Source organism: Pezoporus flaviventris, unplaced genomic scaffold, assembly GCF_033815535.1.
Source record: "Pezoporus flaviventris isolate CSIRO_AGI_PZ_B2104156 unplaced genomic scaffold, CSIRO_AGI_Pfla_v1 ptg000043l, whole genome shotgun sequence".
Taxonomy (NCBI): domain Eukaryota; kingdom Metazoa; phylum Chordata; class Aves; order Psittaciformes; family Psittacidae; genus Pezoporus; species Pezoporus flaviventris.
This window is the reverse complement of record NW_026892591.1, coordinates 3,238,330-3,507,285: the sequence shown is the minus strand read 5'-3', so window position 1 is coordinate 3,507,285 and position 268,956 is coordinate 3,238,330. Positions and strand designations below refer to the sequence as shown.

At 57.1% G+C, this 268,956-nt stretch overlaps 21 protein-coding genes and 1 long non-coding RNA gene across 53 annotated transcripts; 8 read left to right on the top strand and 14 right to left on the bottom strand.

Annotated features, from left to right (window-relative positions):
* The first annotated feature begins 37,526 nt into the window (after positions 1-37,526).
* LOC133276116 (dehydrogenase/reductase SDR family member 4-like) lies at positions 37,527-40,435 on the top strand. Its single transcript, XM_061466639.1, has 8 exons — positions 37,527-37,573; positions 38,592-38,772; positions 38,876-38,977; positions 39,157-39,227; positions 39,315-39,366; positions 39,803-39,937; positions 40,177-40,232; positions 40,306-40,435. The coding sequence occupies exons 1-8, from the start codon at positions 37,527-37,529 to the stop codon at positions 40,418-40,420; spliced, it is 759 nt and encodes a 252-aa protein (XP_061322623.1). The 3' UTR covers positions 40,421-40,435.
* A 6,502-nt stretch (positions 40,436-46,937) lies between these two features.
* On the bottom strand, positions 46,938-80,627 carry UNC13A (unc-13 homolog A). 17 transcript variants are annotated; one of them, XM_061467024.1, is made up of 44 exons: positions 80,579-80,627; positions 77,307-77,336; positions 76,822-76,921; positions 76,556-76,673; positions 76,270-76,393; positions 76,063-76,136; positions 75,926-75,980; positions 75,258-75,293; positions 74,834-75,044; positions 74,208-74,333; positions 72,262-72,807; positions 70,613-70,706; positions 69,635-69,684; positions 68,096-68,189; positions 66,785-66,856; positions 66,305-66,524; positions 65,845-66,072; positions 65,467-65,608; positions 64,925-65,094; positions 64,386-64,501; positions 64,130-64,293; positions 63,746-63,908; positions 61,735-61,803; positions 61,556-61,645; positions 61,266-61,400; positions 60,804-60,937; positions 60,516-60,601; positions 60,115-60,241; positions 59,930-60,026; positions 59,646-59,789; positions 59,029-59,112; positions 58,669-58,746; positions 58,350-58,438; positions 58,043-58,195; positions 57,767-57,890; positions 54,545-54,583; positions 53,454-53,483; positions 52,233-52,289; positions 51,989-52,069; positions 51,727-51,874; positions 50,694-50,750; positions 49,205-49,297; positions 48,975-49,134; positions 46,938-48,730 (listed from the first exon to the last, which is right to left on the bottom strand). In XM_061467024.1, exons 1-44 carry the CDS (start codon positions 80,598-80,600, stop codon positions 48,442-48,444), a joined length of 5,319 nt encoding a protein of 1,772 aa, XP_061323008.1. In that variant the 5' UTR covers positions 80,601-80,627; the 3' UTR covers positions 46,938-48,441. The 17 variants fall into 17 exon arrangements, with proteins under 17 accessions (XP_061323008.1, XP_061323012.1, XP_061322998.1 ...); XM_061467028.1 differs by lacking the exon at positions 50,694-50,750; XM_061467014.1 differs by lacking the exon at positions 80,579-80,627 and having other exon boundaries at positions 77,307-77,946.
* A 13,944-nt stretch (positions 80,628-94,571) lies between these two features.
* LOC133276315 (uncharacterized) lies at positions 94,572-98,557 on the bottom strand. 2 transcript variants are annotated; one of them, XR_009745820.1, is made up of 2 exons: positions 98,218-98,557; positions 94,572-94,799 (listed from the first exon to the last, which is right to left on the bottom strand). It is a non-coding gene; the product is annotated as an uncharacterized LOC133276315 (long non-coding RNA). The 2 variants fall into 2 exon arrangements; XR_009745821.1 differs by lacking the exon at positions 94,572-94,799 and adding an exon at positions 97,249-97,415.
* Positions 98,558-98,632: 75 nt separating this feature from the next.
* Positions 98,633-130,831, top strand: NFIC (nuclear factor I C). Of its 3 annotated transcripts, XM_061467032.1 has the most exons (12): positions 98,633-98,996; positions 100,618-100,844; positions 114,259-114,790; positions 122,740-122,811; positions 122,963-123,037; positions 123,167-123,290; positions 123,480-123,604; positions 124,894-125,022; positions 125,142-125,326; positions 126,803-126,962; positions 128,381-128,466; positions 129,992-130,831. In XM_061467032.1, exons 2-12 carry the CDS (start codon positions 100,815-100,817, stop codon positions 130,007-130,009), a joined length of 1,536 nt encoding a protein of 511 aa, XP_061323016.1. In that variant the 5' UTR covers positions 98,633-98,996; positions 100,618-100,814; the 3' UTR covers positions 130,010-130,831. The 3 variants fall into 3 exon arrangements, with proteins under 3 accessions (XP_061323016.1, XP_061323017.1, XP_061323018.1); XM_061467033.1 differs by lacking the exon at positions 100,618-100,844; XM_061467034.1 differs by lacking the exons at positions 98,633-98,996; positions 126,803-126,962 and having other exon boundaries at positions 100,637-100,844.
* A 4,962-nt stretch (positions 130,832-135,793) lies between these two features.
* SMIM24 (small integral membrane protein 24) lies at positions 135,794-136,811 on the bottom strand. Its single transcript, XM_061466659.1, has 4 exons — positions 136,606-136,811; positions 136,201-136,318; positions 136,047-136,085; positions 135,794-135,904 (listed from the first exon to the last, which is right to left on the bottom strand). The coding sequence occupies exons 1-4, from the start codon at positions 136,676-136,678 to the stop codon at positions 135,811-135,813; spliced, it is 324 nt and encodes a 107-aa protein (XP_061322643.1). The 5' UTR covers positions 136,679-136,811; the 3' UTR covers positions 135,794-135,810.
* Positions 136,812-137,903: 1,092 nt separating this feature from the next.
* Positions 137,904-138,894, bottom strand: SMIM44 (small integral membrane protein 44). Its single transcript, XM_061466658.1, has 2 exons — positions 138,354-138,894; positions 137,904-138,246 (listed from the first exon to the last, which is right to left on the bottom strand). Exons 1-2 carry the CDS (start codon positions 138,709-138,711, stop codon positions 138,023-138,025), a joined length of 582 nt encoding a protein of 193 aa, XP_061322642.1. The 5' UTR covers positions 138,712-138,894; the 3' UTR covers positions 137,904-138,022.
* A 1,428-nt stretch (positions 138,895-140,322) lies between these two features.
* DOHH (deoxyhypusine hydroxylase) lies at positions 140,323-143,288 on the bottom strand. The gene is made up of 4 exons (XM_061466991.1): positions 142,975-143,288; positions 142,133-142,209; positions 141,637-141,874; positions 140,323-140,804 (listed from the first exon to the last, which is right to left on the bottom strand). The coding sequence occupies exons 1-4, from the start codon at positions 143,246-143,248 to the stop codon at positions 140,488-140,490; spliced, it is 906 nt and encodes a 301-aa protein (XP_061322975.1). The 5' UTR covers positions 143,249-143,288; the 3' UTR covers positions 140,323-140,487.
* A 1,123-nt stretch (positions 143,289-144,411) lies between these two features.
* LOC133276115 (uncharacterized) lies at positions 144,412-146,893 on the bottom strand. The gene is made up of 3 exons (XM_061466638.1): positions 146,720-146,893; positions 146,220-146,597; positions 144,412-145,795 (listed from the first exon to the last, which is right to left on the bottom strand). The coding sequence occupies exons 1-3, from the start codon at positions 146,891-146,893 to the stop codon at positions 144,662-144,664; spliced, it is 1,686 nt and encodes a 561-aa protein (XP_061322622.1). The 3' UTR covers positions 144,412-144,661.
* Positions 146,894-147,214: 321 nt separating this feature from the next.
* FZR1 (fizzy and cell division cycle 20 related 1) lies at positions 147,215-158,944 on the top strand. The gene is made up of 14 exons (XM_061466966.1): positions 147,215-147,375; positions 151,579-151,723; positions 152,429-152,554; positions 152,761-152,824; positions 153,233-153,360; positions 153,808-153,890; positions 154,293-154,476; positions 154,670-154,735; positions 155,207-155,309; positions 155,946-156,130; positions 157,096-157,329; positions 157,411-157,515; positions 158,305-158,397; positions 158,743-158,944. Exons 2-14 carry the CDS (start codon positions 151,655-151,657, stop codon positions 158,782-158,784), a joined length of 1,482 nt encoding a protein of 493 aa, XP_061322950.1. The 5' UTR covers positions 147,215-147,375; positions 151,579-151,654; the 3' UTR covers positions 158,785-158,944.
* A 3,745-nt stretch (positions 158,945-162,689) lies between these two features.
* On the bottom strand, positions 162,690-170,382 carry MFSD12 (major facilitator superfamily domain containing 12). 2 transcript variants are annotated; one of them, XM_061466963.1, is made up of 10 exons: positions 170,048-170,382; positions 166,873-167,083; positions 165,960-166,083; positions 165,539-165,733; positions 164,934-165,026; positions 164,738-164,830; positions 163,964-164,134; positions 163,711-163,805; positions 163,246-163,376; positions 162,690-162,811 (listed from the first exon to the last, which is right to left on the bottom strand). In XM_061466963.1, exons 1-10 carry the CDS (start codon positions 170,343-170,345, stop codon positions 162,717-162,719), a joined length of 1,506 nt encoding a protein of 501 aa, XP_061322947.1. In that variant the 5' UTR covers positions 170,346-170,382; the 3' UTR covers positions 162,690-162,716. The 2 variants fall into 2 exon arrangements, with proteins under 2 accessions (XP_061322947.1, XP_061322948.1); XM_061466964.1 differs by having other exon boundaries at positions 163,964-164,068.
* Positions 170,383-170,448: 66 nt separating this feature from the next.
* Positions 170,449-176,246, top strand: HMG20B (high mobility group 20B). The gene is made up of 10 exons (XM_061466987.1): positions 170,449-170,543; positions 171,511-171,565; positions 172,595-172,700; positions 172,937-173,140; positions 173,264-173,384; positions 173,501-173,553; positions 173,691-173,766; positions 174,402-174,617; positions 175,015-175,147; positions 175,306-176,246. Exons 2-10 carry the CDS (start codon positions 171,528-171,530, stop codon positions 175,316-175,318), a joined length of 960 nt encoding a protein of 319 aa, XP_061322971.1. The 5' UTR covers positions 170,449-170,543; positions 171,511-171,527; the 3' UTR covers positions 175,319-176,246.
* A 698-nt stretch (positions 176,247-176,944) lies between these two features.
* On the top strand, positions 176,945-179,359 carry GIPC3 (GIPC PDZ domain containing family member 3). Its single transcript, XM_061466986.1, has 6 exons — positions 176,945-177,442; positions 177,570-177,755; positions 177,965-178,145; positions 178,522-178,634; positions 178,818-178,899; positions 178,989-179,359. The coding sequence occupies exons 1-6, from the start codon at positions 177,185-177,187 to the stop codon at positions 179,138-179,140; spliced, it is 972 nt and encodes a 323-aa protein (XP_061322970.1). The 5' UTR covers positions 176,945-177,184; the 3' UTR covers positions 179,141-179,359.
* A 15-nt stretch (positions 179,360-179,374) lies between these two features.
* On the bottom strand, positions 179,375-184,686 carry TBXA2R (thromboxane A2 receptor). 2 transcript variants are annotated; one of them, XM_061466951.1, is made up of 3 exons: positions 184,196-184,686; positions 180,137-181,018; positions 179,375-179,767 (listed from the first exon to the last, which is right to left on the bottom strand). In XM_061466951.1, exons 1-3 carry the CDS (start codon positions 184,682-184,684, stop codon positions 179,498-179,500), a joined length of 1,641 nt encoding a protein of 546 aa, XP_061322935.1. In that variant the 5' UTR covers positions 184,685-184,686; the 3' UTR covers positions 179,375-179,497. The 2 variants fall into 2 exon arrangements, with proteins under 2 accessions (XP_061322935.1, XP_061322936.1); XM_061466952.1 differs by lacking the exon at positions 184,196-184,686 and adding an exon at positions 183,028-183,419.
* A 1,669-nt stretch (positions 184,687-186,355) lies between these two features.
* Positions 186,356-190,996, bottom strand: CACTIN (cactin, spliceosome C complex subunit). Of its 2 annotated transcripts, none has more exons than XM_061466935.1 (10): positions 190,833-190,996; positions 189,971-190,454; positions 189,367-189,462; positions 188,935-189,080; positions 188,695-188,857; positions 188,469-188,586; positions 188,137-188,329; positions 187,663-187,782; positions 187,251-187,525; positions 186,356-187,030 (listed from the first exon to the last, which is right to left on the bottom strand). In XM_061466935.1, exons 1-10 carry the CDS (start codon positions 190,955-190,957, stop codon positions 186,540-186,542), a joined length of 2,211 nt encoding a protein of 736 aa, XP_061322919.1. In that variant the 5' UTR covers positions 190,958-190,996; the 3' UTR covers positions 186,356-186,539. The 2 variants fall into 2 exon arrangements, with proteins under 2 accessions (XP_061322919.1, XP_061322920.1); XM_061466936.1 differs by having other exon boundaries at positions 187,251-187,501.
* Positions 190,997-191,142: 146 nt separating this feature from the next.
* On the bottom strand, positions 191,143-226,558 carry PIP5K1C (phosphatidylinositol-4-phosphate 5-kinase type 1 gamma). Of its 4 annotated transcripts, XM_061466950.1 has the most exons (18): positions 226,257-226,558; positions 212,004-212,035; positions 210,710-210,796; positions 210,270-210,400; positions 209,566-209,683; positions 207,547-207,699; positions 206,554-206,853; positions 205,862-206,067; positions 204,484-204,567; positions 203,958-204,006; positions 202,906-202,990; positions 201,846-202,007; positions 200,839-200,977; positions 200,511-200,543; positions 199,330-199,431; positions 199,021-199,174; positions 195,038-195,121; positions 191,143-194,664 (listed from the first exon to the last, which is right to left on the bottom strand). In XM_061466950.1, the coding sequence occupies exons 1-18, from the start codon at positions 226,351-226,353 to the stop codon at positions 194,662-194,664; spliced, it is 2,019 nt and encodes a 672-aa protein (XP_061322934.1). In that variant the 5' UTR covers positions 226,354-226,558; the 3' UTR covers positions 191,143-194,661. The 4 variants fall into 4 exon arrangements, 1 of the variants encoding a protein (XP_061322934.1); XR_009745809.1 differs by lacking the exon at positions 195,038-195,121 and having other exon boundaries at positions 199,021-199,431; positions 200,839-200,980; XR_009745811.1 differs by lacking the exon at positions 195,038-195,121 and having other exon boundaries at positions 199,021-199,431.
* Positions 226,559-226,888: 330 nt separating this feature from the next.
* Positions 226,889-237,511, top strand: TJP3 (tight junction protein 3). Of its 4 annotated transcripts, none has more exons than XM_061466914.1 (21): positions 226,891-227,294; positions 227,476-227,575; positions 229,899-230,051; positions 230,127-230,251; positions 230,342-230,444; positions 230,873-231,287; positions 231,580-231,683; positions 232,078-232,240; positions 232,330-232,420; positions 232,585-232,649; positions 232,791-232,869; positions 232,968-233,124; positions 233,807-233,915; positions 234,347-234,566; positions 234,819-235,015; positions 235,151-235,246; positions 235,901-235,971; positions 236,080-236,385; positions 236,652-236,879; positions 237,096-237,221; positions 237,288-237,511. In XM_061466914.1, the coding sequence occupies exons 1-21, from the start codon at positions 227,071-227,073 to the stop codon at positions 237,345-237,347; spliced, it is 3,192 nt and encodes a 1,063-aa protein (XP_061322898.1). In that variant the 5' UTR covers positions 226,891-227,070; the 3' UTR covers positions 237,348-237,511. The 4 variants fall into 4 exon arrangements, with proteins under 4 accessions (XP_061322901.1, XP_061322898.1, XP_061322900.1 ...); XM_061466916.1 differs by having other exon boundaries at positions 226,892-227,294; positions 237,105-237,139; XM_061466915.1 differs by having other exon boundaries at positions 226,892-227,294; positions 237,096-237,139.
* Positions 237,512-237,634: 123 nt separating this feature from the next.
* Positions 237,635-243,853, bottom strand: APBA3 (amyloid beta precursor protein binding family A member 3). Its single transcript, XM_061466637.1, has 10 exons — positions 242,852-243,853; positions 242,639-242,678; positions 242,130-242,275; positions 241,896-241,982; positions 241,525-241,683; positions 240,835-241,014; positions 240,498-240,710; positions 239,357-239,476; positions 238,552-238,692; positions 237,635-238,447 (listed from the first exon to the last, which is right to left on the bottom strand). Exons 1-10 carry the CDS (start codon positions 243,851-243,853, stop codon positions 238,376-238,378), a joined length of 2,160 nt encoding a protein of 719 aa, XP_061322621.1. The 3' UTR covers positions 237,635-238,375.
* Positions 243,854-243,921: 68 nt separating this feature from the next.
* On the top strand, positions 243,922-244,858 carry MRPL54 (mitochondrial ribosomal protein L54). Its single transcript, XM_061467005.1, has 3 exons — positions 243,922-244,006; positions 244,221-244,377; positions 244,642-244,858. The coding sequence occupies exons 1-3, from the start codon at positions 243,937-243,939 to the stop codon at positions 244,772-244,774; spliced, it is 360 nt and encodes a 119-aa protein (XP_061322989.1). The 5' UTR covers positions 243,922-243,936; the 3' UTR covers positions 244,775-244,858.
* An 800-nt stretch (positions 244,859-245,658) lies between these two features.
* On the top strand, positions 245,659-248,411 carry LOC133276293 (mucosa-associated lymphoid tissue lymphoma translocation protein 1-like). 2 transcript variants are annotated; one of them, XM_061466995.1, is made up of 5 exons: positions 245,659-245,888; positions 246,493-246,635; positions 246,772-246,938; positions 247,524-247,654; positions 247,728-248,411. In XM_061466995.1, the coding sequence occupies exons 2-5, from the start codon at positions 246,505-246,507 to the stop codon at positions 248,058-248,060; spliced, it is 762 nt and encodes a 253-aa protein (XP_061322979.1). In that variant the 5' UTR covers positions 245,659-245,888; positions 246,493-246,504; the 3' UTR covers positions 248,061-248,411. The 2 variants fall into 2 exon arrangements, with proteins under 2 accessions (XP_061322979.1, XP_061322978.1); XM_061466994.1 differs by having other exon boundaries at positions 245,666-245,888; positions 246,493-246,641.
* Positions 248,412-250,792: 2,381 nt separating this feature from the next.
* RAX2 (retina and anterior neural fold homeobox 2) lies at positions 250,793-252,304 on the bottom strand. The gene is made up of 2 exons (XM_061467001.1): positions 252,074-252,304; positions 250,793-251,236 (listed from the first exon to the last, which is right to left on the bottom strand). Exons 1-2 carry the CDS (start codon positions 252,299-252,301, stop codon positions 250,793-250,795), a joined length of 672 nt encoding a protein of 223 aa, XP_061322985.1. The 5' UTR covers positions 252,302-252,304.
* A 7,164-nt stretch (positions 252,305-259,468) lies between these two features.
* LOC133276300 (complexin-3-like) lies at positions 259,469-261,389 on the bottom strand. Its single transcript, XM_061467003.1, has 3 exons — positions 260,879-261,389; positions 260,153-260,240; positions 259,469-259,884 (listed from the first exon to the last, which is right to left on the bottom strand). The coding sequence occupies exons 1-3, from the start codon at positions 261,031-261,033 to the stop codon at positions 259,660-259,662; spliced, it is 468 nt and encodes a 155-aa protein (XP_061322987.1). The 5' UTR covers positions 261,034-261,389; the 3' UTR covers positions 259,469-259,659.
* Positions 261,390-261,536: 147 nt separating this feature from the next.
* On the bottom strand, positions 261,537-267,374 carry MATK (megakaryocyte-associated tyrosine kinase). 3 transcript variants are annotated; one of them, XM_061466968.1, is made up of 13 exons: positions 266,890-267,374; positions 265,399-265,455; positions 265,066-265,179; positions 264,849-264,964; positions 264,399-264,618; positions 263,628-263,721; positions 263,472-263,537; positions 263,214-263,313; positions 263,042-263,126; positions 262,802-262,875; positions 262,494-262,693; positions 262,092-262,213; positions 261,537-261,976 (listed from the first exon to the last, which is right to left on the bottom strand). In XM_061466968.1, exons 2-13 carry the CDS (start codon positions 265,405-265,407, stop codon positions 261,794-261,796), a joined length of 1,383 nt encoding a protein of 460 aa, XP_061322952.1. In that variant the 5' UTR covers positions 265,408-265,455; positions 266,890-267,374; the 3' UTR covers positions 261,537-261,793. The 3 variants fall into 3 exon arrangements, with proteins under 3 accessions (XP_061322952.1, XP_061322953.1, XP_061322954.1); XM_061466969.1 differs by having other exon boundaries at positions 262,092-262,178; positions 262,498-262,693; XM_061466970.1 differs by having other exon boundaries at positions 264,399-264,489.
* Between the last annotated feature and the right edge of the window lie 1,582 nt (positions 267,375-268,956).

Below are 268,956 nucleotides of genomic sequence, written 5' to 3'. Positions count from 1 at the left end.
TAGTTAGGAAATTGAGGAGCGACAGCAATGATGGTGACACCGTTGCAAAGCTGACTGTGCGCTGAAGATGCCCAGAACATGCTTTCCCTCCTGGCTCTTTGGCTCTGGGAGCAGAGGCCAGACGTTCGTGCACTAATCGCTCTGCCCCTGGGAAGCCGAGAACAAGCTTTGCAGAGGTTGCATTCAAATGGACTTTTAGATATGAAACCGAGGAGCGCCAGCAATGATGGTGACACCGTTGCAAAGCTGACTGTGTGCTGAAGATGACCAGCACATGCTTTCCCTCCTGCCTCTTCGGCTGTGAGAGCAGAGGCCAGACGTTCGTGCACTAATCGCTCTGCCCCTGGGCAGCCGAAAACAAGCTTTGCAGAGGTTGCATTCAAATGGACTTTTAGGAATGAAACCGAGGAGCGACAGCAATGATGGTGACACCGTTGCAAAGCTGACTGTGCGCTGAAGATGCCCAGAACATGCTTTCACTCCTGGCTCTTCGACTCGGGGAGCAGAGGCCAGATGATTGTGCACTAATTGCTCTGCCCCTGGGCAGCCGAGAACAAGCTTTGGAGAGGTTGCATTCAAATGGAATTTTAGGTATGAAACCGAGGAGCGACAGCAATGATGGTGACACCATTGCAAAGCTGAGTGTGTGCTGATTATTCTGAGCACCAGCTTTCCCTCCTGGCTCTTCGGCTCTGGGAGCACAGACCAAACGTTCGTGCCATGCGCACTGTGCTGCTGGGCAGCCAAGAGCAAGCTCTGGAGAGGGTGCATTCAAATGCACTTTTAGTTATTAAATGGAGGAGCGACAGCAATGATGGTGACACCGTTGCAAAGCTGACTGTGTGCTGAAGATGCCCAGAACATGCTTTCCCTCCTGGATCTTCGGCTCTGGGAGCAGAGGCCAGACGTTCGTGCACTAATCGCTCTGCCCCTGGGCAGCCGAGAACAGGCTTTGCAGAGGTTGCATTCAAAAGGACTTTTAGGAATGAAACCGAGGAGCGACAGCAATGATGGTGACACCGTTGCAAAGCTGACTGTGTGCTGAAGATGCCCAGCACATGCTTTCCCTCCTGGCTCTTTGGCTCTGGGAGCAGAGGCCAGACGTTCGTGCACTAATCGCTGTGCCCCTGGGCAGCCGAGAGAAAGCTTTGGAGAGGTTACATTCAAATGGAATTTTAGTTATGAAACCGAGGAGCGACAGCAATGATGGTGACACCGTTGCAAAGCTGACTGTGTGCTGATTATTCTGAGCATCAGCTTTCCCTCCTGGCTCTTCGGCTCTGGGAGCAGAGACCAAACGTTCGTGCCATGCTCACTGTGCTGCTGGGCAGCCGACAGCAAGCTCCGGAGAGGGTGCATTCAAATGCACTTTTAGTTATGAAATTGAGGAGCGACAGCAATGATGGTGACACCGTTGCAAAGCTGACTGTCCGCTGAATAGGCCAAGCACATGCTTTCCCTCCTACCTCTTCGGCTCTGGGAGCAGAGGAAGGAGGTTCGTGCACTAATCGCTGTGCCCCTGGGCAGCCAAGAGCAAGCTTTGGAGAGGTTGCATTCAAATGGACTTTTAGGTATGAAACCAAGGAGCGACAGCAATGATGGTGACACCGTTGCAAAGCTGACTGTGTGCTGAAGATGCCCAGCACATGCTTTCCCTCCTGCCTCTTCGACTCGGGGAGCAGAGTCCAGACGTTCGTGCACAAATCGCTCAGCCCCTGGTCAGCAGAGAACAAGCTTTGGAGAGGTTGCATTCAAATGGAATTTTAGTTATGAAACCAAGGAGCGACAGCAATGATGGTGACACCGTTGCAAAGCTGACTGTCAGCTGAAGATGCCCAGCACATGCTTTCCCTCCTGGCTCTTCGACTCTTGGAGCAGAGGACAGACGTTCGTGCACTAATCGCTGTGCCCCTGGACAGCCGAGAGCAAGCCTTGGAGAGGTTGCATTCAAGTGGAATTTTAGGTATGAAACCGAGGAGCGACAGCAATGATGGTGACACCGTTGCAAAGCTGACTGTGTGCTGAAGATGCCCAGCACATGCTTTCCCTCCTGTCTCTTCGACTCTGGGAGCAGAGGCCAGACGTTCGTGCACTAATCGCTGTGGCCCTGGGCAGCCGAGAACAAGCTTTGGAGATGTTGCATTCAAATGGACTTTTAGGTATGAAACCGAGGAGCGACAGCAATGATGGTGACGCTGTTGCAAAGCTGACAGTGTGCTGAATATTCTGAGCACCAGCTTTCCTTCCTGTCTCTTCGTCTCTTAGCAGAGACCAAACGTTCGTGCCATACTCACTGTGCTGCTGGGCACCCGAGAGCAAGCTCCGGAGAGGGTGCAATCAAATGGACTTTTAGGAATGAAACCGAGGAGCGACAGCAATGATGGTGACACCCTTGCAAAGCAGACTGTGTGCTGAAGATGCCCAGCACATGCTTTCACTCCTGGCTCTTCGGCTCTGGGAGCAGAGGCCAGACGTTCGTGCACTAATCTCTCTGCCCCTGGGCAGCCGAAAACAAGCTTTGGAGAGGTTGCATTCAAATGGACTTTTAGGTATGAAACCGAGGAGCGACAGCAATGATGGTGACACCGTTGCAAAGCTGACTGTGTGCTGAAGATGCCCAGCACATGCTTTCCCTCTTGGCTCTTCGCCTCTGGGAGCAGAGGACAGACGTTCGTGCACTAATCGCTGTGCCCCTGGGCAGCCGAGAGAAAGCTTTGGAGAGGTTGCATTCAAATGGAATTTTAGGTATGAAACCGAGGAGCAACAGCAAGGATGGTGACACCGTTGCAAAGCTGACTGTGTGCTGAAGATGCCCAGCACATGCTTTCCCTCCTGGCTCTTTGGCTCTGGGAGCAGAGGACAGACATTCGTGCACTAATCGATGTGCCCCTGGGCAGCCGAGAGGAATCTTTGGAGAGGTTACATTCAAATGGAATTTTAGGTATGAAACCGAGGAGCGACAGCAATGATGGTGACACCGTTAAAAAGCTGAGTGTGTGCTGAAGATGCCCAGCACATGCTTCCCCTCCTGGCTCTTCGGCTCTGGGAGCAGACGCCAGACGTTCCTGCTCTTCTCGCTATTCTCCTGGGCAGCCGAGAGCAAGCTCCAGAGAGGCTGCATTCAAATGGACTGTTAGGTATGAAACCCAGGAGCGACAGCAATGATGGTGACAACATTTCAAAGCTGACTGTGTGCTGAAGATGCCCAGCACATGCTTTCCCTCCTGCCTCTTCAGCTCTGGGAGCAGAGGACAGACGTTCGTGCACTAATCTCTGAGCCCCTGGGCAGCCAAGCACAAGCTTTGGAGAGGTTGCATTCAAATGGACTTTTAGGTATGAAACCGAGGAGCAACAGCAATGATGGAGACACCGTTGCAAAGCTGACTATGTGCAGAAGATTCTGAGCACCAGCTTTCCCTCCTGGCTCTTCGGCTCTGGGTGCAGAGGCCAAACGTTCATGCTCTACTCACTGTGCTGCTCGGCATCCGAGAGCAAGCTCCTGAGAGGGTGCATTCAAATGGACATTTAGGTATGAAACCGTTGAGCGACAGCAATGATGGTGACACCGTTGCAAAGCTGACTGTGTGCTGAAGATGCCCAGCAAATGCTTTCCCTCCTGGCTCTTAGGCTCTGGGAGCAGAGGACAGACGTTTGTGCTCTACTCACTGTGCTCCTGGGCAGCTGAGAGCAAGCTCCGGAGAGGGTGCATTCAAATACACTTTTAGGTATGAAACTGAGGAGCGACAGCAGTAATGGTGACACCGTTGCAAAGCTGACTGTGTGCTGAAGATGCCCAGCACATGCTTTCCCTCCTGGCTCTTCGGCTCTGGGAGCAGAGGCCAGACGTTCGTGCACTAATCGCTGTGCCCCTGGGCAGCTGAGAAGCAGCTTTGGAGAGGTTGCATTCAAATGTACTTTTAGGTATGAAACCGAGGAGTGACAGCATTAATGCTTACACCGTTGCAATCCTGACAGTGTGCTGAAGATGCCCAGCACATGCTTTCCCTCCTGGCTCTTCGACTGTGGGAGCAGACGGCAACCGTTCGTGCTCTACTCACTGTGCTGCTGGGCAGCCGAGAGCAAGCGCCGAAGAGGGTGCATTCAAATGGACCTTTAGGTATGAAAGCGAGGAGCGACAGCAATGATGGTGACACCGTTGCAAAGCTGACTGTGTGCTGAAGATGCCCAGCACATGCTTTCCCTCCTGGCTCTTCGGCTCTGGGAGCAGAGGCCAGACGTTCGTGCTCTAGTCGCTGTGCCCCGGGGCAGCTGAGAAGCAGATTTGGAGAGGTTGCATTCAAATGTACTTTTAGGTATGAAACCGAGGAGTGACAGCAATAATGGTGACACCGTTGCAATCCTGACTGTGTGCTGAAGATTCCCAGCACATGCTTTCCCTCCTGGCTCTTCGGCTCTGGGAGCAGAGGCCAGACGTTCGTGCTCTAGTCGCTGTGCCCCGGGGCAGCTGAGAAGCAGATTTGGAGAGGTTGCATTCAAATGTACTTTTAGGTATGAAACCGAGGAGTGACAGCAATAATGGTGACACCGTTGCAATCCTGACTGTGTGCTGAAGATTCCCAGCACATGCTTTCACTCCTGGCTCTTCGGCTCTGGGAGCAGAGGCCAGACGTTCGTGCACTAATCGCTGTGCCCCTGGGCAGCCGAGAAAAAGCTTTGGAGACGTTGCATTCAAATGGATTTTTAGGTAGGAAACCGAGGAGCGACAGCAATGATGGTGACATGGTTGCAAAGCTGACTGTGTGCTGAAGATGACAGGCACATGATTTCCCTCCTGGCTCTTCGGCTCTGGGAGCAGAGGCCAGACGTTCGTGCTCTACTGACTGTGCTGCTGGGCAGCCAAGAGCAAGCTCCAAAGAGGGTGCATTCAAATGGACCTTTAGGTATGAAAGCGAGGAGCGACAGCAATGATGGTGACACCGTTGCAAAGCTGACTGTGTGCTGAAGATGTCCAGCACATGCTTTCCCTCCTGGCTCTTCGGCTCTGGGAGCAGAGGTCAGACGTTCGTGCACTAATCGCTGTGCCCCTGGGCAGCTGAGAGGCAGATTTGGAGACGTTGCATTCAAATGTACCTTTAGGTATGAAACCGAGGAGTTACAGCATTAATGGTTACACCGTTGCAATCCTGACAGTGTGCTGAAGATGCCCAGCACATGCTTTCCCTCCTGCCTCTTCGACTGTGGGAGCAGACGGCAACCGTTCGTGCTCTACTCACTGTGCTGCTGGGCAGCCGAGACCAAGCGCCGAAGAGGGTGCATTCAAATGGACATTTAGGTATGAAAACGAGGAGCGACAGCAATGATGGTGACACCGTTGCAAAGCTGACTGTGTGCTGAAGATGCCCAGCACATGCTTTCCCTCCTGGCTCTTCGGCTCTGGGAGCAGAGGCCAGACGTTCGTGCACTAATCGCCCTGCCCCTGGGCAGCCGAGAACAAGCTTTGGAGAGGTTGCACTCAAATCGACTTTTAAGTATGAAACTGAGGAGCGACAGCAATGATGGTGACACCGTTGCAAAGCTGACTGTGTGCTGAAGATGCCCAGCACATGCTTTCCCTCCTGGCTCTTCGGCTCTGGGAGCAGAGGCCAGACGTTCGTGCTCTAATCGCTGTGCCCCTGGGCAGCTCAGAGCAAGCTCCGCAGAGGTTGCATTCAAATGGACTTTTAGGTATGAAACCGAAGAGCGACAGCAATGATGGTGACACCGTTGCAAAGCTGACTGTGTGCTGAAGATGCCCAGCACATGCTTTCCCTCCTGGCTCTTCGGCTCTGGGAGCAGAGGACAGACGTTCGTGCTCTAATCGCTGTGCCCCTGGGCAGCTCAGAGCAAGCTCCGGAGAGGTTGCATTCAAATGGACTTTTAGGTATGAAACCGAAGAGCGACAGCAATGATGGTGACACCGTTGCAAAGCTGACTGTGTGCTGAAGATGCCCAACACATGCTTTCCCTCCTGGCTCTTCGGCTCTGGGAGCAGAGGCCAGACGTTCGTGCTCTAGTCGCTGTGCCCCGGGGCAGCTGAGAAGCAGCTTTGGAGAGGTTGCATTCAAATGTACTTTTAGGTATGAAACCGAGGAGTGACAGCAATAATGGTGACACCGTTGCAATCCTGACTGTGTGCTGAAGATGCCCAGCACATGCTTTCACTCCTGGCTCTTCGGCTCTGGGAGCAGAGGCCAGACGTTCGTGCACTAATCGCTGTGCCCCTGGGCAGCCGAGAACAAGCTTTGGAGAGGTTGCACTCAAATGGACTTTTAAGTATGAAACCGAGGAGCGACAGCAATGATGGTGACACCGTTGCAAAGCTGACTGTGTTTTGAAGATGCCCAGCACATGCTTTCCCTCCTGGCTCTTCGGTTCTGGGAGCAGAGGCAAGACGTTCGTGCACTAATCCCTGTGCCCCTGGGCAGCCGAGAACAAGCTTTGGAGATGTTGCATTCAAATGGATTTTTAGGTATGAAACCGAGGAGCGACAGCAATGATGGTGACATGGTTGCAAACCTGACTGTGTGCTGAAGATGCCCAGCACATGATTTCCCTCCTGGCTCTTCGGCTCTGGGAGCAGAGGCCAGACGTTCGTACACTAATCTCTGTGCCCCTGGGCAGCCAAGAACCAGATTTGGACAGGTTGCATTGAAATGGATATTTAGGTATGAAACCGAGGAGAGACAGCAATGATGCAGGCACCGTTACAAAGCTGACTGTGTGCTGAAGATGCTCAGCACATGCTTTCCCTCCTGGCTCTTCGGCTGTGGGACCAGAGGCCAGACATTCATGCTCTACTTGCTGCGATACTTGGCAGCGGAGAGCAACCACCAGAGAATTCGGATTCAAATGGACTTCCACGTATGAAACCAAGGCACGACAGCACTGATGCAGGCACCGTTTCCAAGCTGACTACGTCCTGAAGATTTTGAGCAGCAGCTTTCCTTCCTGGCTCTTCGGTTGTGGGAGCAGAGACCAAACGTTCGTGCTCTAATCACTGTGCTGCTGGCCAGCCGAGAGCAAGCTCCGGAGAGGGTGCATTCAAATGCACTTTTAGATATGAAAACGAGGAGCGCCAGCAATGATGGTGACACCGTTGCAAAGCTGACTGTGTGCTGAAAATGCCCAGCACATGCTTTCACTCCTGGCTCCTCGGCTCTGGGAGCAGAGGCCAGACGTTCGTGCTCTAATCACTGTGCTCCTGCGCAGCCGAGAGCAAGCTCCGAAGAGGTTGCATTCAATTGGACTTTTATGTATGAAACCGAGGAGCGACAGCAATGATGGAGGCACCGCTGCAAAGCTGACGGTGTACTGAAGATGCACAGCACATGCTTTCCCTACTGCGTCTTTGGATCTGGGAGAAGAGGCCAGACGTTCGTGCTCTACTGACAGTGCTGCTGGGCAGCCAAGAGCAACCACCAGAGAAGTTGGATTCAAATGGATTTTTAGGTATGAAACCAAGGAGCGACAGCAATGATTGAGGCACTGTTGCAAACCTGATTGTGTGCTGAAGATTCTGAGCACCAGCTTTCCCTCCTGGCTCTTCGGCTCTGGGAGCAGAGGCCAGACTTTCGTGCTCTACTCGCTGTGCTGCTGGGCAGCCGAGAGCAAGCTCCGGATGGGTTGCATTCAAATGGACTTTTAGGTATGAAACCGAGGAGCGGCAGCAATGATGGTGACACAGTTGCAAAGCTGACTGTGTACTGAAGATGCACAGCACATGCTTTCCCTCCTGGCTCTTTGGCTCTGGGAGCAGAGGCCAGACGTTCATGCTCTACTCGCTGTGCTGCTGTGCTGCCAAGAGCAACCACCAGAGAAGTTGGATTCAAATGGACTTCTAGGATTGAAAGTGAGGACCAACAGCAGTGATGGAGGCACCGTTGCAAAACTGACTGTGTGCTGGAGATGCCCAGGACATGCTTTCCCTCCTGGGTCTTTAGCTTTGGGAAAAGAGGCCAAATGTTCGTGCTCTACTGACTGTGCTGCTGGGCAGCCGAGAGCAACCACCAGAGAAATTGGTTTCAAATGGACTTTTAGGTATGAAACCGAGGAGTGACAGCAGTGATGGAGGCACCTTTGCAAAGCTGACTGTATGCTGAAGATGCCCAGCACGTGCTTTCCTTCCAGGGTCTTTAGCTCTGGGAGCAGAGGCCAAACGTTCATGCTCTACTCACTGTGCTGCTGGGAAGTCGAGAGCAACCACCAGAGAAGTGGGATTCAAATGGAGGAGAGACAGGAATGGCATATATAATACACATATTTAAGACACTATTTACATATTCAGTACACTCCAGCTCAGTATAATTCAGACCAGTCCAGTTTTACCCAGTCCAGCTCAATATAATTCCAGTCCAATTCCGTTTAATTCAGTCCAGACCAGTTTAACCCAGTCCAGAACAGTTTAACTCATTCCAGCTCAGTTTAATCCAGTCTAGCTCAGTTTAACCCAGCCCAGCCCAGTTTAACCCAGCCCACCCCAGTTTAACCCAGTACTTCCCAGTTTGATCTAGCCTAGCCCAGTTTAACCCAGTCCACCTCAGTTAAATCCCACCAAGCCCTCTTTAACCCCGTCCAGCTCAGTTTAATCCAGTCCAGCTCAGTTTAACCCAGCCTAGCCCAGTTTAACCCAGCCCACCCCAGTTTAACTCAGTCCTTCCCATTTTGATCCAGCCTAGCCCAGTTGAACCCAGTCCAGCTCAGTTAAATCCCGCCCAGCCCTCTTTAACCCCGTCCAGCTCAGTTTCACCAAGTCCAGCCCGGTTTAACCCAGCCCTGACAAGTTTTACCCAGTCCTGCCCAGTTTAATCCAGTCAGGCGCAGTTTAACCCAAACCAGCCTCGTTTAATTTAGTCCAGCCCCGTTAAACCCAGTCCAGACCACTTTAATTCAGTCCAGCCCTGTTTAATCCAGTCCGACTCAGTTTAATCAAGTCCAGCTCAGTTTAACGCAGTCCAGCCATGTTTAATCAAGTCCAGCCCACTTTAATGCACCTCAGGTCAGTTTAATCCAGTCCAGCATCCATTTAATCCAGTCCAGACCAGTTCATACTACTCCAGCCCCGTTTAATCCAGTCCAGCTCAGTGTAACCCAGTCCAGACCAGTTTAATACACTCCAGCTCAGTTTAATCCAGTCCAGCCCAGTATATCCCAGTCCAGCCCAGTTTAATCCTGTCCAGCTCAGTTTAACCCACTCAAGCCCCGTTTAACCCAGTCCAGCTCAGTTTAACCCAGTCCAGCTCAGTTTAACCCAGTCCAGCACAGTATAACCCAGTCCAGCACAGTTTAACCGAGTCCAGCACAGTTTAATCCTGTCCAGCTCAGTTTAATCCACTCAAGCCCCGTTTAACCCAGTCCATCTCAGTTTAACCTAGTCCGGCTCAGTTTAACCCAGTCCAGCTCAGTTTAATCCAGTTCAGACCAGTTTAACCCCATCCAGAAGAGTTCAGCCCAGCCCAGTCCAGTTTAACCCAATCCAGACATATTTGATACAATCCAGCCGTGTTTAACCCAGTTCAACCCAGTTTAATCCAGTCCAGCTCAGTTTGATCCAAATCCCAGCCCAGTTTAGTTCACTCCAGACCAGTTTAACCCAGTCCACCCCACTCTAATCCAGTCCATCCCAATTTAAACTTGTCCACCCCCGTTTAATCCACTCCAGCTCAATATAATCCAGAACAGCCCAGTTTAATCCAGTCCAGCTCAGTTTGATCCAGCCCAGTCCAGTTTAACCCAGTCCAGCTCAGTTTAATCCAGTGCAGCTAAATTTAATCAAACCCATCCCAGTTTAACACAGTTCAGCCTAATTTTATCCTGTCCAGACCAGTTTAATCCAGTCCAGCTCAGTTTGATCCAGCCCAGCCCAGTTTAGTTCACTCCAGCCCAGTTTAACCCAGTCCAGCCCAGTTTAATCCAGTCCAGCTCAGTTCAATCCAGCCCGGCCCAGGTTAGTTCACTCCAGCACAGTTTAACCTAGCCCAGCCCAGTTTAACCCAGTCCAGCCCAGTTTAATCCAGTCCGGCTCAGTTTAACCCAGTCCAGCCCTGTTTAATCCAATCCAACCCAATTTAACCCGGTCTAGCCCATTTTAATCCAGTCCGGCTCAGTTTAACCCAGTCCAGCCCTGTTTAATCCAATCCAACCCAATTTAACCCGGTCTAGCCCATTTTAATCCAGTCCAGCCCAGTTTAATCAAGTCAAACTCAGTTTAACCCTGTCCAGCCCAGTTTAATACAGCATTAGGGTTAGGCCTAGTTTAGCCTAGCCTGCCTTAGATTACCCTAGCCTATCCTAGCTCTGCCTGGGTTAGATTAGATTAGGGGGCTAGGTTTTGGATTAGGTTTATGGTTAGGATTAGGGTAAGAGTTAGAGTAAGATTATTCTGGGCCAGATAAACCCTGGCCAGATTATCCCGGGTCAGATTATCCCGCGTCAGATTATCCCGGGTCAGATTATCCCGCGTCAGATTATCCCGGGTCAGATTATCCCGGGTCAGATTATCCCGGGTCAGATTAGATTAGCCTAGCCAAATTAGACTCCATTGAAATGCTAAATGGCTCTTCGGCTATGGGAGCAAAGGCCAAACGATCATGCTCTACTCCCTGTGCTGCTGGGCAGCCAAGAGCAAGCTCTGGAGAGGTTGCATTCAAATGCACTTTTAGGTATGAAACTGAGGAGCGACAGCAATGATGGAGGCACCATTGCAAAGCTGACTGTGTGCTGAAGATGCCCAGCAAATGCTTTCACTCCTGGCTCTTCGGCTCAGGGAGCAGAGTTCAGACGTTCGTGCTCTACTCACTGTGCTGCTGGGCAGCCAAGGGAAACCACCAGAGAAGTTGGATTCAAATGGACTTCTAGGTATGAAAGTGAGGAGCGACAGCAATGATGGAGGCACCGTTGCAAAGCTGACTGTGTGCTGAAGATTCCCAGCACATGCTTTCCCTCCTGGCTCTTCGCCTGTGGGAGCAGAGGCCAAACATTAGTGCTATACTCACTGTGCTGCTGGGCAGCCAAGAGCAAGCTCCGGAGAGGTTCCATTTAAATGCGCCTTTAAGTATGAAACCGAGCAGCGACAGAAATGATGGTGACACCGTTGCAAAGCTGACTGTGTGCTGAAGATGCCCAGCACATGCTTTCCCTCCTGGCTCTTCGGCTCTGGGAGCAGAGGCCAGACGTTCGTGCTCTACTCACTGTGCTGCCGGGAAGCTGAGAGCAACCACCACAGAAGTTGGATTCAAATGGACTTCTAGAGATGAAAGTGAGGAGTGACAGCAATGATGGAGGCACCGTTGCAAAGCTGACTGTGTGCTGAAGATGCCCAGCACATGCTTTTTCTCCTGGCTCTTCAGCTCTGGGAGCGGAGGCCAGACGTTCGTGCTCTAATCGCTGTGCTCCTGGGCAGCCGAGAGCAACCACCAGAGAAGTTGGATTCAAATGGCCCTCTAGGTCCGTAAGTGAGGAGCGACAGAAATGACGGAGGCACCATTGCAAAGCTGACTGTGTGCTGAAGATTACGATCATTAGCTTTATCTCCCGGCTCTTCGGCTGTGGGAGCAGAGGCCAAACATTCATGCTCTACCCACTGTGCTGCTCGGCAGCCAAGAGCAAGCTCCAGAGAGGTTCCATTCAAATGCACTTTTAGGTATGAAACCGAGGAGCGACAGCAATGATGGTGACACCGCTGCAAAGCTGATGGTGTGCTGAAGATGCCCAGCACATGCTTTCCCTCCTGGCTCTTCGGGTCTCGGAGCAGAGGACAGACGTTCATGCTCGACTCACTTTGCTGCTGGGCAGCCGAGAGCAAGCTCCGAAAAGGTTCCATTCAAATGCACTTTTAGGCATGAAACCAAGGAGCGACAGCAATGATGGTGACACCGTTGCAAAGCTGACTGTGTGCTGAAGATGCCCAGCACATGCTTTCCCTCCTGGCTCTTTGGCTCTGGGAGCAGAGTTCAGACGTTCGTGCTCTACACACTGTGCTGCTTGGCAGCCAACAGCAACCGCGAGAGGAGTTGGATTCAAATGGACTTCTAGGTATGAAAGGGAGGAGCGACAGCAACGATGGAGGCATCGTTGAAAAGCTGACTGTGTGCTGAAGATTCTGAGCACCAGCTTTCCCTCCTGGCTCTTCACCTGTGGGAGTAGAGGCCAGACGTTCGTGCTCTACTCACTGTGCTGCTTGGCAGCCAAGAGCAACCGCCAGAGGAGTTGGATTCAAATGTACTTCTAGGTATGAAAGCGAAGAGCGACAGCAATGATGGAGGAAGCGTTGCAAAGCTGACTGTGTGCTGAAGATTCTGAGCACCAGCTTTCCCTCCTGGCACTTCACCTGTGGGAGTAGAGGCCAGACGTTCGTGCTCTACTCACTGTGCTGCTTGGCAGCCAAGAGCAACGGCCAGAGGAGTTGGATTCAAATGGACTTCTAGGTATGAAAGTGAGGAGCAACAGCAATGATGGAGGCACTGTTGCAAAGCTGACTGTGTGCTGAAGATTCTGAGCACCAGCTTTCCCTCCTGGCTCTTCAGCTGTGGGAGCAGAGGCCAAACGTTCGTGCTCTACTCGCTGTGCTGCTGGGCAGCCGAGAGCAAGTTAGAGAGGTTCCACTCAAATGCCCTTTTAGGTATGAAACCGAGGAGCGACAGCAAGGATGGTGACACCGCTGCAAAACTGACGGTGTGCTGAACATGCCCAGCACATGCTTTCCCTCCTAGCTCTTCGGCTCTGGGAGCAGAGGCCAGGCGATCGTGCTCTACTCACTGTGCTGCTGGGCAGCCAAGAGCAAATACCAGAGAAGTTGGATTCAAACGGACTTCTAGGTATGAAAGTGAGGAGCGACAGCAATGATGGAGGCACCGTTGCAAAGCTGACTGAGTGGTCAAGATTCTGAGCGCCAGCCAAGAGCAACGGCCAGAGGAGCTGGATTCAAATGGACTTCTAGGTATGAAAGTGAGGAGCAACAGCAATGATGGAGGCACTGTTGCAAAGCTGACTGTGTGCTGAAGATTCTGAGCACCAGCTTTCCCTCCTGGCTCTTCGGCTGTGGGAGCAGAGGCCAAACGTTCGTGCTCTACTCGCTGTGCTGCTGGGCAGCCGAGAGCAAGCTCCAGAGAGGTTCAATTCAAATAGACTTCTAGGTATGAAACCGAGGAGCGACAGCAATGATGTGACAGCATTCCAAAGCTGACTCTGTGCTCTAGAAGCCCAGCACAAGCTTTCCCTCCTGGCTCTTCGGCTCTGGGAGAACAGGCCAAACGTTCGTGCTCTACTCACTGTGCTGCTGGGCAGCCAAGAGCAACCACCAGAGAAGTTGGATTCAAATGGATTTCTAAGTATGAAAGTGAGGAGCGGCAGCAATGACGGAGGCACCGTTGCAAAGCTGACTGTATGCTGAAGATGCCCAGCACATGCTTTCCCTCCTGGGTCTTTACCTCTGGGAGCAGAGGCCAGACGTTCGTGCACTACTCGCTGTGCTGCTGGGCAACCAAGAGCAACCACCAGAGAAGTTGGATTCAAATGGACTTCTAGGTATGAAAGTGAGGAGCAACAGCAATGATGGAGGCACCGTTACAAAGCTGACCGTGTGCTGTAGATGCCCAGCACATGCTTTCCCTCCTGGCTCTTCAGCTTTGGGAGCAGACGCCAGACATTTGTGCTCAATTCGCTGTGCTCCTGTGCAGCCAAGAGCAAGCACCAGAGAAGTGTGATTCAAATGGACTTCTAGGTATGAAAGTGAGGAGCGACGGCAATGATGGAGCACAGTTGCAAAGCTGACTGTGTGCTGAAGATGCCCAGCACATGCTTCCCCGCCTGGCTCTTCAGCTGCAGGAGCAGAGGCCAAACATTCGTGCTCTACTCGCTGTGCTAATGGGCACCCAAGAGGAACCACCAGAGAACTTGGATTGAAATGGACTTCCGGGTATGAAAGTGAGGAGTGACAGCAATGACGGAGGCACCGTTGTAAAGTTGACTGTGTGACGCAGATTCTGAGCACCAGCTTTCCCTACTGGCTCTTCGGCTGTGGAAACAGACGCTAAACGTTCATGCTCTACACACTGTGCTGCTGGCCAGCCGAGAGCAAGCTCTGGAGAGGTTGCATTCAGATGCACTTTAAGGTATGAAACCGAGGAGCGAAAGCAATGATGGTGCCACCGTTGCAAAGCTGACTGTGTGCAGAAGATGCCCAGCACATGCTTACCCTCCTGACTCTTCAGCTCTGGGAGCAGAGGCCAGACGTTCGGGCTCCACTCACAGTGCTGCTGGGCAGCTGAGCAACCACCAGAGAAGTTGGATTCTAATGGACTTCTAAGTCTGAAAGTGAGGAGCGACAGCAGTGATGGAAGCACTGTTGCAAAGCTGTCTGGGTGCAGAAGATGCCCAGCACATGCTTTCCCTCCTGGCTCTTCAGCTCTGGGAGCAGAGGCCAGACGTTCGTGCTCTACTCACTGTGCTGCTGGGCAGCCGAAAGCAAGATCCGGAGAGGTTCCATTCAAATGGACTTCTAGGTATGAAACCGAGGAGCAACAACAATGATGGTGACACCATTCCAAAGATGACTCTGTGCTCTAGATGCCCAGCACAAGCTTTCCCTCCTGGCTCTTCGGCTCTGGGAGAAGAGGCCAAACGTTCGTGCTCTACTCACTGTGCTGCTGGGCAGCCAAGACCGACCACCACAGAAGTTGGTTTCAAATGGACTTTTAGGTATGAAAGTGAGGAGTGACAGCAATGATGGAGGCGCCGTTCCAAAGCTGACTGTGTGCTGAGGATGCCCAGCACATGCTTTCCCTCCTGGCTCTTCGGCTCTGGGAGCAGAGGCCAAACGTTCGTGCTCTACTCTCTGTGCTGCTGGGAAGTCGAGAGCAACCACCAGAGAAGCGGGATTCAAATGGACTTCTAGCTATGAAACCGAGGAGCCACAGCAATGATGGAGGCACCGTTGCGAAGCTTACGGTGTGCTGCAGATGCCCAGCACATGCTTTCCCTCTTGGCTCTTCAGCTCTGGGAGAAGAGGCCAGACGTTTGTGCACTACTCGCTGTGCTGCTGGGACCCCAAGAGCAACCGCCAGAAGAGTTATATTCAAATGGACTTTTAGGTATGAAAGGGAGGAGCAACAGCAGTGATGGAGGCGCCGTTGCAAAGCTGACTGTGTGCTGAAGATTCTGAGCACCAGCTATCCCTGATGGCTCTTCGGCTGTGGGATCAGAGGCCAAAAGTTCGTGCTCTACTCGCTGGGCTGCTGGGCAGCCAAGAGCAACCACCAGAGAAGTTGGATTCAAATGGACTTCTAGGTATGAAAGTGAGGAGCAGCAGCAATGATGGTGGCATGGTTGCAAAGCTGACTGTGTGCTGAATATTCCCAGCACACCGTTGCAAAGCTGACTCAGTGCTCAAGATTCTGAGCACCAGCTTCCCGTGCAGGCTCTTCGGCTGTGGGCGCAGAGACCAAGCATTCGTGCTCTAGTCACTGTGCTGCTGGTCAGCCGAGAGCAAGCTCCTGAGAGGGTGCATTCAAATGCACTTTTAGGTATGAAAACGAGGAGCGACAGCAATGATGGTGACACGGTTGCAAAGCTGACTGTCTGCTGAAGATGCCCAGCACATGTTTTTGCACCTGGCTCTTCGGCTCTGGGAGCAGAGGCCAAACGTTCCTGCTCTAATCGCTGTGCTGCTGGGCAGCCAAGAGCAAGCACCAGAGAAGCTGGATTCAAAAGGACTTCTAGGTATGAAATTGAGGAGCGATAGCAATGATGGAGGCACCGTTGCAAAGCTGACTGTGCGCTGAAGATGCCCAGCACATGCTTTCCCTCCTGGCTCTTCAGCTGTGGGAGCAGAGGCCAAATGTTCGTGCTCAAATCACAGTGCTGCTGGGCAGCCGAGAGCAAGGTCCGCACAGCTTGCATTCAAATGGACTTTTAGGTATGAAACCGAGGAGCGACAGCAAAGATGGTGACACCGTTGCAAAGCTGACTGTGTGCTGAAGATTCTGAGCACCAGCTTTCCTTGCTGGCTCTTTGGCCCGGGGAGCAGAGCCCAGACGTTCGTGCTCTTAATCGCTGTGCTCCTGGGCAGCCGAGAGCAAGCTCGGTATAGGTTGCATTCAAATGGACTTTTAGGTATGAAACCGAGGAGCGACAGCAATGATGGTGGCATGGTTGCAAAGCTGACTGTGTGCTGAATATTCCCAGCACATGCGTTCCCTCCTGGCTCTTCAGCTGTGGGAGCAGAGGCCAAACGTTCGTGCTCAAATCACAGTGCTGCTGGGCAGCCGAGAGCAAGGTCCGCACAGGTTGCATTCAAATGGACTTTTAGGTATGAAACCGAGGAGCGACAGCAATGATGGTGACACCGTTACAAAGCTGACTGTGTGCTGAAGATGCCCAGCACATGCTTTCCCTCCTGGCTCTTCGGCTCTGGGAGCAGAGTCCAGACGTTCGTACTCTAATCGCTGCACTGCTGGGCAACCAAGAGCAAGCACCAGAGAAGCTGGATTCAAATGGACTTCTAGGTATGAAATTGAGGAGCGATAGCAATGATGGAGGCACCGTTGCAAAGCTGACAGTGCGCTGAAGATGCCCAGCACATGCTTTCCCTCCTGGCTCTTCAGCTGTGGGAGCAGAGGCCAAACGTTCGTGCTCAAATCACAGTGCTGCTGGGCAGCCGAGAGCAAGGTCCGCACAGGTTGCATTCAAATGGACTTTTAGGTATGAAACCGAGGAGCGACAGCAAAGACGGTGACACCGTTGCAAAGCTGACTGTGTGCTGAAGATTCTGAGCACCAGCTTTCCTTGCTGGCTCTTCGGCTCTGGGAGCAGACCCCAGACGTTCGTGCTCTTAATCGCTGTTCTCCTGGGCAGCCAAGAGCAAGCTCCGGATAGGTTGCATTCAAATGGACTTTTAGGTATGAAACCGAGGAGCGACAGCAATGATGGTGACACCGTTACAAAGCTCACTGTGTGCTGAAGATGCCCAGCACATGCTTTCCCTCCTGGCTCTTCGGCTCTGGGAGCAGAGACCAGACATTCGTACTCTAATCGCTGCACTGCTGGGCAACCAAGAGCAACCACCAGAGAAGTTGGATTCAAATAGGCTTCTAGTTATGAAAGTGAGGAGCGACAGCAGTGATGCGGGCACAGTTACAAAGCTGACTGTGCGCTGAAGATGGCCAGCACATGCTTTCCCTCCTGGCTCTTCAGCTGTGGGAGCAGAGGCCAAGCGTTCGTGCTCAAATCACAGTGCTGCTGGGCAGCCGAGAGCAAGGTCTGCACAGGTTGCATTCAAATGGACTTTTAGGTATGAAACCGAGGAGCGACAGCAAAGACGGTGACACCGTTGCAAAGATGACTGTGTGCTGAAGATTCTGAGCACCAGCTTTCCTTGCTGGCTCTTCGGCTCTGGGAGCAGAGCCCAGACGTTCGTGCTCTTAATCGCTGTGCTCCTGGGCAGCCGAGAGCAAGCTCCGGATAGGTTGCATTCAAATGGACTTTTAGGTATGAAACCGAGGAGCGACAGCAATGATGGTGGCATGGTTGCAAAGCTGACTGTGTGCTGAATATTCCCAGCACATGCTTTCCCTCCTGGCTCTTCGGCTGTGGGAGCAGAGGCCAGACGTTCGTGCTCTGCTCGCTGGGCTGCTGGGCAGCCAAGAGCAACCACCAGAGAAGTTGGATTCAAATAGGCTTCTAGTTATGAAAGTGAGGAGCGACTGGAATGATGCAGGCACTGTTACAAAGCTGACTGTGCACTGAAGATGCCCAGCACATGCTTTCCCTCCTGGCTCTTCAGCTGTGGGAGCAGAGGCCAAACTTTCGTGCTCAAATCACAGTGCTGCTGGGCAGCCGAGAGCAAGGTCTGCACAGGTTGCATTCAAATGGACTTTTAGGTATGAAACCGAGGAGCGACAGCAAAGACGGTGACACCGTTGCAAAGCTGACTGTGTGCTGAAGATTCTGAGCACCAGCTTTCCTTGCTGGCTCTTTGGCACTGGGAGCAGAGCCCAGACGTTCGTGCTCTAATCGCTGTGCTCCTGGGCAGCCGAGAGCAAGCTCTGGATAGGTTGCATTCAAATGGACTTTTAGGTATGAAACCAAGGAGCGACAGCAATGATGGTGGCATGGTTGCAAAGCTGACTGTGTGCTGAATATTCCCAGCACATGCTTTCCCTCCTGGCTATTCGACGCTGGGAGCAGAGGCCAGACGTTCATGCTCTACTCGCTGGGCTGCTGGGCAGCCAAGAGCAACCACCAGGGAAGTTGGATTCAAATGGACTTCTAGGTATGAAAGTGAGGAGCGGCAGCAATGATGGAGGCACCGTTGCAAAGCTTACTGAGTGCTGAAGAATCTGAGCACCAGCTTCCCGTGCTGGCTCTTCGGCTGTGGAAGCAGAGACCAAGCATTCGTGCTCTACTCACTGTGCTGCTGGGCAGCCGAGCGCAAGCGCCGCAGAGGGTGCATTCAAATGGACTTTTAGGTATGAAACCGAGGAGCGACAGCAAAGACGGTGACACCGTTGCAAAGCTGACTGTGTGCTGAAGATTCTGAGCACCAGCTTTCCTTGCTGGCTCTTCGGCTCTGGGAGCAGAGCGCAGACGTTCGTGCTCTTAAACGCTGTGCTCCTGGGCAGCCGAGAGCAAGCTCCGGATAGGTTGCATTCAAATGGACTTTTAGGTATGAAACCGAGGAGCGACAGCAATGATGGTGGCATGGTTGCAAAGCTGACTGTGTGCTGAATATTCCCAGCACATGTTTTCCCTCCTGGCTCTTCGGCTGTGGGAGCCGAGGCCAGACGTTCGTGCTCTACTCGCTGGGCTGCTGGGCAGCCATGAGCAAGCACCAGAGAAGTTGGATTCAAATAGGCTTCTAGTTATGAAAGTGAGGAGTGACAGCAATGATGCAGGCACTGTTACAAAGCTGACTGTGTGCTGAAGATGCCCAGCACATGCTTTCCCTCCTGGCTCTTCAGCTGTGGGAGCAGAGGCCAAACGTTCGTGCTCAAATCACAGTGCTGCTGGGCAGCCGAGAGAAAGGTCCGCACAGGTTGCACTCAAATGGACTTTTAGGTATGAAACCGAGGAGAGACAGCAAAGACGGTGACACCGTTGCAAAGCTGACTGCGTGCTGAAGATTCTGAGCACCAGCTTTCATTGCTGGCTCTTCGGCACTGGGAGCAGAGCCCAGACGTTCGCGCTTTTAATCGCTGTGCTCCTGGGCAGCCGAGAGCAAGCTCCGGATAGGTTGCATTCAAATGGACTTTTAGGTATGAAACCGAGGAGCGACGGCAATGATGGTGGCATGGTTGCAAAGCTGACTGTGTGCTGAATATTCCCAGCACATGTTTTCCCTCCTGGCTCTTCGGCTGTGGGAGCAGAGGCCAGACGTTCGTGCTCTGATCGCTGGGCTGCTGGGCAGCCAAGAGCAACCACCAGAGAAGTTGGATTCAAATAGGCTTTTAGTTATGAAAGTGAGGAGCGACCGCAATGATGCAGGCACTGTTACAAAGCTGACTGTGTGCTTAAGATGCCCAGCACATGATTTCCCTCCTGGCTCTTCAGCTGTGGGAGCAGTGGCCAAACGTTCACGCTCAAATCACAGTGCTGCTGGGCAGCCGAGAGCAAGGTCCGCACAGGTTGCATTCAAATGGACTTTTAGGTATGAAACCGAGGAGCGACAGCAAAGACGGTGACACTGTTGCAAAGCTGACTTTGTGCTGAAGATTCTGAGCATCAGCTTTCCTTGCTGGCTCTTCGGCACTGGGAGCAGAGCCCAGACGTTCGTGCTCTTAATCACTGTGCTCCTGGGCAGCCGAGAGCAAGCTCCGGATAGGTTGCATTCAAATGGACTTTTAGGTATGAAACCGAGGAGCGACAGCAATGATGGTGACACCGTTACAAAGCTGACTGTGTGCTGAAGATGCCCAGCACATGCTTTCGCTCCTGGCTCTTTGGCTCTGGGAGCAGAGGCCAGACGTTCGTGCTCTAATCGCTGCACTTCTGGGCAGCCAAGAGCAAGCACCAGAGAAGCTGGATTCAAATGGACTTCTAGGTATGAAATTGAGGAGCGATAGCAATGATGGAGGCACCGTTGCAAAGGTGACTGTGCGCTGAAGATGCCCAGCACATGCTTTCCCTCCTGGCTCTTCAGCTGTGGGAGCAGAGGCCAAACGTTCGTGCTCAAATCACAGTGCTGCTGGGCAGCCGAGAGCAAGGTCCGCACAGGTTGCATTCAAATGGACTTTTAGGTATGAAACCGAGGAGCGACAGCAAAGACGGAGACACCGTTGCAAAGCTGACTGTGTGCTGAAGATTCTGAGCACCAGCTTTCCTTGCTGGCTCTTCGGCTCTGGGAGCAGAGCCCACACGTTCGTGCTCTTAATCGCTTTGCTCCTGGGCAGCCGAGAGCAAGCTCTGGATAGGTTGCATTCAAATGGACTTTTAGGTATGAAACCGAGGAGCGACAGCAATGATGGTGGTGACACGATTGCAAAGCTGACTGTGTGCTGAATATTCCCAGCACATGCTTTCCCTCCTGGCTCTTCGGCTGTGGGAGCAGAGGCCAGAGGTTCGTGCTCTGCTCGCTGGGCTGCTGGGCAGCCAAGAGCAACCACCAGAGAAGTTGGATTCAAATAGGCTTCTAGTTATGAAAGTGAGGAGCGACAGCAATGATGCAGGCACTGTTACAAAGCTGACTGTGCACTGAAGATGCCCAGCACATGCTTTCCCTCCTGGCTCTTCAGCTGTGGGAGCAGAGGCCAAACGTTCGTGCTCAAATCACAGTGCTGCTGGGCAGCCGAGAGCAAGGTCTGCACAGGTTGCATTCAAATGGACTTTTAGGTATGAAACCGAGGAGCGACAGCAAAGACGGTGACACCGTTGCAAAGCTGACTGTGTGCTGAAGATTCTGAGCACCAGCTTTCCTTGCTGGCTCTTCGGCACTGGGAGCAGAGCCCAGACGTTCGTGCTCTAATCGCTGTGCTCCTGGGCAGCCGAGAGCAAGCTCCGGATAGGTTGCATTCAAATGGACTTTTAGGTATGAAACCAAGGAGCGACAGCAATGATGGTGGCATGGTTGCAAAGCTGACTGTGTGCTGAATATTCCCAGCACATGCTTTCCCTCCTGGCTATTCGACGCTGGGAGCAGAGGCCAGACGTTCATGCTCTACTCGCTGGGCTGCTGGGCAGCCAAGAGCAACCACCAGAGAAGTTGGATTCAAATGGACTTCTAGGTATGAAAGTGAGGAGCGGCAGCAATGATGGAGGCACCGTTGCAAAGCTGACTGAGTGCTGAAGATTCTGAGCACCAGCTTCCCGTGCTGGCTCTTCGGCTGTGGACGCAGAGACCAAGCATTCCTGCTCTACTCACTGTGCTGCTGGGCAGCCGAGAGCAAGCGCCGCAGAGGGTGCATTCAAATGGACTTTTAGGTATGAAACCGAGGAGCGACAGCAAAGACGGTGACACCGTTGCAAAGCTGACTGTGTGCTGAAGATTCTGAGCACCAGCTTTCCTTGCTGGCTCTTCGGCTCTGGGAGCAGAGCCCAGACGTTCGTGCTCTTAATCGCTGTGCTCCTCGGCAGCCGAGAGCAAGCTCCGGATAGGTTGCATTCAAATGGACTTTTAGGTATGAAACCGAGGAGCGACAGCAATGATGGTGGCATGGTTGCAAAGCTGACTGTGTGCTGAATATTCACAGCACATGTTTTCCCTCCTGGCTCTTCGGCTCTGGGAGCAGAGGCCAGACGTTCGTGCTCTGATCGCTGGGCTGCTGGGCAGCCAAGAGCAACCACCAGAGAAGTTGGATTCAAATAGGCTTCTAGTTATGAATGTGAGGAGCGACAGCAATGATGCAGGCACTGTTACAAAGCTGACTGTGCGCTGAAGATGCCCAGCACATGCGTTCCCTCCTGGCTCTTCAGCTGTGGGAGCAGAGGCCAAACGTTCATGCTCAAATCACAGTGCTGCTGGGCAGCCGAGAGCAAGGTCCGCACAGGTTGCATTCAAATGGACTTTTAGGTATGAAACCGAGGAGCGACAGCAAAGACTGTGACACTGTTGCAAAGCTGACTGTGTGCTGAAGATTCTGAGCACCAGCTTTCCTTGCTGGCTCTTCGGCTCTGGGAGCAGAGGCAAGACGTTCGTGCTCTTAATCGCTGTGCTCCTGGGCAGCCGAGTTGCAAGCTCCGGATAGGTTGCATTCAAATGGACTTTTAGGTATGAAACCGAGGAGCGACAGCAATGATGGTGGCATGGTTGCAAAGCTGACTGTGTGCTGAATATTCCCAGCATATGTTTTCCCTCCTGGCTCTTCGGCTGTGGGAGCAGAGGCCAGACGTTCGTGCTCTACTCGCTGGGCTGCTGGGCAGCCAAGAGCAAGCACCAGAGAAGTTGGATTCAAATGGACTTCTAGTTATGAATGTGAGGAGCGACAGCAATGATGCAGGCACTGTTACAAAGCTGACTGTGTGCTGAAGATGCCCAGCACATGCTTTCCCTCCTGGCTCTTCAGCTGTGGGAACAGAGGCCAAACGTTCGTGCTCAAATCACAGTGCTGCTGGGCAGCCGAGAGCAAGGTCCGCACAGGTTGCATTCAAATGGACTTTTAGGTATGAAACCGAGGAGCGACAGCAAAGACGGTGACACCGTTGCAAAGCTGACTGTGTGCTGAAGATTCTGAGGACCAGCTTTCCTTGCTGGCACTTCGGCTCTGGGAGCAGAGCCCAGACGTTCGTGCTCTTAATCGCTGTGCTCCTCGGCAGCCGAGACCAAGCTCCGGATAGGTTGCATTCAAATGGACTTTTAGGTATGAAACCGAGGAGCGACAGCAATGATGGTGGCATGGTTGCAAAGCTGACTGTGTGCTGAATATTCCCAGCACATGTTTTACCTCCTGGCTCTTCGGCTCTGGGAGCAGAGGCCAGACGTTCGTGCTCTGATCGCTGGGCTGCTGGGCAGCCAAGAGCAACCACCAGAGAAGTTGGATTCAAATAGGCTTCTAGTTATGAATGTGAGGAGCGACAGCAATGATGCAGGCACTGTTACAAAGCTGACTGTGCGCTGAAGATGCCCAGCACATGCTTTCCCTCCTGGCTCTTCAGCTGTGGGAGCAGAGGCCAGACGTTCATGCTCTGATCGCTGTGCCCCTGGGCAGCCAAGAACAAGCTTTGGAGATGTTTCATTCAAATGGACTTTTAGGTATGAAACAGAGGAGTGACAGCAATGATGGAGGCACCGTTGCAAAGCTGACTGTGTGCTGAAGATTCCCAGCACATGCTTTCCCTCCTGGCTCTTCAGCTGTGGGAGCAGAGGCCAAACGTTCGTGCTCTACACACTGTGCTCCTGGGCAGCAGAGAGCAAGCTCCGGAGAGGGTGCATTCAAATGCACTTTTAGGTATGAAAACGAGGAGCGACAGCAATGATGGTGACACCGTTGCAAAGCTGACTGTGTGCTGAATATTCCCAGCACATGCTTTCCCTCCTGGCTCTTCAGCTGTGGGAGCAGAGGCCAAACGTTCGTGCTCAAATCACAGTGCTGCTGGGCAGCCGAGAGCAAGGTCCGCACAGGTTGCATTCAAATGGACTTTTAGGTATGAAACCGAGGAGCGACAGCAAAGATGGTGACACTGTTGCAATGTTGCAGAGCTGACTGTGTGCTGAAGATTCTGAGCACCAGCTTTCCTTGCTGGCTCTTCGGCACTGGGAGCAGAGCCCAGACGTTCGTGCTCTTAATCGCTGTGCTCCTGGGCAGCCGAGAGCAAGCTCCGGATAGGTTGCATTCAAATGGACTTTTAGGTATGAAACCGAGGAGCGACAGCAATGATGGTGACACCGTTACAAAGCTGACTGTGTGCTGAAGATGCCCAGCACATGCTTTCCCTCCTGGCTCTTCAGCTGTGGGAGCAGAGGCCAGACGTTCATGCTCTGATCGCTGTGCCCCTGGGCAGCCAAGAACAAGCTTTGGAGATGTTTCATTCAAATGGACTTTTAGGTATGAAACAGAGGAGTGACAGCAATGATGGAGGCACCGTTGCAAAGCTGACTGTGTGCTGAAGATTCCCAGCACATGCTTTCCCTCCTGGCTCTTCAGCTGTGGGAGCAGAGGCCAAACGTTCGTGCTCTACACACTGTGCTCCTGGGCAGCCGAGAGCAAGCTCCGGAGAGGGTGCATTCAAATGCACTTTTAGGTATGAAAACGAGGAGCGACAGCAATGATGGTGACACCGTTGCAAAGCTGACTGTGTGCTGAATATTCCCAGCACATGCTTTCCCTCCTGGCTCTTCGCCTGTGGGTGCAGAGGCCAGACGTTCGTGCTCTACTTGCTGGGCTGCTGGGCAGCCAAGAGCAACCACCAGAGAAGTTGGATTCAAATAGGCTTTTAGTTATGAAAGTGAGGAGCGACCGCAATGATGCAGGCACTGTTACAAAGCTGACTGTGCGCTGAAGATGCCCAGCACATGCTTTCCCTCCTGGCTCTTCAGCTGTGGGAGCAGAGGCCAAACGTTCGTGCTCAAATCACAGTGCTGCTGGGCAGCCGAGAGCAAGGTCCGCACAGGTTGCATTCAAATGGACTTTTAGGTATGAAACCGAGGAGCGACAGCAAAGACGGTGACACTGTTGCAAAGCTGACTGTGTGCTGAAGATTCTGAGCACCAGCTTTCCTTGCTGGCTCTTCGGCACTGGGAGCAGAGCCCAGACGTTCGTGCTCTTAATCGCTGTGCTCCTGGGCAGCCGAGAGCAAGCTCCGGATAGGTTGCATTCAAATGGACTTTTAGGTATGAAACCGAGGAGCGACAGCAATGATGGTGACACCGTTACAAAGCTGACTGTGTGCTGAAGATGCCCAGCACATGCTTTCCCTCCTGGCTCTTCAGCTGTGGGAGCAGAGGCCAGACGTTCATGCTCTGATCGTTGTGCCCCTGGGCAGCCGAGAACAAGCTTTGGAGATCTTTCATTCAAATGCACTTTTAGGTATGAAACAGAGGAGCGACAGCAATGATAGAGGAAGCGTTGCAAAGCTGACTGTGTGCTGAAGTTGCCCAGCACCAGCTTTCCCTCCTGGCTCTTCGGCTCTAGGAGCAGAGGCCAAACGTGCGTGCTCTACTCACTGTGCTGCTGGGCAGCCGAGAGCAAGCTCTGGAGAGGTTGCATTCAAATGCACTTTTAGGTTTCAAACCGAGGAGCGACAGCAAAGACGGTGACACCGTTGGAAATCTGACTGTGTGCTTAAGATTCTGAGCACCAGCTTTCCTTGCTGGCTCTTCGGCACTGGGAGCAGAGCCCAGACGTTCGTGCTCTTAATCGCTGTGCTCCTGGGCAGCCAAGAGCAAACTCCGCATAGGTCGCATTCAAATGGACTTTTAGGTATGAAACCGAGGAGCGACAGCAATGATGGTGGCATGGTTGCAAAGCTGACTGTGTGCTGAATATTCCCAGCACATGCTTTCCCTCCTGGCTCTTCAGCTGTGGGAGCAGAGGCCAAACGTTCGTGCTCAAATCACAGTGCTGCTGGGCAGCCGAGAGCAAGGTCCGCACAGGTTGCATTCAAATGGACTTTTAGGTATGAAACCGAGGAGCGACAGCAAAGACGGTGACACCGTTGCAAAGCTGACTGTGTGCTGAAGATTCTGAGCACCAGCTTTCCTTGCTGGCTCTTCGGCTCTGGGAGCAGAGCCCAGACGTTCGTGCTCTTAATCGCTGTGCTCCTGGGCAGCCGAGAGCAAGCTCCGGATAGGTTGCATTCAAATGGACTTTTAGGTATGAAACCGAGGAGCGACAGCAATGATGGTGGCATGGTTGCAAAGCTGACTGTGTGCTGAATATTCCCAGCACATGTTTTCCCTCCTGGCTCTTCGGCTGTGGGAGCCGACGCCACACGTTCGTTCTCTACTCGCTGGGCTGCTGGGCAGCCATGAGCAAGCACCAGAGAAGTTGGATTCAAATAGGCTTCTAGTTATGAAAGTGAGGAGCGACAGCAATGATGCAGGCACTGTTACAAAGCTGACTGTGCGCTGAAGATGCCCAGCACATGCTTTCCCTCCTGGCTCTTCAGCTGTGGGAGCAGAGGCCAAACGTTCGTGCTCAAATCACAGTGCTGCTGGGCAGCCGAGAGCAAGGTCCGCACAGGTTGCATTCAAATGGACATTTAGGTATGAAACCGAGGAGCGACAGCAAAGACGGTGACACCGTTGCAAAGCTGACTGTGTGCTGAAGATTCTGAGCACCAGCTTTCCTTGCTGGCTCTTCGGCACTGGGAGCAGAGCCCAGACGTTCGTGCTCTTAATCGCTGTGCTCCTGGGCAGCCGAGAGCAAGGTCCGCACAGGTTGCATTCAAATGCACTTTTAGGTATGAAACCGAGGAGCGACAGCAATGATGGTGACACCGTTACAAAGCTGACTGTGTGCTGAATATTCCCAGCACATGCTTTCCCTCCTGGCTCTTCGGCTGTGGGAGCAGAGGCCAGACGTTCGTGCTCTACTCGCTGGGCTGCTGGGCAGCCAAGAGCAACCACCAGAGAAGTTGGATTCAAATAGACTTCTAGTTATGAAAGTGAGGAGCGACAGCAATGATGCAGGCACTGTTACAAAGCTGACTGTGTGCTGAAGATGCCCAGCACATGCTTTCCCTCCTGGCTCTTTGCCTCTGGGAGCAGAGCCCAGACGTTCGTGCTCTAATCGCTGTGCTCCTGGGCAGCAAAGAGCAGCCACCAGAGAAGTTGGATTCAAATGAACTTCTGGGTATGAAAGTGAGGAGTGGCCGCAATGATGGAGGCACCGTTGCAAAGCTGACTGTGTGCTGAAGATTCCCAGCACATGCTTTCCCTCCGGGCTCTTCGGCTGTGGGAGCAGAGACCAAACGTTCGTGCTCTACACACTGTGCTGCTGGGCAGCCGAGAGCAAGCGCCGCAGACGGTGCATTCAAATGCACTTTTAGGTATGAAACCGAGGAGCGATAGCAATGACGGTGACACCTTTGCAAAGCTGACTGTGTGCTGAAGATGCCCAGCACATGCTTTCCCTCCTGGCTCTTCAGCTGTGGGAGCAGAGGCCAGACGTTCATGCTCTGATCGCTGTGCCCCTGGGCAGCCGAGAACAAGCTTTGGAGATGTTTCATTCAAATGCACTTTTAGGTATGAAACAGAGCAGTGACAGCAATGATGGAGGAAGCGTTGCAAAGCTGACTGTGTGCTGAAGTTGCCCCGCACATGCTTTCCCTCCTGGCTCTTTGCCTCTGGGAGCAGAGGCCAGACGTTCGTGCTCTACTCGCTGTGCTGCCGGGCAGCAAAGAGCAGCCACCAGAGAAGTTGGATACAAATGAACTTCTAGGTATGAAAGTGAGGAGCGGCAGCAATGATGGAGGCACCGTTGCAAAGCTGACTGTGTGCTGAAGATGCCCAGCACATGCTTTCCCTCCTGGCTCTTCGGCTGTGGGAGCAGAGACCAAACGTTCGTGCTCTACTCACTGTGCTGCTGGTCATCCGAGAGAAAGCTCCGGAGAGGGTGCATTCAAATGCACTTTTAGGTATGAAAACGAGGAGCGACAGCAATGAGGGTGACACGGTTGCAAAGCTGACTGTCTGCTGAAGATGCTCAACACAAGCTTTCGCTCCTGGCTCTTTGGCTCAGGGAGCAGAGGCCAGACGTTCATGCTCTAATCGCTGTTCTGCTGGGCACCCGAGATCAAGCTCCGGAGAGATTGCATTCAAATGCACTTTTAGGTATGAAAACGAGGAGCGACAGCAATGATGGTGACACCATTGCAAACCTGACTGTGTGCTGAAGATGCCCAGCACATGCTTTCCCTCCTGGCTCATCGGCCGTGAGAGCAGAGGCCAAACGTTCGTGCTCAACTGACACTGCTGCTGGGCAGCCAAGAGCAAGGTCCGCACAGGTTGCATTCAAATGGAGTTTTAGGTATGAAACCGAGGAGCGACAGCAATGATGGAGGCACCGTTGCAATGCTGACTGTGTGCTGAAGATTCTGAGCACCAGCTTTCCCTCCTGGCTCTTCGGCTCTGAAAGTAGAGGCCTGATGTTCATGCTCTACTCACTGTGCTGCTGGGCAGCCAAGAGCAACCACCAGAGAAGTTGGATTCAAACGGACTTCTAGGTATGAAAGTGAGGAGCGACAGCAATGATGGAGGCACCGTTGCAAAGCTGGCTGTGTGCTGAAGATGCCCAGCACATGCTTTCCCTCCTAGCTCTTCGGCTGTGGGAGCAGATGCCAGACATTCCTGCTCTACTAACTGTGCTTCGCGGCAGCCAAGAGCAATCACCAGAGAAGTTGGATTCAAATGGTCTTCTAGGTATGAAAGTGAGGAGGGACAGCAATGATGGAGGCACCCTTGCAAAGCTGCCTGTATGCTGAATATGCCCGGCCCATGCTTTAGCTCCTGGCTCTTCGACTCTGGGGGCAGAGGCCAGACGTTTGTGCACTACTCGCTGTGCTACTGGGCAACCAAGAGCAACCGCCAGAGGAGTCGGATTCAAATGGACTTTTAGGTATGAATCCGAGGAGCGACAGCAATGACGGAGGCACCGTTTCAAAGCTGAGTGTGTGCTGAAGATTCTGAGCACCAGCTATCACTGATGGCTCTTCAGCTGTGAGAGCAGAGGCCAAACGTTCGTGCTATAATCTCTGTGCTCCTGGGCAGCCGAGAGCAAGCTCTGGAGAGGGTACATTCAAATGGACTTCTAGGTATGAAACCGAGGAGCGACAGCAAAGATGGAGACACCAATGCACAGTTGACTGTGTGCTGAAGATGCCCAGCACATGCTTTCCCTCCTGGCTCTTCAGCTCTGAAAGTAGATGCCAGACGTTCTTGCTCTACTCACTGTGCTGCTGGGCACCCAAGAGCAACCACCAAAGTTGGAATCAAACTGACTTCTAGGTATGAAAGTGAGTAGCGACAGCAATGATGGAGGCACCGTTGTAAAGCCGAGTGTGTGCTGAAGATGCCCAGCACATGCTTTCCCTCCTCACTCTTCGGCTGTGGGAGCAGAGGCCAGACATTCGTGCTCGACTCACTGTGCTTCGCGGCAGCCAAGAGCAGCCACCAGGGAAGTTGGATTCAAATGGACTTCTAGGTATGAAAGTGAGGAGCGACAGCAATAATGGAGGCACTGTTGCACAGCTGACTATGTGCTGAAGATTCTGAGAACCAGCTTTCCCTCCTGGCTCTTCGGCTGTGGGAGTATAGGCCAAACGTTCGTGCTCTACTCACTGTGCTGCTGAGCAGCCGAGAGCAAGCTCCGCAGGGGTTGCATTCAAATGGACTTTTAGGTATGAAACCGAGGAGCAAACGCAATGATGGTGACACCATTGCAAAGCTGACTGTCTGCTGAAGATGCCCAGAACAGGCTTTCCCTCCTGGCTTTTCGGCTCTGGGGCAGAGGCCAGATATTTGTGCTCTAATCGCTGTGCTCCTGAGCAGCCGAGGGCAAACTCGGTAGAGTTTGTACGCAAATGGCCTTTTAGGTATAAAAGGGAGGAGGTTCAGCAATGATGGAGGCACCGTTGCAAAGCTGACTGTGGGCTAAATATGCCCATCACATGCTTCCCCTCCTGGGTCTTCGGCTCTGAGTGCACAGGCCAGAAGTTCGTGCCCCACTCACTGTGCTCCTGGGCAGCCGAGAAAAAAGCTCCGGAGAGGTTCCATTCAAATGCCCTTTTAGGTATGAAACCGAGGAGCGACAGCAATGATGGTGACACCGTTGCAAAGCTGACTCTGTGCTGTAGATGCCCAGCACATGCTTTCCCTCCTGAGTCTTTACCTCTGGGAGCAGAGGCCAGACGTTCGTGCTCTACTCGCTGTGCTGCTGGGCAGCCGAGAGCAACCACCATAGGAGTTGGATTCAAATCGACTTCTAGGCTTGAAAGTGAGGAGCGACAGCAATGATGGAGGCACTGTTGCAAAGCTGACTGTGTGCTGAAAATTCTGAGCACCAGTTTTCCCTCCCAGCTCTTCGGCTGTGGGAGCAGAGGCCAAACGTTCGTGCTCTACCCACAGTGCTGCTGGGCAGCCGAAAGCAAGATTCGGAGAGGGTGCATTCAAATGCACTTTTAGGTATGAAACCGAGGAGCGACAGCAGTGATGGAGGCACCGTTGCAAAGCTGACTTTGTGCTGAAAATGCCCAGCACATGCTTTCCCTCCTGCCTCTTCGGCTCTGGGAGCAGAGGCCAGACGTTCGTGCAATACTCACTGTGCTGCTGGCAGCCGAGAGCAAGCCCCGGAGAGGCTGCTTTCAAATGGACTTTTAGGTATGAAACTGAGGAGAGACAGCAGTGATGGAGGCACCGGTGCAACGGTGACTGTATGCTGAAGATACCCAGCACATGCTTTCCCTCCTGGCTCTTCGGCTCTGGGAGCAGAGGCCAAACTTTCCTGATCTACACACTGTGCTGCTGGCCAGCCGAGAGCAAGCTCCTGAGAGGTTGCATCCAAATTGACTTTTAGGTATGAAACCAAGGAGCGACAGCAATGATCGAGGCACCGTTGCAAAGCTTACTGTGTGCCGAAGATGCCCAGCACATGCTTTCCCTCCTGGCTCTTCGGCTCTGGGAACAGCGACCAGACGTTCGTGCACTAAATGCTGTGCCTCTGTGCAACCACGAACAAGCTCCGGAGAGGTTCCATTCAAATGGACTTTTAGGTATGAAACCGAGGAGCGACAGCAATGATGGAGGAACCGTTCCAAAGCTGACTGTGTGCTGTAAATGCCCAGCACATGCTTTCCCTCCTGCCTCTTCGGCTGTGGCAGCAAAGGGCATGCTCTACTAGCTGTGCTGCTGGGCAGCCAAGGGCAACCATCAGAGTAGTTGGATTCAAATGGACTTCTAGGTATGAAAGTGAGGATTGGCAGCAATGATGGAGGCACCGTTGCAAAGCTGACTGTGTGCTAACCATTCTGAGCACCAGCTTTCCCTCCTGGCTCTTCGGCTGTGGGAGCAGAGACGAAACGTTCGTGCTCTACTCATTGTGCTGCTCGGCAGCCGAGAGCAAGCTCAGGAGAGTGTGCATTCAAATGGACTTTTAGGTATGAAACCGAGGAGCGAGAACAATGATGGTGACACCGTTGCAAAGCTGACTGTGTGCTGAAGCTGCCCAGCACAATCTTTCCCTCCTGGCTCTTCGGCTGTGGGAGCAGAGGCCAGATGTTCGTGCTGTAATCACTGTGCTCCTGGGCATTCGAGGGCAAGCTCCGGATAGGTTACATTCAAATGGACTTTTAGGTATGAAAACGAGGAGTGACAGCAATGATGGTGACACCGTTGCAAAGCTGAGTTTGTGCTGAAGATGCCCAACACATGCTTTCCCTCCTGGCTCTTCGGGTCTGGGAGCAGAGGCCAGACGTTCGTGCTCTACTGACTCTGCTGCTGGGCAGCCAAGAGCCACCAGCAGAGAAGTCTGATTCAAATGCACTTTTAGGTATGAAACTGAGGAGCGACAGCAAGGATGGAGGCACCGTTGCAAAGCTGACTGTGTGCTGAAGATGCCCAACACATGCTTCCCCTCCTGGCTCATCGGCTCTGGGAGCAGAGGCCAGACGTTCGTGCTCTACTCACAGTGCTGCTGGGCAGTGAACAGCAACCACCAGAGAAGTTGGATTCAAATGGACCTCTAGGTATGAAAGTTAGGAGCGACAGTAATGAGGGAGGCACCGTTGCAAAGCTGACTGTGTGCTGAAGATGCCCAGCACATGCTTTCCATCCTGGCTCTTCGGCTCTGGGAGCAGAGGCCAGACGTTCGTGCTCTGCTGCGGGGCAGCCAAGAGCACCCACCATTGAAGTTGGATTCAAATGGACTTCTATGTATGAAACCGAGGAGCGACAGCAATGATCGTGACACCGTTGCAAAGCTTACTGTGTGCTAAACATTCCCAGCACATGCTTTCCCTCCTGGCTCTTCGGCTCTGATAGCACAGGCCAGACGTTCATGCTCTAATCGCTGTGCTTCTGGGCAGCCAAGAGCAAGCTCCAGAGAGTTTATATGCAAATGGACTTTTAGGTATGAAAGTGAGGAGTGACAGCAATGACGATGACACCGTTGCAAAGCTGACTGTGTGCTGAAGATGTCCAGCACATGCTTTCCCTCCTGGCTCTTCGGCTCTGGGAGCAGAGGACAAACGTTCGTGCTCTACTCACTGTTCTTCTGGGCAGCCGAGAGCAACCACCAGAGAAGTTGGATTCAAATGGACTTCTAGGTATGAAAGTGAGGAGCGCCAGCAATGATGGAGGTGCCATTGCAAAGCTGACTGTGTGCTGAAGATGCCCAGCACATGCTACCTCCTGGCTCTTTGGCTCTGGGAGCAGAGGCCAGACGTTCATGCTCTAATCGCTGGGCTTCTGGCCAGCCAAGAGCAAGCTCTGGAGAGTTTGTACTCAAATGGACTTTTAGGTATTAAACCGAGGATTTACAGCAATGATGGAGGCACAGTTGTAAAGCTGACTGTATGCTGAAGATACCCAGCACATGCTTTCCCGCCCGGCTCTTCGGCTCTGGGAGCAGAGGCCAGACGTTCGTGCTCTACTCGCTGTGCTGCTGGGCAGCCAAGAGCAACCACAAGAGAAGTTGGATTCAAATGGACTTCTAGGTATTAAAGTTAGGAGCGACAGCAATGATGGAGGCACCGTTGCAAAGCTGACTCTGTGCTGAAGATGCCCAGCACATGCTTTCCCCCCTGGCTCTTCGGCTCTGGGAGCAGAGGCCAGACGTTCGTGCTCTACTAACTGTACTGCTGGTCAGCCAGGAGCAACCAACAGAGAAGTTGGATTCAAATGGACTTCTAGGTATGAAAATGAGGAGCAACAGCACTGATGGAGACACTGTTGCAAAGCTGACTGTGTGCTGAAGATTCTGAGCACCAGCTTTCCCTCCTGGCTCTTCGGCTCTGGGAGCAGAGGGCAAACGTTCGTGCTCTACCCACTGTGCTGCTGGGCACCCGAGATCAAGCTCCGCAGAGGTTGCATTCAAATGGACTTTTAGGTATGAAACCGAGGAGAGACAGCAATTATGGTGACACCGTTGCAAAGCTGACTGTGTGCTGAAGATGCCCAGCACCTGCTTTCCCTCCTGGCTCTTCGGGTCTAGGAGCAGAGGCCAAACGTTCATGCTCTACCCACTGTGCTGCTGAGCAGCCAAGAGCAAGCTCCGGAGAGGTTCCATTCAAATGCACTTTTAGGTATGAAACCGAGGAGAGACAGCAATGACAGTGGCACCGTTGCAAAACTGACTGTGTGCTGAAGATGCCCAGCACATGCTTTCCCTCCTGGCTCTTCGGCTCTGGGAGCAGAGGCCAGACGTTCGTGCTCTACTCACTGTGCTCCGGGGCATCCGAGAGCAACCAGCAGAGAAGTTGGATTCAAATGGACTTCTAGGTATGAAAGTGAGGAGCAACAGCAATGATGGAGGCACCGTTGCAAAGCAGACTGAGTGCTGAAGATTCTGAGCACCAGCTTTCCCTACTGGCTCTTCGGCGCTGAAGGTAGAGGCCAGACGTTCATGCTCTAGTCACTGTACTGCTGAGCAGCACAGAACAATCAGCACAGAAGTTGGATTCAAACAGACTTCTAGGTATGAAAATGACGAGCGACAGCAATGATGGAGGCACCGTTGCAAACCTGACTGTGTGCTGAAGATTCTGATCACCAGCTTTCCCTCCTGGCTCTTCGGCTCTGGGAGCAGAGGCCAAACGCTCGTGCTCTACTCACTGCGCTGCTCGGCAGCCAAGAGCAAGATCTGGAGAGGTTGCATTCAAATGGACTTTTAGGTATGAAACCGAGGAGCGACAGCAATGATGGTGACACAGTTGCAAAGCTGACTGTGTACTGAAGATGCCCAGCACATGCTTTCCCTCTTGGCTCTTCGGCTGTGGGAGCAGAGGCCAGACGTTCGTGCTCTACTCGCTGGGCTGCTGGGCTGCCAAGAGCAACCACCAGAGAAGTTGGATTCAAATGGACTTCTGGGTATGAAACCGAGGAGCGACAGCAAAGACTGTGACTTCGTTGCAAAGCTGACAGTGTGCTGAAGATTCTGAGCACCAGCTTCCCTTGATGGCTCTTCGGCCGTGGGAGCAGAGACCAAGCATTCGTGCTCTACTCACTGTGCTGCTGGGCAGCCGAGAGCAAGCGCCGCAGAGGGTGCATTCAAATGGATTTTTAGGTATGAAACCGAGGAGTGACAGCAATGATGGTGACACCGTTGGAAAGCTGACTGTGTGCTGAAGATGCCCAGCACATGCTTTCCCTCCTGGCTCTTCAGCTGTGGGAGCAGAGGCCAGACGTTCATGCTCTGATCGTTGTGCCCCTGGGCAGCCGAGAACAAGCTTTGGAGATCTTTCATTCAAATGCACTTTTAGGTATGAAACAGAGGAGCGACAGCAATGATAGAGGAAGCGTTGCAAAGCTGACTGTGTGCTGAAGTTGCCCAGCACCAGCTTTCCCTCCTGGCTCTTCGGCTCTAGGAGCAGAGGCCAAACGTGCGTGCTCTACTCACTGTGCTGCTGGGCAGCCCAGAACAATCAGCACAGAAGTTGGATTCAAACAGACTTCTAGGTATGAAAATGACGAGCGACAGCAATGATGGAGGCACCGTTGCAAACCTGACTGTGTGCTGAAGATTCTGAGCACCAGCTTTCCCTCCTGGCTCTTCGGCTCTGGGAGCAGAGGCCAAACGCTCGTGCTCTACTCACTGCGCTGCTCGGCAGCCAAGAGCAAGATCTGGAGAGGTTGCATTCAAATGGACTTTTAGGTATGAAACCGAGGAGCGACAGCAATGATGGTGACACAGTTGCAAAGCTGACTGTGTGCTGAAGATGCCCAGCACATGCTTTCCCTCTTCGCTCTTCAGCTCTGGGAGCAGAGGCCAGACGTTCATGCTCTACACACTGTGCTGCTGTGCAGCCAAGAGCAACCAACAGAGAAGTTGGATTCAAACAGACTTCTAGGGATGAAGGTGAGGAGCGACAGCAATGATGGAGGCACCATTGCAAACCTGACTGTGTGCTGAAGATTCTGAGCATCAGCTTTCCCTCCTGGCTCTTCAGCTCTGAAAGCAGAGGCCAAACGTTCGTGCTCTACACACTGTGTTGCTGGGCAGCCGAGAACAAGGTCCGCAGAAGTTGGATTCAAATGGACTTTTAGCTGTGAAACCAAAGGGCGACAGCAATGATGGTGACACCATTGGAAATATGACTGTGTGCTGAAGATGCCCAGCACATGCTTTCCCTCCTGGCTCTTTAGCTCTGGAAGCAGAGGCCAAACGTTCGTGCTCTACTCACTGTGCTGCTATGCAGCCAAGAGCAACCAACAGAGAAGTTGGATTCAAATGGACTTCTATGTATGAAACTGAGAAGCGACACCAATGATGGAGGCACCGTTGCAAAGCTGACTGTGTGCTGAAGATGCCCAGCACATGCTTTCCCTCCTGGCTCTTCGGCTGTGGGAGCAGAGTTCAGACGTTTGTGCTCTACTCACTGTGCTTCGCGGCAGCCAAGAGCAACCACCAGAGAAGTTAGATTCAAATGGACTTCTAGGTATGAAAGTGAGGTGCGACAGCAATGATGGAGGCACCATTGCAAAGCTGACTGTGTGCTGAAGATGCCCAGCACATGCTTTCCCTCCTGGATCTTCGGCTTTGGGAGCAGAGGCCAGACGTTCGTGCTCTGCTGCTGGGCAGCCAAGAGCAACCACCAGAGAAGTTGGATTCAAATGGACTTCTAGGTATGAAAGGGAGGAGCGACAGCAATGATATATTTAATACACATATTTAATACACTATTTACATATTCAATACACTCCAGCTCAGTATATTTCAGACCAGCCCAGTTTATCCCAGTCCAGCTCAAAATAATTCCAGTCCAGCTCAGTGTAACTCAGTCCAGACCAGTTTAACCCACTCCAGAACAGTTTAATCCAGTCCAGCTCAGTTTGATCCACCCCAGCCTAGTTTAACTCAGTCCAGTCCAGTTTGATCCAGCCCAGCTCAGTTCAATCCATCCCCGCCCAGGTTAGTTCACTCCAGCACAGTTTAACCCAGCCCAGCCCAGTTTAACCCAGCCCACCCCAGTTTATCCCAGTCCTTCCCCGTTTGATCCAGCCTAGCCCAGTTTAACCCAGTCCACCTCAGTTAAATCCCGCCCAGCCCTCTTTAACCCTGTCCAGCTCAGTTTAATGCAGTCCAGCCATGTTTAATCAAGTCCAGCCCACTTCAATGCACCTCAGGTCAGTTTAATCCAGTCCAGCACCGTTTAATCCAGTCCAGACCAGTTTAAACTAGTCCAGCCTCGTTTAATCCAGTCCAGCTCAGTGTAACCCAGTCCAGACCAGTTTAGTACACTCCGGCTCAGTTTAATTTAGTCCAGCCCTGTATAATCCAGTCCAGCACAGTTTAACCCAGTCCAGCCCAGTTTAATCCTGTCCAGCTCAGTTTAACCCACTCAAGTCCTGTTTAATACAGTGCAGCTCAGTTTAACCTAGTCCAGCTCAGTTTAACCCAGTCCAGGTCAGTTTAATCCAGTTCAGACCAGTTTAACCCAGTCCAGAAGAGTTCAGTCCAGCCCAGTCCAGTTTAACCCAATCCAGACATATTTGATACAGTCAAGCCGTGTTTAATCCAGTTCAACCCAGTTTAATCCTGTCCAGCTCAGTGTGATCCAGATCCCAGCCCAGTTTAGTTCACTCCAGCCCAGTTTAACCCAGTCCACCCCACTCTAATCCAGTCCATCTCAGTTTAAACTTGTCCACCCCCGTTTAATCCAGTCCAGCTCAGGTTACCCAGTCCAGACCAGTTTAACCCAGTCCAGAACCGTTCAATCCATCCCAGCCCAGTTTAACCCAGTACAGCCATATTTAATACACTCCAGCTCAATATAATCCAGAACAGCCCAGTTTAACCCAGTCCAGCCCAGTTTAATCCAGTCCAGCCCAGTTTAGTTCAGTCTAGCCCAGTTTAATCCAGTCCAGCCCAGTTTAGTTCAGTCTAGCCCAGTTTAATCCAGTCCAGCCCAGTTTAATCCAGTCCAGCCCAGTTTAGTCCAGTCCAGCCCAGCCCAGTTTAGCCCAACGGGATGGAATTCCCTTTTTTCCAGTACTTTCTAAGGCACAAGTGAGGGAACTCCAGCTTCTGCCCGAAGGGAGCCGAGAGGAGCCGATCGGAGCCGAAGCCTCCCGAAGGGGGCGGAGCCGAAGGGAGCCGAGCCGAGCCGAAGCCACCCGAAAGGGGCGGTGCCGAAGGGAGCCGAGCGCATCCGAAGCCACCCGAAGAGGTCGGAGCCGCCCGAAGGGACCCGAGAGGCTCCGAGGGGGTTCGAGAGGAGCCGATGCCTCCCTTTGACCTTCCATTAAGCCCCATTATAACCCCCGTTACTCCCCATTAACCCCCATTCCCCCCATTGACCTCCCATTGCCCCCATTACCCTCCCATTCCCCCCCATTAACTCCCTATTACTCCGCATTGCCCCCTCCGGTGTCCCCTAAGGCCCCCCCATTGCTCCGGTGCTCTCGCAGGGCAGAGGCCGCTGTGGGGCACCAGCTCCGAGCGCTCCCAATGGCGCTGGTGGGGAAAGTGGCGGCGGTGACAGCGGCCACCGATGGGTGAGTGCCCCATAGGGACCCATAGAGCCCCATAGGAACCCATAGACACCCGTAGGGACCCATAGAGCCCCATACGTACCCATAGGGACCCATAGGAACCCATAGAACCTCGTAGGGATCCATAAGATCCCATAGAGCCCAATAGGGACCCATAGAGACAGCATAGGTACCCATAGGGACCCATAGGAACCCATAGAGACCCATAGGGACCCATAAGGACCCATAGAGACCCCATAGGTACCCCTAGGGACGCATAGAGACCCGTAAGAACCCATAGAGTCCAGTAGATACCCATAAGGACCCATCGTGCCCCATAGAGCCCCATAGGAATCCATAGAGCCCCATAGTGCCCCATAAGGACCCACAGAGCCCCACAGGAACCCACAGAGACCCATAGTAACCCATAGGGACCCATAGCACCCCATAGAGACCCCACAGCGCCCCATAGAGACCCACAGAGACCCCGTAGAGCCCATAGAGACCCCACAGAGCCCCATAGCACCCCATAGAGACCCATAGAGTCCATAGAGACCCATAGACACCCACAGACACCCACAGAGCCTCAGAGACCCCATAGAGCCCAGAGACCCATAGAGCCCCATATCGACCCCACAGAGCCCCTAGAGACCCCACAGACCCCCATAGAGCCCCACAGATCCCCATAGAGACCCCATAGACCCCCATAGAGCTCATTTAGACCCATAGAGACACAGACCCCATAGAGACCCCATAGAGCCCCATAGCTCCCCATAGAGCCCCATAGCACCCCATAGAGACCCCATAGAACCCCTAGAGACCCACAGACCCCCATAGAGCCCCATAGATCCCCATAGAGACCCCACAGAGCCCATATAGACCCATAGACACAGAGCCCATAGAGACCCCATAGAGCCCCATAGCACCCCATAGAGCCCCATAGAGCCCATAGATACCCATAGAGCCCCGTAGCGCCCGTAGAGACCCATAGAGACTCATAGGACCCATAGAGCCCCATGGGTCCCCATTGCTCCCCTGGCAGCATCGGGCTAGCGGTGGCAGCGGCGCTAGGCGGGGCCGGCGCCCACGTGGTGCTGAGCTCGCGCCGGGCGGATCACGTGGAGGCAGCGCTGGCGCGTCTGCGGGCGCTGGGGCTGGAGCACGTGACCGGCTGTGTGTGTCACGTGGGGCGGCCCCAGGACCGGCAGGCGCTGGTGCAGAAGGTGAGCGCTGTCAATTGGGGCGGGGGGCACTTGTGGGTCCCAGCCCCACACTTATGGGTCCAGACCAACACACTCCTCCCCCCCCCCCCGCCCATCCCCACAGGCTCTGGACACTTATGGGGGCATCGACATCCTGGTGTCCAACGCGGCCACGAACCCCATCATGGGCAGCACCCTGGAGGCTGAGGAGGAGGCGTGGGATAAGGTGCGACCCAGAGATTCTGCCCCATAGATCTGCCCTATAGATCCTGCCCTATCGATCCTGCCCCTTATATATCTGCCCTATAGAACTTGCCCTGTTGATCCTGCCCCTTATATCTGCCCTATAGATCCTTCCCCATAGATCCTGCCCTTTAGATCTGACCCATAGATCTGGCCCCATAGATCTTCCAGGTGAACGTGACCGCAGCAGCCATGTTGATCCGCCTCGTGGTGCCCCACATGGAGAAAAGGGGGTGAGGGCGGTGGGGCTTGGGGAGGAGGGGTTGGGGTCAAGCCTTGGCCACGCCCACCCCACTGTGGCTCCTCCCTCATCCCCCCAGGGGAGGCTCCATTGTGGTGGTGTCCTCGCTGGCCGGGTACATGCCCTTCCCGGTGAGCTGTGGGGAGCTATGGGGCTGGCTATGGGGTGTCTATGGGGGGGGCTATGGGGTGGTGATGGAGCAGGCTATGGGGTGAGATCTATGGGGTTGGACCCATGACATGTGGCCTATCAGTGGGATCCATGGGGCAGGATTTATGGGGCTTGGGGGGGGGGCATGGGGTGTCTCTGGGGAGGGCTGTAGGGCGGTGATGGAGCAGGCTATGGGGTGTGTATGGGGTGAGATTTATGGGGTTGGACCCACAGCACAGTCCCCAATGAGTGGGATCCATGGGGCAGGATCTATGGGGCAGGACCTATGGGGCGGGCTCCATCCGTGCTGCACCCCATGGCTGCGCCATGGCTCAGCCATGCTGTCAGCCGATTGGCCGCAGCGCTGAGCAGCTGCCAGCTGATTGGCCGCAGCTCAGTGACGTCGCTGTGGGACAGGCGCTTGGGCCCTATAGCGTGAGCAAGGCGGCGCTGCTGGGGCTGGTGAAGGCGCTGGGCCCGGAGCTGCGGCCCCACGGCATCCGCATCAATGGGGTGGCCCCAGGGCTGATCCGCACCCGCTTCAGCAGGGCCGTGAGTGACCTGGGGGGCACTGTGGGTGTCTATGGGGGGATATGGGGTGTCTATGGGGTGTCTGTTGGTCTCGTTTCTATGGGGTCTCTATGGGTTTCTGTGGGTTTCTGTGTGTCTCTATGGGTCCCTATGGGGTCTGTATGGGTCTCTGTGGGTTTCTATGGCTCTCTGTGGGGTCCCTATGGGTCTCTATGGGGTCTCTATGGGTTCCTATGGATCTCTATGGGTCTCTATGGCAGCTCTGGGAGGACGAGTCCATGCAGAAGCGCGTGATGGAAGCCATGGGCATCGACAGGTGGGTGCCATCATGACCCTCTCCCCCCCATGACATGACACCCCCACCTCCCCTCATCACGTGACCCCCGCAGGCTGGGCTCCCCGGAGGACGTGGCCGGGATCGTGACCTTCCTGTGTTCTCCCGCCGCCGCTTACATCACCGGGGAGACCGTGGTGGTGGCGGGCGGCGCGGCCTCCCGCCTCTAAGGGGCGCTGCAGGGCTCTATGGCGCTCCGCGGAGCACCTATGGAGACCCGGCAGCTGGTGGGTCACATGGGGTCAACTTGGGGAGCAAGATGGCAGCCTCCACCGGGGGCGGCCATATTGGGGATGTGCGCATTGGGGGCTGGACTGGGTCAGCAACGTGGTGGCAGCCATCTTGGATGGGCCGCGCTCCCTTATAAGGGTTAATGATGGTTTTGAGTATGCAAATGAGATGCAGATGTGTTTTAATGTGGGGCTCAGCGCCGTCAATGGAAACCTATAGGGGAAACAAAGGGGGGTGTCAGTGACCCATAAGTGCTGCCTCTATGGGGCAGGCAGCCCCAGGGCATGTTGGGATGGGGTTAGGGTTAGGACTCACCCTTCCTTCTCCTCTTCCCATTGGCTGCCTTCTTCCTCTTCTTGGCGGGCAGCGCCTCCTGACTGGGTGGCTCCCAGAGGGTGGCTGAGGCCCCGAAGTGGGTGAAGGCGGCCAAGGCTCCACCCCCCAATGACGTCACGCACTGAAGGCGCTGCCGTGCAGCCTGGGCCTGGTGGCTCTCGCTCAGGCGCAGGAGCAGCGACTCCTCCAGGTGGGTCCTGACCCACACGGAGTCCCATAGGGACCCATGGAGACCCATAGAGACACATAAGAACTCAGACCCCATAGAGACCCCACAGAGACCCATAGGAACCCGTAGACACCCATAGGGACCAATAAAGACCCCATAGAGCCCCACAGAGACCCATAGAAACCAGAGACCCATAGAGACCCACAGGGACCCATAGAAACGTATACAGACCCAACAGAGAGCCATTAGGACCCCACAGAGACCCATAGGGATCCCATGGACACCCATAGAGCCCCATAACGACTCCATAGTCCGACTGAGCCCCCATAGAGCCCCATAGTGACCCCAGACAACCCCACAGCGACCCCATAGGGACAGAGACCACATCACACCCCCCCTAAGTGACTCCTAGAGACCCGTAAGTGGCCACCTCCTGCCCCACAAGTGCTCCCCCCCCACAGCCCCATAACTCCCCCCTCCAGCCCCATAGCGCCCCATAACCCCCCCCCAGCACCCACCTCTCCACATCGCCCCTGTGGGGCCGCTGGCCACCTGCCCTCTGGCTGCCCCACAGCTCCTGGGGGGCATCACCGAGCTCGTCCCGCAGCTCCCGCAGCACGGAGCTGCTGAGGGCCTGATGCTGCGCCACCTCCTGCGCCCGCTGCTCCTGCCCCACGGAATCTATGGGGCGCAGGCACCTGTCAGCACTTTCATTGAGCTCTGTGGGGGCCAGGAGGTGTGGGGCAGGCCCTGGACTCACCATACTGCATGGGGATGATGTGGGACGGGACATAGCAGAGCCCGCCCCTAAGCCAGGCGCCTTCAGTGGGGCTGCTTCAGGTTCCTATGGGGCAGAGGAGGCATGAGCTGCCCCATAGTGCACCCACAACCACCCATAGCAGCCTGTGCTGCCCCACAGCTCACCTCGTCCAGGTTGTAGGGCTCCGGATGGAAGGCCAAGGGGTGCTCAGCTCCTATGGGGCAGTCACGTGTTATCTATGGGGTGGCAGAACCCTGTAGGGAGCACTTATGGGGCAAGGCTCACTTGGGGCCCCCGTCATGGCCGCCCACAGCACCTTCCCCACTTGGTACTTGAGGCGGTGCTCGATGGGGCGCAGCTTCTCCAGGACCTGTGGGGCAGCCCCATAGAGCCCAGCCCCATAGCTCTGCCCCCCCACACCCCTTATACCAACCCCATAGAGCCCCCAGCCACACAGATAAGCCCCCAGCCCCATAGAACCCCCCCCCCCAGCCCCCATTGGAACTCCCCTGCGGCCGCTATGGGGCAGCCCCCCAAACGTGGGGCAGCCTGACCTCACTACACGGGTCTCCAGGAGGCGGGGCAGGGCCGGGAGCCCCCCCAGGGGCCCTCCCGGGCCTTGGCCACCAGCACCAGGCCCAGGTCCTGCAGGTACTGAACCAGCACCTGTGCCTGCAGCTCCAGCAATGACAGCTCTTGTGGGGAGTGAGGGAAACCCCATAGAGACCCCATAGGGACCCCATGGAGACTCCTAGAGAGCCCCACAGAGACCCCATAGAGCCCCATGGAGATCCATAGAGCTCCTTAGAGTCCCATAGAGACCCCATAGAGAGCTCACAGAGACCACATAGAAACCCCACAGAGAGACCCAGAGACCCCATAGACCTACACAGAGCCCCATAAACACCCATAGCACCTCATACACACCCCATCTGACCCACATAATCCCCTTTATCATCTTCCATGACCCACATATACCCCCATAGAACCCCTGTAAGGCCCCACCAGCCCCATATAACCCACCCCAGGCCCCCCATATCCCCCCATAGAACACCAACAACCCCCCATAAGCCCTCCTCAGCCCCACATAACCCCCCCACAGGACCCGTGTAGTGCCCATATCCCCCTCCTAAGGCCCATATATTCTCTTCTTAGACCCCTATAGACCCCCACAGCACCCCCTTAACCCCCCTCCCCGCACCCTCATTGCCCCACACAGTACCCCTTAAGACCCCCATATATCCCTATAGCCAACCCATATATCCCTAAAGCCAACCCATATCGCCCCATAGCACAACCATATCACCCCATAGGACCCCCATATTGCCCCATAGCACCCTGAGGAGGGCAAATGTGGGTCTAGGGGTGCAAATGGGGGTCTAACGGGGATAAAGGAGGGCCTAAGGTGGGGGTAAATGTGGGTCTAAGAGGGGAAAATGGGGGTCTAAGGGGGGGTAAATGTGGGTCTGAGGGGGGTAAATGTGGGTCTGAGGGGGGTAAATGTGGGTCTAAGGGGGTAAATGTGGGAGCAGAGCCTCCTCCACCACCACGCTCGCCAGCGCCATCTTGGAATGAAAAATGGCGGCGCCTCAGGTGCGGCCGTTACCACGGCAACGCGGGCGCAATGAGGGGTGAGGGCATGAGTCGGCAAGAGGGAGGGCCCGGGCTCAATACGGAGGAATGGCGGGTACACAATGGTGCCTCAACAATATGGCCGCCCCAGGTGCCGTACTTCAAGATGGCGCCTCACCAATATGGCCGCTGCCACGTGCCATACTCAAGATGGCACCTGTTCAGTGGCCCCCAGCGGCACCCCACCAATATGGCCGCCCCCGTCTCCCACTTTCAACATGGCAGAGCAGAGCCGCACTCCCGATGGCGCAGGCAATGAAGTACTCCCACCAAGATGCCTCCCACCGCCTCCCCTTATGTCTCCTTCTCCTGCACCTCCCTCTTCGTGTCCCCCACGGCCGCCCTAGGGCGGCGGGCGGTGCAAGGCTGGAAGCGCCAGACCTGCGGGGCCGGAGGGAGGGAGGAGGAGGAAGAGCCCAAGATGGCACCGCCCTCACACCCCCACCCCCCCTTTCCCACTGCTTTATGCCGTAAAAGTGATGCGCTTCCCTCTTTTCCATTGCTTTGTGAGGTAAATGTGTTGGAATTCCCTCTTTCCCAGTACTTTCTAAGGCAAAAGTGAGGGAATACCGGCTTTTGCCGGAAGGGAGCCGAGCGGAGCCGAAGCAGCCCAAAGCAAACAGAGCCGCCTGAAGGGAACCGAGGGGAGCTGCCCGAAAGGAACCAGGGCAGAGCCGAAGCTACCCGAAGGGGGCGGACCCGACTGAAGGGAGCCAAGTGAAGCCGAAGCCACCCGAATGGGGCGGAGCGGCTCTGAGGGACCCAAGGGGGTCCCTGAGGAGCCGACACTTCCCATTGCCCTCCTATTACCCTCCATTGCCTCCCATTATCCCCCATTACTGGGCAAAGCTTGACATGGCATGGAACGGCACGGCTCGGCACTGCTCCGCACGGGGGAGAGCTGAGGAACCGGGGCACCAAGGGGGTCTGGGGCAGTTCAGCAGGGAAAGGGGGGGAGTCGCGGCGGGGAGTTACTTGAAGTAGTTCTGCAAACCTAGTTTTAACAGTCCTTGCAAGGTCTGTATTTATCAGGAGGTGATGGAATACTTTTTTTTTTTTCTCACGCAGTGTGTAATATGCATGATTTTACTGAGCTACAACAAAGCTTTGAATTATTCTGATTTCACCATAAAAGAAGTTGTCCCATACATGCTGTCACAGTGATTTGTCAGGGATGAAGGTCTTGTATGCACATAAAATCTCTAACTATCAAAGCGATGACTGTTTGCTTAAGGAGTATGTGCAGCTACCCATGTGTTTGCGGTAGTGTGGCAAGTATCCTTTGGTACTTAAGTACTCCACAGCAGTAGAGCGGAGAGTCTCAAACCACTTCTTAAGGGTCCTGAGTTATGTAGAGCTCCTCAGTAATTCAGATAGGAAAAGAAGTCTGTCTTTCAAGGAACTGATTTTGGACTCAAATGTACTGTGTTATTTCTCCCATCTCTAAACCGCCTGCAGTTCAGCTATGTTAGTTGCGTTAAATTCCTACTCCTCTTTAAAAGGAAAGTAAGGGGGAGGCAAGGAATGATCGTCCAGTCATTACTGCCTTACTCCAGTGAGGTTCCACACACTTGGACTTTTAGGTGGGAAAGCAAAGAGTGAGAAGAGTGCCAGTGGCACTGCTACGGAGCTCACAATATGCAGAAGAGTCCCAGCAGCAGCTTTCTGTCCTGGCTCTTCAACTGTGGGAGCGGAGGTCGGATGTTCGTGCTGTGTGCACTGTGCTGCAGGATGGGCAGAAGCAGATGCTGGAGGGGTTGCACGTAGTTGGACTTTTCGGTGGGAAAGCGAGGAGCGACAGCAATGCTGGTGAGAGGCTGCAGGATATGTGCAATGGTGAGTAGGTGCAGCACTCTGCTGGCTGGGGATGGTAGGGCAGGGGACAGAACCTGCTCAGGGTGCTGCCATGCTTTGTCTTGCTCCAGGGAAATGCTTCAGGCTCAGTGGAAAATAGCAGAAGCATTTGGGGCATTCCTGAGCAGCAGATTCGCTGGTCCCAGCTGCTCCTCCTGGACAGGGAAAGAATCAGATGGGGCTGGCATGGGACAGCAGACACTGGTGCTTCACCACTGCTCTCCTTTCTGTAACAGCCATCCGTGACTTGTTGGACAATGCTGACAACTCAGTCTGTTCCCTGGCATTTCAGATGTTGTTGATCCTGGAAACTATACAGCAGCAGCCACCATCAGGATGATCCATCTGAACACTGTGCTGCTGGCTCTGTCATGGCAGGGAGAGAACAAGGTCTCCTGAGGATAACGGCTGCACGTGAACTAAGCTGGAACAACCAGCCCAGTCCCACGGCATCCTTTGCACCCAGAGAGTGATGAGCAGTCAGCATCATTCCTGGCTTCTACTGCTGCCTGCAGAACAGCTCATCCTTCAGCACACCCTGGCCCCAGTTCTGTTTTACAAGTTTACCCCTTCTTTGCTTTCCCTTCAAAAGGAGCCATGTTTGTTTAGCCCTTGTGCAAATTTTTCTTTTGGGAGGCAGAGGGCAAATGGGAAATGGCAGATACCATCAGCCAGGCACTGGGACCAGTGTGTACCAGGGTCCCCACACCCGTCTTCCCAAGGGCTGGGAGGAGGCAGGGCATCAAATGCCCAGCAGCAGAGCTCCTCACCAACACTGACCAGCAGCTCCCTGCCTCTGGGACCAATCCCAGACCGTCTCCCTGAGGAACCTCTGCTCTGCCAGCAAGCAGCTGCCACTTCAGCAGGGAGAGGAGGCAACAGGCTGAGTCCCAGGATGGCAGGGATGTGCTGGCACCCTGCTTGTTCCAGCAGCAGCAGCACCGATGAACCTGCCGGGTTCCAGTCCCTCCTGTCACCTACACAGAGATTGTTTTGAAGGACAGCAGCCTTTATTATTTTATTATTTTTAAGGACATCTTTAGCCTGACAGCTTTCTCTCCAGTGCCAGTGGAGTTTCTCTCAGGCACCCAGAGGCTGTCACAGCAGCAGGTTATTGCCTGGTCCAGACCTACCCTGTTAGCACAGAGGTAAGGCTTTGGCAAGAAACCAACAATGCTTTAATGTTCTCCTTGTCTTCCTGTAAAGCCCTGCTGCACTTTACAGAGGAGCTGATCCTGGGCAGAACTGTCTTTCACAGGCAATTCCTGCTTGCCATGAGCTCACTCCATCCCAGGAGCCCAGACCAGCTCAGTATAGGATCAGCCCAAGGTATCACTTTCTCTGCCCCTTCTGGGCTCCCTCAAGGTTTCTCAGGAGCTCACTAGATTAGTGAGGTATGGGTTTGTCTTTCGTGACTCCACACTGGCAGTCTCTAATCACTCCCATGCCTGGAAGTTTGCAGCACAGCAGTTGAGAATAGTGTCACTTCTCAGGACAGATCTGTCCCAGTTCCATTTAATCTCTGCCCTCATTTTCTTGGCTTTGCAGCACTGAAGCACAGCCCTCAGGGAGGCTGAGTGTGAACAGAGTTGCTTTAGCATTCCTGGGCTATTTATCTTTGGTGTGCTAACCTTAAAGGTGCATTGGAGTGGAAGTGGGGATAAAGACTCCCTGGGTGCCTGCCCTCTCATAGCCCCACAGTAGCTGCAGTGAAGGGTGTGCTTTTTAATGTCAGTTATAATAAAATATTTTTACAGAGCCCAAAAAATTCAAAATAGTGCAAAACATCTCACTGTCATGCATCCATGGTAGCCGCCGCCAGCAGTGCCGCACACAGTGGAACAGACACACAGGCATCAGTGACACATGTGCTTCAGGAGCAGAATTTGTTGGTTCAATCACATGCCAAACAGGACAGGTTGGGAAGGGAGCAAAGGGCCAGGGGCACCATGGTTGGGGGGGCACAGGGCTGAGCCCCAACCTCACTGTGTGGGAGTGGTGGTTAGAAAAGGGCTGTAAACACTGAAGAATAACGAGAGAGGAAAGCTAACCCTTTGGTCCCAGGCAAACCCTATAGAAAAAGGACCACAGGGGCCAGTCAGTGTACCCTGTTTTGGAATGGAGAGGGACTTGAGAGAGATATATTGACTTGTGGAGTCATCAGGCCTCTGTCTTTCCCAGTACTTAGAGCCAGCTGGGGTGGGCCATCCCCAACACTGCGCATCCCAACCTCCCAGGCACTTGCACAAGACACACACACACCCCCCACATATCACACAGAAATGGTGGTTAATGGTAAATTGAGAGGCAAGGGGTCCTCTGGGCTGGGGATGGGAAGGGTCTTTCTTGCGCCAAGGAGGTCTCATGAGCACTGCTGCACTGCACAGGCATGGCTGGCCCCCACTGGCCAGAGCAAAGGGAGATGGGTTCCTGTACTCCAGCACTTCCAGCCCTTGCCCCCAAGCCCTGGCACCCTGGGGGCGGCAGTGGGCAGCCCATGGTGGGGCAAGGCAGGGAAGACAGGATATGGGCTGGAGGCTAATCCCTGATGCTCTTGGCCCCAGTGGTGCCACTGCCACCCAGGAGGGGACCCTGTGCAGGGTATGTGGGGGCTGCACCCACCAACCCAACAGCCCCAATAGCCCTTCCAGGTACAGAACATGGCCAGCTGCCAGTGTATGTACAGCGATTTACATATGTACAGGGTGCTCAGTGGGTGGGAGCCTCCCTGTCCCCCAGGGTGCCTGAAGATGCTTGAGGGACTGGGACAAGGGGCCGTTGTGCTTTGCCAGCAACTCATCAATACCCCCACGGGTGGGATAAGACACCCCTCCCACCTTCACTTCCAGCTCTTTCCTTTCATTGCCTGATGAGGTCTGGGTAGGACAGGGTAGGGTCAGGGATGGGCCACTACGGTTTCTCCATTTCAGGCACCCAAGTCTGGATCCCACCTTTCCCTGCAGCCCCACCAGACCCAGCACCTTCCCACTGGGGTGGGGTGGTGGCATGGCCATGCTCTGCATCACTGCCACTCAGTCTGGCTGAGGGAAGGATGGCGTGGGTCTGTCACTGCAGCCACACCAGCCCCCCTCACCAACACAGGGAAGGAGACTCCTCTTGTGGCCACTCTTATGGCTTATACATGGCTGGAGGACGGTGTAGAGAAGGGGCCAGGAGTGGGGAGAGAGGGCTGGGGAAACGACAAGGGTTTAATTGCTGCCCTCCTCAGCTGAGCGTGTATCTGACTTGAGCTTGACAAACTCCTTGGCCACCTCATCATTGTTGCGCTGGGAGAGGATGCGGAGGACAGTGAGGCCAGTGTCATCCATGTGGATGCGGCGGCCCAGGGGCAGCCAGCAGGCGCAGCCAGGTCGCTGCAGGATATCGCGGAGCTGCAGGACAGCGATGCCCACCGTCCGGTCCTCACGGGCAAAGCAGTAATCTTTCACACACACCTGCAGTTCATAGCACTCGGGGCCAGTCTCCACACCCAGCGTGCTGCAGGAGGGCAAAGGACAAGCACTCATCACAGTGGGTCATACTCCAAGGTCCCCCGGTTCTGCCACAGGACACCTGGGTGCTACCTCCCCACTCTTTTTTTTTTTTTTCCCCTTTCCTCAATCCATGCTTTTACCAATGAGAAAACATCTAAAATATCCCAAACTCCCTGGCAAGACCCCACCATGGGGCAGATGCATCACCCAGCCCAGCCCCACATCCCAAGCTGTGCAGCATCACTCACAACTGGAAGCTCTCATTGTACTTGGGGGCCCAGCTGTTGTTCTTGGATTTGGTGGCAAATTTCCTCTTCTTGTCACTGAGGTGGGGCCCAATGATGTTGACCTCAATGAAGGGACGGAAGATGCCCGATGTCTGCCATTTGAGGTCATTCGCAGCCACCACTGCAAAGAGGGAGCATATGAGCCTCATAGAGCACTGCCAGATCCAAGCATCCCAGCTAGCAGAACCCACCTTTGACAGTGACTTTGTGTTCACCAGTGCCTGGGTGGGTGAAGAGCTCCACATGGATGGACACCTCCCCAACAGGGTCATCCACACCAGAGCCTGCATGGCAAAGGGAGGTGACATGAGTGCTCATTCCTGCTGTGTCCCTGATGTCCACCACCAACCCCACTGGAGGAGGCAGGTCACCCACCAAGGGCAGCAGCACTTGGCCGAATGTGGCTTCTGCTAAAGAGTTATGAGGAGAGCAGCATATGTGAAGCAACTGTCATGGATGGCTGGGGCTGGCACCAGGCAGGGCTGGGGGCATGGCAGGACATACCCAGTACCAGGCTGGCTCTCTGTCATGCCACCCCACATCAGCACGACCCAGTGAGCCCCCACTTGCCCAGGCAGGGGCTGAGGTGTCTGGGTGGGATGGGGCAGGGGACAGTAGCCCTGCTCCGCCTCCTATAAGCACAGGGCAGGGGGTGCTGTCAGTGGTCCATGCATGGATGTGAGTATGAGCCAGCACTGGGCAGAAGAGACCTGACCTGGCCACTGTGCCAGAAGGCAGCCATGGCCCTGCCAGGGTTCAAGGCTGACCTGCCCCCTCCTATATCCCCTCTATCCCTGGGGAATTCAGGTGACGTGTGATCAACAGCCCAGCACACTCCCTCCCCTCCAGGAGCCATGCATGCACTCATGGGTGAAGGAGGGGGTGCAAGACAGAGGGACAGGGTCTGTGTGTCAGATGGGACCAAGGAGATCAAACTGAGCCCAGCGGAAAGCTCCCAGGGTAGAAATAACAGTGGGAAAAAGGACGCATCCCCATGTGTCACCTCATGGCCCCCAGCACAACGATGCCAGGCCATGTGGGGTGGTGATGGCACGTTTTCCTCTCCATCCACCCTCATCAAAGCCTGGCACCCCATCCCTACAGGCAGTACCGCATGCTGAGCTGAGATGAAGCTGATGGCAGCTGAGGACGGGGTGTCTGGGTACAGGAGGCAAAGCATGGGGTGCAGTCCTGGCCCCTCTGGGTGCCACGGAGGCCAAGCAGGGCCCATGGAGCTGGGCTCATTCCTCACACCCTGGAGCAGGCGGGCAGAGCTCACCGGAGCAAGGCTAGTAATGGTCCTTCTGGCAGCAGCGTGGAGGGGATAGGGGACATGGGCATGGCTTCCCCTGGGGCCACATGTCCCAGCTTGCATGGAGGTCAGGACAGGTTCCCACCCCCAGGCAGCAGCACTGGGGACAATGCAAGGTGCCCAGACCTAACCTAGTATGGGGCAGGGTTTGTCAATATAGCTGAGCACAGCTCCTCCAAATTCATCTCGAAACAGCCATGGGAGTGGGAGTCTGTGGGGAGAGGGCTCCAGCTCTGGCCACAGGAAGGGCACCCAAGGCTGGCAATGCTGGGATGAGGCTCGCGGCCACCCCAGCCCACAGTGCTGGGACTATTACTAGCCCAGGCCGGTGGCAGGCGGGTGCAGGGGCGGGCAAGCAGCACACATACCCTTCTCAGGATAAATTTCTTCACTAAGGGTAAACCTAATACCTTTCCCACCATGGACTAGTGGGAAGGAGAGAGAATGAGACAGAGACACAGCACAGAGTAGATGAAGAGAGAAGGAAGGAGACAAGGGGGGGGGGGGATGGGATCAGTAAAAGAGAAGGGGAGAAAACAGAGAGAAAGAGATCAGATCTCACAGACAGATGAACAGCTGAGCATCTGGATCACACTGCAGCGACACAGAAGTACCGGGCACTACCCGGCTCTAAGCCCAGGGGGTCCTGGGGTCAGGCTGCAATTAGGCATGCTGGCACCAACCAAACCCAAGGCCACCCCACCAACACAGCTGGCACAGGAGGCACAGACAGGACAGTTGTCCTTTGCAAGGAAACGCACAGACAGCAAATGCATGTCCCGCTCCCCAAGGACACAGACAAGCCTGGCTGGGACACTATACAGCAGCCCATGACTGCAACAGAGTATATCTGTCCCCTCCTCAAGCAGCCAAGGGACAAAATAAAGAGCAGCATTTAGAGAGGAGGTCCTGCCCCAGAGGGTGCCCAGCACATGGCTGTGTGGCAGGGGCAGCGCCTGGCATCCTGGACAGATCCCAAATCATGGGGCATGTGAGGCACCCAGCATGCCCAGGACAGGCTCTGGCACAGCATCTGTTTGGCCAAGATGTCAGCTACAAGGCAGCACTGGACCAGAGGTGTCTGTACTGGGTGACAGGGACCAGAGGGTGATCTCCCCCACCCACAGGCCCCATTTCTGTGACAGCCTAGCCATGCCTTGGCCCTGGGGACGCACTGTTGTTGCTGGTGGGGAACTTGGAGGTACCAGGCTGCTTTTGAGCACCCATGGTCCCTCTTCACCTGCAAACCATGGGAGCAAGAAGCTCTTCCCTCCCTGTGTATCCCTCCCACCCCTCCATGAGACTAGCTGGGGCCCCCAACCCCACTGTGACATAGGGACAACCAACCACATGCACAGGGAGAGGGGGCCTGGGTCGGAGGGCCAGGGCAGTGCATCCTACCCTGCGAAGCCTGGGTCTGCACAAAGGTTTTGATGAGGAGGTCAGTAGCCTGTGTGTAGAGGGACAGGGCATAGCGCAGCGACTGCAAGTCGGGGCTCTTCTCCAGGAATGTCTTCTTCAGCCCCACACCACCGGCATGGAAGTATTGCTGGAGGAGGGAGAATGGCCTTGGGGCCCTCAGCAGCTCTGCTAGAGCTCTTCCAGTGCCCTTCTAGGGCTAAAGCCCTCAGGGACACTCCTATGTTCCCCAGAATACCCTTACCTTGATGGTGTCCAGTGCCAGCTCCACCACTGCACATTGTTTCGGGGTCAGACTCTTGGCTTCCTCCCGCACCATGTGGTCCTACAGTACATGAATCCTGCTTTCAGTATGGAACCAGGGCCCCATTCCCCTTGCCCCAAACATGCCAAAAAACGAGTACTGGTGGAGTCCTTGCAACACTGCCAGCCTTAGCACAGAGAGAAGAACAGGTTGCCTGCTCCCAGCCCACCCTCCCAGCCCTCACCTTCAGCTTGGAGAGCTGCCCCAGCTCCTTGGCTGCATTGAAAATCATCTGTGTGCCCTGCAGAGAACAGAGACAGGAACAGCCCCAGTAAGTGGCCAAGCTGGGGGTGCCATGGCCAGACTGGCACATGGCGCCAGGAGCTTGCCGCAGCTCTGGAGGCTCCCCCAGGCTCCAGGGGGATGGAGTAACGCTCCCCAGAGAACCCCAGGGGCTACTGGGCATGGTGATGTGAGTGTGCACCCCAGCCACTGAGTTCTCACTACATGTGGGTGGCTTGAGACCTGGGGACCCCAGGGCAGGACATCGTTGTGGCATCAGGGACCTCACACCCTGCTCAGCACAAGTAGCTTGGCCCAAGGGTCCCATCCTGCTCCTTGTGGTGCCCAAGCACCTACTTCTGCATCCAAAAAAGCCCAGCACGGCACATCACTGGCATCGCTTGGACAGTTGTACAACACTGGGGAGCGGAGAATGAATGCAGGGGGACAGTGGGCATGGGGAGGATGCGACATGATCCCCCTGTACCCCAGTGCTGGCAGCCAAGCCAAACACGCCCCTGCTACCCAGACCCCTGCCCAGTCCCAACCCCAGGGATGTTCCCCAGCCCCTGTTCACCCCAGACACATGGCAGATGAGAGCCCCTGGCTACCTTCATCTGCCCTGTGCCACGCCACCCCCATTCCATGGGGCCCACTGGCATAGCTCCTAGGGACGCAGCCCCATGGCACAGGCAGATCCTGCTCACTTCCCTGGTCTACTGCCTGCTCACTGGGCTGAGCACAAGTTCCCCTTCTCAAGCCCTCCAATGTGCAACATGCAACTGGATAAGCACAGGCCCTGTGGGGCAGAGCCAGTGATTCCCACCTCCTTCCCCCAGCACCTGTAGCTCCAGTCCTTCCCAACCCCCAGCATCTATCTCACTAGCCATTACCTTCTGCAGGGGTCTGGTTCCCCCCATGCTCTTACTCTGTACCCCCTCCCACTAACCCTTTGTGTCCTTCTCACTCCCGAGGTACTGTCCCATTCACTTGCTGCCCCCATCTCCCACAGTTGGTGAACAGGCTGGGAGCTGTGGACACTGGTGGCTCCCAGACAGAGCACAATGGAATACTGCACTGAGCTGGGACCCCCACACACCCCACAGCACATGGAACAAGGGACAGGGAGGAGGCAAGAGGAGGGACCAGAGCCAAGTGGGGAGCAGAAGAGCCATGTCCTTACTTCAGTGTGACTGGGCAGCTTCACCCTGCTCTGGAAGAGAACAGCAACGGACAGTTACTGGTGGCCCCAGCAGCAGCCAGCCACAGGTCCAGGCCCCCCACAGTCCCCAGCCCTGTGGGCTCTTGCCCAGAACAGCTCCTCTGGCTGTGCCCAGGTCTCCACTGCTTGCAGGTGTGAACTCGTTCAGCACCAGTTCACATCTGCAAAGGCTCAGCCCCACATACTTGCAGCTGAGCCTGTGATGAGCAAGCCATGATGGGTTCAGCAGGATTAAGGATACTTCCTGAGTGGGGCAGGCCTGTTCCCCACCTTGTTTGGGGCTGGGGAAATAGCTGGTGGAAGGAAGCAGCTTGCACAGCACTATCAACAAACTGGGGCAGGACCCAGTATCACCTATGAGAGGATGAGGCATTGCCCAGACAGATGCCAGCGTGGCTCTTCCTGAGGTGTGAGTTTTGGGAGCATGCAGCCCTCAGGGCTGTGCTGGGCCCCCAGCCCAGCAGTGGGGAGCACCCAGAGGGAGAGCCCATGTGGCTGGAGAAAGCCCTTTCAGCACGTTTTGGGGCTCAGTGAGCCTTCTTGAGCCCCCCCTAGCATCAGGAGGGAGCACGCTCAGAGGTCCAGGGGACCTCAGCAGCCCCATGGCCTCCAGTGTGCCCTGCACACGCCCAGCATTCCAGGGGTGACCTCTTCCTGTGCCTCCAGGGGTGGGACAGGTTTGTGGCTGGGATGCCCCATGCTTGGGTACTGTGTCCCCATGCTGTTCTAGACAGGCACTGGGAGGGGTGCTGAGCAATGTGGGGCTGCCTGGGGATGGGTAACACCCCACATACCCACCCACAGGGGCTCAACACAACACGACACCTGCTCCCTACCCCAGGCGACACAGAAACAGGTTACTGCGCCCATCCTGCACACAGGCAGCCTGTCCCAGGCAACACAGCACACCTCCACAGGCCACGCAGGCAATGGCACATCCAAACAGCACAACAGAGGAAGCACGGACAAGTCTGGGCCTCCACAACAGGTGGGTGTGGGGCCACGAGTGTGGCCACGGGGCAATGACACATATGGAGCCCACAGCTATTTACCTTCTCTGTCCCCTTGCCATGTTTTCTCAAGAGCGTGCCCTGTAGAAGCAGACATCAGAGGTTGAGTGGTGGGGTGGGGAGACAGAATGGGATGGGACACAGGGAGAGAAGGACAAGGCTGGGCATATGGGGTGACCACGAGCTGGTGGCAAAGACATCGGTGAGCTCCTCAAGGACAGTTAACAGCCAGTGGGGAAATGGTCCCTCTTGAGGGTGCTAAGCCCATGGTGGACTGGCCCCCACTGGGATACAAATTAGTGGAGGACTGATCTGCACTGGGATGCTGGGTCAGTGGGGCACGGGTGTCTCTTCTATGCTTGGGCAACTGGTTCTCACTGGAACACACAATGTCACACTGATGGGGAACCATTTCCCACATAGGGATGCTGGGCTTATGGTAGCTGGTTCCTGCTGAGATATAAGGGATGCTGAGCACACTGGGGACTGGTCCTTGGTGAGAAATAGGAGGCAGAAGCCAGGTGGCACTGTGTATGGGAAGCCCCTGGTGCCCCCACATTCCCCTACAACACTAGGGGGGAGACGGGGGGGGGCAGCTGTACTTGAGTTTCACACGTGGTGTTCTGGTCCGTGCAGTACTGGGCCCTACAACAACCCCACACTGACCCAGGCCAAGAGAAACTGTAAAATGGGGTAGCAGTGCCATGTGGAGGGTTCCTAATCAGCCTCTCAGGACCCTGTACCCTGAGTGAGCTGACACCATCCTAGTCCCCTGATAGTCTCAGCAAAGCTGAGCCCATGGGGTCCCTGCGGGGCCAAGGGGAGGCTCAGCCCAGACTGACCCAGGGTCTCTCCAAATGCTGCTTTTGGAAAGAAATGGTGTTGCGGGACGGAACAGTAATTTGTTCCCACAGGGATTGGCACCAGCACCCAACCACCAGAACCCACACTACTGCTCCTCACAAAGGTGCCCGTGGTCAAAGCAGGGGTGGGAGCAGGATTGGGGGTGGATGTGGCCCTTCCTTTGCCCCACAGGGCATAAGCCCTTGGCCACAGACTGAGCAGAAGAGGACAAAAGGAAACTTCTCAGTCAAAGCCATGCAGGGACTCAGCAGGAATGCCAAGAAGGGAACCCAGGAGTCCAGCCGCCCAGTGCTGTATCCTGGGCAAGGAAAAGGTCCCACAACTCATGCCAGAAACTTGGGCCACCACTGAACAACAGGACCAGGGACTGTTGTGTCCCAGGGAGGTGGTCCTCTCCATAGGCCACTGTCTTCAACCTTTACGATAGCCACCCCCCAGCCAGAGCCTCAAGTAGAAACTCAGGCAAGAGTAGAAGCTCAGGAAGAGCAACCCCGACTGCCAGGCACACACCACTCCCCCTGCTCATGTCTCCAGTGGCCTCAGCATGAAACAAGACAGGATCAGCCTGGATTTGACTGTCCCTGATTACATGGAACTGCCCCATCCCCATGCTCACCCACACCACCACTAACCCTTGCACTTTCTCTTGCACTTCCCCACATCCAGCTCCCTTGAATCTCTCCAGGACCTTTCTTTCCACCCCCCAACCCAGGCAAATGCCTGCCAGGAGCCAGTGCCAAGCAGGCAGCACAAGGATGGGGACCACAGAGGTGGGCCATGTTGGGAGCCAAAGGAGGGTGTGGACAGGGTGCGGGCAGCCACACGAGACAGGAACTGGCAGGGCCAGGACCGACACACAGCAGACAGACAGACAGACAGACAGAGAGCTGCCGTACTTACAATCATCTGCCATTGAGAGGCAAGCGGAGCAATTGGAGAGAACAACCACGGCATGAGTGTCGGTCCCTTCCTCCATCCTCCCCAGCCCTGGCTGCCCCCCGATCCCCACCACGCAAGAGGAACAGCAGAGCCAGGGGCGTACACCATCTGACATGCCACAGCACTCAGCATCCATGCCCTGCCACCAGCATCACTGGTCTCCACAGCCCCAAGGTGGCCCCATCCCAACCTGCCAACTCCATCCGTACTGTGTCAGGGGGACTGAGCTCCAGGGACCCGGTGAACCCCCCTCGACACTCAGCTCTGACACGTAGCCCCAAGTCACCAGCCATAGGGACCAGACCCTTCCAAGGACTGCCTCCCCACAGGAAAATACATGTCCATGCCACCTCCTCTGCCCTCAGCACAGGGCTCACTGCCTCCAGAAAATGTCATAGTCACACATGGCCATGAAGGGACAGGGACTGCGATGGCAACTGGAGTGGCACCAGTGTTCCTGGTAGATTTGGCCAGCTTTGGCCAAGGGGATGTCACTCTGGCCAGGAGTGATGCAGGGTTGACCTGAGCCAGGCTCTGGGCTGTGACAAGGTGCCAGTAAGGTGGTACCATTGAGGGCTGACATGTCACCAATGTGCTGTCCATTACCGACACAGTGTAAGGATTCTCACAGCCCCAGGAAAGTGACACAGCGGATGGTGGTTCCGGGGACTCTAAGTAAGAGCCTGAGCCCAACTTTGTGACAGTGACAGAAGCTGCTGTCAGTGACAAGGATGAATATATAGTTGGCTCAGAGCCCTCAGTGTTACCATTCCCTTCCTGACCCTAAGTGAAGAGCTTCCCCAGGAAGCTTCAGGGTACATGACTACATGCAAGGGAGGATACACACAGCAATGTGATACAGAGACCTGAAGCCTGCAGGCAACCTCCCTTTGAGGAGGGACCAGCAGGACTTTACTCAGGTTCCTAGAAACTGTTCAGCCTATGAGGAAGGAATAGTTCAGTCCTGCTGAAGGGACATGACCCCTCATCCCCACATTACCCCCATCCCTGTAGAGCCAATCCCTGCTCTGCAGGCAACTCCAGCCCCACCACAAAGATGTGGTGACTCCCCACACTCCGAGAGCCTCCTGATCCACCTCCTGGCACAGGGACCATGTTCACAGCCAGCACTGATGGGCACATCTTGGGATGTTGCCTAGCTCAGAGGGAAGAGTGGAAAGGAAAGGACCAGTGCCCTCTTGGTGCCATGATGGAGAAAGCAGGAAGGTCCTTTGGCAAAGGCAGCCAAGAGCATGCTGGGCTGCACTACAATGACCCTTCTCTCCTCCATTCCTTGCCTGGCCATGAGCTGGGAGTCAGTCTGAGGGGGCTGCCAAAGTCCCCAACCCCCCAGCAGCTAGTGAAGGCACCAGACCAGCAATGTCTCACTCTGGCCCCAATCAGCCATCTTTCTCAGCTCCAGGGTCCCCCGTCCCTGGTCCCCCTCCTTGTCTCACTCACCGTCTGATCAGTAAGTGGGGGCAGGACAATAGTCTTCTCCATTGTGTTCATAACCAGCTTCCAGAGCTCCTTTAGCACACGCTTCAGCACTGTCTTCTCACAGATCTTGGCAAAGAGCGTCAGGCTGCAGAGAGCGGACAGGGCTGAAAGTCCCAGAATGGCACCTCTGGTGTCACCCCCTTCCCGGTCATCCTGACCCTGCAGGTTCTCCAGACCTTGGGAGCAAGTCAGGAGCATCAGGAAGGGTGGGGGGTCCCTACTGGCCCCTACACTCACTTGCTGTCCAGGAGGTCCATGATGGGCTGCAGGACATTGTCAGCATCCTGTGCAACACTGCTGCAGGTGCTGGCAGGGACGTTGCCAGTGCCCTTCACCTGGCCCAGGATGTCGCCCATCTGCTTCACACACTCTTCAATGTGTGGCTGGAAACTGGGGACCGCAACACCCAGGCAGCTCAGCATCCCTACGGCCATGCCCAGGACCTGCTTGGCCAAGCAAAGTACCCAGCCTGGCCCCAGCCACAGCTCCTGGACCCCTAAACCTCTCCTTGACCCACTGCCCATACCCTCTCGCCTGGGGGTACCTGGTGGCAAAGATTCGGCTCAGCTCATCCAGGACATTGTTGAGTTTCACCTGCAGCTCCTTAAGGATATCACTGGCTTCTGTGTCCAGCTGAAAGAGGGACATGTTGAAGAAGCTATCAGAGCCCCTGACCCAGTCCACAGGGGGGTCTCTGCACCCTAAATGCACCTGTGGGCAGGGTGAAGCCCATCCATCATCTGACATGGTGGGATGCCGTGATCCCATACAGGAGTGAGGAGCCAGGAAAAGGTCTGCTTCTGGGGAGAGGGGACAGATCCAGCCTCACCATAGGGCTCCCTCCCAAAGACCCTGATACACACCTCCTTCCCACCCATGGCTTCAAACATCTTCTCGAGCTGGACACGGAGCTGCTGGATGTTGTTCATCAGGATGCAGGGCTGGAGGGGATACGTAGAGGGGAGTCAGCACCAACAGATGTGGCCGGAACAGCTGCTCACCATGCCAAGTCCCTCCCACCCTGTACTGGGGTACACAAGAGCAGTCATGGTATGAAGCTCTGCCTGCTAGCATTTCATGGACTGACATCATGCAGAGACCAAGGACAGGACCTCCTTCATGGGTACCAGCTTTGGAGCTGAGGTGGTGGTTGGGGTCACCATGCGTGGACAGTCCTGCCTGGTAGCACCAGGCAGGTAGCAAGCAGAAGGGAGATACATCACCACTTTCTCCTTCTCCTTGGAGCAGTATGAAGCAAAATCCTTGGAGATGATCTCAGCATACTGGAGTAGAACATTGCTGATGGTCTGCAGCCAATAAGGCAGGAACAAAGACACCCAGACATCAGGAACAAGGAGGAAGGATGGAGAAAGGGAGACCGTAAGTCCCACAGCAGTGAAACAATGCAATGCCTGGATACACCCTGCAACCCCTAGACCCTTTGGCCCCATAGATGCACCAGGAGCTGCATGAGCACAGCCCCTATAAAACAGATCCAGCACTTCTAGTGTCCATAGACAGCTCCATCATCCACACAGCTACGAAAGCACCAGCCATCAAGCCTACGTCCAACCCCACCCTACACTGCAGTGAGCCAGTGCATTTAATCTAAATTAATTAATCAATTAACTCATTAATTATCTTCTGTGCTAGCAAACATGGGAGGGCCACAGGGTCTGTTGATGGCATATTTGCTTGAGCATCACCATTAGAGGTGGCACAACCTGTGCTGTATGCTGCTGCCCACAGCAGGATGGGAGGTGGCAAAGAGAGCCCAGAAGCCCTGTGCCAGGGCTGGACTCGAGGTCCCAAGTGCGCCACTGGCCTGGCAGCTGCCCACCTTGGCAAACCGTCGCATGTAGTGCCCAACAATCTGGGGATCAGGGCACTCAAGTTTCTTGATGATCTCAAAGCTCTGGTTGAGCTGGGAGAAGACGTCCACCACGGAGCAAGAGAAGAGCGCGTGCTCTGATGTCTGCTGGAACTGGGGGAGCAAGAGGCTGTGTCAGCAGGAGGCGAGAAGGGAGACATTGGCCCTGGCTAGGTCACACTGGGTATTGAGGGACAAGCCCCTCATCCACCCCCAGCTGCAGTTCTTGTGCCCACTGACAGTCCTGTTCATACCCCATCCTTCTTGTCCCGCTCCAGTGCTCCGTGCAGGAAATCCCGCGACACCTCTTCATTCTCATCCAGCCACTGGATAACAAAGGGCTCAAACCAGCTGGAAGAGAGATCAGTAGAGGCTCAGTGAGACCAGTAGCCCCCAGGGCACAAGCACCCTTCCCCTGCCCCCCGAGGGCTACACTCACGCAGGGTACTCAGGCACACGGCTTTTGAAGGAGGGCAGCTCGGTGACATACTCATTGTAAAGCCACTTCACCTTGAAGTGCAGGTTCATGTAATCCGCGCTCTTGCACAGGCGGTGCTTGTCGTGCTCTGCACAGAGAAGGTGAGTGCCATGGGAAGGGGTTTTGCTTCAAGCCCCAAACCACGGCAAGGGAGGACACATTTGCCCCAGAAGCAGGGCTGGGTATGCCAGGGTGATGAGGTGAAGATGGAAGTGCTCCTTGGTGGGGTTTAAACTAGGCATTGTGTTGATGAGGGGGTGAAATGGGTTTGCCCAGGGAACAGGTGAGGTGGGAGCAGAGTGCAGCTCCTGCCTGGTTCCTGGCTCCGTACCCAGGTAAGAGTGAGATGTGGTAGGACTCACCCTCCATCGCATACTTCATATCCTGAGCGAAGAGGTTCCACATCACCTCAGCACTGATCTTCCCCACATTCAGTTCTTGGGGGAACCTGGGGCAAGGGGACAGTGTGGACACAGGGTGGACCAGTCCTTCGCTTTGAAGATACATCCCCACACACCTCCCACCTTCCTTGGTTTCCCAACTGTAGAACAGATGTTACAACCCATTTCAAAAGACTAAAGCCACCATTGCCACCATGTGGGCATCCCCCCAGGTGTAATGCAGGGTCCCCTTTCCTGGCACCTACTCACTGGTTCAGGCAGGGTGTGTAGGAATTCTTGTCTTCCTCGATAATGGAGACTATCAGGGTGATGAGCTTGGACCAGAAGTCTAAGTTTTTGATGCTGGGGCCCTGTTCCTCAGGGGGCACTTCGCCTTTCTTAGTCTGGAGTGATGGGGACACAGCAGAGGCTCTGGTCACCCCACCCATGGGGCTTGATTTTGTGGCAGGGCTAACAAGGAGGCAGGAGGGCTCCAGGAACATCCTGGAGGCCCTCATGTAGGCCACCCTTGTTTGCCTCCAGTCTCAGCCCCACAGCAGTGGGCCTCAAACCCAGCCCAAGGCCTGGGCCTCATTCTATATGGGACTGAGCACTCTGGAGAGGGAGCAGGAGCATCGCAAAGGAAAAGGACAGGGAATAGGGAGGTCAGTGGGGGAAATGAGGCTCCCCCGCCGCATTCCAGTGCATCCCAGCTCCCCCTGCCCCACACACCGGGTCCGTCTGGTACTCGCGGCTGTACAGCTCGTGGCAGTTGTTGAAGATGTACTCATAGGTGGAGTTGAGGCAGGCTTTCACGCAGTCCTTCACTACCTGGCTGGCTCGTGGTGGGCTCTGCAGCTCCTGGACCTAGGTGTAGGAGTGGGGAGCAGTGCTGGAGGCAGACTCACAGCCCCAGCCAGCCACCAAGGAGCTACCGCAGGACCCCAACCTTGCGAAGAACTGGGGCCAGTGGGGGTCAGTTCCCCCCTTAGGAGATGGGGGGAGTAGGGTCCCAGCAATACCTTCATCCGAAAGAAGGTGATGCTGGTCAGCAAATCTACCGTGGACTTGAGATCCTGCAGCCGTTCGGGGCTGCTGGCAGGGAAATTGTTCTGCCAAAGGGGAAGAAAAGACAAAACTCTCAACCGGGTGGGTAGAGGGGAAGAAAACAGCCAAAACTGAGGATTGGTTGGCACCTTACCCGGTACATGGACAGGTCAATCCGCAGCGAGTTGTGCAGCTGGTCAAGGAGTTTGACAAAACGCTCCTTCTGCAGACAAACACCCCAGAGACAGGTAAGAGGGGGAAAAGGTGGCAGGGACCGTACCCCCTCCCGGCTGCTCCTGGCTCCCTCTGATCCCCACCCACACCACCCCGGCTCATCCCTCTCCTTCCTGCTGTCCTTCCTTGCCTCCTTCCTTCATCAGAGCCCAGCAGGCGGGCATGGGATGCCCACAGAGAAGAGCACGTCCTTGCTGGTGGCCTGGGCTCACTGGCAGCTGTCGACAGCCCCTGGGGCAAATGTGGCCATGCCCGACACAGTACAGGATCAAGAGGTGACACTGCACATCCCCTTTGTTCTCACTGGCAGCTGGTGTCAGAGGTGGGAGACAGGCTATTTTATCTGCCCTGTCCACCTGAACACTTCCAAGCCTGGGGCAGGCACAGGGAGAGGGTGTGCAGGATGGTGGCCCTGGGCCACGTGGAAAGAGATCAAGCAAAAAGGGCAGGGAAAAAGCAGCTGGTCTCTTGCTGCAGTCACCCATCTTCTGGGCTGAGCTGGTATGACACAAGGCCAGGATGGCCCACAGGAGTTGGACACTTATGGGGGCTCCTTGCTCACCCAACCAGGCTGTATCAGGGACTGTGAGCAGGGAATTGTCCCAGGTAGATGATAGCCACTGGAGCTGAGTGGCTTTAATTCAACTCGGTCCAGGTCCCGTCCAGGGAGTGCTGGGCAGGAGGATGCAAACCCCATATTGGGATGCAGATCAGGCATCAGAGTTGAGGGCAAAGCAACCAGTCTACCCCAAAATGCTGATGGGAAGCATTTATTTCACTTTGCATCTCTCCTGGGGCAGGCATTGGACAACCCTGTGGGCTCCCATGAGAGCCCTGGGTCCCCCCTACAGCACTTGCTGTGCTGGGTCAGGCTGCCTCATAGGGCAGCTCCCCAAGTGCTGGGGGGGAGGACAAGAGAACGGGATGGGGCAGTGAGTCCCGCACCCGCGGCTCAGCCAAGCTCACAGCCTGCACTGGCAACCGCAAACCTTTGGCAGAGCCAGGCTCTGGGCCAAGACCGTGAGTCCCAACCACCGAACGGCTGCAGTGCTTTAAAACTGGACACGACGGGTGCTCGGGGTTAAAGCGACACGGCTGGGCACTTTAGGACCCAACCTTAGGCTCTCTAAAAAAAGAGAAAGAAACAAGTTTTTTAAACCCTCCATGTTAGAGAAAAGGTGCTTTTCCTTTTGAGTCTCGTATGGTTTCCTCCTCTTGCGTGACCTGGATGCACAGCTCACACGGCTCCAGCTCCCATGAACCAAAGCTGCTGCTCCCAGAGCTGTGCTCGACCCTGGCTGCATCCCTGGCTACCCAACTCTTTGCCTAACCCAGGGCTGGGCACTGATCCTGGCTCAACCCTTGTGCATCCAGAGCAAGTACCTGCAGCCTCTAGGATGACATGGGGGAGTCAGGGGGAGAGCTCAGCCCTTTCTCACCTGGGTTCACCTGGCCCCGGCACAAACTCGCCCTGCTCGCCATGAGGCTCCCATTGGTGTTGGCACAGCCAGGCAAGTTTGCAGCGGTTCCGGTACACCCAAATGCACAGGGTGGTGCAAAACACCCAGCGAGCTGCAGGGATGGCTTCCTGCCACCTGCTTGTGGTTTTGCCACCAAGGTTTCACCCTTTCACCACCCAGCATCCCACTGGAGTCCCACTAGAGACCCAGAAGTCCCACTTGGACTCCAGCCACTGTTTCACCATAACAACTGGCAGGGGAGCAAATTTAGACCTTCTCCCAGAAAGGTGGTGGCTCTTTTCCTTCCTGAATAATGGGAGTGGGATGAATTTCAGGACAAGCACAGGCTGACCCCCCACTGCGCCTGGCTGCCCTTTGGAGCGGGGTGTTTTGCACAGCCCTTTTTGCCCCCTTGAGCCCCCCACCCCCTCCCAAGAGAAGAGAGAGAAGAAGGAAGGAGTGTTTACGCACCATCGGACTTACCCCGAAATTGGAAGCAGCAAAGCGGTCGGAGGCTGAAACGTTGGTGGACGCTGTGGTGTGCGCGTAGTAGGCATTGATGTTAGCAAGCAGGGTGCTCATCACTGCTGGCACCCCGGGGCACATGTACTTGGAGGAAAGGCAGGCAAAATGCCTGCAGAGGGAGGGGGAAGGTGAGGGCCATGGAGGGGCTACCCCTAAGAAGAGATGCGGGGTTTGGGGTGCATGCAAGGGAAAGTATGGGGAAGGGGTGTGGGGTGAGCTAGGGCAGCATCTCTGTATCCATGGCAGGCTGCAAACAGGCTGCAGCAGGGTGATGCTGACAATGACCCCCACACATCCCAGACACAGCAGGATGGAGGGCAAGGAACTCACGTCATGGCCTGGTAGATGGACTCCACCCCATAGCGCATGGCAAACTCATCCACGATCTCCTGCGCTGTCTCATCAAAGTACACCTTCCAGGCATCATCCCCCTTGGCATCAGGGATCTTCACCACTCCGTTGTTTTGCAAATCCGTCACAAAGTGGAACAGGTTCTGGAGGTACAAATGAGTTCCACAAAGTCCCTAGGGCTGGTGGCATCACTGGGGTGGGGGCCACAGACCATGGGCTGGGGGGGGCTGCTCACCTCATGCAGGCACGTGTACTGTATGTGGTAGGGAGCCACCTTCTCCTCGCCTTTGATCTCCACACTGATGTGCAGCCGTATGGCTCCCGACACAGCCGACTTGTCTGTCCGCTTGTCTGCAGGGGTACAGGAAGGGGGATAAAGACATCAGGCTTCCCAGAGCAACTCTGCTCACTTCTGGCCCCAAAGAGGGACAGATGGCCCCAGCACAGAGAGGCTTTGGGGCCAGAGCCCAGGGACACCCAGCTCCAAGTACAGCCAGACCAGGGTACAACACAACCAAGACATTGCAGGGAGGGATCTGGCCGTATCTCCAGGCACTAGAGAGATGCGGTCTCTCTGTGTCTCAGTTTCCCTTCAGCAGAGGGCCAGAACACCTGAGCAAAGGGTTCCGAGAATGACCTTGGAAAAACACTTGATCCCAACAGCTTTCTATACTTCGTGTTTTTAAAAGCAGACCCTATGCTAACATGAGAAATAGCCTTCACACCAAGGCCAGCAGCATGTCCCCCCAAGACTGCAGGGCCCCAGCTAGTTACCGAGGTTGTACCAGACGTCCATCTCCCCACTCAGGGTCCGGACCTCAATGATCGTCTGGCCCAGGAAGTCATCAGACTCCCTCTTGAAGCGCTGCTTCACACGGGATTTGATGTCATCATCCTCATCCCAGACACGGACCTTTATGCGGTCAGAGGAGTTATGGCACTCACTGGAGAAGCAAGAAGGGGCAAACCCTAGAATAAGCAGGGAAACCTTTCCATCTTCTCCCCAGCCTCTGTTTTCCTAAACAAGAGGGACCATTCCAGCTCTGGGCAGGAACTGGGAGAGAAAGCAGATGTGGGGGCAGCAACCCTCCCACCAACACAGCCTGGATCAGCCCACATTGCCAGGAGCCAAACACTCCATGGCACGAAACCAGCACTCCCAGTGAGCCCAGCAGCCCCCCTCCACCCTCAACTGAAGCAGGATGAAGCCCCAGCTGACTCCCCATCATCCCGCAGGGATGTACCAACAGCCAGTGCAGCCCAACATGACTGTGAGTGGCCAGGAAGGGGGATGGAGGTGACAGGGGTGAACTTACAAATGGAAATTCTCCTCCCAGACTGGGTTGAGATTGCCGTAGATAGTTTTAGTCCTTTTTTTTGTCTTTCCAACCTGGACAGTGACATAGGGGTCACTGGAGCCTGTCTTATCCTTTGCTTGCAGGCCCTGGGCACAAACAACTGCAGCACAGCATGTATACCCATCCACACAAAGCACACACAGTGGAGACAGCAGACAGAGAGAGCAGTCAGTGCCACCGCCACACCGAGATCCCCACCACAGGCACAGCCTCAGGGGCTGAAGCTTCTTTGGAGAACAAGGGGCAGGAAGCAGTTGGACAATGCAGCATCCTTGTGCAAGGACACAGCCCCATGGTCCCCCACAGCACATGGTGCTTGGTGCCACTGGTGCCTACCTGTGATGCTGATCTTGGCTGACCATTTGGAGGTGCCATCCAGGACACTCTGCTTCACTGCCTTCATCTGCTGCGTGTGTGTGGTCTTGGTGACCCCAAACACTTCCTGGATCAGCTCAAATATCTCTGGTTTGTTGCGCTCCCGGATCTTCATGCGGTCCTTGAGCACCATGATGATGTTCTGGGTCCGGTCCTCTGCTCCATGCTTGGAGCTCTTCTCCGCCGCCCCTGGGAGTGGACAGCTATGGGTGAGACAGGGTAGACAGGCAGGCGGCAGCATCCAGGAGACAGCAGAGAGTTCCCCAAGCCCACCGTGCATGAATTAATTCAAACCTGGAAGGGTCTACCCCCTGCCCAGGACAGACCTGCCCTGCTCACCACTTCCACCATGCACAAGACAGGAGTCAGCTCTCCCTCTCTAAAGTGAGAAGGGACAAGGCTGCAGGCAGTGGGTCCTTACTCTGCAGGCAGTCAGCATTGAGCAGGTCCTGACACTTCTCATGGCACTTGACGCCGCACTCGGCACAGCGCATGCCCTGCCGGGCAATTCCCCACAGCAGCCCCTCGCACTCATAGCAGTAGGTAGGGGTGGTGGCCGTCCACACCTCAAAGTTGTGGGGTGTTGTGCAGGAGATGGGGTACACTAAGGCTTGCAGGGTCTTCTTGTAAACATGGTTTTTCTGTGTGAGGACAGAACAGAGAGGGGGAGAAAAGCCCAAGCCACTTATAGCAGCTGAGCCATGCACCAGAGTGAGGACACCCTGCACTGGGTGCACACAAGCAGGGCAGGGGACAATCACCACCATCCCCTGGTGCAGGCATGAGCATCCTAGCTGCTCTAGCATCACCAGAGGATGCTGGCATGGCACATAACGCCCTGGCCTGGGGCTCAGCCTTCCTGCCATGACCACCCTGCACACCAGCTAACCCCAGCACCTACCAGCTCCTCATTGTTCAAGGTGCTCGAGGCCAGCGCAGAGGTGATTCCTGCTTTCCTGGACTGGACCAGGGACTGTGGGAAAGAAACACAATTCCCAGATCTGACAGAGCATGGGATGTCCCTTTCACACTCCTTTGGGTTCCCAGTGGCCATAAACCATGTCAAATAGACCCGCACCCTAGATAGCAGTGGATGTTGGCAGTGGGGAGAACCCAGCTGTGCAGCAGGACTGGAACCAGTTCAGCAGCCCGTGGCATTCCCAGTTCAGGTCCAATCCCAGGTGATGGGCACTTACCATTGCCTGCAGGCAGCCAGGGCAAGCGAGGGAGGAATAAAAGGCTGTTAGTGCAAGCCACCTCACAGCAGAGCAAGTCCTGGCCCCTTCCCTGCTGGAACAAGTGGGAATCGGGGCAACACCAACCCCCCACCCAGTGCTGGACAAGTCCCTGGCGGTTTTCCCACCCCAAGCCACAGCACTGGCTGCAGCCTGCCAAATCCCTGCAGCAGGGAAAGGCAGTGGTCCTACCTGACCCCTACATTCTGTCCACCCCATCACCACCCACAACCCAACACCCCAAAACACCAACACCAACACGGCAAAGTGCAGAAGCATCAGCAGCTGCCTAAGCGGGCTGGGGGGCAGAGGGCACTGGGGCAAGGGGGAGCAAAAAGGGGCAGCGGGATGGGAGGGGGCAGGCAGGGTGAAGACAGAATGGAGGCACCCTGGGGATGTGTAAGGAAATGAGGAAGGAGGCAAAGAGCATCTAATTCTGGGTGCAAAGCATTTCTAAATTTGTTGTCTCTTGTCACCAAGGGGGTGACAGCAGAGTGACCCTGCGCATCACAGCCCAGGGGGTGGATGGGACCCCAGCATAGGGACTGGGCTGGAGCAACAGAACGTGACAACAGTGGGGACAGGAGCTTAGGGTCTGTGCAGCTCAGAAAAGCCAGTGCTACCCCTCCTCTTGTACATGGGTCTATCTGCCCAGTGCCAGCACACTCCAAATGGTGAGGAGCTGGTGTTAGAAGGCACAGGAAGGAACCAGGGAAACGAGATGGGGCCCAGGAAGCCTTGGCCTCCCATTGGGAAGTGTTGGAAGAGGGCCCTGGAGCTCCGTTAAAGAGAAGCATGCTCCAGTGAGGCAAGCTGAGCTGTGCCATCCTCACAGCTCCCCACTTCTAGGTCCAGGGCCAGGAGACCCCCAGAACAGCCTGGGACACCCCTGCCCTGTGGAGTTGGGGCTGGAGAAAGCTGGGCAGGGCTGGCCAGCAGCACCCAGAGGTGCTTTCTCTTTAACCCCTCAGGCCCACGCTCACCAGATCGCTGACTAGAGGGAGAGATTTGCGTCCAGGCTTAATGTCGGGCATGCTGTTAATGCAGCGCAGAAACCTTACTGCCGCCCCCCTGCCGCCAGGGATGGCCAAGCCAGGCCGGAGAAAAGAGAACAGAAAACACAAGCCATGTTAGAGGCAGCCGGGAGCAGGGCACACAGTCCAGCGGGGCACAGCAGGAGCAAAGCCGGTGGCTGTGTGCTGCGTTAGGAGGAACCTCACCAAATCGCTAACTAGGGGGATGGGTTTTCGCTTGCGTATGTCCGGCATGCTGTCTATAATGATCAGCCCGCCACCAGGCCTGCGAGAGAGAGAGGAGAGTCAGCGGAGAAGGGGAAACTGATGCAGGAAGGTTCCCCTCCCCCCCTGCTATTGCCCTATGTTTGCTTGGGACTGAAGAACGCATGTGTGGCCTGGAACCAACATGTGGGAACCCCAACCCCATCACTACCTTGCCTAGGGCAGGGATCACTGAGATAAAAGCTGGGGGGGGTGAAGGGGATTGAGGCAGAAAAGTGCAATTTTTCCTCATGTGAAGATGCTTGGCTTCAGTGGTGTGTCAGTGAAATTCAAGGGAAAAAAACAGTCCCGGAAGGCGACCTACAAGAAATCTGGAGAGGGGCCTGGTCAAGGGCCTGTAGGGACAGGTTAAGGGGAATGGCTTTAACCTGCCCCAGGGGAGACTGAGATGAGCTCTTAGGCAGAAGCTCTTCCCTGTGAGGGTGCTGAGGCGCTGGCACAGGGTGCCCAGAGAAGCTGTGGCTGCCCCATCCCTGGCAGTGTTCAAGGCCAGGTTGGACACAGGGGCCTGGAGCAACCTGCTCTAGTGGAAGGTGTCCCTGCCCATGGCAGGGAGTTGGAACTGGAGGAGCTTTAAGTCCTTTAAACCCAAACCATTCTACGGTTCTATGATTTGGCTCAGTTGGCTTTAGCTTGCAGCATGGAGTGAGAGAGCTGGGGTCTCCTTCTGGGACACCAAAGGTGAGCACCAAGCTGTTCTGCTATGAGAGGAACCAGGGTAGTGCAGCTCGGTCACAGCCTCCAGGCCTGTCCACAAGAAAACCCTGGTGTGATCTGGTGGGCTCTCAGGAAAACCTGCCAGGTTCTGCCCGAGTCAGTGGCAGGGCTGCCCACAACGGCAAGACAGGGCAAACCCACAGCCTGTCCAGGTGAGAGGTTCACAGCTCCCTATGGCACCACTCAAGGTGCAGATGGCAGGAGAGAAGTCTGAGCCACCACCCCAGCTCGGTCCCATCTCAACCCACTCACCTCCTCACTCTCCCCCTCAGCAGCAGCTCTTGGGGACACGGAGTGGCAGCATCTCTGCTGGCTCCTCCAAAAGCACTGAGCGACCAGCATTCAGCCCAAAACTCTGGCCCCTGGCATGCCCAGAGCTCAGCAACATTTCCTCATGCTAGCCCCATGACGAATGCATTAATCACATCCTAATGGGGAGAGGAACCCACGAGACCCAGGGCGGGGGGGGAGCACAAAGTACGAACTTTCCCACATACTCACCCGCCTTTGAACCACAGGGATTTAGCTTCTCCATTACCATCCCCACGAGCCTGCAAGATACAGAGCAGCCATCACGCTCACAGCACTGAGTCCCCAGTGCCCTCCCCAGGGCTCCCCTTGCATGGGAAGCATGTAAAAGGTTTACAGGGTGGGCAGAGGGAAGTGTGTTCCTAAACTGATGGGGCTCTTTCCAGCCAAGAGCTTGCACCAGGAATAAAATATCTCCCAGAGGGTGAGCTGGGCAGGCTTCAGCAGAGGAGTTCAGGTTGGCAAAGCAGTGGGGATGGCTGCACCATGCAAAATTTGGGCATTTGGGAGAGGGGAGCATTGGGAAGACTCAGCAGCTTCACAAAGACCTACAACCAGTTGGAGAGAAGTGCCAGGAAAAGCCAGAGCACACCAGGTATGAGATGTGTGCAGGGACCATCCCACAGTGCCAGCTCCCTTGCAAGGAGGGGATTATTTGCAGGGAGAAAGGAGGGAAAAGCCAATTTTACCTCCCTTGTGGGGCAATCCCTGGCACACACAAGCACACACACACATGGGGAAGGCTGGATCATTCGATTGGACATGCTTACCTGCAGGCAGGTTACACCCCTTCCCTGCAGGAAGGGGAGACGCAGGTGCAAGGGCCATGATGGTGGACAACTGAAAAGAGAAGCGGTGGGGAGGGGGAATCGAAGCCCCAGGGGGCAAATCCAGAGCCAAAATAAAAAAGAAAAGATGGAAGATGGGATGGAGTCTAAAAATAGAACAAAAAATTGTCAGCTCAGTACATGGGAGAGGGTGAGGGGCTCGCACCAGCACACCGCATGCAGCATACACCAGGGGAAGGTCCTCAGCACACCCTGCCCCTCGTGGGGCTCCCACAGGTCCACACTGACCTCAGGGTGTGGGGTGTCCAGGGGATTGGATATGTCTGGAAGACACCCAGCACACGGCTGGGACCCAGCAGTTGTCAGCCGCAGCATTGCTCACCTCCTGCAGCTGCATGCAGACCTTGTTGAAGGCTCTCAGCCAGTTGGCTTTGGCTCGTGCTTTGGGGTCCTGCACCTCCACCTCTGCTTGCTCCCTGCAAGCACACACACCTTGCTCACCCCCAAGCATGGCACTAGGGAGCAGGAAGTCAGCCCAGGCAGGACTGAGGATGCAATATGGGGATCCTAAGGGTCCTTGAGGCAGTGTGGCCATGGCAAAAAAAAAAAAAAAAACAAACACTTACTACCAGGAAGGGCTCTAAAAAGACAGCAAGTCCCTCTGCAAAGGGTAGCACCGTCAAGGCAGATGGGGAGAAGCCAGAAGTTCTCACTCCCCTGGGAGACTCTGGCCTGGACACCCAAGGGACACAGAGGGATCTCTCCAGATCAGAGTGACACCAGCACCTATACTAAACATCCTTCAGCTCTCATCTCCCCAGAAGGATGTCCTCTGGCCTCTTCCCACCACTCTGGAAACTCCTGGGCATAAGAGCTCCACTTCTGTGACTTTGAGCACAGGAGACCTGTCAGCCTGGACATGCTGGTTGTGGTGGGGTTAGGTTTTTATCTCCTCTCTTGCAAAATCAAGACATGGAGGAAAAGAAAACAAATCCTCCACATGTACCAGCCTCCTGGAGAGCCTGGTGTGACATGACACTGGACACATGTGCCCAGAACCAGGCTGGAATGAGGCCATGGAGAGCTAAGGAGGCAAACCTGCCAAATCCAGCCCTGTGCTAATGTGTCATCCCCAGCACTAATCTATGGTCCTCAGTGCTAATCTGGGGTCCTTGGCACTAATCTGTGGCCCACAGCACTAAGCAATGGTCACTAATGCCCACCATAGGACCCCCAGGTGCCCTGCCCAGAGAACAGGCACTGCAGGCAGACAAACCTTAGTTCACAGCCACCTTCACCAGGACTCTAGCCAGCCCTTGGCACTAAATATTGGGGGGGAGGGGGGGGGGGAGGGGGTTAAAGCTCATTACACATTCTTTTAAATTAGAGATTTCCCATTTCTGGTCTATAATTTAAAGTAAATAAAAGACTGAAACAGCCCATCACACTTCCCCTCTGTACAGAGCAGCGGCACTCACCAAACCATGGAATAATGGACATGTTCAATAATTAAAGGCAGAGACTGATTTGTGAATTATTCACATGTCATACCAGGGACCTGACCACCAAAAAATTCATCTGTACAGCACAGGAGGCCTTGGATGAGCTTTTACTAATGGCTTAGGGAGAGGATGGACTCCTGCTAAGGAAATTTCCTCCTGCTGAGCTCCAGGGTATTCCCTCCATCCAGGGAGCCAATAGCCTGAGACAAAGAAGAGGAATCACAGCCCCAAGCCCCCACTTCCCCTATCCCCAGGTTTTCCCCAGGATATAAACCTGTGCCCCCAGCAGCCCTGGCAAGGTCTCAAATGCCACAAGCTCTGCCCCTGCTTACCATGGGCCAGGGCATCATGCCCTAGGAGCTGCCCCTTGCCAGGGTGGTACAAGGTGGACTTCTCATTCACTGTGGGAAGTCCCTGGCACTGCCCTTTGGCACCCCAGCATGAGCCCCAGGCCACCTCCAGAGCATCCTCGGTGTTACCAGGCACGGTGCCATCGCAAGTACACTACAGGTCAAAGTCTCCCTCCTACCTCTCAGATGGTTTTGGGGGCTCGGGCTCAGGAGCTGCCTCTTGCAGGGGAGCTTCATCCACACTCCGCTGGGCCTGGAGGGCCTCTGGGATTTCTTCAGGGGCAGAGATGTCATTCTCCTTCCTCTCCTCCTTCCTCTCCTGCTGCTTCAGCTTCAGCTGGGGGACCAACTGGGGTTGCTGTGGTTGCTGCTGCTGCCCAGGGGGTTTCTGCAGTGGGGGGTAGGCATCGTGCTCAGGGGCTTCGTAGGTGCCCTGCTCCTGCAGGTCCTTCTCCTCCACCTCCTTGGGGCAGCCTTCCTCATTCTCACTGTAGTCCTCATTGAACTCTTCCTCCTCCTCCAGGTAGAGGTCATCATCCTCCTCCTCCTCCCAGCGGGGTGAGTCCTTGTGGTAGCTGACGGAGCTATGGCAGGAGTGGTAGGAGTCCCCATCCCGTTCATCCAGCTCCGAATCCCGCAGGCTCTCGTTCTCGAAGTCCTCACTCAGCTGGGAGCTGCCCTGGCTCAGCTCAGCAGATGAGGCATAATGGCTGCTCCCTGTGGGGCTGCAGGGCCGAGGGCAGAGAAGAACAGGGCTCCGTGGGGCTGTGCCACAGCTTTGCCTGCCCTGTGCTGCCCCACAGCCCCAGGGTCCCCACACCATGGGCTGGAGGGATGTGGGGTCCCCCTCAGGGCACAGCCCTTGGTGAGCACTGATCTCCTCATCCTTGGAGTCGAAGGCATGGACCCAGGAGATTCCATGAGCTGGGATTAGCCCCTCAGGGATCTTACCTTCCTGTACCTGGGTTGAGTGTAGGAACATGGGGGTCAGGGTCTGTCCCCTCAGCTCACTCCTGCCAGAGGAGGGGGCAGAGTACAGCCAGTCTGCATGCCCAGCCAGATCCTGCCTCCTGCTTCTGCCAGACAACCTGTCCTGCCCATAGTCCACACCCAGCCTCTACCCTGACACCCCAGCATTGCCTGTAAATCTCCCCAGCACTCCCTCTCCAAGGACACCCTCTCTCAACTCCATCAACTCCCCTTAACCACATCATCCCTACCACCAGTGTTTCTTCCAGGCCAGTCCCCTTTCCACCAATCCCATCAGTCCTACTGCAGCACAGAGGGGTTCCCTGCAGCACAGAAGGCTGCTGGGGACAAGGCGGCCACAGTGCTCCATGGAGACAGGCTCACATAAGCAAACATGCAGACAGGACAGGGACATGCCTAGGAAGAGGCCGACACCACGTCTCCAGCACTGGCAGCCAGGGCTTAGGGGTGGGCAAGCAGAAAGGGGACAAAGGGACAAAGAGATGGGCAGAGCCCTGGGCCCAGAGCAGCTGGGTTAGGCAGTGGGGAGCCAGGGGACATGGCAGGAAGGAGGGTGCTGGCAGATGCCCAGGCTGCTCCCAACAGAGATGGGTACTGGCATCATCCAGGTACCTTGGGAAGGGGGACTTGGGGCAAGGGGTGCAGGAGACATGGCTCATGCCTAGAAACCCCTCATCTCCTCAGCCAGATCCTGGCCAGATCTTGGCACACCAAAAGTGTCCCAAATTACTGTGCGAGGCTTTTGCCCAGCAAAGCGTTCCCTGGGAGGTACCAGTATCAGAGGGTGGCATTTGAGTCCCTGAGGCTCATTTGAGTCCCAGCTCCCATTCCTGCTGGCATGACAGGGAACAGGCAGCAGTGCTGCCACACAGCTGCTGTGCCAGTGAGTGGGACCAGGATGCTGGGGTATCAGCACCATGACCTGGGCCCCCAAGAGCAAGAAGGGCTACCACGGGGCTAAGAGACACCCTGGAGCATCCCAATGCTGCTCCTCTGCAAGGCAGCCCAGGGCAGGGAGACCCTGCAGTGACATGGGGTCGCCCTTGCCGGGACTGGTGTTGGCCTCACCACGGCTGCAAGGACCGACCACAGCACTCTGCGACGGTACACAGCACGCAACAAGGTAGTGACCCACCTATCAGATAGGTCTAGGGACCGCCTGCTCTCAAGGGAAGGCTGGCGGCTGGTCCGCCTGCTCGACTCAGAAGCGGACTCGGCGTCACTGCGCCTGTTTGCGGCAGAGTCAACGCTACCATAGCGTCTGCCAGGGAGGAGAGGAAGATGATCAGCAAGGTCCCGGGACACCGCACCACCACCACCCGCCGTGTCCCAGCATCCCCTGCTGCCGTGGGGACACCGGCAGGGAGGCTCTGTGGTGGTGGACAGCGCTGGCACCTTGGTCTGGGAACATGCTGGGACCACAGGGACAAAGCACTGGGCTGGTGACCCTGCCTACAGCCACATCTGCATCCCAAGGCAGGCCATAGCTCACAGCAAGGAGAGCTAGGACCTGAGGGTCCCAAAGCCCAGCAAGGACAGAGGACGGTGGTGACCCAAAAGAGCTTGAAAATTTCCAGATGAGAAGGAAAGGCTTAGGGCCAAGACACTCCCCTCTTCCTTGCCTCAGCATCCCTCCCTGTCACCCACCACCCTGAGAGCGTTGTCCTTGGCATCATCACCCCAGGGACCTGCTGGCCTCTCCTGCCTAGGGGGTGAGATTAAGAGAGCAGGTCCAGGGGGAGCTGGCTACACCAACACTACCTGATGGGATGCTGGTCTGAGTAGTCCATCTCGTAGCTCTGCATGGAGTCGGTGTAGGAGTCACGGGAGCTCTGCTGCTGGTGCCTCATGGGGTACTGGTGAACAGAGGCGTTGGGCTGGGAGGTGGTATAGTAAGGTGGTGGGATGCTGTTGCTGGTCTCACTGCGATAATCGCTGTCACGATCATCCACTGTGCTGTCAGGGTCATCGTCTGCAAGGGGCCACAGGGAGTGGGACAGGGGATGACCCCACAGCTCCTGTGGCCAGGGATGCCCCAAATCTGCCCCATGCCCTACACAGCCCAGCTACTGCCACCACCGTGTCCCTACGTCTTTGGAACCTTGATGCAGAGATGGGCCCAGTCAGATGTGAGGAGAGCTGGGGACTGCCAGGCTGGGAAAGGCGGAGGGGACAGGATACTTACTCTGCTGTTCTCCCCATCCAAAGTAATTCCAGCTGCCTACAAAGAAAAACAAAAAGGGGCAGAGACAACAAGGATGGAGTCAGTTCCAAGGCAGCAGCACAAGGTGGCTGGGGGAAACCAGCATCTCCCAGGCATGGTGTCACCAAGCTGGGCTGGGGACAGCACCCAGGATGGAGCACATCAGCAATGAGCTGGTCTGGGGGCAGGAACTGTGGGTGCACGATGCAGTACCGAGAGAGGATGGGGATGGGGTGTAGGGATGGGCATGGTGGCACTGAAGTGCACCCCAAATCCCCCAGATCTCTCTGCCAGTGCCCCCACTGAGCAGCCCCCTCCCCAGCCTCACCGCCCCTCACCCAGGTTTCCCAGGGTACCATCCTTATCAGCCTCACCGCCATGCCCTGTCACACCCTTCTCCCCGACAACTCAGCCCCACAGGGGGGCTCACACACTGTGGGCACAGAGAAAGCAAAGAAACACCAGTAGACACAGGAGGCTGGGAGCAGGGCTGGGAACAGGGTGTGGGGTGAGGCTGAGCCTCACTTGGGTTGGGGTCCAATGCCCCAAGCCAAGCACAGACACCACTCCTGCACTACTGCAGTGTGCGGACCTGAGGCATAGGGCAATGGGGGGGATCTGCAGTGGGGCAGGGACAGGGCAGCACTTACAGCACTGGGAGCTGTGAACGGGCAAAGGCTTTTCCTGCTCCTCCTGGAAGGCATACTGGGGAGAGACAGGCTGCTGAGGACTGCCCCTCTGCAGCACCACTGCCCCCTTACCCCAGCTTGACACTGCACCGACTTACATCATCCTGGTCCCGCATGGCATTGAGCTGCTCCAGCTTCTTGGCCCAGTACCTGGCCTCCTCCTCAGGGATGTCTGCAAGGGCAAAGACCCCAATTGGTGCAGAGATTCCCCAACGCTCCCCCCACCAAAACAGTCTTTCATTTTTAGGAGCTACAGGAGCAGATCCCCATCCTCAACCCTGAATGGGTCTGGGCATGGTACCCACCCAGAGGCAGCTCAAAGCGGGTGTCAAGGAGGATACGGTGGAAAGTGGGGTCCTTCGTGCCCGAAATCTCATTGTCGGTCATGATGACTTGGGAGTCGAGCGTGAGCCACTCCCCAGGGCCCTCCTGTGAGATAGAAATGTGGGTGAGGACACCAGGGACCCCACATTCCAAGTCCTCCCTCTCCTCTTCAAGCAGGGGTGGGAAAGGCTCTGCAAAGGACAACCAAGGGTGTGGCTACATGCCCTTTAGGTCTGATGAAAGGGGTGGCTATGCCTAAGCTTCTACCTCATTGGACTGCCGGATGGTACGGAGGGGGATCCACACCATCCCCACCATGGTGTCCCAGATGAGCCCCTTGTTCCACACCTCCACTGTCAGGCCCAGGTCAAGCCGGTTGATCTCACTGGGAAGGAGAGAAGTGTCAAGTAGCCCCCTCCACAGCAGCCCCCTGGGGCCACTCCAGTCTCTGCAGGACTCAGGTGAGCCCCCCAGGGCTGAGGTCATGGGGGAGCAGTGGGGTGGAGGCCCCAGAGTGGCCCCTATACACTCACAACATGAAGTCCTGCTCCCAGGAGGGCAGGTTGCCCCGCACTGCAATGGTTGTGCTCTTGACATTTTGTACCTTCAGTGTCACGTAGGTGTTAAACTTCTCTATGGGAGCAAGAAGAGGGTGAAGTGGACACCAGGGGACCCCCCGAGACACTCCCCAACTGCCACCCTCCCATGGGGTACCCATACACTGTCCTCAGCACCCCAGTCCCAGTCAGGATGGATCCCACCCCTGGCAACGGTGGCCTGGCTGCAAGCACTCTGTCCTGCCCATGGCATTCCCATCTTGCACAGGGCACTCCCACCTCTGTGTGTGTTCCCTCCCCTTGCCAAATGATGCCTCCAGATCAGAGGCTGAGCCTGGGATCCCCTTGCCATCCCCTGCCCTTCCTCTGATACACTGCCCCTTCCCTGACACACCCAACCACCCCAAGAGCCAAGCCCCTCACCCCAAACCCCCCCAGGCAGGCAGCCTGGGGATACTTACCTTGGGGCCCATCGAACTTTGCCTTTTTAACTGTGGGGACAGAGAGAGTGAAGAGATTCAGGCTGAGGATGCCCCCCCCTTCCCCCAAAACTGCCCTCCCAGGGGTACCGAGGAGCTCATTCCCACCCTGCCCACTGGGGACCCCTCCCCATAGGCCGACTGCATGCAGAGGTGGGGCTGTCTGCATCTGGGCCAGATCCTGCTAAGAAGCAAGGGAACAAACATCACTGATTCTGGATGATGCCCCAGCTTTACACAGGTGGGTACCTGGTTTTGCCTGCAGTGGGGAGGAGGCAGCAGCCAGGTACCAATGCTGCCAGCGCTGGGCGGTAAGGGGCAGCGAGGGAATGGGACCAGGCAGGGAGAGAATGACACAGCACTTGGTTAAATGCTGCGGTTGCCAGCAAGTGAGGATCAGTGTGACCAACAAGGGATGAAAATAGCCCTGGTGATATCCAAGGTAATTTGTTCAGAGACATGCTGCTCACAGATGGGATGTGAGGCCTGGGGGAAGCAACGGGGCACAAGCCTGACCCACAGTACCACTGATGGGGAGGGTTGTGGCTCAGCCTCAGCCTCCTGCTCAGTAAATAACAGGATCCTCTGGCTCAGTCATGTGCTGGGTGGCACTTTGCTCATGGCCAAATCCAGAATCTCAGGACTCCAAGAGCTGTGGCTACACTCAAGGATGGAGGTGTTTGGGGCGGGGGGGGTGGGGAAGGTTTGTTTGAGGTAAGGCAGGAGGCTCTGGGATCCCAAAGATCCCCTTTTGCCACTGGGCTGCAAGCCTGGGAGACTGTGTGGGAATATCTGGAAGCAGTGTGTGTTTTAATATTAAATATATTTTATATGTTGATTGTATTATATATAATGCATTTTATATATTATATATATTTTATGTTATGCATTATATATCATATATTCTTAAGTATTACATATATATATCATACATACCATATATATTATATATGATGTATTATATATTATTTATTGGATATTATATATGGGACATCATATTTAAATTTTAAATTTTTGTATATGTTATATATATTATGTTATACATTCTGTACTATAGATCATATATGGTATTATGTTTTTTATTATATTTTATATGTTATATGCTATACATTGGGATTAATATTATTTAATATTTAATGAATATTACTATTCATTATATTGTTAATATTAATATTTAATATTAATTAATAATCATTGTAATAGTACGAACAATAGGAATCATATGATGTTAGAATACAGTCTCTGGTACCAGGACCTGCCCATGACACATGCTGCTTGGAGCTGCACAGGGAACCCCATAGGTCGGAGCTCACCCCTGTCCCAGCCCCAGTGGGACCCACCAGCCCAAAGCTGTCTCCGAAATGAGACTGAGAGAAGCAGAGGAAGGAAAAGCTCTGATAATACCTGATCTGACAGGAACAACTACCCAGGGAACACATGGTTCTCCTGGCTGTTATCTACTGCCTGAGAGAAGTCCTGCTGCCACCATATGTGGCTGCTGGCCCCAAGAGGTTGTGCTGCCCTCCTAGCCACCAAGGGGCCCCCAAAACTGGCACACGAGTGGCAGGTCCCAGGGTGTCACCTTTGGGCTAAACTCAACCTGAGTACCCAGACAAGGAGCTGAGGACAGCAGAACCCTCATGGGAGCTGGGTGCCACCACAATAGGTTGGAACTCGAGGTGCTTCCCAGGTTGGGGTGATCATCCTTCTCAGGAGGAAGGAAGAGGGGGTCAATTGGGGAAACTGAGGCAGGTTCAGCTGGTGGGGTTCAGACTGACAATGGCATGAAAACCAGCTTGGGCTGTAGGCATCCTGCAACAGGCCCATCTGTCTGTCCAACCCTCTGTCCATTCATCTATTTGTCTGTGCATCCACCCATGTCTCTGTCCACCCCTCTCTCTGTCCATACGTTGACCATCCATCCATTCACTTGTCTCTCCAACCACCCCCTCCCTCCATGTCCATCCACCCACCCCCTCCCTCTCTCCATCCAGCCACCCACCCATACTCTCCCTCTGACCATCCACCCCTCTTTCCATCCATCCACCTACCCCTCTGTCTACCAGCTCACGTCTCCCCATCCCTCCATCCGTCTGTCCATCTATCTCCTCCATCTGTCTCTCTAGGCACCTGTCTACCCACCTGTCCATCTGCCCATCTACTTCCCAACCCCTTCAGACCCCGTTCTGGCCACACACCCCTGTCCCCATTCACCCCACACCTCCCAGGGCCACTTCAGTCCTTGCCTCCCCCCAGCACAAAGCCCTTGAGGGCTGTGTGTGGCCCTGGTGCCCCAGCAGGGACAAGGGAAGGCTGGGTGGGAGCTTTGGGGTGACACTCTGTGCCCCACCTTGTCCCTAGCTGCCATTCTGCCACCTCCAACCCCTCAACACCAGGACCCACACTGAGATGCTGCAAGGCCTTGGGGAGGTGGGAAAAGGACCACCCAGACTTATCTCCCTAGCCCAAACTGACCATGCAATCCAGAGCAGCCCTCAGTAAGGACAAGCCTGAGGCTGCCGGATCCATCTGCATGCTGAGCTGGGCAGGTCTCAGCATGCTGGGGAGTGGGGATGGGGATCCCCCCCAGTTCTTCTCAGTATGGCATGATCAGCCCACACAAACCAGACCCACACCAGCACCAGACTACCGTGCCCTTCATCTGCAACCCCCCAACTGCTCACAACCCCCCCAAAGCATCACCGAGGTGGGGCAACGCCTGCGGGGGGGTGTAATTTCGGGGGATATTTAGGGGTTTGGAGGAGGGGCCGTGGGAAGATTGGAGGTTTGGCGGTGCAGGGGGCTGGGGATGTGGAGATGCTCTGGGATAAATGATGCTTGGAGGAGTGGAGGGTGGGAATCGCGGGGGTTGGGGATGAGTGGGGGGATGTCTGAGGCCCCCTGTTTAGGGTAGGGGCTGTTTGGCCTGGGGGACTATTTGTGGAGAGATAAGTGAGAATGGCGGGGGGGGGGTGGGGAGCTGCAATTGTGAGGGGGTGGAAGGGATGCAGCAGGGGGAGGATGAAGCGGGATTGATGTAAGATGATGAAGGGGGAGGGATGCAGATCACCTTCCGTGCGTCCAACCCCCCCGCCCCCCCAGTCCCCGGATCCGGTGCCGCGCGCGCGCCCCCGCCAGTTCATTCATGAATCCACGCGCCGATTTCCTTGAATGGAGCTGTTCCCACAGACACCACCCCCACAGCCCCTGGCCCGCTCCATGCCCCCCGCGCCGGACCCCGCACCCGTCGGTACCTCGCACGCAGAGCAGCGACATGGCGCCGGGCAAGGGGCGCGGGGCTCTCGCAACCACTGCCGCCGCTCCGCACCCTTACCGGGCCGCCATCTTGCTTCACCAAGGACGACTCCTGACGTCAGCCCCACCGCCCCCGCCTTAAAGGGGACGCCGGGAGCCGCCCCCCGATAGCCCCTGCACGCCCCAACACCCCCCAAGCACACCCAACTCCCCCAACCCCCCCACAACACCCCAAAACCACACCAAACAGCCATAACATCCCCCCAAGCACACCCAACACCCCCAACCACACCCAACACCCACAACAACCCCCTAACACTCCCCCAACTACCCACAACACCCCCCAACCACTCACAGCACCCACAACACACCCACAGCACCCCCATAACACCCCCAACACCCCCACAACGCTCACAACACCCCACAACTCACCCCAACACTCCCCAATACCCTCCTAAAACCTCCCTAATACCCTCCTACATCCCCTGAACACAGCCCAAACACCCCCAACACTCCCCAACATCTCAAACACTCCCCCAGTACCCCTCCACCTCATTCAGAACCATGGAGAAATCGCGATCAGGGTGGCCCGGGGGGGCTGCCCGGGATGTATGGCCGGAGATCCTGCTGTATGGATATGGGGGGGTCTGCCTGAACGGGACACGGGGGGTTCCTGCCCGAATGGACCACGGTGGAGTCTGTATGTATGGAACCGGGGGGATCCTGCACATACGGATCCGGGTTTCTGCATGCTCTCATTGCCAGGGTAGGTGCTGTCCTACCAGCAGCCAGCCACATCATCACCACGTCCTGCAGGGACCAGCAGAGGGCTCACGCTCTGCGGCTGCAGCCCAGCACACAGGGATTCTGCCCATCTAGGCTGATGGTGACGTAGACAAGGTCCCCCAGCTGAGCTTGATGCTCTCAAGTTCATGTGTGTTGGGAGGACATGGGCCGGCAACAGTGGGAGGGGTGATGTGGAGCTCATCAGCCCCGCAGGGACATGTCTGTGTATGTCTGGTTTCGCGGGTCCCTGGCATGGGACTTGTGGGTTGGAGGTGATACCCACAGGAACCCCTTCCCAAGAAGACAAAGCCAAAGCGACCCCCACAGCCTCAGAATCCCTGCACATCCCTTTGCCTCCTCGCCCTTCGGGGTCCCATCGTTCCCCCAACGTGGGTGCTATCCCACAAGGGTGCCAAGCTGCCCTGGGTGCAGTGACGGTGATGGCAGACAGCAATGGTGAGGGTGACACCCACCAGCCCACACAAGAGAAGCCGACCCGCCTCCCCCAGGGCAGTTCGTAGACAGGGATTATTCCTCGCCTCTACCCAGCTGCTTTTCCACAAGTGCCCTCAGAGGTTTGGTGGTGTTTTTCTTGGAGAAAGGGTCTGTGATGGCACCAGGAGTGGGGCATTGTGCCCAGGACCTCCTGGAGTAACCAGGTGTGGATGGAGGTGCTGAGCACAGTGGAGGACTTGGTGAAGTGGCAGCTCTGCTACAACGTGAGGGCAAAGACGTGGTGGATGGTGAGTGACAGCAGCAGGGGTCGGGTCTGGGGTGCTTGGTTTTGGAGTGGGGGAGTCCAATGGTGGGGTAGAAGTGGGACTTTGGAGCAAGGGTGTGGGGGTTCTGCCCATGCTTGTTTGGTCCAGTGGTTTCCCTGTATCAGGGATTTGGTTTTCTATCCCTTCCTGCTGGTCCTGGCCAAGGTCCACACTGCGCTGTGCTCACCCCAGCTCAGTCCAAGTGCTTTGCTCCCGTGAATGTTTTTTGAAGAAAATCTTGCTGGGAACATCATCTCCCTACTTGGCTGTGAAGGTCTCTGCTGGTATGTGAGCTTCACCAGACCGCTGTCAGCCCCTGCCCTTACGACAGTGCTCATAGGAGGAACTGGGTGTCTGTATGCCCATCCCTCAACACCTGCCCTGGCTCAAGGCAGGGGCTGGAGATCACCTTAAGCCAGACTTAAGGTGGGTTTGGGCACAGCCCCCCAGAGTGGTTTTGGGAAGGAGAAGAATCTCTCCACAGGTTCCAGGGAAGAGTCTGTGAGCCAGGGCCTGTGGGTCCCCAAAGTTTCCACCAGGCATTTGTAACAGCTCCCAAGAGCCCTTCTCCCTTTGCAAGGGAGACTGCAGCTCCCTTAGGCTAGCAAGTGGGATTTCTGTGAAGCAGATGAGCTCACTGGATCCCTGCCAGCAAGCACCAGCCTGTGAGTGAAGCCCAAAAGCCCTGGCCAGGAGCAGCACAGGACACTCAGGCAGGACAAACCCTGGGGGTACACTCAGATGTCCCTGTACACACACAGGGATGGCACCCAGCATCGTCCCATGGCTCCAAGGCTGCAACAGAGCCAGAGGCCAGACCCTGCCTTGCAATACCCTGCTGTGGGCAGCTGATAGTCCTGGTATCAAAAGGCTGTAGGTGGAGGGCACTGGCTGTGCCTGGTGCCACAGCAGGAATGTGGTGCCCCTTGGCTCCGGAAAACCCACGCTGCCCTGGCCCTGCCTGACACCATGAACAGAGCTGGGGCTTCAGAGCCAGAACACTGGGCCTTTGAGGCGGTCCCTGCAGCCGGCAGTGTGGGGGAACAAGGTTGTGCCAGGACCTGGGGGTGGTTGATGACGCTCAGCAGATGGAAGAGGGGCTGGCAGGAGCCCAGGGACTCTGGGGGTGTCAGAGTGGCCCTGGCAATGCGTGTGCCCCATGTGCCAGCTCTCGCCCAGGCAGGAGGGGACACTTGCAACAGGGTTAGGAAGAGTTGTGGGCGCAAGGGGATGAGCAGACACAAATCGCAAATAAAGACTGGCCTCCCTTTTGGTATTTCCCACCAAGCACATCAGCCGATTGCTTTTAACCCGCACCACTGGGAGCTGGTGATAGCTCCTGGGACTGTCATAAAATCATAGAATCACAGAGTAGCTTGGGTTGGAAAGGACTTTAGGATTATCTTAAGGGATGATCCCCCGGACAGGGACACCTTCTGTTTGTAAGAAAACCCACTGTTTTGCTGAATCAGGGCTGAGTAGAGATGGTTTCACCAGGGATGAAAGGTGTGGGATGCTGCAGCCTCTCCCTGGCTCTCATTTGCACTACAAGTGGCTGTAGGGACAGGACAAGGGGGAATGGCTTTAACCTGCCAGAGGGGAGATTGAGATGAGCTCTTAGGCAGAAGTTCTTCCCTGTGAGGGTGGTGAAGCACCGACACATGGTGCCCAGAGAAGCTGTGACTGCCCCATCCCTGGCAGTGTTCAAGACCAGGTTGGACAGGGCTTGGAGCAACCTGCTCCAGTGAAAGGTGTCCCTGCCTGTGGAAGGTGTCCCTGCCTGTGGCAGGAGTTGGAACTGAATGAGCTTTAAGGTCCCTTCCAACCCAAACCATTCCATGTTTCAATGATTTGGGGATCTCTGGCTGGGAAAGTGCCCTGACAAAAGTTGCAGCTGAGCTGGGAGGTAGTCCGCAGTCGACACATGCTCCCAGCACCGATTCTGCCCCACTGCTGCACCCATCCTCTCTGGTTGGGTGTCACCAGACAGTTGTGACACACACACACACACACACACACACACACACACACATGAGACAGGTGGGCTATCTCATTTTGCAGTTTGCATCACCCCATATAAAACAGGAGCAAGGCTGGAGCTGATGTATCAGCCCCTCCCAGCGCACCACATCCATCCATCCATCAGACAGTGAAGGGCATGGGATGGATTGGCCAATGGGCATAAAAATTTATCAGGCTAAGGGTAGCTGTGAATTATGCAGCTAAAAATACCTCTGCAGCATCTCCTGCTGAGACGTCCCCCCAGCAGAGCCCTGAGGAGCTTGATTCCCTGCTGACATCCCATTGATCACCCTCCTCATTGCAGGGCTGGAGCAAGTATCTGCACATAGGTGTTTGATGGGCTTGGCTGACTGCAACACAACCACTTTACTGCCCATCAGTCAATGTGAGCATACAAATGCCTGAGTCAGCAGGTGTCGAGCACAGGGTGAGAACATCTGTTGGGAAAGTTCAGCTGCCTTGGAGAGAAGGGAGGAAACCTGCTGCCAGCATCTGCCTAACAAGGTGCCATTGGGAACTGCTGTGGCTGTGGATTACAGACTGGTCTTTCAACACTGCAGTGGTGTATAGATGCTTGGAACTGCCTGGGGCTGGTGCAACCACCCATGGCACCAGTGCCTGGTGGCACCAGCCCTCCCAGAGCACTGGGATGGTGCTAGTGGGTAAAACCAGGATCCTGCACCCCCAAACCCCAGCCTGGGCCAGGGAGATGGAGGCAGCAGGGAGGGAGAAGGTGAAGGGGGGCCTAGATGGCATCGCAGCACCCACAAAGGATCATAGAACCATAGAATCACAGAATCAACCAGGTTGGAAAAGATCCTCAAGATCTTCAAGTCCAACTGTTCTTTAGCACTGCCAAGGCCACCATTAAACTGTGTCACTGAGGGCCTCATCTACACGGTGTGTGAATATTTCCAGGGATGGTGACTCCAGCGCTGCCCCAGGCAGTCTGTTCCAATGCCTGATCACCCTCTGGTGAAGGAATTGCTCCTCATATCCAGCCTGATCACCTCCCCTGGTGTTGTCTGAGGTCGTTTCCTCTTGTCCTGTCCCTTGAACATACCATACACTCATCCTATCACACGACACCAAACCCTTCCCTGGCAGCACGGTCTCTAGGGTTTACACAAAAAAAGGCCTTTTTTACCCCCAGTTCTCAGTATGATGCTGTTATGGGTGTCTCCCCTGGAGCCCCAATACATACAGCAGCCTGCAGTCCAGAGCAAGAGGACCTAACCCGCCCCAAAGAGGGGAGGCGCTTTCCCGTGGCTGAGCACCAGATGGCAGCAGAGGAGCGGTCACGGCCCCCGCACCTGCGCCAGGCGGCAGCGGAGCTCCACTGACCGGTAGCACCATTGCTCCGCTTGCGGTGCTGTGCAGTGGCTGCTGGGGGTGCTGTGCTGGGGATGCTCTGCCGTGGGGTGCCGGGCAGTGGCTCCCCTGGGCCAGAGGGTAGGAGGTCCGGGGGGTTGTCAATGTTTTGAGGTAACCGTGAGCCTGAGGCAGGGTGCGGGGGCAATGGAGACGCCCGTGTGCTGCATCCATGTCCTAGGACACTGTCACCTCCCTCTTGAGTGCCATGGCACTGGAGGTGTCCTGCCTCCCCATGCACACATGCTTTTGCAGGGGCACACAAACACCACACACAGAGGCACATGTGTGTGCTGGCATGCTCCCACCCATGCAAACACATACATGCCCACCCACCAGGACATGCATGCAAGTATTGAGGTATGCACATACTTGCAAACATGCACACATGTATGAATGCATGAATGCAATGCACATATGGGCATGAACACACATGCAGGGGCACATGTGAATGTACACAGATGCACTCATAGTGCCATGCACACGTGAAGCAACATGCTTGGGCACAGCCAGGCCCCATCCATCTGCGTGCACAGGAGCAGGGAGGTGCTTGCACAAGTGTGTACACGCATGCACTGCTCTCCCCAAGGCTGCCTGTTAAAAAGTACCTGGGTGGGTAAATAGGGGGCAAGGCTGTGGCTGGGGGCCTCAGCCCAGCTGCAAATGACCCACGGCCAGTGCCAGCTCCTTAATCCATGCAGAGGTCCAGGACAAACTGTACCAGCACTTGTATAAACCAACTCGCCTCTATTTATTTAATTCCTTTCTATTTATTTAGGGCTCAGCCAATAGGAGGCAGGGGAGGGGTGCACACACACACACACACCCCTCAGCCCTCTCCCTGAACTGCACCAAGGGATCCATGTGTGTCACTGTCACGGGACTGTGTGTGTGGCCTGTGGTCTGTGCTGGGACACACACACACACACAGAGCAACATGCCTACCAACATGCGTGCCCGCACATGGACATGTGTGCACATGCCCACACGTGTTCTTGCATCCACATGTGTAAATGTGTCCATGCACAAGCATACCCATGTTTGCACACCAGCACCATGCTGGGGGGGTCGGTTCTACCAGCCCCAGTCCCCAGGGGACAGCAGGTGATGCAAGGACGCAAGGCCCATGTTCCCAAGGGGATGACAGCCCACAGGAGGGGCCAGGCTGGGAATGGCAGGGGGAGCGATCGCATGGGGAAGGCACAGGATGCACTTGGGGTCCCCTATGTCCCCATCACACTGCTCAGGGCTGATGCAGGGGGCTCAAGGAGCAGCTCAAGAGGCACAACATGGGGGATGCTGAGCTGTGCACCCCCACCCCGACAACACCCCCCTCCCCCCACCGTTACATAAAGGCATGATGACAGGAAATCAAGGGGCAAAATGTGTCACTCGAATTAATAACTTACTTCCTGCAGTTGCAGATTTACTTTCTGCTCTTGTTTATACCCCCCTCACCCTCCCTGTCCGTTTCGGTTAATGCTCCCCCATGCCGTTTGCCATTAACTGGCTCCAACAGCACAGGGAGGGTAAGACTGATGCCCACTTACCTCAGTATAGGCCGGGCAGTGACCAGGTGCCCTGTCCCCATCCATCTGGGTGCTGCTCAGGGGACCTGGCATCCCATTTGCTCTACCACCACCTGCCCAGCACTCTTGGCCATGGCACCCCAGCCAGCTCCTGTGCAGGGGACACGGAATGGCTCTGAGCTCAGAATGGTGGGGTATGGCCAAGGGTCCCTCCTACCCTCACACCAGGGACACAATCCCCACCTCCCTGCACACTACCCAAATGGAGACAATGATGTCCCATGGTCAGCACCACTGCACCCTGAGGACCCAGCAGCCTCCCAGTGCTCCCGTTTTGTAACTGGGAGCAGGGCCGGCTGGCTGGGAGCTGGGGCTGGGTGCCGGGAAGCTGAGGCCAAGCCATTGTGTTGTACCGACGCTGACTCTTGCAGGAGAGCTGTGGTGCTCCCGGATGAACCCGGCCGGCGCAGTTGGTTCCTGGTGCGTTCTTTCTATATTCCAAAAAGAAAAAAAAAAAAAAACAAACAAAATTCTTCCCAAACCAGTTCAGGTTGCTAAGAGACAACAATGTGCTTTACATGGTGCCTTATTGACAAAGCCCAGCTTTTAATAAGCTCAAGTAACGAGCGGCGAGTGGCTTGGAGAGCCCATGCTGAGAGCGTGGCAGCCTCCTTCCTCCACACAAAATACCCTTCGTCCTGCCCCTGGAAGCCCCAGCAAATGGCTTTTGTCCCCCAGAGCCAGGGCTATTACTCCAATATCCCCTCCCTCAGAAGCCATAGGCACCCGCAGGGTCCAGCCCTGCACCAGTGTTTTGGAGATGCTGCTTGGCACAGGCACACTGCTGAATGCCGTCTGCCAAACACCCACCGGCCCAGGCACAGCCCGAGACACTGCCGGCTTCCTTGGGAAGAGGAGTCGGTAGTGGTGCCGGTTGGCTTCGTGCTGCCTGTCCCTGGCACAGTGGGGTGTTGGGTGCTGTGAGCCCTGCTGTGGGCGATAAATCCATCATCAGCACAAGAGCAAAACCGCTTCCGTGCTGGGCCAGACTTGGTGTCTGCGCCACCGACGGCAAAGTTGCTGCAGGGAGAAGGGTCAGGCTGGGCTTCTTGGCACAGGGTGCAAGGCAGGTGCTGAGCACGCCGGGGCTTGGGTGAGGGCTCTGCCGGCAGCGTGTGCAGGCAGGAGCGGGCAGGGAGCTGGTGCCAGGCAGGGCTGGCAGCCAAGAAGCATGGCAGGGTGGCCACAGGGCTATGCAAGCAGCAGCCACCAACCTGCAGCCAGAAAAGGATGAGTGGGGACAGAATGAGGTTGTCCCTCTGCCACTCACCCCCTGTGCCTGATGTGCCAACTAGCAGCATGGCCATCGGGGGGATAGCATGGGAGACAGGGGGTGGCTGAAACTGGGGGACAAGGTATGGGTGAGAGGTCATGAAGGCAGTGCGGCTGGGATGCTGGTGAGGAGGAGTTGGTTGGGGGACACAGTGTGAAGTTGGGGTCACCCTGGGTTGAGGCCAGGCACTGTGCTCTCATTGCTGCAGTGTCTGGCTCTGCTGCAGCTCCCAGAGTTGCTCAGCACCCTAATTCCTCCCCCCACCAGTGATGTAGACGTTCCAGCCCTCGCAGTGGGGTGAACTGGGCCCCAGGCATCCTTATATACCCCAGGCTGTGTCTTGGTGCCTGAAATGGTGCCAAACCCAACCCTATCCCTGCTATGACTCCATCCATGGGGAAAGGGCATGCTGTGGGCTCCCAAAGCAGCCCAGAAGCACACACAGGAGGACGGGGGGAGTGGCACCCCACTTGCACAGGCCTCGGGGAACTGGGGTGCACGGAGCCTGGGAACCAGCAACGGCTGCGTTGACTTTGGCTGCGGTGCTGGTTCCTGCTCCCGCCTTGCCCAGTCGGCGGCGGCTGCTCCCAGCACCAGCCCTGCCAGGAGGGGGCCAGCACCCCACTGCCCCTCGGCACTGCTGCCTCTCAGCATCCCCAGGCACGGATCTGCACCAGCCTTGGCCACGTCCCCAGCTTTTCAGCTTAGTGCTCAAATCAGCTTGCGAGGTGCTGGCTGCTTAGTGCCCAAATCCCCAGCCCGGGCTAAAAATACTCCCCCCTCAGGCTCAGCGGGTGGCAGCTGGCACTGCCCAGCATCACCACAGAACTGCCTCAGAGGGACTATAGAGACACTACCGGTGGCAGGGCACGAGCTTAGCTGGGTGCCCTTGCCTGACCTAGGGTACCACGAGGGTCTGGTCCCCAGGGAGAAGGGAGTTGGTGGAGTTAGGGAGGGGGCCCAGCAGTGCCACCAGTTCCTCACACTGGTATGACTGCGAGTAGTGCCAGGGCGCAGTGAGCAGGACCAGGGATTTGCAGGATTACAGCGATTAAACCCAGGCGGATGTTTCAGAGGGAGGGTTTAATGTCCTCGTCCTCCCCCTGTAACACCAGCACTGCTCTCACACTGCCCTTGATCCCTGGGCAGAGTCCCAGTGTCCCCAAGGGCCACAGGCCCAGGCAGCTGCTCCTGCCTGTGATGAGTTTGTGTAGCCTCAGCCCTCAAGGGAGGTGTTTGGGGACCCCTGAGCCAGGGGGAGGAGCAGGAAGAGGGTCACCACCTGCCATGCTGGAGGTGGGAAGCTGAACGGAGGAAGCCTCATCCCATATCCCTGCAGTCACTGGGGCCACTGACGTGTGTTGTCACCTGTGGTCGTGATGGCAGCAGAGCAGTGGCCTCATGCCAGTGGGGACTGGGACGACGTGGCCCCCAGCCCTGCGCCAGTGCCTGGCAGCTCCCGGCCTCCAGCACACTCCCAGCATCGATGGAGCCGTCACCGGTTTATAAATAGCGTCTGGGCAGAGAGTGCAACCGCGTTCCCTAAAAGCCATGTGGTTCCAGTTAGAGGATTAATTGGAAACGCTTATTTTGATTTTGCAAAGTGATTGGATTTTTCCAGGGCATTTTGAGAGGAAAAAAGTCTGAATTTAATTATCACCAGTCAAAAAAAGCACCATGGGACTGAGGGTTTGAGGCCATCTTACGTTTGCTTCACACCCCACTCTGAAAGGCAGGCAGGCTACAGGGGGACATGGCAGGGATGAGGTGGGGACATGGGGATGCAGTGGGGATGGTCCCTGTGGAGACTGAGGGGACAATCACCACCAGTGCACTACAGCCAGGCTGTGACATGCGGCACCATCTGCCCTTGTATGGTTCAGGCAGGACAACGGCTCAGGAGGAACCATGTCAACACAGGCTGGGCTCAGGTTTGGAGGGCTTCCCTTCACCAAGTTGCTTTGATTTTACCAAAATGGATTTTCAACAGTAATTGCCTTTTCTTCTTCTTCTTCTTCTTCTTCTTCTTCTTCTTCTTCTTTTTCTTAAGGAAAACATCATTTTCAATGACATTTCTCCAGGTTTCCATTGAAAAATTAAAAGCAAATGCTCTTGCACGCTGGCAAAACGTGGAAAAATGTCTAGGAATATTTTTGTCCAAGTGAAAACAGTTTCAGTTCTTTTTCAAGATCTCTTTTTTTTTCCTGAAAAGAAACCACAGTTGCCTTCCTAGTTATTCTAGTCAGACTGGTTTCAAGACAGACTTCCCAGTTCAGGGCCTGGAGCTGAGTTGATGATGCTGTGAGGCAGACATGTGGGGCTTTCCAGCAGCCTCAAGCCAGCACTGTTGCCACACTTCACACTGCTCAGACTGTTGGGGTGCACCATGCTGGAGTCACTCTGCCCCATGGATGCTCCATGCTGGAGGCTGGAGCTGGCAGGATGTCAGCTGAACCCCACATTTATGGGCCGATCTGGGACCCAGGCATTGCACCCCAAAGCCCTCCTCAATCACCTTCACCTTGTGCCCAAAGGCCATGGGGTAGGGAATGGCCACCCCAGCCCCACTGTTTGCTCTGGTTTGATTTTCCCATGCATTTGTGCCCTTCACACAGGAATCAAGGTAACAGATGGATCCAGTGTATCCATCACGGATGAGCCCACACGGAGTGCTGGGATACAGGATGCAGCCTCACAGGGTGCCTGGCTGCAGCAAGGGTCTGCTCCCATACAGAGAATCCCTAAATTCCCAGGAAACCCAGAGTGCCTCCATCCCTCCAAAACACCTTTATTTGGAGGCCTTTTTCTGCTTTGGGACTGAGAGTTGCGTGGGGATAGAGGCATCATGGTGGATACAGAACAAGGAGGCTGCGGCTGTGGGAGCCACTGGCTCTGCACATGCCAAATTCCTGCCAGGCCGGAGGAAGTGGACTACAAAAAGCAACATTAAACATTATCGCTGGGCTGAGATTTGGCTTGGCTTCCCAACCTGTGACGCTGCCTTCCCACTCCTTCCCGCTTTGAGTGTACAACCAGGATGCCCAGGCAGGTGGGGAGCACCAGTGAGCGGCTGTGGGTCTCACCCTGGTTCCATGACAGTTTACCTGCCTGTACGCTGGGGCTGGAGCCTTCCCTGCTGCCTCAACCTCAGGGATACTCCTGTAACAGAGCCTGCCCATGCAGCACTCATAGAATCATGGAATCATGGAATGGTTTGGGTTGGAGAGGACCATAAGCTCATTCAGTTCCAACCCCCTGCCACAGGCAGGGACACCTTCCACTAGAGCAGGGTGCCTGCAAGCCCCATCCAACCTGGCCTTAAACACTGCCAGGGATGGGGCAGCCACAGCTTCAAGCCATGTCCCAGCCATGTAAGTGGATGCATGAACCTGAACCTCAGCACCTGGGCCTTACTCCAAAAGGCACAGAAACGTTACTTAAAAAAAAGATGCAGGATCTAGCAGGAAAATCCTCCCCCGCAGGCTTGATCTGCTCCAACTGCCACTGATGGCTGAACGCCAGCACGGAGCCATGCCTCAGTTTCCCCACCCAGGGGAAACTCAGCAGGGGGGTGGTAATTCTTCTGCAGCTCCATGGGAATGGGAGAGCAGGGACAGATCCTGCCTCCAGCCACAGCAGGTGAACACCGAGCCCCTTCTAGACCCCAAGACTGCTGGAGGTTTGGGCAGCAGCAGCCAGGGGAGGAAATGGCCCCAGCCCTGAGAGCCAGAGGGTGTTTGCTGGTGCTGTCACATGGCTCCTGCCACATATTTACACACCAGAGCAAGCCAGGCCTGGTCACAAACATGGTGCCACTTGGGTAAACACAGCCATCAAGGGAAGAGACCCAGGAAACAAATATAGGGGTAAAAAGAGGGGAGGGAAAAAAGAAAGAAAGAAAAAGGGAAACAGGGATAAGGGGGGGGAGGTGGGAGGAGAAGAGAAAAAAAAGAAGGGTAAATAAATGAAAAAGGAGAAAAAAGGGGGGAAAAGGAATATTGGGGGAAAAAGAAAAAAGGGGGAAAGGGGAAAAAGAAAAAAAGGAAAAACAAAAAGGGAAAATTAGGGAGAAAAGAAAACAGGAAAAAATGAGGGGAAAGAAAAAAGGGAAGTAAAGGAAAAAAGGGGGGAAAGGGGGAAAAAGAAAAACAAGGAAAAAAGGGAGGGAGGGGGAATAAAGGAAAAAGGGGGGAAAGGAAAAAAGGAGATGAGGGGCAAAGGAACAGAAAAAGATGGGAAAAACAGGGTGAAAAAAAGGGTGAAAAAGGGAAAAGGTTAAAAAGAAGCCAAGCAATTGCCTTAAAAAGTACTTTCCATTGCTTGCTGCAGAACAGCCAAGAGAAGTGCCGGGAGCCCCATGTTTTTCGTGTAAAACAATTGAATCAGCAGCGCAGCAGCCGCAGGCACGGACACAAAGTCCATTTGTCACCTTTCTAGCCCAGGTGCTGCTGTTGGGCTGGTTCTGGGCCAGGCAGAGCATGTGCCAGCCGCTGAGCGCTAGTGTTGGCTCTGCAGGGCCCGCTCTGATATCTCCGTAGGCAACACAGGGAGGGAACCACCTCCATCCCTGGCATGGTGTGCAGGGGGGAAACTGAGGCACGATGGCGAGGTGCTAAAGGGGATGGCTCATCCCTCCACCACCTGTGACCATGCCACTGCCAGCCCCTCCTTCCAGTAATTTGGGGTTTACAAGCAAAATCTAGACCAGGGCAGTGAAACATCCATCATGTGTGTGTTTGTGCGCATGCATGTACCTCCAGCACCCTCTTCCCAGGGCAGACCCCACGGAGGTGCCTAGTATCCAGCATCACTTAGCCCAGCATCACTCACCGCCACTGGGTTGCTGTTGACATTCAGCATGAGGATGCTTCCCCTGGGGTGACTTTTGTGGGGGCTGCCACAGCACCCATGTATCCCCTAGGTACTGTCACATTCCCTGGAGAGCTGGGCAGCACAGCACCCCTTCGTGCCTGCTCCATGGGATACTTGGCTCCAGGATGCCATGAGCCTACAGGCAGTGTGTCCCCCACTCACACAAGCGCCAGCACCACTAAAGCCAGTTTTTCAATCCCCTTGGCCAAGCTGCCCAGTCCCCCTAATAAAACCCCAAAAATAATAAGGACATGGAAAAATCTGTAATATCCCTTTCCAGCTTCTTGGATTTGGCTTTTGCTAATTCAAAGCAGACCCTGGAGGGGAGTGGGGGAAGTCAAATCAAATCAGAATCATGGCACAGAAAAGCCAGATTTCACAAAAAACACCCAACATTTGAATGCAGCAGGGAAGAGAAAAGGAAAAGAAGTTTAATGTGTGCTTAGAACCAAACGAGCAGTGGTATCATTTTTAATTAGGAGCCTGTTTTCAAGGCCCTTATTCCTTACAGCACGCTCAGCAGCCAAGTCCTTTCCCTCCCTTGTAAAATCGTGGCAGGGGAAGGGGAATGGAGCCCGTTGCATAGCTGCAGAATGCGCCGCAGCGGGTGTTTGCGCCTGTTTAAACTCAGCCCTCAGATTCGGTGCAGCCCCCAACTAGCAACTGTGTGTGAGAGTTCCTAAACCTTTCTTGGGAAAAGGACCCCTCACCCGACATTCCCTGTGCGTGCACCTCCGGTTTGCATTACTTTAGGATGCATCTCTGCGTGCCAGCACAACTGGAAGCTCCTTCTGGAAAACTAATAGAATTCTTTGCTGTTCCCTTCAAACTTTCTCCTTGACAAATTCCAGCTTGGTTTTCTTCTATGGCAAACAAAACCCTCAGAGAAACCATTTCCTACTGCAGCAAACGCCTGGTCCCAAGGCTGCTGAAGGGGCCGGGTTGGCATTGTGGGAGTGTCAGTGGGAGCAGGTTGCTCTTGCTCCTTCCCCGTCTTTCTCTTTGCTTTAGCCGCTAACTCAAATCCCCCCATGACTCCTCCCCATCCTGCTCTGATTCCTAAATGCTCCCTCTGGCCACCTGTGTTCTCCTGAGACCCCAACCCGAACCCACCTAGGACTGGGGGACCCGCACCCATCACTGTCTACTTACACTTCCTGCTCCCCAAAGCCGGTGTGAGGCTCCTCCACCCTCACCCCCAGCAAAGCCATGGTCAGGATAATTTTTGACCTTCCTCCCACCCTTGGGTGCTGCTCCTATTGGCACATGGGTATTTCGGGGACCCCCGGCATCAGAGTGCCACTGGGTGCAGTGCGTACCAGAGTTGAGCCAACGCTGCTGTGCTAAGGAAGCCATAGGGGTCATGGCACTGATCCCACTCCCAAAGCTAAGTTTTCCCCTCTTTGGGACCACGGGGTGTCCACACTGAGTAGCAAGACTCCATCTCAGTGCCTCCATCTCAGTACACCCATCCCAGAGCCTCCATCCTGCTCAGGGAGGGCAGTAGCACCACAGCTGGATTTGAAGCTATTTGGCAGCAGTGAGGCTGATGCACATGGAAAAAGGCAACAGTCCTCCTTTTTAATGTGAAGAAACCAGCTTCCAGCTCTGGGTCAGTTTGGGGTGATTGGTCAGGCATCCGTTGCAGAGGATGCAAGAGCCAGGGAAGAGCCACCAGCTCTGGCTCCTCAGGAGTTGGTTTCCAAAAAATCCAGGGGGGAAGAGGTGATGTTAGAGCTGATGGGAAAAACACAGATGGGGGGGGGGGGGGGGAGAGAGAAGGGAAATGGGGAATTGTAATTTTTTAAATATCTAACCTGCAGCTAAAAAAGAAACCCCAAAAAATTAAAAAGCCACAGCAAAAAATCCTAAAACCCCTTCAAGCAGGATAATTCACTGCAACCTGCTGGCATTTTTTAAACTGAATTTTCCTTGCCAGCAACAGCACACACACCAAAAAAAAGAGAAAAGTCCTTTTTCATTGCACGTTTTGGCTTTGAATTGAGCTGGGCCAGACCTCTGCCTGGATGGGACCCAGGCCAAGAGTCATATGCAGGAATAAAGTAAATAAATTCTGGTCAAAACCAGAATATTCTTCTTAAAAGTGACTTTAAAAGCAAAGAAAGACAGCAACAGAACTGTCCCGACACTGGTTATTTCCCTTTCTTTCTCTTGTGCTGATGGGGCTGCAGTCCTAAGCGCTGCATCCAGCAGAATAGGACCTTGGATAAAAACCCTGGAAAAAAAAAGGAGGCTAGAAATGAAGCAAAAAGGGATAATGAGGCTGGGGGATGTTTTCTATGGGGATGGGAGGGTTTCCCAACCCAAAGATCTGCATCCCCTTGGCTGAGCCCAGAAGCTGGCATCAAGGCATCTCAAAGCCCAAAGCAACCAGGAAACACCCTTTAGAAATAAAATGGAGCTTTGAGGAGGGGGCTTGGGCTCTGGCCGATGGACACCCACTGGGTTGGGAGCATGGGGTGGTGGGGAGCAGCCTGAGTCCCCACAATGTGGTCTCTCACCATCCTCTTGCAGCAGGCTTGCACAAACCCATGAGGAGAAACAGACCCAAACCTCAAATCCCCCCCTCTGTGTTTCTCTTTATTTGGGGTAGCAGAGATGACCTGCACGGAAAGATTAAATGGGGTTTGGATTCTCCCCTCCCCCAGTTCTGTTTACAGGCAGCCTTGAAACAACAACAAAAAAAGGATTATTGTATTTTTAGTGTTATTTTTAGTGTTTTTCTATCTGGGGTTTACACGAGGAACTGGGGGGGCTGCAGGGAACTGGGGCAAGAGGGGACAGAATGGCAGCAGGTGTGCAGCTCTATGGCTAGAACAGCCTGGCTGCAGCCCTTAACCTGCCTGCATCCCACAGCTTGCCTGTACCCCATAGCCTGCCTGCACCCCAAGGCTCCCTTTCGCTCCATGGTAACCGGGTGCAGGTGCCAACATTTCAATCCCTGGGTCACTGCAATTATGCTTCATGCAGGATCAGTCCCTGGGCCTCTCACTGAGACAGGAGAAATGGGATTCATCCAGTGGGACATGACACATGCCTGCAGGCTGCTGGAAACCCAACATTTCAGCCCTTAAACTCCAGCTGTGATTCACCCAGGAAACACTTTAACAGCACCACGAAAACACAGAGCTAAGGCAGAACTCCCCTTCCCGCATCCCAGGCCCTCAACAAGTGACAATAACCCCCCAGACCTGCTCTTCCTCCCTGCCATCACCCCACTCCTCCTCACCAGCCTGGGACCACCAACCAACCTCCCACTACACGGAAGCTGAATGTCCACGCCCCCCCCCCCAGATCAGAAGGAGCTGAGGAATGGCACTGGCTGGTGGCAGCTACAGGTCAGGCACCGCGGCCTTGGACACGTTAGAAACAGGAAAATTCTTCCCTGGGTTTATTTTTGCACTGTATCTCGCCCAGGCAGAGAATGAAAACTGCTTCTGTGAGCAAAGTTATGGCTGAGTTCCCATTGCTCCGGGCTCAGTTTGCTGGGATGAGGCGAGTGAATGGCTTATTTCAGCCAAGAGCCTTTTATTTCAGCTTTAAAACAGGGAAACGGCTGGGGGGGGGGGGGGGAGGAGGGAAGTAGATGGTGACTAAGATATAAAAAATTAAAAAAAAATTAAATCTAGAGCTTGCTAATATATAGATTTGGGGGTGGTGGGAACAAATTTAGACCTCATTTTCATAAGGCTGATGGTCACACACTGGTGCCTGACCAACATCTTGAACAGCATAAAACAGACCTGGGAACACTCAAACTGTGCCATGGAATGTCCAGTATCTTGGGATGCACACGGTGGGTGCAGCAGGCAAAGGGGCTATGGAGATGGATGAAATAAACCTCCAGCATAGCCCAAATCCCTGTTAAAATCAGGCTGATCTGTTGTCAAAATGCTCAGGGCTCACCTAGTCCTCCCAAATGAAAATAAAATAAAGGCAGAAAAGGATGAAATAAAAACTGTGGGAATACCAGGGCAGCAAGTTTTAATTTTATTGTAAATATATATAATAAATTATTTAGCAGATTATTTGTCATGCTGGAATCATTTAAGTGCGAGACAGGCTGAGATTATGGTCCTGTTCATTCAAGACTCTGGAGCGTGTCGGAAAAATACAGGCACAGATCATACGCTGCAACAATCTAGGAAAAAAATCCTTTTTTTTTTTTTTGTGTTGCCTTCCTATAGAAAAATATGGTTATTTGAAAGGATTAAAAGATTAAGGGATTACTCAGTAACAAGGGTTAAAAACACAGGGCCAGACACAAAGGGGGTCGATAAAAGCAATAGGAATGATATCCCCCCCCCCCATCCAGCCCTTCTCTCCCAGCCCAAACCCAGTTCCTGGGTCGCTGCCAACTTTCTAAGTGGGATCAGGAAACGGGGAGCAAAGCCTGGGCCCCCACCTAATGCAAAGCGGCCTGTAGCTTTAAGAGGCACGCGGGGGGGGGGGGGGGAGGGGGGTGCACAAAGTAGGGGAAAGGGGGATGCTGTGGAGGGGAACCCTGAGGGGGACAGAGAAAGTGGGGCGGAAGGGGAACGGGATGGAGAAGGGGGGGCGTGAACAGGGGACGCGACAAGGGGTGTCTATGAGGCACGGAGTGTGCGGGGGGGGGGGGGGGGGGGTGGAGATGCCCGAGGGCGTGATCGGGGTACCCAGGGGGAGAATGCTGGGAGGGTTGGGGTGCCACTTGGGGGATGCCGGGGTTGGGGGTGTCGGGGCTCCACACCGGCGCTCTCGGTGTGGGGTTTGGCAACCGTGCCCGGCTCTGCCCGCGGCTCCTCCCCGCGCTGCGGTAGCTCCGCACCGGGGCCGCGTCTCCCCCGCCTTCATCTCCCCCCTCCCCTCCATCCCCATCCTTATCCCTATACACATCGCATCCCCCGCCTCCCCCCGCGCCGGGCAGGGCCGGCCCCGCACCTCCCTCCGCAGCCCCCCCCTACCAGCACCGGTTGCGCTGCGGGCGAGCGGGGCCGGAGCCTTCCTCCTCCTCCCTCCCCACCCCTGCACCGGGAGCGATCCCTCCGCAGCGCCGCCGGTGCCCCGGGCGAGGGGAGGAGGCAGAGGAGGAGGGGGAGGGGGAGGAGGAAGAGGAGGCGGCGGCGATGGGGCCGGGGCGCTGCGGGCTGCGAGGAGGAGCCGAGCCCGGCCGGAGTTGGGCTGCGCTGCGGGGGGGCGGGGGGGGTGTCCGCTTTGCTGCTCCATAGGCGCAGCCCGGCCCTCCCCGCCGTGGGGTTTTGGTTTTTTTGGGTGGTGGTGGTTGTTGTTGGTTTTTTTTCCTTTTTTTCTTTTTTTTTTCCTACAATTTAAAAAAATATATTATTTTTTTCTTGCCCTCCAAAAATAACCCTCTTCCCCCACCTCCCCCCTCCCTGCCCCCCCAGCCCCGCCGCCCCCCGCGGCAGTGCATGAGGCCGGGCCGGGCCCCACGTTCTCCCCCTCCGCAGCCTGGCCGGGTGCGGGCCCCGAGTTGCGGAGCCCGGGACATGGCCCACAGGAGCGCGGCGGAGCCGGAGCGAGCGTGACCGCCCCGGCCGGGGCGGGGAGGGGGCTGCAACGTTATTCGTGGGGTGTTCATCCTGTAATTATTATTTTTGGAGGGGGGGGGCGACGTTTTTCTTCCTCCTCCTCGGTGGCAAACACACGGTTGAGCACAAACTGCCCCCAGCCCACCCTCCCCGCACGGCTTCCCGCAGCAGCCCGTTAATTGCACTTGGCGATGGTAGGTCCCACGACACTTTCGTTTTCTCTTCTACTTTCTTTCTCTTCCTCCTCCTCTCCAACCTCCCCCCTACGCCCCCATTCCCTACCCCCCCCCCCCCCCCCCCGCGTGTGCGTGTCTCTGCGTGTGCACCCACGGGCAAAAGTTGGTTGCTGAGGGGGATACTTTGGGGTAGGGGGTTTGCCGTGTCCCCACCCGCGGTTTGGGGCTGAGGGTGTCGTGGTGCGGGGCGGGATGTGGGGGTCGGGGGGGGGGGGAGGTGTAGTGCGGGGGGAGGCCCCGCAGCCGGCGGAAGGTTGGATGTAGCTGAAAATGGCCGCTAGAAAAGGGGCGGGGAGGCCGCTGGCAGCTCCGACTTGAACTTGGAAGTGACGCTCCGGAGGGGTCGCGGCTCTGCCCGCACCGGGGAAGGGGGGGGCGCAGATACCACCACCCCCCTCCGCAGTTACCATCCCCGATATTAGAATGAGCCCACCCCCGCCGCAATGGGCTTTTTCTGCCTCATTTCCTCCACCCCCTCGCAACGGCTCCATCCCTCCAGCACGGAGTCGGGGGAGTGCGGGGGGGTCCCGGACCGGGCGGTGAAGTTGGTATGGTTCTTAATGAGGTTTGAGGGAGGGAACCCCCAACCCTCCCTTCATTCCCCGGTGGAGATTCGGGGCCGGCGAAAGTTGCGAGCGGGACTGAGTTGTGCAGGAAAGGAGCTCCGGGGGGGCGGGGAAAAAAATCCTTTGCGCCCCCCCCCCTCCCCCCCCCCCGGTGCAAGGACCCGTCAGACCCCCCCCCCCAAGGTGTGTGTTTGGGGCGGGGGCTCCGCGTCCTGCGGGGGATTCCCTTTGTTTTTCCGTAATTAGCTCTAAAGCCGCGGAAGTGCGCGGTACAGCGGGAACCTGCGACTCGGACCCGTTTCGTGCGCTTGTTATTGGGAGGGGGTGGTGGATGCGGGCTGCCCCCACTGCAGCCCCCTCCCCGTGCCGGGGCCAAGGTTACCCATCAATCTGCAGCCTTTTGCCGCGTTGGCTCCGTTAGTTAGATATTAGAAAAGCACCAAAACACCCAAGAGTCGGGGGGTGTCCCCCCGCGGGGAGGGAGGTGTCACCCTTGGGGAAGGAGGGGAGGGGGTCACCCCTCCCTCCCCTGCTCCGCAGCGCCTTTAGGCCTGCGAGCCAAAGGGGGTTCCTACATCTTTAAATGGGATGTAATATTTTGGGATGGGCTTTTTTCATCACGTCACTTCATTCCTCGCTCTTTTTTTTTTTCTCTTCTTCTTCGCCTCGTTTTTTTATTTTATTTTATTTTTTTTTTCCTCTCTTTTTTTTTCCTCCCTTTCCCGCTGTCCTCCCCTCCTTCCCTCCCTCCTTCTCTCCCACTCTCAGATGGGGCCGCGGCCCCGTTGACTCCTACCCGCAGCCAGAGCGTGGACTCCCCCCCGACCCTCCCTTTAGCCAGCGTGAGCCTTTGGCCTTTTTTAATCCCACCACCCTCCCCCAAAACCATCAACACCCCCACCCCAGAAAAAAAGAAAACGTTTTATTTCCCAAAACGGGTGAGGAAATTTGCTTTTATATATATATACATAATTTTTAATTGTTTTATTATTTTTCCTCCCGGCGGGTGGAAGTTGGACCCGGGTTATATCCTCCTCGCCCCCCCTCCCCAGCCCCGTTGCCCCCCCCCCCGGGCCCCGCAGAGCCGCTCGGAAGGAGAAAGGGAGGAAAAAAAAAACGCCCGGACTGCTCCAGCCTCCGAAATGACTCAGTAACTTTTACGCCTCGAGTCTCAGCCCTGCAATTAGCCACTTGCCCAGCGCGGCTCGGGATGTATTCGTCTCCTCTCTGCCTGACCCAGGTAACCGGACCCCCCGTGTCCCGTGTCCTCCCCCAATTATCCCCCCTTCACCGCAACAGACTTTTACAGTTGCAACGCAAAAAAAAAAAAAAAAAAAATGGAAAAGAGGAGAAAAAAATATCAAACACCCCCCACCATAAAAATAACTATAGAGCAGAGCAGCCGCGTTTCTCTCCTGCTCCCCCCCCCTCCCCCCCCCCGCCGCGTTTTTACCCTTTTTTTTTTTTTTTTTGGGTGTTTCTGGTGCTTTTTAGGGGTTTTCTGCCTCCGGTTTCACTTGGGGTGGGGTTGGGAGGGGAGGTTGCATTGTGGTTTGGGTGTTTGGGGGGTTTGGTTTATTTTGTTGCTGTGCCTGGAGGTTGTGGGGTCCAGCTGGTGGCTTTGAGGGTGCGGGGGGGATCCCCTCTTTAGGGTCGGCGGGAGGCTCGGTGCTGTGGATTCAGCCTCAACAACAACACCACTTGTGTCGGTAGAAACTTTTTCTTCCCCCTCCCCCCCCCAGCTGGCTGCACATGGTGGGGTGCAAGGAGGTGGGTTTTGGGGTGGCTTTTCTTTCAAAATCCTCCAAGTTTGGGACAACTTGGAAGCAGTTGTGCCATGCACTGGCGGCTGAGAGATGGGGGGGATTGTGCGTGGCAGGATGTGGGGGGCACCCCCTTAGTCTTGGGGGGGGGGAATGTTGGTGTCAAAGGACAGCCCCGAGCCAAGTGTGTGGGGACGCCAGTGTCACTCGAGTCCACGCCAGCGTGGCCAGTGGTGTGGGCAAGAAGGGGGTGTCCACAAAGGCTCCCCCAGCAGCCAGTGCGAGGCTTTGGGGACCCCCACTTGCCCACTGCGGCTCCGTCTTTGCTCTGTCCTTATCGATCACTGATATTTATTTAATTATTGAGCAGGCAGCTAATCCCGGCACCCCCCCCCCCGGAACCTCTTCCCTGCTCTAAACCAGCCTCCTGCCACACCAGGGGTGGCCACTGCTGGTGGAGCCCCCCCATGCCAGGGGTTCTCCTGCCAGAGGGCCCTGATACCATGGGCCAGGGTCCAGCCCCACCTGAGGAGGCCTGTACCTGGGGAGTTAAGGGGTCTCCTGGGTAGCCCCATGGCCCCTGTGTGGTGCCTGACATCCACAGGGCTCCAGCCTTGGCCCCATCTCTCCCTGGGTGCAGCGCAGCACATGGGGCTGGGGATGGTACTGGCATAAGCATGGGCAGGGGCAGAGGTGGGCAGCACAGGGGCTGTTCACAGCACCCTGGGGTGCTGCTGCCCAGCCTAGGGTTCACTTGGCAAAGGGTCACACCTCAATCCTTTCTTCTTTCTTTTTCCTTTTCTTTTTCTGTTTCTTTTTTTTTCTTTTTCTTTTTTGTCTATTTCTCTTCTTCGTCTTCTTTTTCTTCTTTCTCTTCTTCTCTTTTTTCTTTTTCCTTTCCTTTCCCTTTTGTCTTTTCTCTTTTATCTCTTTCTTTTCCTTTCCTTTTTTTCTTTTATTTTTTCCTTTCCCTTTTTTATTTTCTCTTTTCTCCTTTCCTCTCTTTTCTCTTTTTTTTTTTCCTTCTCTCTTCTTCCACCATGACTCCATCCCTTCCTGGGGTCCCTCAACCCCCCTCTCCACCGGCGCTGAGCCCTGATTGCCTGCTCGCTGCTCTGGGCTGCAGTGGGAGCCGCTGGCTGCACGGCCGGGGCAGTTCCACTCCCAGATCTGGGATCCCAGAGCTATTCTCAGCACTTTGCCCGGCCGACGGCAGCGAGTGGGATTTTCCTCCACAGATCCCAGCCTCTGCCCCGATGCCTGCATGAGGGGAAGGCTCCCGTTTCCCCCTCCGTTGCCCTTGCGTAGCCTCAGCTTCGATTCCACTGGGCTCAGATGGGTTCAGACGTCGTCTGCACCTACCGGATCCAGCCCTGCTGTTCCCATCTCAGCTCCTTGGGGAGGATTGCTTGGGCTCGGGAGCTGCAGATGGTGATGTGGATACATTGGAACGTGCGCGGGAGCCGCCCTTGCCTCGGCCTTCACGCATCTCCTGAGCTGCCACCACTGGCCCCTCAAGCACGGCACAGCCACTTGCACCCCGGCTGCATTTAGGGGCAGCCACCCTTCCCAGCCGAAACTGGTCCAAGCTGGGACTGGGCAGCCCAGTGGGACCAAAATAGCCCTGGCAAAGGCATCAGCCGGGACATGCTCCCATTGGGGCCTTGGCCAAGTCTCCCATCAGGCAAGGAGGTCACTTTGTGCTTTCCTGGGTGCTCTGTCCCTGCCTGGGGACTTCCTGGCTCACCTCCATCCCTGCTCAGGGACAGGCCGGGAGCTCTCTGGATTAGCAGGGAAGTGGTACCAGAGCCACTGCCACAAGACAAAATAACCCTGACGTTAAGGACCTGCCATGCATGTGTCCCTCGGGAGGTGCTGCTGCGGTGTTCCCAGAGTCGTAACAGTTATCCCAGCTCCTGGAGCTGCGCTGGGGTTGGGGCGGGGCAGGGTTTGGGTTGCTCCTGGGGAGGTAGATGTGCAAATGTGATGACCAGTGATGCTTATGCAAACCTTTCTCTCATCAACTCTGGTACCTACGGCTGGGGGCGAGGTGAGGTGGGAGCCAGTGTTCAAGGCAACCAGAGCAATGGGAGCTGGTTGTCCTGCTGGGATCCAGCTGGAGACCCTCTCCCAAGCCCCACAGGTCTGCTGGGACTGGGAGAGGGAAGTTGGCTCTGCCCATCACCACTGGCTCAGGCACGTGGCAGGAGCAGGGATCATCCTTTGGCGAATCTCCTTCCCAAAAACGCAAGCACAGGGAACACCAGTGCTCACCCCCTCTACCAGTAGCTCCATCGAACTGGCTTCCATCCAGGAGCTCAGATTGGCTGCCAATGGATGGGAGCAGTGAGCTGGGCATGGTGGGGGGGAGAGAGATGGAAGGTTGCAACACAACTTTCAATTCTCCCATCTGCTGAGTATTGTTTGGGAAAAACAATGAAGCTGTTCTTTAAGCACAACCTTCAGGAGAGCCCTGCTTGTGCCTGCCAGGCCAGGCCAGACCCTGCTCGAGCTAATCCCAAATTCTCACCATAAACCAGATCCTGTTTTAGGCATGATGCATGGGGCTGGGATGGGCACGTGGCATGACCTGCTGCAGGAGAGATGCAGTCGGGTGAGAGCCGAGCGAGCGGCCGGAGCGAGTGCTGCACCACTCTCCACCGCATCACCTTGAACTTGGCTGGGGCCTCGTGCAGTAAATCAGCCACCCTTCTCCAGCGCTCCAATAATTCACCTTCCTGGGCAGCTCTGGCCCTGCTTGTGCTTCTCTCCCTGCCCACGGTTCCCTGCCTCCCTTCCTGCCTTTCCCTCTGTTACTGGGGCAGAGAGCAAACCCACCGTGTGCCCAGCGCTGCATGCGCACGCTTCTGCAGCTCACTGAACAAAGCCCAGCTTGCTGCCCGCCCACCTTGAAGCAATAGGGAAGAGTTCCCTTTGGGGCTGTTTTTTTTATTCCCTCGATCCTGGGTGGGCTGGGGGTGGATGCTGGGATTGGCACATGACCTGAGCCTGCTTTGACCCACCGGTTTTAACCCCTCTCATGGCAGCTTGGCTAGTGTGGTGGGGTGTGGACGGGGCATGGTAAGGCTCAGTGGGAGAGGAGCTGGCCACATTCTCCTTGGAAAGGTGCAGAAAATAGCATGGAAGGTGGCTCCCCCAGGAGCCCTGGGAGCTTGGGAACCCCAGGTGAAAACTGCCACGGTGGCAGCCGAAGATTCATCCTGGCTCGGGACTATGCGCGGCAGAGAGAGTCTGGAGCTTTGTTTGGCACGTAGTGGGAGAGGAGAGGATGGTGTCCTCTGCCTTGGGGTGATGGAGGCAGGCTCCTGCAGGGGAGGGCTTTCCAGGACCACTTGTCGTGCCTGCTTGACAGCTTTTCAGTACTGCCTGTACCAGCCTTCCCGTGCCCGGTCTCTGGACACTTCCCTGCACTCCAAGGGGTACCCATTGTCCCCTGTCTTCCACGTCATGGCTGTGCTTGTCGTAGGGCAAGCCAAGCTCTGGATGGTAGGATAAGAATGGTGGTGGCACTGACATGGAGTTGGAGGGGAAGAAGGAGGGCTTGGAAGGAGATAAAATATCTCCCTGTGAGGCCGGAATCCTGTCCGTGCCATGGCTCTTGGTGCACCAGGGTGGCAGCATCATCACCGAGTGCTACCAAGGGGCTGAGTGCTGGTGGGAGGAGGCCAGGGGGCTCCCGTGCCCCTCAGTCCCTGCAGCTGAGCTGGGTGCTGCAGGCAGGGCTTTGGGGTGCCCAGGACACCATCTGTTCCTTGGGGACCCCCAGGGAAGTGCTTCCTCCAGTGTCACCTTGGGCTGTGCTGGGCCGGTTGGGGCAGGGTGGTGAAAGTGATGGGGAGTGGCTGGAGCATCAATGGGTGCCTGTCTCTGCCACATGGCATTGCCAGTGATGTCCCCACAGCACCGTGGGGCTGAGCCCCAGTGGGGCACTGCCTAGTGCCAAACTCTGGTACCAAAGAATCATTGGAAGCTTTGGGTGCGCCAGATCGGCACAGGCAAGAACTCAGCTTCCCTCCCTGGCTCTTTGAGTGTCACCTGATGAGATGGTGTCACCCTCTGGAAGCAGACAGAGACCCCTGCGCAGGGTATCCCAGGGCCTGCCTGTCTGTCATGTGGGCCCCAGGCAGGCATCCCCATGGCTGCACTGCACTGTGCCAGCTTGGCCTGGACCCAGTGCTGGCCGCCAAGGCTCGGCGCTTCCCAAGTCCTGGAGAGGAGCTGGGAAAGGATCCCATGGCCCAGGTGAGACAGTGCTCCTGTGCCAGGGGACCCACAGGCCAGCCCCTGCCAAGGATTGATTTCCCGGTTAACTTGCCACTGCTTGGAAAGCACATCCATCCTACTTCCCTGGCCAGCAGCCAACTTGGAGCAGCATTTTGGGTGAAATCCTCAGGTCTGGGCTTCGGGCTGCCCACCATGGGCACAGTTCTCCCCTAGGCAGCACCGCCTGGCACGGGAAGGCCACGATCTAGCCATCCTGCTGACACCCCTCCCTCCACTTCTCAGGAATTTGTACAGATCTGCAGCCAGGTGGATTTGTTTTAAAACCTGGATTTTTATCTTGTTTTTTTGAGAAGTCTTTTGCTCTCCTTGCAAAGGGCCCCTGCATTCTCTTTGCGGGGAAATGGTATTTGACCGGCTCTTGTCCAAAAAAAACCCCCAATGTGTTTCTGATCACGAAAAATCCAGGAATATTTTTGCTTTCAAAAAAAAACAACAAAAAACCAAAACCCTAACCCAGAGAGAAATGTTGATTTTCCACCCAGTCATTTCCCCTTTCCCCAAAACTGCCCCAGAATGAGGGGCAACATTACTCCCACCTTATCCCAGGACACCATCCCAGGGGCATCATCCCACCAGGGATGCCACCCAGGGTTCATCCAGCCCCTGGCAGTGCCGAGCACCCTGCTTTCTTCTCAGAACCCCCGTTTTCCGGCTGCTCCTATTTTTTAGAGTGCTGCCAGGGAAGATGGAGAATGGCAGTGACCCTGGGGAGCCACCACCATGGTGTTTGCTGCAGAGCTCCCCACTGCCTGCCTGCCTTGCCCCGCTATGATGGACCATGAAGCTGCTCCATCCTATGGTTGCTTTGTGGGAGCTGGGATGTGCTGGATTGTGCACCCCCATCTTGCTATCCCCCGGCTCCTTCCCAGTAACTGGGGCTGTCGTGTGACCTCGCCACGCTGCGCCACACAAAATCTCCTTTAGTAACCCATGCACCAGGACAGGCACGCTGCGAATACCAATGAGGTGGTGCGGGGCGAAAAGTGCCGAGTCAAGGGTTTTCCATGGAAATGGCACCGCGTGAGGAAGGGAGTGAGCAGGAGCGCGCGCCTGGAGCCAGCGCTCCAAGGGCTGGGTGGTTGGGGGGCTGCGTGCTGGGAGGTACTGCGGGGGCATTAGGGTGCTCCAGCGAGTGTGAGAGTGGTGGGATGAGCTGTGGGGCTCATGGCCAGGGCACGGAGGCACATCCACTGCGGTCAAGGCCAGCGTGGCTCGGCTCGGCTTTCCTGCTGACTGGCTGCAGGGAAGCGCTCGCCTGCCCCGGCCAGGCGCGCTGCTGATCAAAGGCACAGGCGGGAGGGCGCAGGCCTGTGCGAGCAGCACCCCTGGCCGCCCGCCACCCCACCACCCCGCTCCACTCCCCCGGGAGTTTGTTAAACAAATTTTTCTTAATTGCACAAGCCCAGGAGTTTGGTGGAGAAAAAAGCCGGGAAATTCCCCTCCCCTGGGCCACCTCTTCCCCGCTTCCCCTGCGGTGCTGTAGGGGAGCAGCCAGGTCTCCCCCTGGCTCTGCAGCACCCCGGCGCCTGCGGGGAGCAGCTGCAGGGTGTCCTCAGGTCACTCCTGCCTGCACTCCACCTCCTTAGAGCCAGGTCACCCATGGCCCTTCTGCTCCAGCCTCCAGGGTTGGACCCTGTCACCGGATGTGGTGACACCCGGCACCTCGACCACCAGTGTTTGCTGTCTCTTGGACGTTTCTCCCCCTGGAAACGGCCTTTGTGAGCCTCCTGTGGACAGCCCCCGCCACCGAATCCTGTCAGATTAGTGAACATATGGGATAAAAGCCTCGGCTTGGCGGCAGCTCTGTACCGGGTGGGGGCTGTGGCCAGAGCTCTGCCAAGAAGGGAGGATGCATGGCCAGGCGCCTGCCTCGGCTCCTGCTGAGGTCATGGCTATAGATAGCCCGGGAGGGCGCAGGGCCGAGGGCAGGATCCACACAAGCCCCTTCTAGTCCCATGGGCACCCATGGCCTTGGGGGGAGCCACTGCCGACGCTCAGGGCATGCTGGTGGCAGGAGGAGATTGGCTGGGCCAGTCACCAGCCACTGTTGCTGCATGCTGTGACTCTGCACTTGCAGGATTGCGCTGCGTGGCATCACCATACCCTCTCCATCCATGATCATCCCTTTCCATCCTCAGCAGTGAGCAGGGTGCCACAGCTCTGTTGGCTCCGTGGCCAATGCTATACCCATGGGTGGCTTTTGACGTTGTTTCTTACCAGGTCTCCTTCCAGGCTGCAGCATCCCCACCACCGGGGTGCACCCATGTATGCAAAGAGGCTGGGTTGGGGCGTGTGGGGCTAGGGTTCCCCCCCTCCAGCTCTCTGGTCATCGTGCAGCTCAGCTCCCCACATGGCAGGGTGCCCCCACCAGCCCCATGGGGCCCCAGAGCGCCGGGGTGGCTGGGGAAGGCGTTGTTGATGAGGGCACTAAAAATAGAGTGGGACTGGGATCTTAATGGGACTTTGTGGGAAACCTGGAAACATTTTCTCATCCCCATAAATGAGTCCAGATGCATTAGCAATGACTGCATTGCATCCTGAGGTGCCGCCGGAGGGAACCAGGACACACTCGGCAGCCTCCTTGCCTAGTGGTGGGGAATTGGTTGGAGAATGAAGTCCTTGCTGTGTCCTGTGTGGGGATGGGGATAGAGAGACCCTGGCTGAAGATGCCTGGTGTCACTGAGGGTGTGCACACGGGTGCTGCACGGGTACAGTCCCCAAGCCCTGGGGTAGGCAGTGGGAGACAGCACTGCATCCCACTACATCCCATGGTGGCATCGAGCTGGTGGGAGGGTTTCCTTCTGCTCCACTGGGATATTGGCTGAGATATTTGCTCCCAGAACACCCGGCCCAGTTCGGGGACCTTGGACTCCCCCAGGGGATGGCTCTGGGCCAGCCTGGGCAAATAGCCCAGGGTGGGTGGCTAGTGGCCTCCACGTCATGAGGCAGGTTGGCATGGCAGGCTCCGTGGTGTGGCAGTGGCACTTAGTGGTTACAGTGGTATCCCAGGAGGTAAAGACAGTCTTGATCCATCACTTGGCTCTGTTTTGGCTGGGGAGCAGCACCTGGCATGGGAGAGGGGCAACAAGGGAGCTGGCCACCAACCTCTGCTCTGGGCACTGCCAGCGTCCCAAACAGAGCCCCTTTGTGCGAGCTGGCCCCATTCCTGCTGCTTGGGAGGCATCCAAGTCCCTCCCGAAATCGGTCCCAGCTGGACTCAGCCTTTGAGCCTCCGGAGGAAGGTTCTACAGAGCTGCCAACCACAGCTGAACCCCTGTTTGCCCCCATTAGAGTACCCCCGTCCCTCAGCACTCAGGGTGCAGTAATGCAGCTGTGCTCGGGGCAGTGCCAATACTCATCTCTCTTTGTTCCCTGTTGCTGTTCTGTGCCTCAGTTTCCCCATGCCTACATGCAGGGTCCTGATGGCCTGTCCCCAGCCCCCAGGGAGCCTTTGAGATGCTGGAGCAGAAGCTGGCCCTCGGACATGTCCATGGTTTTGGCACAGGCCCCGGGGTGGACAATCCTCCTGCAAGATTGTCGGCTCCTCAGGGAAAGGCCGGGGTTATTTTTAACTGGTGACTTGATCCAATCTGCCAGGGATTGGATTTGCAGTGAGGTGAGCACGGGGAGCCCATCACAGGGTGCAGAGGCACCCCCCCCGGGTCTTCCCCTTCCTCTGGTGGCCCCCCCCATGAGGGAACTGGGGACCCCTGTCTGCACCACCACACCTTTAATGGTGTGTGATGGAGGTGTGTTGGGGGAATTACTCCCCCCTTGAAAAGGCCAGGACAAGCAGACAGGGCTAAAAATACGTTGGGAGGGAAATAAAACCTCCTGTGTCAGGGGCTAAAGCTGGGCTTAGAGCCCTGGGCTCGGCCTTGCGGGGCCTGAGGGCTCCCTCAGTGCTGGGGAGTGATGCTGAGCCAGGGTGTCTCCTGTCTCAGTTTCTCTCTGTGCTCCTGGGGTTGCATATGCCACCGACCCTGGCACCACATCCTGGGGGCAGCTCCCAGGCTGGGATGGGTGTGGGGTACCCCCATAGCCACATTGTGCAGGGTGGGGGGCAGTGGGGCACCCTCAGCCCCATGCTGACATAGGGCTGGGTGGAGGAGCTGGCAGCGCTGGGTACTGTTGGCAAAGCTGCTTTTTTTTTCCAGTTCCATGAAACATTTCCCTTCTTTGGAGACCCGGGGGGGAAGGTCGGCTGGGAAGCCACGTGGCCCCAGCGCTGCAGACCATGGGATCCTTCCCGGGGTGGAGGGCATGTCTCCTTGGCCATGGGCTAGGTCCCCTCCATGCTCCTTTTGTGCTGCTTGTGAGGCTTTTCCCAGATCCTATCTGCTGCTGTCATATCCCTCTTCTCCTGCAGCGGTGCCATGCCTGAGTTTCCCCATCTTTGAAAGCAAATCTTGGGGGCACCCTGGGGGAGTGGCTGAGCTGTTGGCTCCTGCATTCAGAGGGGGATGAGCAGGGACAGCACATGGGGTAAGTGAGGCACCAGAGGGATCTGCAGGAAAGCGGTGCTCCCAGCACCACCCTCCCAGCTCCATCCATCCATCCATGCATCCATCCATCCATCCCTTCCTCCACAGGGTACCACCACTGGGGCATCCCATACCCCGTGTACAGCACTCCCTAGTTTGGGGTGTATTTGGCAAAGACAGGGTGGGACCAGCGACACCGCTTGTTGGAGGTGAGGGTACAGACCAGAGGTGGGATGATGGGGGCAGAGCTTGCCTCCCCCAGGAGAGGAGAGGCTGTGCTGGCTGGTGCAGGCCCAGGCAGTGCTTGGCACCTGAAGAGAGCTGCTTTTCTTCCTGCTGTTTTCTAAGCAAACTGCCTGGACGGCCTTCCGTGACCTGTGGCTTCGGCATGCTCCCACTTCCAAGCGTCAGCATGTCGGCACGGCCCCAGCACCTGGTGCTCGTGGCGCCCACAGGACCTGGTGGGGTGGTTGTGGGCAGCACCAGGAATGGGGAGCCCAAAAGGCTCCCAGGGTCCCAGGACCACCAGGGACCCAGACACGTGGCAAGCTAGGTACTTTATTATAAGCCCATCGCAGTCTGATCCTGCATGGGGCTGAGCATCAAGGCAGTAAATGAAGCACAAGAGCTTGCATCCATCCTGGTTGACCCTCCTGACAACAGGGTGGCTGCATCCAGAGCATGCTGTGGGTATGGTACAGCCTAGAGCCCCACATGGATGTGTGGCTGGAGGATGCTGTCTTCTTCAGGGGAGAGGGGGGCACAAAAAACTCTGTGGTTCGGGGAGAAGAGCCATGGCATGGTTGCATCATGTCCTGCCTTCACCTCCACACCACAACGTGTTCTACCTCACAGCAGCTCTGCTATAGGGTTGGGTGTGCAGAGGCTTGTCCCATCCGCAGCTATGTTCCTGGGGTCCCTCCTTTGCCCTGTGCCGCAGTTTCCCTCGCTACCAGCATGTCAGTGCTGCTCTCCAGGGCTGGGGAAGCCTCTTGGGGATGTGCTGAGCTGGCCGGGAAGCCTGGCTGCAGCTCTTGTTAATAAATACTTTATGATGAATCCAAAGAGATTTCCTCCTCTGGAGCAATTATTTTAAAATGGGCTCTAATAGAGTGCAGGCTGGCCCCAGGAAGGGCTGGGTGCTTTTCAGGGCCTAAGTGCCTCCTTCCATCCCCTCTAATGAGCACTTCCCAATCATTGGCATCTGTCTCAGCAACAGGTCTTATTCCCAGGTTAACTTATTACCCAGAGCCGTTTTGGCAGACAGTTAAGAAGTGGCTCCTGGAGGCTTTGCAGGGGCCATACCAGAGTTTCATCCATGCCAAAGGCACCCGAAGCCTTTGGTGAAGGGAAACTGAGGTTGGGGCAAGGAGCAAATCCTCAACGTGCGCCTTTTGGGCACCAGGATTTGAGGATTTTGGGGATTACTGGAATCTCTCCAGCAGCATCCCCCCCTCTGCCACCATGCCAAAGCTTCCCATGGGGGCACAGTGCCTGGTGCTGAGTGTGCCGGCCCCTGCCTGGGTTGGTGTGGCCACAGGGAGCAGGAGCTGGCAGTGGTGCTGGGGTGTGTGGAGCCTGGCGGGGCCCCTCCACACCCCTTCATCGCACAGGGCTCTGCACTGCTCCCTGCGTGCCACAGAGACACCGTCCTGCTCTTCCCCACAGCCATGTGGTGGAGACCAAAACCTGCTGACAAAGTAAGTGACCCCTCCCATCCTCCTCCCCTCCTCCAGTGAAATCTGCTCGGGAATTTCCTGAGGAAGTGTTTTGGTTTTTTCATTGGAAAATTCAGGCTGTTTTGCCAAGCCTGACTTGTTTGGACACGGTGCTCAAGTTGAGGATGCTCAGGGACCGATCAAGCCTATGCTGCAGTGTCCCTGTGCGGCACAGAGCATCCCCCACCATGACAGGGTGGAAGGCACCTGCCGAGCAGCTGGAGTCAGAGGTGGCAGTGATGGGCATGGAGAGAGGCTCACACCAGCTCTGGGGTGCTGCTAAAGCCCAGTTAGTCCTGGCACAGCATGCCCAGCTCCACGGCAAGACTGACACTAACAGCCAGGCTTGACTCGTGCCTCAGTTTCCCCTCACTGCATCTGGTGCAGAAAGCCAGTGCTCTCTGTGGAAGGGGGAAACAAGAGGGTTCCTGTGCTGGGGCTGGCAACACCCCAACGTGGGCATGGTCTTTCTTACAAGCCCAGGCTGGATGAGGCCCAAGCACAGGCTCTGATGCCAGATTCCCATCCGGAAATGCCCCAGGACCAGCCTTGTCTGGGGTATTGCAGCACATCTCTGTTTTCCAGTCCCGCAAAGGAAAAACAGCAGGAGAAGCACTTAACCAGCCCTTTGGCCCTTTGCCGGTGCTCTGTGCTGTGTGCAGAGCATGGGGATGGACCCCAGGTCTTTCAGTTTGTCCCTCTCAGCTGCAGCCATCCCACCCACCCAGTGCCCCTGGCTGCCTGCCCCTAACCCCTCTTGAGCAGCTTAACTTGGAGAGCAGGATAAGCTGGAGGGAAAGTTGCCAACGGGCTGATGGCTTTGGGGCAGCTCCTGTCTTGCTGTGACCCTGGGTACAGGGAGGACTCAGCAGGCACTAAGGGCTTGATGGGGCTTCTGCACACAGCAGGCTTTTGGGGCATGGCAGCAATTTGTTGGGCTCTTTGGAATAAGTGGCCACCAAGGATGATGAGCTGCCCACTGCCCTGGCCAAGGGCTGGCTTTGGAACCGGCTGCTGCTTTTTTCAGCTCCTGTCTTACTTTTGTTTGACCTTCTTCCCTAATTTAAGCCACATGCCCAGCCCTTGCCCAGCTGCACTGAATTAGTGGCTTCTGCTGGGGAGGGAACCAGACCTGGGGGGGGTGGGCTGTAGCTGCCTTGTGAGCAGCCACTGGTGATGCGATCCCCTAGCAGGATGGGTCCCCCAGGCTGGGATGGGTCCCCAGGGTCAGGAGGGCTCTGCATCTCCCAGCAGAGTTGGGTTTCCATGGGTGGGATGGGCTCTCCAGCAAGAGGGGTCTCTGGTGGGCTATGGGGGGACACCCATGGGGTCACAGCTCTGGTGAGACTGGGTCCAGAGCAGGGGCTGTCAGCAGGTCTGTGCTTGGGGGACTTTTGGTGGGTTTGAGGAGGCCATGCTGGTGACGGGTGATGCAGTTCTTGGTGTCTGTGCTGGGTTCAGGGGACAGTGGGGGCTGTGCTGGGGTGTCTGTGCCAGGTCGCAGCAAGGTCTGTGCAAAGGAAGCAGGTCTGAGGCTGTGCAGGAGCTGGTTTGGGGTTAGTGGGTCTGTGCTGGACTTGGGACCAAGTAGCAGTTATCAGGGTCCATATGGGGTTAATCCGTGCAGGGAGCCTGCTTCAGGGGACACTGTTCCCTCCAAGCAGGGTCACTTTGGGACACAGCTGCTTGAGCCAGGGAATGGCATCGCTGCCCTAGGACGAGTGGGACCAGTGCGGTGTCCAGAGCTGTTTGCCCCATCCCCTGCTGGGCTCTGGGTCCTCCCCTGGCTGCAGCACATGGACACCTTGGGGATGCAATTTCTTGTTTTCTCCCGGGGCTGGACCCATAACTGCAGCACTCACACATGAGAAAGGCAGTTGGAGCATGGCTGCAACTGGGGCAAACTGAGGGAGCGTTCCACTGGTGCAGGGGAAGCTGGGGAGTGGGACATGGGTGCCTTGGATGCTGTGGGCTGGCAGTGTCTGACCATTGCTGGAGTGGTGGCTCCAGCAGGCACAATGGCAGGTAGGGTTGCTGTGTCTGTCAGGATCAGATCGTAGAATCCCAGACTGGTTTGTGTTGGAAGGGACCTTAAAGCTCATTCAGTCACAACCCCCTGTCACAGGCAGGGACACCTTCCACTAGAGCAGCTTCCTCCAAGCCCCTGTGTCCAACCCGGCCTTGAGCACTGCCAGGGATGGGGCAGCCACAGCTTCTCTGGGCACCCTGTGCCAGCGCCTCAGCACCCTCACAGGGAAGAACTGCTGCCTAAGAGCTCATCTCAGTCTCCCCTCTGGCAGGTTAAAGCCATTCCCCTTAACCTGTCCCTATATGCCCTTATCCAAAGCCCCTCTCCAGTGACCACCCATCCCTCTGCCCCACAGGATGAGTTCCACCCCTTCATTGAGGCACTGCTCCCCCATGTCCGGGCCTTCGCCTACACATGGTTCAACCTGCAAGCCCGCAAGCGCAAGTACTTCAAGAAGCATGAGAAGAGGATGACGAAGGACGAGGAGAGGGCGGTGAAAGATGAGCTGCTGAGTGAGAAGCCAGAGGTGAAACAGAAATGGGCCTCGCGCCTTCTGGCCAAGCTGCGCAAGGACATCCGGCCCGAGTGCCGCGAGGATTTTGTGCTCTCCATCACCGGCAAGAAGCCCTCATGCTGCGTCCTCTCCAACCCTGACCAGAAGGGGAAGATGCGCCGCATCGACTGCCTGCGGCAGGCAGACAAGGTGTGGCGGCTGGACCTGGTCATGGTCATCCTCTTCAAAGGGATTCCACTGGAGAGCACCGACGGTGAGCGCCTGGTCAAGTCAGGCCAGTGCACCAACCCCATCCTCTGCGTCCAGCCCCACCACATTAGTGTCTCTGTCAAGGAGCTGGACCTCTACCTGGCTTACTTCGTCCGTGAGAGAGGTGGGTGCTCGTCTGCCTGTGGGTCAGAGCCAGGATGAGTCCCCATGGAGCCAGCCCCCAGGGGGAGGTTCATGTGCCAGGAAGGGGAGTGAGTGGCCCCCAAGGATGCTCCTGGCTCTGGGCATCCCCAGAGGGGGATCTGGGGGGGTTATCCCACATCCCACGCTGCCTGTGCCAGCAGCCCAGTAACAGCCTGTTCCTGGTGTGCCCAAGAGCTGGAGCTGGAAGCATCCAGCACTGCCAGGTTGCTGTGGGTTGTGGTAACAGTCCCTCACCCAGTGGGTGACCAAGGTGGGGACAGGAGCAATGATAACGCCAGCTGGGGCAAAACCCAGACACCAGCAGCTCCTGCTGTGCACCAAGGGATTGCTGCTCCCATGGCCTTCACCTGCCTGGGAGTCCCCTCAGATAGAGCCATGTGTGCCACCAGGATCTGCCTGCCCAGCCACACCTTCTGGCATGTGCTGGGCTGAACTGGGTTTGGGATCCATCCAGTTAAGCCCCAGGGCATAACTGAGATGCCATATGCTATGCTGAGGGCACCCCATATTGGCTGGGATGGGGTGCTGCACACTGGGCTGGCGTGGGGGCATCCTGGACTAGACTGGGCTGAAGTGGGAGCCCTGCCGTGGCTGTGCTGGCAGCAGGGATCAGGACCCCCATGGCAGCCACTCTGAGGTCCCCCACACTGCATTGGGATGCCATTGCCGATGGGTGTCCCCAGGGAGGTGGGTACTCCTCTGCCACCCCCTAGCAGCGACCTTGTCCCCAGCGCCTGCGGTCACCTGAGTTCTAGTTGGGAACATGGGGCTGTAAATACTCCGATAAGGTTCCTGCTGCCCTGTTAAGGTCGCTCCGGGTCCCGGTTAAGGGAGCCCAGGACCAGGCAGCAGCACCCATCCTGCTCCCATCCTGCTTTCTCCCCTTTGCACATCACACCCTGCAGCTTCCTCCCCCCCAAGCATCCTCAGGTCCAGGGGGGTGACAGGGGATGACTGAGGGGATGTGGGCCCCCCCGGCCGGGCCGCTCGAGCTCCCCACGCCCCCCCTGATGCGGCTGCACACGTGGTTTTGGGCCAGGCGCCTTCTGCTGAGGTCAGCACAAATTCCCTGCTGCTGCTTTGGCAGCGCCGGGGCGGGGGGAGCTCTCGTTCTGCTTCCCCCGCTCGTCTGGGGAAAGACCCACGGGGGAAAGTAAGAAATGAGGAGAGCCTGGTTGGGGAAAGGCTCCGGGGCGCTGAGTGCGGGATGGGTGCAGGCTGGAAGCAGGATGGTGCAGGCTGGGAGCAGGGTGGTACAGGCTGGGAGCAGGATAGTGCACGCTGGGAGCAGGATGGTGCAGGATGGTGCAGGTTGGAAGCAGGATGGTGCAGGCTGGGAGCAGGATGGTGCAGGTTGGAAGCAGAATGGTGCAGGCTGGGAGCAGGATGGTGCAGGATGATGCAGGATGGTGTAGGCTGGGAGCAGGATGGAGCAGGCCGGAAGCAGAATGGTGCAGACTGGGAGCAGGATGGTGCAGGATGGTGCAAGATGGGTGCAGGATGGGAGCAGGATGGAGCAGGATGGTGCGGGCTGGGAGCAGGATGATGCAAGCTAGGAGCAGGATGGTGCAGGACAGTGAAAGATGGGTGCAGGCTGGATTCAGGATGGTGCAGGCTGGGAGCAGGATGGTACAGGCTCGCAGGATGATGCAGCATAGTGCAAGATGGGTGCAGGATAGGTGCAGACATTGTGGGGCTGGGTGCAGGATGGGAGCAGAATGGGTGCAGACGGTGCGGGGCTGGGGCTGGGTGCAGGATAGGTGCAGGCTGGTGCGGGGCCAGTGCGGGGCTGGGCTGTGCACACCGCAGTGGGGGCGGGGCAGGCGCTGCAGTGGGGGGTTGCGGGGGGAGCTCGGAGGTCGCTGGTGAAAGTCACTGCAGTAACCGGGGATCGATGGAGTCGCTCCATGTGCCGGGACCTCGGGAGCAGCACATCCCTCCCAGCGAGCAGAGCCAAGCTGGGGGTCCAGTGCCCCCCTCCCTGCAGCCTTGTGCGCCTATCCCGGCACCCCATCCCTAAACCCTCATCCCTGCATCCCACAGCCCTGCATCTCCAGCCCTGCATCTCCATCCTTGCATCCTGATGCTGATCCAGCTGGGGGGCAGCAGGAGCTGTAAAGAGGCTGGCTGGCTCAGTGTTGTCCCCTCACACTCTTTGGGGTGCTCTAGAGCTGGCAGGGACCCTGCAGCTGATGGGGGTTTGGGGACAAGGCTCTGCCCTGAAGTGAGCTCCCCCTGGTAGTGCCTGGAGTGGGAGCAGATGGGTACTAGGGGTGAGCAGGCAGCAGGTCCCAGGGTGGCATCGCTGCTGGCCCTGACGCTGCGTGGATGGCACCAGGGGAGGCAGGGACCTCCACCATGCTGCCAGCATCTTCATCCCCCTGCCTTGGCAGCCCCTTATCTCCCCTCACCAGCCTTGCTGAGGCAGATGGCACCAATCTGCCGGGAAGCCTGTGCCAGGGCTTTGGGTGCGGACGTGCCAAGCGTCTGCGTGGTCCCTCCAGATGGAAGGGCAGGAATTCCCTCCGGCAGCACTGTTCTGCCAGCCCCCCAAGACAGTATTTATGGGCAAGAGCGCAAAGAGATTGATGGGGTGCACGGTATTTGGTTGGAAGGGACCTTAAAGATCATTCAAGTCACAAGCCCTTGCTATGGGCAGGGACACCTTCCACTAGAGCAGCTTGCTCCAAGCCCGTTTCCAACCCAGCCTTGAACACTGCCAGGGATGGGGCAACCACAGCTTCTCTGGGCACCCTGTGCCAGTGTCTCAGCACCCTCACAGGGAAGAGCTTCTGCCTAAGAGCTCATCTCAGTCTCCCCTCTGGCAGGTTAAAGCCATTTCCCTTGGCCTGTCCCTAAAGGTCCTTGTCCAAAGCCCCTCTCCAGGTTTCTTGTATATTTCCACTCTACAGGCAGGGCCCAAAAGCAATACACACAAGGTTATCCACAGGGAATCCACAGGGGCTGCATCCCTGCCCTTGAGAGGTGGGCTGGAAAGGGGCTCACCAGGGTGCTGTGACCACAGGCATCCCCATCCCCTGCAGCATCTCTTGTGTCCCGGAGGTGGCTGCAACTGGGCTGGTTTTGGCACACTGTAGCTCTGTGGATGGTGTGTCGGTGACCTTGGGGAGGTCAGGGCTTCCCCGGCTCTCCCGCAGTGCACTGAGCCGGCAGTGTGCCGGAGCCGTGCCAGAGCCAGGCAGCTTTCCCGCAGTGCCACCAGTGAAGCGAGTTCTTCATGTCTTAGCCCTGTGGCCCCAGCCAGGGTGCCACGTCCACAGTGCTAGGGCTGGGGGGCAAAGCAGTCCCTGGACCCAGTGGATAAAACACAAGGGAGCTCCATTGTGCCAGCACCCGCCATTCCCCCCCCCCCCCCCCCCCCAGGGTGCCTGCCCATGGCCACAGTTGCTGTCCTGGCCGGGCACCCAGCTCCTGCCATGCTGGCAGGGGACAGCTGGGGTGGCAGATGCCACTGCGGGACCTGTGCTGCCAAACCCTCCTGGCAGGACAGTGTGCCCCCAAGCTGGCTTGGGAGATTGGGGTCCCTCAACCTGCTCTTCCCCTCAGGCTTGTGCAGCCTCAGAGCTTGGCCATGGGGAGGGAGATTCCCACCATGTGCTGGGGAGGGATACCTGCGGTCAGTAGGGGCAGAGAGGGGAGTCTGTGGGACTCTGCGGGGGGGCTGGCTGTGCTATGGGGCAGTGGCATTGGACTGTGCAGTGCTGCAGGACTATGCCATGACACAGGGCTGCGTCGTGGGGCTGTGCCGTGGAGCCATGTAATGGAATGCTGTAGGACCCTGCCATGCCATGGGGCTGTGCTGTGCCATGTGGCAGGGCAGGGACAGTGGTTCCAGCCGCACAGGGCCAGGCCTGGAACCCTCTGACTGCACCTGAAGAGCTGGGGTGTCCCCCGCATCACTTCTTCCTCCTGCCCCCTGCCTTACTCCTGCCTTACCTTCCATTTCCTTCCCTCCCTCCCTGTCAGCTCTTTCTCTCTTTCCTTGGTTTAATTTTCTTCTTTCTTTTGTTCTTTTTCCTTCTTTCTCTTCCTCATTTCTTCTCTTTTTATCCTTTTCCCTTTCCCTTTCTCTCCGCTTTCATTTCTTCCTCCCTTTCTAGTTACCCTCCTCACCCTTCCCTCCCTCCCTCCCTTTCTCTCCGCTTTCATTTCTTCCTCCCTTTCTAGTTACCCTCCTCACCCTTCCCTCCCTCCCTCCCTTTCTCTCCCTCTTTCCTGTCCCTCATCCCCTCCTGCATCTGCACCCTAGGTCCCTCCTCTCCATGGCAGAGGCACAAAGTGCCAGCACCCCAGAGGGGATGTCTCACAGAGGATGTGGGGGTCTCAGCCATCCCTTTATCCGCTGCCATCTGTGCTCTGCAGGCGCTGGTAGCCCTGGATGAGGCCCAGGCCTGGCAGGGCTGAGAGAGGGGGTGACCAGGCCCCGTGTGTCCGTCCGTCCCCGTCCCCCCCGGCCACTGCTGCAGGGTCAGCCAAGGACAAATGCTCTGGCTCAGCCTCCCGGGCCGGCTGCAGGCTGGGACGTGGCAGCGGGTGCATGGTGTGACCCCCCCGCCACCCTGGGGGACATCTGCAGCCAGGACCTTCCCGGGGCTCAGTGTGGGAAGGAGGAGCTGGCTGAAAGTGGGCTGAGACCCAGCAAACTCTTCTCAGGCCCATAGCACTGCTGATGTCTGGGGAAGGAGGAGGGGTGGAAGGGGAAGTGGAGGTTGTAGGGAGCATGGCAGAGGGGTCTGGTGCTCCCGGCGTGCTGGCTGAGCTGGGATTTAGCTGGAACACAGAGTGTTTCTCTGGGGATTATCTAAAGGAGGTTACACAAGCGGTGCTGGTGCGGGTTTTACGTAAGGGCCATGGGGCCACTGTGGGGTGGGGGCTGCTGGGGGTCTTGTAGGGAGAGACTGCGAATCACAGACACACACCCTCCCCCTCCCTGCAGCTGCTGCCACGCAGCACTCGGGCTCCCTCAGGTCTCCAAGCATCTCCAGTCCTTGACCAGGACTGGAGACACTCGGAGACCAGGAGCAGGAGCATCATTCTGGGCCCTACTGATGCTCCCTGTAGGGAAGGACCAGGCAGAGGCATGGAGGGGGGGAGCTGTCCTGGGTTAACACCACCACAGGGTTCCACCCTAGCCCCAGGGATAACTGAGGCAGTGGGGCCCAGCCCTCTCCTATCTCCTGGCCCGTCGCTAACAGAGCTGGAGGAGGAAACCTGCTGCCCTCCCTCGGGTGGAGGGGGGTTCCCACCAGCCTCCAGTACCCTCCAGCTGCTGCACGTGCACCCTACAGCAGTCCCTGTGCCCATCAGTGCTGTGGCACAGAGCCAGGGCTCTTCAGCAGCCCTGGGGGCACCCAGCCTGCATTGAACCCCCAGATCCTGCCCAGGAGCTGTTCCCATGTGCTGAGGCCCCAGGGAGAGTCTCTGTGGGGCTGGTGGCACCATGCCAGGATCCATAATTCAATGGGTGGCATTGGTCCAGGGGCTGAGAATACGGACAGCCCTAACCCTGCCTCAGGATACAGACTTTGCTCTTTCCAGCAGAGATGGGATCGACCTGTTTGGGCCCCTCCATGCACTAAACCCCACAGTCTCATATCAGTCTCATCATCCCCCAGCCCATCATTTGGGCATGCAGAGAGTACGAGGTTGTCCCCCACCCATGAGGCTGGGGGGCTCCCAGCCTTCTTTCACCCTCCCAATGCAACTGAAGCACTTGCTGGGTGGTGGATTTGGGGTGTCTCCCCAAAAAACACATCCTGTGGAGATGGGAGGAAGGAGGCCGCCATTTTAGAGTGGGCCAGCAGGCCCCAGGCAGCCCTCACATGGCGGCAAGAGCAGAGTTTGGAGGAGGCAGCCAGAAATGTGCTGGCAAGATCACCCAGCCCCACCACGGGGGGTCTTGAGGCCACAGCCCCTATCCTGGCACCCACAGCCCTCCATCTGCAGGGACATGAGGGGTGCCAGGAGGGGACAGCCCTGCTGGCAGACCTCAGAGGTACTGAGAGCCCCCAGGTGCTCCTGGGCTGCCACGGCTGGAATCAGGGGTGTCGGCTTGGGGGATGCTCCCTTGGGATCAGGGTCAGGGGATGATGCTGGTGGAAGGCTGTGGGGGACACCCAGAGGGGTACCCAGGGCAAGCGAGTGGCCCTGTTGGGTGCCTGGGGGCTACAGAGGACACGCTGGGGTGGCTCTGGGGGGAGAAAAAGGCTGTGCCGACCATCATGGGAGAGCATAGGTCCATGTGGGGCAACTGGGGGTGAGGAAAGGTCTGTGTGGAGCATCATGGGGTAAGCAGGGGCCATGTGGGGTATGTGGGGGAGAACAAAGGTCCATGTGGGGCATTTGGGGCAAGCAGGGTCCATCCCAGCTCAAGCAGTCATGGGAGGTCCCATGGGCCATGTGGAGGCCACCAGCTTTGGTGGGATTCTAACGCTCAATCCCCCCTCGGGGAGGGACTGGGGCACCCCGAGGCAGTGTCGGGGAGGTCACGGGGCTGCAGCCGCCGCCCCGCGCCTTGGCCCGGCTCCATCGCTAACGGCTTCCAGAGCCGCCGCGACGGTTGTTGTTGTAAGAGGCGAGGAGGGGCCATGTCCGGCCGCGTGGTGCCCATGAGTGCGGGGGGGGGGGGCTGGCCACCCCAAGCCTGTGCCCCCCATACACTTGGGTGTGCATTGGCCTTCAGAACAAGGGGGCGGAAGGAAAATGGAGAGAAGGAATTGGGAGGAAACCCCTCCCGATGCACTGCCGCGGAAATCGCTGCTCCCTAAAATGGCTGCCCTGGGGAAGCTGCAGGCGTAGGCAATGGCGTTCACAGGGCTGGCTGGCACTGGGCCGTGGCGCTAGTGTGGTATGGCTGCCAGTGGGGAAGGGGCTGCCAGGCTGGCATGGGCAGCAGTGGTGGAGAAACCTCGGGAACCAGGGAGGGAGACAAAATGGCAGCACTTGGCATTGGTGTCCAGCAGCCCCCGGGATGTGGGGTGGGAGTGCAGTGTGTGTGTGTGTGAGGGGCTGGGGGGTATGGGGTGAGAGAGGCAGGGAAAACCGGGGAAGAAAAGGGCAAACTGGGCAAAGGCCAGCCAAGGCGCAGCAGGAGGGCTGGCAGCTGCGGCCACGCTGTTTTGGTGGTGTCGTGGCTCTTTCCCGGCATCAGCCAAAGCTGGGGAAGAGGAAAGCTGGAGGCCAGTGGGTGGGAGGAGGAGGAGGAGGATGGGGAGGCAGGATGCAGGATGAGGAGAGGGGGAAATGTGTGGCAGAAAGTTATGAAAGGGATCTGGGGGCTGGTGGGTGCCCTGCCCTGTGAAGGAAGGATGCTCACAGTAAGGCACAGGGAACCAGAGGGCCCATTGGCCATGCGGTGCTGCACCGTGCTATGCTGTGTCATGCCGGGGTGTGCGTCTGAGAGAGGTTTTTTATATCTAAAGCTAAAATGGTGTTGAAGGAGTAGGAACAGGCACTGCCCTACGTCCCACTGCCCTCTGAAGGGCTTGGAGGAGGCAGAACGAGGTGCTGTGCAGTGACAGAAGCGATGCCTGGCAGTGGCAGCACTGCCAGAGCTGGGTGGCAGCAGCAGGAGGGAGTAGGAGAGGCAGGAGCAAGGCCCGGCAGCTGTGACTGCCTCAGGGCAGGACAAGGGCTGTGGGTTCCCCTCACATGGCAGCACAAGGGTGTCCCTGTTCCTGTCCCTGTTCCTGCCCATAACGAGGGATGCCTATGGTGGCTCTTCCTGATGGCTGGGGACGTGCCAACTTGGCCCTGGAACTTCTGCCAGACCGTGCCTCAGTTTTCCCAAGCCACAGATTAGTGAGGGGGGCTGCCGCGTCAGGGAACCAGTGTGTACCCCAAGTTTGCACTGGTGCCTCATCCTGGTGGTATTTTTCCCTCTTGCAGATGCAGAGCAGAGCAGCAGCCCCCGGACAGGCATTGGCTCGGACCAGGAGGACAGCAAACCCATCACGCTGGGTGAGAGCAGAGTTCAAGGGGCAGCATTACAGTGGCTTTGGGGATGTTGGGGTGCTCTCAAGCTTTACCACAAGACAGTGTGGAGCAGGAGGGGTGCTTCCGTCCCATCTGGCCTCCCATCCACAGCGCTCCCTTCTCTCTTCCTGCACAGATTCCACAGACTTCCAGGAAAGCTTTGTTACCTCGGGGGTGTTCAGTGTCACCGAGCTCATCCAGGTGTCCCGAAGTGAGTGCCACCATCATGCCACCAACGCCCCCCAAGCTGCCTGGGACTGGAAGCATCCCAGCTGTTCCCCATCCCAGATATGGGCTGACCCCCCTCCCCCAATCCCCTGATCCCTCTCTCTCCCTGCAGCACCGGTGGTGACAGGCACGGGTCCAAACTTCTCTCTTGGGGAGCTCCAGGGCCACCTGGCCTATGACCTGAATCCCTCCAGCACTGGCATGCGGAGGACACTGCCTAGCACCTCTTCCAGCGGGTACGTGATCCTGGGACCATGCTGGCATGGTACTGGGTGATGCTGGGGCAATGATGGGGTGATTCTGGGGGTGATGTCAGGGTGAACCCGAGCCTGGCCATGGGCCACTGACCATCTCACTGTGGTGGAGGCACAGGACAGGTTGTGTCCTGCCGCAGGCTGGAGCTGATTCCTCCCCTACCCACCCAGGAGCAAACGGCACAAGTCGGGGTCCATGGAGGACGACATCGACACCAGCCCGGGGGGCGAGTACTACACCTCCTCCAATTCCCCCACCAGCAGCAGCCGCAACTGGACAGAAGACATGGAAGGGGGTAAGTGCTTCCTTACAGGTGCCTCCCTATAGATGCCCCTCTACTGCTACAGGGCCCCCCAGCCAGGTCACTACTGTCTGTCCTCCCCTTTGAGAGCCTGGGGTTGCTTTAGGATGCTCAGGTCAAAGCATGAGCTGGCTGGAGGGGCCGTGAGGTTGCTGTAGACCCCCCCACCAAGACACAGGCTCTCTGTAGGGTCAGCCCAGTGCCCCAGCCCCACACCAGCCTCTCCCAGCCCCACAGCGGATGCTTCTGCTGCGGGCAGCAGCTCTGTTGCTTTCTTGGCATTTTTTCTGTTGGTTTTTTTCTTCCCTTTCCTGTCTAGACAGCCCCAATTAGCTGTTCATTAAGAAAAGGGGGGGGGGGGGGGTGGTGGGCTAATTAAAGCGATGCTGCGGGGCTGGCAAGGCAGCTCCCACACCCCGGGGTGCCTTTGCAGGCCAGGGACTGCTCATCTTCCCCCCTCTTCAGCTCTTATCCTGCTTCCCTGCACCCCAAACAGTGGGGCAGAATCCATCCATCCCCCCCTGCCCCCCAGTGCTGGCAGAGCCTGGAGGGTGTCTGGCTTTGAGGGACTGGAGGCAATTTGGGGAAAGCGAGTCCTGCCCCAGGAGGGTGCCCCATAGGTGCTGGGGATAGTGACCCATCCTCTACCACCACTGTGCCCATGGGCCTGGTGGGTCCTCAGAGAAATGTCACGCCCTGCCCAAAGCATTGCCTGTGGGTATGCATGGCAGGTTGGACTATGCAGGGGTGTTCCTGTCCCCTGTTGGTGGCCTGATCCGGGGCAGGAGGGAAGTGGGCAGCAATCCCATATGGGATGTTCCAGGAAATCCTCCTAAACACCAGCTGAGAAGACGCTAAACCCATTACCAGGCCTTGGCCAAATGGCCAGAGCTAAAGCCATGGTGATGGGGGAGGGTGGGAGGCACCACTGACCCCTCCCTCTCTGCCCCAGCTTCCGGCACTGCCAGAACCCCAGCCCCAGGGGTCCAGTGGTGCACCCATGGGAGCCCCCAGTTTTGGACCCTGGGTAGGCACCCACACATGCAAACACATGTGTGCACACAAGCATAGAGGTACACAAATGCCTGAGTGAACACGTGCCTGCACATGCTACATGTGTTTATGTGCACACCTGTGGTAGGCCCATAGAGCTGCCCACATCCAAGTACACCCTCACTCTTGTGCATACACGTGCACTCGTGCCGAGCCTGTCCTCAGGGACCCCCTAACCCCAGGATCGAGCTGGGTGCTGGGCTCTGACACTGCACCCTGCTTTGCCTCAGGCATCTCCCCCACTGTGAAGAAGACAGAGATGGACAAGTCCCCCTTCAACAGCCCGTCACCCCAGGACTCCTCGCCCCGTCTGAGCAGCTTCACGCAGCACCACCGTCCCGTCATCGCAGTGCACAGCGGTGAGTGTCCTAGCAGGGAAACCAAGGCATGGAGCCAGTGGGTGAGCAGTGTGGGGCTGGGCCAGTAGCTGGCTTCTGGTGACACTGGGGTGTCCCCCTCTTCCCGTTGTTGCCTGCAGGTATCACTCGAAGCCCACACCCATCATCTGCACTGCATTTCCCCACCACCTCCATCCTCCCACAAACGGCCTCCACCTACTTCCCCCACACGGCCATTAGGTACCCGCCTCATCTCAACCCACAGGACCCACTGAAAGATCTCGTCTCACTGGCCTGTGACCCGTCCAACCAGCAGCCCGGACCGGTAAGGATGCCGCCCCATCCTTGCATCCCATCACTGAGCTCGCGGTGGGGCACTGGGGTCTGTTGCATCCCCTTGACTGGGGTGATGTGTGAATGCCCCATCTCTGGTAGTGTTCAATAGTGTTCAATGCCAGGTTGGACAGGGCGTGGAGCAGCCTGCTCTAGCGGAAGGTGTCCCTACGTGGGGGGGGGGGGGGGGGGGGCTGGATCTGGTTGAGCTTTAAGGTCCGTTCCAACACAAACCATTCCATGATTTTATGATTGTCTGCCACTGTTGCCGTCACCACCACCACAGTTGGGGGTCAGGGCACTCTGGTGGCACTTCGGTGCCAGGACCCAGCCTGGTAGGGTGTTGGACAGGGCTGGGCAGCCATGCATTGGTTTGGGAGCGCGACTGCAGCTGGTCGGTGTTAATAGCTTGGTTCTCTGGTGATGGAGCAGAGACAGGGCAGTGAGTGCTGGGGCTGAGCCATTGGCTGGGTCTGGGGTTGTCTGTGGGAGCAGGGGACGTGACCATTGCCAAAGAGCCACCGTCCGCCATCATGCCAGGAGACTGATGCGCTCTGTGTGCCCCGGTTCTGGCTGGTGACCCATCAGCCCTGTCCCCACTGTGCCATGTCCCCATCGGGTGGCAGGGCCACACTGAGCTGTTGTGTGCTGTCCCTCATCCCAGTACCCCGCACACCCAGCACTCAGCACATCCAGCACCCCATGCACCCCCCATGCCACATATCCAGCACCCCCAGAAAGCACAAAGTGCACTCAGCAGCCAGTGCCTGCAGCACCCAGTGCACCTAGCACCCCCCACACCCAGCACCCAGCAGATGCACTACCCTACACACCTAGTACCCAGTGCCCCCAACATGCCATGCACCCATCACCTCATGCACCCTGCACCCCGCACACCCACCCTGTGCTCCCTTTGTGCCTGCAGCCAGGGCCTAGGAGTGGCTACATCCCCATGCCCTGCCCTCCTGTGCCCCATTCTGCCCCACAGCCGCAGACAGTCTGGGGGAGCTTGTCTGAGCTCTGCCCAGCACCCGGTGAGACCTGATGATGGGGTGAGGGGCATGTCTGACCTTCTCCCCATGCAGCAGGTCAGTGCCGGGGCTAGCAGAGACTGGGTCAGGAACAGGGGGGGAGCTGGTACAGGAGCCTTCGATGCCACTACAGGGTGCCCCATTATCTCACAGCACCCTGCCTCTGGCATGCGCCGCTATGGGGTGGGGGACGTGCCCCCCCCCCCCCCCCAAAGCCCACCTTGACCCCCCTGCTTCTCACCCCTTCATGATTCCCCAGTGGCTGGCGCCGACTGTTCAGGGCTGCTCTGAGACCCATCAAACTTGTGCCAGCAGTGAGGGATGCTCTGTGCGGGTGCCAACCGGCACCAGGCGCTCCCAGGCCGGCTTTTGCTGGTGCTGCCCATGCTTCCTAATGGCTTGTGCTGTTTGTTTTTCTGTCTGTGTTGTGTCCCCAGTTAAATGGAAGTGGTCAAGTGAAAGTGCCCAGCCACTACTTGCCCCCGCAGATGCTGGCGCCACCACCTCCCCCTGGCATGCCCCGCTTGGCCGTCTCTCCTGACACCAAACCCACTACGACAACTACCGAGGGAGGGACGACCTCGCCGACATCACCCAGTAAGCACCCCGCGGCGCCCACCCCTCTCCCCGGCCCGGCTGGCCCCCTCCTCTTGCAGCCCCCCCAAAGCGTCTTCCCCCCTTGTCCCCGGTGCTGCTGGGGGGGACGTTGGCGGAGGTGGGCTCCCCGCAGCCGGTGAGAGGGCGGCAGCTGGCACGCCATGAGTTTGCTGGGTCTCAGGCAGGTCGGAGCAGGCAGGGTTTGGGCAGGAGGCTCTTGTGTGTCCCCACCAAGCTGGGGGTGGGGGGGCGCCCTGCACTGGTCCCAGGGACCGGATGGAGCCCCGTGTCATTCCGAGCCGACGCCTTGCCCAAACCCCCCCCCCCCCCCCCCCCGCCCCCGATACAGGAAGGGCTTGCCAAGGGACGCAGTTGCCTCTCCGTGCCTCAGAACGCGGTGGTGCTGCTGGTGAGGCAGGGGCCGGCTGAATGGCTGCGGTGGTGGAAGGGTGCCGGGCTGTGTGTGCTGCGTGGGGCTGCCGTCCTCACTCTGCCACCAGGGTCCCCAGCATGGGGTCCCTCATTTGATCAGGGGCTGTGAAGCAACTTGGGTGCAGGGCACCTGAAGATCCCCTGGGGGACCCTTCATTAGCAGTGGTTGCTGACAAGCTCATCCTTTAGATGGCCTCAGTGCCTTGGCCAGGAGGAGTTTGGGGTCACAAAGGGGAGACGCTGGTGTCACCCCCAGCCTGGCATCAGGGCGTGTGCTGTAGTGGTGGGACACTGCTACCATCACCATGGTGTGCCATCACCATGATCGACGAGAACATCCCTGTCCCCATCCTGCTGTATCCATGGGACTCCTGGTACCCAGAGAGGCTGCCACGTCCCTGGAGACAGGCCACAGCTGGATGCCATTGGTATGGAGGTCACATGGCATGACGTGGAGGGGAGAGCTGTGGGGTGGTGTGGCCCAGCCAGTGATGGGACCATGTCCGCAGGGAGGGACTGGGCAGTGCCAGTCTCCCCTTGGTTCAGGGAAGGTTGCACACTGCGTGTCCCCAAGGAGCCCCGGGGCCGGCTGGTTCTGAGCGCCCCCCCCCTCCTGATGGGTCTCAGGAGCTCAGCAGGGCTGGGGGTCCCACTGCTGGACCCCTACCTAGCTGGGGGTGGAGGTCTTAATGGGGCGATGTGGCTGAGTGGAGCTGGTGGCTCCTGTTGCGCTTGCCCCACAGCACTGCACTGGCACCCCAAGGGTGCCCCCAGCCAGTCATCACCACAAAGCCACCCCTCCAGAGGGCACAGGCACAGAAGGCACAGCATCCCTCACCTCCATGTGCTGCCAGAACACCACCAGGGACACTGCCCTGCTGCTAGCTCCATGTGCCTGGGACGCCTGTCCCAGCAGTGCCAGGCAGCAGTGGGACAATGGCGATGCCACCGGCAGCCCCGTTAATGAGCTCTCGTTTGTTCCCCAGCCTACTCTGCACCAGGCACGCCCCCTGCGAACCGTTCCTTCGTGGGATTAGGACCAAGGGATCCTGGGAGTATCTATCAGGCACAGGTGAGAGCTGGGATGCTGCTGGGGGGACCCTCCTGCCTTCACCCTGGGCACTGCCGTCATAGCATCACTGTTGTGGGCATCACTGTTGTGGGCACAGCCGTTGCGGGCGTCACCACCGTGGGTGTCTCCACTATGGCATTGCTGCAGTGGTGGCCATCGCTGCTGTGGGCATTGCTGCCATGGACATCACCAGCATGGCATTGCCACTGTGGGCACTGCTGCTTTGGGCATTGCTGGCTTGACATCGCTGCTGTGGGTGTCCCCATTATGGGTATTTCCATTATGGGCATTGTCACCATGGGTATCCCCACCATGGGTATTGCCACCATGGCATCCCCACCTTGGGACTGCCACCATGGGAATCCCCAGCCAAGCCAAGCCAAGGCCACAGGTGCTCCTGGTGACTTGTGGCCACCAAATGTCCCTCATGGCAGCAGGAGGTCCCTGCCATGCTCACAGCTAGCACCATGCACAGCATCCCTGCATGAGGGGCACTGGGGCTGTGTGTCCCTTCCCCAGGCAGACACAGACACCCTGACCTTCCCACTCCAGCCATGGTGGGATGTGGCACGCGCCTTTCCCAGGAATCTTCACTGGTGCTGGGTGTGTTGAACCAGCCGTGGGTGAGGCACCGTGGGCAGTGCCATGGGCCAGCGCTAGCACCTTGTGCCTCACTTGTGCTACAAGTTGCACAACCTCAGTGGTCTCCTCAGGGGCAGTGTCGGGATGCAGTAGGATGGAGTACAGATGGCGCCATGGCGGGAGTGAGAAGCTGGGGGACTGAGCTGGTCCATGGGGTACCCAAGGGTGCTGTGCTGTGACACAATGCTCAGGGCCCATGAGCTAGGGCACCCCAGGCATGGTGTGCAGTTGCTGGTGGCAAACACTGGGGTCTGGCTCTGACCAGAGTGCCCTGCCTCAGTTTCTCCAAAGGACAGAGTGGGGTGGGCACCCTGAGGCTTTTGCATCCCTAAAGAGGAGACACGGGGTGCTAGGGTCCATGCACCCCAAATCCTGTGAGGGTCACTGTCCCTGTCACTGTGCATGTGTGTTTGGATGCACTCCAGGAGCTTCCCCAGGGCGGAAGGATGCTCTGCCTTGGGAAACTGAGGCACAGTGGGGACAAAATGAGTGTCCCATGCTCCCGGGAGTGGTGGCTGAGACAGGCTGCTCTCTGGTCATGTGTGGTGGGGCTGGGAAGGGTTAAGGGAAGCAACGGCTCCGAGCTGTCTCGTTGCCAACGGAAACCAGACATGAGGTAATCGGGAATGAACTTGAACTTGGGGCTGGAGATGGGGGGGAGAGACAACGGGAGGGTGGTAGGGGCCACCCCGCGGGGTCCCCAGTTCTGCCACCCCTCTGCTTGTCCCCAAGCAGGACACTTTCTCTGCAGAGCATCGCCTTGGCCACTGAGGAGGATGGGGGGGCACTGAGTGAACTCGGTGCAGGAGTGGGGCAGTGAGGGTAGCATGGGGACAGCGTGGGGACACAGGGTAACGCCAGGCTTTCTCCTCTCTCCCGGCAGTCCTGGTACCTGGGATAACCGCCGCCGTGCCGCCCCTTCGCCTCCCTTCTCTGCTTTAGGCACCCCCAGAGGAACATCCCTGAGCACCAGGCCCAGCCTTGTGGTGACGATGGAGAGCGTGGACTCACGATGACGACGACGACAACGACGACGACAAGCAAAACCCACACCCGAAGGAAAGAGCGAGGGAAAGGAAGAAGGAAAAGGGTCAAACTTCTTCAAAACAAAAAAACCCACACAAACAACACCCCCCCCCAACCCAGGAGGATCCCACACCCCCCTCCCCCCAGGAGAACAAAGAAACACACACACACAAAAGAGAGAAAAAAACACTATTATTTGCCCCCGTTGGACAGCGCTACGCTGAGACCTGACACAACTCGTGCCAGCAATGCTCCTGCAGCGCCTGACCCCCAGCGGCTGCCGACTCCCTCGGTCCTGCCTCCATGTGAGTAGAAAAGATCAAACCCCCTTTGGGCGTCCCCCCACCCGGCCACACACAGACTGTCAGGGGAGCCCGGGATGTGACACGGTGACATGGTGCTGCAGTGGCCGGGGCTTGGCTTGTCATGACTTTCACAGGAGGAAGGGGGCTGGGGGTTCCCGTCCCCCCCTACCGTGTCCCCGTGTCCCCCACACGTGTCCCCACCCCGGGGGTTGGGCGGGGGGAGCTGTGATGAGGGGACACTCCGTGTGTCTGAGCTATGCATTCCTGTGGACAGGTACGGGGGGGGGGGGGGGGGGGGGGGGCGATTGTGTTGCACATTTGTAGGAAATGCACTTTGAAGAGGGATTGGTAAAAAAAAAAAAAAAGAGAGAAAGAAAAAGAAGAAAAGAAAATATTACAAAAAAGGAGGAAAAGGAAGAGGAGGAGGAGGACGAAGAGGAGGAAGAAACAGAGCCCCTGGCCTGGCCTCTGGCTGCTTTGGGGTTTTTTGGGATTTTTTCTTTTTTTTAACGCCAAGGGCAGAGCCCCCCCGCACCCCCCAAAGCACCCCCCACCCCCCAAACCCCCCTGCACCCCAAAGCCCCCTCTGCACCCACCACCCTGCGCCAGGTGCCTGAACTGCTGCGGTGGAAGGGACACAGACCCGGAGAACCCCCTTAAGGATCCCCCCCACTGGGGCGGGGAAGCGCTGGAGGAAGTCCCCATCCCGCGCAGGAGAGGAAGAAGATGAGGAAGACCCCCGGTGTCCCCCCGGAGCAGACTGGTGTTTCCCCCCGGCGCCGCAGGGGACAGCTCACGGGGGTGATGGAGAGAAGCCACTGTGGGATGTGCGGGATGGCAGCGAGGGCACCGCCAAACCCTCCCCCGCCTCCCGCGGGAAGGAAAAGAGCTGGATGGAGGAAATCCCTGGAGAGGAGAAGACATCCAACACGAGAAGAAAAAGAAAACAGCAAAAGAAGCACTTGGCGGCAACGGAGCCCTCTTTCGTTTGGGGTTATTTTTTATAGACCTGAGAAAAGCATTAAAAAAAAAAAAAAAACCCAAGGGAAAAAAAAAACAGCGAAAAAGAGGAGGAAAAAAAAAAAGAAAAAAAAAAAAACGGACAAAACCCCCTGTTTATAAGTGCATGGTGCTTTACCAGGACCTGGCGACCCGGCTCGGCCCCGCCGTGCCGGCGATGCTGTGCATGGCAGAGTGTAACCGGCTCGACCTTCCCCTCAGCAACAGAGAAAAAGAGGAAAAAAAAAAAAAAAACACAAACAAACAAAAAAATCTGTATAAAAGAAAAAAAAAAAAAAGGGGGCGAAAACCCGAAAAAAAAGCAAGAAAAAAAAAAAAAACAACAAATCCATGTTTTCCTAATTTGCACGAAGTTTTCTACCACAAGATGTGCCTTTGCCTTCGGAGCCTCAGTATTACCGGGCCCGGTGCCGGGGAGCGGGAGCCACTGCATGCCCGGGGCCCCCCCCCCGCCTCCTGCATGGCTTCTTGGCCGGAAAAATCCCCTTTTTCTCTCTTTTACTATTATTATTATTATTATTATATTGTTATTAATTTTTTTAACCCATTTTCCTCCCCTTTGGAAACGTCTTCCAGTTGATGCACCCTCTGCGCCAACACACCAGAATATGCAATTGCCGCCCCCCCCCCCCCCCCCCCCGCTTTGCCTCTTTTTGAGGGGGGTTCCTTCCCTTTTGGGGGGGGGTCTTTTGGTTTTTGGATTCCAGCAACCAAAGGCAGCAAGGTGGGAGGCAGCGCCCCCCTACCCCTCCCAGGCCTGGACCCTGCCAGTGCTCTGGGTCTGGACATGGCAAGGTGGATAAGGGTGCAGTTGGGGTCCCTCATGGCTGAGCCCTCGTGAGGTGGGGGGGCAGCATCCTGACCTCCCCCTTTTGAACTGGTTTTTAATGGGGTGCAGGGCCAAGAGGGCTGAGCCCAGCAGCTCTTGTGACAGGAATGGAACCGTGTGAATGTAGCTGTGCCCCTCCCCTCCCCCCCAAATAAAGGGCTGGTGGTGGGGGAGGGTCACAGGTCATAGGCCCCCCTATCTATCTCCATTGGCCTCATCTTGGGGGGTCAGGAGGGAACGGGCCAAGAGGTCTCCTCTTGCCTGTGCAAAACCACAGAGCGGGGGCTTGACACCCCCAAAAAATCCAGATTTTGCCTTAAAACCCACCGTCCCGCCGGCCGGAGAGACACTCCCCTTCCCCCAGCCCTGCTGAGGCTGAGGCCTGACGCGGGTTGTGACACCGATGGGTGGGCGGCACCGCGCGGCGGCGCTGCTTCGTGATGAAGAAACGTGAACATTTTGGGGCTTTTTTTTACATTTTTGATAGTTTGGTGTTTTTTTTGTGTATGTGTGTGTCCAAAAGTGTTAGCGGGGGACGAAGGGGGAAAAGTAGGGGGGGTCTTCCAGCCACCGGTGTGGTTTGTTGGGGGTCCCACCAATGGGGACGTCCGTGGGAGACACTTTCTGATGCAAGGTGCAGTGTTGATGTCTGCAGGGACAATGTAAGGCGGTGGGGGGGGATCAGCGCCCAGCGGGGAGAGAGATGTTGAAATGATGGAATTTAGGGGAAAGTAAAAAAGAAAAACCAAACAAAAAAAAAAGGGGGGGGGGGAAGGAAAAAAAGAAGACAAAAGGAGGGTTTTAAGGCTCGAAAAAGGATCAGAAAATACAAAAATTAGTGGTTTTTTGCAGGGGTGACAGGAGGGAGGGAGAAACTCCCCCAGGGCAGCCCCCCCGGCATGTGCGGGCCCTGGGGAGGAGGTGAGGAGCGCTGGCGCCCCTCGGGTCTGCCTTTCCCCCCCCCCCGGAAGCCCCTGGCTCTCCCCTTTTGCTGCCTTTGCCCCGGGCCAGCCCAGCGGCTGCGGCCCCCCAGAACCCTCCCTCGGCAAGAAAAGCACCTTAAACATGTTAAGGCAAAAAATCATCACCTTGACACCCCCCCCCCAGCGGGGGGGATGGATGAGGCTTCCTATGGGGGGGTCCGGGAGCCCCCATCCCCCACGCCCCGGGGACTTTGCACTGCTCCCCCACCCCCGCAAAGGGAATATGCAACCCCCCCCCCAGAGCTCTCGGAGTGGGGGAGGCAGGAGGGGGGAGGCACCACTAATTTTTATTATTTCTATTTTAATTGTTTTCCCTTTTAGTTTTTAACCCCCTCCAAGCCCCCACCTCGCTGCGGGGGTGGGCGCAAAGCGAGGTGGGGGAGGATCCACATATGATCCCCCCATCACTGGGGCTGCTTATGGGAAGGGATCCCATAAGATGGGGGGATGAAGGGGAGGGGTCCGCTCGACAATCACCAGGGCCCCCCCGGGGGGCTTCGTGCACTACAGCCTCTCCTCGAGGGTTTTTTAGGCTCGTCGGCTTCAACGGTTAATTAATAGTCCTCGTGCCCTATAAATAACGCTGTACATAGGAGCTCCCCCCCGCACACACACATATATATATATGGGGCTGCGGGACAGGGGGGCCCTGCGGGCTGCACGCACCTAAAGGTACTTTAAAGCGCAAAGAAATATATATATATAAATATCACTATATATATATATATATATATATACACATACCCCGCTATATATATATGGCGTGTCCGTCGTCGGTTTGTTTCTGGTTTGGGTTTGTTTTTCACGTATTCTTGAGTTTGGAAGTGCTGCTGCTGCGGGTATGGGGAGCACCCATGGATGCCACTTTGCAGCACCCGGGAATACCCCTCTGCAGCACCTATGGGTGTCTCCCCTGCAGCACCCATGGATGCCCCCTTGCAGCACCCACGGGTACCCCGTGCAGCAGCACCCGGGGATGCCCCCATGCAGCACCCTGGGGTATCTCCCCTGCGGCACCAACGGTGCCAGCAGGCAGGCGGGAGCGGAGGTGGAGCCCGGGAGGTTGCGTGTGTGTGTAATGGGGGGAGGAACATCCCCCCCCCACCCCCCCAAATAGCGGCAGAAGGAGGGACCCTCCCAAAAGGCGCCTTTCGGGGGGCAGCCGGGGCCCCCTCACAAACCAAAAACGTGCCGCAGTGCCTCCGCGCTACCGGCTGCTCCACCGCCTTTTGGGGGGATCCTACCCTCCGCACCCCCTCCGTTCCTCCCCTGCACCCCAACCTCCCCACCCCCCGGTCTCCCCCACTTTGTACCCCTCGAGCAGCCGGATTCTCGCTTCTTGCTTCACCGCAGCCGTTACTGACCCCCCGGGACCCCTCGGGACCCCCCCCCCCGTTTCATCACGATACTCGGTTCTCCCGCCGCGCAGCCGCTGCCGATCCCCGCCGCGGGGCGGGGGGGTGGAGGGGGGGGGGGGCGGTTGGGGGTTCTGTTTGTTTTGTTTCTTTTTTGTTTCTTTTTTTTTTTTTTTTTTGGTTGGGTTTTGGTTTTTTTCGGTTGTTTCCCACCCTCCCCCTATGCAAAGAAAAAAAAAAGAGACAGAAAAGAAGAAAACAAAACAAAACAAAACAAAAACTGACACGGGGAAGAACAAAACAAAACAAAACAAAAAAAAAAGAAAAAAATAAAAATCATTAAAAAAATACAAAAGCCAGAAAATGTACAAACATTAAACGAGCTCTGCTTCAACTCCCGCCCGCCTCCGGCCGTCCTTTGCCACCGGCACCAAGGCACCGCTGCGGTGCGCTGGGGTGTACTGGGCTGTGCTGGGATGTATTGGGATGTACTGGGGAGCTCTGGGATGTACTGGGGTGGATTGGGGTGCACTGGGCTGTACTGGGATGCACTGAGCTGTGCTGGGCTCTGTTGGGATGTACTGGGGTGCACTGAGCTGTACTGGAGTGGATTGGGGTGCACTGGGAGCACTGGAGTTCACTGGAGCAGAGTCATGGCGGGCAATGGGTGCCCATCACCCCCTCCCGCTCAGTCTATAGGGGACACAGGGGGGTGCAGCTGCGGGGTCCCACTGCCACCGCCTTGCTCAAATGACGTCATCGCCTCACCGGTGTGACGTCGTTGCCCTCACCCGTAGGACGGCGTTGGCCCAAATTGGGGGTCCCCACTGGCCCCGCCCCACCCAGGGGGTCCCCGGTGTCCCTGTGACACCCCCACAGGCCCCGTCCCGGCGCAGTGACACCAGACGGTTGACACTGGGGACTTTTACTAGGGTTCATCTCCCCCCCGCTACGGGGGGACCCGCCAGATGCAGGGATGGAGGGTGCGGGGGGTCCCTGCGCTGCCTTCCCGGATCCACTCCTGCGGGGGATCCACGCCGGATTGCGGCTGCAGCCGGAGCCGCCCCACGACACCTCCCGTTCCGCGGCCGCAGCCGCAAAACCCGGCGCGGATTCGCGCCCCGCAGACTGGGGTGGGGGCTCGATGCCCGGTGGGGCGTCCCGGCGCCCGCCTCGACCCCGGCTCACAGCGGCGTAGCTTTCTTATGCCCTTCGCCGTCGCTCTCCTCGCCGCTGCCCTTCTCAGCCGCCAGGTTGACGCAGCCGGTGCGCTCCAGCCTGCCGGGAGGGACGGTAAACGGTGCACGAGGCCGCCACCGTGTTCTCTGGCCGTGCTCAAGGCACGCCGGGCATGTGGCCGTGTCAGCGAGGCCCCCAGCGAAAGGCCCGTGGCAGCCCCGCAGAGCCCGGCCCGTGGTACCTGCTGGTCCGCGGGGTGTCCTGAAGGCCGCCCTGCTTCCTGAGAGGAGATAGAGGAGTGAGCAGAGCTCCAGGATGCCCTGTCCCTTCCCTGCAGCTCCCGCGCTCGGCCTCGGGCATGGCCGCCCCCCCCGGCCCGGCCCAACACCCCCAACCTGCGCATCCGGAGCTTCCAGAGCCGGTTGACGAGGAGGAGGATGAAGACGACGAAGAGGAAGACAACGACGGCTGTGAGGCCGACGAGCCAGGGCTGCAGCTCCTTGGGGCCAGTGCCTGCACAGCCAGGGATGGGGACAGCTTCAGAGGAGCCCCATCCTGAAGGGGATGGACTCCGCATCCCACAGCACAGGGTCCCAGACATTCACCACCCGCTCCCCACCATCTGTCCCGTGCCACCCTCCACAGCCAACCTGTCCCCAGGAGAGCATAGGGACAGCAGGGAGCACAGGGGGCAGCAGGTGGGTGCCCTCACATCTCTCTGCTCTGCCCCCAAAGTGGTCGCTGCCAGGGCACTGGGACAGACTGGTCCTGCTGGAGATGGGAAGTATGGGGGCACCTACCGTCCTGTCCCCAGGCAGTGGTGGCGAGCATGAGCAGGACCAGGAGCGAGAGGGGCTGCCAGGCCCTCAGCATCTTTGGTGGGAGGTCAGCAAAGGACTGCAGCACTCCGGATCCTGCACCCCAACGTGGGTCCTGTCCCAAAGCCAGTGACGGGCAAGTGTGGGTGCTGCTCTGTGCACCCGGGGCCAAGGAGCAGTTTTTATTGCACTTGAGAGGACAAGTGTCACCAACACCACAGCAACGTGCTCCTTGGGAGGTGGCACCGGCACTGGTTCAGACACGGGTCTGTGGGTGCTGGGGTCCAGCATGGGTGGATAGAGAGGGATGGATGGAAGGAAGGAAGGCCCAGTGCCCCATCCAGTCTATCACCTCTACCCATGGGGTGCTACACACCCTGTCCCAGCTGGCAGTGCTGGGGCAGATCCAGGCCACTGCTCCATCCCCACAGACACAGCCCCCAACCTGCCATGCTGTGGGGACAGAGCAGTACAGGGGGACACGCACGGGTAGTGCCAGTCCAGCCGCAGCTGCCCTCAGGCCTATCTATGCCCCAGATGCATTGGCTAGTGCTGGAAGGACTCAGTCATGTCCCTGGGGAGCGCCCAGTACTGTGGGGAGCTAAACATTAACGGTGTTATCAGGAGACCTTGGCAGGGTGCAGCCCCCACCCACCAGAACATGGAAACATGGAGGCATGGGATGCCCGGGAGCACCTCGGGGATGGACTGAGGGTACCCTGCCCATGGCAACCCCTGAAGGGACCTGGGGACAGGGCCCCTGCTGAAGGGGGCGGTGTGAGGTAGGGGGGTGGAGCCCCAGCCTGGGTCTAAGGGGGGGGGGGGCATCTGGACAAGGCAGCCCATCTCCAGTGCCCCCACCTGCAGCTTTGCACCCCCAAGACCAGCTTTGGGTGTCACCTGTGGGTGCCCCTGAGCTCTGCCCCATGAGGAAAGGGCATAGCCTGGCAGGGTCAGGGCAACAGGGTGCCAGCGGGAACAAACCCAGCCTCAGTGTCTGTCTGTCTGTCCCTCTGCACGTACAGTCACGCTGACATCGGCCTCCCTGCGGGTGCACATCCCCACGTGTCCATGATCATGTGTGTGTACCCATGCCCCTGCGCCCATGCCAGGGTTTTGCATCCCCTTCACACCCCCACACGTGTGTAACACACGCGCCTCTCCCCACGTGCCTGTGCCCAGCACAGGGAATGTCCCTGCTGTCCCCAGGTCAGGGTGTCCCAGGACTGCCCCCTCCCCATGTGCACAACAAAGGGGCAAGCGAGCAGGGACAGGGCAGGAGCCTTTATTGGGGGCAGCGATGGCAGCCCTGAGATAGTGCTGTAGGGCTGCAGGAGGACCTGGCTGCAGGGAGGGCTCCGGGGTGCTGGTGGTGGCAGGAATGGGGCATCCCCCAGCTCTAGAACAGCCTCTTCTTGTGGGAGTCGGCAAAGGAGATGGAGCTGCGCGGGGTGGATGGAAGCAGTCGCAGCACGATGTCCGTGCCCGGCACCACTCCTGCGCCTTCACCCTCCAGCTCCCTCTCTCCCAGGGTCCCATCCTCCTCCAGCCACACCACCTCCGGCACTGTCCCCTTGGCCATCACCACCTTCTCCTCCTCCGCTTTGGGCCCGAACGCCCAATCTGGGGGGGCAGAAATGGAGCTGTCAGCAGCACAGCCCCATAGCAAAGGCTCTGGGTGACCCACCTCACGCAGCCCCTCATCCGCCCTCGCTGCAGGTAGCACTCACCAGCAAAATCATGCACCAGGTCCTTGATGAGGTGGCCAACAATGGCGTAGGCCACCAGCAGCACCAGGGTGGACGCCATCATCAGGTAGAGCACATAGCGGGGCAGGCGGATGCTGTCCAGTGCAGGGGGTTTGTACTCCACATAGAGCACCCCATCCTCCTCGTGGGGAGACTGCAGCAAGTTCCGCGGCCCCCAGGCCTCCCTGGGGCTGGGGAGTGGGGTTCCCCCCGGCAGGGCCATCAGCAGCTCCCCCCAGTCACCAAGGGACAGAGCATCCATGGGAAGGAGCTTAGCGCCCGCTAATCCAGGCACAGCACTGGCGGGCTCCACCTGAGGGGGGCTGGGGAGCTGTGACATGGCCCAGGGTATCCAGAATCTGCCCCCCTGGCAGCTCCACAGGTCCCTCCATCTCCCCAGAAGTGGGGAATCCCCCACAGCTGGAGAACCCCCAAAAGCAGGGATGGCAGGGACAACAGACACAGCCCAAAGCCTCTCCCAATCCCCTGGGCTTGGTTAGGTCCCACGGGCAGATTGTGCAAGATGCTGCACAGGATGCGACAACCTCTGCGCCAGGCAGAGATGGGCAGGGTGATGGGCACCACATCCCGACACCAAGGGGGCCCATGGGGACCCTTTGCTGTGCTGTCGCCTTCCCAGGGCTTTATGTCAGCCCCGCACGTGGCAGCAGCACCCAGCACTGGCCAGGGGGGGTGAAGGTGTCCATGAGGTTCAGCTCCAAGTCCGGGCTCAATACCCAGGTCCTGCTCTGCCCTGGCACACTGGGGTGCACTGGGCTGTACTGGGATGGGCTGCTGAACTGTAGCCTGGCTCTGCTGCACCCAGCTCATCCCTGGCCAGATCCTGGCTGCAAAAATGCCAGGTTTGTTCCAACTTGGGTTTAAAAGGCCCTTGTGGGGAGCAGAGGCAAATGGCAGTGCAGATTTAGAAACAACGCTGCGTGGCCCAAGTGAACCTGGACAGGGAATGGTGGAGAGCAAAGGGTGGGAGCTGCTGACTCCAAAACAGTGTAATAATGTCACGTTTTTGTAGTGCTGAGAAACAGAGAGAGGTTTGGTGGGCTTCAGGCTCCATGACACACACAGGTGACCCCATCCACAGCACTGGGACACGCAGGTCTGACTTGCAGTGAGCACATGGGTTACCTACAGAAGTTGTAGATGATGCTTCATCCCTGGCAGTGTTCAAGGGATGGGGCTTGGAGCAACCTGCTCTAATGGAAGGTGTCCCTGCCTGTGGCAGGGGGCTGGAACCGGAGGCTTCCCACTCCAGGGCACAGGCTATAGCACTGCGCTGGATTCCTGCTGGAGCTCCTGCTGCCAGCACTTAGCTGCCTGTCAGCCAAGCCCTGTACCCACAGCAGGTGCCTGGGGGTGCTGGGTGACAGCAGCAAACCCTAGCCTCAGTCCCCTCCAGGTCTGGTTCAATGTGGGGGAAGTCCAGGCAGGCTCTGCCTCACCCTGTAGCCCCGATGGCAGTGGTGCTCCCTGCAGAGAGCAAAGCGCAGCCAAGGCTTCCAAACTGCCATGAAACAACGCCCATCCCAGGGCAAAGGCTGTGGCAAGCACAGCTCTGGCCTGCCCTGACAGGTCAGGCCGAACACACACAGCTCCTCCACTGCAGAGGCAAGGAGGGATGAGGCTCAGCACGAGCACCAGTGCTGATTTTGAGGCATCACATCCCTACAGCCTCCAGAGTGAGTGCCCAAAGCCAGCCCCGGCCTTCCAGCAAAGCTCCCCAGAGAAAGCAGAGCTTTTCCACATGGAGCCACGATGGCAGCACAAGCCCAAAGCAGCTCCAAGGCCCCATAAGGCCACAACAGGCTCTGATGTGCTGAACACAGCTCACGTGGTCCCAGCTCTGAGCCAGGCTGCAGGTAAGCAGGGAAAAAAAGGCAGATCCAGGAAACTGAAGGTGGTGGGAGAAGGGCAAGTACCAGCTCAGCCTGGATTTGGAGGGAGAATGCAGCTGTAATTGTGCCAGAGACTGAATCCAGTTCATCCTCCACCTCTGCCACAGCAAGGCATGGATCCACATCTCTGGAAAGGGCCATGACAGTGCTGCTGGGGTGGGGAGAAAGCAGCATCCCCATCCTGCACCTTCCAGAGCTGGGGCTCAGGCCGAGGCCTGCAGCCTGCAAAGCCCATCAGCATACTGGAACTGGTCCCCGCTCTGGTACTCGAACATGTCCAGGGCCACCTCGCAGCTCTCGCGCACCACGCGCTCCGCGTCGCAGGCGAAGGTGCGCAGGGTCTGCAGGCAGGAGGGGTGGGCTATAGAGCCCAGCGCTTCGGCGCACTCATGGCGCACCATGGGGCTCTCGGTGAGGCTGCACAGCGCAGCCGTCAGCTGTGGGACACAGGCCTCGTCCTGCATTTGGCCCAGCACATAACCAATCTCGTGGCGGAACAGGGCACTGCCACAGCGCAGTCCTGTGGGTAGAGCATAGAGTGAGCTGCCACGGCCCCGAAGGGCACGGTGTGTGTGGTCAGAGCCCCACACCCAACCCCAAAGCCATGGGGAGCACACCTGGTGGGTTAGAGCTGGCAGTCGCTGCCACAGACCACAGGGGAAGGGACAAAATACCTATGGGAAGGGGTATCCCACCTGCTCCGAGCCTGCATGGCCACAGCAGCTCTGGCACAGAAAGACTCTCTTGTGATGGAGCTGCTGTCACCTCTGCCTGCCTTGGGGAGACTGCACTGCCCATGGACCCTGCTCCACCAGCACAAGGTGCCTGGGGGTACTGGCATCTCAAGTCCTGCCATGCTGTGGGGCTGAAGAGCTGCAGCAGGAACTACCTATTTGTCACAGACTGCTGGAGAGCCTCAAGTGCTTCCCTCGTACTGGGTTGTGCACCCAGAAAGTTCCTGGGCTGTGGTTCACCCTTTCCCCACCCAGGGGACATTTACTACCCTCTCTAAAGCTATTCCCAAACCCCAAGAGGAGGTTGGCAGCTTCCAGCTTGAGAGCAGGGCCCAGGTCATACCAAGAAACATCAGGTAAGACTGGTTGGTCCCTGGCCAATATTACAGCCTGTGCTCTCTCTCACTCGGACCCACGGAGCAAGGGAGGACATTACAGGGGCTGTGAAACACAAGAGAGCACCAAGTGCTTTGCAATGTGGCTCCTGCAGCAAGCAGTGGGCAGCAGCTCTGGAACCACACAGGTGAAGAGCCCAAAAGGAGCCGCAAAGCTCTGGATTTGGGAAAGGCTAATCCTGGATTAACCTACAGAGTGTTACAGCACAGAGCCTGCCCTCACCATCCGCCAGTGCCAGCACAGCAGCACGTCCCCCCACGTTCCGCAGGGCAAACATGGCTCTGTAGCGGTCGAACAGTGGCTGGGACTCGTCCAGGAGGGTCTCACGGAGTTTGGTGACATTCGTCTCCTCCGCAGGGGGCGCAGGATCCACAGAGAGGTAGGGGCTGCTGCCTAGATTCTGCTTGTTCTCCTGCAGCCACTCCAGTCTCCTCACTGCCAACTGACATGTCTCAGCCACCTGCAGGGATGAGGACAGAGCCCTTGTGGGATGGATGGGAATGGGCTTCACTAAGACAGCAAGGAGTCAGCATGCAGGAGGAAGTTTTTCATAGAATCATGAAATCCCAGCCTGGTTTGGGTTGAAGAGAGCTAAAGCTCCTCCAGCTCCACCCCCCTGCCACAGGCAGGGACACCTTCCACTGGAGCAGGTTGTTCCCTGTGTACCCATCACCAGGGAAATGAAACCCCCTCCAGCCCCCCCACCCAAGAGCCTCACCTCAACCACAGGGTCCTCTGAATAGTGTTTCAGGATATCCAGCACATCAGGATTCCCAATAGCACCCAGGGCTTCACCTGAAGGAATGATGTGTCAGTGCACTAGCAGGGTATCTTCTGTGCTCTCCAGCAAAGCCTCGCCCTGCTCTGAAGTGAGGACATGGCCCTGACTGACCGGTGCTAAAAGACACAGCCGGAGAAATCACCACAGCAGGAACCTGGCCAGTGGGAATGGGGAGGCTCACCAACCAGTCCAGCCAGTGCCATGTGGTGAAGTGGTTGCATTCCTCCGGATCCTCCCAGCCCTTACACCCAAGATGGATGAGGCCATCATAGAATGGTTGGAGTTGGAAGGGACCTTAAAGAACACCTTCTCCTAGAGCACCTTGCTCCAAGCCCGTTTCCAACCTGGCCTTGAGCACTGCCAGGGATGGGGCAGCCACAGCTTCTCTGGGCACCCTGTGCCAGCGCCTCAGCACCCTCACAAGGAAGAGCTTCTGCATAAGAGCTCATCTCAGTCTCCCCTCTGGCAGGTTAAAGCCATTCCCCTTGGCCTGTCCCTACAGGCCCTTGTCCAAAGCCCCTCTCCAGGTTTCCTGCAGCCCCTTTAGGCACTGGAGCTGCTCTCAGGTCTCCCCTTCAGGAGCCTTCTCTTCTCCAGGCTGACCCAGCCCAGCTCTCAGCCTGGCTCCAGAGCAGAGCTGCTCCAGCCCTCGCAGCAGCTCCATGGCCTCCTCTGGAGTAACCCAAGCAGCTCCACATCAGGAGCTGTTTGGTGCCGACAGCAGCACCCAAAAGTCCCACTTACGAGCTACCCCCTCCCTGCACCCGCAGCCATCGTACCGGCCTCGTGCCTGACCATGGGCTCCTGGCTGGTGTCCTGCAGTACACGGACGAGCACTGGGATGGCTGCTTCGTCCTGCATCTGCCCCAGGCAATAGGCCAGCTCGTGCTTCAGTAGCGCAGAGTCGTCCCCGAAGGCGCTGCCGATCCAGGCCACGGCCGTGGGGCCGCCCAAGTTGCGCAAGGTGAAGAGGGCCCGGAACCGGGAGGGCAGGGGCTGCGCCGTGTCCACCAGGGCCCGGCCCACGGCGTTCACTTCCTCCTCCATCACCATCACACCGGAGGGGAGCGGGGCCTGTGGCACGCGGGGCTCCGGTCACGGTCCTGCACACGGGAAGTGAGGGAGGCCTTCGGCCGCCGGCGGCTCAGCTGGGGGAGGGGAGACCCCGCGCCTGTACCGGCGGGACCCGGTTCCACCGGACGCCCCGCAGAGCGGGGATGGGACCGGACGAGCCTGAGAAGGGGAGGGGGTGGGGGTCACACGAAACCGGTCCCGCACTCACCGAGGTCCGCCATGCTGCTCAGCCACGTGACTGCGCCACAGCTCCTACCTCCGCACTTCCGGGACCGCCCATGGGGCCCTCCCTCCCCCCGAGTGGTTCTGGCCGCAGAGCAGTGGGGCCGGCGCATGCGCGGTGGCAGCGAGCGCAGGCAGCGGGGTCCCGGTGCCCGCCTGCGGCTGCGCCCAGGCCCACCGCGGCGGAGCTGCCGGGAGCCGCGGAGGGCTTCGGCCGCAGCCCGGGCGTGAGCGGGACCCCGGGACCATGAGCTTGGGGCGAACGGCTCCGGGGAGGGACTCGGGCTGCGGGAGAAGGAATTGTTCCAGTCTCCATCTAAGCCTCCCCTGGTGTAGCTTGAGGCCTTGTTCCTTGGAGCAGAGCCCAGCCCCTCCTGGCTCCACCCTCCTGTCAGGCACTTGCAGGGAGCAGTAAGGTCCCCCCGAGCCTTCTCTCCAGACTGAACCTCCCAGGTCCCTCAGCTGTTTCCTATCACACTTGTGCTCCAGGCCCTGCAGCACCCCGTTGCCTTTCTCTGGCCCCGCTCCAGCACTTCAGTGTCTCTGTTGTAGTGAGGAGCCCAGAACTGAACACAGGATTCGAGGTGCGGCCTCACCAATGCCCAGTGCAGGGGCACAACCACTGCCCTGGCCCTGCTGCCACACTGGTGCTCATACAGGCCAGGATGCTGGTATCTTTTTGGCTGCCTGGGCACAAGCTGCTCAAGTTCAGCTCCATCACTTGGCACCTCCAGATCCTTCTCCGTGAGCAGTTTCCAGCTGCTTTTCCCCAAGCCTGGAGTGTTTTCAAGGGCTCCCCCTGGTTTCAGCCTGACAGAACGGCCTTTGAACAGAGCCATGCTCCCCAGAAAACCCAGGCAGCACCCACCCACCCAGCCCCGCTCCCCACCTTTTCCTCTCACCACACACCGCCAGACTGCTCTATGCCTGGAAGAGAGTAAAGGGCACAAAATACATTCCATTGCCTGAAACAAGTGGCAAAAACAGGATGAGGACAATGCAGCCACCCCCTTTCCCCATCCTGGGAATGGCCAATGCAGTCAGCAGCCCTTACTGGACATGGGAGGACACAGTCCTTTGCCGAGCAGCATGGTACCACTTGACCAATGTCTGCTGGAGGAAGTCCACAAGCAGGGATGTGCAGGGCTGCTCCTTCCCACCCCAGTCCCATCATCCCTCCCCAGATCTTCCCTCCCCGCAGCTCTCGAAGTACTGGCACATGAGTTCCCGCACTTGCTCAGCCCGTCCATCCTCCATGGCAGTGGGTGCAGGCTGGCAGGGCTTGGGCAGCTCAGTGGGCTCAGTGCCCTCCAGCCACTCCTGGTTGAAGGGGTTGTCGTGGGCTTCGCAAACGTTGTGCAGGATGCAGCAGGCAAGGACGAGGGTGGGCAGCAGCTCCAGGCTGCAGTCATCACACTTGAGGAGGATCTGCCAGCGTGCCTTCAGGCGCAGGAATGCATTCTCAATCACGCTGTGCGCCCGCTTCAGGCGGTAGTTGAACTGTAGCTGCCGCTGAGTGAGGGTCTCATCCTCCTGGTAGGGCTTGAGAATCCAGTCTTGCAAGGGATAGGTGGCATCACCCAGCAGCACGTACTTCTGTGCCTTCCCCATGAAGTGCTTGGGAGGGTTGGGGCACAGCCGGCCCTCCTTGGCCAGCACCCACAGGCTGGAGCTCTCCAGTACCGCGCTGTTCTCCATGCTGCCAGGGAAAGCAGTGGAGACATCCCAAAACTGGCCCAGCCCATCCACAGTGGCCTGTGTAAGGATGGAATGCCAGCCCTGGCCATTGCAGTAGTCAGCACTGAGGCGCAGGGGAGGGTGGATGGGGATGTGAAGGCTGTCCAGGGCACCGATGCAGTGCGGAAAGCCCCAGCGGGTACGGAAGATGCGCACCATGTTCTCCAGCTCCTTCTCATTGGGTAGCCGGAGGTAGAGGGGCTTCAGCAGCAAGACAACTGCATAGCTCACCTCCCGCACACACGTCTGCACTGTGGAGGGCCCCACACCAAAGAGAGGGCTCAGAGTTTGGTACTCCACATTGGTGGCCAAGTGCCACAGGGCCACAGCCACCCTCTTCTCCAGGGGCAGGGTGGGGTGGAAGTGGGCGCTGTGCGGAGCCAGCCCAGGACGCAGCTGGTTGCAGATGTAGAAGAAGGTCTCCTTGGACATCCGGAACTTCTCCAGCCAGTCCCGGGGACTAAACTCCTTCAGCACCACCCGCTCCCACCAGTCTGCCCCCGTGACACCAGGCCAAGCACGGGGGTAGAAGTAGCAGCTGGTTCTCCTCCGGCGAGCAATCAGGAGCTGCAGTGCAGAGGGGAGACAAGAGGGGAATGAGGCGGTGCTTCAGAAACTCATAAAACAGTTTGGGTTGGAAGGCACCTTAAAGCTCATCCGGTTACAACCCCCTCATGTCCTCATCGCCATACACCACATTACCTATCATTTCCAACCTGTGTCCCCACGTGTCCTTCGTGTGCCACATCCTTTGCTTCCCTCTTGCACTTCTCACGTCCCTCACCCTTTGTGTCCTAGTCACCTCTATGTCCCACATCCTCCCCATCCCACCCCCTTGCCCTGTGCCCCCCCCCCCCCCCCCCCCCCCCGCATCCTCCATGTCCCTGGGCTTCCCCCTCCGTGTCTCTGTCCCACTCATCCCCTGCTCCCGGGCCCCGCGGGCCGTGTCCCCGTGTCCTCCCCCCGCGCTGGTCGCGCCCTCCGCTGTCACCGTCATGAGCCGCTTCTGCCGCTGGCTGTAGTAGTGCCGGAGCCAGGCCCGCCGCTGCGGCCCGTCCCAGGCGCCGGCGCTGGTGCCGGGCATGGCGCGCCGCCCGCCCGTCCGCCGCCGCGCCAGCGCGCACAGCAGCACCACGAGCCGCTCCCGCATGGTCAAACCGGGACCGGGGGCCGTGCGAGAGGCTACCGGCGGCGGGGTCACGGCGGCACCGGGGACGGAATGGGCGCAGTGCGGCCGGCTCTCTCCCACGCCGAGCCCTGGCTCCGCCGCCCGGACACGCCACTGGAGCGCGGTGGAACCTCGGGGCAGCGCTGGGGGAGGCACGACCCGCACCGCGGGGCGGCACCGGGACTCGGGCAGTACTACCGCCTGTTCGGGCCGCCGCGCGGTGTCAGCAGCGGCGGGGGCTAGGCCGCGGGGAGCAGAGCGGGCCGGGATCCAGGCCCCGGGACAGCCGGAGGGGCCGCGATCGAAACCAGGCCGCCCCGTACCGGCGCCGTGACGCCAGCGCGCTGAGAGCTGACGTCAGACGCTTCCCCCACGCCGGGGTTGCGGCTGTTGCCATAGCGCCACTTCCTGTATTGATTCGAAAGGAGGCGACGGGGGCGCTCCCGTCGTACCCCGCGCGCGGGGGGCGGGGTCAGCGCTGTGGGGTTGGCCGCCATATTGCAGAGGGCTCGGGCTGGCAGAGCCTGCCGGGAGGAGGCGGAGCGGGGCCGGGCCGGGCGGGCAGGGCCCGCAGGTAGGTGGCGGGGGCCGGCAGGTTCGGCGGGCGGTGGGGCTGCAGCCTGGGCTGCTGTCACGGCGGCGCGGGGCGCGGCCCGTCCCGTCCCGTCCCGTCCCGTCCCGTCCCGTCCCCATCCGTGGGCCGCCGAGCTTGATGGACGGACCGGGCGGGCCCGGTGCGCGGCTGGCGCGGCGGGAGCGGAGCGCGGCCCGGGTGTCATTCTTCCGGGGCAGTGCCGGTGGGCGGGCGGTTGGCGGGTGGTGCCGGCGCCCCAACGGCTCCTTCCTCGCTTGTGCCCGCGATGCCCGGGCAGGACGGGGCCGGCGCTGCCTCCGTCTCGGAGCCGATGCTGAGTGAGGGCTCTGCTGCAGCGCCTGGAGGCCGCGGGCCTTCGTGCACCGGGCCCATCTGCTAACAGTGGTGCGCTGGAACCAGGGGCAGCGGGGGCCTGTGTCCAGGCCCGGTGGTTCAGACTTCTGGCTGTAGAGCCTTTACCCGGCCCTGCTCCAGGTGAGCTGACACCGGAGCTGGCTTCGCTACTGTGGCTTCACCCTTTCTTGGCTTCTTGACCAAAGTGACACCATGAGCAGTGGTTGAGTGTGTCTGGTGTGGGCTCTAGTAGAAGAGCACCCAAACAGTGACAGAAACTTGGGTCAACAGTGGATTGTTCGTGACCAGAACAAGTTCATGATGTGCCGTTGTCCACCCTAGGGCTTCTGAGGGGTCTGAGAGAGAATGTCACCACATCCTCCATTAGGGTCTTGTTAATGTGGTGGGGATGTCACATGTTCAGCAGGTTACAGGTTTGAGGTCTTGAAAGTCCAACCTGAACATCGTCTGGGGTGCTGGAGGGGAAGAAGAGTTGTTAAAGCTCATGAGGACTTTTGGGCCATGATGCCTGCAGAATGTTTTGTTTCCGAGGTTCTTCACAGCGCAACCCCTTTCCTGGCAACAGCATCAGATACTAAAGCCTGATTTACTTTATTATTGACTCAGAAGCAGAGTTTTCTGGGACTGTTGACTGAAGCCCCAGTTGAAGCTGTTCTGTTGTCTGAATCCTCTTTCTGTTGTTGACCATTGCAGCCCCAGCAGGTTAGATGTTATGAGGAAGCAGACTTTGAAAGAGCTCCCCGGCCAAGGCTTCTTGGCAGTTCTTAATCTTGGCTTTTAGTATATAAACTGCTAAAACCCCACCAAGCAAAAGAGCCTGAAGGTCCTACAAAACATTTCAAAACACATACAGTGAGTGACCTTTCTTGTGATCCCTTCTGATCCTAAGAAAGTCCTCTGAGTCTGGAATGCGTAACATGGAAAAACTCCACCTGTATAAAGGCTGAAATCCAGGCATTTCATCCATCCTCACTCCTTTATTATCAGCTCTTGGTGTGCAGGGAAGTGGTAGAGTCTACATCACAGGGGGTATTTAAAGGAAGCGGTGCTCAGAGACATTGGTTACTGGTGAACACAACAGTGTTGGGTTAATGGTAGAGCTCAATGATCTTAAAGGTCTTTTTCAACCTAAATGATTCTGTGCAAAAGAAGTAAATATCTTGTAGGTAACAGCCAAAAGGAATGCTGTTGTATGCTGGTTGGTGAGTAGCTGACAGCAGAACCTGCGTTTCTCCTGTCTGTCCATCAGGTTGTCCAAAATGTGTGTTTATGTGGCAAAAGCTGCCATCAGGTGACAATGGAAGCCGAGGTGCAGTGGCTGCAGTTTAGCCTCTCTTGACTGTGCAGTGGCTGCACGTGGCTCAGCTCTCGTCTTCAGGGGCCATTTGGTGGTTAGGTGAAGTCAAAGCAGAACACAAGGTCGATGCCTCTCCTCTCTTTGTCAAGTAGGAGCTCAAGGGAATAGTACCCAGCTCCTTCCCCAGTGTGTGTCCTAACCTCTGGCACCTGCAGAAAGGGATAGTGTTGAGCACAGCAGGAACCCGTTCCTGACATCCACAGGAGCAGCAAAACTTGTTCAGCACTTGATGTTTCTTAAACATGAGCTGCCAGAGCTGAACCTGATCCTGCACTCAGCCTTCAGAGCTGTGCTTGAGCCTCTGGAACAGCCAGAGAGAAAAGAGGAGGTGTTCAAACACTGTTTAACATAGGTACCTGCTAATGATTGCATCTCTCAAACTGGAGTTGTATTTCCAATGTCTCTTATTTGGTTTTCTTTGATAATAGATGAACCTCTTGGGAGATGTTCTGTTAATCAAATGCAGAGGTTGCCTTTTGTCCCAGAGGCAAGAGGTGACCCCGTGGTGAGTATGTGTTGTGTGTTCATGCTCCTGTTTCTCTTGCCCTGCTGAAGACTTTGTACTTCATTCTGGGTTTCCTGGGAACAGGTGTGTCCCTCTTCATTGTGGAGAAGTGAGAGGAAATAATCCCTCCCTGCAGGCCATGAAAAGGGTGATGATCATAATGGTGACAACCTGAGAAATCCTCTGCTGGGTACACTATTGTCATGTCTGCTTAGATAAACTGTGCTTCTGACAGGCTGCTCTGCGCTGCAGCGAGGTGTGTGGTGAATGAAAATGTGCTCTAGGAAGTAACACACCTCCAGTTCTCCAAACTTCTTCTCCTAACTTACTAAAAGCTGGCTGGAGCAAATGTGGAACCCTCTCATCTGGGGCCTGGCTGCTGCATGGGGTTGATGGTCATGCTTGTATTTGAGCCTTGACTTGAGCAGTTGAAAATGTGCTTGTCCTTTGAGTACAGCCCAGCAGGCGTGACTCTGGCTTCCCTTCCAGTTATGGGGAAAAGAGGGGGAGGGTTAGGGAAAACGTCTGTGCTGAAAGCAGTGGCTGTACCTGAGTATTGCCAATCTAAGAGGCAGCAGTAGCAGTGTTCTTGGTAGGCTTCCTGCAGTGTTTCCTTTGGGCAAGGGTTTGCATCTGAGAGCAACTGTTTTGTGTTTGGAAACCCTCTGGTGTTGTCCTGGTGTGCTGGAAGTTTGAATATTGGAGGGAGGGGCATTATTTACTGAAGGCTTCTCCCTAGACAGAGATTTTCCTGTTTCTTGAAGCTCTCACAACCCTGAGTGTTGGGTGTGAAAGTTCACACCACGTGCAGAGCTGTCAGTCATCCTTGGCTCACACAGTTCCCTGCCGCACTCCATGACCTGAGTGTCCTAAATTAGTGCTGTTGCTGTGTGGTTGCTGGTCAGCATTCCTTTGTCACCTCTCTAGGGCTGTAGGTTGCTTTGGAAAGGTATAAATTAAGCTCCTTAAGGGGAAACCTTAGAGCAGCTCCCAGTGCCTAAAGGGGCTGCAAGAAACCTGGAGAAGGGCTCTGGACAAGGGTCTGTAGGGACAGGACAAGGGGAATGGGTTTAACCTGCCTGAGGGGAGATTGAGATGAGCTCTTAAGCAGAAGCTCTTCCCTGTGAGGGTGATGAGGCACTGGCACAGGGTGCCCAGAGAAGCTGTGGCTGCCTCATCCCTGGCAGTGCTCAAGGCCAGGTTGGACACAGGCTTGGAGCAAGCTGCTCTAGTGGAAGGTGTCCCTGCCCGTGGCAGGGGGTGAGACTGGGTGAGCTTTAAGGTCCCTTCCAGCCCAAAGCTGTCTGGGATTCCGTAATTTGATGATTCACGTGTTAAGCCACAAAAGGAAGAGGAGGGGATGATGACCCATGGCATTTTTTGTGATTTGAGAGGCCCTGTTAGCCTTTAATGCAGATTTCATAGATCAAGGGTAGGTCAGGTTGGTGATGAATGAATTACAAAAGGAGGGGGAGTGCTTGACATGCGATGCATTCATTTTTTTTTTAACCTCCTTTGTTAATAGCATCACAGACTTCTGTAATTTCTCCCTCGCAGTAATGGAGTCTCTGACTCTTCACCTGGGGATGATCAGGTTGGCATGAGATACCCCAGGGATGCTCCAGCAAAAGCATTGGGATGCTTAATGGCAGGGAGGAAAAGACCTCTGCATTTCAGCATCTGTAAGAAGTACAAGTTTAAGCACTAAGAAATAGTTCAGCTAAAGGGAAGGTATCTCTGCTCCAGGCCATGCTCTAGGTTTCATGTGCTTTAGCTTTCAAACTAATTACAGAGAATATTGTAATATTTCAATCATGCCTCACTGAACCTGTCTGAGCTTGGTGCCAGTTTCCAGACGCAGACCCTGGGTGGTTGTTTTTTTCTTCGAGGTAAAGCTCCCTGCAGCAAACCTCTCCCACTGCAGAGGGGGCTGAGGCCTGTGTTAGATTCCACCTTTCCCTTTGGAGATGTCTTGGGTTTAAAGACCAACTTGGCACCTCTCTTCTGGCATTTGTGTCAGCATAACCTAGGGGCAAAGCATGAGATGTGTGTGAGTTGGGCAGCAACATTGCTGCTCTGTGCCCTTCAGAGCTTGGAGCTAGCCAAGAGAAATTGGGAGAGCATGGGCATCAGCCATTGGATGTTAACCCAAGGGGCTGCCTAGTCCATAGCAGTGTGTGGTACTAAGAGTCTGCAGGACTTTTGACACGGCTAAAAGTTACCCCAGGCAGTGTCAGCACCGTAGTGTGCACTGCTGTGGATAGGAAAAGTGGTTTTAGGTTGAAAGAACAGACAGAAGAGGTTGGGAAGAGGCTGCTTCTATATGAAATGGTGGAATAATCTGGTGGTTTTCTTGGCCTGTTTGTTGCAGCAGACTAATTACTGATTGGACTTAATGCACGCAAAATCCTGAGCCTGCTGGACTCTCAACCTTTCTGCTTCCCAGCATGGACCAGGATTATGAGAGACGTCTTCTACGCCAAATCAACATACAGAATGAGAACACAATGCCTTGTGTGAGTACACATGGGCTCTGCTGAGTGCTCTTGGTCTGACTGTTAAGTTTTCTTGTGACTGTTTTCCCTTGAGCTTTTAAAAGACATGGGATCTCTTTGAAGCAAACCTTAATGTTCCCTTGGGCTGTGAGCAACTGTGAGTTCCTGGGCTGTTCCAGAATAACTGAGCAACTTCAACAACAAGGAGTTAAGATACTTTAATGTAGCTTAGTATTGCCTTCTAAATAAATGATCTCGGTAAGCACATGTGGAAAATGAAAAGCTGGGGGCTAACTAACAAACCAACCAACTGCAGGGCTTGACAAGGTAGAAAAGTCCAGTGGGGGCCACCAAGATGGTTGAAATCAGCCCTTTTCTGAGCTGGGGGTCCCTTCCAACAGAAATGATTCTATGCCAAAGCATGTGGCTGAAGGTGAGGAATGTGCTGCTCACCCTGCAGCAGTCTGTACCATTCCGCCTGCCTTGGATCTGCCTTGACAGGGTCACTTTGAGAGGGAGCACTCAGGAAGAAGCTGTTTAATTGCTTCTTTTGGGAGATGTTTCCATGATAGTTGGACTCTGATGTGCTCACTGGCTCTGTGAAGAGGATAAACTAGTGTTTGGCTCTTCTCCTTTGGCCTAGTCAGCTTTGACAAGACCCTGTTGATGTTTTTCAGACCCCTGCCATGATCAACACTCATTCTTGTATGGGTCTTTTTAATTCAGGTAGCAGAGATGAGAAGAACCCTGACGCCTTCCAATTCTCCCATGTCTTCTCCCAGTAAGCATGGTGACAGATTCATTCCCTCAAGAGCTGGGGCCAACTGGAGCATCAACTTCCACAGAATAAATGTACGTTTTTTCTCCCCTCTCCTGCAGTCTTGGAAGTGAGGAAGGGGCTGGCAGAATTGCTCTGCTTGTCTTCTGCTGCCTCAGAAGAGTTCCTTTGAGGGCATGTCTTCAAACAGGCTGCCCCTGTCGTCCAGGAGACTTCTTCACTTGTTATTTTACCACGTGTCATGATGTTTCTGTTGGTGAAAGCGTGTTTCTCCCTTTAGGAAAACGAAAAATCACCAAGTCAAAACAGAAAAGCAAAGGATGCTACCTCAGACAACGGCAAAGGTGAGGGCACACTCCTACCGCTTGTGCCAAAGCTACAGCTTTTGCTCCAAGCTCTGTTGGCAAGTTTGGAAATGGAGGGAGCACTGATACTTCAATGCTTATGCAAAAACACATGCTGGTGTGTTAGGAAATGCCCTCATCATGAGAGTGAGTCCTGGGTCAACCTCAATGGACTCCTGACAAGCATGTGGGAAGCATGAGGCTATTTCTATCTCTTGATTTGTTGTGCCTTGGAAGTCCTTTTCCGATGGACTGTGGGGAGGGAAAGCTTGCTGCAAATCTTGATTCCAAACTGTGGCTCCAGGCTTATTAAGAGGCCCTGTGAATGTTAAGTGTGATCCTGCGGCTCCCTGTGGAGCTGTCTGCTGCTGCCGTGCTCCCCGCCTAAGCACACATTTGGGTTCACAGATGGCCTTGCCTACTCTGCCTTGTTGAAGAACGAACTTTTAGGAGCAGGGATCGAGAAGGTGCAAGACCCACAGACAGAAGACAGGAGGCTGCAGCCATCCACCCCAGAGAAGAAGTCTCTCTTCACTGTAAGTGGGTTACCTGACATTAAAACCAGCAGAGGTTTCACATGTGTGCCACTGGAACAAAGCACCTCGTTCTGCCAGGCTGCTGGGGCCAGTGAGGTAGTGCTGTTCCTTGACTGAGATAAGCTGTTGATAACAAAATTGGGTGGCCTGCAAGGTGAACAGAGGGATCTGCAGCAAGCTACATACTTCCTATTTCTGTGCTGGCAGGGAAGCTGAGTTGGAACCAAGTTTTTTGGGGCAGTGTGATAAATGACCAAATCAAACTTGAGGATTTCAGTGGAGATGAGGGTTTTTTTTGTGTGGTTCTGGAGCACACGGGAAAGGGAGGAACTGGAAAGTCTGGAAAATCTGGCTGTGGGTGTTAGAGTTAGCATTGGGCACCAGCATGTGTTCTGCCAAAGTCCTGGTTGTGCTGGGGCTCTTACTGGATATGTTTTCTTTATACAGTATTCACTCAGCACAAAACGTTCTAGCCCAGATGATGGCAATGAGGTCTCACCGTATTCCCTGTCTCCTGTCAGCAACAAAAGGTAATGCTGATTCTCCGCAGACAGCAAGAAGGGAAGGGCTGGGACAGAGGATTCACTGTGTTCTCCAGGGCTTTATATTAAGGCACCAACAGTTGCTATGCGAGGTGGGTTTAGGAATCTGTGGAGATAATAAGTAGGGACAGTAAAGTTGTGAGAATTTTGTGCAGGTGCCCATCATGCTTCGATCTGTCTTGGCCAACTTCCGGTAGTCAGTTTACCTCTTTGATCTCCAGCTCCTTTATAGCAGCGCAACCTAATTCTTTCCAGTTTGGAAAGAATGTTGCAACCTCTGTATGTGTTTCTATAGCCATGCCGGTATGCTTTGAAGAGTGGCTACATTTGTGTCTACCATCTGCTGCCCGGTGTAAGATCCTGTCCTTGTTTTTGTATTTTTGTAAACAGCCAGAAACTGCTCAGATCACCTCGGAAACCTACTCGGAAAATCTCCAAGATTCCTTTCAAAGTGCTGGATGCCCCAGAGCTGCAGGATGACTTCTACCTGAACCTGGTGGACTGGTCCTCTCTGAACGTCCTCAGTGTTGGCCTTGGGACTTGTGTGTACTTGTGGAGCGCTTGTACGAGCCAGGTAAATGATCATCCATATCAAGAGAGTGAGGCACCCATTGCTGTAGCATTTTCCAGAGCTACAGTAGATGCTGTGTTAGGGATCTAGCACTCGCAATTCTCTGCCCCAGACTAGGTACTAGTCAGTGAGACAGTTAATAGTGTAGTTTGACAACAGCAAATGTTCCTTAACTCCATTCTGTCCTACTCCCAAGGTAACCCGGCTGTGTGATCTCTCTGTGGAAGGAGATTCTGTAACATCTGTGGGCTGGTCAGAACGGGTCAGTACAACATTGTCAATATCAATAGCTGTGAAACTTCATTTAGACACTCTTCTGGTAGCTCTTCCTTATAGGTTTCATTTCTTAGATTGTTTTTCCTGTATTTTCCCAAACTCCATGTATGCATTACAAAGCAAATGCGGTTTGCTGTTCTCGCTGGTTTTCTTGCTAAGTGAGAGGGGATAGAAGGCAGCCTCTTGGATCTTGAGGTTGTCGAGGTATTTGCAAAGAGGTGTGGGAGGGAGAAAAAGCCAGTTGGCTTCTCCAGTTCTTGACAGTAAAATGCTACAATAAATATATTCCAGCCAGGCTGCTTGGCACTCTCAGGAGGGAAAAGATGTAAGATGGAAGAACTTGGTATGCTTTCCCTTTTGTGGGATTTATCACAAGTCTTTTCCTCAGCTTTTAGTTTTTGTTTTATGTCTGTCTGCACTTACTGACTTTACTGATTGTGGTCTTCTGCTTCTCTAGGGGAACTTGGTAGCTGTTGGCACTCACAAGGGTTTTGTACAGATCTGGGATGCAGCTGCAGGAAAAAAGCTCTCCATGCTGGAGGGGCACACAGCCAGAGTTGGTAAGGAGGTGGGAGGAAGAGGTTTCACATGTTTTGTTTCTTCATGATTGAACTTTCTCCTGTGTGAGGGATTTGCTTGAAATAACAGAACTCAAAGTACCAGAATTGATAGTGCTATGTCTTCAGTAATCTTCAAAATACCATCACTGTGGTGTTCTGACCCTGGGTGTGGTGGTGGTGGAGGTGGAGTCTTGCAGCTGGTGTTTCTGCCATCTCTGAGGCATTTTAGGTTTGGTTACAACATCTTTTCTCACTGCCCCTGGCTTCCTGTGTCAGCCCTGCAGGCAGGCAGCTTTACACTGAGATTTCCAGTTCCCCTTTTCTGTGGGGACTCTTTTCTTTGCTCAGAGGTGCTATGAATCCAAAAGCTGGAGTGAGATTTGGGAAGTCAAGGCACTCTCCAAGTTTCTGTGCTTTATTGCACTGTGAAATGGGATTAGTGATACATTCAGTAAGGTTATGCAGGTTAATCTTCCTTTGTACACTACTCTAGGGACTTCAGAGGGATATAAGGGAGATCCATCAGCGCTGATTTTTCTTTATCTTTTTAAAACCTCGCCAACTGTGGGGTCTGTTCTGCCTCCCCACTCCTGCAGGACTCCCACAATGTGCTCTTCTGCTCTCTCTGCATTCAAGGTGCCTTAGCATGGAATGCTGACCAGCTATCTTCTGGGAGTCGAGACCGGATGATCCTTCAGAGGGACATCCGCACACCCCCATTGCAGTCTGAGCGGCGGCTCCAGGGCCACAGGCAGGAGGTCTGTGGGCTTAAATGGTCTACAGACCACCAGCTCCTGGCCTCTGGAGGCAACGACAACAAGGTATGGTACTGCCTAGGAGCCAGGTGAGCCTCAGGGTCTCTGCATCTTCACCAAGAAGCAGCAGACCCCCTTCCTTCAAGGATATATGTCCTTTCTGAAAGGGTCTTTTGTTCCAGTTGTTGGACCGTGTCCAAACAAACCATGCTGAGCCTCTCCTCAAACTCCTCTCTCTATTGAAATTAACAACGCAAATTTAATTTTGCTTCTGTATTTGGCTAATTAAATCTAGAGCTTGACTCAGGGGTTTGAGTGCAACAAAGCTACTGGTAAGCTGTGCTTCCTGACTTTATTTAGGTAGAATATAGTAGCTTATTGCAGTAATGTTTATCTATGCAGAAGGAAACTAAGTTTAGAGCTTTAGAAGTTTTAATACCTATAATGCAGGCTTGTAGTTCACTGAGCACCATATGGAAGAAGCATCTGTTGTGGAGAAGCAGTGCTCAGCACTTTGGAGTGGGTTGCTAGGTAGTGAATTTGCCCAGTGCCTGTGTGACAGCGTGGTTGTACCCAGTTCCTCCTGCTCAGAATAACTTCTAATGAACCTGAGCATATTTCTAAATGTGTTCTGGAATAATTCAGCCATAAAGGGAAAAGAAGGTTTTGAGTCATGTTTAGTGATGGCATGGTTTTGGCTTCCTAAGCTTACCTGAAACTCAGCACTCATCCTGAGAGATAGACCTACCATGTCGGGTTTGGAGCTGGATGATCTTTAAGGTCCCTTCAACCCAAACCAGTCTGGGATTCTATGACTGTGGCCCTCAGAATGGCTTCTCAGCTGAAGTGGTGGCAGGGTAGTGGTTTCAGGGCTGCCAAGTGCAGAGTGGAGATGCATGTGCTTGGGCAAGGCTGTGGGAAACGACCTTGTTGCCCAACTGCCCTCATCAGTCCCAGTGCAACATCGTGGTTTGTTGTGTGCCCGTAACACCCACTGCAGCACAAGTCTGATCACGTCTCTCCTCTGCCAGCTCCTTGTCTGGAATCACTCCAGCCTGAGTCCTGTCCAACAGTACACCGAGCATTTGGCAGCAGTGAAAGCTATTGCCTGGTCTCCACACCAGCACGGACTCCTCGCCTCTGGTGGTGGCACCGCTGACCGCTGCATACGTTTCTGGAACACACTCACGGGGCAGCCCTTGCAGTGCATTGACACCGGGTCACAAGTGTGCAACCTGGCCTGGTCCAAACATGCCAATGAGCTGGTAAGTTCCTTCCTGTGCAGTCCTACTGCTGAGCTGTCTCCTGTTCAGCAGCTTAATGCATGTTTCCCTCTCCCCTTCCAGGTGAGTACCCATGGCTACTCGCAGAACCAGATCCTCGTCTGGAAATACCCCTCCTTAACTCAAGTAGCAAAGCTCACAGGGCATTCATACAGAGTCTTGTATCTGGTGAGTGATGGCCATGTCTCTGAAAACCTCTGTAACTTCTGTAGCTGCTTTATCTGGCTGCAGATAAAGCATCTTGTTGGGGCTCCTCTTCTGTGCTGAAGATGAGGCCCAAAGCCACAGTGCCAGTGGCACTGTAAGCTGCCTGTAGTATAGGTGGAGGTATGAATGCTGCCATGTGAGCAACAGAAAATGCTCTGGATCTAGTTTCCTTGCCTGCAAGGGTTACCTTTCATTTGCTGCTATGGAAATGTGAGGTTTTATTAATGAATAGCAAAGCCTGCCAAAACACTTCTAAGGAAGCAGAAGCATCTATTTTGTTCCCTTAAGACTCGAACGCTTTTTCACTGGTGACTGCCAGCAGGGGAAGAATTTGATGCTTTCAGTCTTCCTAATTTGCCATTAAAATGCTTGGTGTAGTTAATCCCCATCGATCCCATACCTGCTTTGTTACTGCTACACAGGGCTTTCAGTGGTGAACTCACACTTCCTGCCTTAACACATATTTATAGTGTGGGGAGGAGTTGCCTCAATTACAAATGGGTTGGAGTTCCTAATACAATAATCCTTTTTGTGATAATTCTACCCATGTGTTCCATAGCTGCGTAAATAATATGCAAGTGCTTGAATTGGCACCTACTGAGACTGAATGCTGCACACGAAAGCAGAGGTAGCTGCTTGGTTTCTCACCAAGTAGGAAGGAGAGTTAAATCTCTCTTTCATTCCAATGAAGATTTGTTTTCAACCTCAGAAATGAAAGAGATGCTAAAGGTTGCTCTCTCTTGGCCTTAGGCAATGTCCCCTGATGGGGAGGCCATAGTCACAGGAGCTGGAGATGAAACCCTCCGTTTCTGGAATGTCTTCAGCAAAACTCGCTCAACAAAGGTAAAGATGTGTGTGTTGTTTGCATGGCTGCAGCTCTGTTCTGCCCTGGGGGGTCAAGTGAGTCCAAGCTTGCTCTTTTCCACTGCCTTGCTTCTGATCTCGTCACCAGATCCTGCAGATTGAGGGCTGGATGCAGTGAAGGGTTAAACTTTGCAGAGATATGAAGGTTGCCTCTGTGTGCCCAAGGCAGTGGGACAGGACATCCTTCTCCTGGCTGCTACAGGGGTGCTGCACACAGCACCATTCTGGGGAGCTCACAGACTAGCAGTTGTTTTAATGCAGACCCCAAAGGGCAGATGGAGTAGTGCTGCAGTACTTAGCCCCTGCCTCGTCTTCTCTTCTCAGGAGTCAGTATCCGTTCTCAACCTCTTCACCAGGATACGATAAACCCTCGTGCTGAGACCCAGGAGACTGCAGGCTGCCATACCAGGATGAAACCACTACCTTGGTGTGCATGGACCCCCAAGTGATTCACCAGAAGGGGAGGGGGTGCCAGTGGGCCTGGAGGATGGACCCAAGAGATGATCATTAAATACGTGCTTGTGAACATGCTGGGCAGTATTTGGGGTAGGGTTGGGGAGGGGAGGGAACTGCCAAAGGTTTATGGATTCATCCTTCATAAAAGGGTACAAGAGAAATGTTAAACCTGCATCTTCCAACCCTCATGTTGTGTACTGGAGAAACCACGTGTGACATGGACCTCTGAGATGGGACCAGCTGCTGCATTGTCCCCTCCTGGGAGAGACCAGACCATCTTTGCCTCTGTAGGAACAACTTTAATGTGCTGCTCTGAGTCCTGCTGTCCTTGGATGCCATCGGTGGAGGTAGGAGCCAGCCAGACCAGTTCAACATCACTCATGCATGGGGGCTGGATTCCAGGCTTGTTGCCTGGCACCCCCCTTAGAGAAAGAACCTGGAGAACTGTTTCTTTCCTTGTGCTCCCCAGGGGCGCTGTGACTCGATACAGTCATTCCAGCTTGAGTTTTGCTTTGGTTTAGGCATGCTTGACAGCTGCCTTCTAATCCATTTTGGGGAGCTCAGCTTTGGAGGAGACTTGAGGCTCCATCATGGAGGGAGCACATTCAGAAAGTGCTGAAATTGCTGTTGCATGTTCTGGGCTGATCCTTTTAGTTAACAGAGAGGAAAACCAATGGCTTGAAGAAACCCAACCAGCAACCACTGTGCAGGTGGAGCTCCCCACAGTGGTGTTTGTGGCGGGCTGGTTGCACTGGAGTCTTCCTGAGGACAAAAGCAGTTGAGATGTGTCTGTGAAACAAAACCACTCATGTGGATCTGGGTGGTTTTGGAGAGAGCAATGGCTTCTTCTGGCTGGAAGAGGGGAATAACGCCACGTCTGGACGAGAACAGGGGTTCTTTTTTGAAAGCAAGAAGCGTTGCTTTATTTTCTAACCCCCCAGGTCAAAGCCAGGGACCTGTTGTGGGGGTTTTGGGGAGGTTGTGGGGGTTTTGGGGAGGTTGTTGTGGGGGTTTAAATTGAATGAGAAGAGAGTGCCATGGCCTGAGCTGTGAAGTGCTCATGTGTCTGTGTTGCTTTTAATTTAAAGAGAAGCTGTTGTGCAGGCTGTTCCCCTCTCACTCTGCCCATATGCCAATGCTCTCCCTGCCACACCAGAATGGATGCAAGTGCTGTTTCGTCTTCCCAGTTGGATTTTCCTGCCTGTGTATATAGACCTTGATCTGTTCTCTGTAGATTGCATAAGTGATAATGTTTCTCTCTTCCTTTTCCTTCTTTCCCTGCACTGGGCTGTAATAGGGATGTGATTGCCTCTTCCCCAGTGCCACCAGTACCCGTGGTGTAGGAAGGATGTGTAGGAAGCTCCACACGGAGAAGGGCAGCGAGGTGCTGCTCTGTTCACTGCAGCCTTGACTATGGGTGCCATTCACCAGTGCCTGGATCAGGCTTTTGGTGCTTGCTCCCTTTGCATGTCACGGGGATGTATGAGGCCCTCGTGTGCCAGGCTAGCAGCACCCAGGCTCCACAGCCCAACCTGGCAGCCACACTGTGGTCTTACAGCCTCACCTGCTTCCAAAATGTCATGTCAAAGGGATTTCTGACCCACCTTTTCAACACAATGACTTTAGTGTAGTGCAGGGACATGGAGCTTGGTTTAAAAACCACCCCATGGCCTCGCAGCCCTTCTCTTCTTGTGAGGTACATTCACAGGCACTGTTAAACTTCCAGTGTGTGGAAGGAGCACTCAAAGCACTGAGGAGGAGTTAAAATTAACTTGGATCATTAAGTTGGTGAGAGCAGGTTTGAAGTCAAAGGCCACCTGCAGCAAGACACTGGCTTTCCAAGGCTTCTGTCCTGTCTGCTAACCACCATATTGGGCAGCAGCTGGGCCCAGGGTGGGTTTTTTCACCCAGGCTGGAGATGGTTGTAGGTGTTGCTGTGGATTTTCCCGTCTGTTGTAGGTTCCCTTCGGCTGAAATCCCGAAATTCAGGTGGCTTTGTGTGTTCTGGAGCAGGAGGGAGCTGAGCCCAGGGGGATGCTGCTGACTGGGAACGGCCACTTGTGTGTCTGTCCAAGCATCAGGGTCTTCTCTCCCCAGGGACTCCCACATCTCACCCTGGAGTTGCACTGGGAGCAGGTTGGCTTCTCTCCTTCTGGTGATGGAGTGAATGAGCTCTTCCTATGGACCTGGCACAACCTCCTTCCCAGCAGTGGTGTTCCCAGAGGTGCTCCCTGGGGGTTCGATGCTGCTATGTGTGTTCTATGTGAGCACAGGCAGAGGGCAGAGCAGAAGGGCCTCCCTGAGCCTGGGTTGTGAAGTCTTGGCCATGGGGCATTGTTATATGTAAGGTGGGGACAAACCCCACAGCAAGCACGTTGTGACTTGTCTGTGTAAAACAATCTAACTGGCATTAAACAAGGTGTGGATTTACGGCTCAGGGTGGCTCTGCTTCTGCTTTTCCAGGGTGAGGTTAGGGGAGCAAGGGCTTTGGCTGTGGCTGGAGGAGAAGGAAGGGGGGGGGGAGCAGTGGGAATCTGGCTGGGGGGAGATGGGGCAGCTCTTCTGCTTGCTCAGTCCCACCAGTTGGGGTCTTGCCCCCTCCTTCGAGCCTCCTCACATCCCAGTGCCTCCAAGGGCACCCCCCAAGTGGTGGGGACAGGCCCATGAGTGTCCCCTGCCTGAGCCCTGACATGCTGCTGGTGGGGACACAAAACCTGCTCCCGTGCTCAAGCAGGCCCTCACCTGGAAGACTGATCTGCTGCAGGGCAGAGCTGGTCAGGAGTGATGATGAAGAGGCTGAGAACCCCCAGTACTCCCTGGACACCAGCCACGGGTCTGCCCCATGGAGGGGGAGTGGAAGCCTGTGCCTCAGGTCTGGGCGGAGCTGGCGCATCTGGGGTGAGGAGCTCTTGGGGGTTCAGTTTCCGCCCTCCCTGGGGAGCCCCTCAACCAGAGCAGACGGAGGTTGACGGACCTCAAGGGCTTTCTGGTGTGAGGAGCCTTGGTGGGACCCCACCATCCCCAGGGACCCGTCTTGGGCAGCAGCAAGCCCGCGATGAGCTTGGGGGACTGCAAGGGAGCGCTCCTCCAGACCGCCAACCACCACACGGTGACGCCGGCCCGCAACTCCGGCCTCCCGCCGCCTCCATGGCGTGTTGGGGCGCAGCCAGGACCTCCCGCCCAGCCCGCGAGCACGCATGCGCACACACACGCTGTGCCTGCCCGGACCCGCCGCACACACGTGACCCGCGCGGGTCCAGGCAGCCCGGCCCCGCCCCCTCCCCCGCCGCCGCTGCCCCGAGCTCCACTCGGCTGCAGGGGAGACCCTCATTGGCTATCCCGGGGGGCGGAACATCCGCGCAGCACCCAATCATCACGCTCCAGCGCTCCTCCTCGGCAGCCATTTTGTTTGCGGGCGCTGCCGCCATGGCTGTTGAGGGCGGCCATCTTGCGGTGCCGGTGCCCCCCCCCTCGCGGGAGGCCAGTGCTGGGGGAGCGGGGACCCCCGCGCGCGGGGCACCCCGCAGGTCCTATCCCGGGCGCGCAGTGACGGTCAGGGCGCTCGGCTGTGTTTGTGGGTTTTAACTCCTCTCCCAGGGGCCGTGTCCGGACTGCCCTCACACAGGGGTTATACCATAGCGCTGCCCCCCCGCAGCGCGCCCCAGGGCGGTGCCAGCACTGGCGGCTGCTCCGGGCGCGCCCGGCCGAGCGGGGGGTACCCACAAGTCCAGTGCAGGGGACACGAGGCGGGGCCGGGGTCACCCCCCCCTCCCCGAGGGGCTCAGCCCCCGTCGCAGCGGGGTCGCCTCAGCAGAGCTCACGGTGCAGGGCACGGCCCTGGTTCAGTTGATGCTGGTGGTGCGGCCCCCGCCCTCTGCGCTCTCAGTCCCGCTGCAGGAGGTCCCCGCTCTGCTCAGCCCCCGTAGGCAGACGGCATCTGCATGATTAGGAGCGAGGGGACAAGTCAGGAGCCGCTGCTGCTTCCCAAGGCAGTGCAGGGAGGTTCACGCTCTCCCCCCTCACACAGCAAGATGCAGGTCATAGAAGCACTGAGTGCTGGTGTGGGCATCTCCAGCCTGGCAAGGGGCACTTCTGCCCCCACGTATGACCGCCACCACCCCTCAGTGATGGCCTGAGGGGGCCAGCGGGCAGTGCTGGGTCCTGCCCTCCAGGAGGGCAAAACACAGCAGGGACAGCTCCCAGTGCCAGGGCGCAGGATGGTGGTCCTGCCTGCCCAATGGCAGTCATATGTGGCAAGGCCACCACCAGCTCTGCCACAGGGCCAGGCTCCCACTGCTTCCCATCGGGAAGGACACTTCATCCCAGGCTGGCACAGGACATGGCACTACCAGAGCCCCCAGCCCCACTCACGGTAGCGGACGTGGATTGGCCACACCATGATGCAGCAGAGAGAGGCAATGGCGGCGACGGCAACACCTCCGGTGACCCCCACCATCACCCAGTGGTAGAAGCTGGCACACTCAGAGCAGCAGAGCTCGGACCTGCAGGGACAGGGCAAGGATATGGCTCATAGGCAGGAGCAGGGGCTGGACCAGTGCTGATCAAAGTGCCCTGACAGCAGGCCCATGTCCTCAGTCTTACGACTAGGAGGTGAAGGAAAGGTCCAAGGCAAGGAGAAGGGGCTGTACCCCACTGAGATCCCCACCCTCTTTGTGTGCCTGGAGATGCAGCCCTCATCTGGGGCTGGAGAAGTTGGGGGGTATTTATGACAAATCAGAGCAGGTTTCCACCCATGTCCCTTGCTCCAAGGCAGGGGTGTTTGCTGCCTGGCATGCAGGCGATGCGGCTGGAGCCGTCACTGTGAGGGACACTCACGGGCACGGGTGCAGGTTCTGGATAGCCATCACGGCCAGGCCGTTGGCCATCTTGTCCGTGAAGCTCATGGCGCCGTAGACGAACGCGCTGCTGTGCTGCAACGGGAGAGGAAAGCTCATGGGCCCCGCACAACGCAGCGAGAGCCTTGTGCCCTCTCATGGGCACAGCTCGTATTGCAGCAGAGCCCGTCCTCAGCGCCCTGGCAGGGGTCTCCATCCCCCGGGTCCGTGCCGGCCGGGAGAAGCGCAGGTACCGTGTTGGTGCCGATGAGGTCTGCGGTCATGGAGAGGGAGGTGACCAGGATGGTGGCAGAGCCAGCCCCAAGCAGCACGGCCGCCCCGTAGATCTCTGCTCCCATCTGCTTGACCAGGGTCACCCAGGAGGCGAAGGTGAGGATCACCAGGATGCCCACGAAGTAGGTCAGCTGCTCCAGCCAGCATGGGCAGAGGCAGAAGGAGAGGGGAGAGCTCAGCTCCCGGCCCAGCGGGCACCAGCACGGCCATGGGGAGCAGGGAGGACATGGGTACCCAGGGGATAGCCCTGGCTCCTTTCCAGCTGGTTCTAAGCAAGGAGCCTCCAAGCAGCAAGAGCCTTGTGGTGCTCCAGAGTGTTCTACAGCCCAAGCCCCACAGCGCTGCAGGTGCGGGGCCTGGCACTGGGACACCCAGTCACCAGGAGAGGTGGAGTACTGGGGAGCAGCGCCTGCTGCAGCATGGAGCAGGGTGTCCCCATCCCTACCCAGGGTGGTTCAGCCAAACCCTCCCTCTGCCTCTCACGGGCACCACGGGGCTGACCACAGGTGACTGCGGACCAGAGTGCACAGGATAGACCCATGCCCCCCCCCCCCCCCCCCGCCCACTACTCCATGCTGCAGCAGGGCATCATTGGCAAAAGATGCATGAGGGGTTCCTGCTCTCCAGCCAGGCTGAGGTGTGCCAAGTGCTCTGCACACTTGTGTGGTCAGGATCTGGCCCATGGGCCTTTCCCTTTGGTCAAACTCAAGCCTCACCAGGCCCTCAGGACTCACATTTCGACCCAACCACTTATTCACAGGCTTCATGAGGAAGGAGGAGAGGAAGCCACTGACATACATCACCAGGGGGATGGTGGCGATATATTTCTGCAAGAAATGAGGACAGGGAGGAGATAAGCTCCACATCATCAGCACAGGACCCCTGCCCACGGCACCTTGACACAGGAGCAGGGACCTGCCCAGTGCCCACCTTGGGCAGCATCAGCGAGTTGGTCAGGTACATGGCAATGTAGGCCTGGGAGAGGTTGACGATGAGCCGGGTGGACATGTAGAGCACCGCGACCTGTGAGGGACAGACAGGGCAGCAGTGCTCAGCCCGTGCAAACAGGAGGCTTGGCACCTCCTGTGCCCAGCCCTGCCATGGCACAGATGTCCTCTGAGAAGGGGACAGCCCCTGATGTGGTAGTGGGTGCCCAGTACCACCCATAGAGTAAAGAGTAGTTTGAGCTGGAAAGGACCTTAAACCTCCTCCAGTTCCAACCCCTGCCACAGGCAGGGACCCCTTCCACTAGAGCAGCTTGCTCCAAGCCCCTGTGTCCAACCTGGCCTTGAACACTGCCGGGGATGGGGCAGCCACAGCTTCTCTGGGCACCCTGTGCCAGCGCCTCAGCACCCTCACAGGGAAGAGCTTCTGCCTAAGAGCTCATCTCGGTCTCCCCTCTGGCAGGTTAAAGCCATTCCCCTTGGCCTGTCCGTACAGGCCCTTGTCCAAAGTCCCTCTCCAGGTTTCTTTCTCATCTTTCTATCCCCACAGGACGTCTCACTGCCAGAGGACCCCCAACCACCAGAAGGTACCTGATAGAAGGCAGGTTCCCACAGCCAGTCCCTCCAGATCAGCAGCGGACGCAGAGGGCTCAGCTCCTTCTGAAGTAGGGGAGTGCTCTCCTCTGGCTGGGCTGATGAGCCCCATGGGTACGGCTTCTCTTTGGTGCCCAGGTGGAAGATGAGGGAGAACACAGCCCCCAGTCCCACCACAATGAGGGACAGGTTCTGGGTGAGGCAGAGGGGGTGAGCATGGCAGGGGCTGCCCTTTGCCTGTCCATCAGCCACCCCCAGCTGGTGGAGAAAGAGGTTCTCAAAAGCCCTGGGAAGCTCAGTGCAACCCCTGCCCCATGCAGTGGGTGATGTTTCAGGGTGCTGCTATTTCACTCCCACTGGTACCTCCCCGTTTCAGCCATGCCCCACACAGGGAAGAGGGCACTCCAAGGCCACTTACCCGGAATATAGGGATATCCTGGGGGCCTAAGTGCTCTATGCGTTCAGGCTGGTCCACCTGGAAGTTCAGCAGGAGCCAGGCCAGGCCGTACACAGTGATATTGGCCATGACGGTGAAGGCATACCTGAGGGGAGACAGGACCTGCTCTACTGGAGGGTGTCCCTGCCCATGGCAGGGGCTTGGAGCTGGATGAGCTTTAAGGTCTCTTCCAATTCAAACCAGGCTGTGAGTCTATGATCCCTCTGAGCCACCCTGTTCACTCTCCAGTCGCAGCTCACCTCTGCCACAAGGGTGCCCCAAGGTACCTGAACCAGTGCCCCCAGATCTGGAACCCAGTTACCCCAGCACTGCCCCACATCCTCCCTGCCCCACTGCACTGCAGCTGGTCCCCACTCAGTAGAAGGGACTTCCTCCCACCCCTGCTCCATCTGATAAACCCTCAGCCTGATCCTGACAGATCACAGAATCATTTGAGTGAATGAACTTCATGATGTTCACACAGTCCCACCTCTCAAGCCTGTCCAGATTCCTCTGGATAAGCAGCACTGAGCCGGCTCTGTGCACAGAGCTGCACATGATACCCAGCCTGGCCCTGAGGCCATACCTAACTATGGCACAGCTTGTGCAAGGCCAGGGGCATCTGGGGGTGTCTGTTCCTGTGAGTATCACCCTCCAGTGCCAAAGGAGAAGTGCCCCCAGGGAAGCATCCCAACACCTCTGCCACCAAAACATTCCTGGCAGCAAAGGGTTTGGGCCACCAACCCAGAGCACCAGAGCCACTTGGACACATTCTGCAGGACACCCACATGGCCCAGTCTTGGTCCTGCCGTACCAAGGGCTCACATGTGCCATGACACCCAGGGGACCTCTCACCATGCAAAGGGACATAGCAGAGGCGAAAAGCTGTGCTCACCGGAAAGCTGTGAGCTCCACCTTCTCATGGTCACTGGTCACCAGCTCAGGGATGAGGGAGAGGTGGGAGACCTGTGTGGCTGCCCAGCCAAACTGGAAGATGATGATGAAGGGGAGGTAGTAGATGAAGGCTGCCCACTGTGGCGTGTTCTCCTCGCAGGCCAGGCAGGGGTTGAAGATGAAGGGGAAGGACACAAGGACGCATGTGGTGCCTGGGAAGAGAGCAGAGCAGTGAGAGGCTGCAAGCCCTGTTTCCTTGGGACACCAACAGCCGCAGCCAGCTCAGACACAGAAACAGAGCGAGCCAGCACCTCTGACAGTGTGCTTCAGCCACCTCCCATCTGCTCTGTCCAGAGGACAAGACCCTCACACACGGTCACACCTTGCAGGCACCAGGAGCTTATCTCACCTTCCGCACACGATAACCAGAGCCAGGGCCCCCCCAAGGGGCTGCAAGGCTCTGGGGTCCCCCTTCCCTGCTCCCGGGGGTCTCCCCCCACACTCACACCAAGGCCCCGCAGCACCAGGGACACCTCCGGGCAGCACTGGGAGGGCCGGAGCAGATGTGACCCATGGCTCTTAGCCACCACAGACGGTTCCAGCTTAGCCAGGGGCCGCGGAGCCAAGCTCCTCCCTCAGCAGCAGTGCGACGGCGGGGGGACGCCTGCGTGGAGCAGGCAGGGACAGGATGGCTTCTCCTTCCTCTTCTACAAGGTTACAGAGCACATCTGCTGCACTGCTCCAGAGCTCACACCCAGCTCTGGTGCTCCAGGAGCTCTCAAGAGGCGCAGAGGACTTGGCCACACCACGGTGTCTGCCCCAGAGAACCCCTGGGACAGGAAGGGTCTGAGAGGGTTCCAACTGCACCAGACCTCCTTGGCTCCTTTTGAACCAAGCCCTGCAAGGATCGAGCTCTGCATCCCCTAAGGACATCCCTAGGGTAACGCTGGGGCAGCAGCTGCACACCCAGGCTGCTCCAGCCTCCGTGTCCACCCCTGGCCCATCACCACCATCAAACACCAGGGCCACCCACATGGAGCTGGGCTCCACTGCCATGCATCTGCACCCACATACCCTGGATCTACCCAAGTGAACGCGGCTTTGCCAAGAGCCAAAGGTATGCTGAGGAGCCCACACTGCCCAAGGCAGGCCATGGGAGCCCCCAAAGCACCCCCTTTTCCCACCCCTGGCCCCCGCTTCCAGCAACCAGCCCTGTGGGGGAGGACTGAAAGAAGCAGGATCACAGGAATACCAGGCTTCCCTGGGCAGGGAATCTGGAACAGCACCACCAGACTGGCTTAGAGAGGCAGCAAAGACATTCATCCTTCCCAGACTGCTATGGCTGGAAACTGTCCCCCAGGAAGAGCCAGTGTGATGCTGAGCCATCAGCACCACCAGCACCGGGAGCCCAGTGCCGCGTTGGGGAGATGCCACTGATAGCAACTCGTGGTGTCTGCGCCACAACCACCCCCCGGGCTGTGGTTTCACAAGTTTCCTCTGCTGGGAGTGCGGGTTGCCAGGGCACTCCCACACGGAGCATCTCTGCCACAGTGTGAGGAGTGCAGCACTGCTCCAGGTCTGCTGGACCTCACTGCCATCACCCCACTTCTGGGGACAACAACCCCTGCTCTGGCCAGGGAAGCAGCCTCCAGCCATGCTGCTGGAGCTGGGAAGGGCGATCCAGGACTTCCCTTTGGGAGCAGCAAGAAGCGGAGCTGCCCGTGGAGGGGGCAAGCACAACATCAGCCACTTCCCTAAATCTAGGGGACAGTTCTGAGCTGAGCCCTGGCAGAGGTGAAGCTTCAACACCCTCCCTGACTCACCCAGCAGTACCCCGGGGACATCAGGCACCTTATCGGGCTATCACTGGGCTGCACAGAGTGGTTGGCTGAGATAAGTGTGGGATTAAGATAAGACCACCCCATGCTACAACTGTCCTCTCTGTGTGCATCCACTCTGGTGTTACCATTAAGGGGGTTTATCTCTGCCTGTGGATGTATGTTTCTTCAAGCCAGCTACCCAACAACTGCTCTGCAGGGCTGGAGCAGGCTCCTGCATACCAAGGACCCTACTCCAGGTCACAGTGACCCCACCACGAGCGTCCCGATGAACCCCTGCACCTCCTCGCAGTTTGTTTGACCCCAAGGCATGGTGCAGGATGTCAATAACTCAACACCAAGCCACTGGTGACTCCTCTGTGTTCCCACAGGGCTCTCTCTCCCCATGTGCTGGTTGCCTTCCCCAGTGCAGACAAGGGCCCCAGGGCCACCCACAGGGACAACCCAGCGGTGCCAGGCCACAGACAAGGCCCCGATGAACCCTCGGGCTCATAGGGAAGCCCAGATGTTAACAACAGTCTTGTTACTGCCACAGAATCGACTCACTGAGCACAAAGCTCTGACCCTGACTCAGTGACACCCACACATGGAGGCACAGGGACACTCAGTGCATGGCCTGAGGGACAGTGGGAGCCCAGGGCAGCACCAGCCACTGTGTCACAGCCTACTGGGATGGGGATGGTGCCCATGGGCAGGATGGGGACACCACAGTGTCCCTTCCCCAGCTGTGCCTGAGGGATCCCTCTCCACTCAGCATCTCTAAAGAGCGCCTTTGATGTCTGCCCCCCTCACCAGGCAGCCCAGAAAGGTAACAGAGGCTGATCGTGCACCCCAGAAAGGCTCCCCCTGGGCCATCATCTCCACACAAGGCACCCTGGATGGGCCTCTTCTGTTCCCCAACCCAGGGTCACCCCAGAAAATCTCCCTGGGGCCACCCATCTGCACTCAGAGCATCCCAGAAAGGCTCCCGATGTCCCCCACCCAGGACGCCCCAGAAAAGCTCCCCTGGGGCCTCCGATCTCACCCTCAGTTCCCCCACCCAAGAAATGTTCCCCAAGGGTGCCCATTTCCACCCAGGGCAACCCAGAAAGGTTCCTAGGACCACCCATCTCCAATCAGGACACCCCAAAAGGCACCCGATGTTTCTGCACCCAGAAAAGCTCCCCTGCGGCCACCCACCTCCAATCAGAGCACCCTGGATAGGCACCCTCAGTTCCGCCCCCCCAGCGCACCCCAGAAAGGCACCTCCAGGGCTGATCCCAAAATGCTCCCCAGGGCCACCCATCTCCACCCAGCGCATCCCCGGCGGGGCTCCCCCAGCGCCGCCCCGGCACCCACCGGCGAGGTGCCAGGACTTCCTCCTGCCGTAGCGGCCGCAGCCGGCGGAGCGGTCGGTCTCGTAGCCGAGCAGCGGCGTGCAGAGCCCGTCCGCGAGCTGCCCCGCCAGCAGCAGCGCGCCCGCGGCGCGGTGCCCGAAGCCGAGCGCGCTGTGCAGGAACAGCAGCAGGTACGTGAACCACAGCGCGGCGCAGGCGTCATTCTGGAAGTGCCCGGCCGCGAAGCTCAGCCGCGCCCGCAGCGGCAGCGCCTCCGCTGCCCGCACCGGCAGTGGCAGCGGCAGCGCCCGCTCCTCCATGCCGAGCCGGGCCGGGATGGGACAGGCGGACGGACGGGGCGGGGCTGTCCCGGTGTCGTCCGTCGTCGTCGTCCCCCACCCCCGACGCCGGGCTGGCTCTGCTCCGCCCCCCGGGCACACCGCGCGGCCACCGTTGCCTGCGCCGGGAGTGGGGCTGCGAGCTGCGTCCGGCGGGTACCGGGAGCGCGTCTTGAGTAGGTACCGGGTCACTGGGACCAGTATAAGCAGTACTGGGGCCACTGGGATTGTGGGGGCTACTGGAGAGACTGGGAGCAGCGGGGGGGATACTGGGGTGTCTGGGAGCACCCCTTGAGTCGCTACTGAGGTGACTAGGAGCAATGTGGGCTGTAGCGGAGTCACTGGGACCACCCCTTGGATGGATACAGGGCTCACTTGGAGCAGTGGGGGGTACTGGTGTGACTGGAACCTTGTCTTGAATACCACTCCTCGGATGGGTATTGGGGTCACCGGGAGCAGTTTGAGGGTACTGAGATGATCGGGACCTCATCTTGAGTAGGTACTGGGTGACTGGGACAAGTATGGGTAGTACTGGGGTCACTGGGAGCAGTGGAGGGGAGGATGTCGGGACCATTGGGACCCCGAGGGTAGGCGCTGGGGCCCCAGTCATGGGGTACTGGGAGTGATGGAGCAGTGGGGGGCAGTAACTGGGGTCGCTGGGAGCAATGGGACTGGGGGCGCCGGGCACAGCGGGGGTCATTGGCTCCCTCTGGGCTCCTCCCGGAGGGGGGAGGGGCGCACTGGGGTCACCCACGGCGGACACGCCCCCACCTGCGCGGTGCCGTTGCCTTTTTAAGGCGGTGCCCTCCCCACGCCGATCGCTGATTGGCCTAGCAGCCAGTCGCGCGCGCAGCGCCGTCAGTCCCCGCCCCGCGCTCCGCCCTTTTCTCCGCCACTTCCCTCTGACGTCAGACCACTTTCAGCCAATCCGCGCTAAGCTCCTGGCTGCCCCGTTCGGCGCGGGCGGCCAATGGGAGGGGCGGAGGCAAGAACCTCATTTGCATAATAATAGAGGGGCGGGGGCAGGGCAGGAAGCGGCAGCGGGGGGGGTGAGCTCAGAGCGGGGCCCGCTGAGGGGAGGCGCCACTGGGGGGTCCCGCCATTGCCCCCGGTTTGGTCCCGTCCCAGCCCCGTTTCTGTCCCTCAGGGCGCGGACCCCGGACCATGGCTCACAGCGCCAAGCAGCTGCCGGCCGGGATGCTGTAAGTGCCTCCCCCCACCCCCAAGCCCAGCGGACTGCCCCCATCGCTGTCCCGGTGGTGCTGTGCGTTCTCGGGGGGCCTCTGCCAGAGGGGAGACTGAGCTGAGCTCTTAGGCAGAAGCTCTTCCCTGGGAGGGCGCTGAGGCGCTGGCACAGGGTGCCCAGAGAAGCTGTGGCTGCCCCATCCCTGGCAGTGCTCAAGGCCAGGCTGGACACAGGGGCTTGGAGCAAGCTGCTCCAGTGGAAGGGGTCCCTGCCCGTGGCAGGGGGTGAGACTGGGTGAGCTTTAAGGTCCCTTCCAGGACAAGCCAGGCTGGGGTTCCATGGTTGTGCAGTGGGGTGGCATGTGCTCAGCTGAGGCAGGGACGCTCTGCTGGGACCCATGTCCTGCAATGAAGCCTGATGTGTAAAGGTGATCAGCGAGCTGGGGCAGAAGAATCTGGGCCCACCAGCCCTGTGTTGGAGCCCCTTGGTGCATCTCGGTGGTAGTGGCAGAAACCTGATGGAGCAGTTGTGGCTGGAGTGGGTCAAGCCAGCAGCAGTACCCTGCCCTCATCCTCTGCCTTGAGGCTTCTCCTTATCCCTGGCAGTGCTTGTGCTGGGTGTGTGTGATGCTTCCCTGGAGCCAGGATTGAAACCCCTACAGCTTCTCCTCCCTTCCTGAGGAGGATCAGCTGGTTTGTGCCGTTTGGGAGTCCTCGCTGAGGTGTGTAGAGCAGGGAAGTGACAGTTGCTGTTACCTGTCCTCAAAAGCAGGACTTGTGCCTTCTGCTCCCCTTCCAAATGTCATTGACAGATCCCAGGGTCATCCCTGGGCTTTGGGGCAGCCTTTTTGTCCTAGGACTGTCTGGTGCCGGGCTTTGCTTGAGCACCATCAACTCAACTGCGGCCTCCCATCACTTGGGAGCAGGGTCTCCAGGGCTGGTGGCAGGTTTGGGGGCTACTGGGACATGGGCAGGAGTTTGGGGAGGTGTCACCTTTGGTCCCAGCAGTTCCGCAGCCCTTTCTGATGAGCACTCTCTGGCTGCAGACATGCCACGAGCAAAGCTCAGCATGGGAACTTCCTGGTGGCCATCAAGCAGGAGAAGGGAGAGGTGGCGCGGACGAGTGGTGAGAAGTCACACGGTGAAGAGGAGGTGAGTTTTAGTGCCTTTATCCCTCCCCACAGAGGTTGCCCAGCCTGGAGCTGTGCTTCCACTTGCCTTTCAGCAGCCTGGGCACAGCCAAGTGACCCTCAAGGGGTCCTTGACCATTCCTCAAGGGATGGGAGGCCCAGGAGGCTCTGCATGCTGCTCTAGTGTCCTGCGTTGGCAGGTGGCATCATGTGCCCTGATCCATGGTGGCTTGTCCTTTTCCCTTTGCTGGGTGCCAGCCAGTGAAGAAGAGAGGTTGGCCCAAGGGCAAGAAGAGGAAGAAGATCCTTCCCAATGGCCCTAAAGCCCCAGTTACAGGCTACGTGCGCTTCCTAAATGAGCGGCGTGAGCAGATCCGCACACAGCATCCTGACCTGCCCTTCCCAGAGATCACCAAGATGCTGGGGGCTGAGTGGAGCAAGCTGCAGCTCTCAGAGAAGCAGGTACTGGCCTCCACCCATCTGTCTACTGGTGGGGTGGGCAGCAGAAGTCTCGAGTAGTGGGGAAGGGAGTCAAGCAGGCCCCTGGGAGGCTGGGGCCAGGCTGAGGCCCCTGTGTGTCCACAGCGGTACCTGGATGAAGCAGAGCGGGAGAAGCAGCAGTATATGAAGGAGCTGCGGGAATACCAACAGTCAGAAGCCTACAAAATGTGCACGGAGAAGATCCAGGAGAAAAAGATCAAAAAAGGTGTGTTTGGGGAGCAGTGGCTACTGGAGGCACTGTCAGGACCTGGCCAAGCACTGCCAGAGCCTCTGGGGGATGCCGGGCTGGTTCTTAGGGGGAACCTTCTCCCTTCATTCCAGAGGACATGGGCTCTGCAGCAGCAAACACCTTGCTGAATGGGCACCCACACAAGGTAAGGACCCAGCCAGTCTGCCTGTGTGTGGGGAAACTGGGGCACCCCTTGCCCTGTCCTTTTGCCTTCTGTCTGCCCAGCCCCAAGAAAATTGGGACCCCTTGGGTGTGCTGAGCCCTGCCTGATCCATCCCCCAGGCTGGTGAGTGCAGTGACACCTTTTCCACCTTTGATGTGCCTATCTTCACAGAGGAGTTCCTGGACCAAAACAAAGGTGAGAGGCTGGACTGTGGGGTGGGGGCTGCTGGTGCTTGCAGCAGCTTGCGTGGGGAACAGCCTGTATCCCATGGGGCAGGACCATGGCTGGCACTGGGTGCTAGATCCAGGCTGTGGAATGTCCCTGCTGAGGTTGGATACAGGGACTGGAGTCTGTGGTTGGTAATGCTGAGCCTCTTGGATGAATTGTATGTTGGGGAAGGGATTGAGAAGAGAAGGCTCCTTAAAGGGAGACCTTAGAGCAGCTCTAGTGCCTAAAGGGGCTGCAGGAAACCTGGAGAGGGGCTTTGGACAAGGGCCTGTAGGGGCAAGCCAAGGGGAATGGCTTGAACCTGCCAGAGGGGAGACTGAGATGAGCTCTCAGGCAGAAGCTCTTCCCTGTGAGGGTGCTGAGGCGCTGGCACAGGGTGCCCAGAGAAGCTGTGGCTGCCCCATCCCTGGCAGTGTTCAAGGCCAGGTTGGACACAGGGGCTTGGAGCAAGCTGCTCTAGTGGAAAGTGTCCCTGCCTATGGCAGAGGTTGGAACTGGAGGAGCTTTAAGGTTCCTTCCAACCTAAACCAGTCTGGGTTTCCATGGGCTTGGGATGTGGGAGAGCCAAGGGTATCCCTACTGATGTAGTGTGGTCCCAGCAGCACGGGAGGCAGAGCTAAGGCGCCTTCGGAAGATGAACACAGAGTTTGAGGAGCAGAATGCCATCCTGCAGAAGCACACGGAGAGCATGAACTGTGCCAAGGAGAAGCTGGAGCAGGAGCTGGCCCAGGAGGAGAAGCAGACCCTGGCCTTGCAGCAGCAGCTCCAGTCTGTGCGCCAGGCCCTCACCGCCAGCTTCGCCTCCCTTCCCATCCCCGGTGAGTTTGGGGTGGCTGTGGAGACCTGCAGGGAGACATCCTGGAGCTCTGCATGTGGTATAAGCAGGGCAGTGAGGTGATGATAGACACTCATCTGATGGTGGAGTAGGATTTTGGAGCAGTTTGGGGTGCCCAGGGATGTGGCAGTCAGGTGGCTCCCCTCTAGCGGGGTAGGGCAGGCTGGGAGCCATCTTCCTCTTGAGCCATAGTCACCCTTGTGCCCACAAGGCAGAGATTAGTCCAAATCCTTTTGTTCTATGATTCTATGATTTCTGGGTTTGTGGTGGTGTGGTGCTCTCCTGCTGCAGGATTCAGGGTCCTGTCACCAGCATTGATGGGCTGGGCCAGGCTAGATGGAGACTCGCTGGCCTTGTTTAACTGGGCTTCTGCCCCACAGGCACTGGGGAGACACCCACACTGAGCACTCTGGACTTCTACATGGCCAAACTTCACAGCGCCATCGAAAGCAACCCACTGCAGCATGAGAAACTGGTGGTGCGCATCAAGGAGATCCTGTCCCGGATAGCCAGGTGAGCTGGTGTCCTGTGTGTCCTGGTAAGCACTGGGGCAGCCCATGGCAGGGCTGAGCAGCAAAGTGGGGGATAGAGAGGGGCTTTGAGCTGCTCCAGAGCTGTGGGAGAGAGAAGCTTCCCCCCTGTAACTCAGCTTTACTTTCTTCCGTCTCCAGTGAGCACTTGTGAAGGGGACCAGTCCCTGTGGAGCCTGGGGCTGGCCGGACCCTGGCCCTGTCCCTTGGAGCTCACACTAGGGACAGTCTCTGCTGGGGTCCGGTTCTTTCTTCTCCACCCCTTACCGGAGCCATGAGCAGGGACCCCCTGACCCTGGGGCACCATCTCTGAGGACATTTAGCTTCTGGGGACCAAGTGATGCCAGGGCTGTGAGGGACATGGTGTTGTGGCTGTGAGCAACCCCCCGCACACCCTGTGAGCCCCCCAGCTCCTGGTGCTCCAGCTCAGAGATGCCCCAAAGGCTCTTTGGTGGTGGGTGAGTTGCTTGTGGGTTACAGCCTCTTCCAGCGTGACACAGTGGCTGCTTTTAACTGGCCTGTGCTGGAAGGGAAGCAGCCAGGTACCTCCTGGCCCCTGGAGCAGCTAAGGCAGCTTCTTGCTGCCCTGTCCTGCAATGCTGATGTGGCACGTTCCCTTCTGCCTTCCTCTTGCTTTATTTAATCCTCTCCATGGGTGCCTTCATCCCCCTGCCTGTCACCTCCTTTCCCCTGGCTCTGGGACCAGGAAGGGCAGCTCCTGCCACCTGCAACAGCAGAAGCGAAGTAATCATTCTGGATGGGGAGCTGGCCCCAACCCCGTGCACAGGCTCTGGTCTCCTGCCCGAGCCCATCCGAGAGTGGGACCACCACACTGGTGGCTGTGTCCTGGGCCTGCCCTCCCAGGGGCTGCCTCTCACCAATCTCAGACTGTTATTAGAGAGTGTCTTATTTTCTTACTTAGCATAATGTGGATCAAGCCCTGGGTTCAACCTGGGGCTGGACTGTGCCTGCTTGGCTCCTGCCTGTGAGGTCTGTTCTCTGTCGAGTCTCCTGGTTGCCATCTCCTGGTGGCTGCTTGGCTTGGGATGGGAGATGGAGCAAATAAATATTGGAGAAAACCAGGCTGGGCTCAGTGTGTTCATGCTTGGGGCCAAAATCCCAGGGATGTTGGGGTGCAGGAGCCAGCGTGTTAGAATCAGACTGGTTTGTGGTGGAAGGGACCTTAGAGCTCATCCAGTTCCGACACCCTGCCACGGGCAGGGACACCTTCCACTAGAGCAGCTTGCTCCAAGCCCCTGTGTCCAACCTGGCCTTGAGCACTGCCAGGGATGGGGCAGCCACAGCTTCTCTGGGCACCCTGTGCCAGCGCCTCAGCACCCTCACAGGGAAGAGCTTCTGCCTTATCTCCAACCTGAACCTCCCCTGTGTCAGTTTGAACCCATCACCCTTTGTCCTGTCGCTACAGTCCCTGATGCAGAGCCCCTCTCCAGCACCCTTGTAGCCCCCTTCAGACCCTGGAAGCTGCTCTGAGGTCTCCATGCAGCTTCTCTTCTCCAGTCTGAGCAGCCCCAATGTTCTCAGCCTGTCTCCAATGGGAGCTGATCCAGCTCCTGATCATCCTCATGGCCTTCTCTGGACTTCCAACAGCTCCATGTCCTTAGGCTGGGGACATCAGAACTGCACCCAGTGCTGCAAGTGGGGTCTCACTAGAGCAGAGGTGCAGGATCATGACCTGCTGCTCATGCTCCTGCTCATGCAGCCCAGCACACAGGGGGTTTCTGGCCTGCCCTGAGTTCCAGGAAGGGTGTGATGGAGCCAGGGCCCATTCTGGGCCCAGTGTGTTAATACTTGGAGCTGCTCTGGGCCTAATCCTGGGGGTTTGGGGTGTGGAGCTCCGATGCTGGCCCTGAGCCCTTTGCCGCAGCTGCACCAGGTGCAGTGGAGCTGGGGCCTGTTGTGAATGGCAGAGCTCACCCGATCCCAGGTCCTGGCTCAGGTTCCCGGCCCTGGGATCACCTTTCAGCCCAGCACCATCTATAATTGAGCGACGCGGGCAGCAATGCGGCGCGCGGGCAGGCACGGCCGGCAGCCCCCACAGGGCAGCCCCATGGAGAACGGCATGAGGCAGGCACCAGGCACCCCTGAGCCCCCCGCAGCTGAGGGCCCCCTGGCGCCCCGTGCTCCCCGTGCGCGACCCCGGCTGGTGTTCCACACGCAGCTGGCACACGGCAGCCCCACGGAGCGCATCGAGGGCTTCACCAACGTCAAGGAGCTCTACGCCAAAATTGCTGAGGTCTTTGGCATCTCCCCCACTGAGGTGAGGGGGGCGTGGGCGGGGGCTGGGTCCTGGGTGCCCCCGGACCCTGCTGCTCCCATGGCTGGCTCCTGCCCTGGCACCACCAATGGAGGGCCTGCAGCAGCTGACGGGGGGCTCCCTGGCGCAGATCCTCTTCTGCACTCTCAACACGCACAAAGTGGACATGCAGAAGCTGCTGGGGGGGCAGATCGGGCTGGAGGACTTCATCTTTGCCCACGTCCGGGGTGAGACAAAGGAGGTGGAGGTGACCAAGACGGAGGACGCTCTTGGCCTCACCATCACAGACAACGGGGCTGGTTATGCTTTCATCAAGGTGAACCGCCTCACCCGGGGGGGCTGCCCTGGGGCCTGCAGGGTGACCCTCTCCCTGGCAGTGTGCTCCTCCCATCACCTTCCTGAGGGTCTCCCCCACTGTGGGGAGGGCCCTGCCTGGCTGTGGAGGGTTTTATGGGTGGGGTGGGGGCTGTGTCTCTCTGTCCTTCCCCTGTTGCCACCGTGGTGCTGTGTCCCCCCCGTCCCCAGAGAATCAAGGAGGGGAGCATCATAAACCGGATCCAGGCGGTGTGTGTTGGGGACAGCATTGAGGCCATCAATGACCACACCATCGTGGGCTGCCGGCACTACGAGGTGGCGCGGATGCTGCGGGAGCTGCCCCGGGCTCAGCCCTTCACCTTGCGCCTCGTGCAGCCCAAAAAGGCCTTTGGTGAGTTGGGAGACTCCCCCCCTCCTCCCCCCCATCTGGGGGACCCCTGGAAGGACCAGCCCCTCCCCAGGAACCACCACCCCTGTGTGCACCCTCCAGCCCCACATCACCCCTTGGGACACCCCTTGTGCTCTGCACCCCTGCACCTACTTGTACTCCCAGTGGATGCCCCACTCCTCTGTGCACTGCCCTGTGCACTGCCACCCTGCACCCACGGGTGTCCCCATGCCCACACTGCCTGTGAGCATCCCCTGGCACAGTTCACCGTGGGGTGCTGGGCCACACGTGGGCTGGGATGCAGGTGTCAGGGTTGGGGGGTGTCAGGTTGGGGTCAGGGGGGCTCTGGGCTGCCCTGACCTCCTGTCCTGGGCTGCAGACATGATCGGGCAGCGGACGCGGAGCAGCAAGGCCCTGGGTGAAGGCAGAGTGAACAGCGGGAAGGAGACGCTGCGGCTGCGGGCACAGGGCCCGGCCATGCTGGAGGAGGGGGTAAGACCCCCAAGAACCCCTCACCCTGAGTCCCTGGACACAAACACAGTGCCCAGGGCATGCAAGAGCATCCCCCATGCTCCCGGGTGAGCCTGCACCAGCGGGTGCCTCGCTGAGGGCACCCGTGAGCATGGCTTGGTGGGACCAGAGGTCCCTGCTCTGTCACCCCCTGACCCCCTTCAGCCCAGCCCCTGCAAGGAAGAGGCCACGCATCGGGTGGACGATCTGCTGGAGAGTTACATGGGCATCCGAGACAGTGAGCTGGGTGAGCGGGGGGGGGAATGAAGGGCAGCAGGGGGGCAGTGGATGTCCTCCCGGCCCCCCACCTGCTCCTGACCCTCCTCTCTTCCGCAGCCTCGACCATGGTGGAGGTGGCTCAGGACAGCGCTGGCGCGGCGCAGCTTGCCCATGGCCTGGCCTCGGTGCTTGGGGACTTCGCTTTCCCCCAGGAGTTCGTGGCTGAGGTGTGGGCGGCCGTCTGCCCCTCCCGAGTGGGGCAGGAGTAGCGGGGGGGGGTCCCCATCCTGCCCCGCCAGAGCTGCACCCAAGGCAGGGGCAGTGTGGGGCACCACCCCCCCCAGCTTCCCTTTGCACACCCCAAAACACGGCTGTGGCTCAGTAAAGCAGGGAGTGGAGGAGCCCAGGGGCTGTTCCTCTTTCTGTGCCCCCCTGTGTCCACCCAAGTGGGCACAGAGCTGCTTTATTGGGGTCTCATGTGGGTGGGGACAAGGTGGGGGAGCAGCCTCACACCTGCTGCCCCCCCTTTGGGTATTGGGTGGTGATGAGCACCTGTGGGTGAGGGTGATGGGGACAGTTGGTTACCCTGGGGTGGAGGCTGCTTCTCCTGTCCCCACATGGGGCCACTACTGCAAGACAGAGCTGGGGGTGAGCTTGCGGCGCAGGGAGAGGTTGAGGACGGGGTAGAGGGAGGTGATGGAGGGCCGTGGCCACAGCCCAGGGTAGATGCGCTGCAGCACAGCCCGGCGGAAGAGGATGTAGACCCAGGGGTCCAGGATCTGGTTCCAGGTGACCATGCGGATGTAGATGAGCAGCATCTTCTGCGTCTCCATGGGCAGCGTCTGGAGCTGGCCCTTGGCTGGCAGCTGCTGCAGCACCATCTGCACAATGAAGATCTGGGAGAAGGGGGAAAGGTGTCAGTGGGGGGGGATCCATGCAGAGGTCATGAAGTGCTTTGTGGTCAGGGAGATGAGGAGGGTCCAGGCTGGGCATTGAGCCTGTTACAGAGGGATCCTGGGCTGGTCTGGGGGCCCTGCTCTCCTGTGTGTGGCACTGAGCCCCAGAGCCCATCATCCAGGTCCAACAGACAGAGCGGTGGCAGAGGGACACCAAGTCTCAGGGCATCACCAGGAAAACACCCTGAAACCTGGGACATCACCAGGGGGAGCATAGAGGGACAGCAAGACTCAGAAGGGACATGGTGGGGGTGGGAAAAGACCCAACTCCTCACCAGGAGCGTGAGGGGGGTGAGCCCAGGTCCTCACCAGAAGGGGCATCCAGCAGATGGTGGCGATGATCATGATGCCCACAAGCTGCACCATCATCTCCACCTCGCTGTCCCGGCGCCGCTGCACTGACTCCCGGTCATGGTAGACACGGCAGAGTGTCACCATGCTCACCGTGTTGAAGACAAAGGACAGCAGCACAGAGAAGATGCCCAGCAGAGCGAAGAGTAGGCAGAAGATGATGTCCCCGGTGTCAGGCAGGAGGGTGAGGAAGCACCAGGAGCCGGGGTACTGCAGCGTGTACCGGCCCAGCCCCAGCACCGGCAGCAGCCCCAGCAGGCAGGAGAAGCTCCACACCAGCCCCACAATGGACCAGGCGCGGCGCTTCGAGACGCTGGTGGAGCGGGAGAAGGGGCGGTTGATGCCGAAGAACCTCTCTCCTGCCATGGTGGCCCCCAGCAGCAGCGGGCACTGCCCGAAGAAGACCATGGAAAAGCCAAGGAAGTTGCAGAGGTGGCAGCTGGGGTCCACCCTGGCCCAGGCGAACTTGATGAAGTGGTAGGGGATGACGACCGAGGCCGTCACCAGCAGCCCCATGAAGTCTGTGACCACCAGCCCGCAGAGGAAGACAAGGAAGGAGGAGCGGGCCTGGCTGGAGAGCTTGCGGGAGGAGCTGAGCAGGACGCAGAGGGCAAAGAGGTTGGAGCCGAGGCCGATGAGGCCGAAGGCAGTGGAGAACCAGGGTGAGGCGATGCTGCTCTGCACAGGGTCGTGCCCGTTGCTGGCGTTGAACACCCCGAAGCAAGCGTCTAACCGGCTGTCATTGGAGGGATCCATGTCCCCCCACCCCATCAGGTGTACTCCTGGCTTGGCTCTATGGCGTGTGTGCCCCACTGGTGCTGGCACTGATCCTGTCTTGCCCTGTGAGGACAATTACAGAATCCCAGACTGGTTTGGGTTAGAAGGGACCTTAAAGCTCCTCCAGTCCCAACCCCTCCCACAGGCAGGGACCCCTTCCACTAGAGCAGCTTGCTCCAAGCCTGTTTCCAACCCAGCCTTGAACACTGCCAGGGATGGGGCAACCACAGCTTCTCTGGGCACCCTGTGCCAGCGCCTCAGCACCCTCACAGGGAAGAGCTTCTGCCTAAGAGCTCATCTCAGTCTCCCCTCTGGCAGGTTAAAGCCATTCCCCTTGGCCTGTCCCTACAGGCCCTTGTCCCAAGCCCCTCTCCAGGTTTCCTGCAGCCCCTTTAGGCACTGGAGCTGCTCTCAGGTCTCCCCTTCAGGAGCCTTCTCTTCTCCAGGCTGACCCAGCCCAGCTCTCTCAGCCTGGCTCCAGAGCAGAGCTGCTCCAGCTCCATGGCCTCTTCTGGCCCCACTCCAACAGCTCCATGTCCCTCTGGTGTTGGGGACACCACAAGAGTGTGCCAAGAGGGGTTTCAGGGACAGAAACAAGGTGGGGGTTTGGGGCTGGTCCCCCATGGCCAAACCCACCCAGCATCCACTCAGGGCAGCAGATGTGGGTCTGTGGTGGGGGGACACCCACCAGCACCATGGGGTTGGCACAGCGTGGGGTGCATCTGGTCAGGATTAACAGTACCGGGCCCTGAGCCATGGGCGCTGCTGCCGCGAGGCTCTAACCCAGTGCAGCGGGTGCTGGGATCACAGCACTGGCAGCTCCGGGAATGGGCAATGGGTGCCCATCCCTGGGACCAGACTCCATGTGGGGGACCAGGCTGGGATCAGACCCCCCACCCTCTTCCTGGGACTCATTTCTCCAGGCTCTGGATGTTCCTGTCCCCTGTCCCCCAACCATCCCCAGCCTGGTGCCCCTACCTGTCACCTCTGTGAAGTGTCACGCTCCTTGTGCAGGGTAGCACTGGCCTCTGCCCTCTGTTCACCTAGGATCCCAGCCTGGTTTGGGTTGGAAGGGACCTTAAAGCTCCTCCAGTTCCAACCCCTGCCACAGGCAGGGACCCCTTCCACTAGAGCAGCTTGGTCCAGGCCCCTGTGTCCAACCTGGCCTTGAGCACTGCCAAGGATGGGGCAGCCACAGATTCTTACCCTTAATGGCCACTGGGGAGCAGGGAAGGGAGTGGGAGTGGGACATGTCCCCATCCCTGTCCCGGTCCCGCTGGCAGATCATGGCAGTGATTCACTGCCCCGGCTTTTTCCATGAGACAAGAGTGAAAACTTGTGTTGTTTGTTTGCTCTGGTCCTCCCATGACTGCAGTGGCCCCAAAGGCATCTGTCCCCTTGAGGCACGTGGTCAAGCCTCAGTGAGATGGATCCAGGTCCCTGTGGACCCATCAGCCTTTCCTGCATCCCCCTGGGATCTCCACGGTAATGCCCCAGCTCAGAGGTCCCACTCCAGGTATCCCCTGAAGTGCCTGGGTGCCGTCCCCAAGCGTGTCTGTGTCCTCCCAATCCCAGGGTGGTTCCTGCACTGGGTGGGGACCAGGACCCATGGAACGATGCTGCCCAGCTGCTTCCATCACCTGTGGACTCACAGCCATGGGATGTGGCACACCATGCCCTCCTGGGAGGTGGTATACCAAGACCTCTGCTTGGGTGCATGGTCGCTGCGTGGCAGGATGCCACCCCTCTCCCCACAGTGCCAGCTCCACACTGCACATCCCAAACCCACCATCACCCATGTCCCCTCCCCTCCTGCCTTGGAGCTTCCGTGATCTGGACCCTCATTGCCAGCAGAGCTGGGGACACCACAGCCTAAGGACTGGGCATGATGCAAGGGTGAGCTCGAGTGCTGAGCATCCATGTGCTGCTCTGGGCAGAGCTGCCTTGGAACTGTGCAGCTCTTAGAGGGGATAAGGCATTAAAGAGGGAGCATTCAGCCACTGCCCCACACACACCAGAGCAGAGGCACTCATTTGACAAGGTTCATGTGGGATGAGGGGATCCTCACTCACCGTCCTGTGGAGGAGACACCCTGAGCCTGCAAGCGGTTTTGAGGTTACTGAATCCAGCCAAACCCTTTTCCAGGGAGCTACTGCAGATGAAGGCAAAGGGGTGAAATCCCAGCGGAGAGGAGCAGCTGAGGGATGAGAGGTGCTGGATGCAGAGGTGCAGGTATTAACAGGGTTGGCATCATGCAGATGACCCATGGGATGCCCGGGCCCCACTTCCTGCCCTTGGCCACATCCGAGCTCAGGGAGGGGAAGGCAGGAGGCGGAGCAGGAGCACAGGCGGCTGCTCCTTATCAGCGTTCCCAGCCTGTCGCTTCCCCGGTTCCTCGGGCAGGGGGCGGGGGGTGCTGAGAAGGGAGGTTTCTGGGCAAGGGAACACGACAAAGAGAGCCCCATCTGCCCCTCCAGCCGATATCCCTCCTGCAGGTGATCCCATAGGGCACCGCTAGGCACCAGGGATGGCCCCAGCACCCACCACCCCCAGGATGGCGCTCTCTGCGTGGCGGATCAGTTCGAGGACATCAGCTGGGCTGATGATGGGATAATGATGGGATAACAGCTACACCATGTGGACAGGAACCCAGCAGGGCTCCCGCATCCTTTCCTGGACCCACAGCCACCAAGGGGACCAGCTGCTGGGGTCCTGGCCTGGCCTGGAGCAGGGACACCCCTGGGACACCCAGGACAGGGACACCGACGGGGAGTGGTGACACAGGAGCAGCAGCAATCCCTGTCAGGCTCGGTGGCTGTGGCCCATAGCATGGGGGCCGGGCAGGGTCCGCCCCGACGTGGGGGTGACCGGGGCTGGCGGGGCAGCTTGGGACATGCCAGCCCCGGACACCCGGCCCAGGGTACGGACAGGCACAGAGTGCGGGGTGGGGGCACCGCCCGTGCCTGTCCCCCCGGGGGGTCTCCAGGTCTCTGTGCAGTCCCGCCTCCCCCCCCCGCCGTGTCCACCAGAGCCCCTCCGTTCCTACGTCCCAGTCTCTCTGTGTCCTTCCCCCGCTCCTTCCGTCCCAGCTCTTTGTCCTTCCCGTCTCTGCCCGGACCCTCCATCAGCGCATCCCCCCCCCGCCGCTGCCGGCCGGACCCACCCGGCTCCTCTCCGCGCACCCCGGGCACCCCCGGCCCCGCCCCGGTCCCAGCAGCATCCCCCGGCCCCGACTCTCACCTGCCCCGCGGCCCAGCAGCGCTGCAGCCCCGGCGCTGCGGTCCCGGCCGCGCTCAGCAGCGCCCGGCTCGGCTCCGCTTTACTCATTTGTTTACCCGAGACGGATTCCTGCGTTCGGAGGATGGGGAGGATGGAGCGGGGGGGCAGCGCCGGCTGGCGGGACCCATGGACCAGCACCCATCGAGCCCATGGGTGACACCGGACACACCATGGACCAGCACCCATCGAGCCCATGGGTGACACCGGACACACCATGGACCAGCACCCATCGAGCCCATGGGTGACACCGGACACACCATGGACCAGCACCCATCGAGCCCATGGGTGACACCGGACACACCATGGACCAGCACCCATCGAGCCCATGGGTGACACCGGACACACCATGGACCAGCACCCATCGAGCCCATGGGTGACACCGGACACACCATGGACCAGCACCCATCGAGCCCATGGGTGACACCGGACACACCATGGACCAGCACCCATCGAGCGCATGGGTGACACCGGGCACACCATGGACCAGCACCCACTGATCCCATGGGTGACACCGGACACACCATGGACCAGCACCCATCGAGCCCATGGGTGACACCGGACACACCATGGACCAGCACCCATTGAGCCCATGGGTGACACCGGGCACACCATGAACCAGCACCCATCGAGCGCATGGGTGACACCGGGCACACCACGGACCAGCACTCATTGAGCCCATGGGTGACACCAGGCACACAATGGACCAGCACTCATTGAGCCCATGGGTGATACTGGGCACCCCACGGACCAACACCTGTCGGGCCCATGGGTGCGTGTGGCTGGGGGGCAGGCAGTGAAGGAGGGAGAGTTCCAGCCACTGCCTTTGGGGTTCTTTCTTCCCTGTTTCCTCCCAGGCCATCCCTGGCTGAGCCTTCACACACTTCCTGCACCCCCAGGGCTGAGCTTTAAATAACTCACAGGAAGGAGATGCCGGGGCTGTTACCCAGCCCCAGGGATGTCCGGCAGGATGGGGATGGAGACGCGGATGGGACACGCACGTGTGGGGGTAAGGCTTTTGGGGCTTCCTAAACCCCTGCAGCTGAGCCCTGGTATGATGGGGGGGCTGCAGCAGGTGTGAGACTTCCCTGAGCACCAGCTCCTATGGCCTGTGCATGGCTGGATGCAGCCAGTGGTGCAGAGAACAGCAGGACAGGGCAGCCCTACTGAGCGCTGGGGGGAGATAACAGCCATGGGGCAGACCCCGAGTGCAGGGAGGCCCCCAACAGCAGGGCTGGCTCTGCCCCAGTGCTGGGGAGCCCCAGCAAGTCCTTTGGCTGTGGGACTGTAACAGGGAGCAGGATGCAGCGAGGTGGCCTGTGGGGAGGAAACAGCCTTGCTGCTGCAGTTCATGGCCAAGAGGCTTCCTCACATTCCAGCATCATTCTGGCTTCAGCAGCCCCCAGGTTCAGAAGCTGCTGGGGATGGGGCCATGTGGGTTGACCCCTGAACACTGGCTGTGTCCCATGGCCAGCACCAGGAGGGACCAACACCAGCGAGTCCCAGGTCAGCCTTGAAGGCGCCCAATATCCCTGATGCTTAAGGCTTTCAGGAACACCCAAGCTCAGGCAGGGGCAGCCTGGAGCTGCTGAGGCACCGGGTGGGAGGGACTGCAGGGCAGATTTTCCCCTGTAAGGAGATGTCCCATCCAACACCCTCTGCTCCTCCCTGCCAAGGCAGGCGCCTCACAGCCACTGAACCTTCATCCCATGACCAGGGTCAGGAGGGGGTGGTGGCTCTTCCAGGCTGGGGAAGCCAGATGCCAGGGTGGAACATGCCAGAAACAGGGCTGGCCAGGAGGGTGATGAGCCCAGGGATCCATCTGGGGAGGAGCAAGGGTGGCTGCAGCTGGGGAACATCTGGTCTGGCACCAGCAATGGGAGCGTGTGGGCCTGGGAAGCGGCCAGTGGGGGGCAAGGAGAGAGCATGGGGCTGGATAAGGCACTCCAGAGTTACAGCAGAAGGAATGAGGTGACAGACACTGGAGAGGTCGGTGGGGACACCCTCAAGCACTACCCAGCCCCCAGAGATGCTCCCAGTGCTGGCCGAGTGTGGTACTGGCTGGTGGGGATGTGCAGGACAGGAGTGAGCAGCATAGGGTGCCCACACCCAGCAGGCCACTGCTTAAACAACCCCTATTTATTGGTACCAAAGTCTCAGGGTCCCTCAACATAAAAGCAAGGACAGGGAAACCCCTCAGGAACAGGCCCTGTGCTGGGCCATGCCTTGGGGATGGCTGTGGGGCAGTGCATGGATTGCAAGCGAGAGCCCCTTGTTCCAGGGCTCTGGAGGTGAGTGGGGCAGCTCCTCATCTGCGGTAACGGTACCGCTTGAAGTGGAACCAGAGCTGGAAGATCCCATTGGCAAACTGGCAGCGGAAGCCGTGCCGGTGGGAATACTCCCACTCGCGGTTGACGATCTTGAAGGCGATGTCCTCGTAGGGGGGCCCAGCATGGAAGCGCAGGATGGCAAAGTCCTTGTTGTCCTGACAGGCCTCCAGGAAGTACTCGGGGGTCGAGCGCTTGTCAATGAGGTCAGGGTAGAAGATGTTAAACTTGTAGCCCTGCACGATCTTAGGAGGAGGATTGTCAAAGTCATAGTGGGTCTGGTTGTACTTGTTCCACTCGAAGCCTGTGTGCACCCGGTTGAAGAAGCGAGGCTTGCGAGGCCGGTACTTGTCAGCCCAGAGATAAGCTTTGCCTGTGAGGGGCATCTCCACACTGAACTGTGCTTCGTCTGCACCCATCCCCTCCTTAGCCTTACGGAAGAAGATGTCATCAGTGCTCTCGGTGGCATCGCCTATAGGGAGAAGAGGTAACAATTGGTCATAGCATCATGGAATGGTTTGGGTTGGAAGCGACCTCAAAGCTCATCCAGCTCTAACCCCTTGCCATGGGCAGGGACACCTTCCACTAGAGCAGGTTGCTCCAAGCCCAATCTGCCTAAGATCCCATCTCAATCTGTTCCCCCTCTAGCCCTGAACCCTGAAGCACGTTTTGGCAAGCACAGGGGCTCCCACCTGTGACCTGCAGCTGCTGACGCAGGAGCAGCAGGCGATGAGTGTCCTCTTCAGCCTCCAGCACATGTGCATCGAAGGGCAGCTCATTGGTGCTCAGCAGCCGGGGGCTGTACTTCCCTGCATCGTAGTCATCCAGGCTCTGCTGGATTAGGTCCTCCTCCATCAGCACAGCCTCTCCCTTGGCCTCTGCATCCTGCTCAGCCTCTGGCTCCGATGATGGCCCTGGCTGTACCATCTCCTCTGGATCTAGCCTGCAAGGAAGAGAGAAGAGAGGACTGGGACGGGGATGGTACCCTTGTTCTGTGCTTGCCTGAAGTCTGCCTACGGAAGGATGGGAGAACAAGGCTGCATCTTCTGCCTCGGGTGTCCCATTCGAGAGCCCTAGATGCTGCCCATAGGAAGGGCTTCCTACCTGTCACTGGGGGAGGCCAGTTCCTGCTTGATAGGAAACAACGGTTCACTCTCCACTCCCTGCTCCTGCTTCAACTTGTACAGCTTCTGGCGCAGCACATCCTGGTGCCGCTCCCGCAGCCTGCAAGGATGAGAGGAACTGTCAGGTCCCACCCAGCAGAACCCCCTCATGCCCACATTTCCCAGAGCTCCGACACCCACCACATCAGCTGGAAATCTGCTGATGTTTGCAAGGTTTGGGGTTGAACAACCCTCCAGTTTGATTCCCTCTTGGAGACCTCACTGTAAACATTGCTGCTGGAGAAAGGACTGTCCCCAGCTCTTCCCTGCTCTTGGGGCAAGCTACCGCTTAGGAAAGTGTAAAACCTCCCCAGCGGTGACTTTAGGTTTGTGTCCCCCTGCCAGCTCTGCTCACAGCAGGGTCTGTGCTGCCCCTTCCCATAGCCCTGGTCAAGGGGCAACCCTTGGCTCTTACCTGGCCCGAGCCATGTAAGCCTTCAGCTGCTGCAACAGACTCTCCCAGTACCCAATGTCCAGGTTGGGGCCTCCTGCCCGGATCTTGCTCTCAATGCCCTGGTACAGCACTTGCAGCTGGTTGTACGTCTTCCCCTTGAACACGGACTGCACGTCGGAGCTGACCGAGGCATTGACACCATCCCGACGCTCTCCTGGACACACAGACAAGGGCAACCAGAAGGTCAGCAGATCCCAGATTGCTCCTCTGAGCCCCAGTGCACACAGCAGACCCTACAACCCACCACTCACACTCCTCTTGACACCCACACCAGGCTCTGTCCTCCCACTTACCCGGTCCTCCTTTCCCAGAGGCCTCCAGTTTGCGGAGCTTGGCTATCTCATCCTCCGTGATGATGGTCATGTCCCTCCAGAAGTCCACGTTCTTCCCTTGCTCCAGCTCCATGTAAACCTGCAGGCAGAAGACAAGCAGGGCATCAGGCTCCTGCTCCACACCACAGGTAGGGAAGCAGAGCTGTAGGGGGAGAAGCCTTGAGCACAGGGCTGGCAGAGCTGGTACCTGGATGTCCTCCACCAGATCCTCCATGTCGGAGACGGTCAGGCCGTTCAGGAAGGTGTAGGGCTCGTGCATCTCCACGGCCAGATCGTCATCCTCCGCGCTGATGTACTTGGCCAGAAGGTCAATAGGCTTTGCTCTCCCATCCCGAATCCGGATCTTGGACCTGGAAGAAAGAGACAGAAATCAGTGCCTGCCACCCCTGCTCCTTGCTAGGCCTATCCCCTGGAGCCGCACATCTACCGCAGCTTGGCCTGCTGCAGGTGGAAGTTGTCCTCCTGCTCCTCCCAGGTTTTGAAGTGTTCCGCCTCCTTCTCCCGCTGCAGCATCTCCAGCTCCTGCTCACGCATTGCCTTCTCCCGCTCTCGCTCCAGGCGCAGCTGCTTCACCTGCCAGGGCAGAGGGAGACGTGAGGCCTCTGTGGATGCAACCCTGAACCTTGGTGCTGTGACCTGGCACTTGTCCTCCTCAGCATCTCCTGAGCTGGACTGAACCCCAAGAGAAGAGTCTTTCCACCACGGAATAGCAGAAATCTACTGCGCCCCCCCTGCCCCCCCAATCCTGCATCCTGTGGGCACCCCAATGAGAAGAACAAGGGCACTTTTTCAGGTGAGAACTGGCCTAGCCACAGGGTTCTCTGGTGGACTGTCTGAGAGAAGGGGCATCTGACCCCACCTTCTGCAGCTCTAGGCGATTGTCCTCCTGGATTCGCTTGTTCCTCTCCTTCAGGTCCTTCTCATCCAAGTGGCTGATTCCTTTCTTTTCCAGTGCCTGAAATGGAGCAGCCAAGGGCAGCCATGAAACCTAGTGACTTCTACAGCCCCAACCAGCCAGCAAATCCCATCATGTCCACCTGCTTCCACTGCTCCAGTGAGCTGTGATCCTGTCAAAGGTCCCCCAGTCCCTTAAATCCCACTCCTGATGCCCCTCAGTGAAGCATGAGCACTAACACACCGACAAACACTGCTCAGCTCTCGGCCTGCAGCACCCAGTAGGTCCAGGCCCCTTTCCTGTCCCCTGACCCACCTCCTCACCCTGCACCCCTTAGCTTAGTATTCAAGACAAAGAAAGGAGATAAAACCCCACCAAGCTTGTCAGAAACACCCGTCTCCTGCCCTAGAGCAGTGATTTACTCCAACGGAGCTGCTCTTCGTGTTACAGAGGACCTCACCTCAAGCAAAGCTCCCTCAAAGACCCACAGCTTCTCTGCCCTGTTCTTTGGCAGCCACCTAAGCATGGTCTCCCTTGAGCAGCAACATACAGGCACTGAGGAGCTCACCTTGCTCCAGATGAAGGTGCCCAGCAGATTGTTGTCCCCAAAGGGATTGTCAGTGTTGGTGTAACCCATGTACTCCTCTCCCCATCCCATCTTCTCCCGTTTCTTCCTCTCCTTGGCCTCCTTCTTGGCCAGCCGCCGAGCCCGCTTCTCCTCGGGCGTCTCCAGGGCCTTCATGAGCGCAGCCTGCTTCTTCTTCTCCTCCTTCAGCCTCAGGCGCTCCTGCAGGCTCAGCTGTTGCCCCGTCTCCTCCCGGCCCCGGCAGCGCGGTGGGGAAGGGGAGCTGACAGAGGACACGGAAGACTTGGAGCCGTCCCTCTTCCTCCGCTCCCGGCTCCGGGCTCTCCTCTGGTCCCGCTCACGCTCAGAGCTCGACCCGGAGGAGCGGCCCCGTGAGTGCGAGCGGTGCCTCCTGCGGCTGCTGTGGTGCTGGTCCCGGCTTCTGCTCTTCTGCTTCCATTTCTGCCTCTCACCGCCAGACTCGGAGCTGCGGCGGAGGGAAGGGGTGTCCGGGACACGGTTCCTGCTCTGCGCCGGGGAGCGCGGGAGCGGGGACCGCACCTCCGCGCTGCGGCCGCGCCAGAGCTCCGGGAAAGCTCCAGGGCGCTCGCCCGGCGGCACGGGACGCACCTTCAGCCCCGAACGGGCTCGTTCTGTGCCACGGGCCACGCTCTGCGAGGCGCTCACCGGCCAGGGGCCACCGGAGCCCGCCCCAGGGCCCTGCGGGGCCTCCCCCTCCGCCGCGGCCTACCCTGGCCTGCGCCAGGCCTTCCTCCCGCGCCCGGCCCTGCTGCAGGGAGCCTGCCTCGCCCCGCCCAACACAGGCCCGCGGGCCCCCCGAGACACAGCCCTGGTCCCCGCTCACCCCGAGCTCGGCTCTCGCCGGTGGCCCCCGCTCCTGCTGCGCCGCCGCCGCTTCCCCCGGCTGCCGGAGCGCTCCCGGCCCCGCTCCCTGCGCCGCCGGGCCGGGCTGCGCGACCCAGAGCCCATCGCCGGCTGATGCGGCGGCAGCTCCGCCCCGGAGTCCTCGACGGCCCCGCTCGGCCCCGAGCCCGCACCGCAGCCGCCGAACCCAGCCGGGGCCCCCAGCGGCGGGGCGGAGCCGAGCGGGGCCGCTCCTCCCTCGTTCTGTTTCAGCCCCAAAGCGGCGCGGCGGGAGGAAGGAGCCAGAGTCGGCACAGCACAGACTATGCTTTATCACAGAGCAGGACAGAGCATCCATTACAGTCCTCTGGAAATGAGGTCTCCCGGGGTGGGGGGGGAAACCCCTCAGAACAACCGAGAACATCAGAAAAGCTCATGGCTTCACCCCCCAACGCGAGAAACACGACAACAGCCACGGGCTGGCATCACACCGGGGCCGCCAGCCCCCCGCGTCCCGCTGCTTACATACATTCGTTACACGGTGCACGCACAGAGCGGACACAGAATGAGCAGGAATAGGAACGTCACCAGAACAGACTCGGGTCTAATGTAGACATCAACAGAAAGGAAAACCCAACACGGTCCAGAACGCCTGAGCTGCGGCTCCTACCTCGTCCTCACCAGAGCAGGACAGCTGGGAGAGAGACAGGGAGGAGCAGAGCCCACGCCGGCAGCCGTGCCTGCACCAGCTCGGTACCAACACCTACAAGTGCTTGAGCTTCACTAAAACACGTCTGAAAGCGCAGTTTGGGCACTCGGGGCTCTCTGTGCCAGCCCCGCGGTGTGCCCTTCCAGAGCTTTCACAGGAGCTTGATGGCAAGCACGACACAGATGCTGGTTTTCTCTTGCCAAATCCACCTGCACTTTGGCAATAGCCAGAGCTGAAAGCTCACCAGGGCATGTCCCAGAGAGCCAAGAGTTCCAGACGGGATGGTAAGGATGAAGGAGAGCAAACAGCTACATGGGGACCAGGTGTCTCATAGGGCTGCTCTGCTCAAACCGTAGTGGAGTAAGAGAAACATGGTGCTTCCTCTTAATGATGGAGAGAGCAGGGGGTTACACCAGGGAGCTTCTGGGTCACTACAGAAAACCCTGACAAAGAAAGTACAGGCAGCTTATGACCCAGGTGGGCTGGAAGTTCAGTGGGACAGAACTGCACAAGGATTGTCTCAAAAAGCCTGAACGCTTGAGGAAAGCCAACGCTTGGAATGAACATGCTGCAAGAGGTTTGGGGTTCTCCACCTCTCTTGGAACCCAGAGCTCCACCCAGTTTGTGGAGTTCATTCACTGAGATGCTCCATGGAGGTGGGGCTCAGATGCTCCCTGCACAGAGGCTTTAGAGCCTCCTGAAGTGAGGGGAAGGAATGAAAGTCTCCATCAGCAACGTTTAAACCATCTTAAACAAGGTGCTTGATTTCAGTTGGCTGGAAAGGCCGAGGGGGACAAACCCAGCACCCTCAAGCCCGGTGTTTCCAGGGTGGTGAGCTCAGGCCAGGCCACCCAAGCCCAACTTCCTGGACTCCTCCAGCACAGAACCCAAGAGCAGCATCTGAAGATGCACAAGGGATGTGGCTCCCTCTGGCCTCTCTACACACAGCATCACTTTGAGAGGAAAAAAAGGCTGAATACTAAACATTTTGAAGCCTCCAGCTTTCAGCTCAGATGCAGGTTGGGCTGTAGGTATCACAGTCCTCCTGTCCCCTCTCTTCTGAGCTCCTTGAGTGCTGCTCACAGCCTGTGGAGCCCAGGGCTGGCCCAGAGAGGCGATAAGAGACATTCCTCAGCCTGCAACAGGGCTGCCATGGAGCAATGCTGGCAGCTGGGTGAATGAGCCATTGAGGAGTGACTCAAAGGGGAGAGTTAAAGACTTCCGATAGATTATTTGGTAAATACATGAATACATCTAATGGCAGCAGCTTGCAAGATCTGCAATCTGTGCTCTTGAGAGCAGCACACCTTACAGCCTTCAGCATCTGCAGGCAAAGGGGGGAAGTCTGGGTCCTGTACTGCTAGGCAAGAAAACATCCATTCCTGAAGATCCTCACCAAGTTCAGCACATGGCAGCTATTCCCACCAGCCCAGTTCCCCTCTGGGACCTGAATTAAGCTGTCCTGAGCACTGCTGGGAATTCAGACTGGGAGAAGGGTCCCTTTCCCCCACTCCTCTACAAAGAATCCCAAGGACAGTCTGAAACATTGTAATGAGAATAACAACATTTTGACCCTCTTTCTTAAGCAAGGCTCATAAAGCACAGGAATGAGACCTGGCTCCTTCTGGTCTAAAGGATTTTCTTTCCTCTCTCTGGGAGATGAGAATGGGGTTGCTGGAGTTGAAGATAATGCTATGGCATGTGCCCTGCTGGTGGTTGGGCAAGCCTTGTCTTACCAACACCTGGTGACACCAAATGCCCTTGCTTTAAAGCCCTCCTCAAGCAAACTATAGACAGCTGAAGCAGTGATGCCCAGCAGCTGATGTTACCACAGGCAACAACATCCCAGTCACCAACAGAGCCCACAAACACGGCATTTGGTGGCAGAGCCAAGCTCCCATTCCCACCTCCAGTGCCTTGCTGACCACCCTGAGGTACAGATCATCTACGTGAACCCAATGGTTGTGTCCTCCTGAGTACAGCCATGAGCATGCAAGGTGCTAAGTGGCTCCAGTGGGATGCAGTGTCCGGCCCAGGCACAGATGGTCCTGGGAGGTGCATATCCGTCTGTGCCAGTGTGTCCGGTGTGGCAGTCAGTTCAGAGGAAGCATTGGGGCTCAAAGCACAGAGTGAGGGGTGATGCAGCACATGGCGGAGGCAGAAACCAGCACGACAGCCAGAGGAGAGCTGAGGCGACAACATCACTGTCCCTCGGGATTGGTCCAAGATTGCTCTTGCTGCCCCCACACAGTGGCACAGATTGAGAGAAGTCACCAGCGACGCTTTAATCCAAGAAAATTGGCATGGCTACTTTGGACTACTGTAACATGGGAGTGATTCTATTCCATGGCCTTTAATACATTGCATTTTCATAGCACCTTTCATCCCAGGGTTTAAGTGCTTTAACGGAAGTGGGTACTGTGCACCCCTTATCATGGGGGAAACCGAGGCACAGAGTGGGCAAGTGACTTGCCTTAGATCACTCGGCAAAACCGTGGCAGAATCTGAACAGCCTCAAACCTCCCGACTCCATCAGTTGGTCAGACCATGCTGCTGCCTCCAGTGAAGCCACTCCGGTCCCTGCCCTCCCCAGCAACGTGCTCCTACCAGTTCTCCAGTGAGGTCTCACACTCCTTTCTGATGCACAAATATATGACAGGAAAAGAAAAGAAACAAAAAAAAAAAGGGAAAAAAAAAGAGTGCAGTAAACTAAATGTTTAAAAAAGCACATTTGTGCTGCCTCTGTGCAAAGGTAAAAGAAATAAATACACAGTTAAAAACTTAAAAAGGTTCACAGTATCACACATGGATGGGTAGCTACGGTAGTGCACGTCTGGAAAACACTGTATTACTACTCAGGATTCTCTACACCCCGCTGCTGCCTCCCTCAGGAGCTGCAGGTGGTTTCCTTTGCTGCCCACGTCTGGGGTAAGTAGAAAGACACGGTTATAGTTTTGCTCCGTTCTGAAATGCAGTGCCCGGGATCCTGCAGTGCAGCAATACTGGTTGGTGTCAGCAAGCTCTTCCCCATCCCACTGGAATGGCTGCATCAATAAAAGGGGAACACATCGACCTGCAGAGGGAATCGCTGCTCTCTGGGGCTTCTGTGTCTGCATAGAGATTACTGCAAGAGGCAGAGAAAAGAGAGTCAGCACCTGCCCTCGGCCCTGTGTGTGGTTCCACGTGAGCCCAGCCAAATTCCCACAGTCACAACAAGCATGAAAGAAGTCCAAGGTTGTAAATCTTGCATCCTCCAGTAATGACAACCCCACTGGAGAACTTCAGCTCCCCAAAGCTCTCACTGCACCACACCATTCAGAACAAGCCACAGCCCCTGGTCTGCTAGCACAGGAGATCTTGCCTGCTGCCACAGAGCTGACCCGAGTCACAGCAGGGCTCTGCTGCAGCCATGCAAGAGCCCCAATGGTGAGGGGACACAGCCACAAGCTCTGGCCTCGACCCACTGGGCACCCAGCACCCGTGTCTTGTACACTTACTGTATCGCTCTCCTCATCAGAGACAGAGTGGAGCTGAGCGCTATAGTGGAGTGGGGAGTAAACCCAACTCCTCTCGTCTGTCGGCTGCCAGAGTGGCCAGAGACGGTGGAGAGAATGCAAGGAGAGCAGCAGCAGAGCAGGGAGCAAAGGAGAGAAAAGGGAACAAATAAAAGGAGAAAATAAAAAGAGTAGGAAACAATACATAAGAACAATCCACCTGAGGGAGAGAACTGAGCTTGGTGCCAGCTCTCAGCTGAGAAGCCTTCCTCATCTTTGGTACATACATGGGACAGCCCACAAGCAACTGACACTGCACCCTGCTCCCCTGCAGCAGGGATGACACAACCATCGCTTTTGCGGGGACAGCTTTTTAGAGCTTTGAGATGCCAGAGAAACCTCAGCTCCCTCCCTGCCACAGCAGCACCCCTCTCTAGAGCAACCGAGAGACACGTGGCAAGGACTTACCTAAGGGCAGTGACAGAGCTTGTGGTTCTTGCTACCCACTCCCAGCCCTCAACCTCCCCTTTCCTGAGCCATGTACATGAGACAAGCTGGCATCTTACAGTGAAGCATGGTCTGGTTTGCTGTGCCGTCCCACTTCCCTGCAGGCCAAGCAAGGCAGCAGATGGGTGGGTTAGACCATGGTGGATGGTGGCCACAGAAAGGAAACGGTTATCACTGAGTGTCTTGGAGACAGTGGAGTGATGGGAATGAATATGACAAAGGAGGCAAAACACAAGTGGATCTTGGAATGAATAAGGGGGAAGAGGGTGCCTGCCAAGGGAGCTGGTTATCACAGCACTGGGCATCGTGTGCCAAGACACTTCTGCTACTGACACAGCTCAGAGAAGCCCAGGAGTATTCAAAGGCTGGTGCCTGCTTCTGGTGTTCCCGGGGGGGGACCCACTTCTTCTGTAAATGGGCTCTTTTGTCTCCAGAGGTGCTCCCAGAGAGAGGAAACTGCACCCTTTGACAGCCTGGGGTTTGCAGAGGAAGAGAAATGGAACTGGGTGCTTGGAAAAAGCCTGGTGGGGGCTTAACAGTCTACAGTGTACAAGAAACTAATGACAAAAAGCCAGAGGATCTTTGAAGCACCAGGCTCCACATGCTGAACCCCATCAATAACTGCAGCTTCATTAGCAGAGAACGGAGGGAAGAGCAACCTTGCCTACAACTTCTCACAGGGCTCTGCTAGAGGTGCAGAAAAGCTCAAGACTGCATAAAACCTCCCCCACATCCTGTTGCTCATCCATCCTGACTGAACTGCAGGCTCCAGCCAGCCTCTTCCAGAGCCTTTGGGGAGCTCAGATGCATGCAGGGAGCTGCAAACCCAGAGGGGACATAAAGGACCATCTGGTGGCTTGATATTAACTGTCCTGGGGCAGCCAAACCAGGCTGAGGGGCAGGAGGAGCTGCTGGAGGGTGTTGCCTGCTTGGCCAGGTAGGTGCAGCACTTTATGGTGCCATCAGGAGCAGGTCATGGCCCTGCTTCCCCATGCCCACCACAAAGGCAGGCAATGGCAGGACCATGCTATACAAATGCTTGTGCTGAGGCTCTGGCACTGCCTTTGAGCAGATGAGCTCTCCCAAAGCCCTAGAAGGGTAGCAGTCTGAGCTCTGGATTCAGCTCCTAAATAACTGCTTCCCTGCATCCTGTGGCAAGGAAAGGAAAATCCCCACTGCTCCCAGAAAACCTGCAGTGAGGGGGGAGCACACTGGTGCTGTTGAGAAGGGCTGGAGAGTCAAAACCACACCTAACCCAGCAGCAACTCCTAACTCCTTCGGCTGTAGGAGCTGCTCACCATCCCTGCCATGAGCCTAAATGGTCAGATTTGGGTTTTTAGCAGCTTTGAAACATCTTTATGGTCTCTTTGGAATCTCATCTGGCTTCCTGGGCTGAGTCTAACATTACCTACAAAGGCTCAGGTGCCTCTCTGGCCAGTTCTGGTGCTTGCAAGTTCATCCGAGGATGGGTGATAGCACACCCATCCGAGGATGGGTGATAGCACAGCCCATCCCATGGCAGAAGCTGTGTCACCAGCCTGCAGAAAAGCAGGACAGAGCACATGCTCCTGCAAGACCCTACAGGGAAGATCCATTTGTGTGATTCCAGTATGCTCCCCTGGTTTCTTCTGGGCCACATGACACAGAGCCCTAGCATCCAAGGGAAAGGGAGCACTGGCCCCAGTGTTTCAAAGCTGCAGCTCTGCTCCCCTACGAGCTGGCATGTTCACTTACACTCCCAGAGGAAAGCCAGGTGGTTCGGAATCTGTGCTGGCGGGGAGAGTAAATCCAGTACCTCCCATCTGTGAACTGGATGCCCCCAGGAGGAGCGAGGTGAGAAAGGAAACAAGAGGGGAAAAAAAAAAAGGATGATGTGAAAAAGAGAATGAAAGAGAAAGCAACAACCACGGGGCTGGACAACTCCAGGCCTCAAGGGCTCAGCAGGCAGGAAAGCCATGCGTGGGAAGAGCAGTGCCCAAGCCCTGCCATCAGCTCTGCACTTTCATTCCCCTGGGGGTGAACAGGAGGATAAAGTGCTCTTCTTTCAGGAGCAGACTCCCAGAGATCAGATCACAGTCCCCTGGGACTTGACAAATCATCCCTTGACCATCACCCCTGGAGCACTCCTGGCAGTGAGCAGCCGCGGCTCCAGCCCTGCTGCACTCCCATGCTCCAGCTCAAGTGCTTTTCCAAGGACAGTGCCCATGGGAACCCAAAATCAGCTTTTCCTTCATCCCAGCAGTGAGAAACACTCCACAGCACACGACACACATTTAACACAAAGCAAGGACTCGGATGAAGTATGAAATGCTGATGAGCAGTCGGTCACGCTCTCTGGGAGCACATACTGCACACAGATAGTTTCCTCTGGATAAAGAGGACTCCCACAAACTGGGGGGTGAGTTCATATGCCCAGGGACATGGAGGAAGAGAAACTGACCTTTCCTATAAGACACTTGCCATTGGAACAGGCAGCTTGCAACCAGCTGCCACCCACAGGCAAAGAGCGAGCAGGTGGGGTTAGAGGGAGTTGTTGGCATGCATAAAAACCCAAACCAGACGAGCCTTTAAAATGGAGCTGATTCCTTCCACAGCTCCCACAAGCCTTGGGATGACTCGGCAATGAGTGAGCAGCTCTACAGCAGTCATGCAAGCACAGGGAAAGGCAGACGTTGCCATTTTTAGGTTAGCCTGAAAGAGTTCATCACAAGGGCTCAGCTCCATCACCACGTACCCAACAGCAACATGTCAGAGCAGGCAGGATATGGGCACATCCTTTACTGAGATGGTTCCAGAGACTGGACACAGGGGAGAGCTCTCAGGGTCAGACCCTCAGCTCTGTCTGGGAACCCAGGGGCACATCCATGTGGCTAAAAACTCTTCTCTGGTCTGTAGAAGCTGCTCAGACATTGTGATGGCTGACTGAGGAACAGCTCCAGGCTCCACAGCACTCTGCTGCCAACCAGCAACCAGCTCACTTACTCCCTGTCTCAGCACTAGATATCCACTGCATCACCTAATGCATCTGTCTGCAGGGAAATTAAAAGCCAGAGTTCACCAGAGCCCAAGGTCAGCCCCACTGCAATCACCTCCCTTCTGGCTCTAGGCCACTGGGGCACATCTGAGCTCAGGAAAGCAGCCGGGCTCTCTGGCTGAGGAAGGAAGAACCCCTCAGTTGCACGTACATTCACCCTGGCTTGTGTCAGAAGTGAACGTGGCCTAGATAAACCCTTCATCCTTCTTGGAAGTAGAGTAGCACACCTATGGTTACATCCACAGCAGCAGTGCCACCCATCTGAGCCCTACAAGATGCTGGTTTGCATTCTCCAAGGGTTAATCCACTTGCCTGTCCTCAAAAACCCACCCAGTGTCAAGACCTCAAGGTGCTCAACATGCAGATGGTACTGCTCTGCACCCAACTGCCTTGTCCAACCTTTCCCATCACACCCCTAACTGGCCAAGCAGAGAAGATGTCTTACAAAGTATATGTCTGTGACTGGCACATCATCTTCATCCGAGGCCTGGCTGGCTGGTTCTGAGGCCTGGCTGGCTGGTTCCGAGGCCTGGCTGGCTGTCTCTACCTCTACAGTAGCTGTGGACGTTACAATGGCACAGGCTGAAGAAGCTGCCTCTCTGGAGGGGGGGAAAAGATGATAGAGTCTATCAAAATTGAGCAAGCAAGGCTATAATTTACTACAGAGGTCCTGGGGATGCTCCACCGTCACATCCAGGACCAAATGACACCAGGCAGGGGTCTGCAAAGCTGCCCAGCACCATAGAACACTCACTCTTTATCATCTTCAGGAGCTATGATCTCAACATCACATTTGGGCTCCAGCTCAACACTGATCTGCTGAAGCTCCTCCTCAACCCGCACCTCTTCGTGTGACCTGGAAACCAAAGGGAGAGGTGGGAAAGGAGGACAAAAGGAAAGGGATTAAATAGCCAGTGTCAATGCAGTACAAGAGGAAAGAGAATTGGCCTCTGGGGAACACCTGTGCCCAGAGTTTGCTTGGCATTATTTATCAACCACACAAGGGTCAAAGCCTCTGCCTTCTTCTGAGACTCCCAAAGCTGCCCAAGCTCACTCCAGGGTTAACACTGGATTTACCCGCACACTCAGGAGCTGTCTGTGAGAGGTTTCAGTTTAATACCTCATGCTATTGCAGCAACTGCCTGTGCTAGCAGGGCTGGCTCCACAGTCCTCATGGGAAGGAGAAGATGGCACATGCTTGGGAAAAAAACAAGCTCCAGGTTCACTGGCAGCACTGTCCTGCTCTGTGCCACCCCTGGCTGGAAGCCAGAGCCAAGAGCCAGCACTCCCATCCAGCCCCATGCCAGGCAACTCACTCCTCTTCCTCTCAAACCCCCAGAGGAGATTCCCCAGCAGATCAGAATAAACAGCTCTGGGAAGACCTTAGAACAGCTCCCAGCACTTAAAGGGGCTACAAGAAACCTGGGGAGGGGCTTTGGACAAGGGCCTGTAGGGACAGGCCAAGGGGAATGGCTTTAACCTGCCAGAGGGGAGACTGAGATGAGCTCTTAGGCAGAAGCTCCTCCCTGTGAGGGTGCTGAGGCGCTGGCACAGGGTGCCCAGAGAAGCTGTGGCTGCCCCATCCCTGGCAGTGTTCAAAGCCAGGCTGGACTCCAGGGCTTGGAGCAAGCTGCTCTAGTGGAAGGTGTCCCTGCCCATGGCAGGGGATTGGAACTTGAGGAGCTTTAAGGTCCCTTCTAACCCAAACCACTCTGTGATTCTGTTTTCCTCACAAAGCACTGAGAGATCCACTTGTAAGGAAAATTCTGTCTAAATAACTGGGATCATTTGATTGCAGGAAGCAGATCATCATCCTGCAGAGGACTGTGCCAAAATCTTGGGGTTGCTGAAATTCACATTCAGCCCTTCAAGAGACATAGAGATGAATCTGAGGTTTCTGTACAGCAGTTTAAGACGAGATGAGACTTTCCTTACCTGCCATCCTGCCCTGAGGAGTGTGTACGCCTCCTGCAGAAGGAAACAAGAACAGTAGAGTTTAAGGAGTGATTTAAGACAGGAATCCTATACTGCCCCCAGCTCTAACTCCCCACCCCATGAGGGAGATGTTCTACTTAACAGCTGACACTTCTCCCAGCAATAATTAATCCCACCAAAGCTGTGTCTGTTTGTTCCCAGGAGAGGTTTCATTAAAGGCAGTCATTAGCATTCTAGATCACAGGACAGCTGCTGAGATGTGCAGCATGAGGAGGATCCACAGCCGCCCAGCTGCAGTGGGGCAGGGATGGGTGGGTGCTGTACTCACCTGTACCTGGGCTGCTCAGAGGTCTCCGAAGGGGATCGCTCGGGAACAGAGAGAGATGTTGAAGACAGTGTTGTGGCTATGGAAGCTGTGGTAGCTTCTTCAAAGGAAGGAGGTGTGCAGGGTAGCAAGTCTGGCCTGCCTGCTGGTCCAGAGTGGAGGGCAGGAGAGATGGAGGAAGAAAAGGTCAAACACCAACACCTCACCTACACCAGCCCTGTGAGAGGCTGCTCCACCATCAACCTGCCCACCCTCCCTGGGACTGCTCACTTCAAATACAAACTGCAGGAAGTTTAGCTGGGTTCATGAATGCAAGTGTCTTCCAAAGCATCCTCTAGATGAAAGCCAGCAAGCACCATTCCCAGTGGGATAGACAGACACTACAGAAAATGTAGCACCAGTGAAGGCATCTCGCTGGCAACCAAAGCTGGATTAAAAGTCTTGGATCACCAGAGATAAATATCCAAGTGAATTAAGGGATGAATCCAGTGCTTGCCGCTTTGCACTTGAGGAGCCTGCCCTTCACCACTCCTGTAAGGCCAGCCCAGGTGGAAGCAAACAAAAGGCAGCACAGCAGGTAAACTCTCTTTTTTCCGATGGCCCTTGTAACTATTCAGACACTGTCATTAGAGTCCTATAGCTCCCAGCCCTTCCCTTCCACCCCTTTTTTAAGGGCTATGACTGCTGGTGCCTTGCAGCAGTGACACAAGCAAGCATTTTTACTCAGAACCATACAGTGCTGCAAAGAAGAGATTCGGTCTTCAATGCAGAAGAGTTGCTTCCCCAAACAACTAACTCCTGGTGCTGTGACCAGAGAGCATACTCTTACATTCTCCCCTGTCCTGGTGAAGCTTAGCACCTGCAAAGACACAGCAGTGAAAAGCAATCCATCAAGGAAGATGTGGTCAGTGCATAGTGGGGAACTTGATGAGGATATGGGAGGATCCTAAGGAATTGCTACAAGAGAGAGGGTAATCACAGGGCCATGAGGCACCACACCAGACCATTACCTTCATCGTCAAGTGTGGGGTAGCTCCGGGCTGCACGAAGGTCATACTGTGTCTCATCCTTTTCAGAGGGAAGCTGGCTGGCTGAAAATGCAGCTGTTGGACCAGCAGTTTTGACAGCCAGCAAGGCACTGCGCCCTTTCTTTGAGGGAGATGACTTCAGAGCTGGATAACAGGAGGAAAAGGAGATGAAATTCCTACCAGCAACTACAGTGGATGGAAAGCTGCCTGGCAGAAAAGGCCCTGGGGGTGCTGAGTGATGGAGCTGAACACGAGCCAGTTTGTGCCCAGGTAGCCAGAAGGCCAGTAGCATCCTGGCCTGCATCAGCAGCACCAGGGCAGTGGTTGTGCCCCTGTGCTGGGCAATGGCGAGGCTGCACCTTGAATCCTGTGTTCAGTTCTGGGCTCCTCACAAGAGAGACCTTGAGGTGCTGGAGCAGGGCCAGAGAAGGGCGACGGAGCTGGTGCAGGGCCTGGAGCACAAGTGTGATGAGGGACCTGGGGGGTTCAGTCTGGAGAAGAGAAGGCTCAGGGGTGACACTATCACTCCCTACAACTGTCTGACAGGAGGATGGAGCCAGAAGGGGGCTGGGCTCTGCTCCCAAGGAACAAGGGATGGGAGAAGAAGAAATGGCCTTAAGCTGCACCAGGGGAGGTTTAGATGGAGATGAACAATTTCTTCCCCAGAGGGTGGTCAGGCATTGAACTCCTGCCACACCAAAGGCACTTTACCCTTCCTAGAGGGAGAGAGGCCTCCGCCCTCTGGCACACATACACATGTAATCTGCAAGTGCCATCTCCCAAGGGCTGAGTGTGAGCCAGCCTGTGGGGAGAGGAGAGCTCTGGGGCCAGTCTGAGCAGAGCAAAGCAAGCCATGGCAACCTGAGGACTTTGCTCTTCTCCCCAGTAGAGAAGCCTGCTCAGACTCTACACCAGAAACCCTCCACGTGGACCTAAAGCAGCACAACTGCTTTGACTCATCACGAGGGCATACTTACTTACTCTTGGGTAAGAGTAAGTACGGGCTTACTTATGAGGGCTTACTCTTGGGTAAGGTACTTACAGGAATTCTTTCGGAACACTGTGTTGGTCATGAATTTGAAGAACCTCTCTGCATAGAAGCTGGGTCTGTGCACGGACACCGTGTCCTGCAGAGGCAAAGAGCAGTTATTGCATTGGAAAATTACCCCTCAATGCAGAATTTCTGTCACAACCAGCAGAATCTTTTCTATTCCAACACTTAGACCTGATAGAGCCTTAAAATGGAAAGGCTTAACTGAAATGAGCTGATTAATGCTATAAATAAGCCTGGAGCATTGCCTTTGATTTGATTGCATTTGATTATATTCTGGCTGCAACTTTAGAATGGATTTTGGTGATTTTATTCCTTTGTAGCCTTTCTGGAGTTTTACACACATGACATTTCTCCTGACTCCGCTGCCATTCAAGGCACATCCAGGGACCTTTCACACGGCACCGACCCCAGTGTGAAGCCAAGTTTCTCCACACATCTCACAGTTTGCACTTTTAAGTTGAAAATCATAAACCCAGAGTTGTCTTTGTCTCTGCTGTTTCACTGTGCCACTGTGACTCGGCAGCCACACACTTCCTTTGCCTTATTATTTAAGGGAAGCCAGGATCTGTGATGCTGAGAAATAGTTTCCACATCCAAGGTTGTTCTTTTGTGAACGTGCACACGGCTGCTGCGGGAGACATGGCAGCACGGAAGCACTGAGAGGGATTTATTAGCAGATAGTTACTGGAGTGGAAACATTCAAAGAGAGCAAACACAGGGCTCCTGAACACACATCTGAATGCACACAATGTGTGTGTACAGCTCCTGGTGTCATGGGGAGGAGGAAAATGACAGATGGGAGTAGAGGAGGAAAGCTGGTAGCACAACAGCTAAACATGCAAGGAGGTGTAGTGAGCAATAAAACCTGATTGGGAATAAGTGGCACTACGCCTCTGTGGTGGCATAAGAGGCAAGAACTATTCCTTCCATCAGCTTCAATTGTGCCAGTTCAGGAACTATAAATAGCAAGGTAATCAGCAGCAAGTAGCATAAAGGAAGCCAAGGCAGGTAATCCTGCCATGGCCTGGACAGACACTCACCCCATCATGGACAAGGGCCTTCCAGGTATGTTCTAGCCTCTTGATGAACCTAAATTACAGGGGAGAAGTGAAGAGAAAGAGACAGATTCAGGCACATACTCTACATCTAAACCACACAGGGGAGATCACTGAGCTGCTAACAATTCCTCCTTCATCCAAGCGCAGCCTTCCTCCAGCCAAGACAGGTCGGCTGAGCACTCCAGCACCTCTGAGCCGGGTCAGGACTACCTGGGAACCCTACAGGGAAGGAGGAGCTGGGCTCCAAGAGGGGCAGAAAATCAACTTCCAACCCTGGATTTATGACGCCTTGGAAACCTATTATACCTTAGAAGAATGGCTCTGCATCACCAGCTGTTCTAAGGACAGGATAAAAACCCAGAGCCCCTGCCATGGAGGGACAGACAGCTTTAGGCAGCCTGCCTACTCATTAGCAAACCCTTCAGCAGAGGAAAACCTTGCTGCTTCCATTCAGGATTAAAATAGATGTTAACATCCTTAAAGGACAGACAACTGCAAAGTTACCTACCTGTACGATTGAAGGATATCTATTATTCCTACATGGAGCAGGAGACGCTCTCCTTTCCCATTCACTGCTGGGATTCCTCCCATCCTGCAGGCAGAACAAAACTTCAGCAAGCACACCCCCAGAATAACACCCCCAGCCCTGCAGAAGGGTGGGCAGCTGCAGCAGCACTGAAAAGAGGGCTCTGATATGGTGGTCACAGTGCAAAACCTGCAAAGCCACTTCTGTGCACAACCAGGGGAAGTCACTGACACAGCACATCTCACACCAGGTGTCCCCAGGGTTCCTGCCTGCCTGCCTGGATCACCAGGATCAGGACAGGACCAAAGGTGACAGCTCTGCCTGGGCCAGGCAGCACCACACTGCCTTCTCTTAGCTACTGGGGCTCAGAATATTTATCAGGTCACTGCAAGCTGCCTGCCTGTTAGGGCAGCAAACCTTCAAGGATGAGTGTGTTTCCAGATCCATCCACACTAACATTAGTCCTGTCACAGGTGGGTGCAGCAACCACAAGCCCCAGCACACAACAAAAGAATGCCACTGGAATTAATGATGCTGCTTGGAAAAATGGAAACCAAAGAATTATCCTGGCTTGCTGTGACTGATCCTCCATCGAAACTGGAGCAGCTGGTTTCAGACACCAACAAAGAGCAAACTCCACCATTTGTTAGCACGTTTGGTACCCAGAGCTACAGAGACAGTCATGAGAGACACAGGGCAGGTACAGGACAGGTTCTGGGCAACCCCACCAACCCACAGCTCCACCAGTTACTCCAGCACCTGGCTACACTGCTGTTTGCTAACCACACTGGGATGGCCTCAGGAAGTTGCGAATGCTCCAACCCTGGCAGTGTTCAAGGCCAGGTTGGACAAAGTCTTGGGTAACATGGTTTAGCGTGTGGTGTCACTACCCGTGGCAGGGGTGCTGGAACTGGATGATCTTAAGGTCCTTTCCAACCCAAACGATTCTATTCTGTTCTATTCTATTCTACTCTACTGCCAGGGATTCCGAAGATGGAGTGATGGAGAATTAACTCCAAGCTCCTAGGGACAGGTTGATCCCTACTTCCACTCCAGTATTTGCATGCTCAGCTAGAACTGAGCAAGTTTATGCTTCCCAGAGCATGGGTAGATGTTCAGAGGCTGTTACAGGAGCTGCCAACCTATAGACTGGCCTAAGAAGAGAGATATGAGGCTGCAGTCTTCCTGCACTATTTCCCACCTCAGCTTCCCCCTTTCACACCATGCTGCTTTACTGGCAGCAGTACCACAACCCCCAGGAGAGACGCTCACTCTTGACAGTTCATATGGGCCTCATTTGGGATTTACTACTCCAGCCTCCACCTCCACCACCCCCCAAACAAACCAGGTTTTCACCTACGCGTCATCTGTGTCTATGGACTCCCCCCGGACAGCCCCACCCTGGATGGACTCCATGGCCGTGGAGTAAAGTGCCTTCTGCCCCACAGGACGCTTCTCATCCGACGTGCTGTGGGCTCCCTCGGACTGCTGCTCCCGTTCTTGCTGGTCTATGTTATGAACCCCAAGCAGGAGGCTGTAGTCCATGATTTTAAAGCTTTCCAACACCTACAGATTAGCATTGAGTTTAAGAACAAAGACAAAATATCAGGCCAGCAGCTCAAATGCAGCACAGGTACCAAAGCACGGGAGAGCCTGTCCACATCCCCTCTATCAACTCCTTTGCCAGAGCCTGAACAGTTCTGAATCAAAATCATCTCTGAACTTGACTGGAGTTTGGCCATCCCACAATTAACCAAAAGGGCGGAAGGCTTGCGAATAACAGTGTTGTCCCATGTATGCGCTGCACACCATATAGGAAAAATGTATTTAGTCCCAACAGATCAGCTCCAAATGGAGCAGGCTGCCATGATCTGAGGCACCAGGCAAAGGAGTACAGCATTAGTCCTCAAAGGCTGTCATGAAATCCAACTCCAATGCTTTGCTTTCAGGGAAAAGCACAAGAGAAGGGATCTATCCTGCTTTGGGGTTAGCAGATTAGTAAGCTTCTCAATCGAGAGCCACGGAACTTCATTAACCTCCTCCCCTCCTTACCAGACAGTCACGTTGCAACGTTTTCACCAGTGCAGTGAAGGTGTCTGCATCCAACATCAGGCCCTCAGGTATGTCTTGCATGAAGTCTAGATCCTTGTATGTAGGGCTGGATTTTTCTTTTTCCTTCTTGGATGCCCGGCGTTTATAGGTGGAGCCTTTCAGGTCAAACTTCAGGTGCATTTTCACCACACGAGGCAGGATGTTGTTCATCACGACCACACGGATGTTTTTGCCCCCTGACTGCACACAGTAGAGTCCATAAAACTTTGGTAGCAGCGTCCGGGGGTTCTGGTTCAGGTTCTGTCGAAGGGTTGGGAAAAAAACATAGGGAAAGGTCACTGCGGCAGATAACTGCTGTGTTCAACATGTGCTACAGAACCATGGAATGGGTTAGGTTGAAGGCAGCTTAAAGCTCCTCAAGTTCCAACCCCAGCCATGGGCAGGGACCCCTTCCACTAGGGCAGCTTGCTCCAAGCCCCTGTGTCCAACCTGGCCTTGAACACTGCCAGGGATGGGGCAGCCACAGCCTCTCTGGGCACCCTGTGCCAGCACCTCCATAGGGAACAGATCCTGGAACAGTCAGATGTGGGGTCTACATTTAGAGCTATTCTCAACTTTACATGAGAACTTACTGCACACATGTGACAAACTCCTGCATTTCACTGGCTTTAGGACCTGAAAATACCACTATGCCTTGAATACAGGGAATGAGATCTTCAGCACTGTCTGCACAAATAACCAAGTCTGGAAATTCCCTGCTTTCCCCATCAACAGCAGCTAAAAAAGGGAAACCAAACTGGAGGAGAAATAAACACAGTAAGTGGGAACTTCAAGTTTAAAAATATCAGCTCTCTTCACCTCTCCAGAAGTCAGAAATCAAGAGCTGTTCTCTGGCCCAGGATAAACCAGGGACAGGGTCTTTGCAAGTACTTGGCAGGATTTGTGCTTCTGGGCCTGGATTTGTGTTAACATTGGTGCTGGAGGGATACACACCATGTAGTAGCCAGGAAGGAGCTTCTGTAAGAATTCAGCTTCTTTGTGCATCACAGTTTTTATGATGAATTCATCGTCACTGGTGACATAGAAGAGAGAACCGCTGGCACCAGGGTTCGACAGCTCTATCAGAGGTTCATTACATAGGGAATACTAGGGAGGAAAAGAGAAAGATCATGTTTTTAGGCTTCACGCATTGCACACTGAGTCCTACACCCTTGAGGACTTTCCCCAGCATGCTGTCTCCCTGGGAGATAAAGGGGTAGCAAAGCTTCAGTGAGAACTATTTTCATTATAGGGTAGGTCTAAGCAAAGTGGATGGCCAGTTTACAATTAGAGACTGAAATTACAGTTCAGAGCATCCCAACTGCTGAGGATAAAGTTAATCATCTGCTTTCAACAACATCCAGGCTTCATAATGACATCTCTTCTCCCACTGTGTGTGTCTCACATTTAGGCTTCTTTCAGAACATCACCACAAGTGCAGAGGGAAAGATGGGATTTTAAGAGACATGACAATCTGCTCAGGGTACCACATATCACTGTGCTAGAGGGAAGAGTGCACTGCCTGTTCTTAGAAGCCTCCTCTGGCTTTGTGCTCCCTGTTACAGAGAAATCCCCATCTCACCCCTCAATCCTGCTGGAAACACACGAAAAGTATCAGACCAGGTATCCAAACAAGAAGAGGGTCAGCACAGTGTAAGCACAGCAAAGGGGTGCAGCATCAGGAACTGGATTTGGAGGCCATTTCTAGACATCAGTATGCAAACAGCAGGTCCTCAAATGAGCACATGGTTAAAAAAGAAGAAAGTGCAAGCACACAAATGCCCTCTGCAGCAGGTACCAACCCTAAGGTAACCATATAGGTCAAATTCAGGGCAGCATCATGTCAGAGCTGCCACAGCAAGAGGTAAGATGGGGAGAGGGAGGGAGGGGATGTGAGGCACGTAATCAGAGCAATAAATTCACTGCTCATCATTATATACTGAAAATGGCTTTCAGCTCTGCACAGATTAATGATCCAAGACTTTATCAAGTTAATTATCTCATGCATAATTAAAGGCATTTGCTGCTGTGGCAGGCAAGAGACAATCAGGGGAAGCAGAAACAACAAATCAGAGCTGTGACCTTTGCAGTTGAGGCAGGCTCTTTGCCTCACCCAAGTTCTGAGCCACGCATCAAACCAGCCAGTGTTATCTTGGGTGGCACAGATGGGGACCACTGCTGCTGTCAAACCATGCAATGGCAGAGATTTGTTTCTACTGGAAGGTGCTCAGCAACAACTGCTCCTGCCTACAGCTGAAGTCAGAAAAAAGGCCTATTAAAAAACCCTGTGCTCATCTGGGTGTGTTTCCTTCCCTAGCTCAATAAATGTCCTTCAGTTCTAAAGAGCAGGGCTTTGTATACATGCAAAGGACCAACTTGAACTCCAGTGTACTTCAAGCCCCGACAGCTTGTATTAGTGGGCATTTTAAAAACAGCCTTTCCAGCTCTAAGAAGCTTTCTGAGCACAAGAACAAACTATTTTATTCTGTCTCTGTAAGATGATTAAAATAACTACAACTCACATAGCTCTAGAGTGAGTACACAAGGAAAAATTCCCATCTTTGTCCTCAGAGCCCCAGGGGACTTACAGGTTGCACCCAGCAAAACACCACTCCTTGTGCTTGTAAACACAGAGTTACTGTCATCCGAAGCAGCAGAGAGGGAAGCCCACTGCACAGCTCACACAGCACACAGATACAGATCATTCCCTTTCCCTCTAGTGGAACCCAGCTACACCTCTCAGCAAATGAAGACTTGGACCGAGTGCTGCTAATCTTCCTGGGACCATCACTGGATCCCCTCCAAAACTGAGCACAGTACCTAAATCCACAGCTTGTTCCCACTCCTTGCTGGGATCAGAACCATTCCTTATCTCTTTTTCTGTCCCTTTTAGGCAAGAATTGGTGGCAGCCTTGATTTAGGGGCAAACTTCTTGTCTCAAAGGAGGAAAGAGAGAGAAAGAAGTAAACATACCAAATAATCATCTGGACGAATCCCAAAGAGTTCTCGGAAGTACCGAAAAGCCACTGGCGCATAGGTCTTGAACCTGAAGTCAGCATAATGGTGAGCTGGAGTGAGATTACTTCCTTCACTGCACAGGAGAGATGTGGCATGAGCAGGGCCTCTGTATTACCACTCACAAGATAAGCAGAGTCACAGCAAGGCTACTGTATATTTAATATAAATTCAGCTTTGCTAGAAGAAATCTTAGAACAAAAAAAAAACCCATCTTTCTTCTGTGGCACAACAACAGGAAAATAGGTTTTAAATTATCTGAACCCAGGACACACGGTATAATTCCATGGCAGAAATTCTAGATTGACACGTAGAAAGAAAAGCATTGAGGAAGGCTAACAAACTCAAGCAGACAGTACTGCATCTTGCATTGTACTTCCTTTCAAGCCACTGTGCTGCAGAATCTAGCACTTCCCACTGTCCTGTTTGAAGGTGATGGATGCATATTTAAAACACTCAAGAGCATCCAACTCAGTGATCTAAAGACAGATGGAAGGAAGCTCTCTTGAAAAGAATCAGTAAGAAGAAATAACTCATAGAATCACAACTGGTTTGTGTTGAAGGCACCTTAAAGCTCCTACAGCTCCAGCCCTCTGCCATGGGCAGGGACACCTTTCACTAGAGCAGGCTGCTCATCTGTTTTGTTTCCCTGTCTCCATTACCTTGGGAAAAAAATACTTTCCACTACGTAGAAGTCCTGCATCAGGACATCTCTCTCTGGCTTGGAGCTCAAATTGCCGACAGTGTACCCAATCCCCAGCTGGATGGCCCCCTTCAGAGTGGATGAGGTGGTCTGGCAGGAAAGAAAAGAGGAGTGAGTATTTCACAGCAGATTACCCCAGTAACATCCCATGGATTATGATACAGTCACGTCTATGACTCCTGTGGGGTCATCCCAGGCACTACATACTGCTGAACAAATTCTACCAGCTGCTGAAGAGCTGGGTTAAGGCTTCCAGGTTTGCCATGTGCAAGATTATGCAGTAAAAGTGTGCTGCACAAAAAAAAAAAAAAAATTCTTTCTCAGACTGGCAGCTACTGGGCCCCAACTTCTCAACCTCCACTTACACAAAGCAGCTTCTCCCACTGCATAAAACCAAACCTTTTTGTAGGTAGTTTCACCAGAAGCATCAACACTTCGATGACCAATCTTCTTCCCTTGGCCAGGCTGTCCTGGTAGTGATGGTCCCTGCAATGAAAGAGCATGGCTAAAGCCCAGACCAGAAGCTGAGCAAACAGCTGAAAGTCCACCAATGACATGTAGGGGTTGGTTACTTTAAAGAAGGACCAGGTTTTGGCTATTCCTTCAAGCAGCATGCAGAGAGATTCAAGGTCAATTTCCCAAGGAACAACATTATCTCAGTGTCTCTCTAGAGTGCTGCACAGACCCATTCTCTCCAAAGTGATGTCTACAGCAGACAATGGATAATTTTGTTCAGACTACAGCTGTTCTGTGTTTTAGCTCTGAACCAAGAGCTGGAGCTATTTCTGCTCCAAGCGCTTGGACTGCTCGTGCTAAAGGGCAGTGATTTTTCCTGCACAAATCTTCATTTCCTGCCCTGTTTCAAGCACTGAGCACAGCCAGGCTTGTTTCCAAGTTCTCCCCTCCTGGAAAAAATGGGGCTGTTTGTGCACTGAGAATGCAATCAACTTCCACACAAGATGAGCTTCCTACTGGGATTATTTCTGAGGAAGCAGAAAAGAATAAAGTGTCACATCCCTGGCAGTTAACATGGGAGGATGTTCAGCCTCCCAGGTGAGTGATGGAAAAATCAGATGAAACAAGAATCAGTTGAACACGCTGCCCTAAACCAAGAGCGTGGGCTTCAGGGAACAGCTTTGAGGCACAGATCCTCCCACAGGATTCCCTGCTGTCAACTGGGAAGAGCTTTGCACCAGAAGGTAACAGTGATTCAGCAACCTGTGACCTGGATTAGGGGTGAGAGAAGATCAGTCCCTTGACATATTCCCTTGTTTCATGGCTTCACAAGTTGTAGGCTCCTTGGCTCACTCTCAGGAGCTGGTGATATCCAACATAGAGCCCTGCACATGTCCAGAACACAGATCCCCTATTTATTACTTTCAGATTCTGGTGTGGAAGAGGTGCCCTCAGCCAGTTACTATGAGACATCAGGGATGACATAACTAAAACTGGCCATGGGGTGGGCATAATCCCTTCACAACCCCTCTGTGGCTGTGGTGATGCCAACACAGGGACTCCAGAGACCTGCCACTAATTTTCTTTCTCCCAAATAACAGATCTCAAGTTTTCAGTCTTCTTAAAGGTACTTTGGAATTACGCTTTGCTCAGAAAAATCCAGACAGAAGCGTTTCCCAGAGCTCTGTGATCTCCTTTCCCAACACAGGATGTACAGGGCCAGCTTTACACATCTCACCTCGGTGACGGCTACCCTCTTCGGTGCCAGACCTGAGGAGAGAAGGGAAGAGCATCAGTAAAAGTAGGGACATTGGGAAAAAGCCCAGCAAGAACCCCATCAAGAAACCAGCCTGATGCTTTGCCCTGTCAAGCAAGCTGGAAAGCCTTTAAAGCAGCTGCTTTTGTTCAGTTTTCAGTTTCACCAGCACAGGAGTCTGAAATGACAGGCGTAACCCAAACAATTCCACATCCAGAAGCAAAGATGCACATATTTTCTTAGCAATAATGTTTCTTAGAGGCTTCAGGAGACAGAGTTCTTGTAAATCCCTGCTGCAGAGCACTAGGTCCAGACTGCACCAAAGAGTTGGTTCCATAAGAAGCCCACAGAGACACTTAGGAAGCTGCTTTCCAGCCACTCAGAAGGCACTTGACAAACCGCATTGATAATTGCATCTATTTATAGAACCCCATGTCCAAATATACCACAGAAATGAATGCATCATTTATCTCTAGCACTGCCTTGGGGAGAAGCCACCATTACTCCATTACAGCGAAGGATGAGAAATCAGGGTTTTTAGACTAGATATCTCAGAGATGGAAACATGAGCCCACGTCCAAGGCCTTGAACACTTTCAGAGATGGGGCAGCCACAGCTTCTCTGGGCACCCTGTGCCAGCGCCTCAGCACCCTCACAGGGAAGAGCTTCTGCCTAAGAGCTCATCTCAATCTCCCCTCTGGCAGGTTAAAGCCATTCCCCTTGGCCTGTCCCTACAGACCCTTGTCCAAAGCCCCTCTCCAGGCTTCTTGCAGGCCCCTTTAGGCAATTCTTCCTAATGTCTTAAAGCAATTCCCCTTTGTTATATCAAATATCAAATTAATCATCAGGTTTTGTGCTCAAAAATTACTTCTTCAGCCCAAGACGATACAACTCTCTGCCCATTCAACAAGAAGCCCTGCAGTGGTGCACGAGATATGGCACTAAGTGAGCATCTGGCTCATGAACATTCAGGGCATGAGCTGGAGCAGCAACTCAAGACCACAGAGGAACCCAAAGGGGCAAATGCTGCTCCAAGCTGGAAGTCACTGGGAGCACACTGTGGTGCAGGGACACTGGGCTCTCCCTGCCACGGCCGCTCTCCTGCTGCACTAATCTCTGTTCTGCACTTTGTCACCGTTCCAGAGCAGGAGATTAGCTTGAATTGGTGATAATTACCACAAGCTGCTCTCATCCCCAGCTCTTAAGTGTCTGCTGCTGTACATGTACCAAGTGTAGAATCAACACCAATACTTGTGCCATGGATAAGGTGATCCGGGCACAAGGAGCTGCGGATCTCAGGGAGAAATGATGCTTCAGGTGGACAAGAGCATCACCAGCAAAACTTCCCCCCCCCCCCCCCCCCGATCAGCTTTATAAAATTGACTTGTTTAGGCAGAAAATGAGAACAAATCTTGCACTGCCTCCTTGGCTGTGCTTATCTCAACCAAGCTGACAGATGGCCTTGTGAGACCCGCTTTAACTCCAGTTTTGGCGTTTATACAGCCACAGGAGACAGCACCTAGGTCTGTGGGGAGCAGGAGCTCTGCCGTGGGAAGGTTCAGCTCTTTACAAGCTGATTGAGATGATCCTTAACTGATTTGGTGCTGCTTCATGAGGGGTATTCAGAAATGTGATGAGTGGCTCTGGAAAGGGAACCCTGGGATGAAACCCCAGCTTTCCACCCTGCCCAGGTCTTGCAGCACACATCACCTGACCTGCTGCCTTCAGCTCCTCTTCTCATTTGGGCACAGCTCTGACCAAGGCTCGAGCTCCTCTGCAGACTCAGAGCTGAATGCCTTGGTTGTAGCATTCAGGAACTCTCATCCCTGATTCAGCATCTGCTGTTTTATACGCCTCACTATTCACAGCCACGACGCTGGCACCCCACAGGACAGGGATGGATTTACTCCAGGAAAGCCTCTGTACAGTCAGCGTCCGACACAAAAAAAGACTCGTTTTAGACCTTCCTCCCCCGAAAGGGCCTCCCCTGTGACTCCCAGGAGCAGTCAGGGATAAGCAACCCCATTTCATCCCCTCTTCCCCTCCTCTCACCTCCCACACCAGCTCCATGACTCGTTTTGCCATTTCAAGCACACAGGAACCACCTCCACTTTGGGGAGGGAAGATGACCATTTGCAAACCAGGATCTGCTGCACCACCCCTACGTGCCACACTCCTTTCCCAGGCCCTTTGCCTTCTTTGGTTGAGCATAAACGCAGGAGGGAAAGGAACAGCCTGGCTTGTACAAATTAAGGGAAAGAGCTTAATGTACCTGCTAGGTAGGAGAGGGCCTTGGGGCGCTGCTCAGCTTGCTCTGCTCCTTTCCAACCCTGCTCTACAGGTTCCACAAGGACCCTGCCACCTCCAGCAACCCCCTCCAGGCTTCTGCTTGAGGGTTTTCAACTCCAAAGCCCAGAAGCTGCTCCCTCACCAGCACTTCCCCCCGGAGGATCAAGTGATTTGAGCCCTGCGTGGTCCAGCCCAGCCAGGGCTGTTCAAAGCAAAGCACCCAGATGCAGCACTGCCACTGCAAGGGCACTGAACACTGCCTTGAACACGGCCAGGGATGGGGCAGCCACAGCTTCTCTGGGCACCCTGTGCCAGCGCCTCAGCATCCTCACAGGGAAGAGCTTCTGCCTAAGAGCTCATCTCAATCTGCCCTCAGGCACGTTAAAGCCATTCCCCTTGTCTTGTCCCTCTTTCTTTTATGCAGGAACTCTTTCTGCCTCAGAAATCCATCTGTTCATCCAGGCTCCGGAGGCAGGGCAGGAGTGGAAGACACAGAGGGGCAGTTAACACATTCCTCCCTTGGCTGCAGGTGGGGATAACATCCTGGGTGTTCACTTCCCCAGGGCCACACTGCTGATGTAGGACACACCATGCTGAAGTGCTTCCTCGCCAGCTCAGCAGAAAAGCACTTCCAGCGCTGCAGCCCAATTACAGCGAGAAGCAAGCAGGACAAGAGCAGGGAAATGAAACTGAGAAAGAAGTGATTTGTTTCCTTGTCTCCAATCAGCTGTGTGTAGGGAACAAAAAAGGACAATTTTGGAGTGCTTTAGCCCAAGCTGCGTGACACAGCAGCCAGCAAAAGCAAAACAACATCTCATAAAGAGGAGCACACAATAGCTGATCCCCAGCAGCAGCAGAGGCTGCAGCCGCTCAGCTCCACGCTCCACTCTGTAATTATGCAATCCAGTGGGATGTTCAGGCAAACATCTGCTCCACGGGAAAGGTGCAGCCTTATCTGAACACAGTGTTCCTGCTCCTTTCCACTCTGCCAGTCACAGGAGTGGAACAAAACAGGCTCCCCAGGACAGCTGGGATGCCAGCCTCTTCCCAGCCTCTGGCTCCTCTTTTCATTACAGCCTTCAAGTCCAGATCCGTGTACAGAACTCACAGTAAAGCTTGATGAGGATTAATTAGACAGCAAACATCCCAGCAGGAAGCATAACCTCTCCAGGACAGAGTCAGCTCTGTGACAACATCCAGGCACAGCGGCACCATGCTAAAACCACGACGCCAATTTAAAGTGAGCCCATAAAAGGCTGAAGGACTTTGAAGTTACATTCCTCACTGCCTTCCGGAGGAGCTACAGCAACAGCCAGTTGTCCCCTTACCTTTGCTCAGTGGTATGATATGCTGCAGGTCACAACCCACCAGCACCACTCACTGGAGTGTCTCCTGGCTCCAGGGAGAGTGGCAGGTCACCAGCAAGACAAGAGACAACCTCGTTGCCTTCCTAGCTGCAAAAACATCAGGGACACGAATATAGCACATGACCCTGAGCAGCCCCTGGGACTTAATTTGTGTGTTCAGATGGAGTTTTCAGGGGCCACAAGATCCAAGATTACTGTTTCCCAAGCCCAGGTCAGAGAAGCACAAGTCAGCTCTGTGAACACTTGGTCCAGAATTTACTTTCTGCCTTTGTTTTCTGAGCACTGCTCTGAATCTGCTGCCTGCAGGCTCCTGACTAGAAGCAGGATTCAGCACTTTAAACATGTGCAGTGTCCTCGGTGCAGGGTGAATGCTCAAGTGGATCCTCCAAGTGCCACTAATAAAGAGGGAGAAGAGCTGACTAGTCACAGTTTAAGATCCCAACAGCTTAAACCCAACTGGTTCAGGTTGGAAAGCAACGTAAAGCTCCTCCAGTTCCAATCCCTGTCACAGGCAGGGACCCCTTCCACTGGAGCAGCTTGCTCCAGGCCCCTGTGTCCAACCTGGCCTTGAGCACTGCCAGGGATGGGGCAGCCACAGCTTCTCTGGGCACCCTGTGCCAGCGCCTCAGCACCCTCACAGGGAAGAGCTTCTGCCTAAGAGCTCATCTCAGTCTCCCCTCTGCAGGTTAAAGCCATTCCCCTTGGCCTGTCCCTACAGGCCCTTGTCCAAAGCCCCTCCCCAGGTTTCTTGTAGCCCCTTTAGCCACTGGAAGACTGGGACAAGGTCTCACATTATAAAAGCAGCCACACCGGGCTTCCCAAGGAGCCAAAACAAGCACCTGGGCACACTGAAGGCACAAACCAACCTCCATGTTTCTTCTTGCACTCCAAACGTGCAGCTTCAGCCCCCAGCCAGCAGGACCAGGGTAACCGCTGGAGAGGAGATGGCACAACAGAGAGCAGAAACCAGAATCTTAGCAGCCTCCAGGAGAAGGCAGCTCTTTCCCACCTGCCTTTTTCCCAAGCAGGCAGGGTGACCTACTTGGATGTTTAATACACGTTTTCTTCACATAAACCAACACTGCCTGATGAGGCCCACAAACATCAAGTAAGGTGCAATATTACATCACAAGTTTGGGGGGTTTCCCCACTCCTTCAATGTGGCTCCCATGAACAGAAAGAGCTGCAGCACCCTGGGCACGGAGAGCTGCTTCTGGAAAATCTGGAGAAACAAGTAAGGGGATAAAGCAATGAGGCAACTTTGGCTTGGGACACGGCAACTCCTTACAGGTTTGACACTCAAAGCCATCCAGTTTTCCCTGGAGCCCTTCTGACTGAATCAGTTTTGGGATCATCTACACAAAAGCTTGTGCTGGTTGAACACTGGATGGTCTTTAAGGTTCCTTCCAACCCAAACCAGTCCATGATTCTGTCACTTCCGGGAGCAGCCAGGGATAAACAACCCCATTTCATCCCCTCTTCCCCTCCTCTCACCTCCCACACCAGCTCCATGACTCGTTTTGCCATTTCAAGCACACAGGAACCACCTCCACTTTGGGGAGGGAAGATGACCATTTGCAAACCAGGATCTGCTGCACCACCCCTACGTGCCACACTCCTTTCCCAGGCCCTTTGCCTTCTTTGGTTGAGCATAAACTCAGGAGGGAAAGGAACAGCCTGGCTTGTACAAATTAAGGGAAAGAGCTTAATGTACCTGCTAGGTAGGAGAGGGCCTTGGGGCGCTGCTCAGCTTGCTCTGCTCCTTTCCAACCCTGCTCTACAGGTTCCACAAGGACCCCACCAGCTCCCCTCACAACTTTCTGTCCATGTGAAGTTACCTGCAAGGCTGGGACCAGGCACAGGACAAGGAATTAGCAGCTGGAAAAAAGAAAACTTCACTGCAGCTTATCCCAAAACTTAAGCTGATAAACAGCAGAGGATGCTGTTACTGAGAGGGCAGGAGGATGCCTTTGCACATCAGCTTCTCTCTGGGCACTCCTCCAAAGCATCTCAACCTGTCTTGGCAGAGTCAAAGAAATCATTCGAGCTGCTTTGTCAGAGCAGACAGCAGATACACTCAGAGAGGGACAAATGATCCCCCCCACTTTCTCTCTCAGCCCCTTCTCACAGAGGGCTCTGCAGCTAAACAAACTTGGCACCTCCAATCCAGGAGGAACGGGCCAGATCTTCTATTGCTTCTGCCATTTAAAAGTATCTTCTATAGATGCTACTTGATGAGAGCTCACTCCTCTTGCCCATTAACAGTTCAGAATTATTCTCAGACTAAATTAAAATAGAACTCAAGAAAGAAATTCTCCCCAAGTCTTCCATTTCCTGACCTGGTAAAAGACATGCTAAGGTCCAGCTCCTACAGTCACAGCAGGTAAAGAAATCTCCCTGAACTTGCACAACGACCACCTACCACCAGGATATACACAATAAGCACAACTTTAGAACTGCAGGAGCTCCACATGCCAACCAACAGCAATCTCTGAAGGGAAAACAAGTCGCCTTGTCTCAGGCCACCCTCCACAAGCCATCCTGCACTGGTAATGAGTGGGGTATTTCCTGATTTACTCCACAGCCAAAGCTGCTCATCTAAATCCTCTCAGATTTCATTCTGCTCTTGCTAATGTTGCTTGACAGAGCTTCTCCAAAGGTCCTCAAACACTGGAGACTCAAGAGGGGATTTCAGGCTGGGGCTGGGCACAATGTGCGTCACTGGATGTAAAGTCCTTTGGTAGGCTGCTCACATCAGGTTGAGTCAAGTCTCCTTCACACCACACTTCGGGGCTGCCATGGGTGCTGCTGACAACGCTACAACGTGCCTGGTCTCTGTGAGCAGAGTTTCAGTCGGGTGCTCCTGCTCTGCTCTAACAAAGGCACCTGAACAGGTGGAACAAAACAAGCTTCAGCGATGAAATGTGCTGCCAAAAACCGTAACTCAAAGTTTCAGCGAGTGCTACTTCCCTCCCTGGGATCCTGGCTGGAGCCTGGCACCTTGTGACTCAGCTACTGCCTGAAAATAAGCCATCTAAACCCCAGTAACACTTAAAACCACTTCTAGAGCTCTTGGTAGGAAAACCAAGCACGTGAGGCACATGTAGATGGCAGGAAGAGATAACCTTCAGTTTCTTATTTTCTTTAATAAGCATTTTCTGGCACTTCCAGCCCAGAAAGCCTCTTTCTCACAAGAGTATCCCAGATAGTTAACCCACCAGTGACTCCTGCTTAATATCAGCATGAAAACAAACATCCAGCCCTCAAGACTACGGTGGAGAAAGGCCATGTCATCATTTCTCTTCCATCACAATTCATTTAAGCCTGAAGAGAGGATGGGTTGAGGGGAAGTACCCTGGAATTCAAAACCCCAGCAATATGCCCATCACAAACTACAACATGAAGCACAATGTGCACCCCCAGAAAAGCTTTAGTATCTTGTAACATAATTTAGGATTACAAGGGGGAAAAAAGTAGTAAATGAAGCAAAGGCAATTGTTCACCTTCAGATTTCAGCTCTGAGCCCTGAACAAACAGTCCTTCCCAACACAAAGCCATCACATAATTTGTGCTGTTTAAACGCACAAATAATCACCACCCGGTAAGCCAAACTGAGGAAAGCCCTAATGTGCCTTACTTCTGCATTCCACCTAAGCCAGTGCTTCCCCTGTGACTGAAGAGCACTCCATTGAACTGCAACTTCCAGGCACTGATGTTCTGCTGTCTTTGCTCCACCTCTAAAGTTAGGGACTCTTTTACATCCCTACAGCTTGCATTTCTGCCAGCAAATTCCACACTGCCCCCATCAACACACATCCAAACAGATGGCAAGAGCATCACTGAATGCATATGGCAAGAAAAAGTGTCATTTTGAAGACAACACCCATTTAAAGTGACATTTAAAAGGAATACAAGTGGTTTCAGGTATTGCATCTGCCCTCTTCTGATTACATCACTCCTTCCTCTCAGCGTGGGGATGCTGCAGAACCAACTGCATGGACAGGAATAGTGAAATCAAAGAAAACAGAGAGAACCAAGTTTCATATCGGCATCTAAATGGAGTGCCTGACTGCTTGAAGTGCCATCAGGCAGGCATTCAGGGAAGGCGCACTCAGCTAGATGATGGTTTCAGCCAGCTGCCTCCCTTTGAAAAATGCAGAAATGGACAATTTTGCCTTGAAAAACACAAAGAAAAAAACTCAGCAACTTGGTCCATCTGATAAGCAGAAAGACTATAGAAAGAAAACTTCTGCAGCATCCTTATCATCAGCTGCTTTATCCTGCTCACACCAGGGGCTTTGTGTCCAGCTCCCCAACACAAGAGGGACGTGGAGCTGTCGAAGCGAGCCCAGAGGAAGCCATGGAGCTGCTGTGAGGGCTGGAGCAGCTCTGCTCTGGAGCCAGGCTGAGAAAGCTGGGCTGGGGCAGCCTGGAGAAGAGAAGGCTCCTGAAGGGGAGACCTGAGAGCAGCTCCAGTGCCTAAAGGGGCTGCAGGAAACCTGGAGAGGGCCTTTGGACAAGGGCCTGTAGGGACAGTAGCCACCTCAGCCACCAGTGATCTAAACCTGAACTTACTTGAGGTGACAGAATATAAAGCAACAACTGAGAATGGTGAGCTCCAAGGGGAAGAGAGGTCTACCTGGCAATTTAAACATCATCTTGCCAGGCAGCAAATGAAAGGGCAAAATAATCCTGGTTAATTCGGCTCTTGAAGAACCGTAACATGGTCACCAGCATGGTCTGACACATTCAAAACACCCATTTTGAAGTGCAAGATCCTGATATGCCCAGAGTTTGAGTGATGTTAAGGACAGGCTTCCACACCAGCTCTGCCAAAACACGGCGTGGGCTCAGCTGCCTGGTCTCAATAGCAGCAGATCCCTTTGCCTCTTATGGAAAAACACAGAACAGCTGTGGAATCACTTGGAACACTCCATCCTGTGAAAGAGGGACCCGAATGGCTCCCAGCCCAGCACACCCCTTCATCTGCTGGGGAGCTGCCTTTCCTCTGGGAGCTCAGTGCTGTTTGAGATCAAAGTGCTCCCAGATCTTCTGGAGTAGGCATTAGGAGGTATCTACCATGGGAGAGGAACACAGGAGTTGAAGTCAGTAGTTTGATGAGCTTTGTCACATAAAACTTCACCAAGTTTAAATAAAGTTATTAACTGGTGTGGCTACACGGACCCTTCATGATCATCTGCACCAAGCTACCATAGGCATCAACAGGGCCACGACAAGTCCAGAACACATCAGGGAAGTCTTAACAGCAGCACAAAGCAGAAAGCTCAATGAAACATCATCTCCCTGCATGGCTGGGAGAGGCGTCAAGGAGCACCTGAGCTACTTGGAGCTTGACCAGTCCTGAGCAACCCATCAGCACTGTCCCAAGAGCTGCTACATCCTAATGACCACAAACAAGGCAAAGCTGCCCTGGTCTGATAATCTGTTAATTCCCCTGAGCTCAGGCAGTGGAGCTTGGCCACACAGAACAAAGACGGGAGCTCGTGGCATGTGGGGTTACCAGCACAGCTAATCCACAGGCCCTTTTGGAAGTGGCACTGTATCTGTTCAGGTTGGTCTTGTGACAAACCCTGGGCTGTGACCTGGTTTCCTCTGCCCTGAGCAGCAGGAGCGGTCCAGGAGAGCTACCCAATGTGGGTCCTGCCTTCCCAACCACTACTCACAACAGGCAGGTCTGCAATGGTGGAGATGCCACAGAATCCATCAACCCATTTTCAACTCCTCTTTTCTCCCAGGAAGTCCTTCCCACCCTCTCCAATAGCAGTTTCTGCAGAACACACAGATTCTGCTGATAGAGAATGAGGAGATGAGGACTGTGGAAGCAACCTGGTCCAGTGGAAGGTGTCCCTGCCTGTGGCCGTGGTTGGAACTGGATGAGGTTTAAGGTCTCTCCCAGCACAAACCAGTCTGGGATTCCATGTTTCTAATAGCCATTTATCAGAGGTGCAACAGCACAGGATATGCAATCTCCACACTGCTATTCTTCAAGTATCAACTATTCGAGCCTGTTTCTGTGTTAAATAATTAAGAGACCCTTATCACACCCTGACTCCAGTTGTCCACATTTGTATTTTTTAAGGAGAATTAGGGAAGTGCTTTTGCTGTATCCAAAGCAAGAGGGAAGAGAAGCAAATGGGCTAACTCCTGGTGAAAGACAGAGCCTCTCCCCAGTGCTGTGAGCCAACGGAACACGTTGTGGTTGGCAGTGACCAGCTCACAGTGAACACGTTGAAGCCTCCCCATCTCCTTCTGCTGTGGCACGTGCTCCGACTCAGGCGGGTTATTCACCACAAGCCAGTGCAAAAACCCACACGGAAGCTGGGGAAGCCACAAGAACACACGATGCGAGATGGTGATGCTTAATTAGGGGTTGACAGTGTTTTCTGCTTCAACGCAGGGGTGAGGAGAGACGGAGCGACACAGGAGCTGCTCCATCACTTTTAGCTCTTTAATTACAGAAAACCTTTCCCAGGAAGTCCTGAGGTTAACTCAGCTTCTGACAACACTGGCAAACTCACACAAGCACCAGGCTGCTTTCAGGAACGGAGTCTTTCTAAGAGTTACCTATAGAAGGAAAAACCCCAATGCTACCTTATTGTCATTGGCTGCTGTAGGGCTGCTTGGAGCCCTACATGCTCTCTCTGCACAACTGTCTTTGAGGAAAGGAGGTGCCAAGGCTTTAAAAGACCCCTTTTAAACTTTGCAGAGTCTACAGAGCATGCCACATGCTGCTCCTGCCAGCTTCCCCAGCACCACAGGCTCTGGGGAGAGCAAGGAGGATGCATTCATGGGATCAGATCACCCAGGAGGGCAGGACCAGCTTTGGTTCCTGTTTTCCAGCAGCTCTGTCCCCACACTGGAGTGTGCAGAAGTGTCCACGCTGGAGCCTGGCGAAGGTCACTGCCACCTAAACACAGCCAAACCTTCCTTGTGCTGGGAGCTCCAGAGCGTTTCCCCTTCCAACATCCGGAGAGATGGACAAGAGTAATTAAAGGTGACAAAGATGTGAACAGCAGGCAATGGGAAGGGCTTTGTCAGGGGCTCGCACACCCACTGCTGGACTTGACTGGCTGCAACTGGGAGATGTGCTCATGAAGGAAGCAAGCACTGGAATTCCTGCTGCTGCTTTCCAGGCTGCAGCCACCTTACATAGGAAAATCAGATTTAGTAAGATTGTGCATCTGGCAAGAGCCCATAATGGTCATGTCAGTGAATCACTTCAATAATCGTTCCCAAATGATGCACTGCTCATACTAAATCCACTCAGGTCATTCCCTGAGGAGCCCTTCAGGAGAGGCCCAGCGAGCTTCCCAAGTGGGACGCAGTGGCAGCTTTGCCAGCAGCAGATCCAGGGCTGCTGGAACGGACTGTTATATACAGGTCAATGCCAAACGCTACTTAATGAAAATGAGATTAATCATTCTTCATCCTGGGTTCTCAGGGATTCGATCTCCAGCCTGGCCTGACACGGATACAGATGGGCTCAGTATCCTTCAGGACACTGCCTGGATCTCTCTGCCATCCAAATGCCGCCTTTCACAGCCCCTAGGCCCCATAATCCCATTTGCTTTCCCATTTGCAGATTCAGATCTTAAAGGACAATTAATTTGCCCGAGCAGCCTGAATTCTATTTTCGCTGCCTTCCTCCTTCCCTGCAGCTGAGCTGTGACTTATTGACTGTGAAGGAACCGCAGGGTCTTTACAAGTTCAAGGCACAAGGTGTTTTTGTGTCTGTTTTTGCTGAGCTGACTCCCTCTGAAATCATCTTTGCTACCACCATTTCATGGGCAGGAGGCATGTGACAGCCAGCAAAGCTGTGAACCAGCATCATGCTGGGGATGATGTTTACATTTGATTTTTCCTCAGGCTGATAAGTTCTCTCCCATTTCCCTCTCCATCACCTTGCTATGGATTGAGCTGCTTGGGTGGAATGAGGTGGAATTCTTCTCTTATCTCTAATCTGCTCACTGAGACAAAACAATGCTGCCAGCAGCCCTTCAAAAGTCACCTCGAAGTGATCATGGCAAAGAGGGAAGAGCTGGGTGATCTCCCAGTGCAGATGGACTTATAGGTGCTGTCAGCATCCAGCAACATGGAGAGCTCCACTCTGCTACCTCCAGCTCTGGGTGTAGTGAGACAACTTGTCATTTCAGCTTCCTAAAGCAGAGAATTCAACCCTGAATACCATGCTGGAGGCTTCTGCCCAGACTCCAAGCCATAAATGATGGGAAGGCTGCAACACATGGAACAGGAGATGCAAGAATTGGAAGTAAATCAGACACCAATTTTCCTTCCCCATTAGGCTGAGGATTTCCACCTTTGCAAGCAGTGGTGGAGACCAGCTTTGCCACCCATGTGCGCCAACAGCTCTCCAATAACTTGAGTGCCTTTGGAGAAAAGGAGGTTTCCAGGTGCTCTGTCTCCTGGGTAGAGGGATGATGATGATGTGCCCTCTCCTCACCCAACCATTCCTGAAGGATCTCGGTGCTCCTGTCACCCTGCAGGCACACAGAGCCTCCACACCCACCTCTACTTGTGCCAACAGCTCTGCTATTCACACCAGAATGGGTGAATGGCCCTTGCAGTCCCTTCCCAAGGGATGAGGGTGGGGATCCAGGGAGGAGCACAGAAGCTATTTATACCCATTACATTTTGAAACACCCTTTTCCAGCATGGTGGTGAGAAAACTTACGAACCTCAGATCTGGGTTCTCGGAAAGGGACAAACTGGGGCTGTGTGCTCCTGCATGAGCCCTGCTGCTGGCACGAAAGGAGGTTTTCTCCCTCAAAGACTTTCAAAAGCTCCCTTCAGAAGCCTCTCCATGCCTCATGTCAACTTTCCACGCCTTTCTGCCCCCTCCATCCAGTTTTACTAACCAGTTCCCCTTGATACCTACTGAGTGCTTGGGGCAGGTCTTCACTGACCTGACCCATGCTCTGGCTTACCCCCATCAGATTCACTTAGCCAAAGCCCAGCACCAGCCGCCCTTGCTCAGCAGCACAAAGCCAGGGATCAGATTCTGGCTGTGCTGGTGACCCTCCATCCTTCATCCATGGCACGATCACCGTGGGGAGCGGCACGAAGGACGTGTAGGGCCGGGTCAGGAGTGATGAGCTCCACCAGGCATAGTCCTGACCCAAGAGCAGCAGAGCTATTGAGAGCCAGGCCCAACCCCTCCACACAATACCCACTAGCTGCTGTCACGTTGTCCTCAGCCCTCCCAGGAGCTCCGCTTGCAAACCGAGGCCGAGTGACACAGGTTGGATGTGGCCCAAGTGAGGAGTAAGCAACTTGACTCAGGGAATCAAAGCAGCAGTGAGATGTCTGGCTCCGATTCATGTGTTTTTTACTATTAGCGTCAGGTAAGCCAGCTGCTGGCTTGTACATTCGGAGTTACTTGCAGAGAGAAGGAAAACAAACACTCCTCCTCAAACCCAATGGTCTTGGCGTGAGCAACAACCCTGTCCCCTCCCCAACACACGGTAAGGTGGCAGAGAAGTCAGAAGGATGAAGACTATTATAACTGTTCATTGCCAAAAGCCTCTCTCAGCTGCGCCCTCAGCATCCCAGGCTGGAAGCCCACAGCAGTGCTGGGAGAATGCTCCCAACAAAGAGGTCCAAAGGCAAGCTGAGCACAGCTCTTTCCTTTCACAGCAAGGGACTGCAGCAGAAGCGCTAGGGACAGCTTTCCACATGCCTCAACCACAGCCCCTCACACAAAATTACCCCTCACATCCAGCCCTCCCAACAGCGTGTGACACCCATGTCACAATCACAGCTCCCGCTGGCATTGCTGGGGGTTTAGCGCTAATGAGCCTCATCTAAAGCCTGGGAACAAGATGGGCTGTCCTAACACAGCCAAAACCCATCCACCGCATAGGAGGCTCAGAATGAACTTGGGGCTCAGGCGGGTGATCGGGGGCATCCTGTCAGACCCATAAAATCAACCCAAGAGCCGGGCAGGGCTTTGCAGCCACACACACCTCAAAAACCAGCAATTAAGAGGTCGTTAATGAGCTATAAATTATCAGGCAGCAGAGGCAGGACTGCTTGGACAGCCCCACATGTCCAACCCTGCCAAGGGCAACCCAGAATCCTCTGTTAATGCTGTCAATGGTGCTGTCAGCCTGGGGCTTGCTCCCTGCCTCTCGAAGATAGTTTTCTGGGGGCCCCAGCAGCCCCCCCATGCAAGGCAGCCCCCCCTCAAGCAGAGGCTTTCCGGGGGGGGGGGGGGGGGGGGGGGCTAAACCATTCAGGATCCGGGGGAACGGGGGCTGCTGCAGTTGGACGGGACCACGCGGTACCCCAGGGGTGGCACACTGCGGGTGGGGGCGGTTGGACTGAACCACTCGGAGCCCCCCCATGGGATCCAACGCACAACGCGGAGCACTGCCGGGAGGTACCACTTAGTCCCCCGCGGGGGGTGCAGCTGGGCTGAACCACTCCGAGCCCGAGGGGAAGCCGTGCTGCGGGGGGCTCCGCCGGGATCGGGTGAACGGCGGCTCGCGGGGGAACCGGCCGGGGGCGGTGCTGCCGCCCGGTGCTCGCAGCGCGTTACCTCCTGCCGCGTCCAGGGCCCCCGCGCCGGCCTCCGGGGGGGCACCGGCGCCCTCCACGGACGAGCCCTCCTCCTCCTCGGACACATCGGGCTCCATGGCGGGCGCTCGGCAGGCCCGGGGCAGGCCCCGGCCCGCGCCCGCCGCCTCCGCCGCGCTCCTCCCGGCCCCGGCCGCCGCCGCTGAGGAGGCTGGGAGCAGCCAGCACCATAGGGCGCGGGAGGTGCCGCGGACAGACACGCCCCAGAGCTGCAGGGCGGAAGAGGTACCGGAAGTAGAGCGAGCCTTTTCCGCCGGGGTTAATCGCGACGCGGGGGCCGAGTCTGTCGCGATAACCCGCGGGCTGTGGGAGCGGGACCGCTCCGGGGCCCGACTGCGAGGCGCGGGGCAGGGAAGGTGTCTGTGCCTAGGGAGGCACCATAGAGATGTGCGGGGGGGCGGGACCTGTCGGTTGCCATGGCAGCGGGGGTGGGGCCGGCCTGGCTCGGGACACCGCTACCCTCGCGGTACCCCCGGAGGACCGGGGCCCTCTCCGAAGGGTTCGTCCTTGGCCACCGTGTCCGGGGCCGTGGCTCCACCTGGAGGTCCCGGGGTACGAGATAGCACCGGGGTTATGGGGCGGCCCCGGAGTTATGGGGCGGCCCCGGGGGTACCGGATAACCCTGAGGGTACGGGGTAGCCCGAGCCGGCCCCGCCGGTTCTCCCGGCCGGTCACCTCACACCCCTGTGCCCCGGCCCTGGGGGACAGACGTGTGTCGCGCAGCCAGTGCTGCGGGGCTCTGGCCGGGGCCAGTCAGAGTGAGCAGTGGCGGCTCCATGGCTCCTGTTCCGCGGTGGCGGCTCGTGGCCGGGGGCTTCCGGAGGGATTGGTCCCCCCTCGACACCCCGCCGCGGGGCTGCCACCTCTCATTGCGGATCCGGTACCGGCGCCGGTTGGCGGCGGCGGCGGCCTGGAGCGAGAGCCGCGGCGTGGAGCTCGTCTCCTTCACCGCAGGGAAGCGGCTCTGCAGGAAGAGGAGCGACGCGGGGCGCGTCCCCAGGTGGGGGGCAGCGGGGACAGCACCCATCGGCACAGTCACCTTCCCCTCCTCACCCCGCCGCGGCCCCTTCCCCTCCCGGGGCTCCCGAGGAGGTGCTGGGGGTCCGGGGAAGGTGGTTGAGCCACCAGCACTGCGGGGGACACCTCCCCGCGACCCTCATCCTCCTCCTTCCCGCTTGCAGGAAGCATCTGGCTCACAAAGGGTTACGCAAAGCACCCTGGAGTGACTCCACTGCCACCAGCCCCGGAGCTTGGCTCCTTCCTGCTCAGACCCAAGGCTTGGTGAGTATCTGACCCTGTCCCTGCGCTCTGTTGTCCCCTGGGAAGCGGCTGTGCTCCGGGTCCCTCTCTGAATGGCTCCAGGACCCAATGACCTTCCTGGAGTCCTGCCTAGTAGAGGGGGATACCCTGAGGTGGGAGATCGTGGGACCCCGCTACCACAGTTCCACACCCCGAGGTGCCTCCATCCTCTGCATGGATTCCGGTGGGGTCAGAGCTCCCGGAGACCCTTGTGCAGGGTCTCCCATCTCAACATGGCTGGAGTTGGGTTAAAGCAGCTTCTGGGGGCAGCTGGGACCTGCCAGGGGGTGAGGGTTTCGCTGAAAGCAGGGACCCTGCTGATCCAGGGAAGGCTTTGGGGTTCCAGGTTGAGGACCCATGTTGAGAGGGGGGTCCCCACATTGTCAGCCAGAGGTGGGCACAGCCCTGAACCAGGGAGCTTGCAGTGGGACGAGCTGCCCCAGCACAGCCCAAGCTTTATTTGGTGTTTGAACTTCTAGAGAGGAGGTTTAGGGGAGGTATTAGGAAAGTCTTCCCAGTGAGGGGGAAGGGTCAGCTGGCACAGGGTGCCCAGAAAAGCTGTGGCTGCCTCATCCCTGGCCATGTTCAAGGCCAGGTTGAACACAGGGGTGTCCTAGCAGAAGGTGTCCCTGCCTGTGGCAGGGGTTGGAACTGGAGGAGCTTTTAGGTCCCTTCCAACCCAAACCAGGCTGGGATTCTGTGATTTTAAGATCAAAAGCCCTGCGAGACACTGGCCACGGTATGTGCGAGGCTCCCAGTGCTGGGTGTGTTGGGCTGGGCTGTGGTCAGCTCTGCCCTGATACTGCCTCTCCCGGCGGGGACATTTAGGGTGCGGGCTGGTTTCTGTCACAAACCGGCCAAGCCGGCTCCTCCGGTGCCAGCCTTGGCCTTTGGCTTGGGGCATGTCCTACTCCAGGTCCCCACAGAGACACCGGGGACAAGTCCAGGGCCTGGTGGCCCTGTGGGCTGTGCTGGTTGGTGAGTCTGGACCTGCTGCCATCCCTATGCTGTTCCCCCTGCCCCAAACTGCTGCTGCCTGTGGAGAGCCAGGGGTGGCAGTGGGATGTGTGGCTGGTTCATGGTGTCCTGGTGACAGGGCAGCAGTGGGGACAGCGAGAGGCTGTTGGTGGAAACGGGCTTGGCTCTGGCACTGTGGGTGAGAACGTGACCCCGGGGAGGGGGATGCTCTGGGTGCCCTGTGATCGCGTCCCTGGGACCTGTGGCTCACCAGAGCCCATAAACACCAGCCAGCCAGCACTGGTGACATGCCTGATCCAGGACCTGGCAGTTCAGGTCACTGATCCAGCCGGAAACCACCCCACCACCATGCTGGGGCTCCTGTGTCTTACTGGGGTCCTGCTCAGCCCCAGCCACGCTCTGGGCACGTGTGTCCCCACGTGTCACACACCACCGGGTGCCAGGCAGGCACTGGGGCTGGTTTCGGTGGCTCATGACGCAGAGGGGAGGCCTGGACTTTGCCCTCTGCTCACAGCCTCGCCACTGGGACCATTGCTGAGCCTCGGGTGAATGATTACATTGTCCCTCCTGGGGCTGCTAGGACCTGGGCCTCATTCTGGGGGTGCAGCCTGGTGCTGTGGTGCAGCTCCAGTGAGGGGCTGGGCATGGAGAGCCAAAAAACCTCTGCAGTTTTCCCATGGGATCCCTGCTCAGCGTTCCGAAGGCATTGCCCACAGGGTGGCAGCATCTCTGATGGCCCCTGGTCCCACCGGAGCTGCCCCAAGGGAGCTGTGAAGTTTTCCAGCTTCACATGGCACCAGTGTGGAGGCGGAGGGTGGCTGAGGCGCGGTGGGGGAGCCATCGTGGCTGTCCAGAGCAGTGCCCTGGGCTCTCCCCCTGGAGAGGAGCAGGACCACAAGGTCTCAGTCATGGAGATGGTTCCTGAGGGTCAACACTGGCACAGGGTGCCCAGAGAAGCTGTGGCTGCCCCATCCCTGGCATTGTTCAAGGCCAAGTTGGACGGGGCTTGGAGCAAGCTGCTCTAGTGGAAGGTGTCCCTGCCTGTGGCAGGGGTTGGAACTGGAGGAGCTTTAAGGTCCCTTCCAACCCAAACCATTCCATGACTCTGTATGACCCACCTGCCCTGCATAAAAGCCATCCACATGTCCAAGGGGACAGAGATGGATCCCCCTGGGGGGTGATTTGGGAGCTCTGGGTTTCAGGACCTGCTCCCACATGGGCCTGGCCAGGCTGCAACGTGGTTGTAAGTCCTGGTGCCATGGCGGGTGTCCAGGGAGCCTGCCCCTGGCATCCTCACACTCAGCTTTGCTTCTGCTCTTTGTTTCAGCTCCGAGTGGGATTGAGGAGGAGCCGGCGCTGGTTCCTGGCCCCTGGGCAGGGCTGGCTGTGCTGCCCGGCTGCACTCCTCTGCTTGCGCTGGTGCGTGGCCACCATGGAGGAGATGGTGATCTGGGAGCAGCACACGGTGACGCTGAGCAAGGTGACCACAGCCTGGGGTAGCCATGGGAGGTGGGGGCTGTCTATGCCTGACCCCCCTCTGCCTTGTCTCCATTAGGACCCTCAACGGGGCTTTGGCTTTGCTGTCTCTGGAGGTCGGGACCGTCCCGACAGGGTGACTGGGGACACAGCGGTGGTTGTTTCAGATGTGGTGCCCAAGGGACCAGCGGTGGGAAGGCTTCAGTGAGTGTGTGGGGATGTGGGGACGTGGAGGGTGCCCATTGCCAGCAGGGACAGGGAGGGCAGTGACCCATGGTTGTGTTTCCCTGCCAGGAGGAAGGATCACATCGTGATGGTGAACGGCCTTTCCATGGAGAACGTCTTGTCCTCCTTTGCTGTCCAGACACTTAAAACCTGTGGCAAGATTGCCAACATTGTGAGTGTGCCCTGGTGAGGCTGGCATTGTGCAGAGGACCACACTGGACCTGTCCCGCATGCCCCAGGGCTCTCATTCGGGGCTTGGAATTGCTGTAGAAACAGAACCATAGAATTGTTTGGGTTGGAAAGGACCCTAAGCCCATCTAGCTCCAACCTCTGGCACAGGCAGGGACACTTTTCACTAGAGCAATGTGTTCCAAGCCCCTGTGTCCAACCTGGCCTTGAACACTGCCAGGGATGGGGCAGCCACAGCTTCTCTGGGCACCCTGTGACAGCACCTTAGCACCCTCACAGTAAAGAACTTTTCTGCCTTATGTCTCACCTGAACTTCCCCTGTTTAAGTTTAAACCCATTTCCCCTTGTCCCCTGTATCCTGGCAGAGATGGCTGCACCCACCATCCTCTTCTTCTCCCTTTCCACCTGCAGACACTGAAAAGACCAAAGAAAATCCACCTGCCTGTGAGAAAGAGCAGCCCTGGCTCCTCCAGGGTGCCCCGGCGCTGCGACTCGGATGAGGATTGTGGGTTACCCAGTGCAGGTCCAGCCCTGCACTGCTCCCAGGATGACCTGGACCACAGCCAGGGCTACGATGGGGACTCATCCAGCGAGAGGAGCTCTGGCCACCACCAGGATGAACATCGCCACCACAAGCCAATGTCCCGGCGGCGAAGCAGTGGCTCGGATCGGAGGGGCTACAGCCAGCGCCACTTTGCCAACGGGTTTGGCCATGAAGAGACCACCAAGGGACTGGCCCTGGTGTCAGGCTTCAAGCGGCTGCCGCACCAGGACGTGCCCATGAAACCCATCACGTCACTCCTGGTGAAGCAGAAGCAGGATGAAGGTGAGGTCCCTCCTGCCCACTTTGTCTCTGGGTCATGTCACTCAGTTTGTGGCCATGCATCCCACTGGGTGGAGGTGATGGCAGGGTTGGTGCCAGGGTCTGGCAGTGTGTGCCGTGCTGGGTGCTCCAAACCCATCTGGCCTCAGCCTGGGATTGCAGAGCTCAGCTCTGGGGCTTGCTGGTGCCCCAAGAGGAGCCAGGGTGGGCTTATGGGGATGGTGATGGGGTGGGACCTCAAGGGGGTCCTGCATCTGCCTGGGCTCTGCACTGTCCTGGGCTTTCTCCGGTGCAGAGTATGGCCTGAAGCTGGGAAGTCAGCTCTTCATTAAGCACATAGTGGAGAACGGGCTGGCGGCAAAGGGCAGCTCCTTGCAGGAGGGAGACCTCATCCTGAAGGTATGGGGGAGCCATGATGTGCACAGTGTATGCTGGGGGTCTCATCTTCCCCTCTTTGGGGGGGCTCATCCCTGGGTAACATCACTGCAGGGATGCATCCACCCCTGTGTCCCATGGCACATGGCCTCCTGGGCCCCAGGAGCTCAAATGTTCAGTGTGTATGAGGTGTAACAATGCTCAAAGTATTTGGAGAGGAGGAAAGGGAGGGAGTCGCTTCCTTTGCACGCATGGGCCAGGCAGACCTGTGGCTGCTGGGACTTCCAGAGCAAATGTGAGGGATATAATCCCAAAAACCCAGTTGGGACTGGGAAGGTAGCACTTGGAGCATCCCATTTGAGTGGGGCTTCCCTGGGGCAGCTTTCCCCAGTGAGGTCTCTTGCTCTGCCCCCTCCAGATCAACGGAGTGGCCAGTGGGGACATGTCCCTGGCTGACACCCAGCAGCTCATCGAGCAGATGGAGGGGACCCTGACCCTGCTCATTCTCCGGGACCACCGGCAGTTCCTGGTCAACATCCCTGACATAGAAGATAGTGAGAGTGACAGCTCCCATATGGATGGTGAGGGGACACGGTGACGGGGCCATGGGTCACATACCCAGCACAGGGACTGGATGGTCACTAATGCATCTTCCCTCCTGTTGCTGCAGATATCTCTGACATTAACTCTGAACTGTCCCATCTTCCGCTCCCTGAGACCTCCCCACAGCCTCCAGCTGCTGCCACTATGAATTCATCCCCGTAAGCCCCATTCTGTGCTCCCAAGCCCCTCTTCCCTGGCATCCTCCCTGTGCTCTTTGCCTGGCTGGAGGGGCTGCCAGGCAGTGCCCGACTTGCTCCTCTGTTTCTGCTGCCACTGCCTCTGACTCCCAGCACCTACTGACCTGCCTACATCCTGCTTCCAGGGAGAGGAGACAATCGGACAGGGACCCTGCAGCCGACACAACTGCTGGCAATGCTCCGGGCCCTGGTGAGTGAGCTCAGACCAGGCCAGGGAAAAGAAAGGCTCCAATGGGCTCCTCCAGGCTCCCTTGTGCCTGGTCTCCCTGTGCTTTGTCCCACGCTCTGAGCTCCCTTCACCTCCTGTCCCACCCCTTCTCCTTCACTGCAGACCTGCTGGGAGCTGTGGAGGGGGATGCTAGCCAGAGCCCCCACACCAGCCCCTCTTCCCGTGCTGCCTGCAAGGATGGGTAAGGCTGTGGGAGATGGGGAGTGGCTCTGGGGCAGGGCTGGGGTCACAGGGTGGGTGACATGGCCCTGCCAGGCTGACCATGGCTCCCTGGGACAGGAACACTGCTGACTGCAGGGCTGTGCACTTCGTGAAGGCCAAGAGCGTTGGGCTGCAGTTGGCCGGGGGGAACGACGTGGGCATCTTTGTGTCGGGTGTACAGGATGGCAGCCCTGCTGCCAGCCAGGGTGTCCAGGAAGGGGACCAGATCCTGCAGGTACCCAGGGCTGGGAATGGCTCCGAATGCTGCTGCATGTGGGCTGGTCCCAGCCCTCCCTGCTCTGATACTTCCACAGGGTTTGGGTTTCTCCTGCTGGGCATTATTTCAGGGCAGTGCTGGTGCCCCACAGCCATTGGGCTGTCTCTGCGGGCACTGTCTGAGAGGAGGGTCATAGAATCCCAGACTGGTTTGGATTGGAAGGGACCTTAGAGCTGTTACAGCTCCAGCCCCTGCCACAGGCAGGGACACCTTCCACTGGAGCAGCTTGCTCCAAGCCCCTGTGTCCAACCTGGCCTTGGACACTGCCAGGGATGGGGCAGCCACAGCTTCTCTGGGCACCCTGTGCCAGCGCCTCAGCACCCTCACAGGGAAGAGCTTCTGCCTAAGAGCTCATCTCAGTCTCCCCTGGGGCAGGTTAAAGCCATCCCCCTTGGCCTGTCCCTACAGGCCCTTGTCCACAGTCCGGTCTACAGCACTCTGTAACACCCACTGGGGTCCAGGTGCTAACTCAGCTGCCCAGAGACTCTCCCCAGTGTTACTGGGGATTGTAGCAGACACTTTGGTGGTAGGGATGAATTTCCTCTCCCACCTGCCTGCTCACTGCTGTCCCTGGGATCCCTGCTGGTACCCATGCCCTACTTCCTGCTGGCAGTGCTGTCTAAGTGCTTTTCCATGGCAGGTGAACAGCACCAGTTTCCAGAACCTGACCCGTGAGGAAGCTGTAGAGTATCTCATGAGTCTGCCACCGGGTGAGGACGTCACACTATGGACCCAGAACAAGCAGGACAGTGAGTGATGACTGGAGTTATCCTGGGCTTCTGCTTCCCCATCCTCTGTCTCTTCTGAGCAAGCATCAGAGCTGCCATGGCCCTTTCTTCCCCTGCAGGGTAGTCTGTCCTCCCTGCACCCCCCTCCTTCTCCTCCCCCAGAGGGCTAATGAGAGCAGACCAGGCCATCCTGGCCCCATTTGTGCTTCATCATCCTGGAGCATGGGAGATTTCTGGCACCATGGCTCAACCTGGAGAGGCCAGGATGTGCTGGGGGGTCTGGTCCTGTCCCAGCATGCCTGAGAGGTGTCCCCAGCATGCTCCTTAGCAGCAAGGGGTGTGGTAGAGGCTCCAGCCAAGCTCCTTCCCAAACCTCTCCAGCACTTTCTTCTCCAGCATCTTCCTCCTCAGCCACCTTTTTCCCTGATGGTCCCTTTCATCCTGGGCTCCAGTTTACAGGAAGGTGATCTCTTCCAATGTGGGTGACTCGTTCTACATCCGGACACACTTTGACTTTGAAAAGGACACTCCATCAGGGCTCAGCTTCGTTCGTGGGGATGTGTTCCACGTGCTGGACACACTGTACCGGGGCCGGCTGGGGAGCTGGCTGGCAGTGCGCATGGGCAGGGACCTGCAGGAGCAGGACAAGGGCATCATCCCCAACCAGAGGAGGTAGGGATGGAGCCAGGAGCCAACATGAGCAGAGCCAGGGGATGGCTCCCCAGTGAGGCTGGGATGTGGGTGGCTTGCAGGGGCTGGTGGGAAGTGTGAGCTGGTGAAATCCCTTCTCAGTGATGCTCTGGCTGTCCAAGGTCCTGGAGGGAAGAGGCTACCACAGTCTCATCCAACCATGCCACTGAGCAGGACACTGGCTTCTCCTGCCCCACTCCTTGGAGCCTGGTTCTGATCCCTTTCCTCTTGCAGGGCTGAGCAGATTGCCAGTCTGGAGTCCATGCTGAAAGCCACGTCCAGTGCCAGCCTCTCTGGAGCGCGGGCCGAGTTCTGGAAGCTGCGGGGCCTGCGGGGAGCCAAGAAGTTGCTGCGGAAGAGCCGGGAGGACCTGTCTGCCCTCACGAAGCAGGGCCACTACCCGCCCTATGAGAGAGTGGTCTTGAAGGAAGGTGGGCACCAGGAATGAGCTCACCTTGGGGCTGCCCCATGGGGAGTCCCAGGCCCATGAGCAGGGCTGAATGCTGGGGTGCCGTGAGCTTTGCCTTCACCCCAGCTCCATGAGCAGGTCTGTCTTCTCCCCACAGCCAGCTTCAAGCGGCCAGTGGTGATCCTGGGTCCCATCACAGATATTGCCATGCAGAAGCTGAGCACGGAGCTGCCTGAGCTGTTTGAGATTGCCCGTGAGTGCCCCTTGTGCCAGGGGATCTGCATTTGGGAGCTCTTGACCTGTTGCTCTGTCCCAATCCTGCCTCATTGCCCTTCTCCATGACACCCCAACACTTTCCTGGAGTCATTCACCCTCTCCTGATGCATCATGATCCCAGGTAGATGCCGGACATGCCCCTCTCCCATGGAGCCAGGCTGAGAGAGCTGGGCTGGGTCAGCCTGAGAAGAGAAGGCTCCTGAAGGGGAGACCTTAGAGCAGCTCCAGTGCCTAAAGGGGCTGCAGGAAACCTGGAGAGGGGCTTTGGACCAGGACCTGTAGGGACAGGCCAAGGGGAATGGCTTGAACCTGCCAGAGGGGAGACTGAGATGAGCTCTTAGGCAGAAGCTCTTCCCTGTGAGGGTGCTGAGGCACTGGCACAGGGTGCCGAGAGAAGCTGTGGCTGCCCCATCCCTGGCAGTGTTCAAGGCCAGGTTGGACACAGGGGCTTGGAGCAAGCTGCCCTAGTGGAAGGTGTCCCTGCCCATGGCAGGGGCTGGGACTGGAGGAGCTTTAGGGTCTTTCAACACAAACCATTCCATATTTCTGTGATTCTGTGACACATCCTGGGGCTGCTGGAGATGCCACATCCCCCCCAGCCTCTCTCACACCACATCGCCATGTCCTGCAGCCAGCCTGCCCCGTGACGGGGCATCAGCCAAGGTTATCAAGATGGACTCAGTGCAGCAGATTGCAGAAAAGGTGAGAGACCTTCCCCGTGTCCTCAGAGCTGGGTTGGCCCAGAGGGAGTGCATGGCCCTCGTCACTGTCCCTGTCCCCAGTGGGGCTGATGGCCATGTCCTGCCCCAGGGCAAGCATGCTTTGTTGGACATAACACCCTCAGCTGTGGAGCGTCTCAACTACGTGCAGTACTACCCAGTGGTGGTGTTCTGTGAGCCCGAGAGCCGTCAGGGCATCAAGGCCATGCGCCAGTGGCTGGCTCCTGACTCTAGGAAGAGCTCCCGGCGGCTCTATGCCCAGGCCAGCAAGATGAAGAAGCACTGCAGCCACCTCTTCACTGCCACCGTCAGCCTCAGCAGCAGCGCCTGGTACGAGGCCATCAAGGACATTGTCAGGATGCAGCAGAATCAGCCTGTTTGGACAGCAGCAGAACAGGTACAAGGAGAAGCTGGGGCTGCCCCGTCCCTGGCAGTGTTCAAAGCCAGGGTTGGATAGGACTTTAAGCAAGCTGCTCTAGTGAAAGGTGTCCCTGCCCGTGGCAGGGGTTGGAGCTGGATGAACTTTAATGTCCCTTCAATCCAAACCAGGCTGGGATTCTATGATCCCCATGGTGAGGCTGGAGCTCCAGCAGGCAGTGACAGGGCACACGCCCGTGTCCTGCTTGCAATGGGGTCCCAAGTTTCTGTCATCCCCCCCTGCAGCTGGATGTGGCACTGGAGGACAGTCTGGACCTGCTGAACTCATCATCAAGGGCAGCACACTCGGGCTACCTGACCTGTGACAGTCGCGCCAACAGTGACTATGAGGACACGGATGGGGAGGCTGATGCCTGCACCGACGGCGAGGCCGAGGATGCCCACAGCCAGGAGGGGCTGTCGCGCTCCTCTGAGCCAGCACAGGCTTCCCCAGGCTATAGCCTGAGGGATCAGGTGAGTGCCCCCACACTGCTACAGGGAGCTTCTGGGACTACCAGGGCTCATTCCTATCCCGTGGCACAGGCACTTTGTCACATCGAGCTGCTGCAATCTCCAGCTGCACATCCATGCCCGGCTCTGGTTTTCCATGGGGGAACATAGCCCAGACCCAGGCCAGGGCACAAATCCTGCCCTTATCTCTGACCTGTACATCACTCCGGTCTTTCACAGATAACAGAGGAGCAGCAGGAGCAGCAGCACTACAGCAGCATCAGGTACTCTGCACACCAATGCCAGCTTGTGAGGGGAGGTTCAAGCAGCAGCCTCAGGGCTGGGGAAGGGCCTGAAGAGCCCAAGGTGCCAGCTGTGCCTGCCCTGTCCCCACCAGTGGCAGAGGCATCACCACAGCTTCTCATCCCACAGGGAATACGAGCATGCTGCTGTGAGGAAGAGGTTCACACAGGCCAGAGATTACTCAGATGAGGATGAAGGCTATGAGTGGGGTCCAGCTACAGACGTGTAGCCCTGCCACTCCCCCATGTATCATGCAGGCAGCGCCACACAGTGCCCTGCAGTTCCCAGTACCAAGTGCCTTCTTCCCTGTTTTGGCCTCTACTGCTGGAATAAAAGGGATGTTTTAACCAGGATGGGCTGTTGATGTGTGTGCTGGGTAGCAGCACACAATGGAAATCCATGGAGCAGGGTGGCCATGGTGGGACTTCCAACATCTAACACTAGAGCCTCCCCTGCTCCCAAAACACAGCCTCCCATCTTCCCTACAACGTTTATTTTAACACCAACCTGGGCACAGCCAGGTCAGCACCACCTCAGCCACGGGGTGAAAACACAGCACCAGGGCTGATCATTGGGCTCATGATCCCGGGCTCCCAGCAGGATGTGGGCCTAGGCAGTGCTGTGTCCTGTGTTCCCCTTCTTCACACCGAGAGCTGAAACCCAGACACGAGTTCAGAGCGGCTGCAGGCACCACCAGGCAAAGGCAGAGGTAGTTTCCCAGCTCAGTGCAACTGACTGCACCCCCCAGGCTCTTGGCAAAGCCAGGAAGGAGTGGATGCCAAGGGTGCTGCTGGGTCTCCCTTGGGGTGCCAGCGTGCACCCACAAGTGGGTGAGCCCTGCAGTTGCGCTTCTAGCACCAGCCCCACACGCAAAAGGCACCATCGGTGAGTGTAGAAGTGCTATCTGCAGTGAGCACATGGGTGACACCTTTCATGTGGCGTCCCCTCTCCTGCCGGCACCAGGCCAAGGTGAGGGACCCCGTGAATGGCCAGAACAGGCACTGTGAGGTGGGGAGGAGGTGCCCAAACTGTGGCACCACCGGCACTGACACTGCTCAGGACCCCAGAACCTCCCCCTGTGTCCTGAGTACAGCTGAGGAGGTGCAGGATTAGACTCCGCCGGGGACCTGAGGCTCTGCTGAGGGTGCTGGGGCATGAAGCAGAGCTTGTCCTGTCCATGCAGCCCCAGGCACGTGCAGCAGCAGCCAGGCTGGTGCTCAGAGGAAGAGGGGCTGCTCCTGCCCTGTCAGCAGGCGGTACGTGGAGGCTGGCATCGTCTTGATGTGGACCTGGGCAGAAACACACACATCAGCTAGGGATGCCAAAGCCCAGGCTGCAGGGTGCTGCTGCCAAACCAGCTCCGTGGGCAGCCCCAGCCCCAGCCCCAGTTCACCTCACTGACAGCCTGCGTGAGGATCTGGATGATCCTCTCGTGTGGTGTTGCCACCACACTCTGTCCGTTGATCTCGATGATGCGGTGCCCCACGCGGATGCCGCCTCTCTCTGCAATGCCCCCGCGCATCAGGCTGCAGATCTGGGCAGGGAAAAAGGATCAGAGCTGTGCCCACAGCCCAGGGACAGGAACAACGGCTCCCAAACCCCTGCATCTGGGCAGGCTCCCAGTAAGAGCTCTGCACTTGGGTGTTTCTCCTTCAGCACACAGCAAGGGCTGGGATGTCCCTCTGCATCACTGCCACTGGGGCCATGTGCTGAGCTGCAGCACACAGACTTCTGCTCCCCTGGCTCCCCCCATCAGAGCCCATCAAACCCTTGTGCTCCCATCTGGGCTGCAGTCAGAGCTCCTTCCTGGGGCAGCAGCTAGTGGGCTGCAGCGATTCCACACCCTCCACTTGCCCATCAGCTTCCACTGGCCCTGGAAATGCTCCTCTGCTTTTCCAACACAGCCTCAAGAGCAGGGAGCAGCTGGAACACGGGCAAGAGCAACAATGTCCCTAAGGACATGCCACGAAAGCCAGAAAGAAAGCACCACCCTGAAAGCAAACAGCAAAGGAGCACCAGGGTGACAGATCCAACCCCCGATGCTGCAGGAGAGCTCTCAGAAGCCTTCTCCTGTAGCACAAGCAATGGTTCTTTCCCTGTGGAAGCCTGAGGAGCACTGGAACAGTGTGGACACAGCCAGAACCGCGTGGCTCCTGCAGAAGAGTGACTGGAGCCCTTGGCACACTCCAAGAACTCACCACACCGTTCTCAACACAGAAGCCCAGCTGGTACTTGGAGTCAGGGCGCCGGATGACAGCTGTGGTGACAGGGGGACAGTGCACAATGTTCAGTGTCACCTCTGTCTGGTGCTTCAGCTCCTGAAAGATGGGACATGGCTTTGTCGGACACTGGCAGCTGTGCTGAGGGGTGACGCAGCCATGGTGCTAAGGATCAGCAACCTGTGTTCAGTGGGGAAACGGAGGCACACACAGGGATCTGCCATGCTCAAATTCAGGGAGAATTTGTAAATCCAGTCCAAGATGTCTCACTCTGCCCTGAGGCCACACTGTTCTTGCCCTAAGCTCCTTCCTGCCTGAGAGGTAGAAGATGTAACAGGTTCACAGAATCCCAGACTGGTTTGGGTTGGAAGGGACCTTAACATCATCCAGCTCCAACCCCTGCCACGGGCAGGGACACCTTCCACTAGGGCAGCTTGCTCCAAGCCCCTGTGTCCAACCTGGCCTTGAACACTGCCAGGGATGGGGCAGCCACAGCTTCTCTGGGCACCCTGTGCCAGCGCCTCAGCACCCTCACAGGGAAGAGCTTCTGCCTAAGAGCTCATCTCAGTCTCCCCTCAGGCAGGTTCAAGCCATTCCCCTTGGCCTGTCCCTACAGGCCCTTGTCCCAAGCCCCTCTCCAGGTTTCCTGCAGCCCCTTCAGGCACTGGAGCTGCTCTCAGGTCTCCCCTTCAGGAGCCTTCTCTTCTCCAGGCTGACCTAGCCCAGCTCTCTCAGCCTGGCTCCAGAGCAGAGCTGCTTCAGCCCTCACAGCACCTCCATGGCCTCTCTGGACTCCCTGTTCCCTCCAGCTCAGGAACCTGCCTCCTCACCCACCCTCCTCAGGCACTTGAACGCTGACACAGCAAGTTTTGTCCCCAGCTTTGCCCCTGCCTTGTCACATCCTTTCCTCCCAAGCACTCAAGAGCAGGAACTAGGATGAGAATGGGTCCCACGCTCCTTCCTGCTCTGCCCCACAGCCTCCTCTCACCTACCCCCCCCCCCAGCCAGAGCATCGGGGGGTACACCCCGGTGTTACAGACACTCTCGGGCACATTCAGAAGCAGTGGGGCTGCCGCTCATCCCTGCCAGCACTGGTCCTGCTGGGTTGGAGGAGGCTCACCCGGATGATGCTCTGGCATGTGGCGAGGGGCAGCCCCACCAGGCTCATCCCGTTGATGCACATGAGGCGGTCCCCGATGCTCAGCTCACCCGACCTCTCTGCAGGGCCCCCATGCATCAGGTTGGCGATGACCACCGTGGGCAGGATGGAGCCCCATCCCGACTCCACGATGGCAATGCCTAGAATCTCCCCCTTCTGCTTCCGGATGCAGACCTGCAGAGGGGTGGCACGCATGGATTATGACCACCAGTCACAGGGTGCATGTGCCAGCATGGGTGTCCTGGGGAGCCACGGAGGGGGTGACCACACTGTTCCACCCCTCCAAAGCAGCTCTTACGTCCTTGCAGTTCTCCTGCTGGGAGAAGTGGCTCAGCTCTGCATTGTATTGCTCCTGCTCTTCCAGGGTATGGCTGTACTGGCGAGGGCTCAGCTCGCCTGGGTCGATGCTGTTGGCCTCCAGGAAGCGCTGGTAGGCGACTCCGAATGCCTGCCCAATGGCCTGAGCAATGACCTGGGCCTAAGGAAAGAGAAAGGAGTTGTTTGTCCCCATAGCTCTTGGCCAGCAGCTGCCAGCACCCTGCAGTGGCCAACACTGTGGCTGAGAACTCCAAGGCATCCTCAATCCTTCCACGCCTGAAGGCGTGGGCCCCAGCATGATGCCAGTTTTGTCACTGGACTCTTCCATGTCATAGATCATAGAATCCCAGCCTGGTTTGGATTGGAAAGGACCTTAAAGCTCCTGCAGCCCCAACCCGTGCCACAGGCAGGGACCCCTTCCACTGGAGCAGCTTGCTCCAAGCCCCTGTGTCCAACCTGGCCTTGAACACTGCCAGGGATGGGGCAGCCACAGCTTCTCTGGGCACCCTGTGCCAGCGCCTCAGCACCTGAGGTGCTCAGGTGGGCTCCTTCCCCCTCCCTGTGCCCACTGCAAGCCCCCAGCATGGAGACCCAGAGCGCTTGGTCACATTAGAGCAGGATGAGGCCCAGGCTCCCGGTGTAACCCTCCCAAGTGCCTCTCCCTCCTCACATTGGCTGAGTGGAAGACGTGGCAGATCATGGTGTAGAGCCGCTTCTCCCCCGCACCCGGCGCCTGCCGTGGCAGCTTCCGCCGTGCCATGAGCACCACGAGGGAGCCGATGTCGGCGATGTAGGAGATGGTCTGCAGGGAGTGATCCATCATGGCCTCCTGTAAGGGGCAGAAACCAGCTCTATGCCTCAAGGGACAAACAGCTCCTTCATCAGGGGCTCGCCCCGCTCAAGCTGGGAACCCAGTGGCTCCCAGGAGGTGCAGTTTACATGAGAAGCTTCATGTGAGCACACAGAGAGCTGAGGGACACCTCCCGTCTGTGTGAGCTGACCATGGAGAGCCCCACATCCATGTGGATGCTCCCTGCTCACCTGTGTGTCAGCCGTGAGCACCTTGATCCTCTGCGTGGAGACAAACAACTCCACCTCTGTCATGGGCTGCGACTCCCCCTCCGGGGCCTGGAGGACAAAGCACCCGGGTCACTGCTGCTGCTGCCGGGGGGGGGCCTGCCCCACAGCCAGGAGGTCCCTGCGCAGGTCCCCAGCGGCGCCCCACACCCATGGGGCACCAGGCTCATGACAGTTGTGCCCCTTCCCTTCGTGCACCTTGATCCTGTCCACTGCCTCCTGGGCCTGTGCCATGCGGACACTGGTCGGGGGATTCCGCTCAGAGATCAGTTGCGTGGAGCCCAGGTACTTGGCTCCAAAAATCACACCGTCCAGCAGATCCTCCGGCTCACAGGGGCCTGGAACTGAGGTATCCGGAGGGACTAAGCAGGGGCTGGTCCCCCCCACCCCAGAGGTACCAAGTCCTGCTGCCCGTTAACTGTGTTCCTACACATGGCACCTGGCAGACAGCCCCTGGCACCATCGGTTAAACCAACTCTGCCCCAGGGCTGCTTCCTTCTGGAATTCTTCTTTCTCCCTTCCCGAGCCTGAAACCCACCCATTGCCCCCTCCCCAATCCCTGGAGCACCCCCATTTGCTCAGTGAGGGACTGAAAGAGCTCCCTGGAGTCTGCAGCCACGTTCCCATCCTCTATGGGCGCAGAGCTGGGTGCTCCCTCCATGTCCTTTAGCCCGGGTCTGAGGAGGAGGTGGTGGGTCAGGACTCACCCTCTTTGAAGGCCGGGTGGGAGGATGGAGGTTCCCTGCTCTGCAAAGCAACAGCAAAGCAGGTGAGGCTGCGGCCGGGATCCCGGGGCTCAGCCGTGCGAGCAGCCCCTGCGCTCAGGCAGCCAAAGCCAGTCCCGAGGGTCAGATCCGGGCACCCGAGGAGAAGCCACCCCTGGCTCCCCTCCGCCCCCACCAGAGCCCCGGGGCACTCACGGTGACAGCGCCCGGCGGCGCCTGCTCCTTCTCCGGGGCGGGTGACAAGGACACCCAGGCTGGCTCTGGGGAGCAGTCCCGGGGGCTCTCACTGCTGGAGCCGAGCTCGCTCAGCTCCTCTGCACAGCGCCCGCTGCCGCAGGCTCCTTCCTCCGGGCTCCCCGCAGCAGCCGGCTCCTCCTGAGCCCGAAGCACTTCCAGGCTGGCCCCACACAAGACACTGGAGCAAGCCAAGGGGGTCCCGGCGCCGGGCTCGGGCAGGCCCCCCTCGTGGCACAGGAGGCTCAGCAAGTCCTCCCGCTCGGCCTCGGCGAACAGCAGCCCGTGGCAGGGCCGGGAGCAGGCCGACTGCTGGGCGCAGCAGCGCCGGGTGTCCAGGCCCCGGCCCGTGGCCACGTGCAGCGGGCACGGCAGGCACCGGCCCCGGCACCGCCTGGCCCGGCTCCCCGCCGAAGAAGCGGTGGCAGCGCCCGGGCTCTGCTCGGAGCAAGGGGGGTCGCAGAGGCTGGGGTCGAGGCTCTCGAGCTGCCCCAGCAGAGCTCGCAGCTCCGGGACTTCGTCCTCCGCAGCCTCGTCCAGCTCCATGCCCGCAGAGTCGCTGCTGCCAGGGGCCGCGAGGGCGCTCCCAGCACCCGGTTCCCAGCTCCCGGGGCCCCGCGGCCCCGCGCTCGCTCCCTCCTCGTCCATGGGCCCTCCCAGGCCGCGTCCGCTCCCAGAGACCGCGGGAGGGCCCGGGACGGGTCCCCGCCGGCTCCCGGGGCCGGGCAGGTCCTGCCTGGAGCCGCAGCCAGGGGGCGGGAAGGCGAAGGGCGGCAGCTCCGGCCGCCCGCTCCCCGCGCTCCGCTCCAGGCCGCTGGGCCGCGCTGCGGGCTCCTCCTCCGCGTCCATGGCCGGCGGCTCCGGAGCCGCAGCGCTCCCGGCAGCCCGCGGGGAACCGGCGGGGTCCACGGCGCGGGGCGGGGCGGGGCACGGCCGGACCTCGCTGCCGGGCTCGCTGCGCATGCGCTGCCCCACCCCTCCCGGTGGGCCCCGCCCCTTCCCCGGGCTCAGCCTATCGCTGTTCCGGGGGCCGCGCGCGCCCCAAGATGGCGGCCCGGGCGCTGCTGCTGCGGGCGGCGTTCCCCGGCCCGGCCCGTGGCTACGCCAAGAAACCGGGTGAGCCCCGGCCCTTCCTCCCCGGCCCTTCCCCGGTCCCCTTCGCCCGGCCCCAGCTCTCTCCTCTGCCCTGTGCCTCCCGTCCCCGGTCTCTCCTTCCTGCCCCGGTGCTGCTGCCCCCGCCGGGGCCCGGCTCTCGCCCCGTCCCTTGCCCAGACTGAGCTCCTGCTCCCGCTCCCCCTCTCCCCGCTCTGACCCTGCCCTTGTCCCGCAGCTGTGAAGGTGAAGGGCAAGAGCGTGCCGAAGGAGGGGCTGAAGCCGCCGGAGGTGTGCACTGACCCCGCCATGCTCAGCGCCTACGCCATGGGCGTCAATTACTTCAAGGATGGCCCCGAGGTGGCCCTGAAGCCCGACTCTGAGTACCCGGACTGGTAGGTGCTGCCTGCGCCCCTTGCTGTGTCCTTACGGAGGTGCATCCCAGAGGCACAGACAGGTGTGACGGACACGGAGCTGCTCTGGGAGAAGGAAAGCTGCTGCTCCAGAGCCCAGAGGCCCTGCTGAGGGCTGGAGCCGGGGGCACTGTGCCTGTGGAGGGTGTGGATCCACGTGTCCCAGTCACACACTTCGGTCGCGCCGTCCCCTGCCTGTCCATTTTCCCTCCCTTCTTTAGCCTCATCCTCTGTGTTTGCTCACAGGCTCTTTAAGATCCACCTCGGGCCTCCCAAGAAGCTGGAGGAGCTGGATCCCAACTCCATCGAGTACTGGAGGCGCCTGCGGAGGTACAACACGTGGCAGCGCAACAAGCTGAAGAAGGGCAAGAAGTTGTAGGTGCCCAGGGCTGCCCTGAGCCCAGCTTCTGTTCTTGGGCTGCTCTTCTTGCTGTAAATGAGTAATAAACCTCTGGTGAGACTGGTGCCTGTGATGGGGCAGTGGCCAGTCCAGGTCACCTGCAAGCTCAGCGCAGGTCCCGCCTCATGCCGGAGAGCTGTGAGGGGCTGAGGCAACACAAGCCACGCATTTTTGGTGTATTTGGTGAAACAGAAGCTGGGTTTTTTGCTGGTAGAAGGGTCCTGCTCTGGAAGGATCCTGCGCTGGCGTATGGGGTGAGTTTGGGGTGGGGACTGGCTTTGCTGGTAGCATGGTGTCACCTTGGGTTGTCTCTGACCTAGACTCGCTGCCCAGCAGCTTCTGCCTGGCCTCAAGTTGGGCTGTGGGGACAAAGCAGCCACCTTCAAGGTCCTCCCAGCTACTAGAGAACAGTTCAGCTGAGAAGGACCTGGGAGTGCTGGTGGGTGATAAGTTGACCATGAGCCAGTCGTGAGCTTATGGCCAGGAGGGACAAGAGTATCCTGGGGTGCCCTGGGAGGAGTGTGGCAGCAGGTCAAGGGAGGCGATTCCTCCTCTACTAACCCTGGTGAGGGCACATCTGGAGAACTGTGTCCAGGGCTGTGCTCCCTGGGATGAGAGACAAGGAGCTGGAGAGGATCCAGCAGAGGCCACAGGGATGCTCAGGGGTCTGGAGCATCTCACATGAGGAGAGAATGCGGGAGCTTGGCCTCGTTGGTCAGAGAAGAGCAGGCTGGGAGGGGATCTCATCAATGCAGATCAATAGCTCAAAGGTGGGTGCCAGGTGAATGGGGCCTAACTCTTCTCGGTGGTGCCCAGCGACGGGATGAGGAGCCATGGCCAGAATTCCTGTGTGAGCTGCTTGGGGGGCCCTGCCCTGGCAGGGCTTGCACTGGGTGATCTCCAGAGGTTCCCTCAACCCTGGTGCTGCTGCGGGAAGGGCTGAGCCGGTGCTGGGGCTGCGTCTTGCTCCCGGGGCACAGGAGGAAGCAGAAGTGCTGCTGCCCCAGCGCGGGGGGGCTGGAGGGGTTGAACCCTCGTTTCCTCTGTGTGGGCTCAGCGCTGGGAGCTGCTGGGGCTGGGGCTGTGTCCAGCGGTGAGTGCCGTGCTCTACCCGCGGGGCAGTGTTGGGGACACCAAGGCCTGGTCTCTGCCTGGGAGCCCCTGGTGGCACCCAGCCCCTGTGGGTGCCTTGTTCTGCCTGGGTTGGGGGGAGGAGGAGGGCGCTGGTCCCTGGGCGCTGCCCCTGCTTTGTGCCATGCTCACCTCACTGCCAAAGCCTTTGCAAGGGTTAAGGGGACCCGAGGTGCTTCCCGCCACCCCCCTGTACCCTCCCCTAACCTCCCATGCTCCTCGTGGTGGCCCAGCAGGGCTCAGGCTGGCTCTGGAGCCCCCCCCCAGGGGCCTGGTGGTGCTGAGGGGGCTGCTGATGCCTCACGGGGTCCCTGCCGCTGCCCTCTGTGGTGGCCCCTGTTCTCTGTCCCCTGCAGGGTCAGGGTTGGTCCCAGGGGAGCTCCTCTGTGTTCAGTTCCTGGCTCCAGATCCCAGCTCCTCCCTGGAGAGGCTCCTGCAGGCGGGTGACTGGATACCCGCCTGTGCCGGTGCTCTCCCTCCAGACCCACACGCACTGTGGTGGTGTCTCGAGGGGCACAGGCACTCATTCTCCCCCATCACCAGTGGTCACTGTGGTCCCTCTGCAGGGGCTGGGTGCGATGGGGGACTGGAGCTCGCCCATCAGCTCGCTGGGTGGGGAGGTGCTGGCCCGACTCTGCCAGCTCCTGGACATCACTGGCTGCGGCTGGCGCAGGTTGGCTGAGGTGGCGGCGGTGGAGAAACGCTTCAGGTTCAGGTAGGGGCAGAGGGGATGTCCCCAGGCGGCAGCACCGTGGGCTGAGCCAGGCCCTCACTGGCCCCATGGCGGCCACAGCCTGGGCGGGGGGAGCTGGGCTGCGGTGCTGAGCACTGCAGGTACCTTGCAGCGAGGAGGAGCTGGAGATGTGCTCGCTGAAGGTGCTGGAGCCCCATGGCAGCCCCGCACAGAGCCTCCTGCAGCTCCTGGCTGAGCGCAACTGCACCCTGCAGGACCTGCTGGGCTGCCTGGAGAGGATGGGGCACATGCAGGCCTGCCACGTCCTCAGCAGTGCCGGTAGGGACGGGCACCGGGGCCCCACGGGGCCTGGAGGGGGCACCAGCAGGGGGAAAGCAGGGGGAGATGAGTGCTTCCTGCTGGTGGGCTTGCTCTGGACAGCAGCACCCAGGGCGGGGTGGCCTGTGATGGGTGCAGTAGGGTGAGACAGGGTGGGATGGGATGGGATGGGAGGAGTAATGGGACATGATGGGAGAAGAAGGGATAGGATGCATGGATGCAGTAGGGTGAGATAGGATGGGATCGGGGATCATGCTGTGACAGGACAAGAAGGGATGGGGTGGGATGGAGTGGGAAGAGAAGGGGCGGAACAGAATGGGATAAGACAGGGTACAGTGTGACAAGATGGGTGGAGCAGAGCAGAGTGGGATGGGATGGAACAGGATAAGGTGGGGTGGGTGGCACTGGGTGAGACAGGTAGAGATGAGGAGGCTGGGACAGGACTGAGGGGTAGGATGGGACAGGGTGCAGTTGGATGGGGTGAGATGGAAGAGGACAGGCTATGGTGGGCTGGGATGGGACAGGACCTCACAAGCTGGCGCAGGGGGGGTCTCAGCCAGCCCAGGCTGCTCTCTCCTCTCCCAGTCCAGGATACAATCTGCATTGTGGAGCAGCCGGAGTCGCAGGTGGTGGCAGAGGGGACACATGTGTCCCTGAGCTGCCGGGCCGCCGGCTCACCGGGGCTCACGTACCAGTGGTTCTGCGGGAGGCAGGAGGTGAGCGCCTGCCCCGGCCATGGTGCAGGATGGGTCAGAGAGACCCCAGTCCTGGTCACCTCCTGTCCTGTAGGTGCCTGGAGCCACGTCCCCAGAACTGGTGATGGACACGGCTGCACTGCGGGGCCGTTCTGAGTGGTTCATCTGCCGTGTGAACCGTGGGAATGCCTTCACCTTCTCCCAGTGGGTGTGCGTCCAGGTGGAGAGGAGCAGCCTCCGTGCAGGTGGGCCCCGAGAGAGGGTCCCCAGACTGGAACCTGTGGGGCACCACTCGTTCCCATCAGGAATGGGGTGGCTCCCGCAGGACATTGACTGCCATGTTGCACCCCAGCTTTGGACCTTCTGGGGTTACGGTGCCCATGGAGGAGTTGTATTATGGAATGGTTTGGGTTGGAAGGGACCTTAAAGCTCCTCCAGCCCCAACCCCTGCCACGGGCAGGGACCCCTTCCACTGGAGCAGGTTGCTCCAAGCCCCTGTGTCCAACCTGGCCTTGAGCACTGCCAGGGATGGGGCAGCCACAGCTTCTCTGGGCACCCTGTGCCAGCGCCTCAGCACCCTCACAGGGAAGAGCTTCTGCCTAAGAGTTATCTCCGTCTCCCCTGGGGCAGGTTAAAGCCATTCCCCTTGGCCTGTCCCTACAGGCCCTTGTCCAAAGCCCCTCTCCAGGTTTCCTTTAGGCACTGGAGCTGCTCTAAGGTCTCTCCTTAAGGAGCCTTCTCTTCTCCAGGCTGCCCCAGGCCAGCTCTCAGCCTGGCTCCATAGGTTGAGGGAATACCCTGTGTCTTCCTCATGTCCACTTGTCTCATTCCACCCATGGGTGCCGGGACCTGTGAGCAGCCCTATGGAGCTCTGGGTGCTCAGTTTGCTGCCTCATCCCCTCTGCAGCCGACGGTCACCGCTCAACCATGTCAGGGCTGCAGGTCCTGCAGCACCCTCAGCCATGTCCCTGGGCAGTGCCAGCCCCATGTGCGCAGGGGCATGGTGCCCAGAGCCCACAGCTCAGTACTGGAGCAGGGTTGGCTTCATCCAGGTCTCGAAGAAATAGAGAGAAATAAGCAGATTAAGGGGCAAATCCTGCAGGAGGGGATTAGAGAGGGTGGGAGTGGGAGGGCTCCTGCTCTGCCACGAGGGCCTGGGGGAATGCCCCAGTCCTCCCAGTACAAGCTCTGGTGCGGGAGGGGGCAGTCAGTGATTTCAGATGGGATTGGGATCTCGGAGGGGGGTGAAAAATGCCTTTTTGCTTGGGTTTTCCCCAAACTGGATCTCAAGTGGGGAAAGCACCAGTAAAGAGGGGAGGATGGGGGCTCTGGGCTCTGTCCTGCAGTGAAATGGCATCGGTTTAGACCACAACTCTTGCCTGTTTCTGCATTAAATGCCCTCGGGAGGGAAGGTCACCCCCCCCATTAGGGACCCCCCCGTGGGTGCCATGCTGCCCTTGCCCCACTGCACGCCCACCGCATCCCAAGCCAGGGAGACGCTTTTGGGTGGCAGTGGCCAGTGGGGGAAGTGGGGCAGGAGCAGCCTCAGCCCCATCAGTGCCCCCTTGGCCGGGTGGGGGCCGCTGAGCCGCCGCGCTCACGGCTTTTGTTGGCGCTGGGGAGCCGGGGGGAGCCCCGCGCTGGCGCCAGCCTCGGCACTGATGTCATGTGAAACGTGCAGCCCCATTGAGCGCGTCCCTTCCCTCGGATCAAACCCCATTACTTCCACTGCCCTTAGTTCATTATGTCCCCGCCGCAGCGCGGCTGCTTTGCCCCGGCCCTGCCCCATTAGCTGGGCTGCGGAGCCGGGGGAACATCGATTATGCGTTTAATGGCTCGTTGGAGGTTTAATTGTTACTAACGAAGCAGCCGGGCAGCAGCAGCCGGGGGACGGGGGGCACACAAGGAGCAGGGTCTCGCTGGGGTCAGCGCCTCGGCTGGCCCGGTGGCATCCCAGCCTGACCCTGGGCACACTGGATGGGGTCTGGTGCGGGGGAGACCCCCTGGGGTGGTGGGGCCACGGTGGGGATGGGGCAGCATCCCCACATCCGGTCCCAGCAACACCCTGGGTTCAGGAAACTTCTTGTGTTGGTGGGAGGAAGATCACTTGGAGCCCGCTCCTCTTCCCTAGGGATCCCCAGGGACCTGGGGCTCCCACTGGCCCGGGGCTGAGCCCCCAGCCCACCAGCCATCCATGCTTCAGCACCCCAAAGCCACTGCAGGTTCATCCATCTCTGTTCAAGGGGAAGGTCTCCTCTGCAGGCCCCTCTATGATGGTGTCACTGAGCCCTGGTGCCAGGCAGCTGGGTCCCCTGGGGCTGCAGAGCCATGCTGGGAACCCCCGGGACACCTTGTCACCCTCCCACAGGTGCCGTGAGGTTCCCAGGGCTCCTGGCCCTGTCACCAAGCTGAGGTCCCGCTGCCACCCAGTGCCATGGGGTGGCTTTGTGATACCAGCATGTGGCCAGGTGAGTTCCACAGGGGAGCAATGGGGGCAGTTGGACCAAGGGGGGATGAGCAGATGCCCCTTGATGAGCTGCTGAGAACACAGCCACAGCCCAGAGCAAGTCACTGGTGCCTGTATCCGAGCCCAACCCAAGGGCGAGGGGAGGGGGTGTCCTGGGTGATGCTCCCGCATGCCCCCCCCCGGAGCTCTCAGCACACTAATGAGCAGCACAGCCAATGCGGCTGCCGTTAAGTTTCTCTCTTTACTCAGGATACAGCCATCTCCTCATCTACCAGTACACCGAGCATCGTCCCCGATGCGGCTAAAAAAGAATCCCCCCAAATACTCCCTAAACCTGGAGCTTTGTGTCTGTTTTGTTCAAATCTGCAGCGTTAAAAAAATGTTAATAATAAGAAGGGGAAAGGGTGGGACAAGGAGATGTCCAGCTGGGACCCCCGAGACTTGGCCATATCCTCAGGCCAGGTCAATGCCTTGGCAAGGCTGCCAGGGTGCCCCCAAACCGCGGGGTCCCACCAGCGCCCCGCTTGCTCCCCTGGCAGTAGCAGTGCTGGCTCAGCAGGGGGAGATGCAGCCCAGCATCCCTGTCCTGTGCTGGTCCTGCTGATCCCAATGGTCCCACTATCACCCCCCTCGCCTGCCCGGGGGCTGAGCCGGTGCCGGGGTGAGGATGAGGAGCCGGAGGGGAGCATTCATCAAATGGGCTGCCATGTCTTGTCAATGGTCTGAATGTGCTCCTTGGCTTTCATGCGGAGTGAGGCGATGCTGGAGCTCCTCTGGTCCACCTCCTCCAGCGGGTACTTGTCCACAAAGGTGGTGCCGCACTGGTAGGGCGCGGGGGCCATGGGCTGCATGCCCTGCGCCATGGGCGGCGGAGTGCTGAGGAAGGAGTGACCCCCATAGGGGGGCTGCAGGGCCTGGGGGGCTCCCATGAAGCCGGGGATGCTGTGGACCGTGGTGGCACTGGAGATGGGGGACGTCAGCCATGGGTCCAGCGGGAGGGAGTTGCTCATGGGCCCCACGTTGGGGGTCATGGGGGGCCGGTTGAAGGAGAGCATGGGGGTGTCGTGGAGCTTCATGGAGTTGGCCTCCATCTTCTCCTGCCGCCTCCACTTGGCTCGTCGGTTCTGGAACCAAACCTGTGAGGTGAGAGCCAGGGTGAGCCCCACCGTGCACCACGGGGCTGTATCCCATATGGTGTGTCCCTCATGGAATGTTCCAGGTGGAGTGGCCACTCTGGGGTGCCCATACTGGGTACCGGTCAGTCAGTCTAATGTCATCTGGCCTTCAGAAGCCCCCGGGCAAAAGCTTCTAGAAGCCAAACTGTGATGGGGGAGCAGAGCAGGGGAGCTCCAGGGACCGGTCACAGTTGCTGGTGGACACTGGGCTGTGCTGGTGCAAACTTGCCAGAGTTTGTCCAGAGAAGGGCACCGGAGCTGGTGCAGGGCCTGGAGCACAAGTGTAATGGGGAATGGCTGAGGGACCTGGGGGGTTCAGTCTGGAGAAGAGAAGGCTCAGGGGGGACCTTAACCCAGGGACAATTGGGAGCATCCTGGTGGGACCCCAGGCTCTTCCTCAGGGAGCAAAACTTCCTGAGCCCTCCTGGAGCCACCCTGCTCTGACAACCCCAAACCCCTCAAATCCATCAGGAGCTTCTGCTTTCCCAGTAGAAGTGGCCATGAGCAGTTGTTTGGTTGCTTTTCTGTTGGATCAGCTGCAGGGATGGGAGCAGCCACCACCAGCAAAGGAAAATGGGGTCTAAACCCCATCTCCCTCCCCGAACAGAGCCTCTGGCACTCGGGCTGGAGAGCCAGGCTCAGCCATCGAGCCCCTTTTCTGGGCAGGAGCAGCCAGGCCTGCAGAGGAGCCACCCTTGCCCTTGTGCAATGGGGAAACTGAAGCACGGAGCTGGGCTCAGAGCGAAGCTCTGCAGTGCTGGGTGCTCCCTGCCTCCCCTGGGGTGCCCCTGGCCCTACCTGCACGCGGACCTCGGGCAGGTTGACCTTCATGGCGAGCTCCTCGCGGCTGTACACGTCGGGGTAGTGGGACTTCTCGAAGGCGCGCTCCAGCTCGTGGAGCTGGTACGTGGTGAAGGTGGTGCGGTTCCGCCGGTGCTTCTTCTTGGGCTGCTCCTCCTCCTCCTCGGCAGCGGCGGCAGCCGGGGGGGCAGCCTCGGAGTCCCCCTCGCACTTATTCAGGAACATGGTGGTGCCTGTGAGGGGACTGGGGGTTACCCGGAGCTTGGGGACTGCGACTCTCCCATGAAACCCCAGGTCAGGGACAGCTGGACAAGGGGGTGGATGGAGGGATGGATGGAGGGATGGAGGGAGGGAGGGAGGGAGGGATGGTTGATGGACGGATGGATGGAGGGATGGTTGATGAACGGATGGATGGGTGGGTGGGTGGATGCATGGAGGGATGATGGATGGATGGTTGATGGATGATGGATGGGTTATGAAAAGGTGTAATCTCTTCTGCTGCAGCACTATCCCCAGGATTGACACGGGGTCCTGGGAATGGTGTCCTGAGCACCCATACTTGGCTCCACTCTCAGATCCCACCAGGCCAATGTGCCCTGAAGCCAAAAGCCAAATTTCACCTCAAGTAGAGGGTTTTATGAAAGCACCATCGGCAGGAGCTCACCTGCCCTGGTGTGGAGGAGACCGAGCCTGGGTCAGCTCCATCCTTCCAGCCCAGTTCCTCTCTTCCAGCCTCTTCCTTATGGATTATGAGTCCAGCCCCAAGCCTTTGGAGGACCCAGTGGTGGTCCCCAAACATGGCCAGAGCAACCCAGTGCAGTCCCCCTGGGCTAAGAACCTTTTCCCACATGATACAAGCAGGTTCAACCCTTGCAATGTTCCACCTTTGAGCTTTCCATCGGGCACTGGAAATCCTCCTGCAGTATTCCCTGGGGATCCAGCATGTGGGGTGGATCCACCGGGGGGTGGGTGCTGACCATGGGGTGCTCTGGGGATGGGGTGGGTGGTGCTGGGGATGCAGGGGACACTGTGCAAGTGTCATGGTGTGTCCTGGGCTGGGATGTGGGAAGGGTTCAGGGTCGTCCCCCCCGCTGCCACCCCCTTCTCACTCACCCACTTCTCATTTGAGCAGCTCTGCGCCTGAAAGAAGAAGGGAAGGGGCTGAGCACCCGGAGCCTTGACCTGGGTCCCAGACCCCCTGTGGGTCCCGGCACCCCACCATGGCCCCCCAGGGCAATGGGGGCACTGGGGCAATGGGAATGGGTGCAATGGGTGCTGAGAGTGAAGGGTGGCACAGGCTGGGGGTGCTGGGACAGAATGGGGCAAGTGTGAGGAGGGGTCAGTGTCCCCCCACCCTGACCCCATCAGGAGGCAAAGGAAGTTCAAATCCCACCGGGAAGCTGAGGAAGCCCTGGAATGGGAATGGGAATGACATGAAGAAAGCAAAACAACGCTGCAGGGCTGGCCCCCCTCCCACTGCTCTGAGTGGCCATGGCCATGTATATCCCTGGCCACAGAGGGGACCCCATTGGCACCAGTCACCCCATGGCTCCCATTCCTCGGATCCCTGAGCCTGCACCACTTGGGATTGCTGCCTCAATCCGGGTGCAGGGAAGAGCCCCCCCCTGCTCGCAGTGGACATTTTCCTGCATCATCCTGGTGGCAATTTGGGGGTTTGAGCCCTTGAGCTTTACAACTGTGCTGGAAGCACAAGGGCCCGGAGCCTCAGGAGGGTTCGTCCCCATCTACTCGGTGCCTTGACCTGTGGCTTTCCCACAGGAGCTGCCGGCTGGCGTGGGATTCCCTCTTATAGAGGGCACCCAAAAAAGCAACAGGAGCAGCATCAAGCCCTGGCTGAGGTTGGACAAAGTTGATTTCCCCAGAGCCAGCAACAGCAGAACATCAGTGGGGACAAGCGGCCTCCCCAGCAGCAGGGACACGGAGGACACAGCCCTGGCTCTCAGGGGGTCCCGGGGTTCTCCCCTCCAAAGCCCATCTGGCTGCCAGGATTGGGCTTGCTGATGCTGCTGGGGAGCAAGGACAGCTCCTGCCCTCCGGCACTGAGGTGTGAGTGATGCTGATGGGAACCAGCGCCTGCTCCCGAGCGCCGAGGAAGGGTCCCAGCCCTGGGGACACCCCCGGGACACCCCAGGGTTGCCCGGTCCCGTCCTCAGCCTCTCCCCTGGACGCTTCCTCCCGAACCGCAATAAAAGGCATTACCTGCTGGGCCCAACTCGGCTTTTCCAGGAGTATTTAACTTTGCTGGTCCCTCCTGGGAACCAAACAAACGGCTCAAGCGCGCCGATCTCGCAGATTTGGCAGCCAAAGTTGCCTCTTAGTCTTCTTATTTGTCACAGAACCGCGGTGCTAAGGCTCGGGAGAATCTTTATTTAGTGTTGCAGATGTCACCAAGGCACCGCAGATTGGAAATGAGTCCAAGGGATTAAGACGAGGTTATTAATTGGAGGCCTTCCCCTTTAAGAATGATTGACAGTTACTTTCTGGACAAGTAATTGCTCTAAATGTCCCCCCCCAGCGCGGGTCCGGGGGGCGGTGGAGGACAAAGCCCCGAACTGCCTTCCCCACTCGGATTGTCTCCCCACAAAGGCGTCCTGCTGGAGTTTGCCGTGTAATCCCCTCATTACAGCCAGGAGGAAGAATTAGAGACAGGGGGAGCGGAGAAGAAAGGCCGGGAGATGGGAGGGGGGAGGGAGGAGGATCTCCTCTGGCGGTGGATGGAGCTCCCCAAGCCCTGGTGGGATGGGGATGCAGCGGCTGGTCCCCGTGATGGGGATAGAGAGCTGGGAGCGATGGGAACGGGGCGTGGGGACAGGGATGGGCACTGGGCATGGGTGCAGCTGTGAGGACCAAGTGTGGGGAGGGGGTTATGGAGGCTGGGGACCCGCCGTGGGGTCTGGGTAGGGGGGACCAGGTGTAGGGACCGTAGGGACTGGGCAGCCTGAACAGCCCTGGGGACCTAGTATGGGGAACAAGGGTAGGGACCAGGTAGGGGGACTGCGTGTGGGGAGTAGCCATGGGGAGCAGGCCCTGGGCACTGTCCATGGGACCGGGTGTGAGGGTCCCACCTCGTCCATTTCTGGCCACGGGGCTGAGCACAGGGACCAGGCGTGGTGACACTCGGTGGGGTCCAGCTGTGGGGGCTGCCCATGGGCCCTGACGTGGGGCTGAGGGGCAGAGGCAGCCGGGCTGGGGGACAGAAACACTGGGGGAAAATGGGGACATCATGAGGGGGGTTGTGGGGTCCCTGTTGCTGTCCCCATTCCTCGGGGGTGGAGGTCCCTTTTCTTTCTCTGCTCACTTTGGATTTTCCTCCCCAGACCTCTTCCTGCCACCTGCAGAAGCTGCCTCAGCTCCCTCCCACCGCCTTCCCCTCCTCACCATGGTTCTGCTTTCGGATGGCAAATGTCACCTGGGGGGGGAGTTGGCTGCCCCACACCGGGTGGCTGCTGGCCCCGTGCTGTGGGACCCCATGGCCACCTCTGTGCTCTAGTTTGGGTCAGCGGCCATCTCAGTGTCCATCCCAGTGGGGCCGTGGGGCTTCTCCTGCGCGGTCTGACCACTATGGGGACAGCTCAGAGATATTGGGGGTGCCGGGAGGAGCTGTGGCTGCCCCATCCCTGGCAGTGCTCAAGGCCAGGTTGGACACAGGGGCTTGGAGCAAGCTGCTCCAGTGGAAGGGGTCCCTGCCCATGGCAGGGGTTGGGACCGGAGGAGCTTTAAGTTCCCTTCCAGGCCAAACCAGGCTGGGATTCTATGACTGTGGCATTGCCACCACCCCAGGGACATGGGCCCACAGCAGGGGGGTGGCACACTCAGTCCTTGGGGACCGGTGACACCCCAACACCATACAGTGCCCTATCTGCAGCAGGGGCATGCTGCCTTTGGGGGCACTGGGGACATCCCCAGGCACTGGTACAGCTCATGGGGCTGGAGATGCAAACAGGCACTTGGACTTGATGTCCCCAGTGCGGCTGGTGCTGGTCCTCTTCTCTGGTGGCTCCTCTGGGGTGTCCCCATGGCCCTGGTGGGTGCTGCCATGCTGCGAGCTGGTCTTAGGAGCCCTCCCTGACCACCTGAAGGGGGGGGGGGGGGCAGCGGGGGGAGGCTGCTGGTGCCCAATGATTCTAATGGCCTTGCAGGAGCAGATAGCAAATTGATTTGCTTCCTCACCCAAGGCCCATAATCGCTTCATCACTTTAAAATATTAATGCTGTACTTCTTTGCTCGTTTCCCAATTACCCTAATTGAAGGCAAATTGGTTAAGAAGGTGCAATGCAGAGTATCAGGGGGTTTAGTTCACTCAAATGACAGTTTTAAACCTCCCTAATCCTATTAACGGGCAAAGCCGCTAACGCTTAGAGACGCTGCGTCAGCTTACCGGGGCCGGGGCCGGGCGGGGGGCGGCCTGGGGGGCACTGGCCCCACGTCACCAGCTCCAGTGGGGATTTGTCACCTTTTTAGTTCATTAAGAGGCCTTGGGCAGGGGTGACCCAAAAGGGTGCTGGGCTGGAGGCAGGTGGCAGCGTGGGGGGACAGGCCGATTATCCAGAGACCTGCCCCAGGGTCCTGACCCGGATCCCAGCTGGCACCGGGATGCAGCCCCACTGGGAGTCAGGGTGGGATGGGTCAGGGTGGGATGGGATCCCAGTGCGGAGCAGGGATGGAGGAACCTGCTGCGGGCCGGGCGGGCTGGGGACCCTGGGGACCCTGTCAAGTGCTGGCACTTGGTGTTGAGTCATGGTGCTGAGTGCCAGTGCTGCTGCCACCCATCAGGGAGCTGACTGGGGGACTGCTGGGGACAGGGGTGGCCCCATCCCATGCAGAGCAGTGAATTGTGAATTTTTGTGCCCGAATGAGAGATTTTACAGGTGCTAAAGAAAGGCTGGAGAGCAGGGATGGTGGGGATGGTGGGGATAGCAGGGATGGTGGGAATGTTGCGGATGGCAGGGGTGGTGGGGATGGCGGGGATGGCGGGGATGGCGGGGATGGGGGGATGGCGGGGATGGCAGGGATGGTGGGGATGGCGGGGATGGCGGGAATGGCGGGGATGGTGGGGATGGCGGGGATGGCGGGGATGGCGGGGATGGTGGGGATGGCGGGGATGGCGGGGATGGTGGGGATGGCGGGGATGGCGGGAATGGCGGGGATGGTGGGGATGGCGGGGATGGCGGGGATGGCGGGGATGGTGGGGATGGCGGGGATGGCGGGAATGGCGGGGATGGTGGGGATGGCGGGGATGGTGGGGATGGCGGGGATGGCGGGGATGGGGATGGTGGGGATGGTGGGAATGGCGTGGATGGGGGGGATGGGGGGGATGGGGGGGATGGGGGGGATGGCGGGGATGGCGGGGATGGCGGGTATGGGGGGGATGGCGGAGATGGGGGGGATGGGGGGATGGGGGGGATGGGGATGGTGGGGATGGTGGGAATGGCGTGGATGGGGGGGATGGCGGGGATGGCGGGGATGGGGGGGATGGCGGGGATGGGGGGGATGGTGGGAATGGCGGGAATGGCGGGAATGGCGGGGATGGCGGGGATGGCGGGGATGGCGGGGATGGGGATGGTGGGGATGGCGGGGATGGGGGGGATGGTGGGAATGGCGGGAATGGCGGGGATGGCGGAGATGGGGGGATGGCGGGGATGGTGGGGATGGCGGGGATGGCGGGGATGGGGATGGTGGGGATGGTGGGAATGGCGTGGATGGGGGGGATGGCGGGAATGGCGGGGATGGCGGGGATGGGGATGGTGGGGATGGCGGGGATGGCGGGGATGGCGGGGATGGGGATGGTGGGGATGGCGGGGATGGCGGGGATGGCGGGGATGGGGATGGTGGGGATGGCGGGAATGGCGGGGATGGCGGAGATGGGGGGATGGCGGGGATGGCGGGGATGGTGGGGATGGCGGGGATGGCGGGGATGGGGGGGATGGTGGGGATGGCGAGGATGGCGGGGATGGGTGGGATGGCGGGGATGGGGGGGATGGGGGGGATGGCGGGGATGGTGGGGATGGCGAGGATGGCGGGGATGGGGGGGATGGCGGGGATGGTGGGGATGGCGGGGATGGTGGGAATGGTGGGAACTGTGGGCATGGAAGGACATGGGCAGAGGCTCCTGGGTGTTAAGCTCATGTCATACACCCCCAGGGATGCTCCAGCAGCCCCTCGGCTGGTACCTGGAGGGGTACATGTCCATGCTGCGGACACACCGAGCACCTCATGCACCCAGGGACCCCCCTTGGTGGAGCTCCTGCAGCTTCGGGGGCTGAGACCTGTGGCTCTTGTGACAACGACGAGCTCTATGGCGCAGCTCCCACCCTCCCAGCCCCATCGCGCAGCCATGTGCAGCCCGGGGCTGGGCCATCCCCACAGATCCTTCCGGAGCAGATGGCCCCGGCGTGGGGAGCCCGGAGACGGCTCAGCGCGTCCACGCTTTCATGCAGACACAGCGGGACTCCGCCGGCGGCTCCGGCTCCGGCTCCGGCTCCAGCTCCGGCTCCGGCTCCAGCTCCGGCTCCGGCTCCGGCTCCAGCTCCAGCTCCAGCTCCGGCTCCGGCTCCGGCGGGAGGTGTCGCTGGGGCCGTACCTTTTACACGGGTTCTGCGAGCGGAGTCCTCGGGGCTCAGGCAGATTAAACCCCGCTAAAATAGGCAGGTATTAAGTGATTCCAGCAGCCCGTAGCTTTCCGGCCCCGCGGCGGGTGAGCCAGCGCTGCTGCAGCGCCTGCGGGCAGGGAGCAGGTCCCCAGAGAGGTGAGAGGCAGAGGGGAACCATGGCCAAAGGGACCCGGCCAAAGGGACCCCGCCAAAGTGACCACATTGCTGCCTGCGCTGGTAGGGGGATGCTCAAGGGGGGATAAATGCTGCCACCATCCTCACCTCATTGGTGCTGCCCCTCAAGGGGTGCCCAGGGTGCGGGGCCATCCGGTCCCACTGGCTCCATTGCCTGGGGGCTGCTATAGAAGGTAGGGAGGGATCTGGGGCCAAGTGTAATGGGCTGGTTCCTGGCTCTGGGGCATGTAGGGCAGCTCTGCTGTAGTGGTGTCATTGAATTCACGCATAACCCCCAGCCCGGGATGGGGTTTGTGTGGGTGAGGGTACAGCAGGAAGAGCAGAGTGGTGCCAGCAAACACTGCCTTTATTGAGCCAAATCGTCACAAAATCCCAGCCTGGTTTGGACTGAAGGCTCCTCCTGTTCCAACCCCTGCCACGAGCAGGGACCCCTTCCACTAGAGCAGCTTGCTCCAAGCCCCTGTGTCCAGCCTGGCTTTGAGCACTGCCATGGATGGGACAGCTGCAAACGGTGTCTGAGGCCCCAGTGCTGGTTCCTGGGGGCCACAGATCATCAGAGTCCCCCCCACCCGTCCTGGGGCTCAGACCAGGGCCACCACAGGGAGGGGCTGGTGGGAACCCAGACATTCTGCAGCCCAGCAACCCAGAAAAGCAATAAGGAATGGGTGTGGGGAGGAAACCCCGCTCCAGTGCAGGTACTGGGATGCTCAGCCCAGGTAATAGCACCCACAGCCTGCACATCCCGTCGGCCCAGCACTGCTGGGGTGGGCAGCACCATCACATCAGGGCACACTTCTCCTTCACCTCACCCACGCTGCCCAGTGCCCGGTCCCGCAGCGCCAGCAGATCCACGTCCCGCAGCTTGCTCAGGTAGGCGAAGGCCCCGGTGCTGCCGCCCTCCTCCTCGTCCTCCTCCTCCTCACCGTGCACCATGGGGGCCAACTCCTGCGGCAGCTCCACCGCGCCGCCGGCCACGTGCAGCTGAGCATCGTCCCGCTCATCCTGCGCGGGGCAGGGTGTTGGGTGCGGGTAGACCTGGCCGCCACCGGCCGTGGGTGCGGGCTGTGGGGGAACCGGTCCCCTGGGGGGGGCATTGGGAAAGGTGGGGGACACCGGGACTGTCCGGTTCCATACGCGGACCACGGGGCAGACACGCGCAGCCGTTTGCTGCCCTCTTCAGGAATCACCTCCCTGGGCAGGCGCCCGGCCTGGGGCTGTCCCGGAGGGTCCATGGGAAGACCTCGAGGTCCCTGCACGGGCTGGTCCTTACCTGGGCCAGGCGGTACTTGTCCCGCAGGTGCATCCGGACAGCGGCCCTCCCCGCCTTCCTCTGTGCAAAGGCCTTGTCCCGCTCAATCCTGCAGCGGCGGGTGCCACCTTGTCACTTCCCACCCCACCAGAGCCACCCTCCCCGGCATTGCCCTGGTCCCCCAGCAGCACAGGACAAGCATTTTCAACCCTTGCAACGTTTTGTCTTCAAGCTTTCGACTTTAAGCTTCTCCTTCCTCATTGGGGTGGATGGAGAAGGGGATGCCGAGGTCCACAGGAGGGTTGTAATGGGGTACGGAGGGCAGGGGCCACATCCTGCCCCTCCAGCCCCAGTGGAGATGCTCAGTGAAGGTGCCCATTGGAGGGGCTTGCTCAGCTCCTGGATGCTGTGTCACTGGGTCCCCACAGCACCAGACTCAAGGTGGTGGGACCTTAACGTAATCCCATGCTGGCCCCTCTCGTCCCTCAGCTCCACGGATGCTGGGCTGGCACCAGGCACCCACCACACCAAGGCACTGGCACCCATGGATGACCCTTGTCACCTACAATGTACCAAACCCCTGACCCAGCCCCAGCACCCACAGGGACCTCCTGTGCTCTGCTCCTGTCCTTTGCCCTGGCTGCTTCCCTGTCCCTGTGCTGCCCTGGGAGAGCCCATGTTGCAGATGGGCCCCCAGTCCCTCTGCATGGGGGACCCCATTGACCCCCAGCCCCACCAAAGCCTCACTTCTCCTCCAGCAGCTGTCGCTGGTACTCCTCAAACTCCTCGCGGTTCATGCCGCTGGGCAGCGTGGCCTCCTTGGCATCCTTGGGGGGCCCCTTGGGTGGCTCCTCCTCCCCCCCCTTGAAGTTCTTCAAGGCAGCCGTGAAGAAGGAGGCCATGAGTGGTGGCTGCGGCCGCCTGTGCCCCACGATGCCGCTGGTCCCAGCCCAGGCCAGTGCCTGCAAGGTCAGCAGGACCAGCCCCAGGGGCACCGCGGATCAGGGGCAGATTAAAGCATTAGGAGGGGAAGCCACAGGCATTGGTGTGGGAATGCCTTCAGGTGCTGCTCACTGCACCCAAGAGTGCTGAGGGACATGCTGGGATGCTGCCCCATGAGGGTGCTGGGGAGGTGGGAGCCCCAGCACACCCTGCATGCAGCCAGGAGACCTCCCATCGCATGGGCCCCAGTGGAGGGCAGCACCCCAGGGCCTCCTTCCTCCTCCTCTTCCCCCTTGCTGTGCACCATGGAGCCCTGTGCTGGGAACCCACAGTCACCCACACGAGCACAGGGAGGGCTGGTGGAAGGAGCTGGTGCAGAGGAGATGCAAGGGGATCCCTCCAGGCCTTTGCCAGGGCCCAGGGGAAGGTCTGGCCTAATTTGAGCCTAGGGGCTGAAAGACGCTGTTGAATTAATTCCTTTGCTTTAATCAAAAAAGCCCAGATCCGTGTGGTTCAGCTGCTGCAGGCAGTAGCTGGGGCGGGGCTGCTTCAGGGTTCAGGTTCCATCCTCCAGTGGGTGGAGATGATCCGTCCTGTCCCTGTCACGGGGATGGGCAGCTCGAAGGGACCCACACCCCATGGGATGTATGTTGTGATGATAGTCCCAACCCTGGTGGGTCCAGGGGGCTTCTGGCCACAGGTCCTGGGAGGAGACAGTGGTTAAACATCCCTCAGGTGCTTCAGCTCCTTCTGCAGCTTCTCAGTGAGCTTCTTGAAGGACGGCCTCTTGCCCGGCTCCAGCGCCCAGCAGCTCTTCATCAGGGCATAGACGGTGTGGGGGCAGCCCTCAGGGGGCTCCATGCGGTACCCCTGCTCCAGAAGCTCCGTCACCTCCTTCAGGCTCTGGCAGGATGGAGAACACAGCTGAGACTCCCCTTCCCTGCCCCTTGCCCCAGGCAGGGGACACTGGGATGTCCCCATCCCACTGACCTGCAGCATCCCCTGGCACAGCACTCACCAGCTTGGGGTAGGGCACGCGGCCGAAAGAGAAGGTTTCCCACAGGAGGACTCCGTAGCTCCACACGTCTGACTTGGAGGAGAATTTCTGCAGCAGCAGAAGGAGGGGAGGCTGAAGCCGACCTCCCCGAGGGCAAAACAGGAGCCAGAGGCTGCTCCCTGCCATCCCCAACTCCCCCTTCCCATCACCTGCACAGCCCCGGGGGTGATCCTGCCACATCTCTTTGGAGCTGCCCCAATACCTGCTATGCACCAGGGCAAGGGCTGGCCAGGACAGAGCCCGAATTTTGGGAGGTGCAGGGCTGAATGTGCCAGAAGCCACTGCAGGACAAGGATGAGCAGAGGGACCCCGGAGCTGCTTTGGGAGGACCCCCCTGTACCCTTCATGCCTTCCCACCACCACTCACATTGTGTTTCAGGGCCTCTGGGGCCGTCCACTTGACAGGCAGCAAAGTGGCATCTGCACCCTTAGGATTGACCCTGGCCAAGCCAAAATCGCTCACTTTGGCCACGCTCTCCTCAGAGATGAGGATGTTGCGGGCAGCCAGGTCCCTGTGCACCAGCTTCTTGGACTCCAGGTAGTCCATGCCCTGAGCCACGTCCCTGTGGTGGGCAAAGGAGACAGAGCACAGTGTCACCTCATGATCCCTGGGGATGCCTGGGGGATGCAGAGCATCAGTTCCCAGCCCGAAGGGAGGGACATGGACTTACAGAGCAAAGAGGAGGAGCTGCTCGGTTGGGACAAGCGCCCGGCCCCGTGTGCGCAGGAAGTTCACCAGGTTGCCCTGATAGAGGAGGATAAACACATCAGGACCAACCTGATGGGGCTGCCCAGAGGCTTTGCCTCTGCAGTGCCCAGCATCCATCCAACTCAGCCGCTAAACATGGATTTGTCCCCAGCTCTGAGTGGCAATAGGTCCTGCTGGCTGAGGACCGGCCGGGGACTCCCACCTTGCTCATGAATTCCATCACGATGTAGAGGCCGTTGTGCAGGATGACACCAAGCAAACACACCAGGTTTTTGTGCCTGACCTTCCTGAAGTGGAGGGGATCCGGGTCAAGGGGGTGCCCGCTCATCCCTGGGACACGAGGCAGGGTGAGGCTGTACCCCCGGGGGACTCACGTCATGGCAGCAGTTTCAGTGAGGAAGGCCTGGGCGGTCACATCACATTTGATGTTCTTCACAGCCACCTTCTGCCCCATGTACTCACCCTGCAGCACATCTGTGAGGGGATGAGGGGGCTCAGGCTCAGCCCCACACCCAACTCCCCTCATCCCAGTCTGAGCCCCCCCATGCCATGGGGATGGGGTGAGGACATTAGGGGGTGCCATTTGGGGAAGCCTGGGGTCAGGGAAGCTCCAAGCCCATCGTCTCACCTACCTCCAAACTCGCCTTGCCCGATGCGGTCTCCCAGCGTGAGATGCTGCAGGTTCAGCAGCCAGCCAGCTGGGCATGGGCACAAGGGCAGGTCAGCAGGGGCCACCATGCTGCCTTGTCCCCAAAACCCGGACCACGACCCTCTGCCTCATCCCCTACCTTTGGCCAACTCCTCCTCGGCTGACTTCATCCCGCTTTTTGGCTTGGGCTTCACCAGCTTGGTGCAGATGGCTCCCTGCTCCTTCATGTAGTACTGCCGAGGGGTGCATGATGGAGGCAAAGCAGTGATGCCACCTCTTACCCCAGGCTTGGGGTATGGAGCTGAGGGATGCTCCATGGGTCCCCCCCCATCATTGCCACCCACAAGGGGCCACGTTTCCCCTGGCACTGCAATTTGCAGCCCGCATCTCAGCCCTGCTCCCACTGGACACAGCCAGGGAACACCGTGATGCACTTGGGGTGCTCCAGGATGCCGCCGGTGAGCCGGACAGCAGCCGATGGGTTATAGCCCTGGCAGTGGAGGGTGGTTTACAGAGGCGATAAGGAGAGGAAGCAATGGCAGCTGCAGTTACAGAGTGGAGCCAGAGGAGCTGAAAGGGGGAAGGACCTACCTGAAAGCAGAATTTGTGTCTAAATGAGGAAAGCATATGAGAATGCAAAGCCCTGGTGAGGAGATGGGCAGCAGCAAGAGAGAGGAGGCTTGGAGGGGACAGAGATGTGGCAAAACACCTCGCTGGGCTTCAGACCCTGTCCAGAGGCTGCCAGGATCTTTGGTTTCCAACATGCCCTAAGCCCTGCTGCCGAGTGAAGCACTGAATGAGCCAGGATGGGGAGAACCCACATGAGGGAGAAAGGGACTTGCCACCACTGTGTGTGGCCCCATGAGGTTTGGTTCTGGTGGGGCTCCCTGCCTGGCGAAGGGGGTCTCACCTCGATCATGTCGATGAGGTTGGAGAAGCGCTGCTGGCTGTCGATGCTGAGTGTGTTCTCCTCGTGCACCACGCGGTAGTGGATCACCTCCCTGCCAAAGCTCACGCACAGCACGTAGTCCCCTGGGTGCCGCACAGACTCGCGCACCAGGAACAGCCCATCCTCAGGGGGCTGCAGCTCCTGCACTGCCTCCACCCCCGAGATCTTCCCATGGAACCAACTGGGGAGAGGACACCGTGAGACTGGCTGTGCTGGGCGGCTTCCCCGACACCGGCAGTGACACGGAGAAAGCAGAGCCCCCAGCAAAGCTATGCAGATGCCATTGCATAAAGCCCCTTCCCATGAGGTCCATCCCAGCTGGCTGGGCACAACTGGGGTCTCTAAGCCCCAGTGAATCTCTCCATTGCCAGGGCATGGCTGCAGGCTGCTCCGGCCCCCAGCTGTACTCACGGCATGAGGCTGAGCTTGGGGTCGGCGCGGATGGGGCCCCGTTGCCGCAGCGCGCTGGCTGCCATCAGCCCCTCCTGCCCCGTCTCGTTGTGTCTGGCGTGGTACCAGCCTTTGCCCTGAGGGCAAGAGGGTCTCAGAGCAAGGGAAGGAAAAGGGGATCCCAGTAGGATGATGGGTCCCATCCACTCCATGTTCCTGGGGCATCCACTGGGCTTACCTCCACGGCCTCAATGATGGTGACCACATCGCCCTTGTGGAAGGCCAGCTCCTGGGGCTTGGGCTTGGTGTGGTTATGCTTGGTGACACACTGTGTCCCTGGGAGCCAATGCTTCTGGAAGGGAGAAGGCAGCATCAGCAAGTGACAACGAGAGCTGGGCCCCCTCCACTTCCCACAGCTGTCAGAGCCAGCCCCAAGGACCATCTGCAGCCCTGGCTGGGAACAACGGGCACCGGGCATGAGCCCTCCTCCACCCCATTGTGGTCCTGGGGTTACACATCACCCCGACGTGGGAAGGGGCAGTGCTGGCGTCCCTGCGGCAGCCCTGCTCACCCCAGACATGGTTGGCCGTCAGCACATCAGGGACTCCCTGTCTTCTCCTGCTGCCACCTGCAGAGAAGAAACCAATGGGGGCTGTGGAGGGATGGGGCTGAGCTGGCCTGTCCCAGGCCACTGCTGTCTCCACCATCTCCTCTGGCCAACACAGTCCTTACAAGCCTTGTCCATCCTGAGGGGATGGACCCACACCAGAGGATGGAGAAAAAGGCTCAAAGTGTTCCAGCCACCGACTCCCTGGACCAAGTGAAATTGTGGACGGGGGGACTCAGCAGGCAAATCCTTGGCAGCACAGGGTCTGGAGGAGGGACAGCCCACCCACTGAAACCCGTGTCCTCGGCGGCCCTGCCTGGGTTGCTGTGCCTCCTCATACCGTGGCATCACCCCATCATGTGTGAAGAGAGATAGTGTGAAGCTATCCTGCAGCTCGCTGCCCCTCTATGTTTCTAAGAACTCAAACCAGCCAGGGAAGCATCAGCTTTTGGAGTAGAGAAACATCTGAGAAGGGGAAGAGATGGTTTCATTCCAGGACTGGTTTTCTTGGTGCTCAGTGAACATGAGGGCCCAGGCAGGGTAATGTGGGGTTGGGATCCCTTGAGAAACCCCACTTTGGCCTCTTGGAAACTTCTCACCAGAGGAGGGTGAAGCCTCCCTGGCTCTGCTGGGCTACAAGAGGCAGAGGGGCTCACTCGGCTCCTTGGAGCACAGCGATGATGCTCTGTGCTCTACTTCTCTTTTGGAGGGTGAGTAACAGTCACTCCTCCACATCACTGGCAGTAAATCCCAGCCTGTCTCCATGACGTGAGGATCTGGGGGCCTTATCCAGTTACTATCCAGAACAACAACAAAAAAGGGACAACTGCAGCTGTGGCAAGATTCATTTTAGCAGGCAGCCCTGTTGTCTCTTCCAGGAGCCATCCTCTTGTTCTGCATCTGTGCCACACGTATTATCTTAGTGGACTTGGAGGTGCAAGGCACAGCCAATGGCTGACATGACTGGATGCATCGCTGTTCACATTCCAGGCTGGATGAGGACCTCATGGCCTTCAGGACAGGGTCTGCTCCCTACCCCTCGCTGTGGTACACATGGTATGAGGATGGACATGCTGGCTGCACCACGAAGGACAACGGCAGCTCTGACAGGTGATCACCTCCTGCTGCTCCAGGACAGTATCCCAAGCGGGGAGCTTCCAGGACCCAATGCACAGCAATGGGAGAGAGGCCAAGCTGCACCCCTGCACTGAGGCTGGCGCTGGGTGCACTGCACGCACCTTTGAAGCACAAACTGGAGCACATACAAACACCCGGACACACCGAGGGTCACTTGGACGAAGAGCAAGTCCTGCTCTTCTGCTGACAAGCAGGAGGCACCTGCCTGCTTTGCCCACTGACCACCACGCTCTTCACGCTACAACGCTACATCCAGCCCTCTCCATGGGCAGAGTAACCGTGAAAACATGGCCCCTGCTCACAGACCCTCGCTCTTACCTCCCAGCAGTGTCCATGCAGGGCTTGGGGACAACGATGTCACCTGTAGCCGGACTCCTGGAGCATAAATTTGCTGTCATAGGGAGCATCAAAGCTCTATTTTCAAGGGCATGCTCCCAGAAAGAGCTCCCGTGTTATTTCCTGATTTCTCTTCTGGTAAGGGCTGCAGATGCAGCGTCCCAGCAGTCCCAGTGCCTGCCACGCCGTCCAACATCCAGCATGGGTGACTCATTATTTGACAACACTTACACCAGCTTTTACCCTTTGAGGGCAGAGGTACACGCCCTGCTAGGAATGGAGATCATCAGATCCTGTATCCTGCAGCGCTGCGCAGGGCTCACAAAGAAGTAATGCAACGAGGGAGATCTGCTCTCACTGCTTTGAGTGCCACCATCAGTGCAGGTCTTGGAGGCTGAGACTCAGGAGAGGATGTGGTGGGAGCGGGAAGGATCCTGAAGTCTACTCTCATCTCAGCACTGACTTGGGGCTGATCCAAGAGCACAGCACATCTTGTGCTCTGCAGGGGAGGAAACCCCAGCTGACAGAATCACACAATCCCAGCCTGGTTTGGGTTGAAGGGACCTTAAAGCTCCTCCAGCTCCAACCCCTGCCACGGGCAGGGACCCCTTCCTCTAGAGCAGCTTGCTCCAAGCCCCTGTGTCCAACCTGGCCTTGAGCACTGCCAGGGATGGGGCAGCCACAGCTTCTCTGGGCACTCTGTGCCAGAAATTGCAGAGACCGTTAAATGAACCCCACTGTAATGGCAGTGTTTTATGTACATCCTCCAGCCCGCAGCTGGAGGGGAGGGGACAGCTGCCCCCACAGCTCGTCCTCCCAGCCACAAAACTGGAGACCTGCTCTGCGCTCACATTCAACATTTCCATTATTCTAAGCAAAAAGGTGGGAAGGGAAAAAAAAGGCAGTTTCAGGCAAACACCATTCCTCATTTGGGGTCTTATTTTTCTTAGGTGTGTAGCTTTGATTTTAACTGAATGGTGTTTAAGCCTTCAAAACATACTGACAATTCAATGGCAAAGGCAGGGTAGAAGAAAACTCCTCCAAACTAACCTGGTGAGCTATTCTTTTCAGATCCTGGTTATACTTTTTCCATCAATAAACAACTTCTCCAAGCCCGTTGAGCAAGTCTGGTCATTGGATCCTTGGCATGTCTGTGCCCAGGAGCACTCCGTGCATTATCCTCTTGATCTGTAAGGATCCCCAGGTGTGTTCAGGCTCGAGCACAAACACAGGAGCGCATCCTGACAGCCCCTGTGCCACGCTCCTGGGGCTCAGTGGCAGAGCTCATGGTGTCTGTGCAGGCTCTGTGACAAACGGATGTGTTCTGTACTTCTGGGTTCTGCCAGATCCGGTTGCTGTCACAGACGTGACCACAGCTCAGAGAACTCAGCATCACATGCAGGGAACAGCTTCCTCATGGCCAGCAGATAAGACTCCCACTTACCTCCGCCAGAGCTAGTCTCCCCTTCCTCATACCTGGCCATCAATCATCCCGTCAGTGCCTTAATCTTTAACACATCGGTCCTCAAAACCCCTTTAGGCACTGGAGCTGCTCTAAGGTCTTCCCAGAGCCTTCTCCAGGCTGAACCAGCCCAGCTCTTTCAGCCTGTCCCCAGAGCAGAGCTGCTCCAGCCCTCTCATGAGCATTAGTCCTTCCTTAGGAAGGAGAAGGCAGAAAGGTCTCTCCTTCCTGGGGAGGGTGTTGCTATCCATCACTATTATTTCAACGGAGCAACTCAGCAGTGCAGAGGAGCCTCAACATCTGAACACGCTTTGAGAACCGCGGAGCGCTCACAACAGGAGCTGCTCCCGGGTGATGCTGTGACCTGTCAACAGCACTCCCAACATGATGCCTTCAAGAACGTGCTGTCTGCCACTCCCAGGACTTCACAGGCCTGATGCCCTGCTTAGAGCCCTTCCTACACAAAGCCCCCCTGCCTGCGGGGAGGACGAAAGTGACATGTGAGAAGTGAAAAGCAAACAAACACGCTGCCCCTTTAACCAAACTTTGCTGCTTCTCTGTGCATTTCCTGTGCCTGGGACTCTGCC

Bases quoted from the DNA above. Each gene is read 5' to 3' on its own strand.
- LOC133276116 (XM_061466639.1), top strand. From the start codon at position 37,527: ATGGCGCTGGTGGGGAAAGTGGCGGCGGTGACAGCGGCCACCGATGG. The intron at 38,773-38,875 runs GTGAGCGCTGTC...CCATCCCCACAG, and splicing joins GGCAGGCGCTGGTGCAGAAG to GCTCTGGACACTTATGGGGG. The intron at 39,938-40,176 runs GTGAGTGACCTG...TCTCTATGGCAG, and splicing joins GCACCCGCTTCAGCAGGGCC to CTCTGGGAGGACGAGTCCAT.
- UNC13A (XM_061467014.1), bottom strand. From the start codon at position 77,493: ATGCAGACAGCCCCACCTCTGCATGCAGTCGGCCTATGGGGAGGGGTC. The intron at 63,909-64,129 runs GTGAGTTCCTTG...CTCCCTCTGCAG, and splicing joins TCCATCTACCAGGCCATGAC to GCATTTTGCCTGCCTTTCCT. The intron at 61,646-61,734 runs GTAAGGTGCCAA...CCCCTTTGGCAG, and splicing joins TTGACCTGTCCATGTACCGG to AACAATTTCCCTGCCAGCAG.
- NFIC (XM_061467032.1), top strand. From the start codon at position 100,815: ATGTATTCGTCTCCTCTCTGCCTGACCCAG. The intron at 100,845-114,258 runs GTAACCGGACCC...TCTGCCCCACAG, and splicing joins CTCCTCTCTGCCTGACCCAG to GATGAGTTCCACCCCTTCAT. The intron at 122,812-122,962 runs GTGAGAGCAGAG...CTTCCTGCACAG, and splicing joins CAGCAAACCCATCACGCTGG to ATTCCACAGACTTCCAGGAA.
- SMIM24 (XM_061466659.1), bottom strand. From the start codon at position 136,678: ATGCTGAGGGCCTGGCAGCCCCTCTCGCTCCTGGTCCTGCTCATGCTC. The intron at 136,319-136,605 runs GTAGGTGCCCCC...CTGGCTGTGCAG, and splicing joins CACTGCCTGGGGACAGGACG to GCACTGGCCCCAAGGAGCTG. The intron at 136,086-136,200 runs GTTGGGGGTGTT...ATCTCCTCTCAG, and splicing joins TGGAAGCTCCGGATGCGCAG to GAAGCAGGGCGGCCTTCAGG.
- SMIM44 (XM_061466658.1), bottom strand. From the start codon at position 138,711: ATGTCACAGCTCCCCAGCCCCCCTCAGGTGGAGCCCGCCAGTGCTGTG. The intron at 138,247-138,353 runs GTGAGTGCTACC...CTGCCCCCCCAG, and splicing joins CCTGGTGCATGATTTTGCTG to ATTGGGCGTTCGGGCCCAAA.
- DOHH (XM_061466991.1), bottom strand. From the start codon at position 143,248: ATGGTGATGGAGGAGGAAGTGAACGCCGTGGGCCGGGCCCTGGTGGAC. The intron at 142,210-142,974 runs GTACGATGGCTG...TCATTCCTTCAG, and splicing joins CATGGTCAGGCACGAGGCCG to GTGAAGCCCTGGGTGCTATT. The intron at 140,805-141,636 runs GTGAGGGCAGGC...CTCTACCCACAG, and splicing joins TGTGCTGGCACTGGCGGATG to GACTGCGCTGTGGCAGTGCC.
- LOC133276115 (XM_061466638.1), bottom strand. From the start codon at position 146,893: ATGGCGGCCAACCCCACAGCGCTGACCCCGCCCCCCGCGCGCGGGGTA. The intron at 146,598-146,719 runs GTACGGGGCGGC...CGGCCCGAACAG, and splicing joins GCGCTGGCGTCACGGCGCCG to GCGGTAGTACTGCCCGAGTC. The intron at 145,796-146,219 runs GTGACAGCGGAG...TCTGCACTGCAG, and splicing joins GGCAGAAGCGGCTCATGACG to CTCCTGATTGCTCGCCGGAG.
- FZR1 (XM_061466966.1), top strand. From the start codon at position 151,655: ATGGACCAGGATTATGAGAGACGTCTTCTACGCCAAATCAACATACAG. The intron at 152,555-152,760 runs GTACGTTTTTTC...TTCTCCCTTTAG, and splicing joins TCAACTTCCACAGAATAAAT to GAAAACGAAAAATCACCAAG. The intron at 156,131-157,095 runs GTATGGTACTGC...CTCCTCTGCCAG, and splicing joins CTGGAGGCAACGACAACAAG to CTCCTTGTCTGGAATCACTC.
- MFSD12 (XM_061466963.1), bottom strand. From the start codon at position 170,345: ATGGAGGAGCGGGCGCTGCCGCTGCCACTGCCGGTGCGGGCAGCGGAG. The intron at 165,027-165,538 runs GTACCTTCTGGT...TGTCCCTCACAG, and splicing joins GGGAACCTGCCTTCTATCAG to GTCGCGGTGCTCTACATGTC. The intron at 163,377-163,710 runs GTGAGTGTCCCT...CTGTCCCTGCAG, and splicing joins CAGAACCTGCACCCGTGCCC to GTCCGAGCTCTGCTGCTCTG.
- HMG20B (XM_061466987.1), top strand. From the start codon at position 171,528: ATGGCTCACAGCGCCAAGCAGCTGCCGGCCGGGATGCT. The intron at 172,701-172,936 runs GTGAGTTTTAGT...GCTGGGTGCCAG, and splicing joins AGTCACACGGTGAAGAGGAG to CCAGTGAAGAAGAGAGGTTG. The intron at 173,554-173,690 runs GTAAGGACCCAG...TCCATCCCCCAG, and splicing joins TGAATGGGCACCCACACAAG to GCTGGTGAGTGCAGTGACAC.
- GIPC3 (XM_061466986.1), top strand. From the start codon at position 177,185: ATGCGGCGCGCGGGCAGGCACGGCCGGCAGCCCCCACAGGGCAGCCCC. The intron at 177,756-177,964 runs GTGAACCGCCTC...CCCCGTCCCCAG, and splicing joins CTGGTTATGCTTTCATCAAG to AGAATCAAGGAGGGGAGCAT. The intron at 178,635-178,817 runs GTAAGACCCCCA...GACCCCCTTCAG, and splicing joins CGGCCATGCTGGAGGAGGGG to CCCAGCCCCTGCAAGGAAGA.
- TBXA2R (XM_061466951.1), bottom strand. From the start codon at position 184,684: ATGGGTGCTGGTCCATGGTGTGTCCGGTGTCACCCATGGGCTCGATGG. The intron at 181,019-184,195 runs GTGAGAGTCGGG...TTGTCCTCACAG, and splicing joins GCTGCTGGGCCGCGGGGCAG to GGCAAGACAGGATCAGTGCC. The intron at 179,768-180,136 runs GTGAGGACCTGG...CCCTTCTCCCAG, and splicing joins TCTGCTGGATGCCCCTTCTG to ATCTTCATTGTGCAGATGGT.
- CACTIN (XM_061466935.1), bottom strand. From the start codon at position 190,957: ATGGGCTCTGGGTCGCGCAGCCCGGCCCGGCGGCGCAGGGAGCGGGGC. The intron at 188,587-188,694 runs GTACCAGCTCTG...TTCTGCCTGCAG, and splicing joins ATCTGGTGGAGGACATCCAG to GTTTACATGGAGCTGGAGCA. The intron at 187,031-187,250 runs GTGGGAGCCCCT...TTCTCCCTATAG, and splicing joins TCAGCAGCTGCAGGTCACAG to GCGATGCCACCGAGAGCACT.
- PIP5K1C (XM_061466950.1), bottom strand. From the start codon at position 226,353: ATGGAGCCCGATGTGTCCGAGGAGGAGGAGGGCTCGTCCGTGGAGGGC. The intron at 212,036-226,256 runs GTAACGCGCTGC...TTCTCTCCTCAG, and splicing joins GGCCCTGGACGCGGCAGGAG to GTCTGGCACCGAAGAGGGTA. The intron at 202,008-202,905 runs GTAAGTACCTTA...CCTGTTATCCAG, and splicing joins AGTGTTCCGAAAGAATTCCT to CTCTGAAGTCATCTCCCTCA.
- TJP3 (XM_061466914.1), top strand. From the start codon at position 227,071: ATGGCTCCTGTTCCGCGGTGGCGGCTCGTGGCCGGGGGCTTCCGGAGG. The intron at 232,421-232,584 runs GTAAGCCCCATT...TCCTGCTTCCAG, and splicing joins GCCACTATGAATTCATCCCC to GGAGAGGAGACAATCGGACA. The intron at 234,567-234,818 runs GTAGGGATGGAG...TTCCTCTTGCAG, and splicing joins ATCATCCCCAACCAGAGGAG to GGCTGAGCAGATTGCCAGTC.
- APBA3 (XM_061466637.1), bottom strand. From the start codon at position 243,853: ATGCGCAGCGAGCCCGGCAGCGAGGTCCGGCCGTGCCCCGCCCCGCCC. The intron at 242,679-242,851 runs GTGAGTGCCCCG...GTTGCTTTGCAG, and splicing joins CGCCGCCGGGCGCTGTCACC to AGCAGGGAACCTCCATCCTC. The intron at 241,015-241,524 runs GTGAGGAGGGAG...CTCTTTCCTTAG, and splicing joins ACGTCTTCCACTCAGCCAAT to GCCCAGGTCATTGCTCAGGC.
- MRPL54 (XM_061467005.1), top strand. From the start codon at position 243,937: ATGGCGGCCCGGGCGCTGCTGCTGCGGGCGGCGTTCCCCGGCCCGGCC. The intron at 244,007-244,220 runs GTGAGCCCCGGC...CTTGTCCCGCAG, and splicing joins TGGCTACGCCAAGAAACCGG to CTGTGAAGGTGAAGGGCAAG. The intron at 244,378-244,641 runs GTAGGTGCTGCC...GTTTGCTCACAG, and splicing joins GACTCTGAGTACCCGGACTG to GCTCTTTAAGATCCACCTCG.
- LOC133276293 (XM_061466994.1), top strand. From the start codon at position 246,505: ATGGGGGACTGGAGCTCGCCCATCAGCTCGCTGGGTGGGGAGGTGCTG. The intron at 246,642-246,771 runs GTAGGGGCAGAG...GGTACCTTGCAG, and splicing joins GAGAAACGCTTCAGGTTCAG to CGAGGAGGAGCTGGAGATGT. The intron at 247,655-247,727 runs GTGAGCGCCTGC...CCTGTCCTGTAG, and splicing joins GGTTCTGCGGGAGGCAGGAG to GTGCCTGGAGCCACGTCCCC.
- RAX2 (XM_061467001.1), bottom strand. From the start codon at position 252,301: ATGTTCCTGAATAAGTGCGAGGGGGACTCCGAGGCTGCCCCCCCGGCT. The intron at 251,237-252,073 runs GTAGGGCCAGGG...CTCACCTCACAG, and splicing joins TGCCCGAGGTCCGCGTGCAG to GTTTGGTTCCAGAACCGACG.
- LOC133276300 (XM_061467003.1), bottom strand. From the start codon at position 261,033: ATGGCCTCCTTCTTCACGGCTGCCTTGAAGAACTTCAAGGGGGGGGAG. The intron at 260,241-260,878 runs GTGAGGCTTTGG...CCGCCGCTGCAG, and splicing joins CGACAGCTGCTGGAGGAGAA to GATTGAGCGGGACAAGGCCT. The intron at 259,885-260,152 runs GTAAGGACCAGC...TGCCCCGCGCAG, and splicing joins ACAAGTACCGCCTGGCCCAG to GATGAGCGGGACGATGCTCA.
- MATK (XM_061466968.1), bottom strand. The intron at 264,965-265,065 runs GTAAGCCCAGTG...TCTTGCCCTCAG, and splicing joins CCATCATTGAGGCCGTGGAG to GGCAAAGGCTGGTACCACGC. The intron at 262,214-262,493 runs GTGGTGGTGGGA...GCCCTCGGGGAG, and splicing joins GGCCCTGAAACACAATGTGA to GTCGGCTTCAGCCTCCCCTC.